The sequence below is a fragment of the Rutilus rutilus genome (genome assembly GCF_951802725.1).
Source record: "Rutilus rutilus genome assembly, chromosome: 12".
NCBI classification, from domain to species: Eukaryota; Metazoa; Chordata; class Actinopteri; order Cypriniformes; family Leuciscidae; genus Rutilus; species Rutilus rutilus.
This window is the reverse complement of record NC_140217.1, coordinates 19,738,736-19,995,576: the sequence shown is the minus strand read 5'-3', so window position 1 is coordinate 19,995,576 and position 256,841 is coordinate 19,738,736. Positions and strand designations below refer to the sequence as shown.

Sequence of the window (256,841 nt, the reverse complement as noted above, 5' to 3'; positions counted from 1 at the left end):
TGCAAATGATTATTTATGAATGAAACTAATCTGATATGGACAACTAGTGCTGAATCAACAAAGATCCAGTACACATCCAGATTTTGCTGAATGGCTAAATGTTCACCTCCTGGGGGTTAAATTTCACTGAACCTTCATTCCAAAGTTAGACAGGGAACTGTTCCAACTTCAGTGATTTTGCCAAAAATGTGTTCAGCAGAATGGAAAGGTACACTTTATTTATTCCAGAGGGGATTAATACATCAGAATTTCCCCTGTGATGTTAACTGTAATTCAGAAAGAGAGAGAAGGAGAGGTCAGGACTATATGACCCTGCCCTCTCTTACACACACTCCCACACACTTGGTTGAGACTCTATAAATAACCCACCCCCATCTCAAACAAAGACATGAACAATCGCTACCATCCAGATCACAGGACTCAAAACATCATTAAATAAGTCAATGACTCTAAAGTGTTCGTTGTTGGTTTCCAACCGTCTTAACGGTGTAGAGCTGCTCCCCATATGGTTCTATACAAAAAGATTCCAGAGGTGCAAACCAAAGATCTACATCCTAAATATGCGTGTGTTTAGTTATGTGACATTAATTGTATGCTCTGTGTTTCTCTGAGAAAAAGAAACAAACAGATGCAGTTTACTAAAAAATTTAAATTCTCATGTTTTTCCAAATCCATTTGCTGTTATTATTATTTATTTTTTGGGGGGAGATTAACAGTTAAACAATTAAACAAAAATTACTGGAGCACATTTTACATGAAAATACTATTTCAGTATTTCTACTTTAAATTTCATATTTATTATTATTACACAATTATTGGTGAACTTTTCTAGCAATTTCTGAGTAAATCATGCACATTTTTTTCAGTACATCAAGCTTCAGAAAGGATTCAACAAGCACTATACAAGCACCACAAAAGTACTCCATGCAACTCGTGTACCACATTAAAGTAGGGGTGTCACAATAGACAGGAATAAATGACAACCTTCATTAATAAAACATCACATTAAAGAGTCTGCAGGAAGTGCTGATCAACAGTAAGTTATTTTGTATATGCTTTTGTGCAGTTATGGTTACAAACTCTCTCTTCACCTCCCCACACTTGTATTTTGAGTGTGACTCATTGGCCAAAAAAAAAAACAAACAAAACATATTAGTTAAAGAAGTAATGGCTGTTAGCATTGTTATTATTATTTACTATACAGATTACATAGGACTAGTACATAGTGTAGGACTTGATTTTGATTTGTCGATATTGATGTCATGGTGGCTTTAAATTTGATGTCTATGGTGAACATTGTATAATGGTCTGTTCCAGTTTGAACAAATGATCAAACCAAATCATTGTGTTGAACAGAGCTGCATAAATAATTCTTCTTTTGTATTCCATGGAAAAATAATTGGTTTGAAAATGGTCTGCAACTAAGAATAAATAATTACAGAATTTGTCTGTTTGGAGTAAACTATTCTTTTAAACAGGAACTGAGAGTGCCTGCAGAGGCCTGAGAGGGGCTGAAAGGCCTCCCCTGGCTTCAGCTCAGATTCTGCAGAAGTAACAGTGTGTAACCCAACCCTGATTTGGCAACGGTTAACACAGAAACTCACATAAGTTATCTCTCTTTCACACACACACACACACACACACACACACACACACACACACACACACAGAGAGAGAAAGAGAGAAAGAACTGTAACATCAATCTGAGCGTTTATATGAAAGGCCCCGGAAACTGTCAGACCTGTGTGTATGTGTGTGTTTGAAGGACATTACTGTCTAAGGGTGTGTCTTTGTTGTCATTTTCACAGTACATCTGAAATTCCATAGACACGTGAAGTGTGAACAAGAGGAAGTGTTTGACACTGTCCAGTAAGTGTGTGTTGTATTTCCAAATGTTTGTATTTTTTTCCCATGAAGGCACTCAAAACTCTCATGACCGGTTCCTGCAGTAAGCTGTTCCAGAGAACTCCTTTGTGTTGGGAAAAAGTTGGGAGAACTCAAGCGTGAATTATGGATTTTGAAAAATTTCCCACTGCTGGTGGATTTTGGATGTGCCAGAAAGAGGGAGGGCGGGTGGAAAAAAGAGGGCAGTATGTAAAGTTTACACAAGCCCACAAAAGGAAGTAGAATTATGTTGTAAGTCTAGAAGGTGAATGTGTAGGACCGGGAAATGATAGACCAAGACCCTAGTTAACAACTGCATTAAAAGACACACAGAGAAAGGAATAGCAATACATTTCTGTAGCTTTTCCTTAAGACAATTTTAAGAGAGGATGAGAGAAGAGAAACATACTGACAACAATCCTGCAGTGTCCTGCAGTTTGTAAGCTTTCACCTAGATAGAGGAACGACCACAATCACATGGTAATTTTACACTTGCCCTAAATTTAGCAATAAACTCATGATTAAATAGTCATAAAATGTAGCCTTGTCTGTCTCTCTCAGGCTCAGTGTGCATGGGAATGAAGGCTTGCAGTGTAATAAGACTGTAAAACACAGTATAAAAAAATTAACCTGTAAATCTACAGTAAAATACTGGCAGCAGTGGTTCCAGTCATTTACTATAATTCTACAGTTTCAGTTTTGCATTTTACAGCTTTACTGTAATTTTACAATAAAGTACTTTCTTTTACATCCCTTTAATAAAGCAAAAAAATCTACACTTTTTTACTATTTTCTCTTTACTCTATTTTTTACTCTGATGTCCATTAACATCTAAAGTATATGCAATAATATAATGTATACAGGCATGTCAAAAAGATTTTTCACTAGATGGAAATAAATAAATAAAGTAGAAATAGATTATAGTATTGTAATGGTAATGTTCTGTTTGATTTTAGTTTTCATTGTGACCCAGTTTCCTAGTGTGTTCCCATTTCCCTGTTCCTGAGTGAGGTTTATATTAAAGACTGTTTCCTGATCCCTTTGACTTTGTGCGATACTTACATTTAACCACCTGTTACAGGTATATCATTTGCCATTTATTAAAACGCAGCCAAAAAATTGGCATTGACAAATTGGCTGAAATGGACTCAAACTGAATCTCAGCATAAATACAAACTAGTCAAGAAAAAACTAATTATTTAGTTTTTTCTTGACTAGTTTGTATTTATGCTGAGATTCAGTTTGAGTCCATTTCAGCCAATTTGTCAATGCCAATTTCTTTATATCTTTAAATGATTCAAAATTATAATGATCTCATTATTCACTTACCCTGATGCTCTCCCAGATGTGTACAACTGTCTTTCTTCAGAAATACACAAAGATTTTTACTGAAGAAATCAGAGATCTGTATATGCATACCAGGCAAATAAAAGGGCAAAATGCATAAAGGCTGTATCAAACTATCAAAAGCATGCTCCACATGATCAGTTAATATCATATGTAACAAAAACGTTTATGGTTACTCTCGTAACCCTGGTTCCCTGAGATATAGGAAACAACGCTGATGGGGAAAACTCAGTTTTCTCTGAATTCTGAAGCCTTATTGGTTCATGTCTGTGGCATTGGCTTTTCAGCCCGGGGCTGGCTGCCTATATTAGCTATGCAGATATTCCCATTTGTCAGAATCTTTCGACTGAGGAGCGGCTAGCATGACTTGCTGTACAGTGAATGCTCGTTCCTGTTATCTCAGGGAACCAGGGTTACGTGAGTAACCATAAACATTCCATTTCTATTTGGTTCACTTGCATTGTGTTAGTTCGCTGACACTGATTTAATAGCGCCGTGCTACAAGTGCAGAACGGAAGCCACTCTGAGAGCCAACAGCTTGCATTTAGCTAAACTGCACAAGCATTTAGACTGACAACATCGTGCTTGAAGAGGTCATGTCCAGGTTGTAAAATCTGAAGAAAGTCGACGGCAAGGACTAGCCGGCCGCCGCACAGATATCTGGAATAGAGATTCCACTGGACCACGCCAAAGAGGAGGCAATACCTCTAGTGGATTGGGCCCTGAACCATAGGGGGCACATCAAATCGACGGACTTGTAAGCCAGCTCTATCCATCCATCCATAATCCATCTGGAAATCCTTTGCTTCGAGACCGGCAGCCCTTTAGTCCTGCCTCCAAAGCTGACAAAGAGCTGCTCTGATTGCCGAAATCGGCTAGAGTGCTCAATATACACTCTAAGGGCACTGACGGGACAGAGTGGATGAGGTGCCTACTCGTTCTCCGCGAGCGGAACAGCTGACAGTGCTATCCCCTGCATTCTGAACCGTGTGGAAAGCACTTTCGGCACGTAGGCCTGAGGACCACTTTACAGTCGTTAGGACCGAACTCAAGGCAGGAAGGTTCCACAGACAGCTCCAACTCGCTTGATTGACACTGCAGCAAGAGGGCAGTCTTAATTGAGAGGGACCGAAGGTCAGTTGTCTCGAGCGGCGCAAAGGTAGGGCCTAAGGACTGTGGAGAGGTCCCATGACGGGACCGAACACAGGCAGGGAGGATTCAACCTCCTAGCTCACATGAAAAACTTAACGACCAGGTCGTGTTTCCTAATTGATTGACCGGCCACCGGGGTGTGATTTGCCGCGATGGCCGCCACATATACTTTGAGTGTGGAGGGGGCATGCCCAGCATCCAGCATCTTCTGCGGAAAATGACACAGTTTTGCATTTGGTGGGGTCTATTTTCCGAGCTAAGCACTAGGGCTGCCCCCTAATGGTCAACTAAGCGTTATTCGACTAGAAGAGGCTTAGTCGACCTAAAAATGTATTAGTCGGTTAGTCGAAGAAAAAAAAACCTTGTGTATTGAAAGCTTGAAATGTCTATTTTTAAATTAACCAATTCAAATGAAAAACAAATATTCTAAGATTATGTTATGAAACATGCATGTAGGTGCGTGCACTGTTCTGCCGGAGATGACGAGTCAGCATCGTCTACTTAATTTCTGCAGCCGAAAACACAGAAAACATTCTTCAAATGTTCTAACAGTCTCCTTGCTGTTTTATCACGACACATTCATAATTATTACTTTTGCTCGTGGGCTGTGGCAGGCTTTATGTGTGCGCTTGAGCGCTGATTAGGCTATGTATAGACAATAAGCTCATTAGTATGATTTATGGCTTATTCATATACACGTGTGATTAGTCAACTAATCGCTTAAATGAACGACTAATAGTCGACTAGAAAAATCTTTAGTTGAGGGCAGCCTACTAAGCAACAGCTTGAGAAAAGTACTCGTTACTAACGTAACCTCGGTTCCCTGAGAGATAAGGGAACGAGTATTGCGTAGCTATACGCTATGGGAAAACTCCTTTTTTTTTGAATATTGAAGCCTTTATTTTAAAACGCAGTGCAGATGCACAGCAAGCACATTGCAGGCTGTCTAAGTGCGCTGATTGGCTGTGCTGCGGCAACTGCACAAGCCTATGGCGAAACAGTGAGGACGTGAAAACCTAACAGGGCGCTTCCCGCCTCGCACGCACCTCGCACGCACCTCGCACGCCAAAATGAGCGTGGCTGCTGACTATATAAGCACCCCATTTCGCCATAGGAATCAGGTTAAATCGACTGAAGCGACAGACCTAGACATGCAGCATAATAACACGGCCGGCTACGCAATACTCATTCCCTTATCTCTCAGGGAACCAAGGTTATGTTAGTAAACGAGTATGTTCCCTTTCGAGAACGGTTCAATCGGATTGCGTAGCTATACACTATGGGAACACATTTTAAAAAGCTGTGTTATTAGCTGATGACTTCGCTCTAACTACTGCCTGGAGCTGAAAAGCCAGAGACTTATAGTAGAACTAAAGTCAGAATCCAACGGGGACCGGATGAGTCGGGGCCCTCGAAGGAATATGTAGAGGCTTGGGCCCAATTGGGGCCAAGGCCTCCTATACAGAAAGGACTCGTGCCTGCAGAGCCGGCACTTCCAAGTTGTAATATCTTAAAAATGCACACAATGTCAGCAATTGGTACACCACTGGACCATGCCCAAGAAGAGGTCATGCCCCTTGTGGAATGAGGCCTGACGCCTATGGGGCATTGAAGGCCCATAGAGTCATAGGCTAAAGATATAGCATCTACTATCCATCGTGATAATCTCTGCTTCGTGACCGGGGACCCTTTGGTGTGGCCACTGTTAGGGGTTAACAGTTTAGGACCCAAGGACCAGATGTTTGAAAGAAGACCTGGAGTCAGAATTATAAAAAATTGAAGAAAAGTTTTACTGAAGATAGTTTGCAGTTTCATCAGCAGAAGTCAGCTTCAAGACTCACACAGGAGTTCGTAGGCCGCCCCACTTACAGTTACAAAGATCACAGCAGATATACCATTTCCAAGGTCTAAGCTACGTCATTGCTTACAGGCTGAATGATTCTTATTGGCCAAGAAATTGATAAACATAGTAATTTTCCACACATATACAGATAGACAGAAGCATATCTCCATAGATTATGCCGCTGACACTCGGACCCTGAAGTTAGGCACGTCATGACCTTCCAGGTCGCAAAATTGGGTTGTTGGGTGCCAGCATGTCTCGAACAACAACTCAGTCAATCTCCAACAATGCCAGTGGTTCCTTAACCTGTAACCAAGAAGACTAACACACACACCCGGCACACATTTTTTCCAAGGTTGGATTTGGCCAGGCTCTAACTATAAACAGGAGTCTCGTCTCAAAACATCAAGATAACAAGTTCTTTCTCTCAGGATAGGACACTTTATCCTAAATGGAAACTATAGGCTTTAACTGACAAATGGTACCTTAAACTATAGACTTAAATGACCCCTATGTGTTTTAACATGTTGAAGACCTTTCTCAAACACAAAACCAGTCCCTATTTAATTTCTGGAAGCTGGGATAAATAGGCAAGCAATGTTACTGCATTCAAATATCAAATACTGACATTAATGAATACATGAAAAGAACATTTCAGTAATCACACTGGTAACTTATATAACAAAGTAAAATCTTCAGAGAAGTCATTCAACTCATTTGATATTTAGAAGGAAAAGTATTGATTAATACCTTGATTATAATCACTCATTACATATACATTGAAGCAGCAGTGGATTCCAATCCACTCCCTTCACCACCAAAGCATACAAAGAGCTGTTCTGACTGCCTGAATGGGGCAGAATGCTCTAAATAGACTCTGAGAGCCTAGACAGGGCAGAGTAGGTTCAAGTCTCTATCGTCTTCCGAGGAGGGAAGAACCGATAGTGAAATAACCTGTGCTCTGAATGGAGTCGAGAGCACCTTGGGTAAATAACCATGGTTCGGTTTGAGGACGTCTCTGGAGTCGTTAGGCCCAAACTCAAGGCAGGAAGCGTTCATTGAGTGTGCTTGTAAATCGCCTACTCGCTTGACTGATGCTAGGGCTAGCAGGAGTGCGGTCTTGGGCGAAAGTGGCTTTAAGTCAGCCAACTGAAGCGGCTCAAAAGGGGGTCCCTTAAGAGCCCTGAGGACCGTAGATAGGTCCCAAGCAGGGATAAAGGGAGGTCGAGGCGGGTTAAGCCTCCTGGCCCCTTTGAGGAAGCGTACAATCAGGTTGCTTTTCCCTAAAGATTGGCCTGCCACAAGAGCATGGAAGGCTGCTATGGCCGCCGTATACACTTTGAGTGTGGAGGGGGTCCGGCCCGCATCCAGCAGCCCTTGGAGAAAGGAAAGTACCAGTGGTACTTCACACGTATAAGGGTCTTGGTTTCGAGCTGAGCACCAGCCGGTGAACACTGACCACTTAAGGGCGTAGATATGTCTTGTGGGCGGAGCTCTAGCCTCAGCAATGGTGTTTAGGACTCTCTCTGGGAGGTCCCTGGATACCCGTTGAGGGGCCATACATGGAGGGCCCACAAGTCGGGATGGGGGTGCCAGATTGTCCTGTTCACCTGCGTGAGGAGGTCCTTCCTCAGCGGAATAGGTCAGGGAGCTGTCTCTAGCAGCTGCCATGTCTGGGTCCCCCAGAGAGGGGCTATTAAAGGGATAGTTCACCCAAAAATGAAAATTCTGTCATCATTTACTCTCCCTCAAATTGTTCCAAACCTGTATGACTTTCTTTCTTCTACTGAACACAAAAGAAAATATTTTGAACAAAGTCGGTAACCAAACGACTGATGGACCCCATTGTCCAGTAGAAAAAAAATACTATGGATGTCAATGGGGACCAGCAACTGTTTAATTACCAACCTTCTTTAAAATATCTTCTTTTGTGTTTAGCAGAAGAAAGGAAATCATACAGGTTTGGAACAACTTGAGGGAGAGTAAATGATGACAGAATTTTCATTTTTGGGTGAACTATCCCTTTAAGAGGACTGCACACTTGTTCTCCCTGATCCGTTCGATGACCTGAGGGAGCATCGAGACCAGAGGGTGGATCCCTGCTCTTTGAAAAGAATATTGGACAGTGAGAGTTGTCTTAAGGCGAAGAGGTCGACCTCTGCCCTCTCGAAGACACTCCAGATCAAAAGAACCGTCTGAGGGTGGAGAGATCATTCCTCTGGGGGAATGTTGTCTCGAGATAGCATATCTGCACCCTGGTTCAGTATGCCCGGTACATGCACCACTCTAAGCAAGTTCAGGTTGGCATGAGCCCATAAGAGGAGCTGTTTGGCCATGGTGTACAGGTTGTATGACCTGAGACCGCCCTGGTGATTTATGTATGACACCACTGCCATGTTGTCCGTCCGGACCAAGACATGGCGTCCTGCCAGGTGTGGGAGGAAGATTTTTAGAGCTAGAAAGACTGCTCTTATTTCAAAGCAATTGATATATAGGCGCTTCTCCGAGCTCGACCAGAGGCCAGGGACAGGCCTGCCCTTGTACAGAGCCCCCCAACCTAAGTTGGAGGCGTCTTTTGAAATCACCTTCCTCCTTGAAACCAGACCCATGCTTACACCAGACTGGTACCAGCTGGTGTCTGTCCAAGGGGCCAGGGCTTTGACACAGCCATGGTTTACCCTGATACGTAAGCGGCTGAGTCGCCATGCATGAGCCGGGACTAGGGATTTCAGCCAGCGCTGAAGGGGGCGCATACGCAATAACCCTGGCTGGAGTACTTACGACGCAGAGGCCATAAGGCCCAATGCCCTTTAAAACGTTCTGAGGGACGTGAGGGAGCCAACTTTGAACGAAGCAGCTAGCTGTTGAACAGAGAGAGTGCGGTCTGGCGTGAGCCAAGCTCTCATATGAACAGAGTCGATAACTGTTCCCAGGTACGTTATACGCTGGCTGGGGGACAGTACACTCTTGGAGAAGTTTATCCTGAGCCCAAGGCGTTCTAGATGGCCAAGGAGCCAGGCTCTGAGACTCTGCCTCTGACTGGGCCAGAACAAGCCAGTCATCGAGTTAGTTCAGAATGAGCATTCCCTGCTGTCTCAGGGGGGAGAGAGCCGCATCCATGCCCGTAAAGGTACGAGGTGCCAGTGACAGTCCGAATGGCAGGATCTCTCGAAGGCGAATCTCAAGAATGGCCTGTGATGGGGGGCTATTTGGATTTTAAAGTAAGCATCTTTCAGATCCACTGAGAAAAAACAATCCCTCGGGCGAATTTGCGCAAGGATTTGTTTGGTCGTCAGCATCCTGAACGGCTGTTCCATGAGGGCCTTGTTCAGGTGTCTGAGATCTAAAATAGGTCTAAGGCCGCCGTCCTTTTTTGGAACGAGGAAACAACTGCTGTAAAAACCTGACTCCCTCAGTGATGGGGAACTGTCTCGACAGCCCCTTTTGCTGCGGAGGACGTGAGACACGTTGCTAATTACCGATGTTTCAACCACAGCCTGGAAATGCGGGGGTCTGCGAGCGAATTGGAGTGAGTAACCTCATTTTATTGTGCTCAATACCCATTTTGGCACGTCGGGGATCGCCTAGGGAGTGACTAGGGGTTGAATGAAGTCTGGGGGCGGCCCGCCATGTATCGGGGACCCGACCGCCCAGGTGTTTGGAAGAGGAAATCTGCTCATTTTGTGCTTTATATGGGTCACTGTTAAAACAGCGGTTGTTTGCAGGGGTGCGTAAATTGAAACAGGCCTGTTGTTTGCAATCAGAACATCTCCATCCGCCTGAGCTGAAGAGGGGGCTGGAAGAAGCACACGAGCTATTTTCAGCGGTGGTCCGGCCGCATCAAGACCTGGCCCCTTTCTCTTCCGTTCTGCTGGATCAGGACGGAGACCCTGGTGCTTTGGATTGGGGAAATGCTTGGATGGCTTAAAGCGCTGGCTGGTTTCAGTTGCTGGGCGGGGCTGAGAGACCGGCGGCGCTGGTTTGACTGGATGTTGGGTCGGCGTGTTCTTGGGGCAACCTGAAGCCGAGCTGGAGCACTTGGGAAGGAAGTGTCGCATGGCCTGCGAAGACTTCTGTGCTTCAGTGAAGCGCTCAGCAAAACCCTTTACAGATGGATCGAAGAGTCCAGAGGCGGAAACCGGGGAGTCCAGGATTGACGCGATTAGCTTTGGAGCGAGTAGCGACTCTAGAGTCATATTGAGAGAAACAAAGTGTCTCGCCTGTGCTTTCGGACCACTGTGGGAAATCTGTAGCATGAAAAGTTAACCCTCTCCTTGATTTCATGTTGTTTGTAGAGAAGGAAAACCAGAACCAGAAATGAGTCGGGGGAAATGCAATGCTACCAAGCGAGGTGTATTTTTCGAGAGGTGCATGTCGGACGGGACGCATCATAAACAAAATATTGCATAATTATTGCTAGACTTTCAATATAATATCTGTCAACGTGATATCGCGATAACGATATTGAGTCGATATATCTTGCACTGATGACCTGCTGATGACCTGCCTCAGGGGGCAGTCCGCTGTGTGACAGCATGTCTACTCTTTCCTTCAAGGAGTCCGGCACGTGAACCGCCCTCAATGAGCGGAGGTTCATCTGTGCCCATAGGAGGAGACGTTTCACCAGTCTGTGCAGAGGGTGAGACCTGAGACTTCCTTGGTGGTTTATAAAGGCAACCACCATCCTGTTGTCCGAACGGACCAGGACATGATGACCCCTGAGTTCTGGCTGGAACTTCTTGAAGGCCAAATTCACCGCCATCATTTCTAGACGGTTGATGTGCCAACTGTCTATAGGGGTCACCCATGATCCGAAGGCTATTCTGCCATCGTTTGGTTTACAAGCGATAGGTTGACACAGTCGTCTGTGTGGATACTATTGTGTGCTAGAGCCAAAAGAGAACACTGTATCTCACTGGACCACTCAGCATGATTTAAAAAACAACACCTTCCAGCGTCTCTTATTTAAGACAAATTAACATCAAACTGGATATGTTTCATTTGCATTAGGTATATCCTTGCAACCAGGATTTTAAAAAAGTGGTGGGGACAATATGGACCCTGGCAAAAAATGGTGGGGACATGTCCCACCCGTCCCACCCGTCCCACCCTCAAATTACTCCTGTGATGAAAAGTAAATGCACACAGAAACTATACCAATACATTTGTTTGAAAAGCTTCTTGACATTTCTCTGTAGCAAGATTTAACATTGCTGTTCTTGAAGCAGTTAAACTTACAGCTTTTATTAGAGATGCTGATGCCTTAATCAGTCAGTTACCCTGCTCCCTGTAATAACTGCATATCAATGGCTCAAGCCTCCATTACTTGCTCTAAAATTACATTTTGGAAATAGCAATGGAGGCTAGGGATGAGATGGATACAAAATTAAAACACACAAGAGTATTTTAAGGACAAAAACTTGTCTTGAGGTGGTGACAGTAGAGATGACAGATGAGCTGGAGAGAAATAGCAGAACAAATAAAAAGACAAAAGGTGACAATGTGAAGCAGTAAGTGTGCCACATCTGATGGCGTTGCTGATGCCCCCAGGCAAGTTTGATTTCAGCGATATGAGTGAATGGCCCAAATGGATGCGACACTTTGAGCGTTATAGAATTGCGTCAGGCCTAGACAAGAAGTCACAAGAATATCGGGTTAATACGTTTATTTATACCATTGGTGATGTAGCTGAAGAAGAGGAGAAAAAGGAGGAGAAAAAGTCATATGAGACAGTGAAAATGGCATTCACATGGCATTGTGTAAGCAAACGTAATGTGATTTTTGAATGTGCACGTTTTAACAGACGTAATCAAGAGGCAGGAGAAAGTATAGGAGCTTTATACTGTACATGCACTGGCAGAAAATTGTGAGTTTGGATCCTTAAGAGACGAACTGATAAGGGACAGTATTGTCATTGGCATTCAGGCCGTGAAGAGACAACAGCCCATCCTGTGTGGAAGTTCATGTGAGGAGCAAATAGCAGAGGACGTTCATGCTTTAAGTTCAAAACCAAAACAGTCACACAAAAAAAGTGAAATGGCGAAAACAAAGGGGACCCAGCAAAGTGGATAAAGACTGTAAATCAACTGGTTTTGGAAAATGTGGAATAATAAAGAGACTCAATTGGAAAGAGTGCCCTGCGTGTGAAGCAGAATGCCATAAACGCCACAAAAATTGACATTTCGCAAAGCAGTGTTGGTCAATGGAACGGTTGGAGCGAGAAGAGCAGAGAAGAGCACAGAGGAGCAAGAAGAGCAGAGCATGAAAGACTTTGCTTTCCTAGGAAAGGTGAGTTCAATAGAGACAAGTGAGTGGATTGAAATAGTCAGATTGAATGGTCAAAATACAGAGTTCAAGCTGGAAACTGGCACAGCGGTTACTGCAATCCCAGAGAGCAGTTTTTCAGCAGCCACTCATGGCAAACTCCAGCCACCCTGCACCAAGTCTTGCATGGGTCCGGGAACCAGGCTCTTGATGTTCTGGGACTGTTCCAGGGAGAGTTGAGCATCTAAAATAAACAAACTAAACAGGACATTTATGTAGTGAAATCACTATCCAAAGCACTGTTGGGACTTCCAGTTATAGAGGCTTTGCAGTTGATTACACGCCTACACACTGTGCAGACTAAAGATTTTGTTGCTAACTATCCAACTGTCTTCAAAGGCTTGGGAAAGCTGAAAGAGCCATACAAGATTGTACTAGAGCAAGGAGCCATACCTTATGCACTCTCATCTCCACATAGAGTTCCACTCCCTCTGCGAGACAAAGTAAAAGTTGAACTGCAATGCATGGAAGCCATGGGAGTGATATCCAAGGTCACGGAGTTGACTCCATGGTGTGCTGGCTGGGAATGAGAGAGTTCCCCACGTCACAGGGCCTGGCCCCTCCAAGTTTTGCAGCCTGGACAAAATGTGTGGTTGCCATTGGAGAAAATGCAGGGATCTGTGGTGTCTCAGTCGTCAGCCCCGAGTCTTATGTGAGAGGATGGATGGAATGAATGATAGGATGGAATGATAGGAGAAATCGGGCTCATCTCCGCCCGATCCATCTGTCAGAACAAGTGCCAGCATCAGATACTGAGACTGAGAGTAACGGGCAGCCCATGCCTGTTGTCGAACAAACTGTTGCAGAACAAACTGAGGGACGTTCTTATGTGACTCGTTCAGGAGGAGTGTCACATCCACCTAAGAGGATGGACTTGTAGAAAAGGAAACAAAAAGAGGTTAAAGGAAAAGTTCTGAAATAAGTGGAAAGATAATGTGTTGAATTATTAGAGTATATTGCTTTTTGCATAGAGTTAAAAGGGAGGCATCTTAATTTAACAGGGGAGGTGTTCTGTAAAAAGGACGTACAGAACAGACAGGAAGTAAAGTTGGTTATGATATGCTACTCCCTGTGTCACGTCTCGTGCTTCCCATTAACATAACACACGCAACTCACGGCAAGTAGCACAGTCGAAGAGCCATAACAACCAGGGACAACCCCCCCCCGTAATTAATGACAAGCCTTGAAAAGGAGCGTGAGGGTTATTGAGCGGGATCCGCTGCAGAACTATGTTCGTTGTTGCTGGCCGAGCATGCAGATGGTGGTGTTGTGTGTGTACCTCGAATTTTGAGGTCACACATCATAACACATCATAATGCCAGCGCCCTGACAGAAACACAGAGGCTATGAGAGAACACATCAACATCATACATACTCATACTGAAAATATCTGTAGGTGTGAAAACGTTACATCTTTTAAGAAGCAGGGAAGAGAACTGTGCAACGCTCACAGGAACACTGAGGCAAACTGATCTTTATCTTCACAGCATGAGCATGCTGGATTTAAATAGACACTCTGGGGGTTTTTTTTGAGCAGTTACACACATTAGACCACAGGTAGGCCTAAGAGATCAGTGTAGAAAGGGCTAATTCTGCTTCAACATATACTATGTAGTTGAGCTGTAATACTCTTAAACAAGAACAATGTTGTTGAACCATGGATTGTTCTATAAGATCATCTTTGATGTAGTACACACACTGTGCAAATATTACTATGCAAATAGAATAAAACATGTATTGGTCATTCTGAGCTGCAGCATTTTGCAGTTTACGTGCCGATCACAGGAGTAGCAACATTCCATAGTTTGATCCAACAGAATGTTGACACATGACGTTCCGTTACGATCTTTTATCACAGGCAGAATGACTTGTCAAAGGGATATTATCTCTTTTCAAGTTTGAAGGAGCAGGTACATTTCAACAAATAAACATGCACACTCCTATGTGTATACTAAATGAGAAGATAAGCATGCAGTTTCTGCTACATCTCAATAGATGTTTTTTGTTTGACAGGTTGTAAGAAGCAAAAAAAAAAAAAAAAAAAAACAGTCTCCAGGTGTGAGTGACTCAGACTGGGATGATGAGTCACCCGTTGCCCTGGCTTCACTCCCACAGGCCTATTATAGTTCATCAGAAAGCATACCAGCCTCCTACAATTGTGTCACGATACTAACCAAAACAAATGTATGAAAATACTATTGAAACAATTTCTCCACAGTCTTGGCTTTAGCATAATTAACTTTTCACTTAGCATCCCAAAATTATGTCACACATCATCAGCCCAGACTGTGGTCAGTTTATCTTTTGTAACCTTTCTCTCTATGAGAATTGTGTGCCTGTTCTATGAAAACAGCATATCATTAAAGCATTTATGTATTGTACTGTGCATATACTTGCTTGAGTGAGTCAGTTCTGTCCTGTCATTGAAGCTGTGTAGCACTGGATTAACTAGACAACAGTTTCCTCCAAAAATATTTTTGTTTTTGTTACCCTTTCTAGTACATTTGGCCCCCACAAAGTAATATAAACCACACACACACACACACACACACACACACACACACACACACACACACACACACACTTCCCTCCCCCTCTAGTTTTCACCCCCCCTCATCCCCCTCCCCTCTCCCCTCTCCCCTCTCCCCTCTCTCCTCTCTAGGAGGTCATGGGTGCAGGTAATTAAAATGAAGAGGGAGAGGTTTTCCAGCTCTCTCTGCCAGCTGCTATGGGCCAATATTATACAGACTGCTGCTGACCCAGTGCCCTGACAGAAACACAGAGGCTATGAGAGAACACACACACACACACACACACACACACACACACACACAAAAAACATTTCTGCCCAGTAGAGGACAAACACAGATTCACTCACACACAAATGTGTGTGCTAAAGGTTTTTGTGCTTTATGGGGACATTCCATGCTTTTTACACAGTACAAACTGTATATTCTAGCTGTTTTCCAAAAAAAAATCCTCACAAGGATTTCAGATATTGCAATCATTGTGGGTACATTTTGTCCCTACAACATAGGGTTCACCAGGACAACACACACAGAGAGACAATGGAGCTGTGGTCCTTTCATATTATTACAGTGCTTACAAAACAGTACTGTGTATTGACATTTCCCCAAACATCTCTGGTCAGGGTTTTCGTTTCTTGTACGAAGTACAGTATAATATTATAAGATAAGCAAGTATTTAAGATAAGATAAGTATTTTCTCATTCAGTGTCTATAGTATTTTTTTTTTTTTTTTTTTTTTTTTGCTTTTACTGTCTGTTTGTGCACTGTTCTTGTGTCTTAAAGTTATTATAGACTGTATGTGTAGAAATTGTGGCTACTGGATTCATGTGTTCCACCTCATGGTTGCGGTTTTCTGTAAAAACTGTATGTCTGTTTTCTGTCCATCAGCCAATTATTACAGTAAAAGCAGAATTGTCCACTGAAGGATTCACACACAGATGTACATGATTGCAGTGTCAGACATATTTAGGCCATTAATATCTATTATACTTTAAATAGACACAATAATAGATATTAAAAGATAATAATCACAATAATCACACAGGGCCTTGTCAACATCACAGGCTATATTTTCATTTGCAAGGCAACGTGGGAAGAATCTTTTGGAGTGACGAATTCACCTCCCTCAGTATTAGTCCGTGGTTTATTACATGGTCCACAATTGTTTCCAAAAACGAAAATGAATTTCGTTACACGGATTGGGTTGTCTTCCCTCTTCCTCTCCCTCTCCCTCCACCTTGTTCTTTCCGGATTCCCCCTCTCATCCGCACTCTCCCTCTTCCTCTGACACCGTCCATTTTTGTTGAAGACAGGTGAACTTACCTGTTGCCTTTTTATAGTGCGTAAACCTGATTGGTGTGTCTACAATTAAGCACCAGTGTGTGTGCACTCCTGGTGGCTGTGCTTAACCATTTGGTTCATGGCTGTGTTTATTTGAAAGCCTTTGCTTTGAAATTGCAAGGAAATGTCATCATGATAAATTTCTGTGTCAAATGTATGCAAGTGTGTTTAGTGTTTTGCAAATCACTGTGTGTAATGTTTTGCAAAAAGTGTGAAGCTGACCATGTGCTTTCAATCGTGCAAATCTAGGCCGGTGTTTTGCTCCATGAGTGTAAGGTTTTGCTAATTGTGGGAAAGTTTTAATTTTAGTGTGTAAGCAATTGAAAAAAAAACTGTAATGCCTTTCTCTTGCTGGCTGGTCCCCATGTAGGTGATCTCAGGTTTTACTATGCTTGTGGGGACATTTGGTCCCCACAAAGTAATATAAACCTGCACACACACACACACACACACACGTATCTAAAAAAGAAACAGGATACACCAAAAACCTGCTCCTCAACATGCAGCTTGATTATTATCTTTAAAAACATTCTTTTTTAAGCTTGTCACATGCTTGTAGTTGAAGGATAGTGATTAAGAGAATGAATTACATCTCACGTAAAAAAAAAAAAATACCAGGGTCTAAATTCTTGAATGACTATGTTGACCAAACAAAACAAGACCAGTACTGCACATTGATGAAAATATTTATTTCTCTCCACAGTGTAAAACCATTCAATAAATCCAAATCTTTCCCACCACAGAAAACTTTCAGCATTTTTACATTTAAAAAAAAACATAATTTAGTTTATTAATGCCTTTCCCTCGTGAGGACCGCTGACTGGTCCCCACAATATAGGCGATCTCAGGTTTTACTACGCTTGTGGAGACATTTGGTCTCAACAAAGTAATACAAACCTGTACACACACACACACAAACAAAAGTAGTATTTTATAACTCAGTAAACCAATTTTTCAATAACGTAAAAAAAAAAAAGTATAGTAATCGCAACTTACAGTATGAAGAGGCTGAGGACAAGAAAGAGCAAGGTGTGGACATTGTTGTCAAGGCTGGACCCGGGTCACTAGAGGGTTTTTACCTTTGCCTGGCAAGAGACATCATTGCCTGTGATGTGGACAAAGTCCTCAGGCTGGACCCAACACAAAGACGTGATGCCGAGGCAGAATTAATATCTCGCTGACTTTAATTTTGTAGTTGCACAACTCTTTTGAGTGTACTAACATGCTTTTCATTTAGTTTTAGTTTTTTTTTAACCTGTTTGGCATTTGCAGTTGGACTTCTGCAATTGTACATTATGCAAGTGCTGAATATACAGACATTTAGTAATATTCAGTATAATACTTTACTTGCAGTGTACAATTTATTCACCTTACTCCTCGTCCATCTCCTCTTACTTGAACTCTTCTTTTTAGATTGTTTCCATCTATTGTTCGCATCAACATTCAGTGAACCTGTGTCACCATGTGCACTCGGAGCTGGCTTATTTTGTACAGTTGGTTTGATCACATCATTAGAAACAATTGTGAACAATTTTGAGTCTTTGTGTGTAAATGATGACAACAGTGTTTTAGTTGTTTAATTATTTAAACAACAGTCTGCCTGTGGAGGAAGAGGATGTTGAAAGCATTTTGCAACACAAGTGGTTCACAGTGCGATATGTGTTTTAGTGTTTATATGTGTTTTAGTCAGTGAGAATGTACTTAGAGTTTTGCAAAAAAGAGTGCATGAGATTTGCAAATAGTGCCTTAACTGCCTGAACATGTTTAAGGCTTTACAGAAAAAGTGATTTATTTGACAAATTGGTTTAGGCTCTTGGGAATTTGATTCAGAAAATGGGGTTTAGTGTTTTAGCAATTCAGAAAAACTAAAAACTAACTAAATAAAACACCTAAGGATTGTCTCTTCGCCTAGTTGGATCTGGCCATTCCACATCACAGGCAATGTCCTCTCGCAAGACAGCGAGGGAAGAATCTTTTTGAATGGTGAATCCATCCTTGGACAGACCCTGCGTCAATTAAGTCACAGGCTTCCTCCTTGGCTTGAATGAGGGATATCCTGACATAGGGCTGGAGATCATGAACCTTCCACCGCCATGCCAAAAACAAATCCTCAGTGGGGTTAAGGAAGGGGAAGAATGGTGGGAGGTAGAGTGAAAATTGTGGAAGCTCATGAAACCAGTTTTGGACCAGAGCAGATTGATGGAAAGATGCATTGTCCCAGGTGACAATATATACTGTATCTCTTTTGCTCTGCATCCATTTGGTCTTTTGCTGTGACGATGTTGTATAGTCTGTCTAAAAATGTGAGTATGTGGGACGTGATGTAAGGATAAGCTGGCATGCCGGACCCCATTCTGATTGCTGCGCACATTGTGATGTTACCTTTACGTTGGCCTGGGACATTCAAAATAGCTCTGTGGCCAATTATGTTTCTCCCTCTTCCTCTTTCTCTTCCTCTTCCTGTAATGTTGGCTTCCATTTTTGTTGAAAACAGGTTAACTCACCTTATATAGTGCTTACTATATAAGTGCCTTTTTATAGTGCTTTTTATAGTGCTTTTTATAGCCTTTTTATAGTGCTTACACCTGATTGTTGAGTTTATAATTAAGTATAATTAAGCCTAAGTGTCTGCACACTTGACGGCAGTGTTTGATCAATTGGTTCATGTGGTATTTTGGAAAGCAGTGCCTTGAAATGCCAAAAAAGTGACATATGTTAGATTTCTGTATGTTTAGCCAAACACTGTGTAGTGTTTTGCAAAAAGTGTAAGGCTGAGAATGTGCTTATAGTTGTGCAGATCTGGGCTGAGGTTTTGCCTCTTGAGTGTCAGGGGTCACTAACTGTGTGTTATATTTAATTTTAAATTTTATTGTGTAAATTGTAAACTGTTGGCCTCAGTGTGGAGATTTATTTAATATCAAAATAGAGATGACAAAGGTTGAATTACAGCAGTTTTTTCTTTCCGGCTTGAGAAGGGAGTGTGTTTTCCATCTCTGTAGAGAAGAGAGCTTGTCTTTCACATGCTAATGGCATTTTTATCTCGCTGTCCTAATTGAAGGCTGTGGCAACGCGTGTATACAGCTAATGACACACGTGCACACACACACTTACACAGGTTGATAGGGCAGCGGTCTCACCGTCTCACACTCCTGACAATGGGATCATTTAACTTACACTTGCACCCTCTTTAAACAATCACATTCATGTGCATAATATGCACATGCACATAAAAAAAAACAAAGGATGAATCATTTACTCTCACACCACTTTATGATCCTATATCGATTTTCATCATTTTCCTCATACACCACATGCTCACTCACGTGAAACTGAGTGTCTACATGTATACTGGCTCCATATATAGATAATGATACTGATTCAGTTGCTTCTGGTAAACTCATTGCGGTGACAAAGAATTATTGTCACCTGACATACGGAGCACGTCTATGTCTCTCTCTCTCTCTCTCTCTCTCTCTCTCTCTCTCTCTCTCTCTCTCTCTCTCTCTCTCTCTGTGGTTGTGGTATTTTATTTGATAGTTTGGTTAGAGCTGCCTTATTTCGATTTATGACCATATTACAGTCATTACCCAAACACGTGTCACAGCACAACTTTACAATGCTGTAAGTAACAAGGTCATAAATAGCTGATTATAACATGTAATATCTCCACCAAACACATGCTTTCATTTCAAACACACAAAGCACGTTGTGTATTCACACAATATTAAAAGATGCTCTCTGTCCAAATGAACCATAAAAATTTGAAAAAAGGCAACAGCAGAGCAGGATGAAATGGACAGAAAATTTTGAAAATTCTGTGAGAGAAAAAATATGTGGAATGCTAAGAGTAGACAAAAACAGAGACAAGGAGAAAGAATAGGAGAGAAAAATTACAAAGAAGAAACAACCATTTCATTTTTCTCTCCACAATTGCATCAGAGTCCGTGTATTCATGTTCCAGTGAAATGTCATTGCTCAGTTTTAATGGATCAGGAGAGGATGGCTTAGGTTCTGACCAAAACAAACCCTCCATTTTATCATTCCACAGAAAAACCACACGCAAAAACGTGAGACTCACTGAACAACCGAGTAAACAGAAAAAACGCAGTAAAGCACAAACAATAATCCCTTTCATTCTTATCAAGATATTCCAAGATTACCGTAACAGTTCATTCAAGGTCCTGTTGACTGCGGGGTAAGGAATTTGCTTCAGGGAGTGATCAAACATGCTTTGTTTCAGAACAAACAATGAACAAGCATGATTTTTTTAAAGAGTGACAAGACTATAGTTTTGGTCTTTACTCTTCACACAGTTTTTTATTGGTAGAACAGAGAATCTTTCTACAAATAAAGACTTTAAAGCGAATTATCCACAGAGTGGTTATGTTTGCTGTAATTAGATCACTTAACAGCCTGTGTTTGGAATGATAATTAAGCATTTGCTATGATCTAAAGATTAACATTCAAAATACAGTCATTTATGAACATGAAGCATTCAAGCAAAATTGTGGCATTTGTTAAAATGTCTTTGGTGTAATAAATTTAGCTATTAGTAAACAGCAAAGTTTGATTTGAGTTTGATTTGAAGTCAAATAATACCTGTGTAATGGTGGAAATCTGCCTCTCTGTTATAATTGTGTTACAGTATTTGCACTCAGCTAAACCCATGAAATAAATATGTTCAAACAACAGGAACCCCCCGTCCCGTCCCGTCCCCCCCCCCCTCCCCCCTCCCCCCTCCTCCCTCCTCCCCCCCTCCTCCTCATAAAGGTTAACACATTTATAAATGCGCATGTACATTTACTTATGAGAACAGACTGACACAGTGGTGCCCTGAACCATTTAGATCAGAAAACAAAGGCAAATGTGGCACTGAAGGTCTGATGAAGAAAACGGATAATCTCTTGCATTCAGGACCCAGGCACACGTGAGGATGCATATCTGGAAACATTTAATTCCTGCTGTCAATGTGACAGGGTTAACGAGAGCTAATGGGTGTCTGGGGACATTTGGCTGAGAGAGAGAGAGATGGAGAGAGAGAGAGAGAGAGAGAGAGAGAGAGAGAGAGAGAGAGAGAGAGAGAGAGAGAGAGAGAGAGAGAGAGAGAGAGAGAGAGAGAGAGAGCAGGGTTAAAAAACAGAGGTGTGGAGAGACACATATAGCAGGAGGTTGGGGAGACAGAGTGAGGGGACAGGAGAAGGGATGGATGGAGAGTAGCAGGGTGGAGGAGTAAAGAGTGAGATGATGGGAGGAGAGACAATTTTACTTTGAGACAATTTTGACTCTGCTATTGCTAGTAATTTCACACATAATTACAAAGAAATGGCAATTAAAACATTGAAATAAATGTGAAATTTTGAAGTAGACAGACTGAAATAGCATTTTCTTGTAAAACACTCTAATTATCTTTGTTTTACTTGTTTTACTTTGTAATGGCATGTTAAACAACAAACAGTACATACTTCAAAATGTATTCTTTTGTGTTTTATAAAAGAAAGGCACACGGGTTTAGAATGGCATGAGGGCAAGTAAGTGATGACAGAATTTTTGGGAAAAATTACAATAGTATATAACAACTGGGGTTGGTGTGGACTTGTGCAGCTAATACCCACCAAAATATTCATCCAAACATAGACCTCTATATGCACTGAATTAATAATAACTTATAAATGTTACATTCTGCAATAAAATATTTTTTGCAGACTATTTTAAGTTGTAAAATCAGCAAGATATATTAAAATGTAGCGCATGGATTCAGTAAGCATGTATTTATGCTACTAAGCGGGGCAGCTGGTCTTGGAGCCCTCCCTGGCTCTACAACGCCCCACAAATTTCCAATGTAAATCTGTGGTGAAAAATGGAACTGCAGTGCGCTCTCATAGAGAGGCATTGGGGGAGATTTCTGGCTGCCTTATTTACACGTGACGTTATGTAATCCTCGCTCCAGACCAAGACATATCAGTCCGCCTCAGCTATGTGTCTTCATCAGGTCAGTAACTAGATGGCATGGCTGTTCTTCCTATGTGGAGTAGCGTATCAAGATAATGAAAGTATAAACCCTTTGACATTACTTTGTTTTCCTCACTAGAATTCTTAACTTGCAACATTCTAAAACAACATTCGGACGCAATTAATACATTAGTACACCCGATAGAATAGTAGTACACCAAACGCATAGAATGCCATCTAGAATTGCCTTAAAGTAGGCTATGTCAATCATCATTAGAGCGCCACCCTCAGGCTGATTAACGCAATGACATTAGAATTCTGCCAAAAGTGTGTCTGAAGTGTTCAGCGATTAGCTTACAAAATGTTTATCATAAACTAGCTCTAAGACCTAGAATCTGCCCTACCTAAATTTGTGGCCAGGAGCCGCTACTGGATTTGTGTCAAAAAGACACACTCGGGAATTTCCCTCACTTCAACGGACTCAGGAATTTTTCTCACTGGAACGGACTCGTGAATTTCATACACTGGAACAGACTCAGGAACTTCTCTAACTGGAACGAACTTGGGAATTTCATTCACTGGAAGCATTGTGACCATTTACACTGACAATGATTGGAAGGGGAATTTTTCTCACTGGAACAGACTTGGGAAATTCACACTCAGGAACGGACTCAGGAATTTCACTCACTGGAAACATTGTGACCATTTGTATAGGTAACGATGCAGTCCTTGGATTTGGAGACACTGTGACCATTCGGCAAAACTACGAAACACATCTTCCTTTTTTAAGAATTACTTAAGTGCCGTTCTTTGCTCTTTTCTCAAAGAAAAACTTAACTCCAAGTCCTCCAGAGTCGCGGCCAAAGCCGATTCGAAAGACTGTTCTCCAGCAGCAGCCGCCATTCTTTGTTTTCAAGTAGCAGGGAACTGTCGCAACTCTGTCGTCATTATGTTAAGCCCGCCTACTCTATACACGATGTGATTGGCCTGACCTAATTTTGTTTTCAGCTCGAAAAGTCAACGGAGAGTTGCTAGACTACCCTGGCTGCAAAATACATTTTGCTGCCGCTAGGGTGCGTCTAGATTTCTAGGCTAGCCTATTCTGGCAAGGACAGAAATCTCCAAATGGAAAATTTCACTCTTTTCCGATTTTTATTAGAAATACAATTCCTGAAACTAAATATGCAACAGAAATGTGATATTTGATACTTTTTGCTATTATTTCCAAATGCTTATGGTGCATTCAGGTCCTCATAGGGTTCATATTCATGTTGTAATTACAATGTTAGATGCATTCAAATCACATTGGTCGAAGCAAGATGGTGATGTACCTTTTCTACATAAACTTCAACCAGATTTTTTTATCTCTACATCTAATTGTACAGTTTTGTACATGCAACTTAAGTTTACTCAATTAATAGTTATACTTAATAGTTAAGTAAATTAATTTGTTTTATTTATTAATTTTATGTTGTCAAGTCACCTTTATTTACTGTTTCAAAGCAGCTTTACAGTGATAACACAACATTTGTTTTGGCTGTACAGCAGCTCTAGAAGAATATAGTGTCATTGTCCAGCTTAAGTAAGTTCAGTGTTGATTCATTTCTGTTGTAAAAAAAATATTAATTTATTAATTTAAATCTATACAGCAGCTCTGGAGAAAACAGTGATGTCATCGTCCAGCTCAGTTCAGTTCTCATACAATGGTGTTAATGCAGGCAGATCAATAATATTATTGAATTTTAAGTGTGCCCAACTAAGCAAGCCAGAGGTGACAGTGTCAAGGAACCCAAACTCTATCAGGTGACAGAATGGAGAAAAAAACATTGGGAGAAACCAGGCTCAGTCAGGGGGCCGGTTCTCCTCTGGCCAACAAACGAATAGTGCATGATTATGATTTGGGCTGCATTACAGGTCAGAAGTCAGATTGGGATCAGTACATTCAAGATATTTATCCACTTCTATTTAGTTGAAGATTGGATTAATCATGTCGGTATGGAGACGGGTTTGTTGAGGATCTGTGCCACTAGCCGTTGTGTTGATGAGGCCTTTATAGGGAGGCCTTTTTGCCAAGGGAGTCTAGTTGACAGAATATCTGGTTGACAGTGTCTCTGTCTCTGTCTGCTTCCCGAACAATGCTAGGAAGACTGTTCCAAAAGTTTAGGTGCTAAATAGGAAAAGGATCTACTGCCTGCAGTTGATTTTGATATTCTAGGTATTATCAATTGTCCAGAATTTTGCGATTACAATCAACGTGAAGGACTATAATGCGTTAAAGGCCCCCTGAAATCAAAACGTACGTTTTAGCTTTTAGTATGAATATGTTAGCCTTCAGGCTATGAATAAGCGGGTGTGTTCCAAAACAATGACAAAATTCGCATTTAGGTGATATAAGCATTCAAACCGTACAGTCTCTCACTTCCGCTAAAATGGATCACAGATTTTTATGACATAACCACAGACTTCAGCTTCTCATCACATCTTCTGTCCAATCAAATGCTCTCTTGAATCTAACGTATCATCAGCGCTTGGATTCGCTTCCATGGGACTGTCAAGTACTACTTGCAGTCTGTGAGGTAAACTAAACGCTATTGGCTATTTGAAAAGGGGGAGGAGCCATTCAATATGTCCCGCCTTAGCTTCCTGTTTCAATGGATATTACGTCAACTCATCATACAAGCTGCACGTTCCAAGGCACTTCAGTGGGCCTTTAAGAGCTCGTTCAAGTACTGGGGAGCTAAACCATTTAGTGCTTTGTATAGCAATTAGCAAGATTTTAAAATGTATACAATGTTTAATAGGGAGCATAGCAGTGTTGACAGATTGCATATGGTTATACAGTTGTGGTCAGAATTAATGGAACCCCTGGTAAATATGATCAAAAATGGCTGTAAAAAAGAAATCAGCATTGTTTATCCTTTTGATCTTTCATTCAAAAAAATTGCAAATATCTAACCTTTTATTGAAGTAAAAGAACTGAAAGTGCGGGGGAAATCACATTATGAAATAAATGTTTTTCTCCAAAACACGTTGGCCACAAATATTGGCACCCTTTTATTAAATACTTTTTTCAATCTCCCTTTGCCAAGAAAACAGCTCTGAGTTTTCTTCTATAATGCCTTATGAGTTTGGAGAACAACTGACAAGAGATCAGAAACCATTCCTCCATACAGAATCTCTCCAGATCCTTCAGATTCACAAGTTCATGTTGGTGCTTCTTCTCTTCAGTTCACCCCACTCATTTTCTATAGGGTTCAGTTTAGAGGACTGGGACGGTCATGGCAGAAGCTTCATTTTGTGCTCAGTTACCCATTTTTGTGTTGATTTTTATGTTTGTTTTAGACCATTGTCCTGATGGAAGATCCAACCATGGCCCATTATTAGATTTCTAGCAGAGGCAGTCAGGTTTTGATTTTTTTATCTGTTGGTATTTGCTAGAATCCATAATACCATGTATCTGAATAAGATGTCTAGGACCTCCAGCAAAAAAAAAAAAGGCCCACAACATATAAGATCCAGCAGTATATTAAACTGTAGGCATGGGGTACTTTTTATCCCTGTTTGCACCAAACACATCTGGTGAGTTTGCTGCCAAAAAGCTCCTTTTTCTCCCATCTGACCATAGAATCCAGTCCCTTTTGAAGTTCCAGTCATGTCTAACAACTGAATATGCTGGAGTTTATTTTTGGAGGAGCGAGGAGGATTTTTCTTGAAACCCTCCCAAACAACATGTGGTGATGTAGGGGTTGTTTGATATATGTTTTAGGCTTTCTGACCCGCAAGACTCAAGTAATCTCTGCAATTCTCCATCTGTGATCCTTGGAGAGTCTTTGGCCACTCAAACTTTCCTCCTCACCGTGCATTAAGACAATGTAGACACACGTCCTCTTCCTGGCAGATTCGTAACATCTTTAGTTGATTGGAACTTCTTAATTATTGCCCTGATGGTCAAAATGGGGTTTTTCAATTCTTTAGTGTTGTGGAAAAATTCTGTATTTCTTATATTCATTTGTTTCCAAACTGTTAATTTCATTTAATCATGTGTTTCTGTGAGGCCTTTTGGGGACAAAGAACAGTTTGACCTGCCCAGGGGGGTAGAAACCAGTCCAAACCAGCTAAAGATATGGGATATCTTTAAGGAAAACAACAGAAACTGGGAAGGAGGGGTTAGGATGTCAGAAACCTGTATAAAAATGTCTATGTTTGTTGAGTCAGGCAGGAGTTCTGTTTCCAAGTTGGGTAGCTGCGACTTGTATGAAAAGAATCCTCAAAGAATAAACCTTTTCTCTTTATTACAATTTTGCCTCTTGAAAGTTTCTTACACCTTTGATGCTGTTTTTCTTAACCTCTGAAAATTGCCTTTACATTAGCTATTTTCTTACAGCCACTTTCTATTTTGTGATGCTCAACAATATTTTGATGCACATCAGGACTATATTCTTTGGATTTACTCATTATGATGGATGATTAAGGGAATTTTGCCTTTGTGTTTCTTCATATTTAAACTCCTGTGAAACAAGAAAGTCATAGCTAGACAATTTCATGTTCCCAGTCACCCTAGTGTGCTAAAAAAAAAAAAGGTAAATATTAATGAGAATATACTTCAGAGATATTTTACTCGTGGCCAATAATTGTGGCCAACGTGTTTTATTTAAATTAAAAACATTTATTTCATAATGTGATCCCCCCTCCTCCTCCTTTTACTTCAATGAAAGGTTAGATTTTTGCAAATCTTTTGAATGAAAGATCAAAAGGATAAACAATGCAGATTTATTTTTTACAGCCATTTTTGATCATATACCAGGGGTGCCATCAATTCTGACCACAACTGTACTTCCTGGTTCAAGTAAGAACTGTAGCGGCTGCGTTTTGGACCAGCTGGAGTTTGTTTATTAAGCATGCAGGGCAACCACTACTTGATTAATACAATAATCTAGCCTTGAGGTCATGAACGCATTAACTAACTGTTCCGCATTTGTAATTGAGAGCATATGTTGTAGTTTAGTTATATTTTTAAGATGGAAGAATGCGGTTTTACAGATGCTAGAAATGTGGATTTTAAATGAAAGATTGGTCTCAAAGAGCACATCCAGGTTCCTAACTGACGACAAAGAGCATGCAGCCATCAAGACGACTTGACAGAGCAGCCATCAAGTGTTAGACAGTATTCTGGGTTATTATGTGGTCCACCCTTGTGTGGTGTTCACAACCCAATTTCCCCTGTGGTGTTCCCGGTCAAAAATGACCGGACTATAAAAAATAGCTTATAAATCACTTGTTATGCAATATTATCACCCAATATTGGATTCAATCTTTTTGTCAACTTGTTCTCTTTCAGTTAGGACTGGTTTTATGTTTCTATTTGCATCTGATTAATTGTAGGCCTCATTTATTTGATAGTAGGCATCTCATTGTTTGAGTAAAAAAAACATTATTTTGGAATAATTTTGGAAATATTAAATGAAATCTGAAGAAAATTGGCACTGTTGATCACAATAGTCTACTTTAATATTTCACCAGGAATTTTGTTTTGAAAAACTTTTATTTTGTACAAAATGGCACATTGTCACTCTTGTGGTGTTCCCGGTCAAAAATGACCGGCCTACACAAAATAGCTTATAAATCACTCGTTATGCAATATTATCACCCAATATTGGATTCAATCTTTTTGTCCACTTGTTCTCTTTCAATTAGAACTGGTTTTATATTTATGTTTGCATCTGATTATTCGTAGGCCTCATTTATTTGATAGTAGGCATCTCATTTTTTGAGTAAAAAAAAATGATATTTTTGAATAATTTTGGAAATATTAAATAAAATCTGAAGAAAATTGGCACTGTTGATCACACTAGTCTACTTTAATGTTTCACAAGGAATTTTGTTTTGAAAAACTTTTATTTTGTACAATATGGCACAAAATGGCACATTGTCACCCTTGTGGTGTTCCCGGTCAAAAATGACCGGCCTACAAAAAATAGCTTATAAATCACTCATAATGCAATATTATCACCCAATATTGGATTCAATCTTTTTGTCAACTTGTTCTCTTTCAATTAGGACTGGTTTTATATTTCTATTTGCATCTGATTAATTGTAGGCCTCATTTATTTGATAGAAGGCATCTCATTTTTTGAGTAAATTTTTTTATATTTTTGAATAATTTTGGAAATATTGAATAAAATCTGAAGAAAATTGGCACTGTTGATCACACTAGTCTACTTTAATTTTTCACCAGGAATTTTGTTTTGAAAAACTTTTATTTTGTACAAAATGGCACATTGTCACTCTTGTGGTGTTCCCGGTCAAAAATGACCGGCCTACAAAAAATAGCTTATAAATCACTTGTTATGCTATATTATCACCCAATATTGGATTCAATCTTTTTGTCCACTTGTTCTCTTCCAATTAGGACTGGTTTTATATTTCTATTTGCATCTGATTAATTGTAGGCCTCATTTATTTGAGAGTAGGCATCTCATTTTTTTAGTAAAAAAAAACATTATTTTAAAATAATTTTGGAAAAATAAAATAAAATCTGAAGAAAATTGGCACTGTTGATCACACTAGTCTACTTTAATTTTTCACCAGGAATTTTGTTTTGAAAAACTTTTATTTTGTTCAAAATGGCACAGAGTTACACTTGTGGTGTTCCACTGGGCCATTGAGGGCCATTGTTTCAATTGGCCATTGAAAGTGAATGGGAGAGACGTGTTAGAAGTCCATGAGGAATATCTTTAGATCTGAGTGATGGATTATGGTGAGTTTGGGCTCTTTTTAATCTTAACAATCTCATGTAAATAACGATGTGCCATTTTCCACAATTTATGCATGCTTCATTGAGTTATGAGTTAAAACGAGACATAAGTGCTAGGCTACATCTACTGTATATTCAAGGCTCTGTGTGCGCCTGTTGGGGTTTGTGTGTTACAACTCCATTAGGAATATCTTTAGATCTGAGTGATGGATTATGCTGAGTTTGGGCTCTTTTTAATCGTGATAGTCTGCTGAAAATAATGATGTACAGTTTTCTACGATCTGTGCATGTTTGTGAAGTTATGAGCGAAAACCAAACGCGAGTGCTTCATGAGTATATACTTGGCTAGATGCGTCTGTGGTATTTTCTGTGTTAGAACGCCATGAGGAATATTTTTAGATCTGATTGATGGAATATATTGAGTTTGGGCTCTTTTTAATCGTGAGCTCCTGCTGTAAATAACAATGTGCCATTTTTCATGATCGATGTATGTTTCATGAAGATACGAGTAAAAAGGCCAAGTCTAAGCTACCTTAATTGGCTACGGGAGTCTGTGTGTCTGTGGTATTTTTTTGTGTTAGAACTCCATGAGGAATATCTTTAATTCTGAGTGATGGATTATGTTGAGTTAGGACTCATTTTAATTGTAAGCATCTGCTGTAAATAATGATGTGTCATTTTCCACAATCAGTGCATGTTTCATGAAGTTACGAGCGGAAATGTGTCTAAAATTCAGCATCCATACATGGTTTACACATGGGTCTCTTGAAGGGCTTCTTTTAGAAAAACCTAGCTCAAGTTTAGTAAAAAGCCTGAAACAATTATGCTTGTTGTATTCTACTCATTGAGACCTTTCAAATGACATATGACACAGGACTATCTGAGCTGTATGATGTATTTGACATATTGCTGAATGTAATACAAAAAAGTAGTTTATAAATTATGATTTTTTTTTTTTTATCAGCAAATAACTCAGCACTACTTAGGAGTTTATCAAATTGGCTACATTCATTGTAAATTTCAGACTCTAAGCTTTCAAATGACACCTATTTTAAGTTGATCAAGGTAATAGTTTTGAAAAATATTATGATTATTTATTTCGCAGCTAGGTGGCGCCTGCAGGGGGTACACTCAGTTTTAGAGTGATAACTCAGTAGTCGTTAGGAGCTGAGATTCTAAGCTTTAAAATGATACATATTTTGTATTGTTCCATTCATTGGATGCATTGGTCTCTCCCTGTCACGTTAACTAAAGAAAACTAAGAGAGGACTCAAGTGCAAAGGAAAATAATATTTATTGGAAAAAGAAACACTTAAACACAAAACAAAACCCACGAGGGGGAAAACATTACTAAATACCAAAACAACAACTTCAAAAGTGAACATACCAAACAGGTCACGGGGAACGGGAGACGTGTACAAGACAACGAACCAGCACAAGACTACAAACACAAGGAGGCTAAATAGGGGAACAAACAAAGGAGGGTAACGAACACAACAGGTGGGACAAATTAACCAATAACTGGATAACAAGATGGGAGGGGCTAAACGGCAGACACGAGCACATGGCTCAAAACAATAAAACACCCATGTGCATGACAAGACAGGCATGTGACATAACCCCCTCCTTAAGGAGCGGCTACCAGACGCTCCACTAGGACGGGAGGGACGGACCAGGGTGGAACGGCAGGGACGGACCAGGGTGGGACGGGAGGGACGGACCAGGGTGGGACGGGAGGGACGGACCAAAGTGGGACGGGAGGAACAGACTGTCCATCGGGCAGCCAGGGAGGAACAGACCGTCCATCGGGCGGCCGGGGCGGAACAGACCGTCCATCGGGCGGCCGGGGCGGAGCGAACAGTCCATCGGGCGGCCGGGGCGGAGCGAACAGTCCATCCGGCGGCCGGGGCGGAGCGAACAGTCCATCCGGCGGCCGGGGCGGAGACCTTCCCTCGGGCGGCCAGGGCGGTGAAGACCCCTCGGGCGGCCAGGGCGGTGAAGACCCCTCGGGCGGCCAGGGCGGTGAAGACCCCTCGGGCGGCCAGGGCGGTGAAGACCCCTCGGGCGGCCAGGGCGGTGAAGACCCCTCGGGCGGCCAGGGCGGTGAAGACCCCTCGGGCGGCCAGGGCGGTGAAGACCCCTCGGGCGGCCAGGGCGGTGAAGACCCCTCGGGCGGCCACGGCGGTGAAGACCCCATGGCTGTGGCCATAATGGCCAGTGTCGCGGTCACTGAGGGCTCAGGAACAGACGCCACCGGCTCAGGTTCAGGAACAGACACCACCGGCCCAGGAACAGACACCACCGGCTCAGACACCACCGGTTCAGGAACAGATATCAGCGGACCAGGAACAGACGCCACCGGCTCAGACACCACCGGTTCAGGAACAGATACCACCGGCTCAGGAACAGGAACCACCGGCTCAGGCACTGGAACTGGCACCACCGGCTCAGGAACAGACACCACCGGCCCAAGTGTGTGCGTAGCCCACACACACCACATGGCTGTGGCCATAATGGCCAGTGTCGCGGTCACTGAGGGCTCAGGAACAGACACTGGCTCCGGCTCAGGGACAGACACTGGCTCCGGCTCAGGGACAGACACTGGCTCCGGCTCAGGGACAGACACTGGCTCCGGCTCAGGGACAGACACTGGCTCCGGCTCAGGGACAGACACTGGCTCCGGCTCAGGGACAGACACTGGCTCCGGCTCAGGGACAGACACTGGCTCCGGCTCAGGGACAGACACTGGCTCCGGCTCAGGGACAGACACTGGCTCCGGCTCAGGGACAGACACTGGCTCCGGCTCAGGGACAGACACTGGCTCCGGCTCAGGGACAGACACTGGCTCCGGCTCAGGGACAGACACTGGCTCCGGCTCAGGGACAGACACTGGCTCCGGCTCAGGGACAGACACTGGCTCCGGGACAGACACTGGCTCCGGCTCAGGGACTGGAACAGACATCACCGGCTCAGGCACAGAGGGGTTTCTCCTTCTCCTCCTCCGTCTCGGATGGCGAGGAGCAGGCTCCAGATCGGCCAGGAACCACGATGAAGAAGGCTCTGGGTCAATCATCAGCGGCTCAGAGTCGATGAAAGACTGAGGCGAAGAGTGGTAACAGATGTCGTCTCTAGAACCTCTTCTTCTGTGGCCACCACGGGTACCAGAAAATCTGGCCAGACGGGTTCCCTCAAAAGATGGTTCCCTCTTGATGGACCGAGATTCGAGGGATTTGGCCATCTTGATCTCCTCCGTCTGCTGGGCCCATAGCGCGAAACACTGGAAGATGTTCATACGAGGCTCCAACTTTCCAGTTTGAGAAATCCCACTGCTAGACATAGTGTATTCCTTTTGCTGAGTCCTCAAAAAAATGGCTGGTTCGTTCTGTCACGTTAACTAAAGAAAACTAAGAGAGGACTCAAGTGCAAAGGAAAATAATATTTATTGGAAAAAGAAACACTTAAACACAAAACAAAACCCACGAGGGGGAAAACATTACTAAATACCAAAACAACAACTTCAAAAGTGAACATACCAAACAGGTCACGGGGAACGGGAGACGTGTACAAGACAACAAACCAGCACAAGACTACAAACACAAGGAGGCTAAATAGGGGAACAAACAAAGGAGGGTAACGAACACAACAGGTGGGACAAATTAACCAATAACTGGATAACAAGATGGGAGGGGCTAAACGGCAGACACGAGCACATGGCTCAAAACAATAAAACACCCATGTGCATGACAAGACAGGACAGGCATGTGACACTCCCATTCACTTTCAATGGCCCATTGAAACAATGGGCCATTGTCAAATAAATGAGGCCTACTCTCAAATAAATGAGGCCTACAATTAATCAGATGCAAATAGAAATATAAAAGCAGTCCTAATTGAAAGAGAACAAGTTGACAAAAAGATTGAATCCAATATTGGGTGATAACATAGCATAACAAGTGATTTATAAGCTATTTTTTGTAATCCGGTCGTTTTTTGACCGGGAACACCACAAGAGTGACAAGATGACAACAAAAAATTAAGAAAATTGTCACAAAACATTTCAGAAGTATTTATACCATTTGTGAAAAAAGTCACTAAGTTTCAGTCCAAAGCGATAACATTAACTAGTATTTTCGCGAAAAAGAAAATCTTCTCCGGGTCAAAATGACCCGAACACCACATGAGGGATAGGATTTTGTTCCAATAATTAGAAACTCTGTTTTTTCAGAATCAAATAGTAGGAAATAACTAGTCATTAAACATTTTCTCAGCTATGCATTCAATTGATTTTGTGAATTGGTCAGTTTCATCAGGGCACGAAGAAAAACAGAGCCAGAGTATCATCAGCATAACAGTGAAAACTAATGCCATGCTTCCTAATGAAGGGAATTCCTCCCAAGGGTAGCATGCACAGGGTGAAAAGCAATCCTAGTACTAGTACTGTACTAGTACTAGGTCCTAGTACTGAGCATTGCTGAACTTGTGATCGGTATGACATCTCTTCATTTACTGCAACAAATTGGTAACGGTCAGATAAGTATGATTTAAACCATGCTAATGCAGTTCCACTAATGCCAACATAATTTTCGAGTCTATTCAAAAGAGTTTTGTGGTCGATATTATCAAATGCAGCACTAAGATCAAGTAACACTAATAGAGAGATACAACCACGATCGGATGATAAGAGCAAATCATTTGTAACTCTAATGAGAGCAGTCTCAGTACTATGGTACGGTCTAAATCATGACTGGAAATCCTCGCAGAAACCATTTCGTTCTAAAAAAGGAACATAGTTGTGAGGATTCTGCCTTTTCTACTATTTTTGACAGAAAGGGTAGATTCGAGATCGGCCTGTAATTGACTAATTCTCTAGGATCAAGTTGCATTTTTTTTTAATAAGCGGTTTAATAATAGCCAGCTTAAAAGTATTAGGTACAATTAATTGCTAATTATTAAGAACAGGATCTATGACCCCTGGAAGCATCTCTTTCAGTAGCTTAGTGGTTGGTATAGGGTCTAACATATATGTTGTTGATTTAGATGATTTAACGAGTTTAGACCATTCTTCCTCTCAGCAATGAATGAATGGAATTTTTCTTCAGGGACACTACAATGGACTGTCTGATGCGATTCTGTAGTAGACGGTTGCATGGCTATAATTTTCTCTCTAATATTATCATATTATATCTAATATTATCAATCTCGCAAGTAATCTTATCTTATTTTCTCATTGAAAATAACACCTGTTATCTTTAATATGTTTGCCTGTCTTCAAGACATTAAAGGCTGGATGGACACAATTTTTTTTACAGTTAAATAGTGATGAAACTAAAATAATAATTGTTGGCCCATCAGCTTTGGCATTGCTAATCAGCTTGGTCCCTTTTCTTCTAACATGTGCTACTGTGTTAAAAACCTTGGTGTTATTTTTGATCCCACATTGTCGTTTGATAAGCTGATCAGTGCTGTGGTGAAAAGTAGTTTCTTCCAGTTAAGATCAATTGCCAGAACTAAGAAGATGCTTTCTAAGAAGGACCTTGAAACTGTAATTCTTGCTTTTATCACATCAAGGTTAGATTACTGTAATTCACTTTTTCTGGGTTTGTCTAAATCATATTTGGAATGTCAGCAATTGGTGCAAAATGCAGCAGCCAGATTATTGACTGGTACTAGAAAATGTGCACATATAATTACTCCTGTACTTGCCTCTCTACATTGGCTACCGGTCAAGTTCCGTCTTGATTTTAAAATGTTGATTTTTGTTTTTAAAGCTCTACATGGATGTGCTCCCCAGTATATTTGTAATTTCCTTAGTCCACATACTACCTCTAGATATCTTTTGTCATCAAATCAATTTCTCCTCTCAGTCCCTCGTTCACATCTTAAAACTAAAGGTGACCAAGCATTTTCTGTGGCTGCTCCTAAGCTCTGGAATTGTCTTCCCTATCACATAAGATCTTCCCCTTCTATTTCAATGTTTAAATCCTCCTTAAAGACTTATTTTTATTCTTTATGTTTTAATTCTGTTTGAGGGTGGATAATTTTTGTCAAGTTGGTTGTTCCGATGTTTTTAAGTTTGTTCTTTATTTGTTGCACAGCACTTTGGTTTCAACATCTATTGTTCTTAAATGTGCTTTATAAATTAATAAACTAAACTAAACTAAACTAAAGAAGTTCATGAAGTCATTACTGTGCTGTTTGAAAATGTCAGAAGTTGAAGCTTTATTTTTTGTTAATTTAGCCACTCTATCAAACCTAGGGTTGTGATTGTTTTCTTTTAAGAGAGTTTTAACAAATTTACCATTAATACAGACGCTGCATCTATTCCATCCAACTTCACACTTGTATTTTGTGGAGACGTTTATGTGTGTTAAACTGAAATATAATATTTCCAACATGGTGAGCACACCATTATATTTTGACAAATATGACTGTGTGGAGCAACTCTGGAAGAACCAGTGGCACCATTGCCTTGGTCCTGTTGAGAACACAGTTAAACAAACAAGGTCTAGAAATCAAGTTTAACCCGTTGTAAATAGTCCGTACATCAGTTTTGACCTTTCAGCTTGATAGCTAGATGTGATACGATAAGATATGGCTCACTGCAAAGATATGATCATACCTGTATAAGGTTGTGGGGTTAACGGATGTATTTATTTGTTATTGTAACTTGAATAGCTTGATTACAGTTGTGTGAATGCCACCACACATGTAAAGAAGCTCACTTAAACACACATTTACGCAACACACACACACACACACACACACACACACACACACACACATCCTTGCTTGCGTTTAATGTATTTAATAGAAACCTTTACATGGTCATAAAAACAGATATTTTGTTGGTGAAGAGAAAGAGAGAAAGAGACTGATTGATTGAAGAGGAGGAGGGTCTGAGAAGACAAAAGAGAAATGTAGAGGGGCCAGAAAGGAAGAGAGAACAGGAGATGGTACACAGAGAAGCAGAAGATGGAGGGAGAGGGGAGAGAGAGCTGATGGTGATGGATGAGTAAATTGTAGGCGTATGATGGGTGGGTGTGTTGGGGGGTGGGTAGGTGGAGAGAGAAAGGGAGTGTGAGCGATTCAGCGTTCCAGAGCATTTGTGACTACGAGAGTTAAGCCCCATTAGAGCCTCAGTCTGCTCTCTGCACACTAACATGGCTGCTGATTATTCCACATTTCCCTCGGCTCCATACCACTAAATGTGTTATTAACACACCTTCAGAGAGAAAGAGAGAGTGAGTGAGAGTGGGTGTGTTTGTTTAAATAAGATCTGTGAAGAGAATGGTGTTCTAAGCGAAATATGGGAGGAGCCAACACAGTTGTACAATCCGTAACTATTTTACATTTTGGTGACTTGGTGGCAAATTCGTTTTATTTGTAAATTTTTGTACAATCTGCTTACACCGCACTGATAGTTAGGCTTAGGGGTGGACCTAGGGTGAACCTGCTTACTTTTTTCTTAAAATAATACAATTTCATACGAATCAGATAAAATAAATAAAATACTTAGGCTATGTTTTCTTATGAGATTGGGTTGTTCATCTAATGTCATTCACAACAAAAAGTATTCAGTTCTTTAATGTATTAAATAAAAGTTCAGCATTTTGCTTGTGTATTTTTGTTTTTACATTACCTATAGGAATTTTCTGAGAAATTTTTAACTAATTTTGAACTTTCAATCGACAGAACTCGTGGCATTATGTTAGCACAAATTTGTTTTTATCTTGTCCATCATTTTCTAAAAAAAAAAAAAAGAATAAAAAAAGTGAGGCTTAATTGCGTTCAACAAACAACAAATGTTGCTATTATACACTGATGGTGTGCTGTAATACTACCAAAAAAATAATGATCCTAACCTTTATCTTCATAATGAAATCTCAGATGGCCAGAGAGTAATTCACCTTTTATAAATTGTTATAATAATACTTTGTCCGGAGACTGTAGTAAACACCATAACTTTTAAAAAGCTTAGCTTAAATGTGATATGAATAAACAGTGCTCATAAATGGCTGTTGAGATAGTATTCTCAGTGGAAACGAGTTAAGAGGCTTGGACCCGGAAATAGTATCCCTTACATCACAACTTAACAAGCGGATTAACTTTAGATATAAACAAAATGCATGTTGAGTGAAAAAAAACAGCTCAACTTATACAGAAGTTAACAGGGGAATTAAAGTGCTTTTATAACATTACATTTTGGTTTTAAATTGGCCCCATTTATTTCCATTGGTGGGATGAGTCAAACTTAACTTGAACCGGGGAATATCACAATATTGCTATTCTTTTGACACATTTAAGACCCCAGCCACAGAAAAACCCATTCGCACACCCCAACACAAACAATGGCCAGGAGCAACCATAAAGACATGAAAAGGTCATAAAAGTCTACACACGTATTGTGGATACCACAGCAGGGGTCAAAGACACACATACACACACCTCACTGTCTGTTAAGATCTCACAGCAGGGGTCAAAGACACACATACACACACCTCACTGTCTGTTAAGATCTCATTAGCAAGACGTGTTGATACCTATTGTCTCTTCTCAAAACCTCAGCAAATAGATTCATTAGGAGTGAATCAGTGTTGAGGTTTAATGACACAGATAATCAATACTGTCATTGTGACCTTTCTCACCACAGTACATTTATTCTGATTTATTCAGTCCTTTTTAGACAATCAAAGGAACTTAAAAAAAAACATGCAACTGATAAACAGATACATCAGTTAAAAATATTTCACACTCTAGCATTAGTATTACTTACTTAAATGGAAGAAAATGTTTTAAGGCATTTAAAATAAAATAAAAATACACTTGACATTATAAGTGAAATTAGTGAATGAAAGAAAATAATGAATTAATTCATTTATTTATTTATATATTTGAACGAATGAAAAAAGTCAGGTTTTAACATCACAATGTGACAACATACTCTGGTTCTGTCAAAAAAAAAAAAAAAAGGCATTGATGTAGTTGCTCATTTGTGACAAAATATCAGCCTATGTGGTTTAGGAATCAGCACACTGACACTGAGCTGAACTTAAAGCTAGAAAACTGTATTCTGTAAGCTGATTGTCTCCTTAACAGAGCAGGAAAAGTGCTCTGCCATTTCAGTCTCCTTCACACCCACATCATTAGGCATCACATGGATCCCAGCAGGCCAATAAACACATTGTAGACTCTTTGGAAGGCATTTATTGATATTATTTATTGAATTATTGATCATCGAAACATACATTTATGCTGAATCATATTAATGTATTTGTACCATTTCAACTGCATGAACTATTCTCAGTAAATGATATTTCCATATTTAAATTCATGGAGGCTTGATGAAACCTTCTATACCATTTGACGGACATAAAGATTTTAAACTTTGATATAGAAAATCTGACTGTGTTCATACACTACATGGTCATGACATGAATATTATGAATGGTATATTTATAGAATATTACATAACAGAATATTTATAGTAGAAAAAATGTGCCATAGATTGTTTAAGGGTATTGTGACAATACTGCTACAATGTTGATGGATTGTTAAATAAAACAGAATCTATGACAAGGTAGCGAGAGAGGCTGGTGGTTCTATCACCAACTATTTTTAGGCCTGGTTGATTGCAGATTTATACTCCCAGGGGAGTGTGTGTGCATTTGCGTGAGAGAGAGTGAGTGAGCAGGAGAGAGAGAGAAATAGGAAGAGAAGAAAACTGCTCTGGGAGACACAGCTGTCACTCAGCACAAGAATGAAATGGCTAATTTCCACTTGTAAGCTCCCTGGTGTGCAGTACTAATGTCTGCATGCATTGAACACACCTTTATGAGACAGAAAGAGAGAGACACAGAAAGGTGGAAAAGGACAATAAGCACAATGCTTATGTGTATATAAGCATCAGAGCGCTGGACACAGGTCAGAAGGAATAACCTGTGAGAGAAAGCCAGCTGTGAAAAGAGCAAGCATTCTGAATAGGAGACAAGAGAATCCAGCCTGACAGAACAAAGGCAGCTCTCACTAGTAGGACTGTTTTGTAGCTGTCAGCACCAATGCCAGAGTGTGTACGTGTGAGAGATATTTCAGGGATTTAAATGTCTCCTTTGCTCCTCCTCCAACTAAAAAGAGAATTTGCCAGCCTTGTAGCTCAGCAAAGAAGGGAAGGACAGACCTTCAGTGAGTGAAGAGAGAACACAAAGATAATTCATCATAATACAGCAAACGAGCGAGCAGAGAGCGAGAGGAGGGGGTGATGCTGGGGAAAGCCACCAGCCTGTTCCCCTCCCCCTGCCTCTCTCACACACAGCAGCTTCATAAGTCTGTGTCATCTGCCTGAAGTGTGTGTGTGTGTGTGTGTGTGTGTGTGTGTGTGTGTGTGTGTGTGTGTGTGTGTGTGTGTGTGTGTGTGTGTGTGTGTGTGTGTGTGTGTGTGTGTGTGTGTGTGTCTGTCTGTCTGTGTGTGTCTGGACAAACATGCCTGCATATACAGACACACAGGTGAGATTTTAATGGTTGCACATGTGCATGTGTGTGTGTATGTGCACCGAGCACATTTGTGTTTGGCAGTTATTTTGGGATGTCTCGCATGCTGGCATGCAGAAAATGGCATTCATCATGTCCAATCTGTCAATGGCAACAAAGACAGAGAGACAAACATGCTCAGATAGCGAAAGGGAATTACCACACTGTTCCCTATGGACACACTAGCCACAACTGAAGACACACCACCACCAATCACACACAAACACACAACATACACCACAAGTGCATGAGAAGACAACGTAGACATATGGATTAGTCATATTGGCCATATTACACAAACATTTACTGAAAGTGTGCATGTGTGTGTGTGTGTGTGTGTGTGTGTGTGTGTGTGTGTGTGTGTGTGTGTGTGTGTGTTTACTATTAATAATTACCTAGCTACTTTATATCTGCTTCAGAATATGTCCATGAGGTTTTTGAAATGTTTGTAGACAAATGGAGGGAATTTTTATAGAAATATCTTGTGTAAATAGCTGCTCATGAGAGAGAGACAATGAGTGAGAACATGTTTAGAGATAACTGTAATGTGCAACAAAACCTGCAGCCCTTTAAATGTAATTTCCTAAAACAAGTCTTGAAAAGATTGAAATGTTGAAATGTTGAAATGAGAGAGAGAGAGAGAGAGAGAGAGAGAGAGAGAGAGAGAGAGAGAGAGAGAGAGAGAGAGAGAGTGTGTGTGTTCAGGCATAGACGTGCTCCGTATGTCAGGTGACAATAAAAACTGGCCTTTTTTTCTTATTTTGTTTCCATTTTTATCTTTTGTGTAGATCTCGTTGAACTGGATAGACACAATACAGATAACACACACACACATATCACACAAAGAAACAAATAATCACATAAAACCAGAGAGGGTTTACTTAGAGAATAAAAAGGAATGTTGCTCGTTCACATCACCAAATGCTTTAAAAACAAACACATGCTTTAAAAAAGCAGAAACCACCATCATTAATTCTTTACATTCATTTGAGGCGTTCACCCAACTATTCTAAACTGATTTCCTGCTGACATTGTGAGTTGCTTTCACAGATCTGTTGGTCTGAAAAATCTGAAGTCTGTCTCTTTTCCCATGGATTAGAGATGATACAGAGGAAACTCTGTCTGCTTCATATGTATGTTACATTACATTATGTCCAACACCTACAATAGATTCTTATAGAAGTCTGATGCCCTATCAGGTGTATGTATGTATGTATTTATGTTTCTCTTACGAGAGGTTCTCTCGTATTGCGTAAGTTGCTTACGCTATGGGTAAAGTCATCTTTTCTCGAGATATGAAAAAATTATCCTTAATTTTTGTATTTATTGTCAACGCAGTGCAGCAGCTAGCAGACCTAGAGCGGCTGTCTAGCGCGCTCATTGGCTGCCGTGCGGCAACTGCAGCAGCCAACCATTGAGCCCCGGCGTGACGTCACGCCCAATGGGGCGTCAGAGCCCGCCAGAATGGCCGTGGCTTTAGCGTATATAAGGAAGGGCTCGGGGGCTGCTACCCTGATTTTTCATCTCTTCAGCGAAGCTCTACGCATCCTGAATCCTGAGAGAAGCCGCCGCCGTGGAAACAAGCGACCAGCAAGCAGAGGAAAGCGCCTGAAGAAGCCGGTCATCTTTGCCGCCTTCAGCCATCCGTGCCTGCCACGCTATCCGGCGACAAAGTATCCTTTTCACTGCTCTAAAGCTGTGTGTGTTCGCCGCCGTGACACACACTCTTTCTCTAAAAGTTTTTATAAAAATGCTTCGCAGTTCCTGTGGCTCGTGCCGAGCCCCGCTCAGCGCCGGAGACCGCCACATGATCTGCGCTCTCTGCCTGGGTCGAGATCATGCAGCCCTCGCTCTCTCGTCGGGAGGCTGCATCCACTGCGAAGAGCTTTCAATGTCGACCCTGCGGTCTCGATTTGAAATGTTCAACGCCAAAGCTGTCACTCCGCCCGTCACTGCTGGACCGCGCAGGAAGAAGCGCCGCTCCCAGAGACCACCGGAGTCTGTGGTGGCAGTCTAGAGCTCGCCGGAACCCTGTCCTCGAGCCTCTCTCTCTCCTTCTCCGCCCCCCCCTTCCGGACGCGCAGCTGCCGGCTTCGGCCCTCACTGCCGCCGCCTCAGGGGACGAAGCAGAAGGAGATGCCGCCGGTGACAGCTGCTCTATCCTGGCCTCAGACAGCGAGGAATGGTCCGGTTCGCACCATTCTGCCTCCTCTTCTGTCCAGGAATCCTTCCGGACGCGCTCCGGCGTGGATGCGGAGCTAATGTGCCTCCTTTCAAAGGCCGTTGACCAGCTTGGCCTTGAGTGGTCGCGCGCCTAACAGACTCGGCGGCTGCTTTCTTCATCGCTGCCGCCAAGCGCCCGCATCCAGATCTGCACCTTTCCTGCCGGAGCTCCACGCGGAGCTTTCTAAATCGTGGAACGCACCATTCTCCGCGAGACTCCACTCTCACGTCTCCTCGGCGCTCTCACAGGTTGACAGCGCCGCCGAGAAGGGGTACAACACTATCCCTCCAGTGGAGCAGGTGGTAGCAGCGCACCTTTGTCCGCCCTCTGCGGGATGGCGCTCAAAGGCTGCCCTCCCGTCCAAAGCGTGCAGGACAACATCAGCTCTCGTCGGCCGCGCTTTCTCTGCCGCCGGACAGGCTGCGTCCACCCTACATTCTATGGCAGTCCTGCAGATCCTCCAGGCCGATCTCCTCTGTGAGATAGATGAGAAGGGCCTGGACCCGGCCGCCATTACAGATTTGAGAAGCGCGACGGATATCTCCCTCCGCGCTACTAAATCTGCGGCCCAGGCGATTGGAAGGTGCATGTCGTCGCTCACCGTCACAGAGAGGCACCTCTGGTTGATGCTCGCCGACATGAGGGAATCTGAGCACTCTGCTTTTCTTAACGCACCGCTCTCCCCCACCGGCCTCTTCGGCCTCTTCGGCCCAGCGGTAAACGGGATCGTTGACCGCTTCTCGGAGGTGCAAAAGACCACGCAGGCCATGAACCTTTTCCTGCCTCGACGCTCTAGCTCTGCTGCAGGCCGCTCTCGAGATCAGCCTCCTGCGCGAAGCTCTAACCAGCGTCCAGCCCAGCCTCCGTCTTCGCAGCGACGACAGGGCGGCCGCCCTAGATCGTGCTCAGCCAGCCGTCACAGACCACCTCCCCCGCGGGGACCCCGGCCCAAGATCGCGCTGAAGCCCGAACACGCGAAGTCCTCCTAGCGGCCGCAAAGAGGAAGAGACAGTTAAGTCCCGCTGTGGCCGGACCACTGTCAAAATACCCCGCTTTGTCAGTCCCCTTAAGCAAGACTACTGCAGAAGTGTATTCGGCAGCCAACGAGCCGGTAAAACTACCCGTTCGCCTGCACACAACCGCCGTTTTTATGGCGACCCAGAGAAATCTCAAAAAGAGTGTAATGTCTGGTTATCCGGCTCAAGCCGCTGGCATTTTAAGTGTAGAAAATGTGCCCACGTCTCAGTGTTCACCCCTACACACAAGCACGATAACCCCCGTGTCTCTCACAGAGCCCACTCTCGTAAAGCTGGCAAATGCCACTCGAGTATTAAAAGTAGGAAATGTGCCCACGAACCCGTGCCCACACCTACTCACTGCCCGCTCTGTCACACGGCCAAAGTTACCTCTCACCGGTCATGTTATAAATGTAAGTCCTGTGCCCGCTCACAAGCGCTCACACTTACTGACAAACACTTTACCCCCGGCGCTGCTCGCGCGTCCCGGTTTTCCCACAAAATGTTCCCCGTCCAAAGCAACCAGGACATCGTGTGTAAAACGACCAGCCATCGCTGTCAGCGAGCCACCGTATCCAAGCACCGAGAGCGCGCGCTCCGCACTCGTATCTCTGAGTCAGGTTATCGAGCCCACAAAGTGCGGCAATCGAAACCCGGAGGTCATTCTGCCCTTAGCTGCACATGCAGAAGCATGGGAAGCTATTCCAGGTGTGTCAGAATGGGTGCTGAGCACAGTAAAACTTTCAAGCACGGACCGAGACGACAGTGAATACGGAAGTAGCACACCTACTTCGTGCAGAAATAACGAAACTACTGTGCAAAGGGGCCATAGAACCGGTACCTCCTTCTCTGAGCGAGTCATGCTTTTACAGCCGTTACTTCCTCGTACCCAAGAAGGACGGAGCTCTAAGACCTATCTTAGACCTGAGATATTTGAACAAAGCTCTCATGAGAAGACCGTTCAAAATGCTCACAACCAGACAGATACTCGCGCAAATTGTAGGGACTGGTTTATTTCTCTCGATCAGAAAGACGCGTACTTTCAGATTCGGATAGTACCCCGTCACAGGCCATTCTTGAGATTCGCCTTCGAGGGTCAAGTGTATCAATACACCGTCCTTCCGTTCGGCCTGTCTTTAGCACCCCGTACATTCACAAAGTGTATGGCTCTCGCTCCCCTGAGAAATCTGGGTATGCGAATTTTGAACTATCTGGATGATTGGCTGATTTTTGGCACAGTCAGAGATAGAACTTATATCTCACAGGGCAGTGCTTCTCAGCCATCTGGAAAGCCTGGGTCTTACGGTCAACTGGACCAAGAGCTCATTACTGCCCAGTCAGTCAGTTTCTTTTCTGGGAATAGATCTGGACTCTGTGGCTATGACGGCCCGTTTGTCGACACCTGGCCGCGTCTTTCCAGAAGGGTGGCACCGCTCCTCTGAAAACATTTCAGAGAATGCTGGGTTGTATGGCGTCAGCTGCAGCAGTGCTTCAGCTGGGCTTATTGCGTATGCGCCCGCTGCAGCGCTGGCTGAATGCTCGTGTGCCTCACCGAGCTTGGGCTTCTGGCGGCAGACGAATCAGAGTGACTCAGAGCTGCGTTTCAGCCCTGGAGCCCTGGTTAGCGGCCGACTGGTACCAGCGAGGAGTGACGATGGGAGCTGTCTCGTACCGAAAGGTCATCTCGACGGACGCCTCCAACTTAGGTTGGGGCGCTCTCTTCGAGGGCAGACAGCTTCAAGCGCTTTCTCCCATACATACGTGGCCACCAGGTTCTAGTCCGTTCGGACAACATGTCTGTGGTTTTCAGTGAAAGAAATGGACACAGCGACCCCATTGGATTCAATGGAGAAAAGTGAAGTCAATTAGAAGCACTCACTTCCTGATGGCCGAGCATACTGTGCAGACTCAAACTGAGCTTGACGACGTAGATGTGACGTGAGCAACCTGTCTGTCTTCTAGTAGCTGTGCCAAGAGAAATCTGAATCATTCCCTTCCGAAACTTGCAGAGACGGAGAGTGTGAGTAGGAGGTGTCCATGAGCTAGGAGCAGGAGCAACTTTTGCTAGGTATTCTGATTAATTATTTTGTCATTTTGCCTCCACGTCCCCCCGATTGCCCGCAAGCTTCTCCTCCTGTCCATACGGTAATTTCTCTACTGTGCGACAGAGAGTCGCATGGTTATGACGCAATTGTTAGCCTATTTTTACAAAAACTGCTTCTACGGGGCCATAACGTAAGATACAAGGTAATGGAGCCTTTTATACATTTTCGTGTTTCTTTAGAAATAAACAATGGACAAATGGAGTCTTTAAACGCCTCAGATGTAAAGTTATTCGCTGTCAAAGTGACGCCAAAATGAATGGGAGTCAATGGAATGCTAACAGCAGGCAATGGTCTGCTAATCAATGGCGGCCCCCGGGGAAGCTTCAGTTTCGGCTGAAAGATTACCCCCTTGGTTTTACCCCACAGACTAGGTTTTTAAAAAAATACACAACATAATTATATTTTGTACTCCCAAACTACAGGCCTTATATTCTCATATCATATATAACTGTGATGTTCTGCAAAAAAAAAAAAAAAAAAAAAAAAAACAAGCTTTAAAACCCTTTTTTTCTTACTGAAAATTAGATAACTTAACTTGAAATATGTCATCAGTGTAGGCTTCACAGCGAATACTTTTACATAACTCTTGTCAACAATCATATTAATTTGCTATACTTTTTTTTTTTATTATCTTTCGCTGATAAAAAATACTCCATACAATAACATAGACAATGTCTATAACACCAAATAGAACTGCCTAACAACAAACAAACACTGCAGCGATAGACTATTTAATATATGGAGTAGTTAACTAGCTACACTGTAAATTGACCTTGTGACCATGTCTTTCTCTGTTTCAAGTTTTCTCTCAGCTTTTTGTATAGCTACCGGTTTCTTGTTCTTCTAAACATTGCGTTTCTTGGTTTAACTGAGGAATCCTGAGTAGGTCTTTCAAAGGTTTATGCTTACCATTTGAACATTGTTATTGTCGTTACTATCTGTTGCTAATGCTAGCTATTTGCGCTTAAAGAAGATTAAAGAAAATAGTCCAATGGCAGAAAAAGCAGCCAGAAAAATGGAGCGCAACTGGAAGTTTTTTGCATTTCATGGAAAGAGAGCACGATTGCGTACAGAGAGGCCTTAAAAACTGCTAGATCTGCTTATTTTTCAACCCTATTAGAAAAAAAGAAAAGAAAAAAAACTATGTATTTCTTTGAAACAGTGGCTAAATTAATGAAAAATAAAGCTTCAACCCCAGAGATTTCCTAGCAATACAGCAGTAATGACTTTATGAACTTCTTTATTTACAAGATTGATAATATCAGCAATTATAGACAGTGCATTGTACTTTCCCTGAGGGAAAATTCGATTCATTCATTGCTATAGGAGAGGAAGAATTTTCTAAACTCGTAAAATCATCTAAATCGACAACATGTATAGTATAACCCTATACTGACTAAGCTATTGAAAGAGATGCTTCCAGAGGTCATAGATCCTCTTCTTAATATCATTAATTCATCTTTGTCATTAGGATACGTACCAAAAACGTTTTAGCTGGCTATGATTAAACCGCTTGTTAAAAAAACGCAAGTTGATCCTATAGAATTAGTCAATTACAGGCCAATCTCGAATCTACCTTTTCTATCAAAGATACTAGAAAAGGCAGAATCCTCACAACTATGTTCCTTTTTAGGAAGAAATGGTATCTGCGAGGATTTCCAGTCAGGATTTAGACCATACCATAGTACCATATAACTGAGACAGCTCTCATTAGAGTCCCAAATGATTTGCTCTTATCATCCGATCGTGGTCGTATCTCTCTATTAGTGTTACTCGATCTTAATGCTGCATTTGATACTATTGACCACAACATTCTTTTAAATGTTGTTAAAAGACTCGAAAATGATGTTGGCATTAGTGGAATTGCATTAGCATGGTTTAAATCATACTTATCTGACCGTTATCAGTTTGTAGCAGTAAATGAAGAGCTGTCTTATAGATCACAAGTTCAGTATCGAGTACCACAAGGCTCAGTACTAGGACCATTGCTGTTCACTCTGTACATGCTACTCTTGGGAGATATCATTAGGAAGCATGGCATTAGTTTTCACTGTTATGCTGATGATACTCAGCTCTATAATTTCTTCACGCCCTGGCGAAACTTACCAGTTCACAAAATTAACGGAATGCATAGCTGATATAAAAAAATTGGATGACTAGTACTACTACTTAACTCTGAAAAAAACAGAGATACTAATCATTGGACAAAAAACTTCCTCACGTAATAACCTAGAATACTGTCTTGATGGCTGCTCTGTCAAACCTTCATCGTCGGTTAGGAACCCGGGTGTGCTCTTTGATACCATTCTTTCATTTGAAAGTCACGTTTCTAGTATCTGTAAAACCGCATTCTTCCATCTTAAAAATATATCTAAATTACGTCATATGCTCTCAATGACAAATGCGGAATAATTCGTTTATGTATATAGTTCGTTTTCGTAATGACATCAAGGCTAGATTATTGTAATGGCAATATAATAACAGAATAATTTCTCTTTGGCATGGGTGGTTGCCCTGCACCCTTAATAAATAAACTACAGCTGGTCTAAAAAACGCAGCAGTTAGAGTTCTTACTAGAATCAAGTATGACCATATTAGCCCGGTTCTATCAACGCTGCATTGGCTCCCTATTAAACATTGTATACCTTTTAAAATATTGCTGATTACTTATAAAGCACTAAACTGGTTTAGCTCCCCAGTACTTGAGCGAGCTCTTAACGCATTATAGTCCTTCACGTCTATTGCGACCTCAAAATTCCGGCCAATTGATAATACCTAGAATACCTAGACTGCTGGCGGTAGATCCTTTTCCTATTTAGCACCAAAACTCTGGAACAGTCTTCCTAACATTGTTCAGGAAGCAGACACACTCTGTCAGTTCAAATCTAGATTAAAAACACATCTCTTTGACCTAGCATACACATAATAGATTATAAACTTCTATAATTAAATTTTAGGCTGCATAGATTAGGTCAGCCGGCACCAGGAACACTCCCCATAAATCCTAATGTACTCATTGCATCATAAGAAGAATGGCGTCTACGCTAATATTAGTCTCTCTGTTTATCCCGAGGTTTATCGCAGTCCGCCGGATCCAGGCCGTATTCAGAACTGATGAAGGAACTGCGCCTGGACACGACGACAACGCAGTGCTAAAGTGTCAACTAGTCTCTCCCCCTTCTCAGTCCTTTTACCTCTGTACAGATAAAACATTGTAAAAATAGTTCCAGTTCACATGGCTATTTGGAAGCAATAAATAATTCTGTATTATACATTTTTAAGGCCAGACAAGTACGGTGTCCTGTAAGCGGCCCCTAAGTTAATAACTAATTGCAACGGAAGTGAATCGATCAAAACTAACTTTAGCTGGACAATAACTTTATTCTATAGCTGCTGTAAAGCCAAAACAATCTCTGTTATTTCCTATTATCACGGTAAAGCTGCTTTGAAATATTGTCCATATTGTTAAAAGCACTATATAAATGAAGGTGACTTGTAGTTGTAGTAACTGTTTAGAGTCGCAAGATGGCCTCAATTTGATAAGTCGTGTTTACTTACAACATCAGGTGTGTTCAAGTCCCTTTCGTCGGGGGAAAATGGAGGTGGACCTTCATTAACTAACTACACAAAAATACAGCAAGGTTTTAAACTCTTCTTCTAGAAAATGAAAAACAACGTGCTTAAGTGTGTTTTCCTTTTTTTTATGTTTTTTTTTTATGTTTTTTAATGTTTTACATTATGAAGCCACCATAAACTTGATCGTTATATGTTCTATTACAAGTATTTTGTAAAAAAACAAACAAAAAAAGCCTGACAAAGATCACTGCTAAATAAGTATTCTGGTATTCTGTCACATTTTCACTGACACACCCCCAAATCGTAAACTTTGGGCTTAAAGTCTGAGCTTCCCACTCATATTTACTACTTTGTGGTGGCGTTTATGTACATTAAAATCGTAAATACGATCTTTCAAACATGACTTGAACGGCCTACCTACTTCCCATTAGACCCTCCCATTTCACAGACTTTGAGAAAAATGGGGCTAAAGGCACACCAGGGTGAAAGGCGCATTTGACTTTATTCTCTTTTAAACCACTAGATGGCACATAAATTCAACTCAGCACTTTTCTTAACAACCTCTTTTGATGATGCACATGGAAATTTGGCTGATCCTTGATATGATCTATCTATCTATCTATCTATCTATCTATCTATCTATCTATCTATCTATCTATCTATCTATCTATCTATCTATCTATTAACCTGTTTTAAACGCGTCTCTTGTGACCACTAGCTTTCGGATTTCGCTGAGATCCTCCCCTTTTCGTCACTCTTATTAACCTCTGATTCTTAAAATGTGTTAGCGTTTGACTGCCTGAGTGGGATATTTCAAATGTGTTTGCTTAATCCACTGTATTTGTCTTTCTGGAAGTTTTGGTCTGGCCATAGTTTTATTTCATGAACACATTATAACAAACCACCAACCCCCTCACCACCCCCACCACACTAGACTGTGTGCATTTTAATGCTTCCTCTGTTTTCATTAGCACCTCTTCTTCTCTTGGCCCACCGTTGCAGCAGTAATTGATAATTAAAGAGCAATAACTCAGCAGTCAGTGCAATCTCTCAGCAGGAGCTGCCCACCCTCAGCACACACTTATGCCAGCATGTGCCCAGACAGCACACATTAACATTACACACACACTGACAATTGAAATACATATACACAAAGAACTGTGTTTTGTGTGAAGGTTGGATGCATGGATTATGATTATTACATACACTGTATGACATTAAATATTAGCATATCCGAAATGCATGATAAATTTAGGTTAATTTAGGTCCCCACAGTGACACGAGTCCCCATGAGTCTGTGTGCATTCAGGTTTAAGTCCCCACCGGGATAGGAAAACACACACACACACCCACCCACACACACCCACACACACACTTCAATCATTAGTCTGCCAGGTATCCTCTCCAAGTACATAATGGTCAGGCAGGGGCTGGCAGTGTAATGGAGGTAATTTTAGGATATAGCACATCCAGGGTGAAAGGGGATTTAATGTTTCATTTTAGAAGCGATTTGCAGAAATTTCTCCCCCACAAGAGACTCTTAATGCTCCTCTCAGATGATCGCCTCCCTGTCTGGGTGCTTTCATAGTTGAGGTTCCTTGTTGGATATCTACAGAGGCAGGGGGTGTCTTTAAATATCGGTGGGGAATCATGGCTGACAAAGGGTAAATGTTCATTTTATTGTTCAGATCAGGGAAACAACACAAAGCTCTATCTATCTATCTATCTATCTATCTATCTATCTATCTATCTATCTATCTATCTATCTATCTAGTTACCATGCTTCACAGATGCTTTTAATGGTTACGTTTTTTCTCAGTCACTTTGGTTACATTTATATCAATGAACAGATCAGTGCTATCAGAATCACAAGTCCTAGCTTCATTGTTCACAAACAAGATAGTCAAAATGCCTAGTTGTGTTGTTAATAACAGTATACTCTGTCAGTATTTTCAGATGTAAACTATACCAACGATTTTGATGACAATGATTGAAAATTCATAAGACTGCACTTTATCTGTTTGGCATATATGAATTTCAACAGTACAAATTTACACATTGCTCCATATGGGATATTGATTGCAAGAGACTGGACAGGATTCACAGTTACACTTTACTGTTGGTCTGTCAACAAATTACAGTACAATATCACTGTGATATAAAGATGAAGAAAAAGACAAGACTATATATGTCATAGGGATGAAGATGATGAAGATGGACAACAGGATTAGAAAACATAAACAAGGTTTTATTAAAATAGAAGATAGCAAATGTAACAGCGTGTGTAACGCACACACAAACAATAACCGACAACTAAAGACTGAACACAGAGAAACTAAATGATGTGCAGCTGTGGTGGAAGATTAGTGTCCATGGGAACAGATGAGTGGCAGGAAACAAAGACAAAGAAACATGTGACTGATGACAACAAACTGAAAGTCCATGAAAGTGAAATTAAAGATGAATGAGTCCAGATAACCGTGACAATATACAACTAGGCTATACAGTGTATGTCTAAAATCTTGGCCTCTTCTACCTCTTCGTCTGTTTTGCCTCCCTACCCTTCCACCACACATCCTTAGTCCTCTTCTTCCTGGCTGTTGATCCTGTTTGTTTCCTTGTTCTTCCACTGTCAGAATTAGTAACATTGTGTTGTTCTCTGTCTATATGATTGCCAAATGAAGCTTCATGAGATGCACCTCTGAGCTCTTTTAGAGAAATGGTTGATCATTGGTTGATCTAGCCCTTTACTTTTCCCTTTATTAGTGAAATTCAAAATTCTCCTCCGCAATTCATCAATTCACATTTACAAAAAAAGTCTAATAGAAATGTATAGAAAAAAATACTTGATGCATTACTGTATGAAAACTAATTTAACCATTTTGTATTTAATGACTTGTGCAAGAAACTAATGCCTAGATGTTTTGAGGGGTAAGACTATTCAACAGAAAACCAGTATAAAGCACTTTGATAAACATGACATAAGCAATTGATAATTTGGGAAACAGCAGACAATTGCACATCATCAATTGCATGAATGTACCAAAACATTTGAAATGTGTTTAAAACAATAAGAAATTGCTTTTATGATGTTCACAGGTGACTAGATAATGTGGAGGTTGAACAAGTAGTTTTGAGAATTTCGGTTGTGATCTGAGAAATGCACCAAAGCGACTGATAAAAACTGTATTATGTGCCTCAAGGAAAAATGCAGTTCAAAGTACTATAAAGCAAGAGTTTTCATCCTGCTGGAAGATTTTATTGTTATTGCATTCAGGGATTCTGAAAGTCCCGATGAAAGGCTGTTCCATTAATTCTGTTAATTGGTGGTACCTGTAGTACCTAATGCTTCTTCTTGAAATAATTTACTGTTCAAGCTGTGTTATAGTTGAAAAATATAAAGCTCACGCCAGAGAAACTATGGTAAAAAAAAAAAACAAAAAAAAAAAACAATGTGTTAAGTGAATTTTACTGTGTTTTTATTACTGTAAAGTAAACTCAAGAGTATGTGCGGAATAGAACGATTTGCTTTTAGTACAATGTCGGTGCAAATATAATTACTAGATTCTACATCTGACAGTTATAAATATTCACATTTTAATGCTTTAAAATCCAGTGAACAAAATTTAATGCAGGCTATGTTCGAAAGACAAACCATGAGACTATAAAAGTCAGCTCATCTGATCTGCCTTTTTGCATTCATTCACTCTTTCCTTCCTTCCTTCCTTCCTTTTATATCTCACTTTCCATCATCAGAACTCCCTCCTTCTCTCCATCTTTCTCTGGGATAGGCCTATAAACCCCTCCCCCTCTCCCATTCCTGCTGGATTTATTGGTGCAGGAATTGAAGTGAGTTCAGCACCTTTGCTGGCTTTCTAATGCCAAACACAGCATTAAAGATCACCAGTCACAAGCATGGTTCTAACACCAAGATGAGCACTCCACATATGGATCTGGTTAACATAGCCGCAAGGCTTTGTTAACAACCAAACCAGTCACAGTGAGACTAATGCAAGAACACGAGACGAATGTGCTAGACTTATAAGGTAATAATGGAAAGAGCAACTTCAATCAATAAAACACTTTAGGTACACATTAGGTAATCAGAACGACATGGGCTTTTAGAGCAGTAGGGAGTGAGAAAAACTTGCATTTTAAAAAGGTCAATAGCTATTTGCATGCTCACCCTAGCAGTCAGCTTGAGGGGAGGCACAAATGAAGACATTGACTCTCATTTGTCATTCACTGATCAGTTTCACATCATGATGTGATCTAAACCGTGATTATAAAACTGAGAATAATTCCATGCATATAGAAAGTCCTTTCTCTTAAGCATTCATTCACAACTCAATAATTCAAATGCAGCGCTGGCATCAGTGAATGGCGTGTTTGTTTTATCCTCCGGGTCACATAGCCTGTTTTGAAAGCTTAGAGAGGTTTATATAATAATACAGTCCTGAATCAAATTTCTTAAAAGCCAATTAGGAGAGCCCTTTAGACACGTATATGCCCTTTTGTTCATTCATTATGTTTATAATTTATTAAGAAAAAGGCTGGTGAATAAAGAGTGTGAATCTAGGTGTGCAAGAGAGACATAACAGGTGTGAGAAAGAAAGAAAGAAAGAAAGAAAGAAAGAAAGAAAGAAAGAAAGAAAGAAAGAAAGAAAGAAAGAAAGAAAGAAAGAAAGAAAGAAAGAAAGAAAGAAAGAAAGAAAGAAAGAAAGAAAGAAAGTGGGAGAAGAGAGAGTAGACAGTATGAGGAAGAATCACATGAAGCTTTAATAGAATCCTGAGTCGGTTATGATCTGTCCTCTCCAACTGCAGCTTTAATAAGAAAAGCTCTTTGCGGGGGGCAGATTAAAAATATCATTTCCTGACTTCAGCTTCTTTTCTTGTTGCAGGCATGCAGACGGGAAGGAAGTTCATACAGAGACACAGCAGAAGGTATATAATAATAACAGAGAGACAAAGATAGCTTACACACGTATGTTCACATACACACTACCATACTAATGCATCAGTCTGCAGAAAGATTCATGCATACAGACACACAATGCTAACATGTATAAAAAAAACTTTAAAAAAACATATATACACACATACACATACACATATACATATACATACATATATATACACACATTTATAAAAACATATACACTAACTGACACTTACTGACACAGGCATTCTTAAGCTGGTTTAATCAAAATCTGACAACATTGCTTTGATTTGTTTTCATTCTATATTCTAGCAGACCGGCTGCCTATATGCCACACACGCACACACACACACACACACACACACACACACACACACACACACACACACACAAATAAATGAGTAGCTTTATAAAGACAAAGTGATAGTGGAGTGTTTACGGCTCTAAATCCTTATTTCATTCTCATTCACTGATTATCAGCATTAATATCATTATTATTTTTAATCTCTGAGCTGACTTGCATCATTGTTCAGCATTTTTTTTTGTCATAAAGGGGTCCATGAACAGGTTTATAGTCTGCATACAGGCCTGTATGTGGTTAGTTCAGTATCAGGACTGAAATTTGGGAGAGTGATGAATGTTCTAGCTCACAGATGAGCCAAGCATGGCCATGAGGCATCTGCTCTTCCCGCTGGTGTCATCTGGAGATAATAAGCCAGTCCAGCTGGATTCAAGACCACAGCCAACGCATCGCCCGGCAAGGGGTTTGGAAAGATATGACCACCTGCACAGTTAGAGAAGGTGTGAGTGGAATCTGGCTACACCAGTGGTTTGACTGAGGCCTTGAGGTATAAGAGTGGAAAAAAGGGAAATTGCAAATGTCATTGCATTAAGCCTCCTCTGAAATAGTTTAAAAAGAACATGTACAACCAGGGATAATAAAGAAAGCAACCACAGCAGACAGGGAAATTACAGCTGAACTTTGGCATTCAGTTCTGTAAAGGAAAGTGAGGGTGAGATCTGGCAACCTGTGGATGTAGGGAGTGTGTTTGAGACTAAGAGCCCCCTGCTAGTTTGATCTGCCACCTGAGGGCACTAGTGTGGTATAAGCCAGGTAACACACTTTGGCTGTCACACACGCTGAGCGCAAAGTAACACGTTTCTAGTTGCACATCTGCTCAGGCGTGACAAATATACACAGCCTCAGCATGCAAGAAGGCTGCCAAAAACCTTCACTGCTTAGAATCAAAGCAGAAACTGTAAATTATTTGCTTTTTTTTCAGTGATAGTACAAAATAAAACACAAATTTTATGTAAATCCTTGGGTATTCATACATGTGATGCACACCCCACAGAATAAAAAAAAGTCAACTCATTTTATTTTATTTTCATTTTCATTTAAAGTATTTTAAAGAAAGATCCTGTTTCAGATATTTATAAGCATTATTGTTTCTAAACATGGTCTAAAACAATGTTTTGTTCAATAGTTGTTTCCATTATGTTTATTTACTGACAATGAACTGCACAGATTACACATTTCATATGCATTTCACTTTGATATATATAGTTTAACACTGTGGTACTTTTTTTTTATTTAAAACAAACCTTGAAAGTAAAACACAGCCAAGATTCAGTCTGTGGATCAATGATAAAAAATGAGTGTTCATGACAAGGAAACTGAAAATCTTGTTTAAAACATGGTTCTTAGAAATGTGCTCTTTGTGTTCCTGTTGGTTTAATATACATTTTTTAATATATATACATTATAAAAAAATATTATGCCAAAGAGATAGTTTACCCCAAAAAATTATAATTTTGTTTTGGTAAAAAAAAAGAAAAACGTTCCCAAAAAATATCTATGTTCCACAGAGAAGAGAAAGTAACAACATTTGGGAATGATGACAGAATATATATATATATATATATATATATATATATATATATATATATATATATATATATATATATATATATATACAGTACTGTGCAAAAGTATTAGGCATGTTAATATCGGTGGATATTTCCAACATTATAATGTCCTGCAGTTGTATCAAGACTATTATGATGTAATGGAACCACTAACTAACCTGTAATCTACTAAAACCAATTAAAGGCATTCTATTACGAGCTGCATGCTACGTGGGTCTCACAAGCGACTTTGTGCTAGAGCGCTCTGAAGTAAACCGGACAGACAGTAAAATCAGATTGTGTGAGCTTAATTCCCCCTGACAATGCATCTGAACTACATGTCTCCTGGCAACCTGAGGAGGGGGGCTCTGCTGTGGTAACCTAAGGAGAAGCTTCCACAACTGCAGGCTGTCTAGATACTTGAAAGCTCCCAACACACACACTCACACATAGATAAACCTCTACAATACAGACCACACACTCTCTGCTACCTGAGCAGTGAGGGGTTCCAACCTTGTGTATAGTATCGCCAGGTATCTGTTCCGTTTTCCAGTAACTGTATGGCTACACAACAGTCTCTCAAATAACCCTGAAACAGCACCAGTGATGAAAGGGTCATGCTCTTTTTTCTCTCTCTGAATTTGTCTAGCTCCCTCCCCCACCCTTTTCTCCTCCAGTTTCTAAAGCTAAACACATTTCCAAATTCAATTTTCAGCATCGTGAGGATAATTTCTCTATGTGCTGGATGCATGTGATTCCTTGTCCGACTCTCCTGAAAAATCAGACCTACCGCTGTGTTCTCTGAACTCATGACCCAGCAGTGTGTCAAGGTTCCCATCCAGAAAATTTGGAACCTCTAGAGCTGATGTAAAAAAAAAACACACACACATTTATTTCTGTACTTTAAAAAGTCAATGAAAGCCAGCTGATTTTACAAGTTACAAAACAAGAAAGCCAACTGTTTATGTCCTAGTGAAAAAAACATTTCAAAATACATTTATTTCATACTAAGTATACTACAAATCCATTAAAGGTGCTGTATGTAACTTTTTTTATAAAATGAATCCTTTTTTTTATTGCCCGTCTGTGAAGGGGTTGTAATCACACATTACAATGATCCACTTTTCGCGTTTTGCTATTACCTCTGAAGGCCAGTATTCCTATTTTTATGTGAAGTCTCCGGGTCGGATTTTCTGCGAAATCCACCGGATGTGACGTGCATGCGCGCTCCCGAGCCTCTCCGTTTTATATATACGGTCTATTGCGACGGCACTGCAGCTAACCACATGGAGTCTGATAACACCAAAAAACGACCTGCCTCCAGCACAACACAGACTCCAACACAAACTCCAAAAAAAAAAAAAAAAAATGTATCTGCTGAAGCTCGTCAGGCCAAACGTCAATCGGATCGACTCAGGACGAAAACACGGATCAACATTGGCAGAGCGTTTGAATTATGGAGAGACCTCCGCTTTGTTTTAGGTATAAAAACAGACCCTGAGTTGGCTTTCATCCTTTTGGACAGGTAAGCTAACAATACTTCAAAGCATGTAAAATATATTGTGATTTTGTGCTTTAGTTGGCTCAAGTTAGACATCATTAGTTCGCCAGCTAACGCCGACCATTTGCTAACGTTATCTGATGTGAAAGACTACAGTTGTAACTTTATTGCTTTTCACGAGCACGAGCGCTGTTGTTGCAATCTGAAACATCACCGCTAGAGGCCGCTGGATCCTACATACAGCACCTTTAACATATTTACTGACATTTTGCTTGAGACTTACTGATACAGATAATATAATTAAACTTTATTTGGAGTAGCACCTTTATTGCACAATGCAGAATTCTTAATATTAAGCATAAAAATGTATTTAAGATAGTATGATCTCTGTATAATATCAGTCTTTAAATAAAAGATATTAAAGTAGCCTAAGTATACTTGCAATAGTTCCATTTTAGCACAATCAAATATACTTAAGTATATAGTTGGACCTCAGCACTATTTCTGGAAAACTATCATACATTAAGTACAAAATTAGTTGTTACAATTTAGCAGACCTTACGTATACCAATTTAGTTCACCAAAAGTACAATTGCAGGGTATTAAGTACATAGATATGTAAATAGTATATTTAGCATAAATTAAATGCATTTAAAATACATTTTAGTATATTTATTTTTCAGTAGGGTGGTCAACCAGAGTCCAAAGCTAATGTTACTGTTACTGTGTTTGCCAGAATAGAAGCACAAAAAAATAAAAAATACAAAAATAAATAGGCCTACATAGCCTACATACATAGAGCTTGAGAGGTGTTTGAAAAAACTGATTCAAAATCTCCTGAATCATTTTGAAATGAATCAATAAATATTGGGAGAAAAACACAAGCAGTTGGCTTGATGGGCTTGAGACAAGTTTTTGGTAAACAGAATATAAATATGTTTTGAAAAAATAATGTAAATGTTACTATTAATGATTTACTGCACAGCACTCATAAATGGCAGGACTCAAAGTGAGGTCGTAACACGGTTTGCGAACGTCATCTTCACTGTTATAAAACGGTATCCTTGCCAGAATGTAAAAGGTCAAACCGCAACGAGTCAAACCAGTCACGAAAACAGACGAGAACAAATCTGAGTGTTTAACTGCCATGCTGCATGCATGTGTGTTTGAGCATTAGTACGTGAATTCGACCACACAAATCATATCTTTCAGCTCTTCTCTCTAATCCCAAAAGCAGTGGTTTGGCTGCATGTACTGAGAGGGTTTGTCACCATCTCAAATTTACTCTAACACACAACAAATCACTCGGGCCGTTTCCTGGCAACCAGAGGGGTTCCAGAACCTCAGTGAAAAAAAAACAAAAAAACAGCCTGAGCGAGGAAATTGATTTGGTGAACTGCTGTACAATACTAAAGTCAATAGTAGAAAGGCATGTGCATTGATTTGGCTTAGTATTATTTATTTTTTACAGAAAGGGATAATCCAAAGCAACAGTACAAACCAACAGCTGAAAGACTACTCCAGCAAAATTATTTAGGAGTCATCTCTTGTGTATTAAAATGAGTCTCCATATCTATTTTCCTTTCTCCAGAACACCATATATTATTATTCTCCCATCAACCACTCCCTTTTATTTTTCCACTGCTCTTTGGCTCCCTCTCGTGGTAGAAAAGGACTGAAAGTATCTATCTATCTATCTATCTATCTATCTATCTATCTATCTATCTATCTATCTATCTATCTATCTATCTATCTATCTATCTATCTATCTATCTATCTATCTATCTATCGATCGATCGATCTATAGTGCCCTCCACTAATATCGGCACCGTTGGTAAATATGAGCAAAGGCAGCTGTGAAAATAAATCTGCATTGTTTATCCTTTTGATTCCAAAAAATCAAACCTTTCCTTGAAGTAAAAGAATTAAAAGTGGGAAGAAAATCTCATTATGAAATAAACCATTATTGCAATGTCCTTTTTCTAAGATAACAGCTCTGAGTCTTCTTCTATAATGCCTGATGAGTTTGGAGAACAACTGACAAGAGATCAGAGACTATTCCTTCATACAGAATCTCTCTGGATCCTTCAGATTCCCAGATCCATGTTGGTGCTTCTTCTCTTCAGTTCACCCCACTCATTTTGTATAGGGTTCAGGTCAGGAATCTGGGATGGCCATTGCAGATGCTTCATTTTGTGCTCGGTGACACATTTTTGTGATGATTTTGATGTTTGTTTTGGATCATTGTCCTGATGGAAGATCCAACCACAGCCCATTATAAGACTTCTAGCAGAGGGCGTCAGGTTTTGATTTTTTATCTGTTGGTATTTGCTAGAATCCATAATACCATGTATTGGAACAAGATGTCCAGGACCTCCAGCAAAAAAAATAGGCCCAATAACATTAAAGATCCAGCAGTATATTGAACCACCCTGGAAATCCAGAGTTCTCGCAAGAGCACAAGTTGAATTTGCTCAGCGAGTCTACTCTGGCGTCGAGTAATGATGCTCATTAAATATGCCCTTGTATCCGAGCTGCACCAATCACATCGGGTTATCTGACATAGGCGGGTCAGTCATTAGTAAACATTGCAAGATGGCTATGGATGAACACCAGTTGTTTGAAACGGCTTTGGCCGCTACAATGAACGAGTTAGACTTGGCTTTTTATCTAAAAGAGGAACAGAAGACGGCGCTCGAATCATTCCTTTGCAAGAAGGGCGTTTTTGCTGTTTTGCTGACCGGATACGGCAAGAGTCTAATCTACCAGTTAGCTCCACTGGTACTGTAGCTAAGCGTATGGGGCTTGTTGTGATTGGTCGTAGTGTTATTCAATTCCGTGCAGTGAGATTTTCAAATGCATGCTTGGTGCCGCCCCTCGAGCTGGCGGATTTTCATTAGTCGATGAATTAATCATTAATCTTTCATTAATCTTTCAGATTTAGGTCTGGATTTCCAGGCTAATATTGAACTGTGGTCATGGGATCCCTGTTTGCGCCAAACACATCTGGTGAGTTTACTGCCAAAAAGCTCTTTTTTTAGTTTCATCTGACCATAGAACCAGGACCCTTTTGAAGTTCCAGTCATGTCTGACAACTGAATATCATGGAGTTTGTTTTTGGACGAGCAAGGAGGATTTTTCTTGAAACTCTCCCAAGCAACATGTGGTGATGTTTGATATATTGTTTTAAGGCTTTCTGACCCCAAGACTCAACTAATCTCTGCAATTCTCCAGCTATTATCCCTGGAGAGTCTTTGGCCACTCGCACACCATGCATTAAAACGATATATACACATGTCCTCTTCCAGACAGATTTGTAACATCTTTAGTTGATTGGAACGTCTTAATTATTGCCCTGATGATGTAAATGGGAATTTTCAATGCTTTAGCTATTTTCTTACAGCCACTTTCTTTTTTGAGAAGCTTAATCTTTTGCTGCACATCAAAACTATTCTTTGGTTTTACTCATTGTGATGAATGATTAAGGGAATTTGGCCTTTTTGTTTCCTCATACTTGTGCTCCAGGAAGTCATGGCTGGATAATTTCATGCTCCTACTCACCCATGGTGTGCTAAAAAAACCATAAATATGAATGGGAATATACTCTATCTATCTATCTATCTATCTATCTATCTATCTATCTATCTATCTATCTATCTATCTATCTATCTATCTGTCTGTCTGTCTGTCTGTCTGTCTGTCTGTCTATCTATCTATCTATCTATCTATCTATCTATCTATAGAGAGAGAGAGAGAGAGAGAGAGAGAGAGAGAGAGAGAGAGAGAGAGAGAGAGAGAGAGAGAGAGAGAGAGAGAGAGAGAGAGAGATTTTTCACATAAGAATTTCTGGGGTGCAAAAAATTATTATAATTATTATAAAAAATTTGTAATGAAAGATCAAAAGGATACACAATGCAGATTTATTTTCATAGCCGCCTTTGCTCATATTTACCAAGGGTGCCAATATTAGTGGAGAGCACTGTATCTATCACTGTCTATAATTTAAGTTAAAGACTCACATTTGACCTTCACAAAGCACTTTTGTAGGCTTTATAAGTCCTCTAGTGATGATTATTGTAATTCTTGTAACATTGTTAAAATGCTTGCTGACATCTCTCACGTTATGGGAAAGTACACATTTGTGGTATGGTAACAATGAAGGGCATGTTGCTGCTGGACAGGTACATAATCAAGACATACTAGATAATATGACATAATAGAATACAAATATAGTATACAATAATAGTACACAAATGGTGAGACAAATGTCATTTGGTTTCTAAGGAAATAGACAATAAAAGAGAACATTTACATTGTAATGTGTATTGTCTATAATTCACTATACAATAGTTATTCAATTTCAGTTTTAAACTGGCTGTTTTAAAACTGTGAAAAGTAAAACATTTTGTTTTACAAAGTAAAAACATTCCCAGTGTATGAAAGACAGTTTGGTCTGGAGGAATGCATGCAGGGTAGTTGAGATACCAGGCTTGAGGGGAAGTCCTCATTCTTTGGATTTCTGTCTTATTTTTATTTTTTGTAAGTTGAACAAAGACCTCTATTTGTGAGCCTGAGTGAGGTAAACAGCACTTTTAAGTAATATCAACACTGAAGTTTGCATTGATGCTATTGAAAGAAACTTATATAACTGCCTCACTGTAAACAAAAGTCCACAAGTTTTTACACACAGATGGTTACTGTGAAATCCCACTAAATAGATACAGCAATCTATTGTGCCATTTTGAACATGTTATCTTATTTAAATTATTTAAATATCCCTCAGTGGATATGATTTACAGCTTCCTGTAAATGTTCCAGTACATGTTTAAATGCTTTATTTTTATTATTATTATTATTATTATTAATGCACAAAACATTCAAAACAGTAGAACAGTATTAAAGAGAAAGAGTGGACTAGTTATAGAAATTACAAAGTATAGCATGCACTTTACCATCATGTCCCAATAAAGCACCTTATATTCCCGTTTCTGAGAAATACTTATAGAAAATACTATATAGAAAAATATTTTACTTTAAGTTCTGGTACATATACTGAATGATAGTCATGGAACCCTCAGGGTTCAGCACAAGACAAATACCTAAAATGGACAAATGTTCTAAAATCTAATATTGTAGCATTACTTTTTACATAAACTGCACACTACCATTCAAAAGTATCTTATGCTCACCCTTTGTCTGATCAAAAAATACAGTAAAAACAGTACTATTGTGAAATAATATTATATTATAAAATAAGTGTTTTTTAAAATGTAATTTATTTTTGTGATGGTAAAGCTAAATTTTAAGCGGCCATTAGTCAAATGATCCTTCAGAAATCATTCTGATATGTTGATTTGATACTCAAGTAACATTTTACTATTAATGTTGAAAACAGCTGAAAAACAGTTAAAAAAAAAAAAAAAAACAGTTGAAAAGCTGAAAACAGAAACCATTAAATTGACGTGTCCTTACTGAATTTTTATTTTTATTTATTTTTTTTATCTTACTGACCTTAACACTTAGTGTTGTTTGATTATTGCACTAAACGCATGGTTTATAAAGTCTGAAACAATAAGGCAACATTTCACGTGTTACTTCCTTTAGCTCTGTAGCAGATCTCCATTTTTTGCTCTCAATGCACAGAAACCGCCAATTATACTTCCACATTGGACCTGCGGTGTAGCCTCTAAGCGGTGGTTATTACACTTTTGTTTACAATCGCGATCCATTTCTCAATACTTAGGTCACTTTTTTTTAAACTCTTCACACACTGAGCACAACAGCAGTCTATGTGGGCTAAAATGTGGATCATTTATCATTATCATCTTTCAAATTACATAAATTCTTTTTCTCACTCAAACACAACCACCACCAGACCACTATGTACCTACACACTAATTTGTACATTTTACATACTTTTTTTTTTCTCAAAACTGTTAAACTTAACATAGAACAAAATTGAACAAGGCAACAGTTTGCAACATTTGCACAGTAATACCATATTGTAATATATTTCAAATCTAAAAAATTAAATGCTATCAAAATAATTAGATGTAGCTGAACCCCTACACATGGACCATGCAACATATTATGCAATACATTCTAAGCAGTAGATATTTGTCATTCTTGTTTTGTGAATACATTTTTACAAAAGAAACCATTGTAAAATAGTTTTTTTTTTTATGAGTGACAAAGCATGTTTGTTGGGTGACACCTTTGCTAGTGTTATGGAAGAATGACTAGATTTGCGACGTGTGTGAAGCGTTTTGGTGGTTTTAGTGCATTTTGACTGTGAAATTTACTGCTGTGCCAAGCCGAGGGTAAGGAGGAAACTGTGTCAAGAGTTTTGAAAAAGTGACCTAGGTACTGAGAAATGTGTCAGTGATTGTAAAAAAAATAAAATAATAATTTTTGTTCAATTTTCTATTCATTATGTTATGACTTATATTGTTGTTATAGGGATAAACAAATATATTACTGATATTTTTGGATCACTATGTTAATTTATGGTTTATCATCATCTCTGTCTAACATGCTGTGTTTTAATCAGCCTCACTGCTTTCATTAAAATCATCAAGCAATCAGGCTCTATTATTCATTATCCATGGATGCACTTTTTTTCATCATCCTGGGGGAAGTTCTGTGGTTATAAAACTGACCAATCACAGCATTTCTGGAAAGTAACCAAACTACACCGTAACCACCTTTGCTACACAGGGTCTACAGCATAGGTTTGAAGCAGAATTATAAACTGACCTTAATACTAATAGTTAGCTGCCTGTAGTGAGGGAATTTTGAATGTATGCCCTCATTCCCGTTAGTCCCTCACCAGGGATCTGCCTCAACCCACACAATATTATTCTGCTCCTCCCTCACCACAGTTTTCACAGTGTCCACTAGGCTGGCACTGTCATTCCAGCTCTCTGGTGGAATGCTTCGATAAAGGCAGGGTAGTTTATCCAGAAGGGGCTCCTCATTGCAGGAACACTCCAGCACCTGAGACTCAGTCACAGAGTTCTGCCGTAGTTTGTGTCTAGGAAACAATAACAGAATAGATAAATACAGCAATTGTAATGCTCAGAACAGAATTTTTTGTCCAAAAAATCTGAACCTTCATAGCAAAGGCTAGAATGTGTAGATTGATTTAATAACGCTCTTACAGCCACAGAGAAAATCATAATACCTCAATTTGCGGAGACTTCTCTCGGTAGACATGATGTAGACAATGATGGGGAAGATTTCAGCACGGTGGAGACGACGCACACAGTCCAAACCCAGCGGTAACACACAGTGAGTGCCCTATACAATGGATATCAAACAGGATAGCATTATATGACCATACTTTTGTGGACACACATACGGTCTAATATATGGCTTATATGTTTTACCTAATATATACTGTAGTAACTATAACTATTTTTAAATACAGGTCACTTTCAAAGCCGCAAACTCTGTCATATAAAATGGTCTTACTGGAATCAGGGATGGATGCAAAATGTGGACTTTTGGTCATTAAAATGAGTTATCAATGGTAATTAAACAGCCATAGCAGGAAAAAATAATATGGAAGTCAATGGCTACCGTCAACTGTCTGGTTACCAACATTCTTTAAAATATCTTAGTAGAAGAAAGAAACTCATACAGGTTTGGAACAACTTGAGGGTGAATAAATGATGAATAAATAATGTTTTTTGAGGGTGAACTATCCCTTTAAGCTCACTGGAAACTCTTTGACATTTAAAACACCACAATATTGTTTTGTTGATTTTACATATGGAATTTTATTTTTCATTTTATAAAAATGTTCAAAGCAAATGTCTTATAACCCCCTATGATATCTTATAGCTGTTTAAAAGAAGACTTAACTTTTGTTACTTTACTTAAAGCAGACAAAGACCACTTGTAATTATTATGACCACAAGCGCTTTAGATGTTTAAAAGAAGATTTTGTTTTTGTCCCTTTACTTTAAGCAGTAAAAGACTACTTCATAAAATGTAGTATGATACTGTGCAGATCTTAAGTAAACAATGTCAAGAAATGAGATTTGGAAAGTAAAAGATATGAAACTATGGGAAATATAATCCATTATAACTTAAGTGGATAAAATTATGTCCATTCTGTGTTATAAATCATCATATTGTTAATAGTTACCACAAAAAAAGTATGTATTATTACTGTTGTTATGATTATTCATGAGATGATACAACACTTTATAAGGTTGTTTATAAGGGATTATGTGTGTATTATAATGCATTAATAATAATTTAACCACAAATAGGTAAGTATTATATACTGTATTGTACCTGTTGTTGTGATTATTTATAAGATGATACAACATATTGTAAGGTTGTTTATAAGGCATTATGCAAATACAGGCTTCATATAAAGTGTTACCAAACATTTTACAACAATAGAATTGAATATTAATTAATATCATGTCTGTCTGACGTCATATGACGTCTATCTGTCTGTCTGTCTATGTTTGTCTCTCTGACTGTCTAATTGTTCTCAAAATAAAGTTTCACCCCTGACCTTAATTTTTGCAAAACATTTTTGTAGGTTTTCTCTTTCTGATTAATTATTATAAATCCTATTATTGTATTGTATTATTGTAAAACCAGTCTTCCATATATTTTTTTTTTTACTTACTAAATAAAATTGCTCTGAATCCTGTTGAGCAGGCAGTTAGTAATATGAAAACAATGTTTTATGACACACCCGTTTCATGATCTTCTCCACTCCCTGCAGTGTATAGCAACGGTGTGTTTTCGAGTCACATTCTTCAAGAATTTCCCCCTTCTGCATTTTTACGGCATGCTCACTTGCCATCAGCAATTCTAAAATATAAGAGATGGATGTCAGATGTAAGGAAAGGAGGGAGCAGCCAGAGAACAAAGCAGATCAATAAAACTATACAGAGGGGAAATTAAAGTCAGACAGAAAGAAACAGAGATGGCCATATTGTCACATGTGTTTCCCTGTTCTGTTGTTCCCGCCACTGATTTGTCACTATGGACACTAATCACTTCTTCACAGCTGCTCATCATGTGTGTTAATCTTCACTGTGTATTTAAGTTCCTGTCTGCATTCAGTTCATGGTCCGGTATTGTCTGTTGTAACCTGGTGTGTGTGTACCCTCTTCGTCTGGAATTAAACGCTACTTATTTGTATCTTTGTCTTCGTGAGCTCCTTTTGAATCTGCCCTACGCAGCGCCGTTACACATATATCACGGGACAGAAAGAAACAAAGATGGGCATATAGGTCAATATACATCACCTCAGTCTTAATTTTCATTAATGCCAGGACTTATTATAATTATATAATTATAATAAGTAATTATATCATAATTTGTCTTTAAAGTTTTAAAGTAAAGTACTTTTTAAGTAAGTGTTTTTTTTCTCGTCACCAGGTGTAGCCGATGGAAGCTTGTTTCCGCCACGGAATAAAACAGTTTAAAAGATAATTGCCTTTAAGATAATTGCTTTGTATCTCACAATTCTGACACTTTTTCTTACATCTTGCAATTGTGACATTTTTTTCTCGCAATTGTGAGTTTATATCATACAATTCAGAGAAAAAAGCCAGAATTTTTAGATAAAAAGTCGCAATTACCTTTATGTTTTATTCAGTGGCGAAAACAAGCTTCCATAGTAGCATAGTAGCTCCACCCATCAGTCACGTTCGACGTTACGTCAGAATGAACTGATGTATTGTAATCCCTATGGAAAGTACAACGCATTCTCATCCTAGGGCGTCATATACTGACACTTTTGACATTTCGTCTACATCCAACGCACATGGCACCCTTTAGCGTCAATATGACACGCACAGAGCTTTGTTCGGTTATGGGTAGGTTTAGGTCTGGGGTAGGGTTAGGGTTAGACCGCTAGGAGGCGCCTTCTGGCCCATATCTATCTGCGTCTCATATTGACGCTAAAGGGTGCCATGTGCGCCTTGGGATGAGATCGGGCTGGGAAAGTACTGCTGCCCCTTCCAGCACCCCGAGTAAGCCACATAGTCCCCCCACACCTGTTGGGGTGGAAAAAAGAACAGGGCTTTGAATGGAGAATGCCATTGACCCTATACAGAGAGACTATTGGATAACACTGTGAAAGTGTGCCTATTCCAACTGGAAAAGAACGCTACAGAGACCCCATCCTGCCCGTAGGGAGGTAACATGTGGAGTTACACATATGGAATGACCATTAGGACAGTGCCACATATGGAAGATCTCTCTGGTATATCCCGCCTTGTGCAGGGGTGGAGTCAATACTGTTAGAGAGATGGCAGAGTGGACTCTGCCAAGGGAAAGACACAGGCTTGGCAACAGGGAGGCCCTACCGTGGAAGAATGCAAACATGGGATCACCTAGGAGGGGAATCACAACACATAGGCATCTAGTCTAGTACAGGGGCTGAACAACCGGGCATACACACAAGTACTAGACCTGGCGTCAGATGTCTCCACCACAACTGACTGCCGAGGATGCTGGAGGAACTCTACCAGGATTCTACCAGGTTCCAGAGGTCTGGATGTGCGTGCCATATGGTGCCCCATCCCTGAGAAAGCAGGTCCTTCCTCACGGATTCACCAGATAGGGGCTGTCACAAGGAGCATAAGTTCTGGGAACCAGGTCCAGGTGGGCCAGTAAGGCGAACCATAAAGATCTGCTCCTCGTCCTCCCTGACCATGCACAGTGTCTATGCGAGAAAGCTCACTGGGGGAAACACATACTTGCCTAGAAATCAGCACAGAAACCGGCACAGGGGCAACAGCACTGCTAGCAACTCGAGGCAATTGATATGCCACTGAAGTCGAGGTCTTATCCAGGAGCCCGAGGCTGCATGCCCATCGCATACAGCACTAGCTGGAGGTGCTGCACTGCCAGCACTGAAGCGGTCTCATATGAAGCAATCTGAGCGCCGTTACTGTAGCTGCGGATGCCATATGCCCTCTGAAACAGTTTCATTGGAGCTGTTGTCCTGCCCCTGAATGAATTCAAGCAGTTCAGCACTGACTGAGCGTCATGTCGACCGAGTCCAACTCCACACCGAGAAAAGAGATTCTCTGCACGAGGGAGTTTGCTCTTTTTCCAGTTGACCCGAAGTGGCAGAGTTGCCTGAGCACCAGGTGCCTTTGTTCGCATAACTGATCTTGCGACTTGCTAGTCGTCGAGATAGTTGAGGTTGCAAATGCCCACTTCCTTCAAAGGGGTAATGGCAGCCATCGCTATCTTCGTGAAGACGCGGGGCAACAGGGACAACCCAGTGGGGAGGACCTTGTACTGCTATGCCCATCCCTCAAACGCAAATTGCAGTAACGGTCTGTGTCGAGGTAGGATCGAGACATGATAGTACACGTCCTTCAGGTCAATTGCTGCAAACCAATCATGGTGTTGAACGCACCTTAGGAAGCGTTTCTATGTCAGCATCTTGAACGGAAGCTTGTGAAGGGCCCGATTCAAGATGCGCAGATCCAAGATCGGTCGTAACCCACTGCCTTTCTTGGGCACAATGAAGTATTGGCTGTAAAACCCTGTAAAACCCATATCAGCTGGAGGGACCGGCTCTATCGCGTCCTCACCAGAAGGACTGTGATCTCGTGTTTGTACTTTTGGATGTGTTTGTACTTTTGTACTACTGAGAACTAGTAGTAGAACTAGTGGGCAAATTCACTTTGTGACCTCCTCATGCACTTCCGGGAACAAAGGGACCAGAGCGGGATGCTGCTGTTCAGCATGCCCTGCCCAGAGAAACCAATCATCCAGCTGTGAGCATTAGGAATAAGGTGGAGGGTTCCACACAAGCCTGACCCTTGTAGCGGCCCGGGAAAGCATGGCAGTCAGCTCTGGTTCAGACTCAAACAACGCTACTCTCTCCAAAAGGGGCAGCACAGCTGAATCTTCGACATCCGGTCCTCCGCGGGAGCCCTGAATGAGATGCTGGGTCCCCCATGGGAAGGACCAAACAACGCAGCCAGAAGCTCCACAGGCTGTGATATGAAAGAGGAGTGGGAGGGCCGCGGGGATTCACCCGGCGGGAGAGCTTTCACTGTAATCCTCAGATCATCCTGTGTATTAACCGAAGTGGCTGCAGGGCTTGCAAAATCGCTAGCCCGACGTCGGCTGCCAAAATGCATAACCGGCCTGCCCAACGGGCTATCTGAAATAGTCAAATTCCTCCCTTTATTCACATTATTGACTAGTTATTTTAAGGAAAAATAGGACCGCACAAGTTTTTGATCATGCTGATTTATCCGCTGCGCAATTTCTCATGAATCTCCATGCCTGTTTTAAGAGAAACACATGATCAATAAAAATTAAAGCTCCACTTTCACATGAATGCTTTATTTTGCGTGTCAGAATGTTTGAATCCATGTGCTAACACAATATCACTGTAAAGCTGCTTTGAAAAGTGACACTGCGTAAGTTACAACTTAACCTAGTTTTGACGTAAATGGACACTAAGTTACGACTTCGCACTTCTAAATATGTTTGCGTTGAACCATTAAACTTAGTTGAAGTGTAACTCTACGTATAAACTAAATATTTACGGCAGCCTCCGATCAGGAGTCATGGTTAAAATATCAGACAGACTGAACTGCATCAATAAGCTCTTCTTTTACCTGACAGACTTCAGTTCTTTAGACATATATGATAATGCTGAAATTTACATTCGCTTACATTTTAAGAGAGAGAACATTATGTGAAAAGATTACTTTGTTAGCGGCTATCTTTAACACAAACCCGTCCTAAACAGCATGCCGCTGTGTGCATCGGTCCATGTTGTGCATGTCAAATATCAGTCATAATCAATAAACTTAATTTCTTTTTGTATCAATATTTATTTATTGATCCTTAATAATTTCATTTCAAATTCAGTTTCAGAATGTTATTTACATATACACTTGTTATTCATGATCAAGTATCGTATTCAATGGAAACCATTATTTTGACCATTAGTAACGTGAGGCAAAAGAAGTTAGAATGAAGGATAAACTGAAATTCACGGCATTTCAACACAACTTATGCTTACGTATTTGAAGGCTGCTATTGGATCATCGAGGCTAAACATCATATTATGCGATTACGCATTCCTTTACGGAGAGCTTACGACCTACTAGCTACGTTCTGCCTTACGAACAAATGGTGCAATGGAATAAAGTACAGAGTTAGTTACAATACAAACTAGCTAGTAGTTACTAACTCTAGTGTGGACTTTACGTTCCAATTGAAGCAAGAACTGGCTGGTGCAACCCTACCCAGATGCATGTATTGATGATTCTAATTTGATTATTTTATATCCGATTGTTGATATTTGTGTTTTTGTCAAAAAGTTTTTGATTGATGTTTTGACTATTAACCAATTTTCTACATTAAAAATTGTCTTTTTATTTGGGCTAGTAAAATTAATTTTGGGCTACCAAAATCTGAAGAGTGCCTGCCCAAAGGGCTACCAGCGATTTAGAAATTTTGCGAGCCCTCTGGCTCTCTGCTGTGCAGAAAGACCAGGTCGGGGAATAACAGAGGGGACTCCAACTTTTTCACTGTATCTCAGTCTTGATCTCAACATCGCAATGGTCATCTGCCGGCAGTGGGTGCATGACTCATCAACGAATGCTTCCTCAGAATGCTTACAGCTCAGACACATGAGAGATTGTGGCTTTCAGATGGGGCCAGGAAACAACTGCATCCAGAAACACCATGGGTGGAATGACATCTTGAAAAAAGACCCAAAGTCACACCCGTGTTTACTCTTTTAGGGAAATTGCTCTTTAAATGTTGAAGCGCCCAGAGGAATAGCCGCTGCACTTAACCGTGAAAACACTCAGCAACCGTAACCTCCGCTGAAACGTGGCATTACACAAACACAGGAACAGCTTTCCTCTTGTTCCGTAGACTCTCTGAACGATGACTGAAGAGCAGACTGAAACAATGCCTGCTCGGCTCTGAATCGAAAGCTTAATGTGTGAGTTTGCAGGCTGCCTTATATACCCGGAAGCGAAGAGTGGCTTGCAATGCAAATCTCACTCGCCAATGTGCATTGGCTTGTTCTGTTACCACTCGAAGGTGATTGGGCTCTCAGGCGAGATTCCCAATACCTTAGTTTAGTCCGACGTAACGTCGAACGTGACTGACTAATAGGGAAACCTGTTGATACTGTGACTCAAACCTGAAGGTTTCTCTATGGTATCTGTATTTATTTTTTTCCCCTTTTCTTTACCTCTTGCTTGAAAATAAAGTGATTTTTTTTTTTTTTACCTGGCTCACAGAGCTGATAACCTTCCTGTTCTGCCAACCGTTTGTGCAAGACATGGCCAAAGATTGTGGGAAGGAGGAGGACTGGGCGACAGATGGGAGGGAACTGAGGTGTGACCAGGGTGTAAGGCATCAGAGTCACACATCTGCTCTGCACACAACCATAACCTACGAAGAGAAAGATTTACTTGGCACTTAAGATTTTTTGCCTGACACTTATTAATTAATTGAATGATTCACAGTTAACACACACACACAGAGAGAGAGAGAGAGAGAGAGAGAGAGAGAGAGAGATTGTAACTAAAGTTTAAAGTTTAATCTGGATGTTATGAATAAGGTTTAATATGGTTTTATTCAGAACTGGTTCCATATTAAATATTTCTGCAACTGAATGACCTTAATCTTTGTGAGACTTAAATCAGTGTAGTTACTGAGTAGTTGTACATATGGCAATGTGTAGTTGTCATCAGTCAGTAGGATTTTTCTAAAATAAATGAAGTATGTTACCAAACTGTTTGTTTAGTGTTGCATTTATGCAGCCTCCAAAATGTCTGTGAAAGGTAATTAAGACGACAGTGTAAAAACCTTTTGCAAGAAGTGTTTAAATTAAAAAAAGAAAGAAATATTGAATCTCACTGTTCCAAATATTTCCTCCTCAAAAGTACTAAAATAATTGTTAATGGAACTATTAAGAATCAGAAATGTATTTTGTTTCCCATGCCTAGTTATGAGTAAAACAGCTGAATGAGTTTGTCTTGTACTAACTGTCCAGTGATGTGCTGTTGTCATCTTCCACACTGACCCACAGAGGGTTTCTGCTCTGTTGACAGGTGCTGACAATCCTCACCTCTCTCTGCTTCTCATTAGCTGCAGTTCTCTCCTGTGGACAGAAAACAAGTACTGAGGACTAATGTAACAGATATTCTACCAATCTGTGCTAATAATGATTTTTCATGGCAAATCTCGACAGAATCTAACAATGCAAGTCTACAATAATTTTGTACATGTCTGTCTCTTTAATCTTGATGGCAAGAATGCATGACTCATTTTTCTTTAATTAGTTTGAATGGTTTCTGTCTGTGGCTAGTTTCAGAGTTATAAGTTACACATTATTATTCACTCAACATAGATCTTCATACCACACCCAGAGTTCAATATTTTGGCAAGCATTTCCGTAATTCCACAGTATGGCGATACAAATCTAGACAATCTGAAACATGGACTATGAATAACCTATGACATGAATTATGACTAAACTTTTAATTTGTCATGTCAAAAGGGCAGCAAAGACAATCAATTTATAGTTCAGTTAAGCATTGTGCAGCATTCCATTAACTTCATGTGTAATTGTAATTGTTTAAACACTGAGCAAAATTGCATGTGAGCTTTATTAGTATAATCTTAATATACACAAATCACAATAACAAAGTTAAAGAAACAGAGAAAAATAATTTCTGCAATGACTCTATGGACTGTGTGAATTTACTGATGGATTCTAACCTTTCTGTGAGTTTTGCGAGGGTAGGTCATATCCTCTATAGCCCTGATTAACAGCCTCTGTGCTCTGAAAAATGTACAAAGATTATGTGTGAGTGTCCATGTGTAAAGTAGTAATATTGTGAAATATTATTACAATTTAAAATAACTGCAAAATATTTTAATATATTTTATTATATTTTGAAATGTAATTTATTCCTGTGATGACAAAGCTGAATTTTCAGCAGCCATTACTCAGTGTCACATGGTCCTTCAGAAATCATTTGAATATGCTTTGGTGCTCAAAAACATTTCTTGTTATTATCAGTTGCAAATAGTTGCTTAATATTATTGCAGAAACTGTAATACTTTTTTCAAGATTATTTGATGAAAAACACCATTTATTTGAAATAGAAATCATTGTAACATTATAAATGTCTTTACTGTCACTTTTGATAAATTTAGTGCGTACTTGCTGAATGAAAGTATTAATTTCTTGCAAAGCAAAAAAAAAAAATGTAACTGACCACAAACTTTTAAAAGGTAGTATAGATGATGAAACTACAGGTCTAATGGGTTCACATTTTTACACACAATGATAATTGAAATTTTTTTGCTTTTCTTCTGAATCCCAGGAGCTATACGCAGGAAAATTGTACATTGACTGGGTACATTTTACAATGTAAAAAAAAATTCCCAAGATGTAAGTTTTGCTAATAATACAAATTATTTTACTACCTGTAGTAGTTGGGCAGAGCCCCACTCTGAAGGTCTTCCAGGTGAGAAGGGTGCACATGACTGGCCCACCAGAAGCCGTCATTGGAATGGTGAGTGTTTGTAACATGGACAATGTCGTTACACTTGACCGGCAGGGTTCCTGCTACATCGCCCGACAACGTCATATTAACACGGACGTAGAAGGAATCACCCGACATCACTTCTCCATTTTTTAGCTGCTGTAGAAGGTTCTCGTAGGCTAGGAGAAAATCAGCAGATCTTTATTTTGGTTTAGTACATCTCTGACCTTAACAAGCAATCTTGACTATTTACAAGGTACATTAAATAAGCCATCCCAAATCAAGGTTAAACATTATAAATCATTTTGGTTCAATTAATGAACACACACAGTGGAAGTCTACACACACCTGTTAAAGAGGTCATGAATTGAGAAATACAATTTTCCTTGAGCATTTGACATATAAGAGGTCATCATACTATATGAATATCCTGTAAGTTTCAGAACTGAAAACGTACTTTTTAGTCTAAAAACAGCTTTTTATTGTAACCAAGACCACCAGAGAACGGCTCATTATAGAATGTGCTTATTTATGATGTCGCCTCTGCAGAAGAAAATCAACACCAACTTCATTGCAACTTCCAAAGGATCCTAATGCTAGGGATGCAGTTATTTATTTTCAACAAAGTAAAAGTCTCAGTTGAGCATTATTTATTTGTATTCGGTACATTTCACTGTGGATTCTTTGGTAAATCAGTTGCAATTTTGGCACAAGCTTTGCAGACTTTTACGATATGGACTCAACAGTAACGCCACAACACACAAGTAACTGTGTTAATTCTAATGCCTGATCTCTGACCACTGATTTCTGATATGTAATGATTAATGTAGCTACAGTCAGATGTTCTTTGTCAATGTGTCAGTAAATCAAACCAGTGACTAAACGGTTAACTTCACATTGTTTCTCTCAGTAGGATGAAAATAATCTGTTATTTAAACTGTGATTAAATTATACATAGAAAGCGATAAAAGAACGCTGCTTATACAATCTCTGGAGTTGTCAAACAAACAGCGCGATATCAATAACTGAGTTCTGGACTCTCACCAAAACTACCCTTATAATCAATGACAAATCTCTTATTTACATCGTGTTTGCACTGTTAGTTATGATTAAAGCATTCGTGAGAGAAGAGAAATCGAGTTACAATGACAAGATCACTACATTCATGCGCTCAACATGTCTGTGATACATGGGCTACAACGCTTATTATTGCAACCTTTCATGGCACAATCTAAATATAATGCTATAGATCTAAATATAGTGTTATAATCAACACTTTTCACTATTAGTTAACCTTGGCAGCTGTAATAGTAAAAATGTGGTAAAAGTTTACAAGAGGGTTCCACATGTAATGCTTAGCTATTTCATTTGCAAAGATGTTAGCCAGTCGTAGCAGAGGGCATTTACACTGAAATCACACAGAAGACACACCGCTTCAGGCAGAGCATTCAAATCATAGGGCTAAAATCAGGGTAGGAAAAATGCCTTTTATTTATTACCTATGACCATTTTTTTTAATGTAAAAATCACACTAACATTATAAGTGCACCCCAGAAACAAAAAGAAAGATAGAATTATAGAAAAATGCAGTTGATGACCCCTTTAAAACAGCAGTTTTTTTTCTGATGTACAAAATGAACAACAAAAAAAGTAAGAACTTTTGCACCTTCAATGTAAAAGTTGCTCTCAAGAGGCCTACAGCCACATTAAAAGAGTTGCAGCTCTTTCTGGCAAGTACTTGCTCCCTACATTTGATAACTATCTCTAGTATTCTCCATCCGTCTGGGCTATGGGCAGGGCCGGTGTTATGCAGAATTTCATCATTACCCAACACAAACAGCTGATCAGATTTGTGCCACAGAGCAGCTCTATGCATATATGCATTCATATTTTCTCCTGGTCCGAAGTTCAAAAGGGGGGAGGACAAAAGGCCTGCAGAACAATAGATCTTGCCACATTGGTGGGGACATTAGGTACATAACCTGGTGTAGGGTATAGAAAGGCTTTCACCGTGCCTTGTGCATATTACAAACACAAAGGGGAAACCGATTGGGCTTGTAAGTATCCTTTTGTAAGTGGCCATATCACCCTGTAGCTCAAGACTGGTTGCCCACTGAAGCTAAGCAGGGTTGAGCCTGGTTAGTACCTGGATGGGAGACCTCCTGAGAAAACCAGGTTGCTGCTGGAAGAGGTGTTAGTGAGGCCAGTAGGGGGTGCTCACCCTGTGGTCTGTGTGGGACTCTCTGTGGTCATTAAAAATCCCAGGATGTCCTTCGAAAAAGAGTAGGGGTGTAACCCCGGCATCCAGGCCAAATTTGCCCATTGGTCTCTATCCATCATGGCCTCCTAATCATCCCCATACACTGATTGGCTTCATCACCCTGTCTCCTCTCCACCAATAAGCTGGTGTGTGGTGGGCATTCTGGCGCAGTATGGCTGCCGTCGCATCATCCAGGTGGATGCTGCACATTGGTGGTGGTTGAGGAGATGGTTGAGGTGGTTGAGATTCCCCCTTCCATGTAAAGCACTTTGAGTACCCAAAAAAGCGCTATATAAATATAACGAATTATTATATATATATATATAAATGAACTAAATTAATAACTTTTTTACAACAAAAATGAACCATCACTGAACTTACTTACAGTTAGCTGGACTGTGACGCTATTTTCTTCTAGAAACAAACTTTGTTGCATTATTTTCCTGTTATCTCTGTAAAGTTGCTTTGAAACAATCAGAATTGTAAAAAGCGCTATATAAATAAAGGTGACTTGACTTGACTTGACATAGGAACTCAACCACCTCAGGGTGGAGTTTCCATTCCCCAGGCCTCAGCCCCTGCCTCAACAGGATGTCTGATCCCTAGTTTTGGCATCCAGCTGTAAGCTGTTCTGACTGAGCTAAGATCAACCAGTCGTCTATGTAGTTCAGCATACAAATGCCCTGGAGTCGCAAAAGAGCCAGTGCTGCATCCACGCATTCGTGAAAGTGCAGAGTGACAAGGCTAGGCTAAAAGGAAAAACTTGATATTGGTACTCTCCGCCCCCGAAAACAAACCTCAGAAGCTTCCTGTGCTGATGAACGATGGATAAATGGAAGTATGCGTCCTTGAGATCTATTATGACAAACCAGTCCTCTGACCTGATTTGTGACATGATTTGCTTCAAATTCAGCATTTTGAACCTGAGCTTTTTCACAGAAGGATTTGGTTGGCGTAGATCTAAAATTAGATGCAAACCCCCATTCTTTTTTGGAGCAATAAAATACCGGTTGTAAAACCCGAACTCTGTCGGGAGGAGGAACATGTTCTATGGCCTCCTTCCCCAACAGAGCTTTTACCTCCTGTTCCATAACCAGGGCTTGTTCGGGTCATACCACTGTGGACAGGACCCCTTTGAACCTGGGAGGGCGAGACCCGAACTGAATTTTGTAACCTTTTTCTAGGGTGTGCAGGGCCCTGTTGAGATCTACTAAGGAAACCAGTCTCTCAAGACTAGTCTCTGGTGTAACTTGAGCAGCAAATTCGGCGCCCTGAAGATACGAATTGGCAGGGAATGACCAAACTGACTGCTGTGGGAACCTCTTTAGAGGAAGCAATCATCCCAGTGCCGCAAAACATCCTCGGGCAGACACTGAGATATGGGCTTGCTGGAGACCTCTGCGCCCCCAAAGCTACTGAGGTGGCGGAGTTGGCAGAACGGCCTCCTGAGAGCACAGAAAGGAGATGGGCACAGTAAAATGAGGTGTAATTATTTCTTCCCTCAGAGGCCTGACACCACTAGCATCAGAACATTTTCACCAAAGTCTTCTTAGAGATAATGGCCCTCATTTATCATTCTTGCGTAGAAATGGGCGTATATATTGGCGTAAGATTATGCTTACACTCCTCTCATCGCCTGATTTATGAAGCTGTGCATACCTTTGAAATCCAGGTGTACGCAATAGCTGCCCTTGATAAATGCCGCGGTGGAAAACGAGCGTCATTAGAATAACACGCCCTTATATATTCAAGTCTCCGCTTCCCCCACGCCCTCATTTTACGCCATGGACACACGGAAGACTGCAAAGAAGAGAAACTTCTCCGACGTTGGATGAGCAAATGACCTATCACAATGCATTATTTTACAGCACGTGTTTTGAAACAATTAGTATTTAATTTCGTATCACGTCACATGTATTGGGGTGAACAATAATGATGATGATGTGATGTGGAGTACCATTCATTCACATTAATAATTGCATGACAATTTGTAATATTCTTCTTATTATTTATGATTTTTATTATTAATGACGCTTATTGTTATTTAGAAGAAGAATGTCGTTATTATTATTATTTGTATTATTATTATTATTTAAAAGAAGAAGAATGTCATTTTTATTATTTTGTCAGTCTGAATTATTATTATTTTTTTGTCATTGAAAGCCTTTTTATTACTGAACAAAAAAAAAGAGGTATACTTTGCCTGGAGTGTTATAAAGTTGTGGATGGTTGTCTTTTAAAAAAAGTCTTTTGTCTTTTATTTTTCGTGTTCGCATTTATGAGGAAAAAGCATTGTTACGTGACAGTTATCCATTGCGGACGTGAGCGCTGTGAAAGCGGCATGCTTTAAAACTTTCACAGAGACCTCAAACAGAAAGCACAAAGCCTTTCTTTAAAGCGAATTTCGTTTTGTATTAATTGTATCTTAATTTTAATCAGTGTTTCATTATCCAATTTTCTGGATTTAATGCCTAAATAGCAGAGATAATCACGGAGGCGCCAGCGCCTGAACTGGATAACGTTAAGCTATCATCCATGAACCGAAACTCAACGTATAAGGTAGACTGATCGCCTCACACACCTAAAAAAAATAGAAATATATCTATTATCTACAGAAATCTCTACTTTTAAACAGAACCATTCAAAACAAAATAAAATGATGTAGGCCTAATCTGTATGAAATGTGTATTTCTCTCCGGCGCATTCACTACTGCGAAGATCGCGAGTCAGACTTCATCTTTGCAGCCGACACAGAAAACCAAATGTTTTTATTGGTTTATTAAGTAGGCCTACAAACAGGCGAGTTATGAAAAATTGAGTGTGAGGGATTTGTTCACTTCACACAAAAAGATCTTGGAATGAGATGGCTAAATGTAGCCTATCGTTTAGTCCACTGTCTAATTTAGAGATTTTTTTTTTAACCGACTACCGACAACTTTAATCGGTTCATACGGTCAACCATCGGTCAAACGGTCATCGGTTAACATCCCTATGTTGTTGTTTTTTTACAGTGGGTCATAACCTATCATATCTTTTAGTTTGTCAGTGCGTTTTGTGGTGTTAGGAATTGTTTTTCTGCGCATTCCCGCACTCAAAACGTGCGTACACCACCTCCTGAGCTGGCGTAGGATTTGAGCGTGCCGTACGCCAACGTCCATATTGATAAATCTCAAAGTCACCGTGGTTTTGGGTGTACGCCAGGTGTACGCTGGAAATTTGGTGTACGCACTTTTGATAAATGAGGGCCAATATATCTTAGATATATTGTCTTTTTAGAGACAAAGTATACATTTTATCTGTCTTACCCCTAGAAGATCTCAGGCAAGAGCCAGATATCTCTGGAATGCCGCAGCTTTTTTTTTTCTCCTGAAACCTCTTGACTACTGAGGTGACATTGTCGCCCAAGAGGCCAGGAGGAGCAATTGGAGCGTCCATGAAAAAACTCTTATCTTTCTCTTTTATACCAGACAAGTTTAGCCATAGATGTTTCTACGTAGCCACCTGGGCTGCCATAGACCGGCCGACTGACTTGGCCGTCTCTGTAACGTTTAGATTTCAATGAAGATGAAGATGATCCAGAATCAAAATCAAAGTTAGTTAAATATATTCAACTAAATCCAAACAGTTACAAACAAAAGCGAGAGTCTACGAAACAGAGTGCTGTGCACAAACAACACCAGACAACTGAATTAACCAAAATAAGGGACTTTGATACACAGTGATAATGAACAGAATACAAACAGGTGTGATCGTTAAATCAATAACCATGGTGATAAACTAGTGGCGGGAAAATGAGGACAAAGGAAACAGGAAACCATAAGCAAACTAAGAGTCCTTGAAAATGAAAACCAAACACAATGAAAGTGTGACAGTCTCCTTGGTGGCTTGGAGAGATAGATCTGTGGCCCGGCACAGCTCTATTATTGTGTCTGGGCTCACACCCTCACCCTCAACAAGGTCTCTTATCAGGTCAGCCTGGTATGCCTGCAGAATGGACATAGGCCTAATATGCAGACACGCTGTGGCCTAACCTGCGCTTTGCCTGCACAGTGCAATGCATTTATTCAGTTCGAAATAACGAGGAACAATACGTTTTTATGAAATGTAGGAGTAAAAAGTATGCTATTATGCTTTGGAATGAAGAGAAGTAGAAGTTTACCAAGATAAAAATATAAATACAAAGTACATTCATGTATATATACAGGTTTGAATTTTGCAGACATTTTATCCAAAGCGACTTACATTGCATCCAAAGTAAACATTTCATCAGTTCATGCATTCCCTGTGAATCAAACCTATGAATTTACCATTGCCAGCGCCATACACTACTCTAATTTTCTCTATAGCACACAAGTGATTGCTTTAAAATAAATAATTTAATATATAGCATGTATCTGTCACCATGATTTTGCCAAGTAAGACGTGTTCCTGTATCAACATATTTTGTTGATCCTGGAGCAACATTCCAGTCTGAAAATTTGGTCCTACCCCTATCTCTACCCATGAACCTAACCCTATCCATTACTTTTCCCTAAAATCAGAGGGAAATGATAGAAGAATAACACTGATGTAGAAGAACCTAACCCTGGTTGTAAGCCTAAACTTGACATAAACAAAGATGTTGATCCAGGAACATGTATTTGGTGAAATCACATTCACCAGCATGTATGATTGTGTGATTGTGATTATATGCCCTTACCATCTTGGCTGGGTCTCAGTGTGATGTGGCATGGTCCCTGGACCTGCCCCAGAGCCCACAGGGCCTCCTCCATAGTCGTGTCTTCCAGAACCATTTGTACAGTTCTCTGCTCCTGCTCACACTTCAGCTATAAATACACAATTTTGGCTTTGATTAGTTCCCACTCAATTTAACTGCAGCTAAAAAAACGGAATATCGCTCCAGGGATATATGTGTATAGTTACACATAACACATTATACACATAACATACACATAACACATTATAGACTTCTATAATTCAATGTTAGGCTGCATAGATCCTGATGTACTCGTTACATCATAAGAAGAATGGCGTCAACGCTAATATTAGTCTCTCTGTTTATCCCGAGGTTTACCGCAGTCCACCGGATCCAGGCCATATACAGATCTGATGAAGGACCTGCACCTGGAAACGACGACAACGCAGTCCTGAAATATCAACTAGTCTCTCTCGTTTTCGCGGGTTTGGGTTTTTGAGGTTTGCGCAGAGATAACCTTATTTTCAAGATTTTTCAAGGCTTGCACCTTGGAATCTATTTCAGGGTTTGCTTTCTCGGGCCACCAGGCACTGTTGAGCATGTTGAGTATTTTCTGTTAGAACGGTGTCGTGTTAGTGGCCTCTAAGTTAATAACTAATGATCTTTGCAATGGAAGTGAATCAATCAATCAAAACTAACTTTAGCTGGACAATAACTTTATTCTAGAGCTGCAGTAAAGCCAAAACAATCTCTGTTACTGTAATTTCCTATTATCACTGTAAAGCTGCTTTGAAACAATCTATATTGTTAAAAGCATTATAATGAAGGTGACTTGATAGAGATATATATATATATATCTTTCCTTATTCAAAGAGAAAGAGAAATTACAGCTTTCTGTTATTTGTCAGGGCATCTTATCTTTGAAAGAATCAGGAGAGACCTGCCACTGCTTTTATAACTGAATTCGCGTCTCCTTCCACTTTGTTTTTCAGAGTAAATTACTTCATTATCAAGTTAGACTGGTTCCCACTCCCCACCTACCCTTAGATTAAGCCTTGTCTGTTAAGGATTTGGCCTTAGCACAATTAGGACATTTAAGTAGCTTTTATAAACGTGCCTAAACACTTTATAAACATTACTGGTGTGCATCTTGAGACAAAACAAAGGCAGTGACATATTTTAAGAGATTCTAGTGCAAGTCGCCTTTAGTTCAGACAGCTCAAACATGCATTTTATCCTGGAACTAGGCTTAAGCCTTGTCCGTGAAACCGGCCATAAGTGTTATTATAAATACCCAAATCGTCCTCAAACAAAAATTGTAGAGTTCAGAATCCAGATCTTCTCACCTGAAGTATCTGAGTTCCAAAGCTGATGCCACTGGTATGAGCAGATGATCCTTCGGTCACATGATGCACGAACACACCAGTCTTATTACCCCCAATAACCTGTAGTTGGTTCAATAGCATTTCTCCTTGGAAAACCACGGTGAGTACACGACCAGTGATACGCAGGGCCTGAGGTCTGGAGCGCATTAGGAAGGGAGGAGCTGATGCTCTTGAGACGCTAGATTTATACAAAATAACATTCTTTTTTTTTAGCAGTGTGACAATAAATAAATCAATGTGATAATTATAATAATAATGTGATAATTTGTTTTTAGTTTTTATTTTACCTGTCAGTAGGGATTCTCTTGTGAAGTGATGTGGGTGATTTTGACTCGTTCAAATTATTTCCTATCAAAATGGAGATCAACAAGGGGTGTACTGTAATTCATTCTAATTGCAGAGTGTCCCTAAAAAGTATCTGGACACTGTTTGACATTTAAGCTACAAACATATGAATGTAATTGCATTACCTAGCAAAATATCAAAGCAAATAGAATCTGCAAACAAATGATGCTAAGCTGTTCTTAGAAATAACTACACTTCGCTGAGCCATTTTTGCAACTTACTGGTCCCAATATCATCTTTAGTGGATGTATGAAGTGGTGTATGATGTAAAAAGGTTTAAAATAAAGCTTTTAATCCTGTATTTTGAAGATGATGTACACGGTAATGCTCAGAATATTTCCTCTCTTTTCTCTGAAAATGTACACACTGTAAACTTGAAAATGTAAACTTGATTTTCTTAATCAGTAATTAAATGGAATACCTGTACTGAGGTTCATGACATACTTCCACTACGTACCAATATGCCAAATAAAATGACTCAATTCTGATTGTGTTGTGCCATTGCCACTTATAATTCAGAAAAATATATTTCAAAGTATGTAATGGAAGTATGTCATGAAGCTGAGTACAAGTATTCCATTTAATTACTGATTAAGAAAATCAAGTTTAAAAACTGAAGAGTAGAAATGGCCAAATTCTTTGAGACAGTAAATGAATGGAAAGAAATATGTTGTTATACTGCAGCATAAAGAAACCATTTTTAGTATATTTTGATTTAATAGTACATTTCTTGTTTGTCGATGAAGAGGAATTGTTCATCACATGAATTGTGAACTGCAACCAGAAATTGTACAATACTTTTGTCTTAATTTTGAATATTATTATCTTATTCCTAACACGTTTTGCCTGAAAAGTGTGCTTGTTCTTCAAAAATAAATGGCACTTGGTTTGATATTTAGTGATGTCATGCAAAGATGTTTTTAAGTGTATTTTGGGGCACTGTATGTTACTACGTGAAAGCATAAACATTTGCGACTTTGGGTAACCACAATGTAATGTAGGGGGAAGTAACAAACCTTTAGGAATGACAACATAATCAAAAGAGTCATCGGTCAGCTCCTGACTGCTGAAAATGAAACAAAGAGGTTTTTTTTTATTTCTATTTTGTATACCAGTTCTCTGGAGAATCTTCATGCAAACTTCCTCTCTCTGAGGTCAGAAGTTATTTTTAGATACAAACAACAATTTTATCTCCACCACAAGGTGAATGTACATACGGAAACATTGTTGACTTATGAGTTAGTTTTATTATAGTGTGTCTGAGTCATGGGCACATACAATGTAACATTAAGATCATAGAGACAAGGAAACAGGAAACACTAATTGATGGTTTAATAATACTGTGGAATACATACAAACAATAAAAAGAAAGAAAAGTGCCCTTAGTCTTATTTTCCACTGGATGCAAAAACAGGATGTAAGCATTACCTATTCATTTTGGTGACCATATTAACAGGTTATAACACTCATACTGTCTACGTAAATCACCCTACAACAGCCACTGTTTGAAAGTGTCTACTGGGCTTGATGCAAATTCCACATGCAGTGACATGCAAACAGCACTTTCTATTCAGTAAATATGACTGAATCCAGATGATTTAAACACTTTAACACTTGTTTTGGGTTTAGATTCTGGTCTGTGTAGACTAATTTATGTAATTTTATGATTGTACAGCACTTTGGTCAACATTATGTTGTTTTAAAAGTGCTTTATAAATAAACTGAAATAACGAAAGTATGGAAATGGGTTAAAAAGTTGTCCTTCTCCTCATCAAGTTATATTATTACAATAATATAATAATTCTCAATGGGCAACCATTTTAAAATGTCAACTTAAATCTTAATGTAGCCAAGCTGAAAAAGTCAATACCAAACTGTTATTTTCACAGTTTTACAGTTCACTGCTATGGACCAGATGAGCAGCTCACCTGTAAATGTCTTCCATGTCACTTCTGGAGTGTGTCACATCTGGAAAGTGTAACTCTCGTCTACGGAGAGATTCAGAACAGGGGGGCTCCACTTGATTGGAATTGATACTGTTGATTACTTCATCATTGAACTGTAAACACACACACATACACACAAAACATATATACAAAATCTATACAAAAACAAAAGCTCTATATTTCCTACCTAATGCCATCAGGCAGAGCAATGCTTTTTCCTCCTTTAAAGCCCATTCTCACATTAACAAATGCAAACAAAGTTATTGTTACTAACACTGCATGTACAGTTGACACAAATTAAATATAAGTGTAAAGGCCAATTCACACCAAGATCGATAAATATAATAACCATATTAGCATCCACACCAATTGACAATGAAGTTCTGTTAATAAAGCTTTTTTAAAGTCGGATGGATTTTGACTGGCTAATCATAGGCTGGAAAAAAATTGCTTGATCAAGTGTGGACTCCACAATTAAATAAAAATTAGGACAATTTTTAAAGCTTTATGGTTTTCATAATAGTTATTGTTCTTTAAAGCATGTGCTTTAAAGCACTCTTGTTTGCACTAACACTGTCAGACTGCATTCCAGTAATGCTTATATGTATCACACAAAAAATGCTGTAACTGCATGTCAAGAATAACTTTTTAATGGGACAAATATGCCTGAAGAAAAAACATGAGCAGTATCTGTAATTAAAAAAGCTTTCATTTGTCAGTGGTGTTGTTTTGTTCATTTGTGCTGTTAAGGGGTGGGGTTATCTGAGATGCAGTGCATGTATATATACCACATTAGGGTGGAGAATTAAAACTCAAGCAAATAATCACTATGTCACTAACCTTGCAAATTTTGACATATCCAACGATTATTTCATTCTCAAAAAAAAAAAGAAAAAAAGAAGAAGAGTAGGAAAAGTTGGGATCATGTAACGTCATAATATTGTGCACTGTCGCATAGTTACATGCATTCTGTCACCGAAAACTGGCCTGTCAATCATCCTGTCACTGTTAAAATCCTTATATACACACTCCCCATTTCATTGAATTAAAGTTAGATGTTGATTTTTAGTAACTCAAACCCCTTTCTTAACCGTCAATTTCACCAACATCCTCCATGTTTTTAGTTCTTTTTATTTTTGTAGTTCTGAACCAAATCCTGCAATGAGCTGTGGGCAATATCAGCCTTTAGTGTGCATGGATCCATACCTCGAAAATCTACTAGTAGTCAGTAGTATTCACATTATTCTCTGGGGACTATCTGAGGCTAAGCCTAATGTTGCACTTATACACTATGTACTCATCTGTGTAGTGTATACATTTTATACAATTATTTTGTCATTCAACATCGGAGTCTTATAGCCCCTCAGCTACGTAATTAAAGCTGCCAACAGTTGAGTGCATGAAGTGTTCAAAATTTCACATTTCGTTTCTTCAGTTAATTAAGTGCATCATCAGAGTATTTAAAGTGAACTTTTCTATTTGGAATTTTCAATATGAACACACTACTCACACTATTTATACTACAAAACTGCATAGAATGGTGCATAAGTATGCAAATTGGGGTGCAGCTTAAGTCACACTAGGCTTAGATAAGTAGAACATTAACAGTATAAATGTACCTCATTTGAGCTGAAAGACTCAGGAAGGATTGCTTTCAAGCGACACAGCCGTCTTCTGGGTGCCGGGCTGGAAGGAGGGTCCTCGCTGCTCTCGCAACTAATCGTCCTGTCCTACTCATTCAAGAGACATAACATTAAAAATAAAGGCCTGTGTGGTTGTATTAAGTTACAGATGTAATTGACTGCACAATATTGAAAATTCGCTGAATTTGCAAAGGCATTGTGGTAAGCTACTGTATGTTGGGTATTGAATTTATAATAGAAAATGTACAATTTTACCCTGGATTTTTCTCTTCTTTCTCTTTCCCTGCTACAGGCTTTCATGGTGAAAACCTTCTCCTGTAGCTCCATTAGTTGGCCTCTGAGCATGTCCTTCTCTGCAAGACTCCGTGCGATCTGAACCTGGGCCTCATCACGGGACAAATATGCCTAAAAAAAAAAATCATGAGCAGTATCTGTCATAAGAAAGTTTTCATTTTCCAGTACACTCTACAAAAAATGGTTCTTCAGCGGTTCTTTGCGGTGGTTATGGTGCTATATACCCATAAAGAACCTGTTAAGCCCAGTTTGGTTCTTCAGCGGTTCTTCAGCAGTTCTTTGAGGTGGTTAAGGTGCTATATGGCACCACTGCCATTCAAAGAACCTGTTAAGCCCCTACAGTTCTTTAAAGGTTCTCTCTCTCTCTTAGTCTCTTAGTTTAGTTGGTGATACAGTAGGATTAGAAAAACAACATTAAAATTATTAATTATCCATCTTTTAAGTAAAAGTGTCATTTAGAAGCATATTGACTCATCAATTGTAGTATCTGGCATGATAATGGGCCCTACTACCTCAAAAATGAAGAAAACCCCCCCCAAAACAAACAAACAAATGGTTCTATATAGCACCATTTGACAAGTGTGCTATAAAGCTTCTTAAGTGCCATATAGTACCAAAAGAGGTTCCCCTATTATTACGAGCCAAAGAACCACTGTTGAGCACCATTTTTGTTGAAGCAATTGTAAACAATCAAGGTGCTATATGGCACCTCTTATTCTACGGTTCTACGTAGCACCATTTGACAAAGGAGCTGTATAGCACCTTTAAAGATAGGTGCTATATGGCACTTAAAGTGGTTCCCCATGATTACAAGCCAATGAACCAATTTAAGTGCTATTTAGCACCATTTTTGTTTAGAGTGTAGTCTGTGCAAGCTAATGATTTATGTTTTCCAGCATGATTTCAGAAGGACTCTAAAAGCATCTTGTGTGCCTCAATAAAAGCAAAAACATCAGACCTTTTGAAGAAAGGAGTTCACAAGGTCATTGTCACAAATTCTCTTATTTGATTTATGAACATGATATAGAGCAGAATCAGAAATATTTCTTTTCTTTGCTGTTTTAAATTTTTAAAAATACAAAAAAGTTTGTTTATTTCAATATTTAAATTGTGAATCCCATATTTTCAAATTGGTCCCAGACTTTTGGACTCAATATTCATTTACTGCATATAATGCATGTAGGTTTCTAGATCTAAAAATGTTATTTCACTTACATACTGTAACGATGTTGGTCCAGTACACTGTGTTCATTTGTTTGAAACACTAACACTAAACTGACAATTTACTGTACTGTTAGATACCTTCCATGTAAACTGATCTCCATTGTTGAATCTAAACACTTATTTAAGACTTAATGATTTTGTATGATACTTGTTTATTATGAGCACAGATGATACTGACCTTATCTCTTTCTGCCTGCACCTCTTCTAGCTGACTCTGGAATAGTGTGCTCCTGTGCTTGTACATCTCACAGTCCACAGTCAACTTCTCCACCTCCAGGGCTAAATAGTCCTTCTCTTCTATGAGCTAAAAAAGGTGAGAGGGGAGCATGGTGAAAGTGACAAAAAATATGGACATTTAAAAGAAAAAATGTAAACCGAAGTAAAGAGGTAAAAAGAGAGAGAGAGAGAGAGAGAGAGAGAGAGAGAGAGAGAGAGACTAGATACAAACGATAAAAATATGAATTCCTCCTCTTAAATAAGAAAAAAGTAGGCTACAACACAAATTTTATACAAAGTACAACATTTTGAAAGACAAAACAAACAAACAACATTAAGGTTAAGGAGAGACCAGTTTTACCTCCTCTTTCTCTTGCTGGAGACGTTCATTCTCCTCACTTAGTCTAGTGACATCCTCAGCTAGTTCTGAACGTCTGGTCTCTGTCTCCTTTAAATCATTCTCAAGGATATCCTGCTGAACCTGATTGAAAGAGAAAGAGACGGATTTACTGTGAAGGTCAGTCAAATAAGATCGAGTTCCAAAATGTGTTGATTTGTTATATTACTATAATAAATGAGTCTCTTATTCACCGGGGAGAATATCTCAATCTCCAGTAACTTTGTGCGTACAGCATTGAGTTCATCTTTGAGCTTTTGTGTGTCACTGGGATTCTTTAAGGAACGCTGCCTCTGGAAATCTGTTTCTTTCTGTGCCTTCCTTAACTCGCACTGCAGCTGGTAAATCTGGAGAAGAGGTGAGGAGAAGAGATTTCATTATGCCCTGATGTTATTGTAAAAACAATCCAGCATTACTGTTGTGTGTGTGTGTGTGTGTGTGTGTGTGTGTGTGTGTGTGTGTGTGTGTATTATACTGTAGTTTTTCTTTCTTTACTCTTAATGGCTCTCTGCCAAGTAGGGTAAAGGTGTTTCGTTAAAGTGCCCCTATTATGGTTTTTCGAATATTCCCTTTCATGCAGTGTGTAATGTAGTTGTTTGTGAAAGTTCAGCAAAGTTGTAAAGTGAAAGTGCACGATAAATAAAGTTATTGTCTCCCAAAAGGAAGAATCGACTCTGAACCTCCTAAACGAGTCTGTATCCCAATGCGTTACTGTCACATGTCACTAGATAATACATTTGCATAATGCCCGCCTATGTTCTACATTGTCCGCCTGCGAACAACTTGACCCGCCCTCGAACACGTCATTTTACTGACGACAGCTTCTCAAATCTCTGAGTTTAACGCGAGCACAAAGCACTTGCTCTGGAAAGATGGGTCAGTACTCAGTTTATTTGGACCAGCTTGCTCCTCAGAATCACAACCTAGAAAGTATGATTAATTAATGATGTATATACTTTACTTCCGGGTGTTCAAAATACGTAGTTTTGTGTTTTATATTGTGTAAGTTTCCAGCTAACTGGCTTACTCACATGAAATACTTCTGCTAATAAATTAGAAATATACACATCTCACAATGTACATCAAACTGAGTAGCGTATCACTGAGAAACATTTTCATATAGAAAATAAAATATCTAGCAAGCCTTAACATTTGCCTCTCTTTAACCTCTTTAAGAAATGTTGCTCTCTATCAGGCACATGAATGAGACAATCTGTTTTTTGTAACTGTTTTTCTGAAATGAAAATAAAGTCCAAGTAAAAGCATACAAAGACATCAAATCTGGTTCTTTACCTCCAGTTGCAGGTCTCTGTTGCGTATGATGGTTGCAGACTTCTCCTCAAGAACTGAAGTATATCTGACATAGAGATCACATTTCTCATCCTTCAGTTTCAGCAGTTTCCTGTTTAAACCTACACAGAAGACAAGCAGACATTAAATAATCTTGACACAGGCAAAGAAACTGTCTAATTGTGCGAAAACATTCTGAATTTCTGAATTTCCCAAAGCACGTAATTCAAATTTAAAACACTTAAAATTAACTTTCATTAATTTCATGAACAATAATTACATCTTACATTTAACTGTAGTTAATGCTATACAACTTATTTTAATGTACATAAATGACAATATAAGTCTGTTAATGATTGTTAATTAAACATTAACCACATTGATGTAAAGCTGTGTTAAGTCCACACCATCAAGGTGACTGCGCAGTTGTCCATGCTCTTGTTGCATCTGGCTGAACTCTTCATTATTTTGTTGGACCTGTTTAAGTTTCCCCTCCAGCTCACAGCATCGAGTTCGCAGCCGCACAGCCTCTTGCCGTGCCACTTGTAGCTCTGTCTGCATACTGCTTACCGCATTAACTAGGTACTCTGTCAGCTCAGTGTAATTTATCAGGCCTGGCAAGCAGAAAAGCAAGGTTTTACTTATTTGCCTTAAATAAGGTGATAAAAACATCCCTCAAACACACACATGAAAATATATTCAGTTGTGCACATTTGTCATTGGTATTACATTGTTTAATAGACAGTTTAGAAGTCTAGATCGAGCCCTGGGGTTCAAATCCACAAATGTTACAGCTACCAGCTTTAACTACAACACACATTGTGTGTGCTAGTAATGCATCATCAGAAACTGAGATTAAAAGTGCATTGACTGACCACTGAAGCCTGAAGGCTCAATGCTGGGCTCGCGGCCAGTGATCTGTGTGTAGAGAGTTGGGTAATGAATCATCAGACTTTCGAGCAGAGCCATTGCTCCATTACGACCCTGTACACGTAACATGTCAAGCATATGACCTGTAGAAAAAAACAAACATTTCAGACATCATATCACAAATACTGCAAGATACATTAAAAGGTTTTATTTTCAATACTGTCAATCAACTTTCAAGTATTCCTTAAAGGAAGAGTTCACCCAAAAATGGAAATTATTTACTCACACTAATGTCATTCCAAGACCATACGCTGCTATTTATATCTGGGTTCCAAAATGTACGTTGGTACTTTCATATTTCACTGAAAAAAATAATAGCATACAGCAGGTTTTGGAACAACATAAGAGTGAATAAATAAGGAAAATAATGAAATTTAATTCATGGTGACCTACACTGTAAAAATAAATATGATTAGTAAGTCATAGCAACTTATGTTTTCACATTACATTACTTGAACTCAAGTCTTAAAAATTAAAGGCATCTACTGAACTAAGTTTTTCCACTGTTTTTTTTTTTCAAAAACGAAAGTTTTTTTTAAATGTTTTTGTTTATCAGTGTAACCTCTGATACAGCTGAATCCCCCAAATCCCCCAACCTTGAACCTTCCAATAACTCTTAATTTTCACATTCATTGCTCTAATCAAAAACAAAACATCAACTTCAATCCTGGAAAAAAATATCTTAATTTCCACCTTTCCATTAAATCTTTTAGGTTAATATTGGAAAGCATGTTTGTTTTAGTTTTTTTTATTGTTAAGAAGAAAACCCCTTGAGATATCTGTACTTCATTAACTTTTGTCATGCTCTGGTATACGATAAGTCAGAGTGTCTTACTGGTCCTCATGCAGCGGTTGGTGAAATGGGGACTGGTAAAAATCTCATCCTCATCCAGGTTTGTGAGGACACGTGCCTGGCGCAGGTAAGGGATGAGAACACAGGGACGGATGCCGAGAGAGATGGCATGGCGGTTATCGTCAATAAGATCCCACAGTTCTTCTTCTTCTAGATCCTTCAAGTCAGGAGTGTTCAGGACACTCTCAGCCATGCTGAAATCCTGAAATCAGACACTTTGCCAAACACATAAAAACTGGGTTTTTTAAATTAAAGCTTAAAAAAAATGTACAAAAAATTAACTCCAATAAAAACAACTCCAATGCTGGCATAAACACAACAGAAGTTAAATGAGAAATGAGAAATGAGAAGGAGTGAGATTGTAAGGGAGGTTAAGTTAAATCTCCTCCCCCTCACACCCACAGGTGCGTGAGGAAACCTGAATAACAAGGAGAGGTTTTCCCGACAGACACAGACTGACACATATGCAAAGCATGTCATGTGGATTTCCCCTTGAATAAAAAGAAGCACACAGCATTTTAAACATTACTTAAAGATGTCTGACATTACATATTGTTTATTTTCATTAGGGGATTGGGGAATTACAGTATGATAGTTATACAGCGACTAAAGCAATACAGAGATTTTATTTACTTAGCAAACCGCAATTGACAAACAAAAACATATACTCATCCGCTGTTCTTGTGTGATTTGTCTGTGTCAAGCAAGTTCTTCCTATCTAAAGCAAATTAAACAAGGCTGTGAACAGGTACAAAGTCCAACAGGAAAAAAGGAAATGAAAGAGGTATTCTAAAGTTTATGGGAAATTACATGTCACATGCAAACACAGCATGTATGTACATACTTTGCTGATGATAATCTGCCTTTGCGGAGGTATGATGGTGTGGTGGTGCAAAATCTGCCTATGTCACTTTAATGACAACTGTCTGCAAGGGACATACTTTAGTGTTTCACTGTGCCAGAGGAAAAGTTTTCATGTCAAAGTGTCTGTCAAAAAAAAAAAAAAAGGAACTAAAAAAAGTTCTAAATAAAAACCCCAGAGTGGTTTAGGCACTATGACGGTTTACATAAGTCATGGTGACATTCCAGCATCAAGAAAACAAACCAATGTCCAGTTCTAAAACACGCTCATGTATCCGCATTCAAAGAGTTGTTGTTCTTTAAAGGATCCTCTAAACAAAAATATATAATTATCTACACCAAACAACTGTCAAAGCTGTTACTTCGAGATGTTGGAATTTCGAATCCTATTGCACGTTCTTCCTAACCCTTTCAGTGACATGGGATCAAAAATCACAATGTCACCGGTGACGTGAGTATCAATCACCACATAATTGGTGTCCCTGGGTGGGCAAAAGTAAAATCATTACAGTCTATGCTACATACGCGTAGTTGCGCATGTCTGGGAAACTCATGAATATTAGTGCATACTTTGCCCATGGAAACCGAAAATCTCGTAACACCTGTCTGTAAATTTATTTTAATTTTTTTCAAATTAAGCTGGTTGAAGAACATGGGATGATGCAAATTATTTCAGTCCACCCACACTTTTAAAGGCCCACCCATCATCCACTTTTTGCATATATATATATATATATATATATACAGTGAGGAAAATAAGTATTTGAGCACCCTGCTATTTTGCAAGTTCTCCCACTTGGAAATCATGGAGGGGTCTGAAATTGTTATCGTAGGTGCATTTCCACTGTGAGAAACATAATCCAAAAAAAAAAATCCAGAAATCACAATATATGATTTTTTAACTATTTATTTGTATGATACAGCTGCAAATAAGTATTTGAACACCTGTCTATCAGCTAGAATTCTGACCCTCAAAGACCTGTTAGTCTGCCTTTAAAATATCCACCTCCACTCCATTTATTATCCTAAATTAGATGCACCTGTCTGAGGTCGTTAGCTGCATAAAGACACCTGTCCACCCCATACAATCAGTAAGAATCCAACTACTAACATGGCCAAGACCAAAGAGCTGTCCAAAGACACTAGAGACAAAATTGTACACCTCCACAAGGCTGGAAAGGGCTACGGGGAAATTGCCAAGCAGCTTGGTGAAAAAAGGTCCACTGTTGGAGCAATCATTAGAAAATGGAAGAAGCTAAACATGACTGTCAATCTCCCTCGGACTGGGGCTCCATGCCAGATCTCACCTCGTGGGGTCTCAATGATCCTAAGAAAGGTGAGAAATCAGCCCAGAACTACACAGGAGGAGCTGGTCAATGACCTGAAAAGAGCTGGGACCACCGTTTCCAAGGTTACTGTTGGTAATACACTAAGACGTCATGGTTTGAAATCATGCATGGCACGGAAGGTTCCCCTGCTTAAACCAGCACATGTCAAGGCCCGTCTTAAGTTTGCCAGTGACCATTTGGATGATCCAGAGGAGTCATGGGGTCAGATGAGACCAAAATAGAACTTTTTGGTCATAATTCCACTAAACGTGTTTGGAGGAAGAAGAATGATGAGTACCATCCCAAGAACACCATCCCTACTGTGAAGCATGGGGGTGGTAGCATCATGCTTTGGGGGTGTTTTTCTGCACATGGGACAGGGCGACTGCACTGTATTAAGGAGAGGATGACCGGGGCAATGTATTGCGAGATTTTGGGGAACAACCTCCTTCCCTCAGTTAGAGCACTGAAGATGAGCACTTGACAATGACCCGAAGCACACAGCCAGGATAACCAAGGAGTGGCTCTGTAAGAAGCATATCAAGGTTCTGGCGTGGCCTAGCCAGTCTCCAGACCTAAACCCAATAGAGAATCTGTGGAGGGAGCTCAAACTCCGTGTTTCTCAGCGACAGCCCAGAAACCTGACTGATCTAGAGAAGATCTGTGTGGAGGAGTGGGCCAAAATCCCTCCTGCAGTGTGTGCAAACCTGGTGAAAAACTACAGGAAACGTTTGACCTCTGTAATTGCAAACAAAGGCTACTGTACCAAATATTAACATTGATTTTCTCAGGTGTTCAAATACTTACAGCTGTATCATACAAATAAATAGTTAAAAAATCATACATTGTGATTTCTGGATTTTTTTTTTTTTAGATTATGTCTCTCACAGTGGACATGCACCTACGATGACAATTTCAGACCCCTCCATGATTTCCAAGTGGGAGAACTTGCAAAATAGCAGGGTGTTCAAATACTTATTTTCCTTACTGTGTATATATGTATATATATATATATATATATATATATATATATACACACACATTGTATATATATGCTGGACCAACAGCATATTAGGCAGGTGGTCATAATGTTACGGCTCATTGCTAACTGCATTTGGGGACATCTAAGAATATCCTTATTTGTACTGGAACAGTAAAAACGAAGAAGCAATGAATGTTAATATAAGTTCTGTCAGGTCCATTAAGTCAAGAACACACAGACAATAAAAATAAAGAATTTTCATTGAATAGATTGCAAACAAGTTGATGTTCCTGAATTGAAATTTGGCGGTATGGCTCTGTTCAGGGAGTCCTCTGACCTTCATGAGCACCATGAAATAGCAGAGAGTCAGAGGACAGCAGCAGCAGCATTAGGGAACGCTCACACAGTTTAGGACTGTGAGAGCTAAAATATCCCCCCCTGTGAACAGAGCAAGCAACATGACATAAAGCAATGCCACGTTATGCATAAGGAGGAGCTGGGGAGGTGGCGGGCAGCAGAAGCGAGCAGCAAGCATGTATGAGCAAACTGAATGTGCTTTAAATAGGGCGCCTTGTTTGAGCTTTGGCCATTGAGCAGTGAGGGGAGTTAACGAGCTAATGCAGCTCAGCTGGAGCAGATCAGCTGACGGGACAGTGTTCTTAGCAAACAGCATTAGCAGCGTCTTGACTACCTGGCCTGCCAGAACTGACGCTGACGCTCAATTAATTTGTATAAAAACCATCTATGGAATGTCCTCGTTCAGATAGCTAAGTGAATGTGTGTGTGTGTGTGTGTTATTGGGACAAAATGTCCCCACAAAGATACCAATATCTGAAATCCCTGTCCTTGTGGGGAAATTTTTTGGTCCCCATGAGAAAAACAGCTTTTAAATCATACTAAATGCTGTTTTTGATAGCATTACCTACAGTTAACTATTAAATGTAAGATGCAATTATAATTAATGAAAGTTAATTTTAAGTGTTTTAAATTTTAATTATGTCCTTTGAGAAATTCAGAATTTCTTTTAAGTTTTTTTTATTTTCTGTGATTTTCTGTTTAGAGGCATGTTTAGGGTTAGGGGATATAATATATACAGTTTGTACTGTATACAAATCCTTGTGTCTATGTATGGAATGTCCCCATAAAACATGAAAACCCAACATGTGTGTGTGTGTGTGTAATGACACTTTTTCAGTTGAGTCTTCAGGAATATAATAGGAGCACAGGTTTTGTTTACTGTTCTAATACAGCAGGAGTCTTGTTTCAGTCATACACCCAACCCTTCATTCAGGCCTAGGCAATGGCTGCCTAATATATTCATACAGGTTTTTTTTATGTGTTTTGATTTAGAGATGGCAGATTGGCATCTCTACATTTAAAACATCGATCCATTGTGTTATTAGTCCAATTTAATACAAATTATAATAAATACATATGCAAAAATCCTTGTTTAATTAAAACAATAGTCAACTACTGAACAGATTCTCATCCATTCTTACATTTCCTGTTGTTGTTTTAGGAGAATCGACTCCAGTAAATGATTTATCTATCCGTGTTTAACACGATTGAGATCCCAAAAATAGCCGGTATTTTGTTTAAAAGTTTAAATCGTTACACCAGTAATAGAATAGACCAGTGAGTGTTTTTGAGTAATATGTGTTAGTCATTTAGTCATTCACTAATTTGTTCAAAAAACAGTTGTTCACAGCCATAACAACGAAAGTATGGGAACTAACTGACCATAAAAACCATGACTTGTATCTTTGAAAAAAGAGGAAATGGAGGTGAAGACAAAGTTTACTCATTTATGCTTCACTGAGGCCAATGAGACTTTTCCAAGATATTGTGTGCTTAAAAATAGACATTAATTACATAGGTAATTTCTGTACAACTGGTCACTGATTATATTACTGTAATCATAATATTTTAAATGACTTAATATTGCACTGTTTATTATAAGAGCTCACTTGGAACTCTTCGACTTCATAGTTTAGCCCTTTAAGGTGTGGTAATGAGTACATCAGATTACCAACAATCTGGTTACTTGTTAATGTCTCTTTCCTCACCGACTGGAGGCTCAGAATGTGGTCGAATCTGTTGCTGCCTCACAGGCTGTAGACTCAGATCATGGAATCTGTTGTTGTCTCTCTGTACGAACCATAGTCTCTGAACAGTCTATCTATTATGTCTCGCCTGATGGGAGACTCAGAACTTGTATCTGTTGCTGCCTTCCCCGTACCGGGCCGCGGGCTCAGAACGGTGCCGTGTATCTGTTACAGTCTCAGCCTTGCAGGCCAGGACTCAGAACAAGGAGTGTCTGCTGAAAGGGTACCTTTATTACTTTCTGAAGAGGAGGAGATTGCAGTTTGGCATTCCTACATTCCAGTGCTGTGATTGGCTGATGGCATCAGAGGGGGCACCCATAGAGCGGCACCCTTCTTTTCACTGTGGAACTCATTTGAATAAAGCACATAGTTAGAAGTCTTTAAAGTGTATTTAAGGTTTTTCAGATGGATGTCTCACTTTCCAAACCACCACCAGAATACCTTTGGCAATATTCTAAACAAAGACAGTCCAAACAAGATGGAAAAATATTTGCTTCACCCAGAGGTCCTGAGGAATTAAAAACGCTCCTTGTATCTCAGCACATTTAATGGATTATTTCATAAGATATAAGGTAAGGTAACAATAGTTTCTATAGTTTTAGCACTTCCTGCCAGGAAGTTTCTAGTATGCCTAGTAAGACATTGATTAGCTAGACCAGGTGTGTTTAATTGGGGTTGGAGCTGAACATTGGTCTACATTGTTCAGTGAGTTGTTCAAACTCTTGATTGTTTTAATGAATACATCATTGCCTCTAACAACTGAAATAAACCTGTATAAATATATCTTTGTTCATTCTCGTTAATTTTGATATACTGTTTTATATATTTAATAAGTGTGTAAAAAACCATTGAAAAGTTTGGGATTAGATTGTTTATGTTTTATGTTCTTGTGGATTGGGTTTTGAATTGAAGATGTTGATAATACCATCGTAATCCTAGTCAAGTCAAGTCAAGTCAAGTCACCTTTATTTATATAGCGCTTTTTACTATTCAGATTGTATCAAAGCAGCTTCACAGTGATAACATGAAAATAATACAACAAAGTTTGTTTCTAGAAGAAAATTGCGTCATTGTCCACCTTAAGTAAGGCAGATCAATAATATTGTTGAATATTAAATGTCCCCAACTAAGCAAGCCAAAAGCCAAGGCAACAGTGGCAAGGAACCAAAACTCCATCAGGTGACAGAATGGAGAAAAAAAACCTTAGGAGAAACCAGGCTTAGTCAGGGGCCAGTTCTCCTCTGACCAACGAACAAACAGTATATGATTATGATTCAGGCAGCATTACAGGTCAGAAGTCAGATTGGATCAGAACATTCAGAATATTCATTCAGTTCCATCTGGTTGGAGGTCGGAGTCATCACGCCAGTATGGAGAAAAGTTTGTCGAGGATCAGTGCCGATGGCTGTCGTGTCGATGAGGCCTTCACAGGGCTGATGAGGCTGGCACTTCAGGGATGCGTTGTGGATGGGTCCAAGCGCAGGTCCACCATCTGATCTGGATATGGCCTGGATCCGGCTGACTTCAGTAAACCTCGGAATAAACAGAAAGACTAACATTAGCGTAGATGCCATTCTTCTTATGATGTAACGTGTTATAGGAAGTGTCCCCGGTTCCGGCTGACCTAATTTATGCAGCCTAATAATCATTTAACTGATTTGAATAATAGAAATGTATAATGTTCTATTTGAATGCCAGGTAAAAGAGATGCATTTTTAGTCTAGATTTAAACTTAGTTATATAAAGTTATATATGAGTTATATGAAAAAATGTCCTGGCTCTCCCAAGCTTTATAATGGCAGTGAATGGGTGTCTGTCTTTGGAAGTCCATCAAAGCACATCTATTCATGATTTAAGTGCTCGACACAGCTCTCTGGGGGTTAATAAAGGCCTTCTAAAGGGAAGCGATGTGTTCGTGTAAGAAAAATATCCATATTTAAAACTTTATCGACTAAAATAACTAGCTTCCGGCAGACGGCATTTATATAGCGCTAGCTTAACTAGTGTTGACCTGATTGCCGCTCGTGCGGATTGATATTAAGGTCTGTTTCTGTCTGTACTCTTTCTTATGGTAGAAAAGAAGTTCCTGAACCGAATGATATAAGAATCAGCAAAAGTATAACGTAGTGTCAATAAAATCATTAATTTCAGTATTTACCATGTTATAAATGAAAATTTGAGTATTACATCTCAAAACCCTTGGTATAATCTATCATTTACAGCAATAAACACACATGACCTACTTGTGTCATTTTTATGACTACTTTGACGCTCTTAAACTCATAATTAGATTCTGCGACTTTAGCCGGTGTTTCAGAGGCAGGGTCACAATTACTCAACCTCATGTCGTTCCAAACCCGTAAAACCCGTTCATCTTTAGAACACAAATTAAAATATTTTTGATGAAATCTAAGAACGGTCTGACCCCACATAGACTGCAATGTCACAACCACTTTCAAGGCCCAGAAAGATAGTAAAGACATCATGTGAGCACACCCACGCATGAGTTCTGAGCCGGCATTCTGACGTAGAACCCGGAAGCACACTGTGTTTACTACGTGAACAGCATTGGAGATGTGAAGGGAAGAGAAGAAATTGTTGAAAGAGTTATTTTAGTTTTTTTGCACAGTAATATTGTCTTGTTGCTTCATAACATTAAGGTTAAACCATGGACTATTGAACCAGTAACATGGACTATTTTAACGATGTCTTTACTACCTTTCTGGGCCTTGAAACTGCTAATTACACTGAAGACTATGTGGGGTCAGAAAGCTCTCGGATTTCATCAAAAATATCTTTGTTTGTGTTCCACGAACGGGTTTGAAACGAAATGAGGGTGAGTAATTAATGACAGAATTTTCATTTTTGGGTGAACTAACCCTTTAACACACACACTGCATATAAAAATTCAGTGTTGTCATATTTTGAATACCTCAACTGTATTGAGGTCATTTATTTTTTTTGTTCTTATTTTATTACTGACTGTTTACTTGTCTTATTTGCAAATTCAATTCAGTTTGAAATCAAGCTTCCTTGTGCTGTGTGAGAGCAATTGCAACAGAGTTACCCTATTGAAAAGACAAATACACAGAGTGAGCAAATGTTTAAGTTAGATTATTGTAATGGTTATTGATCAATGTTTAAATATGTAAACAAAAGCCTAAATTAAAATCCGTTCATCGTATAAAGTGGACGTGTCTCTTCAGAAGACTTGAATTAAACTTTTCCATTCAAATAGATTACTGTTACAATGAGTTTTGTGCTTTTTGCAGCTCGAAAATAATGATTGCCTTGACAAAATGGATGGACAAAAATTTAGATATTAAAATATTTAGTATGTGGTGGTTTTCCCGATGGTATTGAAAATGAGACTGAATATTGAAATTTTTCAAGGTGTCATATTGAAGTTAGAAATTCCAGTATCATGACCACTAATTAATGTCCTTCGTCAATAAGGTAAAAATGTGTTAAAAGTAGCTATTTTCTACATAGATCTATGATTTGATTGAATATTTATTGGTAATACATTAACTATCGCCGGCTAAAAAGTAACTAGTACTCTAAGTAGTTTTTGAGAGGAGTAATTTGTACTTTTACTTAAGTACTTTTTTGACACCAGTACTTTTACTTGTAATTGAGTATTATTTCAGCAATGTAACAGTACTTGTACTTAAGTACACATTTTCAGTACTCTTTCCACCACTGCTGTTCCGCATTTTTCATTGAAAGCATATGTCGTAATTTAGATATATTTTTAAAATGGAAGAATGCGGTTTTACAGATGCTAGAAAGATTGGTATCAAAGAGCACACCCAGGTTCCTAACCGACGACGAAGACTTGACAAGAGCAGCCATCAATTGTTAGACAGTATTCTGGGTTAATACGTGCAGAGGTGTTTTGCCCAATAATTAGAAACTAAGTAGTGGGAAATTACTAGTCATCCAAATTTTTATATCACCTATGCATTCCGTTAATTTTGTGAATTGGTACGTTTCGTCGGGACGCGAAGAAATATAGAGCTGAGTATCATCAGCATAACAGTGAAAACTAATTCCATGCTTCCTAATGATATCTCCCAAGGGTAGCATGTTCAGAGTGAAAAGCAACGGTCCTAGTACTGAGCCTTGTGGTACTTTTCCTTTTAAACAAGCCTCGTGTTTATAGCAGTAATCTTGCGGGGTGGACTCATTTAAAGTAATGTCATTTTCTGGTTTTACCCAAGTTTCTGTCAAACACAGCACATATAGGTTATGGTCTGTAATCATATCATTAACAATAAGTGCTTTTGAAGAAAGGGATCGAATATTCAGCAACCTGAGCTTTATCATTTGTTCACCTGCACTATATTTGTTTTTTATTTGTTGAACATCAATCAAATTTTTACCCTTAAATGGGTTTGGGAGTTTTTTTTATTTTTTTATTTCCTAGTTCAGGGAACAGACACGTCTCTATGTGATGATATCTAGGTGAAAGAGTCTCTATGTGATGGGATTTATCTGACCTCAGTGACGTGAGACAGCTAGTAGGCGGTAAGGTTCAGCCAGTCTGTCTGCTTCCTGACCTGAGCCCCAGATTGTCATGTTTGAGCTCTAAGACTATGTGCCATATTACTAGAGAGAAGAGCAGCACCATCCCAGGAGGGATGAATACCATCTCTTTTCAAACAGGTCAGGTCTGCCCCAAAAACTTTTCCAATTGTCTATGAACCCTATATTATTTTGCAGACACCACTTAGACAGCCAGCCAGTGAGTGAGGACAATCTACTAAGTATCTCATCACTCCATCGAACAGGAAGGGGGCCAGAGCAAATTACAGTGCCTGACATCGTACTTGCAAGTTCACACACCTCTTTAACGTTAATTTTTGTGATTTCTGACTGGCGAAATCGAACATCATTAATGCCAACGTGAATAATAATCTTAGAGAATTTACGATTAAATTTGCTTTTATGTCAGGCGCTCTGGCTCCCGGCAAACATGTGACTATGGTGGCTGGTGGCTTTATTTTCACGTTCCGTGTAATAGAATCACCAATAACTAGGGCACTTTCAACAGGATTCTCAGTGGGTGTTTCACAGAGTGGGGAGAATCTATTATGGTAATCGGAACGGAAGAGCGGTGTTTTGTCCCGCGACTACAGCGTCTCACGGTCACCCAGTTGCCCTGCTGCACGGGCTGTACAGCCGGAACCAAACAATGAACAGAGTTCATTAAGCTAGTCGCATCCAAAGCAGTTTCTAAAGCCCTTGCATTCTTACCATCCTCGATTCAAATTGGGATGCGTGTCTCTAGTTCTGAAATCTTGTCCATCAGCCTATCTCCCTGCATTTATCACATGTAAAGCCCTCTGCGCTGACAGAGAAGGCTATACTACACATGTGACATGAAGTGCAAGTGACAATAAGTGGCGTGGCGCAATGGATAAGACACATGCCTTTGGTGTGAGAGACCCGGGTTCGAATCCACTGTGAGACACCAATGTGTCCCTGAGCAAGACACTTAACCCCTAGTTGCTCCAGAGGCGTGTGACCTCTGACATATATAGCAATTGTAAGTCGCTTTGGATAAAAGCGTCAGCTAAATGAATAAATGTAAATGTAAATAATAGGAGAAGAAATTACTCACCGTGTTTGTTGATTAATCCTACTCACCACAGTTGTTTGATGGACTCGAAAAGGCGCGAGCACGTGAGAGGAAAAAAAGACGGCAAACACGGATGGCAGATTAACAGGCTAGCGGAAGGCTAGCGCGTTTTGCGAGCGATAGTGATTTAGATTAAAGCTAGCGAAATCAGATCAATGTGACAGACAAAATTAGATACTATCAGATATCTGGTTGATGAGTACGATATATTTAGCGATATAAACAACAAGGAATGATAGTAAATAGAGATTCAAAACGGAAAGCTATACGGAGCTTACAGATGCAAACCACATGGCAGCAAGACAGCGAGGCAGACCGGAGCAATCGATCCACGAGCAGACTCCTGCAAATCCTAATTATCTGTTAGTTTACTTTCAAAAGACAAACGTGCCAAGTTGTCCTGTCAAATTTGTCTAGACTTTTTTTTCTTTTTTTACATGTGTCATAGATAGCTGTTTAGACATTTTTGTAATAATATAAAGAGGGCGCTGCTAGTTGGAATACAGTATTAGTGCAAAGAACATAACATTACTACTGGCATGACGTAACTGAAAAGATTAAGCATATTCTTATTAATGTTAATATAGAGTTCTAATGCATGTCAAAACAAATCACATTTAAAATAATTATTGAGGAATTGTACAACAAGAAAATTGTATAATAAAAAAGAAAAAGAAAAAAAATGCATTTCCATGGATCTGACAATATTGTACATCTGTCATTTGTGGTTAATTTCGCTCCGCCCAGGATCATTAGTCTTGTTTTGTTGGTTTGTGAAATCACAAGCTTCTGCTTTTCTCCACTTTGCCTCATTGGTTTCACTTCGGCTACTGATAATATCACAAATCTTTTGCCGTGGCGTGAGCTTCTAATTTATTGTAATTTAGCGTTCAATTTTGTTTCAGGGTTATTTCAGAAGCCATTGCACTAATGTAGATGCTCTTTGACCCTTATCATTTGTATATATCCTATGGATTTTTTATTTATTTAAATAAATCAAGGTTAAGTGATAAGAAATTTAGGGAAAACTGTTCAAAAGAGATTTTATTCAAGATACTCCATCACAAATATGGTTGCAACTGTGTTTACACTGATTCATTAAAGTTAGTTTAACATGGACTGTTTTGCTATATCTGAAGACATCCTTCACCCACCTCTTGATAAAAACGTTCTTACCATAACAGACATTCAGTCTCTATCGCTGTCATTATAATAAACCAGACCTCGTACTAACCAGGACAAGAGCTGCCAAACGTGTATGTATGTACATACATGTCTTTTATTTAATGTAATACGTATTTCAGGGTTATTGGTGGCCCTAAAGTCCATTGTATAGGTGTTCTGCCAATGTGAGGTTGATCCTGTGGAGAGCGCTGTGGTGCTGAGGGTACTCTTCAGCCAAATTCTGAATAATGGAGCTGACCTGAGATAAGAGTGCAGGAATTAATTAGCATCATTTGTTTTGTTTTTGTTGTTTTTTTACAGTTTTTTTTCAATCACAAGCTTCTGCTTTTCTCCACTTTGCCCCATTGGTTTTACTTCAGCTAATAGATAATATAATGTGGATAATATCACAAAACTTTTGCCTTGCTTGCCGTAAGCTTCTAAATCTAAATGTTGAATGTCAGAGGAACTCTGAAAGTTCTAAACTCTAAAGCAAAGGCTAACCAGCTATTTAAATGTTGATCAACAAGCGTATTGGCTGCAGAAGCGACAGGAATCAGCTTGTACCATATAGTTAATTTACTTTATCAGAGAATCTTCAGTGGATCTTATACTGACCATTTTCAATCTTTCTTCATGTTTCTGTGTAGCCAGCTCCAATGCCATGTCTCCACTTGCCATCGGAGTGTACTTTCCCTCTTTAACAGCCTGCAGGTGTTTCGCCCGACCCTGTAGCACAGGCAGACGAGACATATTCTACAGGAGAGAGAAGAAAAGGGGGGTATTTGTTTAAGGCATCTGTACAAGAAGTAGGTGGACCCCTGTCTTATGAGCAAACCCAGCCCAACCCAACCTTTTGGTACGTTCAGCCCCTGCCCACAACTGTTAATGTCTTTTTTATGGAAGTAAAATAATGACAAATGTTTTTGAAACAAAAAAGCTTGTTGAATTGCACTACTTGAAAAAATATGTATTGCATTAACCCTGCTTGCATTTTAAAGCATTGTATTTTCAGGGCTTGCATTTTTATGAGCTGAAATTCAACATGGTTGTAAATTTAAGCTGTGAATATTTCAATTCAAAACATTCACACACGTTTTCATTATTAAAAATTCAATAATCCATATTCACCTTTCAGATTTCACTTCCAAAATGTTCATTCTGTTTAAAAATACAACCTATAATATTCGACCGGCAATTTTCGGTCCATTTTATTTCGCTTTACAAATTCGTTTCCACAAATTCAGTGGTTCAGATTCGACAGAAAATTCAACATCTGACATCCGGGAACGGCAGGAATATCAGTAGATTGCCGATTGATGATCTCCATAGCTGTTAGTCGGCCTCACCAGCAGGGGGTGCAAGCGGCTGTTGACGAAGAAAACTATAGAGCAACGGGTGAGAGACTCATTCATTCGTTGAATTACAGAAATGGAGCAAGCAGTAGGCTATTTGTGATTATTATCAGGGCGATGAATTGTGATGATTATCATATGGAAAACCTGATAAAGACACAAAAGCTGTTTACATTGAAGTCTTCACTGTTACTTTTGTACATCTGTCGTGACCTAGATTATGTTATTCCCCGATACTGATGTACAGATCAAACGTTAAATCTGAGGTAGTAGACATTTCTCTCGGTTGTTTAGTTTTCTTAACTTTATATTGCGGCGCTGTGCTGCAGAACTGGGGATTGTGCTGCAGAACTGGGGAACAAGGTACAACCATGTTGAATTTCAGCCCATAAAAATGCAAGCCCTGAAAATACAATGCTTTAAAATGCAAGCAGGGTTAATGCAATGCATATTTTTTCAAGTAGTGCAATTCAACAAGCTTTTTTGTTTCAAAAACATTTGTCATTATTTTACTTCCATACTTTATTGAATTTTATTGTATTTGTGTGATACGATGTTTTCTGCGATTGTGATTATCTGTGTAAATATAAAGTCTATGTAAACACACTCGCTCTGACGCCACGTTTATGAAGAATAAAATTGCTCTACATAGGTTGATTTAACCATAATATAACTGGCTTATAAAGCTGTGAGCCTCCAAAAGGTGTCCACATGGTGTCCAGTTCGCAAGTGTGTGACGTATGCTGTTGGTGGATGCACTGACTCTTTCTTTGGCTTCTTGTAGCGCACTAAGGTCTTGGGTGAGAACCACTCTGGTATTCTGCAGGTCACTGAGATGCACATGTTTGTCTCGGAGGCTGTAGGTCAAAGAGCCCTGCCTCTCCGCCAGCTGAGCTATAACACCATCACACTCTTCAGCTTGCTGAACACACACACAATACACAACAGTGAGAGATATTTTGTAAAAAATAAAATAAAAAATAAAAGGTCATACACTGTTATTATTAACTAAAATGAAACTGAACAAAAAATTACTTGAAAAAAACATTTAATTGAAACTAAATATATAAATACTAAATACATAAACCAAAATATTTGGAAAACTGAAACTAGACAAAAAGACATTTTCATGGCTAAATTTTATTAATTAACTTAAATAACTTAAAATTATTTTTCTTTTACATTTTGAATATATATGAAATTATCACACTTATTACATTGCTATTTACTAATAAATAAATAAATGGACAATAAATATTGATTTGTGCTCAAAACTCTACAAAGCTACAAAGAAAATCAGTTGGTTGGGACAATGGTCAATTGTATAGTTTACCAGTCATTAAGCAAAAATATTTTGTAATATTTTGAATGCCACCACTGACCAAATACAGTCAAGTATACCAGAAATATTTAATCATTTTCAGAAACTATTTTAACTTGAGCAACTCTACTAAAAAAAAAGCAGTAAAAGTAAACTGAAACTAGAAAAAAATTAAATAATTAAGTAAAAACTAACAAATATTAAACAAAATTAATAAATAAATAAATGAAATTATTCAAAGTAAAATAAAAGGTCTAAACTATAATAACCTTGATTCAAACACACACCTTCTTAGTTTGGAGAATCTTTCGGCGGAGGCTCTGGAGAGTGTTGTGGTAGTCGCTGTGTGTGGGCTGCTTATGGTCGGATCGTGCCTGAGCCTCACTCCGAACAGCTATAGTCTCACGTCTGGCCACTACTGACTCCATGTCTCTCAACAATTTCTCCTGCTGCTTCATCAACTGAGCATGACGAACCTAGGCACATACATAAGATCCATTCAGACTGAAACCACACTTTTTTATTAATGTACATTACTTTAACTGTACTTGTAATTCTGTACAGTATTACTGTATATTACAGTTTTTTTCAATTGCAAACAAGCATCGGTCAAAACTGAAAAGCCACATTTTCAAAACTCTCCACACATTCAGTGAAACAAAAGCCAAACTGTGAATCAGTCTTATGGTTCCATGAATGTATTTATAAAAATGCAACCTGCATTGCTATAGTGTTATTATATTATAGTTACAATGACTTTTTAATAATTCAGATTTATTTCTGTCAAATAAGTGAATATATTGTTATTAATAGCTGTGTTGTTTTCTTATAAATACTTATTGTGAGTGACGCATCAATAATGGATTTAAGTAAAGTGAAAACATCTCGGTTACGTATGTAACCCTCATTCCCTGAAGGAGGGAACAGAGACATTACATCAGAACGACGAATTGGGAATCGCCTGAGAGCCCAATCACCTTCGAGTGTAAACTAAACGAGCCAATGGATATTGGCATGCGAGATTTGCATCACACGCTCCACCCGCAGTGCGGGTGTAAATACGGAAGTGGGTGTGCTTGCATTTCAGGTTTTCGATTTGGAGCCGAGCCGGTGACCGGCCGCTCAGCGGTGGTACAGCAACTGTAGCGACAGGACGTAATGTCAAGGAACGAGGGTTACATACGTAACTGAAACGTTCCCTTTCAGTCAGTCACGTTCAACAAATTGGGATCCCCACCAAAGTGCCACTATTGCTACACCCTTCCAGCACTCCGCGTAAGCCACCTGATCCCCCTGCACCTACTAGGGCGGAAGATGGGACAGGGCTTTACGCCGAGAAAAGTCGATCACCGCATAACCCATTCAGTGAGACTACTGGATAACACTGGGAAAGCGTGCAGCGCCCCTTTACACTTAGAAAGGGCACGCTTTCTGACCGAAGGGAGGTATCAAATGGAAGGTACACATATGGACTGGCCATTAGGGCAGTGCAACATATGGAATGTCTCTGAGCCGGCTCCGGCCTAGTTATGAGGGAGTCAACACCAGCAGGGATGGCAGAGCGGACTCTGCCAAGGGCAAGACAAGGGCTCGCCGACAGGGGAGCCGTACCGTGGAAGAATACACATATGAGATCAACCGTAGGGATCATAACCTTTGGTCGCCACGTCCGACTGCCGAGGGTGGTGGAGGAACTCAGCAGGGTTCGCCAGCTGGGGAACTCAACTGAGGAGCAAGATAAGCGCATATATATGATTTAATTCATAATTATGAGTGTGGTCAGGTTTATTCATGAATGCATGTTACCACATGTTATTCTTCGTTGCTGGTGTTGCATCCTCACTTTGTGTGGTTTGCTACTTAACCCTCTGAGGTCGACAAACGCGCCCGCGCGTTTTGCTGGATTTTTTTCAGTTCAGTTCAAAAGAAATTAATTTTGCTCTGTTGACTTTGATATTACAAGCAAGTTTCATACATCAATCGATTCTGTTAACCCTCTGGGGTCTGAGGTGTTTTTGGGGTCCTTGAGATGTTCTGACATGCCCTGACATTTGTGCTTTTTTCAGTTGCTTATAAACATATTAATGGCAAAAAAAAAATTACACACTATTTAGCACAAACAGGGCTACCATAATATGTGAGCAACAATAATGTACATGTCTGCATTTTTGAGAGAATAATGTTTATGCGTGGTTATTGAAAAAACTAAAAACTAAAGTTTCTGAAATAAGGCCATAAAACACATACTAAATATGTGCCAATAAGACTTTTGTCTAATAGATGTCATTGCCTAGTGTTTTTTCTTCAAAATGATGTGAAAATCACCCTGCCTAATCATTCACATAACACAATACATTGATTTGAATTTTGCAAAGCACTTTCTGTTTGGAAAGGCCATATGCGGAGTGGGCGTCACAGATCATGCATATGTAGTGGTTCACACCTCAGGAGACAATGGGGACCGCATACTTAATTAGCCATTCATTCAGGTGAGTCACTGAGCCACAAGAATGCAAGAGCAACAGTTGGAAGCATCTCAATTCTTTTTTATTTTTCCACATATTGTGCTTGCAATTTGGCCTATAATATCCAAGGAAAACATGTCTAGTAATTGTGCAGTTAATTCTCATACTGTATTTTCAGTTTTGGAATATTTATCCTCTCCCCAAATTTGTCACTAATAAAACACAATAAAAATTATTTAAAGAAAAGGCTTATATTTACCTTTTAAAAGTTTGTTTACATCTACCTTGTAAATATATATTTTTATTAAAAAGGTTACAATTACAACAACAATTCAAGTGTAATCTTTCTTTGTAAAAACTAAAGTATACATTTTATCATACATATGTCAAAGTTAAAAAGGTTACAACAACAATAATTACAATTTCAACAATATTTCAAGTGTACTCTTTTTTTGTAAAAAAAAAAAGATTATAGGCCTACATTTTATCTATGTATTCATTACTTTGAATATAGCCAACATTGGAACAGCTAACATCTTAGTTGATGACTTTATTTTTGACAAAAATAGTAGGCTATTTTATATATAGAAATTGCTAAACAAAAGCTTATTTGATGTGGCAGTATATTCTACAGTAAAAACTGTACCCAAATCTAACCCATTCAGACCTTATGTTGTGATTGCTAGCCTATATTTACTTTAAATCCAGGAAATTTGTTAATGAAAAAATTATTAAAATTAAGATACAATTGATACAAAACGAAATTCGTTTTAAAGAAAGGATTTGTACTTTCTGTTTTGAGGTCTCTGTGAATGTTTGAAAGTATTTTAGTGCTTAGAGCGCTCGCGTCCATAATGGAGAACTGTCAGGTAATATTGTTTTTTTTCCTCATAAATGCGAACAGGAAAAATAAAAGACAAAAGACTTTTAAGTAAAACTTACTCCGAAATTGTGTCCTCGGCGGAATTCGCTCTTCAATATGCTGCCGTTCGTCGTCTGTTACAATCTTCCTCTGAGGAAACAACCCGGCGCTGTCCAGAATCATCTGAAGGGCGTCTTTATTACCGGAGAAGCGTGCCATACTCAAAACGCGATGAACTATCAGTAAGTCTGATAGAAACTGTGTTTTTATGGCATTGATCGGGGGGCGTATGCGATGCATACTAGATCACCTAAACTATTTACATGTGAATCGCGCCGGGGGCGGGGCGGCCGCAGCTCATTTAGAGATAATGAAGGGAGAAGGAAAAACGGTAACTCTCCTTGCTTTCAAGCGGATTACATGAGTTGAAAACATTTGTGTTTTATATAAATTACTTCATTTAAAAGAAGAGATTTCAAGCTTCATAAAGACATAACTCACATGCCTGTGTGAGAAGTATTCGCTGAGTTATGATTCATTTTCGGACGCGTTTCAGAATGGACTACACGGACAGAGAGAAGGCAGAACCTAGCTTCGTGTTTATTTTTCTTTATTTGGCAAAAAGCACCACACTTTGTTTTTATTGTGAGTATACACAAAAATAATACACATTTAACAGAATCGATTGATGTATGAAACTCCTATGGAAAATCAAAGTCAACAGAGTATTTCTGAGTTTCTTTTACACTGATAAAAAAAAGCGAGCTGGTATCGCCGGCGATACCGCCGACCTCAGGGGGTTAAATGTGTATTATTTTTGTGTATACTCACAATAAAAACAAACTGTTGTGCTTTTTGCCAAATAAAGAAAAATAAACGTGATGCGAGTTCTGCCTTCTCTCTGTCAGTGAAGACCATTCTGAAACGCGTCCGAAAATGAACAATAACTCAGCGAATACTGAGTCAAACAGGCATACAGTCACACAGGCATGAAGCTTGAATTCTCTTCTTTAAAATGAGGTAATTTATATAAAAAACAAATATTCTCATCTTGTGAAATCTGTATTAAAAGAGAGCGATTCCAGTCGAGCTAATTAGAGCTCATTCAAAGGTAATGTGACTCCGCCCACGGAGAGCGCGCGCTATTCAAACGCAAATTACTGAGGCAAACCTGTGAACGCCCCCATATCAGCTCGAGGAAGCACAAGTTTAATCATATCATTGTAACCTACGTGTTTACACCATCTGGCAGCGCTGTGAGGAATAGGGCTGGGTACCGAGTTCGATACTTTTTAGGTACCGACCGAATTGCCTCGATACTATCGAGTATCGAAAAATGACTTGTTTTTCGGTACCAGATTTCGATACCTAAGGGGTTAACTCGTCAACGTCAGTGCTCAAACAAATACATATGAAATGCACAACGACACGCCTAAAGTCGCTCACGCACATACACGCAAACTCTACACACACGAGACGCGCGGAACTCTGCGCACATACTCATATGAGACGCGCGCGCGCACACAAACTGTCCACGCACATTCTCATATGAGACGCGAGCACACACACACAAACTCGCGCACATACTCAATGAGACGCGAGCACACACACTCACAATACCCTAAAGATGTGGAAAAGTCGATCAAAAGTGTGGCTACATTTCTCCAGGCTCGATGCCAACAGCGCGCGATGCAGTATTTGCGGTAAAATAATTGCTGCAAAGACCGGTACCGCGACAGATATGATGAAGCCCTTGACAGTGCACGGAGTAAACATAAGAGCAGAAAGTTGCTCCGTCTTTGACTGGTAAATGAAGAGATACCTTGTTGATCACTCTGACAGTGCTTATATTGCAATTTACTGAATGTACACTGCCGTTCAAAAATGTGTTGGTCAGAATTTTTTTTTCAGTAAGGATGCATTAAAGTGATCAAAAATTACCTTAAAACATGTGTAATGTTACAAAAGATTTCTGTTTCAAATAAATGCTGTTCTTTTAAATTTTTTATTCATCAAAGAATCATGAAAAAATGTATCATAGTTTCCAAAAACTGTTTTCATATTTCTGAAGGATCATGTGACACTGAAGTAATGATTTTGAAAATTCAGCTTTGACAACACAGGAAAAAATTACATTTTGAAATGTATTCAAATAAGATTTTAAATTGTAATACTATTCCACAATATTACAAGTTTTACTGTATTTTTTTAACAAATTCAGCTTTGGTGAGCATGAGCTCTTTATAAAAAAATATTTTGTTCCTTATGTATATGTATGTATAAGGAATATTTTGTTCCTTTGTGCTTTTTTTTTGTTCCTTTGTGCACTGACTAAGGAGCATGAGTCAAACTGAAAAAATAAAACCAAAGTTTTTCTGAGTTAATGTGTTATGTAATCTTGTTAAAATGGATTTCATAAAATTGGTATCGAAAAAAGTATCGTTCAGGAACCGGTATCGAAATCAAGGTATCGGTATCGGTATTGGTATCGAAATTTTTTGAACGATACCCAGCCCTAGTGAGGAATAATAATAATGGAAACTCTACCTCAGAGACAGTGCGGGTATTGCAGGAGAGAGGATCCGAATATGTAGTAAGTTTTTTTTCCTTCTCAAGTTAATCGCGTTTCTGTGAATGAATGAATGGCAGCCGCAGAGATGCGCACTGTTTATCACAGCTCGCAAAAAGACAGTTTAAATTTAAATTGCGTCTCTGTGTGAATGAATGATGATGTTTTAGAAAACTGTATTGCTATACTGAGCTGAGTAAAAATCGACAGAAATATGTTGAAATAAAATGTAGGCTATTTGTATAAGCAACGTAATAAACTGAAAATTAACATTTATATGCCCTAATATTTCATAAAAACAACGTTACAGTCAGGCGTTTCTGTTTGTGAATGAATGTTTCGGTTTTAGCAAACTGTATTGCTATACTGAGTAAAAATCGACTGAAATATGTTGAAATAAAATGTATTTGTATAAGCAACGTATTAAACTGCAAATTAACATTTATATTTCTTATAATAAAAATGAAAGACCTATGTTACAGACATATGAAAGACAACATTTCGTTGATTAGTTTTGGATAGATTATACATTTTTACTGTAAAATATCTGCCAACTCAAATAAGCTTTTGTTTGCCAATATTTGCTCATGTTAAATATAGTATGTTTTGTCAAAAATAAAGTAATCAAATAATCAATCAAATCCTTAACTTTGAAATATGTATGATAAAATGTATACTTTAGTTTTTACAAAGAAAGATTACACTTGAATTGTTGTTGTAATTGTAACCTTTTTAATAAAAAAAATATATTTACAAGGTAGATGTAAACAAACTATTAAAAGGTAAATATAAGCCTTTTCTTTAAATAATTTTTATTGTGTTTTATTAGTGACAAATTTGGGGAGAGGATAAATATTCCAAAACTGAAAATACAGTATGAGAATTAACTGCACAATTACTAGACATGTTTTCCTTGGATATTATAGGCCAAATTGCAAGCACAATATGTGGAAAAATAAAAAAGAATTGAGATGCTTCCAACTGTTGCTCTTGCATTCTTGTGGCTCAGTGACTCACCTGAATGAATGGCTAATTAAGTATGCAGGCCCCATTGTCTCCTAAGGTGTGAACCACTAAATATGCATGATCTGTGACGCCCACTCCGCCCATATTGCCTTTCCAAACAGAAAGTGCTTTGCAAAATTCAAATCAATGTATTATGTTATGTGAATGATTAGGCAGGGTGATTTTCACATCATTTTGAAGAAAAAACACTAGGCAATGACATCTATTAGACAAAAGTCTTATTGGCACATATTTAGTATGTGTTTTATGGCCTTATTTCAGAAACTTTAGTTTTTAGTTTTTTCAATAACCACGCATAAACATTATTCTCTCAAAAATGCAGACATGTACATTCTTGTTGCTCACATATAATGGTAGCCCTGTTTGTGCTAAATAGTGTGTAATTTTTTTTTGCCATTAATATGTTTATAAGCAACTGAAAAAAGCACAAATGTCAGGGCATGTCAGAACATCTCAAGGACCCCAAAAACACCTTAGACCCCAGAGGGTTAATGACGTGCTATGCACTGCCTTTCCAGGTGACCGTCCTCTGACTTTCAGGGCCTCATTGTAGTGTATTGGGCAATCAGGGAGCTGTCCATATCTCCCAGAGGTGGATCTCAAACACGAGATGAAAGAGAACAATAGGTTACTGTTCATAACCCATGTTCTCTGAAACATCAAGTGGAGCACGCAGTTAGTGAATATGCTAACTGAGGAAAGATAGCACGTGCAGGTGCGGGTCCCTTACCTGGCATTGGACACGTGCTTCTGTCTGTCATGCAAGACTTGGTGCAATTGGACGCTTCTGCAGAGGTCAGGTGCGGTGCGAATGCCCTTCCCATAGGCGGATCTCTCCACTCGATGTTTCAGAGAACCGGGGTTACGAACAGTAACCTATTGATCTATTTTATAGTTGATAATTTATAAATCAGTGCATAAAGGATTAGTGATCGACCGATATTTGCGGGTTTTACGTGTATCGGCATCGGCCGATACGCGGCTGCTGCGTTCGACCGATAGTTTTTTCCCGGCATTATTTACAGACAGGCGTCCGCAGGCAGCTCTGTGTTGCTGGAGACGCTGCAGTTCACGTGCAGCCCATGCACTGCCCCTCCCACACAAGCAGAGTGCTGGAAGCCTCTTCAAGACAACGGCAAGTTTTAAACTTTCAAAGCATCTTTTAACTGTTTGACTTAGCTGAAATATTGCCATGGAGGAGCTGCAAATAGCTAAGTTTGAGGCTATCAATATGCATATGGCAGCTGTTACGAACACTGGTCATAGGATTAAATAATGCCGACGTTGTTCCGTGATTCCGTGATATTTGTGGGAGTTTTATTCAGCGACCACCTGGCTGAGGTTTGGACGTGTGCTCATAAAAGAAGCGACGCGGTTGCGACACGCATGCAATGCAGCGCGCTCGTTTGTCCAGACGCTCCTATGCCATGGTGAGATGAAAACATCTAAACTTCAGAATGCCGCAAGCGCACGCAGGTCATGTGACAAAAAACAACTGACCTTTCCATGACAACATCTCCATAAATATATGTAGTCGTAAAGGGCTAAAAATAAATTAATCCTTACTTCCTCGTCATCATGGAGAGCGCAGTTCATGGTTGCATAGCAACGACAGACGCCACGTCCGCAAGCGCTTGTAGAAAGGAGAAAGCGGCGCGGCCGTGCTTTCCACACGTTTTTAGACGCGATATGTTAACAGTCCCTAATTCATAATAAACTGAGAATATATTTGGTTTAAAATCGGTTTTGTTTTGTTTAAAATGGAGGACAAGCCATTTTCTTAGGAAAGCCATTTGCTCTACAATAGATTAAGTTAGGTGCACTAAAATTTAGGCCTAAGCATTAAATGACTAGGTTGTAAATAGTTGGTTACTTTTAAAATTAAGTATAGTATAGTTTGCACTTTATTATGCTGCTTGCTTGTTGCTACTGTGTGCAATAGTGTAATTATTTTATTTATGCTTAAATATTTATTTTCAGTATTTTCAGCACTGAACTGAAGTTCTACCTCACATGTTTTTAATATTTGTCAAATATTGTAGAAGACAAATGAGGAAAGAAGAGAGGCAGAGAGAGGGAGGACTAGAACCCTCACAGTACTGTACATCCATCCATCTATTCCATCCATTTTCCAAACTACTTGTCCTGTAGGGTCGTGGGGAGGCTGGAGCCTTTCCCAGCATCTCGGTCGTATGCTGGAAAACACCCTTGACATCCATCACAGGATGACACACTCACACACATTTATATTCACACTCACATCTACGGGCAAACTTACAACGTCAACATGGAGAGAATATACAAACTCCACATAGAAAGGCCTCCTCCTGCACAGCTGCGACTCCAATACTGCACATACGGCATTATCCTAGATGTTTTTTGATGTTTTGTTTGTTTGTTGTTGTTGTTGTTTTCTAATTATTATTATTGCTTCAGGATTTTGTTGTTGTTGTTTAAACTTTTTTTTTTTTTTTTGTAAATTACATTGACCAAGATTCATGTTGGGAGAGTTGAAAGAGTTTTGAAAACGTGGCTATTGAATTTTTTTTAATCTTTCTAAGTTATACACACACCTCCATACGGTGAATCTCTGCTCTCATGGTTCGTATGTCTCCCTGTCCGATGTCTGAATCTATAGCAGAACGAGTCTCTCGCATAAGCTGGGTTCTCTTCTCCCACAGCATGATCTGATGCCTTAACACATACACAAAACAGTGGAAACAGCTATATAGTCCCATTCATTAACTCTACACAACATTGATTGTTCAGCTCTGCAGTATTGATTCTATACATTATGGAAATGCTCTGAGAATTCACATGAATGTGCATTTGTGTGTATGGCTGTATCTCAAACCTAGTGAGCTGCCTACCGAAACAGCATTTTTGTTCTCTGTTGTTCTATATAGGGCTGGGCGATATATCGCATGACATTGTTATGCGCATCTCGTCAATAAAGCCGGTTCCTTGATTAGTAGTAAATCGCCATCACCTGCTTTCAGATGGAGCGGCATTTACTACACAGAGTGCAACATATGGTTCACTGACAAGCTGAGCCATATTGCATTAATTATCGCAGGCGATGCGTCTGTGATAATTAATGCGATATGGCTCAGCTTGTCAGTGAACTACGGCTCTGTGTAGTAAATGCCGCTCCATCTGAAAGCAGGTGATGGCGATTTACTACTAATCAAGGAACCGGCATTACTGACAAGATGCGCATAACAATGTCATGCGATATATCGCCCAGCCCTAGTTCTCTAAGTAGGCATTTAATTAGAATTCGGGTAACACTTTACAATAAGGTCCCATCAGTTAATATTAGTTGATGCCATATCTACCATTAACAAGCAATGCATTTGCTACAGAATTTATTCATCTTTGTTAATGTTAGTTAATAAAATAAAAATAAAAACTGTTCATTTTAGCTTGAGCCTATTAAATAATATTAACAGATACAACTTTTGATATTGATAATGTACCAGTAAGTGTTGACATTTACATTAACTAAGATTAATATATTTAGAAGTATTGTCATTGTTACTAATGTAGTTAACTAATGTTAACTAGTTAAATGGAACCTTATTGTAAAGTGTTACCAGATTTTGAAACTCAGTCAGGGTGTGTGTGTGTGTGTGTGTGTGTGTGTGTGTGTGTGTGTGTGGCCCCGGTAAACCAGGTTATGTGGACAAAATGTCCCCAACAAAGGTGGCAGGTGAGAGGAAAACAGCTTATAAATCATACTAAGTGATGTTTAATGAAAATGTTTACATGCAGAAAGTATTCTGATGGGTAGGTTTAGGGTTAGGGGATAGAATATACAGTTTGTACAGTATAAAAATCATTACGTCTATGGAATGTCCCCATAAAACATGGAAACCCAACATGTTTTAAATACCGTTAATCCCCATGAAGATAACAAAACAAGTGTGTATGTGTGTGTGTTCCTGCATGTGTGACTCACTCTGCCTCCACTAGGCTGTTGATAAGTCTCTCTTTCTCTTCGTTTAACCTCTCCAGCTTCAACTGAGTCTCAACTGAATCCCTCTCGGCCTCCTACACACAACATAGATACAAATAAACTGTTCAAAATGTATATTTAACAATAAATCATGTGAGTGATAATTACATATCTATTTACATCAGGGATTCTCAACTCTAACTTCTGAGGTTCACTGTGCTGCAGAATTTAGCCCCACACCTATTTAAACATAACTTAATCAAGGTCTTCAGGATTACTTGGAATAAGGTGATAACCTAATTAAACTCTGCTTTAACAGAATGGGAAACTAAATAATTTATTGTTTAAACTTCAAAATTTCCATTGATAAATATTCTACCAAGTTGCACTTGTGTTATAGAATAGAACATATGTTGTATTGTGTTTACATTACTACTGATTAGTATTTACATAACTGCTGATCTTTTGTGTATTTACTATCTAGTATACATAAAAAAAAAATTAAAAAAAAAAAAAAAGCCCTTTATTGTTATACAGTAAATGGACAAAATCCCAAAGGAATATCAGTTCTTTCTTATTGTAGGGTGTGTGCACGGGAAAATGACAATACAGATGATGAAATGAAAAGAATAAGAACAGACAAATACAGAAAAAAATAGTGTATAAGGAAAAGGCCTGAATTTCCACATTAAGCTACACAGTGTGTAGAGTTGTACCTTGAGTCTCTGTCTGAACTCTGTTTCCATCAGACTATTGCTCTGTTGCAGGGCTTGATTCAGATCGCTGTTTTTACTGAGCAGAGAGTTCAGTTTTACCATGTCTGCCATGAGAGCTTTGATCTGTTTATCCAGATCTGTCTGCTCGCGCTGCTCCTGCTCCATCTCACCTTATATAAATAAATATTACCAACACACATATACGCAGAGGATGATATCAATAATGTATTTATTTATCAGACTCATTTTATTACTTTGAGCTTTGTTTGTTCTCTTTGGACAAATGGTAAAAAGGTCTGCACTTGATAACCTTAAAGTTATCCACCTTTTTCCTACGCCGCATGAAACTTTGCGCAAATTATGGGAGCAACTTCCATTAAACTGTAAACAATCAGTGAAAGGCTTGCTCTATGAATGCAAAAAAAAAAAAAACTGCATTCAATGAAGTGACATTATTCTACTCACCCTTCAACCATCTAACATTAAAAGGAAACTTAAAAGTGTAAAAGCATTAACAAAGTACTTTCAACAGACCATGAATTACTCAGCATTTCAGCAAACACTGCTAATTAGAATTAGAAGTGAAAAGGCCAGTAGCGGTATTAACATTAAGTGGCATATGGCATTTTATGCACAGAAATCATTGGCTTAATCACTGTGCTTAAGGCCCGTTCACACCAAGGACGATAACTATAAAGATAACGATAAAGATATAATTCTAAAAATCGTTCTCCATATTAAAGAATAACAGAGTTCACACCACAACTATAACGATAAAGATATGAGGAACGATATCGTTGGGATCACTTTCAGAACGATTTTTTTCCAGCTGTCAAACGATAAAACACTGACAGTCAATCAGAATCCATTCTAATTTAAAGGTCTCGCGCATTTAAAATGGGGCGGGCGCGCGCGTGCTTAGAATAAAAAGACCGTTATCGTTCGTTGCTTTGGACGCCTATATAGTTATCTTTATCGTTATCTTTATAGTTATCGTGCTTGGTGTGAACGGGCCTTTAGTGGTACATCCAGTGGCACATCCAATTTTCATTGGCATGTGCCAGTAGATAGTGGAATGTGCCACTAAAACTTGTGACTTGCCAGTGGATAGTGGCATGTGACAATAAAACTTGTGACGTGCCGATGGATTGCCACTTATGTGCCACTGCCAATGTTGCAGAACATATGTTGTGGCACCTCCAGTAGTGACTGACAGATGAGTTGACCAGCTATACTGAAGTAATTGAGACACAAAATCCTAAATAAATAGCCTAATTTTGTGATTTTTAAATATCAATTAACATTTACAAAACGGTAATATTTTTCAAATATGTAGTCAGTATTTGAGTGGCATCTGTCACTGAATGTTATGTAATACCAGTGATACTGTATGTTGTTGATAACGCAAACTACCCATTCTAGGAAACACACGTAATAAATCTATTATGGGTCATTACGAATACCGCATTAACAGTCGCATCCGTTACTGTAAACCTTTATTTTTGCATGATGCTGCATGCACGTTGGTAGGTGTCAGTATAAGTAAGTGATACATTGGTCAGCGCAAGATAAACCAAAACTTACAACAGTTGAGGAAGACCTACATGTGTTGTATTTGTAATTTGTTTGTGAGTTAGACGGTGGCAAAAACTAAATGTATATATAATTTAAATAATATAATATGCGTTTAATGTTTCTCATCTATGCGCCATTATTTACCTCCCCAAAAAAGCATGTCTTAAATCATACGCTAACAGGTAGATTGCGTTTGTCATTATGGAAATGATCCGGCTGCGTCTGTGTTCTTTAATTTGCATGTCGTCAGTAGATCACGCTCTGAACTTTCCACTCCCATCTGCGCTTTTTTGGAATTGCACTCTCATGCTAATTTTCTCTGTTCAGTAAATCTTTAATATTTCACAAATATTTTTATGGGGTGTCTCAGTGTTTTTTTTGTCCATACAATGAAAGTCAGTGGGGTCGAATGTTGGTTTGGAGCCCACTGACTTTAACTGTATAGAATTTTTTTTTAATTTGAAATATATTATGCAAAAGAAAGTAATAAAGGTTTGGAATAAAGGTGAGTTTTTTTATTTATTAACACTATCCCTTTAAATTTAATTTATGCTGCTTTTTTTAATACCACACAGAATGTAACTACTACCTGTAAGGAAATGTATAGTCATCTGTTATTATTATTATTATACTAATACTAATACAACTAGTGGTGCAGAAATAGTTTACAGAGTCTTTGAGAACAGTGTGTATGTGTGAAAAGTGGTACCTACTCTCTTTCCTGATCTTGCTCTGTTGCAGTATTGTGAGTTGTGATCGTAGGATCTGTACAGAAGAGCAGTGGGCCTGTTTTTCCTGAGTGAATCTCACTAACTCCCCCTGCTGCCAAAGCCACAACTGCTGCTGCTCTTTAATGTCAGCACCAACTTCCTCCAGCTCCTTAGACAAGGTGGCTGCATGGATCTCCAGAGGACCTAGGTCTTCATGCTGCTCTCACACACACATTTGACAGTGTAAATATGCAGTATCTACAGTAACTACAATATGAAATGCAATAGTCTAGATGGATGCTATGGCTTATAATCATCAGAGAAAAGGGAGGTCCATGTCTTTTTCAAAGCATCCATACATTAAAACATGAACTGAGTGTGAAATGTGTGGACTAACCCCTGTACTGGACACAATTTCCTTGATCTTTTTGTTGTAGATGCTGATCGTGGCCTGCTTTCGCTCAATCTCTGTGACTTGTTTAGCAATCTCTGTCTCGCGAGAAGACAGCAGCAAGTGTCGCTGGCTCATTTCTTGCTCAAGTTCAGCTTGAAATGCAACAAGAGAATCCAGATGTGTCACCACCTCTTGCCCCTCCAGCGTTACTGTGTTGATGTCATTCTCCAATTTAGTTAACTGAGCCTCCTAAGAAATCACATACAATGCACAAGTTTGAATTTTATGAAACCTGTCAAGAACACATTCAGGTCATATTACACCTCAAAATCATGGTCATATATATATAATATAATATAATATAATATAATATAATATGATAAAATATAATATATAATATATAATATATATATATATATATATATATATATATATACACCCTGTTTAGTTCAGTTCTTAGTCCTTTGTCACTGTCAAGGTTGGTTTGCTTTTCTGCAAAGGAGCACTTTCTGTTTCCTGTGCTCCTGTTGCATTCTAGTGTTCCACAGTTTTTTGTTTTGGATAATAAAAACTGCTGCTTTTAGATCCTCACCTAAAACCTCTCCTTTGCCTACGACAACCTGTGACACTTAGACTGCATTCAAAGAAACCATTTTATCAGTTCTTGCGGCATTGCTAGCGCCATTCTCAAATTGGGCACCAGGAAGGCAGCAATGTTGAAAAAGATAACATCTTTAATATACTTGGTTGTAATTACTACAATGTTTAAATAATAATGATGGATTAAATTGTAAAGTATTTATACATCATGGTAGTATTTGTTGTACTGCCATTCATTTATGCTGAAAAAAAAAAATCTCAATATTTGTTCTCTTACGAGAGGTTCTCTCGTACTGCGTAAGAACTTACGCTTGGGGGAAAGTCTCTTTCCGCGAGATACTGAAGCCAAAAATTATCCTTCATTTTTATATAATGCAAAACGCGTTGCAGCAGCATACAGACATAGGCGAGGCAGCTTGCGCGCCTATTGGCTGCCCTGCGGCAACTGCAGCAGCCTATCGAGAAGGCGCTCTTGACGCCTTGACCAATGGGGGTGCTTCGCGCCCATTTGCATAGCGTCCCGCCGAAATAGGCGTGGCCTAGGGCTATAAATATAGCGTCGAGAGGCTGGTTCACTGATTTTCATCTCTTCAGCGGAGCTCACGCATCGCTGGACCCTGAGAGAAGCCGCGCCGTCTGAAGAAGCCTTTCAGCGGGACGAGTCTGCATCGAAGCCGCTGGCCGCGCCGCCTTCTGCTGACATTCCTGCTGCGCTATCCGGTGCATTATATCCTTTTCATTGCTAGTGTGTGTTCGCCCCGCGACTCACACTTTTCTCTCTAAAAGAGCCGAGCGTCTTTTTTAAGATGCCTCGCACCTTCTGTGGCTCGTGCAGAGCCCCTCTCAGCGACGGGGACCGCCATGTTATTTGCGTTTCCTGCCTGGGAGAAGATCACGCAGCTCTCGCGCTCGCTGACGGCGGATGCCCTCATTGCGAGCTGATGTCTATGGCGACTCTGAGGACTCGCATAGCACAGTTTCACGAGTCTGCACCCCAGCCCGCCGCGCCGTAAGAAGCGCCGCGCTCAGCGAGGCCCTGAACCTCCTCCCGAGGCAAGCTCGCCGGTTCGCCCGCCAGCTTCACCGCCCGCTTCACTCGAGTCGATCACCCCCGGACAACGGCCGCTGTCTGCCGCCATTTCGGTCGCGGATGAATCTGATGATGTGGAAATTGCGGAGGAGGACAGCTGCTCTATCCTAGCATCAGGCAGTGAGGATTATCCGAGCTCTGTGGATCTCGCACCCCCTGCCCGTGAGCCGTCTGGTAAACGGGCCAGCATTGAGTCAGAGCTGACGCGTCTGCTCTCTCAGGCCGTTGAGAGCCTCGGCCTCGAGTGGTCGACGCCCGTAGAGCCAGCACACAACCGGCTGGATGGCTGTTTTCTTAAAGGGGACCGTGTTGCAACACCGTCTAGACCCGCGCCGTTTCTTCCTGAGCTTCACGAAGAACTCGCGAAATCCTGGTCTGCACCCTTTTCAGCCCGAGTTAAAACTTCTGTTTCTGCAGCATTCTCCGTTGTTGATGATGCTAAAAACAGAGGATACCAGTCTCTCCCTGCAGTAGAGGAAGCTGTAGCTGATCATCTTTGCCCGCCCTCCGCTGGACGGCGCGCTAAGACTGCGCTTCCCTCTAAAGCCTGCCGCACCACCTAAGCTCTGCACGGCCGCGCTTACACCGCCGCTGGACAGGCTGCAGCTGCGTTGCACACGATGGCCACGCTACAAGTTTTCCAAGCCAACCTTCTCTGCAAACTTGATGAGGAAGGACTGGAAGCTGTAAGCGTCGCGGATTTGAGAAGCGCTACAGACCTCGCTCTTCGCGCTACTAAGTCTGCTGCACAGGCCGTAGGGCGGATTATGGCCTCTCTCACCGTTGCTGAGAGACACCTGTGGCTAACACTGTCTGAGATGCCGGACTCGGAGCGCGCTGCGTTCCTCGACGCTCCCATCTCCTCTGCTGGGCTCTTCGGATCGTCCGTCAAGGATTTTGCGGACAGATTCGCTGAGGTACAGAAGACATCGCAGGCCATGAAACATTTCCTGCCTAAGCGCGCTAGCTCCGCAACAGGTCGCTCTAAACAGCCGTCTGCTCGAAGCTCACAGCCGCAGCCGCCGCCGCCTCACAGCGGAAACAGGCCCGAAGCTCGAGACCGCGCTCTCGCTCTGCTGGCCGCCGCCCTCAACGTGGTCCTCGGCCAAAGATTGAAATCAAGCCCGAGGCCTCAAAGTCGTCCTAGCCCTTCTAGGAAAACGACGGTGTTCAAGTCCCGCTGCGGCCAGACTTCCACCAAAACTACCAGCTCGCTCAGTTCCAGAAAATGTGACTGTTCCAGCTTATTTAGCAGTAAACAAGTCGGTAACACAGCCCGCTTGCCTGCTTACAAATGCCGTTTTTACGGCGACCCAAATATCCCTCAAAGAGTGTAATTTCTGGCATTCCGGCCACGGTCGATGGTGTTATGAGTGTAGAAAAAGTGCCCACTATCACGTGCTCATTCCTACACACAAGCACAGCTCTTCACACAGAGCTCGCGCTCATAAAATCAACTCAGGTCGATTGCGCATTAAAAGTAGTGAATGTGCCCACAACTCAGTGCCCACATACACTGCACACTGCATGTCTTCCGGTTTCTGTAAAAACGAAACCAAAACACATACGGTCACTGGCCAAAGATGTGTTCAGTGCTTCTCATGTGCCCGCTGTGTCGCGCCCATATGCACTCACAGACATGTTAAACCCCGAAGGGTCTTGCCCGCTCACCTCCTCTCAGCTACTCGCTGTATCAGAGTTGAGTGCGGGCAGGCTGCCCGCTGTTATCAGCGCACCCCCCGCCTCTTCTGCCGCAAGCACGGCACCTATGTCTCAGCACATAAGAGCTCTTCAGCCGCCACACTGTCACGGCCAGAGCGCAGACTTCATTCAACCCCTAGCTATTCATGCGAACGCATGGGCACAGCTTCCCGGGGTATCAGAATGGTTGCTGAACATTATAAGAAGAGGCTATTCGCTACAGTTCGCTCGACGGCCTCGCCGCTGCGAGGCGCGAGTCAAAACTACGGTAAAGAAGGAAGTAGCTCATCTACTTCGAACCGAAATAGCGAAACTATTGAGCAAAGGGGCCATAGAACCCCTATCTCAAGCTCAGAGCGAAGGGGGCCTGTACAGCAGATATTTCCTGGTACCGAAAAAAGACGGGGGTCTCAGACCCATTTTAGATCTAAGACGGCTGAACAGAGCGCTTTCAGAATGATCACGACCAGACAAATCCTCTCGCAAATTCGCCAGGGGGACTGGTTTGCGTCGATAGATCTGAAAGACGCGTATTTCCAGATACAAATAGCGTCACGTCACAGGCGATTTTTGAGATTCGCCTTCGAGGGCCAGGCATATCAGTATACAGTCCTACCGTTCGGCCTGTCTTTAGCACCCCGTACATTCACGAAGTGCATAGACGCGGCCCTCGCTCCCCTGAAAATTCGGGGGATGCGAGTTTTGAACTACTTGGACGATTGGCTAGTTCTGGCTCAGTCTCGTACAGAGCTCACAGAACACATGACCGTTTTGCTCGAGCACCTCGAGAAATTAGGTCTCACAGTCAATTGGGCGAAGAGCTTGCTGTCTCCCAGTCAGGAAATATCCTTTCTGGGCACAGACCTGAACTCGCTGTCTATGACAGCTCAGTTATTGCCACAACGCAGACTGGCCCTTCAGCGCATGACGGAAAGCTTCCGCTGCGGCGCTATGGTCCCGCTCAAACAGTTTCAAAGGATGCTGGGCCTCATGGCCGCAGCATCGCCAGTGCTTCAGCTGGGCCTCCTTCGGATGCGCCCACTACAGTTCTGGCTACAAGCGCGTGTGCCGCGCCGAGCGTGGACTTCCGGTCGTGTTCGCCTCAAGGTCGATCAGAAATGCGTTTCAGCTCTGAAACCTTGGACGGCGACCGACTGGTACCGGTCAGGAGTAAGCCTGGGGACTTCCTCGAGTGTGAAGGTGGTGTCCACGGACGCCTCCACCTCGGGATGGGGAGCGCTGCTCGAGGGCAGACCGTTCTTTGGCCTATGGTCAGAACGGGAAAAGCTTCTACACATAAATTGCCTGGAAATGATGGCAGTCGACAAAGCGCTCAGGCGCTTCTATCCCCAGATAGCAGGACACCACGTTTTAGTCCGTTCGGACAACATGGCGGTGGTGGCCTTTATAAATCACCAGGGAGGTGTCAGATCCCGAACCCTTCACAGGCTGACGGAACACCTCCTGGTCTGGGCCCAGCACAATTTGCGCTCTCTGAGAGCAGCCCATGTGCCCGGCCACTTGAATCTGGAACCAGACAGACTGTCCAGGAACAATGTTCCGGCAGGAGAATGGTCCCTGCATCCACAGACAGTCCAATTGCTGTGGAAGAAGTTCGGCAAAGCGGAAGTAGACCTGTTTGCATCTCAAGAAAACGCTCACTGCCCGATATACTTCTCCAAGAGCAGGGACGCGCTGGCTCACGTATGGCCCCGCTGCCCGCTCTATGCCTTTCCCCCCATTTCGCTCATACCTCAGGTAATAGAGCGGATCAGGGAAAGTGAATGCTCGGTGCTACTAGTAGCTCCGTTCTGGAAAAACCAGGTTTGGTTCCCAGTTCTGATGCAGCTAGCGAGCTCTGCCCCATGGCCGATACCGCTGAGGAGAGACCTCCTCACCCAGGCCAAGGGCTCGATTTGGCATCCTCGCCCGGAGCTTTGGGCCCTACACGTGTGGGCCATCAATGGGTACCCGCTCACCTCCCTACGGGAGTGCTAAACACGATCACGCAGGCTAGAGCGCCCTCTACGAGACGGCTCTATTCCTCAAAATGGTCTGTGTTCTAGCTGGTGCACAGCCCGTGGCGCGTCGCCCCAGGACTGTGGGGTGACGGACGTTCTTTCCTTCCTACAAGAGCTTCTGGAAAAGGGCAGAACCCCTTCCACGCTTAAGGTTTATGTGGCAGCTATAGCGGCGTTTGCTCAACCAACGCTAGGCCAGTCACTTGGGAAGAACGATCTGGTCATTCGCTTCCTAAAAGGAGCGAAGAGGTTAAACCCTCCCAGACCTCCTTCAGTTCCCATATGGGACCTTTCCACGGTCTTGGAGGCCATGAAAGGTGCCCCATTTGAGCCAATCCAATCTGTGGATATCAAACACTTGTCCTTCAAGACAGCGTTTCTTTTGACTCTCGCTTCAGTAAAGCGTGTGGGGGACTTGAAAGCGCTTTCAGTAAGCGCGACATGTATGGAGTTTGGGCCAAATGACTCTGTTGTCAGGCTCAAACCGAGACACGGGTATGTTCCTAAATCCCTCAACACACCCTTCAGGTCCCAGGTCATTTCCCTGTCGGCCTTATCGGTCCCTGATGAGGAGAAGGACGCCGCTTTGCTCTGCCCGGTCAGGGCATTAAGAGCTTATGTGTCTCGCTCGTCTGCTTTCAGACAGACAGAGCAGCTATTTGTTTCGTTCTACGGGCGCTCTAAAGGGCTAGCTGTGACGAAACAGACCCTATCCAGGTGGATAGTGGATGACATAGCGCTGGCATACATCTCTAAGGGCCTACAATGCCCATTAGGTGTCAGAGCGCACTCCACAAGAGGCATGGCCTCTTCGTGGGCTTGGTCTAGTGGGATTTCTTTACATGATATCTGTATGGCGGCAGGCTGGGCCTCCCCGTCTACATTTATCAGGTTTTATAACCTGGAAGTTCCCGCTTTGCAGGCTAAGCTGCTGTCGGTCTAATAAGCCAGTACTATCTGCCCCGATGTCGGCTCAGAATACTGGGAGTTGATGAGCAATGCTCACGGATCGATTATGCAGCCCTGAGGGCAATTGTAAGACCCATAATTTTCATCAGATCAGGCCAAATTTCGCCCTGACTGTATGGAACACTATTGTCTTATAGGCCGGGAGCCAGGTCCACTCCTCAGGATGTTTTTGCTACCTTTTTTTCACTATTATTTCCTATTATCTTATACCTTGGGCCATCACAAGTTGATAATGACCACCCCCAACTCGGCCCCGTTTGGTCTCAGGGGCCAAAAAACACCCTTTTTGGGAAAAGCTTTTGGCGGAATGATGTAATTGTGAATATAAAGGTACTGCAGCTACATAAATGGCCATATAACCCAAAAATTTTGCATAGTGTATCCTGACACATAGGGGAAACTAGCAGAAAAAGATTCTGGGCATTGCTGCCTTTTTTCTGTCAAATATCACCCTCAACATACCCCAAAAGACAAAAAAATGGCTGTCCGCCTGACAAATTGTCGTCAAAAGTGATCATTTTCAAGCATTTTATTATATATATCACTGCCTCAAATGTACATGAAAAACTTCCCAAGTTTATAAGCTTCAATTTAAGTCCAAGATGACCTTTCTATCTAGAGGATTATAGCTGGTATAACCAAAGTTCTCCACTGTACCTCAAATCGGAGAAAACAGTACTTTCAAGCATTACCATTCCTTATGGGTTCCATAAGTCCACAAAGTCCTCGCAACACAAGGAATAAAGATGACTCTAGTGTGTAGTCTGTTATAAAAAAAACAACCTTCAATAGAGTAAACGTTAGTAACCTTCTGTACAGGTAAACATTCTTTACAGCCAAATGGTGACACTAAAATACAGCTCAAACATAAAATCGAAAACATTTATTTGGTTCTTAGATCTTTTTGCTGCTTATCCATGCTGTACTTCGACGACTGGTCATGTTAGTGTGTTGTATTAGTGTAGAATATAAACTCTCAATCATCATTTTCCTCATCTTCATCTATATTTGTATGGATTTTATCAGTTTTTGGAGCCAAGCACTTCGATGTGTTCTACGTACATTCAAGGAGATTGTGAAACTGAGCGAGCTTCTTCTTCTTCGGACCTCTCCACACTGGTGCGGGTGACAGCACAGCAGCGCGAGCAGTCTTTTTTCTCTCTCTTTCTTTTCTTTTTGCTTGTGTTTTGACTTGAGCAAAGCAGACTGAGACCATCAAGCACATCCTGCCGCGGCGGTCAGCTGCTGCCTCCACCCCATTGCCCGCAGCCCCTCAGTCTGCTCGTCGCCGGGGCGGCCTTCTGTGTCTGCCCTCGCTCCCGCGCCGCAGCAGCAGCCTCCACCTAAGCGGAGCCAAGGAGCCAGTCGCAGGCAGGCCCCCCCCACCCGTCCAGGCCCCTGCCAAGCAGGGCGGTAAAGCCAAGAGCAAGCAGCCATAGGACGGGCGACCCGGAGATGGATCGGGCCATCCACTCCACTACAGTGAGAGCAGCCGATGCCCATGTCTTGCGAGCAGAGATCGCAGTCCTACTAGGACGCGATGAGCCAGTCCCTCCAGCCGATATGAGGTCAGGGCACTACAGTCCCTACTTTATTGTACCCAAGAAATGTGGTGGGTTCAAAATGCTCATGCAGAAACGCATTTTCGAATGCATCCGTCCCCAAGATTGGTTTGCAGCGATCGACCTGAAGGACGCGTACTTTCATGTCTTGATTCTTCCTCGACACAGGCCATTTCTGCGCTTTGCGTTCGAGGGTCGAGCATATCAGTACAAGGTCCTGCCCTTCGGGCTGTCCCTGTCTCCCCGTGTCTTCACAAAAGTCGTTGGTAGGGATCGTCCGTTGGTAGGGATTCCTATCAGTCGGTCAAGACATACGTCGAGAGTGACCGACCGATAAGGGAACGTCTTGGTTACATATGGTAACCCTCGTTCCCTGAGAGAGGGAACGGAGACGTACATCCCATCATCACATCTGCTGCTGCCCATGGGGACGGCCAGCTTACCAGGCTTGGCTCCTCAGCAAAAAGGAGCTCACCTCGCACCTGCTGCTCATTATATACCTGCGCTGCGAGGCTTAACAGTTGATGCAAATGACTGCATACCAATGTGTATTGGCTCGTTTTAGTTTTACTCGAAGTAGATTGGCCTCTCTAGCGAGATTCCTATCAGTCGGTCACGACGTACGTCTCCGTTCCCTCCCTCAGGGAACGAGGGTTACCATATGTAACCGAGATGTTTCGCCATTTGGCTGTAAACAATGTTTACCTGTACAGAAGGTTACTAACGTTTACTCTATTGAAAGTTGGCTTTTTGATAACAGACAGCACACTAGGGTCATCTTTATTCCTTGTGTTGTGAGGACTTTGTGGACTTTAATAAATCTCACATTTGGCTAATTGATTTTGTGTGAATGTACCCTATGTTGCACCCTGACCCCAGTCCACCTAGGGCAGGGCTATTCAATTGGCCAATCATCTCTATCTGTCCCAAAGGCACTCCAACCTCCCTCCGCCTCTTTTCCTGGCGGTGTGGCTACATTTGGTTAGATGTGCGAGTGGCCGTAGTGGCGCGTGTGCTGTGCATACCATGAACGCTCCCTAACCTGAGAAATGTTTTCAGTCCGAATATTTCAGCAGTTATTATGTGTGTCCCGTATTTCTGTCGACTGAACCAGCGATACCAATCATTTGTGAATGGTGCGAATCTTTTGTTCGATCTTTGGTTCAATTATTTCCTTTCCATGAATTGGCTAAATGCGCTTGCATTATGGTCTGAAACGATTCAGATTCGTTCAGACCGCTCTGTTTCTCGGTCAGTAACAACAAATATAGAACAAGTAGCGCTGTTTTCAGTTACCAATCATTTGTGAATGGTGCGAATCTTTTGTTCGATCTTTGGTTCAATTATTTCCTTTCCATGAATTGGCTAAATGCGCTTGCATTATGGTCTGAAACGATTCAGATTCGTTCAGACCGCTCTGTTTCTCGGTCAGTAACAACAAATATAGAACAAGTAGCGCTGTTTTCAGTTTAGTTTCAGTTCAACTCGCAGTTTAGTTTACTTTGAACTACGCAGCACCGCCCAGTGGATAACGAAACGCAAGCTTAAAGGAGTTGCGTTTACTCCCGGTTCTGGGGCCTCATTTATAAACGTTGCGTACACACAAAAGAAGGCGTACGCGGCTCTCTACGCAATAATTGGTATTTATAAAAAGCAAACTTGACGGGAAAATGTGCGGCCCTTCACGCAAACTCTGACCCAGGCGTACGCACAAAAACGGGTGAAATGAGAAATGGCGACACCGTCAGCAGATGGAAGAAAAGCACGTCCTATGTTTCATCCATACGCCACTTCTGACGCAAATCCTACGCAAAGTTTTATAAATGAGGCCCCTGGACACTATTATTAAACAGCATTGCGACATCCAGTGAGAAGTGGTTCAATTCGACACACCTCTGTTACAAACCACAAATCACTCGATGATTTAACTAGTTTTAAATCAGATGAAACCGCCTCAACATTCCCAACACACCTGGGGCCTCATTTATAAAACTTTGCGTAGGATTTGCGTCAGATGTGGCATACGGATGAAACATAGGACGTGCGTACGCACAGAAATATTCGGATTTATAAAACCGTGCGCACGCACATCCTACGCAGTTTTCCCTTAATAAATCACAATCAATTCTAAATGTAGCGCAGCTTTTGCGGCTTCATGTCACGCCCATAGTTGCCCATAAATAGTCTGTGAAACGCCCACAAGTTAATATTCATCGATTGCGAAATCATGGCAAACACAGAGAGGAAAACCAAGAAAATAACTTCACTCAATATGAAGTAGAAATTATCGTTAGCGAGGTGGAAAAGAGGAGTAAAATGTTGTTTGGAGGGCACAGTGTGGGCATTACTAATGCCAAAAAGGCACTTGAGTGGCAAAAGGTTGCAGACGCCTTTAATGCTGCAGCCTCACAACCTCGGACCGTGGCCGAAATAAAAAAAGAAATGGTCGAACATCAAAGTCTTCTTGCTGTCTGAAGATGCGTTCACTTCGAATCCTTCCATTTGCCACATCTTCTAAGAGCGCAAGATCAGCCATTGTGCGTCATTACGCATTGTGATGGCATCATGGCATTTTATTATCATCCATTTGATTGCATCTGACAAGCTACATATTTCACTTTTCTTTTTGCAAATATGTGTTAATTTGCATTTCTGTTGTACTCTTCGTTTGATTTGGTTTGTTTTACACTGCAGATCGATCAAACGGGTGTTCGTGTAGGCTGTTAATTGTAAGACTTGCTTTGTGAAGTCTTCATGTTATTTATGAGAGGCAGTATTGCCATTTCTTTTACACAACGGTCTACATTTTCACACAATTTCATACACTTTCACGTGTTTCTTCCATCTGCCGACGCCATTTCTCATTTCACCCGTTTTTGTGCGTCTGGGTCAGAGTTTGCGTGAAGGACCGCACATTTTCCTGTCAAGTTTGCTTTTTATAAATACAAATTATTGCGTAGAGAGCGGCGTACGCCTTCTTTTGTGCGTACGCAACGTTTATAAATGAGGCCCCTGATGAGGTAAACAGCAGAAACATTGTGCCATGAACGAAGTTAGAAGACTTTAAATCCCCTAATCACCACCTTTACATTTACCATGAATTGTACTGTAGTAATTTACTATGATTTGGGCAGAAATGTGGAATATTTATACTGAATACTAACTTATAGTCATTTAGGCCTATATTGCAGTAGATTAATTAGGTTGGTAGAGGAATATACAATTCATTTTGTGTATAGTTTTTACCTGTGTTTAGGCATTTTGTTATACAGTGGTAGTGAGTGAGTAACCATGTATGGTTTTACCTGTGGTTATCAAGTCTCACTGTTAGAATAGTTTCATTTAAGCCTATAATAATTATAAATAAAATAATTCTTACCAATAGCTATGATCTTGTATAATTCATATTTTTGTACATAGCTGTAAATTAGTTATTTATTAAATACTCATAAATCTGCATACTGTTGGGTACCACATTTCCAAGTAGATACAATACTTTTTTAGGTTTACCTCAGCTTATTTATTGATACTGTTATGTTTCAATAAGTAATAAATAAGGTTTCAATAAATAAGCTAAACCCACCGGCCCTCCTCAACATTTCGATTTAATAATCCGGCCCTCGAATGAAGCTAATTGAATAGCCCTGACCTAGGGGCATAACATTGCTCACTTTTCATGCAATTAATTTCATATAGTATAGCTCATAAGTCAAGTCTCAACTCTTGTTTAAGACATTGTTCATATGTAAAAAAATATGCTTAATCCAATATGGAATGGTAATGCTTGAAAGTACTGTTTTCTCCGATTTGTGGTACAGTGGAGAACTTTGGTTATACCAGCTATAATCCTCTAGATAGAAAGGTCATCTTGGACTTAAATTGAAGCTTATAAACTTGGGAAGTTTTTCATGTACATTTGAGGCAGTGATATATATAATAAAATGCTTGAAAATGATCACTTTTGACGACAATTTGTCAGGCGGACAGCCATTTTTTAGTCTTTTGGGGTATGTTGAGGGTGATATTTGACAGAAAAAAGGCAGCAATGCCCAGAATCTTTTTCTGCTAGTTTCCCCTATGTGTCAGGATACACCATGCAAAATTTTAGGGTTATATGGCCATTTATGTAGCTGCAGTACCTTTATATTCACAATTACATCATTCCGCCAAAAGCTTTTCCCAAAAAGGGTGTTTTTTGGCCCCTGAGACCAAACGGGGCCGAGTTGGGGGTGGTCATTATCAACTTGTGATGGCCCAAGGTATAAGATAATAGGAAATAATAGTGAAAAAAAGGTAGCAAAAAACATCCTGAGGAGTGGACCTGGCTCCCGGCCTATTAAAGCACCCTGATGGGATGCTACTTATTCAGGAATGATGCTTTAGCCTCTCTTCCTGGGCTCTCTGTGAGTCCCTGATGATCATGTACCATATGGGCCCCGGGCACATGCCCTTGGGACTTTGGTATTGGATCTCAGCACGCACGGCGTTTTACATTGTGTTCCCCAAGCGTAAGTTCTTACGCAGTACGAGAGAACCTCTCGTAAGAGAACGTACTCGGTTACTAACGTAACCTCGGTTCTCTCTAGAGAGGGAACGAGTACTGCGTATCCTTGCCGTGCCTGCAGTTCGCTCTGGTTCGCTCCGGCGATGAAAACCAGTGAACCAGCCTCTCGACGCTATATTTATAGCCCTAGGCCACGCCTATTTTGGCGGGACGCTATGCAAATGGACGCGAAGCACCCCCATTGGTCAAGGCGTCAAGAACGCCTTCTCGATAGGCTGCTGCAGTTGCCGCAGGGCAGCCAATAGGCGCGCAAGCTGCCTCGCCTATGTCTGTATGCTGCTGCAACGCGTTTTGCATTATATAAAAATTAAGGATAATTTTTGGCTTCAGTATCTCGCGGAAAGAGACTTTCCCCCAAGCGTAAGTTCTTACGCAGTACTCGTTCCCTCTCTAGAGAGAACCGAGGTTACGTTAGTAACCGAGTACGTTTTACTGTAATACAGTAATACGGGGGAGGTGTGGACTGAGAAGTAACGTACAGATACCTAACACAAATGAGATTGGGGTGGGGTGGGGGGCTAGGAACATAAAGGCACAAATATTATTTCATATTCTTTTTCTTTTAATTTTAATTTTGGTGTGAAATGTGACATGTTTATTTGTGAGATTCAACGACAATAATGTCTCTTATGTTTTCATTTCATGAAAGTTAACTTTTTTGCACTGAGGTTTGGTTATATGAGAGGCACATTATATAAAGTAGTTACATATTATTATGTAAATTAAAAAATTTAAGGCCAGACAAGTAGTTTGTTGAGGGTTGACTTGTAAAGAAGGACTACACGCCTATGTACATACAGTATATTCAAACGCATATACCTATGGACTGAACACGTAATGCGCATGTGCACATGTACGTCTGTGTTTGCGCAGAGGTTTGCGCAGAGGTTGCATAGGTTTGCGCATAGATAACTGATAATCGTTTGCACCTTGGAACCTATTTCCAGTGCGTTCTCGAGCCACCAGGCACTGTTTTGTGCGGATGGGCGGCCGGAGTGCGTTGAGTGTTTTAAGTTAATAACTAATGATCTTCGCAACGGAAGTGAATCAATCAATCAAAACTAACTTTAGCTGGACAATAACTTTATTTTAGAGCTGCTGTAAAGCCAAAACAATATCTGTTACTGTAATTTCCTATCATCACTGTAAAGCTGCTTTGAAACAATTCATATTGTTAAAAAGCGCTATATAAATGAAGGTGACTTGACTTGACTATTAAATGTGCAATTATGACAATAATTTAATGATTGGTGAGATTAGCTAACAGCATCCTACCTTCTCTCTCCTGTGTCCTACAGTTTTATCAGTCAGTCGGCGTGAGTACTTTGCTGCATTATTGTGAGTAAGCTGCTCTTGCATTTTGTTCATGATCTGGTCCTCCAGGTCCAAACGCACTGCAGACTCTTTCTCCATCTTCTTCCTGAGAGCCTTGAACTCAGACTGACGCACCTCGTGGTCCTGAAAGAGAAAGAAATACATAGGTCCCATATATAACCTTCAGACTGGTGCTCATTAACCATCAAGCAGTTGAAATATTTGTACTGTAGAATGATGTGAATGACATACCCCACGCAATGTGCTGAGGGTCTTCTCTGTCTCCTGCAGCATTCGCGTATATGTGCTGTACTGGGCCTGTAGGACTTCCTGGTGGTTCTGGGAGTATGTGATGAGTTTACGTGAGGTGGTGGAGTCAGTCTGGGCTCGGTTCAGACGCAGAGTGAGATGCTCATTCTGCTCTTCCACCTTTGTGATGGACTTTTTATAGCCCTCAATCTCTGTGTCCAGAGAGCGCACGTGATCATTGGCCAGCCTGGAGGAGGGACGTCAAAACACATCAATACTGTTGTCTGGGTCATACACATTCAAACATCATGAGCATTATGTTCACCTCAGTTCCTCATGCATTGCAGTGTAAGCCTCATCCCTCCTCCTCATCCTTAACAGGCTGCTGTTCCATTGCTGGAGTAACTGCCTACGTTCGACAGTCACTGAGTCCAGTTCCAACTGCGCCTATAAAGCCAACAGCAATTAACAGAAACAGAGGAACTTAAGTACATGTGCAAAGAAGGATAATTAATGACACACACCTGAACTAAATGACAACTAATCTGCTCGTCTTTAAACTCAGCTATGGAAATGGTGCAAACTGAACACAAAGGGTGTTTTTCAAAAGGCTGCATCCTTCCTAGTTTAGTCCTTCTGAGGCTTGTAGGCTAGTGTTCTTCTCATCAATTAAATGCTAGAATGAGAAGTTCTAGTAAGAGCGCATGGTTACGTCACACATGTTCCCGCCCCCACAGTCACAGCTACGAACATACTGTTAAAACTTAATTTTGAAAAAATACTGCATCTCAAATCTTTATATTAACTGGCTTTTTATTAATGCAATACAGTTAATGACAGTCGTCTCCCAGTGGCTTACGTTATTGTCAGTTTAGTGTTAGTGATTAATTTACAGCAAAACAAAAGATAACATCTATGCTTTCATGTCCGAAAACATTATTTTTGTCTTTCATTTCATATTAAACTCTGACCAGCTCTGTACCGACTCGTTCTCCGTCAGTTTATTTTCGTGAATTGGAATGTGTGCAAAGGATTGTGGGTGATTTAAGGCCATGGAGGATACATTTGATGCATCCTTCAAAGCAGGCCGAATCAAGGACGCGAAACGAAGGCTGCTTTCCAGGGATCCTTCAAATTGAGATGGCCTTCAGTGACGTTTGTTGACGTGGCAGCCGAGATATGCAGCCTTAAGGCCCTTTCACACCGGATGCGTAACGAAAAAGCAAAACGAAAAAGCGAATAGTTCGTGTGCGAATAGTTCGTGTCAAAACCATTCACATCAGCCGCGACGCGAATTTGCAACGTCTGTGACGTTCAGAAAGCTTCAACATTCCAAAACTTTCGCGCCGACAGCTGAGAAAACATGGACACTTCATCATCATCATCCAGTGAAGACGAGCTTTTCATTTTCTTTAAAAGACAGAAAAGAAGGTTTTGGGTGCAACCAATCTTAAAGAACAGAGTCTGAAGGGGAGTATGCTTATGTGCAGTTTTTTGCGTCTTCACACAGTGCGTTTTGTAATGTCACTACACATTACATGTAACACACGAAGTGAGCGTGTGTGTGCGCGCGCGAGTGAGTGTATGTGTGTGTGTAACAAGTTTAAATCATTCGACTAGAAACTGTACATATCACACAAAGAATGTATAGTATACTAAAAGCAGCATAGTCTCACTACATTTTGTTACATGTTCAAAGTAAACACGGTCTCTGTCTCTATCTTTGACGTAATAGTGTTAGCTTTCTATCCCAAATGTAGTTTAGCCTGCTAGCCTACACAGCACAGGACTATACAACGACTAAAACTATCACACAACACACTCACAGTCGTGATAACCGTGTTGGTTGGCAATGCTACGCCACACGTTGTCTTTCAAATCGTTGTCCTTGTAGTATGTGATTGGCTGAAGCCTATTCTGTCGCCGCAAAAGTAAAAAAAAATCGACATCGAAGCGGAAAAAATAAAAGTAGTTTTTTCGCCGCAGCACATTCGCGTTCGGTGTGGAAGCACAAAAACAGCTGATCAAAAAATAAAACCATCGCGCAAATTATTCGTGCGTCAAAATCGCGTCCAGTGTGAAAGGGCCTTTAAAGGGTTAGTTCACCCAAAAATGAAAATTCTGTCAGTAATTACTCACCCTCATGTTGTTCCAACTCCGTAAGACGGAGTTCATCTTCGGAACACAAATTAAGATATTTTTGATGAAATCTGAGAGCTGGCTCACTCCTTCATAGGCTTATAGGCAATTTCATTCTGCATCTGCGTCATCTTATTGCCATTGCTTATTGTCACGAGCGACAGAGAGCATTGCGCGACAGAATGTAGGCGTGTCAAGCGACGCGAGACACACGACAGAAGTTCAGAAATTTTAACTTTATGCAAATTAGAAGTGAATAGGAACCAATAGGAATGAAGACTGTGGAGCTCACGTCACCGTGTCGAGTGCAAGGAAGACAGGACAGAGTTCTGGGCCCGTATGTATAAAACCTCTAAGAATTGCTCTTAAGAATAGTCTTAAGCTTTGACTTAAGTGTCGAAAAATTCTTAGTAAAAAGAGTAGAGTAGGAGACTTGTATAAAGAAGCAAAAAGCAACTTTCAGTAAAGTATAAGACTGATTCTTAAGTGCTGACTGAAGTGGGACTTAAGTGTTGTTAACTAAGGACTACAATGATGTCAACCCAAAATGGCCACCCTCAACCACTGAATAAGCCAATAGTGAGCCTGCAAGGGTGAGGTCACTGCAGCATGACACCAATCATTTAATGTAATTATAATAAAATAATTTAATTAAGACACTGAAACTTTAATATTTAAATTTATTTTTAAATGATGCTTTGCATTGTGCAAAATTATCACAAATTAGTATTGATGCCCTGTGGAAAAGTGAGGCAAAGGAAAATTGTCAGATTCACCCTTTATTCAAATAGTATTAAAAATGTGTTAAAGATTTTGTAAGCGTATTGTGTAGTTGTGCCTGGAGTCAATTCTTTATTTGTGCTAACACAATGAAACATTCCAAATTGTACAGACATATTTTTTAGCCAGGCTGTCATACAAAGAAATTATGAACACATGAAAAAACAAAAGAGGACAATGAAATATTAATAAATTACTATATTGCAGACAATGTATGCTTTTTTTTCCTCCTGTGAGCTTTTTAGTTTTTCTAAAACCTGTAGCTGTAGTTTGCCCCTTTTTTGTCACTTAATATTCAACAATATTGTTGATTTGCCTGCACTGACACCATTACATGAGAATTGAACTGAGCTGGACGATGACATCATTTATCTATACAGCCGCTCTGGAGAAATCAGTGAACTAAATAGACAACTAATGATTTTTACAATGGAAATGAAAGCTTTAGCGTAAGTTCTGCCAGGAAGACTAAATTGTTACGTCACTTATTACCTTCTCATCTATTCAATTGTGTTCTAATACTTGTAGTATAAAAGATCGTCTCGGTTACATATGGTAACCCTCGTTCCCTGAGGGAGGGAACGGAGACGTACGTCGTGGTGAACGACAAATAGGAATCTCGCTAGAGAGGCCAATCTACTTCGAGTGAAACTAAAACAAGCCAATACACATTGGCGTGCAATCATTTGCATCAGCTGCGCAGCCTCGCAGCGTGGGTATTTAACGAGCAGCTGGTGCGATTGCACTTCAGTTTTTTGCTGAGGAGCCAAGCCTGAAAAGCTGGTCGCCCCAGTGGGTAGCAGCAGATGTGGCGACGGGACGTACGTCTCCGTTCCCTCCCTCAGGGAACGAGGGTTACCATATGTAACCGAGACGTTCCCTATCGTCCGATCACTACGACGTACGTCGTGGTGAACGACGAATAGGAATCCCTACCAAAGTGCCACAGCTGCTGCACCCCATCCAGAGCCCTGTGTAAGCCTCCACACCTTCTTGCCTGGAAGGACGATAGGAGAGGGCTTACACCGAGAGTATCCGTCACTGTTGTTCCGTGATAACCCATACAGTGAGATTATTGGATAACACTGGGAAAGCGTGCCCGATCTGAGAGAGGGGAACGCTGCAGGAGCCACATTCTTAAGGAGAGTTATGTGGGAATAGACATATGGACTAACCCGAGGGTTGTACTGCATATGAATAATGGATGACTTAGCCCAAGGGAAAGACACGGGCTTCCGTTTAGGAGCAGCCGTGGAGAATATACACATATGGAATCCCCGTAGAGTCACACATATGGGACCCAGCCTAGACCCGGTTCTCAAGGATTCAGCGGATAAAGGCCTGGCACCGGACGCTCCGCCATGTCCGGGCTGAGGGTGTTTGGAGGACTCAACAGGTTTTGACTCTGGAGCAATAAGGGTGCAGCAAGCCGACAGAACCGGTACTCACAGTGCTTCTACCCGTTTAGGGCGAGAACACGGGAGGACACAGGGGGCCTGTCCCAATACCTCCCCTTACCCTAGATTTCTGCCCTAACCCTTGTTTTTGACCCTGTTCCCACGTTGACCCTGTTCCCATGGCGGCGCGCGTTCGGAAACGGACTGCAACTAGACAAGCAACCTATACTATGGGTTTCATGTGCGCGAATATAAACGATCAAATACAGACAAAAATATGGCTAAATTACCGGTTTGGAGATTCACTTTAACACAGTTTATGTCTTAAATGGGAGTTAGTTGTGGAATAGTTGGGAGAAAATGTGTATTATTAGATCTGCATTCGGTCTTAAAGTGGCAGCGTCTAATACATTTTCTGAATGAAAATAGTAGTAGATGCTGCGCGTGACGTACTGAGGTTTGCTGGGCGTGACGTACTGAGGTTTGCCGCGCTAATTTGCATATAGTGGTGTTCCATTTCATAGGGAAAGATCTTCAACTCCACTTCCCTCGTTGAGGGGACTTTACTTTCGAGGGCACTCAAAACCAAGTGGAAGTTTTAAGGGGGGAGAAATGGGACAGGGCCAGGCTCTACACGTAAGCTATAGAATCTAGCGAACGTGTTAGGTGTCGCCCAGCCCGCAGCTCTACAGATATATGTTAGCGAGGAGCCACGTGCCAGCGCCCAGGAGGATGCAACGCCTCTCGTGGAGTGTGCATGCCACCTGAGCGGGCAGGGCAAGCCTTGAGCTTGGTAAGCCGAGGCGATGGCATCCACTATCCAGTGGGCCATCCTCTGCTTGGAGACAGCCTTTCCCTTCTGCTGGCCTCCGTAACAGACAAAGAGCTGGTATGAGGTCCTGACGCTTTGAGTTCTGTCCACGTACATACGCAGAGCGCGAACGGGACAGAGCAAAGCCAGGGCTGGGTCTGCCTCCTCCAGGGGCAGCGCTTGCAGGTTCACTACCTGATCTCTAAAGGGAGTGGTAGGAACCTTGGGCACATAGCCAGGCTGGGGTCTCAGTACAACATGGTTGTCACCCGGCCCGAACTCTAGGCACGATTCGTCGACCGAAAATGCTTGCAGGTCCCCTACCCTCTTGATCGAGGCCAGTGCAATCAGCAGCAAAGTCTTCAAGGAGAGAAGACTGACTTCACTGACTGCAAAGGCTCAAAGGGAGCATCCTGAAGTGCTCGGAGCACCAGGGAAAGGTCCCAAGAGGGTATGGAGGATTTAATCGTCTCGCTCCCCTAAGGAACCTGACGACCAGGTCGTGCTTTCCAACTGTTTTGCCATCTATGTGGTCATGATATGCTGAAATAGCAGCAGCATGTACTTTAAGGGTGGAGGGAGACAGCCTTCGCTCCAACCCTTGCTGCAAGAAGGAAAGCACTGACCCTATCGAACATCTTCGGGGGTCCTCTCTGCGGGAGGAACACCACTCGACGAACAGGTTCCACTTAAAGGCGTACGCACGTCTCGTAGACGGCGCTCGCGCAGAAGTGATGGTGTTAAGTACCTCTGGGGGTAAGTCACCTAGAACCTCCGCGTTCCGTCCAGGGACCAGACATGGAGTTTCCAGAGGTCTGGACGCGGGTGCCATAGGGTGCCCCGTCTCTGAGTCAGAAGATCCTTCCTCAGAGGAATGGGCCAGGGAGGGACTGTCACGAGGAGCATGAGTTCTGGGAACCAAGTCCGGGTGGGCCAATAGGGAGCCACCAGAAGGACCTGCTCCTCCACCTGCACACCAGGGACATACATGGCTCGAAGCGACCTCAGATGCTTCTGACTCCAAAGGAGGAGATGGCGGGCGAGTTGCGACAGGAGTGTAGACCACCTTGACGGTTGATGTACGCAACGGTCGCAGTGTTGTCTGTACGGACCAGCACGTCTCTGCCCTGTAGCGGCCTTTTTAGGCGGCTCAGAGCGAGACGTACTGCTAGCAACTCGAGGCAGTTGATGTGCCAGTGCAGTTGGGGGCCCGTCCACACCCCTGACACTGCATGCCCGTTGTACGTGGCACCCCAGCCGGTGGCAGAGGCATCTGTGAATACCACAGCATGCCTGGACACCTGTTCTAAGGGGACTCCTGCCCGAAGGAACGAGGGGTCTGACCACGGGCTGAAGGTCTGGCGGCACGCCGGTGTGATTGTCACCCGGTGAGTGCCGTGATGCCATGCCCATCTCGGGACTCGGCCGTGAAGCCAGTGCTGAAGCGGTCTCATATGGAGCAGCCCGAGCGGAGTTACTGCTGCTGCCGCTGCCATATGCCCCAGGACAGAGTCCTGCACGGGTCCGATTTTGTAAATCCGCACCCACCCGTACCCGCAGTGCTTAAAACCGTATCTGACCCGTTTTCCGACAGCAGCACTAATTAAAATCCGCACCCGACCCGACCCGCTTAAAATAGAACCGAGACCCGACCTGCACCCGAAATAAAATCAGTTTAACCAATCACATTATAGACACAATTACAAAAATGTTTATTGCCAGGTCACAGAAGTTATTACACGACAATTAACACAAGGACAACTTCAGCCGAAGCTGTCAAAAGGCCGGTACATGAAGAACATGGCTAACGTAAAACTGAGTAACCTTGTAACATCTTACCAATCGAACAGACGCGGCTACAACACTATATGCCACGCAATTTCGTCTAGCCTACATTTGACAATTTGGGGTTCAAACACGCCCTGCACACCACACATACTTAACAGTGTTAAATTTGAAAAATACTGTTCGATAAAACTGCTTGGTTTGTTACCACAGTTATCTGCGTGCTTCCTCGGCAATGAAGTTCCACATTTACGGCTATAATCCAACACGAAAATGCATGCAGCAAATAAGCCTTTCACAATATTTTCTTCAGATAACTCCAAATTTCTCCCACACACTGGACTTGATTTTTGATGACGTATTGTCGACAACTTTACAATCTCCACTAGCTATTCTTTTCTTCAACTCCTCAGCATCCATCTCGACGACTGCAAGCAGATCGCGCGCGGTTATGATGAATTTTTAAAAGTGAAAGTAGCCTAGGTAACGTTATAGATCCTGGGAGGGCGTGGCGCGTGGGCACAAATAAACTGATGTGGATTTTAAATTATTTTATCAACTTGAAATACAGGCATATTTTTGTAGATGTGTTCCTAAAAATATGCATAGCCTATATTTTTACGTTTGCATGTGATTGTTTTAAACCCGTTTAGACCCGTGTTTAGCTCGTGTCCGACCCGACCTGCACCCGTATCCGACACAGTTGGATATTTTTCACCCGTTTGAGCAAAATTTGCGGGTCACCCGTTGGATACGAGCTACGGTAGATACAGTCGGATACGGTAGATACAGCTACCCGTACCCGTGCAGGACTCTACCCCAGGAGCCTCTGAAAGAATTTCAGTGGGACCACCGTCCTGCCTTTGAACGTGTTCAAGCAGTCCAGCACTGACTGAGCGCGTTGCTCTGTGAGGCGCGCTGTCTGTGCGACCGAATCCAACTCCATACCGAGAAAAGAGATCCTCTGCACGGGGGCGAGTTTGCTCTTCTCCCAGTTGACCTGAAGGCCCAGCTGGCTGAGGTGCCTGAGCACGAGGTCCCTGTGTTCGCATAACTGATCTCGAGAGTGTGCTAGTATGAGCCAGTCGTCGAGATAGTTGAGAATGCGAACGCCCTGTTCTCTCCTGGGAACAAGGGCCCCCTCCGTGACTTTCGTGAAGACACGGGGAGACAGGGCCAGCCCGAAGGGCAGGACCTTGTACTGATATGCTCGACCTTCGAACGCAAAGCGCAGAAACGGCCTGTGTCGAGGAAGAATTGAGACATGAAAGTACGCGTCCTTCAGGTCGATCGCTGCAAACCAATCTTGGGGACGGATGCACTCGAAAATGTGTTTCTGCGTGAGCACTTTGAACGGTAGCTTGTGAAAGCTCTGATTCAAAACTCGCAGGTCCAAGATCAGTCGTAACCCACCACCTTTCTTAGGTACAATGAAGTAGGGATTGTAGTGCCCTGACCTCATATCGGCTGGAGGGACCGGCTCTATCGCGTCCTTCGCCAGTAGGACTGCGATCTCCGCGTGCAAGACATGGGCATCAGCTGCTCTCACTGTAGTGGAGTGGATGGCCCGAAACTTGGGGGGACGCCGGGCGAACTGAATCGCATAGCCGAGCCTGATGGTCCGAATGAGCCAGCAAGACAGACTGGGGAGCGCTAGCCAGGCTCGCAGAGACCGTACAAGCAGGACCAAAGGGACCGTAGGCGTACCCGGAGTGGGGCAGTGAGGTGGAACACAGGGGCTCGGCTCGGGAGGCTCTCTCTGGGAGGCGGCCCGTAGCGGAGTCTGAGTGTGCTGTGCAACACTTACCTGGTTCCACGAGGCCGGAGGTGCAGGAGGCGGCTTGGTTGCGTTCTCGAACTGCACACTGCTGCCTGCTGGCGAAAGAAGAGGCGGATGAGAGTGGTGAGGATTCTTTCCCCCCACTGCTCTCCGGGCCCTCTTCGGACCCAGAGACGGAAGAAACTGCTCTTTTATTGAAAATTTGGGTACCGCTGGTACCATCAGAGATGGCGTTCCTGGACCACCAAGGTGGACATCGCACAACCCACCGACAGTCACCTTCGTCGCACAAAGCGCGAGGTCTGTCGCGATGCGAAGTTCCTGAAGAACTTGGGGATCGTGACCACCCTCGTGCAGGTCCTTCAGTGCCTTGGCCTGATGGACCTGCAGCAACGCCATGGCGTGCATGGCAGAGGCAGCTTCCCCACAGGCCTTGTAAGCCTTGCCGGTTAAATCCGACGAGTACTTACAGGCCCGGGAAGGAAGACACGGTTCTCCACGCCAAGTGGAGTTAGGGCACAGTTGCATAGCAACGGCATATCCCTTAGCCGCCCCGGCATCAAGGGTGGTGAGGGAGGAGGAGCCACCGGGACGGTTTCTGTCAGTGAAAGGTGCCGTCCATGTCCCCGTAAGCTCCTCATGCACTTCCGGGAAGAAAGGCACTGGGGTGGGTTGCTGAGAACCAGCGCGCGCCACCCCGAGATACCAATCGTCCAACCTCGAGGGTTCGGGACACGGTGGAGGATTCCACACGAGCCCGACCCCGTTGGCGGCCCGGGAAAGCATGGCCATCATCTCCGGGTCCGTCTCAGGCACCGCTGGCACACCCGAAGGAGGCAGCGGTGCCGATTCGTCATCCGCGAAGAAGTCTGACCCACCCTCCGATGCAGCGATCGACATCTGATCTTCACACGGAGCCCCAAAGGAGACAACCGGTACACACCGCGAGGATGGTCCAGCTTTCTCCAATGGGGGCTCAACTGGCTGCGGAGCGTGAGAGGGGTGAGGGCTCCTAGGGGGTTGGTTCCCCGAAGGAGACGCACTCACCGTGATCCTCAGGTCATCCATGTCACTGCCCGAAGCAACCCTCTGAGGAGGATTGGATTGAGGCAGAGGCACGGGGACTCCGCCCCTTTGCAGGAACGTGAGTCTCGACCGCAGCTCCGCGATGGTCATCTTCCCACAATGGGTACATGACTCATCCACAAACGCTGCCTCAGCGTGTTTAATGCCCAGACACACGAGGCAGCGTTCGTGACCATCCCGTGAGCCCAGGTAACGACCGCATCCAGAAACACACAGATAGAAAGTCATCTTTAAAAAGACGCTCTCTATCTGTTTAAGCTCTTTTAGGGACTGCTCTCACTGGTGCTGAAACACGCAGGGGAACAGTCACTGCGACCACAGACAGGAATGTGCACCTGTCTGTGCGCTGTCTCTCTCTCTTGCTGGCAGGTCTTACCAGCTGTAAGAACAGCTTTTGAGCGCTCTGATGGCGCACCTTACCAGCTGTTATAACAGCTTTTTTGTTTGCTCAGTATGTAAAAAAAAAAAAAAAGACAGAGAAAAAGAAGAGAGAAAGAAAAGACTGCTTGCGCTGCCGTGCTGTAATGCCCGCACCGGGAAGGAGAGGTCCAAAAAAGGCTCGTCTTTGAAGTCACACTCTCTGTAGAACGCATCGAAGTGCTTGGCTCCGAAGCAAAAAGCTGAAGTGCAATCGCACCAGCTGCTCGTTAAATACCCGCGCTGCGAGGCTGCGCAGCTGATGCAAATGATTGCACGCCAATGTGTATTGGCTTGTTTTAGTTTCACTCGAAGTAGATTGGCCTCTCTAGCGAGATTCCTATTCGTCGTTCACCACGACGTACGTCGTAGTGACCGGACGATAGGGAACGGTACTTACACATGTCTGTTCGCAGATGCTGACGCCTACATTCACCTCCATCCTCCCCACCACCACCAGGATGGTCCCTGTCCATACCTCCCAAAGGGTCGGCTGCGCCCCTGCCTTCGTCTTCAGGCAGGAAATGCAGAATCCGTACCCTCTGATTGCGAGCTACGGACGGGGTCTACGCCAAAGAACTTTATAACACAATACTTGCTTGCTGGGCTGTTAATAAATGTATACTTGTTTCGGCATTTTGCCTCCCGAGTCTTTCTGGTAGAAATTAATCAACACTGACCTTACTTAAAGGTATAGCGGAGGATTTTCTTTTTCCGGGTGGATCATCAAGACTATTGGTCCTCCTAAGTGTCAATCATTCTGGTGATATGTTTATGTAAGGCCGTCGTACGTGCTCATGCACACGATTCACACGATGGCGTGCGCTCAAAACACAGGTTGGGCTTCCCACTGATGCCTCAGTCGCAAAGTTTCTACTTGACAGGTAAAGTTTGGCATGCTATTTGGAGAAATCCATTTAAAATCACTGCTAGTAAAAGTTAATGTAAGCTATGATTAGCTCGTGCATGCTCTCTCGTGCACACGTTTAAAAGGCGTTCCCTCTCGGGAGCAGGTAGAGTGTTGCGCATGTGCATTTTTTCAAAAAGTGGAGAGGGCGGTTCTTTTCTAAAATTCTGGAAAATCCTCCGCTATACCTTTAAGCCAGACAATGACATTATTTTCTTCTAGAGCTGCTGTACAGCCAAGACTAACTTTATTGCATTATTTTCCTGTTTACTCTGTAAAGCTGCTTTGAAACAATCTGTATTGTAAAAAGCACTGTAGAAATAAAGGTGACTTGAAATAATTTTGTCATATAAATACCTTCACTAAATGTAGTGTTTTGTTCTTCCCTCATATTTTAAAATATAAAAAAAATATAAATATAAAAATATTTTCCTCATAATTTGATGGTTTACGCAAACTTGTAGGGTCATTAAAAATAAATAAAAAAAACCTCTGCACATCACTTTTGGTCACTACTGTATATTTGGTGTGGTAAGTGCCACAATAGTGCTATTCAAGAGCCTGCTAACTGTGGACTGAAGGGCCCGAGTCATCACAGGTGCACTGCTGCATTTTTCCAGTTGCCAAAAATATAATTATTACTTTCATTTCATTTCATTGCTGTAAAATTTCTTAAAGGTAAGTTACAAAAAGAATACCTTGATGATTAAACTTTTTTATCGTTTGATCAACATCATCATTTAACTCCAATACATCATATTTTCGTTGAAAAGTGCGTGGCCGCATCCTCTCTGCTGCCATCTTGTTACTCCTAACTAGGTTAGGATACCACTCCAGCTCTATTAAATAATTTAGGAGCTGAGACCTAATCTTAACACTTAGGAACCTTTATGAATCACACATATTCTAGTCTATGAATAAGAGTAAAATTATGTCATTCTTAGAATTTTGACAGACTCAAGACTAAAATTTTACTCTGAGTGGCTTTATACATACGGCCCCAGGTGTGATTTCAGTTATGATTTGACTGTAACCACAAACATGGATATATTAAAATGATTTAAAAAGAACTTGTTGGCAGTCTTAGTGAGTTTGATTCATACATTGACAGTTTGTGTGTTGTTATATGATGAACAGTGAACAGTTTAGCACTGCTGCAGTTCATATTGCCATTTCCCCTGCATTATGTTGATTATTAGGGACAAGAAAATTGATTATTTGTCAAATTCCAATGACGTTTTAGTAATTTTTGACAGTATGAGTAAGTTTCATTTGTTGATAGATGTTTACCCTTACGAAAAAGAAGTTTATTCACGTGTTCTATTAGTATACTTATTTTAAACTAAAAATAAGAAAGACTTATACTGAGAGAAAAGTCCAAGTATATTTGGCCTGTACTTGTACTCAATCTTTTGATCGAGAAATACTGTAAAGTATAATTAACCCTCTGATGGTCTTCGTTTAGGAGTCACGTTCTTGGCCTTCCCGGTCAGAAGTGACCGGACACCTAAAAATGAAACTTCCTCCATCCCAGTAAAAACCAATGCAATTTATTTTTGTTCTATAATATTTATTCTTTTTAAATTTAGTATTTTGAGACTCGTCTCTTTCAACTTCTCTTCTCACATGGCGTGTTCCCCAAACAATGGAAAAACGCCAGAGTGATACCAATACATAAAAGAGACTCAAAATCAGACCCAACAAATTATCGTCCCATATCCCTCCTCTCAGTCCTTAGCAAAGTGATGGAATCCTCAGTTCATAAACAGCTTCATACCTCTTCCGCCATAAACTAATTTCTAATAAACAGTATGGATTTAAACCGAACCACGGCACAGCAGACCTCCTTACAGTTTTGTCGCAGACGTGGAACAACATCTTAGACAAAGGAGGTGAGGTGTACATTGTTGCACTAGACATTAAAGGAGCGTTTGACCAGGTTTGGCACAACGGCCTTCTGGATAAGCTTTCTGCTAAAGGCATAACTGGGCCATTACATTCTTGGCTACAGAACTACCTGGAAGGAAGGTCCATCCAGGTCGTGCTCTCTGGTCAGTCCTCATCACCTCAATCAATCAACGCCTCGGTGCCCCAGGGATCCATTCTCGGGCCCGCTTTTATAATCCATCTTCATAGACGATGTTGTAGAACAGTGCGATAATAGCATTTTTCTATATGCGGATGATTCCACCATTTACGCCCCGGTAACGACACTTAATGGTCCCAATGTGGCAGCATCCCTAAATAAAGACCTGGAGAATATTCGCAGGTGGGCTGATACCTGGAAGGTCACGTTCGAGCCTAGCAAATGCAAGGCTACAGTTCTGTCGAGAAAGAGGCCTCCATCCTGCCCGGACCTTTTTTTTGGAGCAACCAGAATTGACCTTTTTGAGCAGTTGAATATTCTGGGACTATGTATCGATAAGAAGTTGTTATGGACTAATCACCTGTCAAACATCTGCAAGCGTGCTGGACAGCGTCTTGGAGCTCTGCGTAGGTTGGCCAACAAGCTTGATGTCAAAGGTAGGGCCAATGTCTACAAGGCACAAGTCAGGAGTACCATGGAGTACTCATGTCTTGCCTGGATGAACGCATCACAGACCACCCTTGGGCAGCTTGACAACATCCAGAAAAAGGCACTGAAAATCATTGGGGAGGATGAGGACACTGCCCTAAGGAAATATGCAATCAGCCAGCTCAGCCATCGTAGAACTGTTGCAGCAACAACTGTGCTTTTCAAAATGCACACTGAAAACTGTCCAGAGGATCTCAAAGCTCTGCTACCCCCACCTGATCTCCTTTGCCGAACCACTCGGAGAGCACGACCAAGTCACGCCCTAAAACTCCCCAAGTCCAACACCAAATGCTTGGGGAGGAGTTTTCTTCAGTAAAATAGAGACTAGGCTTTCAGAAAAAAAAAAAGATAAAAAAATCAATTTATTAAACATAAAATTAAATAAATCATGTTATTGCATGGGTTTACCACTAGATGCATGTATAGCTCTAAATGGAGATGCTTGTGAATTCTAGTTGTTTTTGGACCAAATTACTTACTTTAAAGATGTGGATTGAATGTATTTTTTTAGAAATTCTCAAATAATACTTTTTGCCAAGGTTTATAACATTTTATTAATTATTATTTTAATAATTTTAATAATTATTATATTATATTATATATATATATATATATATATATATATATATTAATTAGAATTATTAATTATGTTATGTTTTTCACTCTTGATGTTTTAGAGTTTCACCCCTTCATTGCTGAGCACTTTTTTTCTGCATCGTGGCCGATTTGTAGAGAATTTTTGTGTTTTTGTCAATTTCCCATTCATTTCCTATGGGGGTCATTTTTGACCGAAGACCAAAATCGTGACAAATTTTTTTACGACCACTTAGCATGCTCGGATCATGAACTCAATTTTTTTTTGTGTTCACATACCTAATGCCAGAAAAGTCACCAAGTTTCGTAACATTCCGATGAAGCTGTGATTTAAAAAAATTCAAAACAGATTTTTGTAATCTGAATTTATTGGTGTGTATGTGTATAAAAGTGTGTATGTGTGTGTGTGTGGGTGGGTGTGAATTTTTTGCACTCTTGATGTTGTAGAGTGTCACCCCTTTACTGCGGTGTACTTTTTTTTAGAATCGTGGCTGATTTGTAGATTGTACAGACAAAAATTCAGAGAATTCCTGTGTTTTTGTAAATTTCCCATTCATTTCCTATGGGTCGGTCATTTTTGACCGAAGACCACGAGTGTGACTATTTTTTTTACGACCACTTAGGATGCTCGGATCATGACCTCAATTTTTTTTTGTATTCACATACCTAATGCATAAAAGTCACCAAGTATCATAACCTTCCGATGAAGCTGTGATTTTTAGAAATTCAAAACAGAAAATTATTCGGTCAGAAATGACCGAGGACCATCAGAGGGTTAAGTATTCAAAGTATACTTGGCTTGTAGTTGTGTTAACTCTTTTGATCAAGTAGCCTATTAAATATACTTTTTTTACATAGTTTTTCATACAGTCTTATGAAACTTACATTGTTTGAAAATGTTGATTAGAATATTGATATAAAACAGATATGTTTCTAATTCTGCGTTTCTGAATTTTTGTGTAGGCTAATCCACTGAAAGTGTACATAGGAATTTACTTTAATTCTACTTTACTCTTTCCCCACCATTGACTGAATTTTCCAGCTATCCAGCTTTTCCACTGTTATAAGGTAGGGGGCGCTATATGACACATCTTCTAGTACACAAGAGAAGAAGAAGCTGAAACAAGTACGGAAGAGGATTAGGGCCAAGCAATAATAAAAAAATAAAACCATCTCGAGATTAAAGTCATTATAATTCGAGATTAAACTCAATAAATTTCGAGAAAAAAACTCGAAATACAATCTTGAGAATAAACTCATTAAATATCGAGAATAAAGTCGTTGTGTTTCAAGAAAAAAATATTTCAATTTCGAGAAAAAAACTCGAAATACAATCTTGAGAATAAACTAATTAAATATCGAGAATAAAGTCATTGTTTCGAGAAAAAACTCGTAAAATTTCGAGAAAAAAACTCGAAATACAATCTTGAGAATAAACTCATTAAATTTCGAGAATAAAGTCGTTGTGTTTCGAGAAAAAAAGTCGTTAAATTTCGAGAAAAAAAGTCGAAATAATTGTGAGAATAAACTCATTCAATTTCGAGAAATAAAGTCGTTGTGTTTTGAGAAAAAAAGTCGAAATTAAATGTAGAGAATAACGCATTCGATCAATGTTCATTGCATAGCCTACTGATATCAACCTCATCGAGGTTTCGTAGTTTCCCAGGATACCATAAGACGCATTATTAATCGTTGTTGGTTGTGTACGCCTCCATCCACAGAATGTAACGACTGTAACCATCTATACAGCCATTAATGGCAATGCCATACGGTTTTAATTTATCATAGCTGTCCATATGCCAGAGTGCATTTGGGCCAGCGCAAGTGTAGCCTACTCTCCTTCGTCGAAATTCCACACCTTGAGGATCAACAAGTTTAATAATGCGTCTTATGGTATCCTGGGAAACCACGAAAACTCGTTGAATTTCATGTTGGACAAAAGCGAGTACATCGCGCAAATTGGACTGATTTTTTCTTCTAAAAAGACCTAGCCGACCTAAGAATGTTCTATTCTTTGTTACTGAAAGAAAGTCTAAAATATAGCTTGACTAAGTGATCCAACTCTGCCATGTCCTCTGTCAGTAGGCTATAATGAACACTGATACAATGCATTATTCTCTACATTTCATTTCGACTTTTTTTCTCGAAACACAACGACTTTATTCTCGAAATTTAATGAGTTTATTCTCAAGATTGTATTTCCAGTTTTTTCTCGAAATTTAACGAGTTTTTTTCTCGAAACACAACGACTTTATTCTCGAAATGTAATGAGTTTATTCTCAAGATTGTTTTTCGACTTTTTTCTCGAAATTTAACAAGTTTTTTTCTCGAAACACAATGACTTTATTCTCGAAATGTAATGAGTTTATTCTCAATATTGTATTTCGACTTTTTTAATCTCGCATTATAATGACTTTAATCTCGAGATGGTTTTATTTTTTTATTATTGCCTGGCCCTAATCCTCTTCCGCAAACAAGTGATAGAAGATTGCCCACTCAAAAAATATAAAATTACGTAATCATCAAAAATTAAACAGCGTGTAAATCAAAACTGCTTAATGTTACCAAATGAAATGAAGCATAACCCATGAAGAGAAAACGACTGTGAAGCTTTGGGGGCCTTGGACTCGATCTCTATGCTCGATCTACGCTATCTGTGTTTTGATCATCGTTTTGATCATAATTTGACAAAAAAAATATTTTCTCAACGTTTTTGTTTAAAATGTTGCCATTCTTTATTAAACTTACCAACATTCAAGTGTTGATAAAAAAGTATGCATGAAGCTAATAAAATGTTTTTAAAATGAGTTAAAGTACAGTTAACGGTATTTTTCAAGTATAAAAAATAATATCTACATTTGAACATAGTAGTATACTGCAAGTGCAAAAATAATATATAAATGGTAAACTATGAGTATAATGTTATGTTCACTTAAAGAAAACTTACAAATATACTTGAAGTATAAACTACTAAACTAGTAGTTTACTGAGAGTACACTTCAGTGTGTACTTTTTATAAACTAAAAAATTTACTACTTGTATTAAAATAGTAAACTACTAGTATACTTATAAGTTTACTTGTAGTACAGATGCATTACAAATGAGAAACCTAGTTGTGTACTTAAAGTTTACTACTGTTACACTTATAGTTCACTTAAAAGTATACTTTTATATACTAAAAGTGGGCCAATTTAGTTTACACTTACAAGTTTACTACAAGTACACAATGATATTAGTATACTTACTACATAAAGTATACTTAAAAAATATACTTGAACATTACTTAAGTATACTTCATAAAATTAACTTGAAGTATACTTCTTATTCGTAAGGGTAATACAGTGAGCACTGCTGTAATTTATATCACAAAACACTCTCCAACTGCAGATGTTACTTTTAATTATTTTAAGTCTAATTCCTAGTGAAATTAGAATGATATCTTAGTTTTACATATCACTTGAGATTGCATTTTCTAAAGATATGGCCAAACGTACAGTCTACCAGTAGCATCGGAGCGACAACACTGGGAACGTCCACAAGCGACTCACAGTACAGAGACTAGCGACATGCAGCGACAAAGTCGGATGCAGCCTTCCATTTGAGAAACAGCAAACTAAGTGACAGTGTGACAATAGGCCTTATAGACAAACAAACAGATATATTTAATTGAAATGGTACCTATAGAAAATTGTACACTACCATTCAAAAGTTTGGAACAGTAAGATTTTTTTTATTTGAAAGAAATGTATATTTTTATTAAGCAAGTATTTATTTAATTGATTCAAATTGACAGTAAAGAAATGCAAAGAGTTACAATAGATTTCTATTTCGGATAAATGCTGTTCTTTTGAGCTTTTTATTAATTTCTATTCAAAGAATCCAAAAATAATTATAGAAAGGTTTCCACTAAAATATTAAGCAGCACAACTTTTTTCAACATTGACAATAATAAGAAATGTTTCTTGAGCACCGAATCACCATATTAGAATGTGACACAGAATGATATCACAGGATCACAGGAATAAATTGCATTTTAAAATGTTCAAATGAAAAACAGTTATTTTAATATTTCACAATATTGCTGTTTTTACTGTATCAAATAAACACATAAGAGGAATAAGAGACTTTCTGAATGGTAGTGTACACTTCTTTATTGAATTATACTTTATCTATTTAAAAGAAGTTATGGACTAGGGTGGAGGAACACTGAATATCATTATTGATGAATGTTATTGTATCAATGATGAACTCTTATCTGACTCCCTTTAAAGGCAGAATTAATGCTACTAATGGAACTAAATGTACTAATGGAACAGTATGGAAATTTACTTTAAAAGTCGGTGTTGCTGATCCCAATAATATTTAAAAATTTAACGTAACCAAACACGTTACATGAATCCAGTGAAATGCATTCATAGCGCTTAAAATTCATAACTAAATTCATCAAATTTGAGTGTGTATGCTTCACATGATCTGTTGCAGAGGTTTCTAACCTCAGAAAGAGCTTCCTTTGCAGCCTTTGTCTGATCAGTCTGAGCGATGATCTGAACCTCATACAGAGAGATCTGCTCGGAGAGCTTTTCCACATGCTTTGTCAATCGCTCAACATAAAGATCCTGACAGACAGAAAGAGAGAGAGGTGTATAAACAAACATCTACTTGAATGAAATGGGGAGAATGTATGTTATCATTTGTTTTTACTTTTATAAAATTAACGCAGAAGAACTATACTTTTCTGGTTACATTAGTTATACAAGAGATTCATATGTGCTAAAACACATGAAATGGTCATATTTGACCAAAATCATGTGCTCTAGAACTCCACCTGCTGATATTTTTGCTCCTCTGCCTGAGTTCTCTCTTTCTGGACTTTGTGTGAAGCATTCATTATTGCTTTGATGTCCGAACGCAGGTCACTATTGGCCCCCTGCATGTAGAGCAACTTTAGGGCCAGGTTGTCCACTTTAGATTGTAATTCCGAGACTATGAAGAGAGCATATGATCAAGGCAAGACTTACAGAGATTTTCTGTCTGCACCACTGGCGTCACCAAACAGAATTGTAAAATGATTATTTTCAAATCATTTTCAATCTGCCAATCACAGATTCATTTATTTGAGAGATCAAAACTAATGAACAACAGGAGATTCAATATCGCAATTTAAATCATTTTCTTGAAATGTGATTTTTTTTGCGGAAAATGTTCTCTACTGTAAAAAATTTCTCACTATTTTTGTTAATAGCAGGGTTTTATCATTAACTAAAACTAAACATTTCTGTTAATTGAAATTAAGCTGAAATAAAATATAAACATTAGATTAAAAAACATTGACTAAAATAAAATTAGAAATGTTGCCTTGCAACTAACTGAAATCAGCGCAAGTTTAAGCACTTAAATTACAAAATGAAAATAAAAATAAAACTGATATAAAAATAAATTGATAAAAACTTAATAACTTAACTAAAAAATAACACAGACTGATGATCTTCTCACCTTGCATTTGTTGTTTTTTGGCCTGACTGGCAATATCTTGGTACTGATTTTTTACCCCATCCAGCTGGTCTTGGGCCTGTCTACGATGAGCAACAGTCTGGGCACTGGCCTCATGACTTGCCTCCAGAGAGGCCTGGAGTCTGGCCAACATCTTGTGGACCATGTATACCTCTTCAGCAAGTTCATGGCGCCTCTGGGCCTCTGCCTTCTCCACTACTATCTGTAGCAGAGCAATAATGATCAGTTTCCTTGGCCTCTGTCTGTATGCAAGTGTGTGCATATATTTACCGAAGAACAGAATCAGTCATTTCTGGCCAGTATGCATGTGTAGTTATATGAAGAAATACTCATATCAATCACTTGTAGATGAAACTACCAATCATTTTTTTGACAGATTTCTTACCTTCTCGCGGAGCTCAAGGTGCAACCTCTCCACCTGATTACTGAGGGTTTTTTTCAATGCAGACTGGAATCTTTTCATTAAAGGCTAAAGAGTACAAAAAAGAACACAGAGCATCAGAAAATGTATTACAAATATGAAAATGTACTGCTTTGGAAGAAAAAAACACGTTAGGTTTACACACATGCTCAGGATCCAGCACCACAATTTCTTCCTCTTCCTCATCTTCCTCTCCGACTCTACTTTCTGCCTCAATGCCACTGATCTCCAGCTGGAGAGTGTGCTGTGGTATGCTGTGGTTTATATCTGCACATAAACAAAACAAAAAGTGTAATAGGAGTATCACTTGTAGAATAAGATAGAATTAAAGCTGCAAGCAGCATTTATCAGGGTTCAAGCATTTAAGGTGTAAGACTGAAAATACTGGTTGAGCAGGCCTGGTCTAGAGACAAAAGGGCCCTGCTGGCTAATTAACATTCGACCTCCCCCACACAACCTCACTTCCTCTCACAAACTACCAAGAACATGGTTTAATGTGAATGTTTATCATTGACTGTTATGTTTTCGGTGTCATTTGAAATGTCTCAAAGTGAGTGGTATAGATATCTCACATCCAGACAGATCAAATAAAAGATAATAAGGTTTATAGAAAACTGGTTAAGCCATTTGAGGGTGGTCTCCCCCATCCCCCATGTCACCTGGTCAAGGAGGATAAATGAAGGTGTGCTCCCTCTCTCTGGTCTCTTCTTTGCTGGACAGGAATGGAATAGGTGGTCTCTCTCTCTCTCTCTCTCTCTCTCTCTCTCTCTCTCTCTCTGGTACAAGCTGGGTAAGATTACTTGGTGTAACCAATGTATAACCATGTTCTAGATATTTGAATTGATTGTGGAATTGATCTCTGATATCTGAAATATTAAATTGTTACATGTGATTATTCTAACTGATTTTGACATTGTTCATTTAATGGTTAAAAGGAATAGTCAAACATTCGCTCACTTTTAGTGGGGCACAGATATTATTAAAACCTTTCATTTATGGAGTCAGATGAAATAACGAGTAAATACATTTGATTAATGTATTGAATTTAACCAACCAATACTTTGCATGAGTGAGGACAGAATACGTGATAACCTTCCCTGTGTATTGGCAAACCGGCTTTGGACCAATATATCGGGCCTTACAACATGGTGACCTCGAGCGTGATCTCAAAACAGATCAAAACAGTTTCACGAGAAACGTCCTTTCCAGCAAGTATTTGGGATTCTAAAATCAGCAAGAGGTTTGAACATATTCTCTTTCTTCCGGCGCTATGGTAAGTAAACTTTTTCTGCCCTTTATAGAAGTGTTGAAGAAATGTTTGCATTGTTTACGGGTCGGAATTAAAGCCCTTTGTTTAGAAACGTGATGCAGCAGCCAGATGAACGCTTAACCCTTTTGTGTCACTGGCTGACTGGTAGACCCAAAAGCCACATTGAAAACATCAATATCCTATACTAAACCTAAACTAATCTTGACAAACTCTATATTGCATTTAAAAGCTTAAACTTTAACACCGATGGAATTAAATTAAGTAATTCAAATTAATTTGCAAATTGGTCATCGAAATTGGGACACTTTTGAATGGATTAATGCTGATCTTCTAACCTCAGAGTGAGTAAGTCTGTTTTCATTACTTCATGACATAGTAGGGAAAGTCTCCATTTGCATGAATTGTATGAAACAGAGATTAGAAGTATCAGAATAATCTAAGTAGTCCCATGAAATCATGTGTACTGATCATGTCCTGTTTACATTATGGGCTGAAAAGGTTGAGCCTACACTGTACAAACTCAGTAGAAAAGGTCTTAACATGGATGCTATTGACAATGAAATTTTCACTTGGTGGAAAACAGTGGGTAGTAAGCATAAGAAATCAAAACATGGTGAAATAATTGAGGCTTTAAACTTCATAAGTTATAAACGTCTAAATGAGTTAACAAAATTTCTATCTTCGCTTATGGACGCTAAATGTGAAGAAGTGCATTCTAAAAATGCAGAGGCACAAAAGTCTAAGGAAAAGATTCAAGATCTTCAAACACAGCTAGATAAATTACTAGCGGAGCTGTTAGCCCTGACTAAAAAGTGTAAAAATCACAAAAACACCATTGCAGATCTTAAGGCTAAGCTAAATGCTAAAAGCAAGTCTCCCAAAAAGCTTAACAGCGATTGGGCCAAAAATGTACACTTCTTAGATGAGGCAGCCTGCTCTAATAATCTCGAATCTTTTCAGACAGATGAGGCATGTGATAAAGTTATGAAAAGAGAGTGCCTGTTTCAGCCCTTAAGGTGATACGGCACCCAAACGGCACAGAGTCAACCATTCGGCGTCCTTTAAAGGTCCCGTTTTTCCTGTGTTTTTGAAGCTTTGATTGTGTTTACAGTGTGCAATATAACATGTGTTCATGTTTCGCGTGTAAAAAAACACAGTATTTTTCACACAATTTACTTATCTGTATACCGCTGTTTTCACTGTCCTAAAAACGGGCTGATGACTTCTATGAAGTCCCTCCTTCAGAAATACGTAACGAGTTCTGATTGTGCCCTATTTTTGGTATAATCAAACATAAACATAATATGTATTTGCTATATTCCTTTGCTCACTTGGTTCCTCCCTGTCCGCACCTGTGCTCTCGTCATCAGTTGTGTCTGAGGCTGTATGCTGGCTCGTTGGCTTGTAATTCCTGAATTCCTAATTGGCGCGTTTCACCATCAGTGTGCAATGCGCGTGACGTGTACGTTCGTTAATAAATAAACTGCAAGTGTCTTGCGGAAGAACATTGTAGCCGGAGCTACTTCTCTCCATTAATGTCTATGGCGAGTCACGTAGGCACTGGGCAACTCCGTAGCCGAGCCGCTAAAATAGTCAGAATATAAACACTTATTATAGGCGTACCATGCATGACCATGCACTCGCACAAATGCGACCACATAAAATTAACTCGCACATTCTCAAAAAATGGTCGCAGTCTGGAACCCTGACCCTATTTAAAAAAACGCAGACAATCACAATCTAATGACACGAACCAGCACTCTGCAAGTAACCAAAGCTCAAATGCATCTAAAACTCTTACTAACAACTTTGGTCACTCAAGGCCTTCAGCTATTAGCGTCATTTGCTAGTCAGGTAGCAGCCCAATAGCAAATAGCTTAATAGTTTAACATCTAAATTCATTGAACCTGTCTGCATTTTCAAAATTGAAATTGTGGTTAACACATTGTGCACATAGAACACAATTTGGTCGTTTGTGCTACAACATGCACATAGGCTAATTTAAAGTTTATTCTTTAAACACAGGATTACTTTACTGTAAGTATATTTGAAACACTTAAGCAAAGGTGATATAGATGTTGTATTCTATTGTTTTGCTGTGAGTGTATTTGGAACACTTAGGTAAAGGTTGTAGATGTTGTATCTTGGCCTAGAGGCCATGTATCCTGTGTAAACTGAATTAAACACGTGTGTCTATGCTAAATTTGGTGGCTATAATGTGATTCACAATGAATTTGAAAATCAGAAACAGCGAACGCATCTCATCAATCCTGAAACAAAAACCTTTTCATATTCAACGTTCCAGAGATGCGTCAGAAAACGTAGCAACTCAGAACTTTGAACAAAAATCATAAATGCTTACGTTTTATTTTATTCTGAATGACTCTGAGATTTGTTTTTCCCAAATAAGATGAACGGATTCGTATATTACCACAAGTTTGTGTCAGAGATTAGTGACGGCTAATAACTGATATCAGGAAGTGTGCAGGCTACTTGGATGAGAGGATGTGTTTGTCCGTCTAGGATCAGCAAGATGCTGGTTGGTCAACCTAGCTTGGATATACCACGCTTCCGATGACTTCTGTTCTAATTTAATGTTACTTTAGATAGTGTACATGAAAAATCACAGGCTTGGCTAATCCAAAGCTATTAAAGGAGAACTCCGGTCAATTTTAACATTGAGCTCATTTTTTTGTACATTTGGAGTGCTGTCAATACAGAGAACAACGACAAAAATCGGTGTTGCCTACACCGAGTTATTCTATTTTTAAAATTTGCACCCTATTGACTTCAATGGGGCAAGTATTGTAAGCCTGCTTTTTAGCCTCTTAACATCCTTTAAGTGTCATTACAAGTGCACAGAAAATGTGAGTGATTCCTTCCGAGTGAACACGAGTGGATCTGACTGCAGTAGATGTTAGAGATATTAATAAAAATGAAGTTAATTCAGCCAGCGCTCATACCTTTGTTTACATCCTGTTTTCGGTGGAAGGCCATAGTAATCGATTGTCGAGTTCACGCGCATAGGTTTAGTACCTATGATCACGCGCGTGAACTCGACAATCTGAATTAACTTCATTTTTATTAATATCTCTAACATCTACTGCAGTCAGATCCACTCGTGTTCACTCGGAAGGAATCACTCACATTTTCTGTGCACTTGTAATGACACTTAAAGGATGTTAAGAGGCTAAAAAGCAGGCTTACTACTTGCCCCATTGAAGTCAATAGGGTGCAAATTTTAAAAATAGAATAACTCGGTGTAGGCAACACCGATTTTTGTCGTTGTTCTCTGTATTGACAGCACTCCAAATGTACAAAAAAATGAGCTCAATGTTAAAATTGACCGGAGTTCTCCTTTAAAGAGAAGTAAAGTTGATCTACTGGCGTCTTTAATGGTGGCCAAAACCTACTAAAGTAAAACGATTGAATTAAGTTCCTGAAGGGCATCCAAGGGGGCTATTGAATATATCTTTGATTGTTGCGCGTGGGAATTACGGCAAAATCCTAGATATTTAGCCAATTGCCTCAGCTTCTGATCTTCGGGGCTGACCACTTGTGCCGGAGACCTGAGTAAGGAACTCGAAGCGATATAGTTTCCTGATCTAAGCGGGTGAAATATAATTAAAGAGTAAATAGAATAATCAAACGTTAAAATGGCCATTTAAAAAGACTAAATGAGAAGAAAAGGTATTCGAAACCTAGCAAAGAAAAAAAGAGAAACAGCGAATGTACATCTTATCAGCCCTGAGCCAGAAAGACTTTTCATATTCAAATGTATTGACATGAGAACAAGTAGAGATTTGACCATGCGTTAAGTTGTTCCAGAGACTCTTCAGAGACCGAAAACAATATAATTTGACTTGTATTGTTAAAGAATATAATTATATTATAACTTGAATTATAATAAACATTATATTACACTCGCCGAGCAGGACAATAATTGGAGAAATGTGACTTTCGTCATTAAAATTGAATTTCTGAAACAGAATTTCATTTGTGTGCTACCCAGTGCCAAAAAGGGGAGGGGTATGCCTTTATTTTTCACCGTTAGAAAACACGGCTAGAATTGTGGCACAGGTAATAGCAAACCAAACTGTGCAACAACTAAAATGTAATCTAATCAGAGAAGTGCATTTATGAGGAGGGTGTGAAATGCTAACCAGACAACCCACAGATCTGGCTGTAATGAGAGAAAGCAATGAGCATTGCACATGCAGCGGACTGAAGGCTGAACTGAAAAAGCAGCTTCAGGTGTCACAACACACTGAAACAACACACTGAAACAACAGCAACAATTCAGACGTGGTCAATGAAACTCGGTTTCATGTGACATCTGGAATTAAAATTGCAACTGACATGATAATGGAACAAGTAAAAGAATTCCACACGTCTGAATTTAATGTTTTTGAAATATTGGAATTATCTGTGGTTCGCTCTACTCTGTTTTCTGTCTCAGGCTTACTTCTGCAAATTCCTCGGAAGACGGATGCCAGGAGGGGCAGGAGCCCACCTGGAGCTAATCCAGGACAGCGGAAGTGTTAGAACATAACCTGAGACTCGGGAGATGGGTGAAAAGACATTACAAAAGGCCTTTTCACACGTCACACTATTACATTACTGCATAAATATGGCCTCCCAGTTTAGAACTGGATCGAAATTTGCAACACAATTATTACAGATTACATTCCACCCATCTCCTAGACATGAACACTGAACACACACCTCCATCACTATACCCTCACAGCTGAACACTACACATCATACGAAGATGTGTCATCTTCACACAAACAGATCCAGATAGCTTCACACACACAGGATGGAGCTGATCTCATGATTGTGGTCTAACAGAGACACAGAGAATAGCATACACTATTCATAACAAACCGACAATTAATGTAACACACATGGACAACTGAATGGCTACAGTCACAAATCAAGGCAAATTCTAAGGCAGACCTGCCATTAAATTTCAAACTCTATGATTGTTGGTGGGAGTTGGAAAATCAGAGGGCCCCTGATTTCTCAACATACCTACTAATAACAGAAACATAATTAAAATGGATAAATCTGAAGTGTGAGCGCTTCAATCAATTACAAAACTTACAATTCAACTCTGTCGTCGCCTGTGACTTAGCCAAATCAACACACACACACACACACACACACACAAACAAACACAATCACACACACAAACACTCTCTGTCAGACACAGATAAACACACACACACACAAACACACTATCACAGACAAAAACACACTCTGACATTCTAAAAATCACTCTCACACAAACACACAAAACCATTGATCCTACCGTTTATTTGATTATTTGGTTTACACCGACCTCTTGCTGCATTTCTGAAACTTATTTTGATTTTAATTTCTGAAACTTATTTTGATTTCTGCATTTCCTTTGAATCATTCAGACAAACATTCCTGAAGCTTATTTTGATTTCAGACAAACATTTCTGAACCTTATTTTGATTTTAATTTCTGAAACTTATTTTGATTTCTGCATATTTGTATATTGTCCATTTTACTTGCAACAATGTTTTTGGACATCAATTCAATTGAATCTCTATGTTTGGTTACACCAAAATGTTGCTGACACTCTTCATGAAATGTTGTTTTAACCCAGCACTGGTTGTTTTGTTAGAATGCCATTTATTTAAATGTTTCTAGAAACAGGGTAAGAGCTTGTAAGATCTTCCTTTGTCCTTCCTTGACCCTCTATAGGAGTACTATTGGCGTGGTAATTAAAAATCAGGTAATTAATGAGACCAAATGTACCACTCACATTTGCTGACATGAACATGGTATTTTACATTGAACATTAGAGCTGGGCGATTTTTTTCCCCTAAAAAACTCGATTTACGATTCGATTCGCTCACTCACTCGCGAACACACACTCTCACTCACTCTCCCTCACCCACTCACTCGCGTGCCATCGTCGTGGAGGACGTGCTACGGAAACCCTGAAGGAAGATTTGGCGAATGCAAAATGTATGTATTGTACGCTATACTGAAGAGGGGGAGACATTTTTTTTTTTTAAATCGATTTTTTGAAAATATGCATCGATTTGACCTACCAACTCGATTTTTAAATCAAATCGATTTTTTTCCCAGCCCTATTCAAGACATGATTTTGCTTTATTGCATTATGCGTTCCTATGCATTTCCTTACGACTGTAGGCCATTGCACACTGAGTCCGAAATTTTCGTATGCGTTTTTTCGTGTTCGTCAGCCTTAAAATTCGTCACGCACAGAAACCTTGCACACTGAGTCCGATGCGTATTTATTAGGGGTGTGACGAGACGCTTACTCCACGAGACGAGACGAGACACGAGATTGGGTTCACGAGAACGAGACAAGACGAGATTTTTACACAATTTTTAAGAAATCCTCAATGATGAAATATATGAATGGAAAATAGTGTTTTATTCAACTGAAAATCACAAAATGCAAAACAATTTAGGTGCATTTTGAAATCAACTTGTAATGAATGTTATTTTACTTCTATTTTAATGAATTCTATGCAGTAAAGGACATGCAAACACTGCTAAATGTTTTGCTATAAACTCTACCGTCTGGCATCCCCTGTACGATTTCATATGAGAAATCTAACTCCTTTCCACAAATCGAACATAAAAAAAAATAAAACAGTATGAATAAAATAAATATAAATAACTGAAATAACACTTTAAATGCAAACAGTAAGTGTGTATCCATAATCAAAGTAGGCTACTGCTCTCTCAAAACTACAAGTTCAAACAGAAACACATTTTTTCTTCAAGCATGAAAAAGAGATAAATTAACTACACAGAACAGTAGACATATAAACATGTCTACGATTTCTGGCAGCAGTTGAGACCTTTTTGAGGGCTGCACGATATGAGGAAAAGCTGCGATGTGCGATAACATTGTTTAATATTGCGATGTCGATATGACTTGTGATATATGAATGTTAGCTATACTGTTCCCATGTCTTGGTGCTTTAATAGGTTCTTTGCGTGATAGGTCAAATGTTTATTACCTGCCTGGTTCAGATTACACTATTTTAGCGCGATTTTGGCACGATCCGTTTCGTGGAGATTCGTAAAGGACAACGGGCGTCGGGACGCAAGATTCGATCGTTTCGTTTCGTAGGCTATAGTGTGTGATAGTGGGCGACAACCTACGCGTCTGCGATGCTTCAGGACATCACGACAGAAAGACTAGCATGTTTAATTTTAACGGTCCTCCACGACGGGTTGAGTGTGTGCGAGAGTGAGTGAGAGTGCGAGCAACAGTGAGTGTGCGTGTGTGCGCGCGGGAGTGAGCGTGCGTGTGTGTGTGTGCGCGCGAGTGAGTGAGTGAGCGAGGGACAGTGATTGTGTGTGTGTGCGCGGAGTGTGTGTGTGATTGGCCCGGCACACAAATGATTTAAAAGTGGCAGGGGCATATTCAATACTAATTTCACCCTCACGCTCCATCACGCTGACATCACAACAACTCACGAGACAAAGTTTCACCTCGACGAGAAATCTCGTCGAGTTTTAATCTCGCGAGATCTCGTAACACGAGATCTCGTCACACCCCTAGTATTTATTAAACCTTTGCGGGAAAAAACGCAAAAAATACAAAATGGATTCGTCAAGCAGTGAGGATGATTTTGTTGCCCTCTTTCTTCTTAAAAAGAGAAAAAGAAAGAGGAAATATCGGGTCCATCCAATCCTGAGATTGTGCCGAGAGGAAGGAGAGTTTCACCTCCTTATCAAGGAGTTGCGAAATTATCCAGAGCGATTAAAAATTTACCTCAATGTCAGTGGAACAGTTTGATGCTTTGCTAGCGATACTGGAGCCACATATTAAAAAGAAGACCACCAATTTCCGTGAACCAATCGATCCTGAAGTAGCCTATGTCTAAAGTATGGACACACACACACACACACACACACGGCCGGCGGAAGCGCTGGGCAGACAGAACAGCTGTATCAGGTTATATTTTATTCAGTGTCTTTGTAATCCGCATTTTGTTTTTCATATAGTAGCTACCTTGTGCTGCGAGACTTGTACGGTGGCTCTGAATTTTAAAAAAAACTCTCAAAATACTGGCTGTGGATGCGAAAAACGCAGAAAATCGAACCCGATCCGATTTTTTTTATTACGGACGAAAGTTTCGTAGACAGTGTGCAAGCGTGATTGACATAACGTGAGGTTGAATTTTTTTTTTAACGTGCGAAAATTTCGGATGCGAATTTCGGACTCAGTGTGCAATGGCCTTAAGTTCATATGTGCTCAATCGTGGAGCGGACATTTAAGGCCATTGCACACTGACCGAAATTCGCATCCAAAATTTCCGCACGTAAAAAAAAAAATTCGACCTCACGTTATGTCAATCATGCTTGCACACTGTCTACGAAACTTTCGTCCGTAAAAAAAAAATTCGGATTGGGTTCGATTTTCTGCGTTTTTCGCATCCACAGCCAGTGTTTTGTGAGGTTTTTTGAAAATTCAGAGCCACCGTACAAGCGAACGACAAAATCCAGAATGACGTCTGACAAGTTGATACACTTCATCTCGCAGCACAAGTACTGTATGAAAAACAAAATGCGGATTACAAAGACACTGAATAAAATATAACCTGTATACAGCTGTTCTGTCTGCCCAGCGCTTCTGCCGGCCGCGTGTGTGTGTGTGTGTGTGTCCGTCCATACTGCCAGTTTCTGTTCAGGATCGATTGGTTCACGGAAATTGGTGGTCTTCTTTTTAATATGTGGCTCCAGTATCGCTAGCAAAGCATCAAACTGTTCCGCTGACATTCTGAGGTAAATTTTGAATCGTTTGGGATAATTTCGCAACTCCTTGATAAGGAGGTGAAACTCTCCTTCCTCTCGGCGCAATCTCAGGATTGGATGGACCCAATATTTCCTCTTTCTTTTTCTCTTTTTAAGAAGAAAGAGGGCAACAAATTCATCCTCACTGCTTGACGAATCCATTTAGTATTTTTTGCGTTTTTTTCCGCAAAGGTTTAATAAATACGCATCGGACTCAGTGTGCGAGGTTTCTGTGCGTGACGAATTTTACTGCTGACGAACACGAAAAAACGCATACGAAAATTTCGGACTCAGTGTGCAATGGCCTTTAAGATGCTTTTCAGGTGTCTCACACAAAGCAGTGTGGATCAAAGGAGAACCTTCATCCACTGAGGTCTACCCAGACCACGTTACCACTGGAGGTGACAGCGTTGGTCAAGAAGGGTCAGATCATCATCGTGGAGAAGGTGCCAGGGAAGCGGAAGTTTCCCTATGAAGGAATGACATATCAACTGAACAAGTCACAAAAGGTCCAGATTGACTCTATGAACTTTGCTCACGTCATAGGATTACAGGAAGAGAACCTGAACGCATTCATCCACCTGCTGGACTCAAGCTATACACCTGGTGAGAACAGGTGTTCTGCAGGAGAACACAGCCCACTGAGCTTCTACAGATGCCAACATTGCAAAGACAATTGTTGTGCTACATCTTCAAGGATTATAACAAACGTCTTACTGTGACCCCGTAAGTGTTCATCAGAATGTGACCCACGGGATCAAGGAGGGAAATCTGTAAGACTGAAAATACTGGTTGAGGCCTGGTCTAGAGACAAAAGGGCCCTGCTGGCTAATTAACATTCGACCTCCCCCATACAACCTCACTTCCTCTCACAAACTACCAAGAACTCACACAAGAACATGGTTTAATGTGAATGTTTATCATTGACTGTTATGTTTTTGGTGTCATTTGAAATGTCTCAAAGTGAGTGGTACAGATATCTCATATCCAGATAGATAAAATAAAAGGTAATAAGGTTTAGAGAAGTTTAGAGAAAACTGGTTAAAGGAGAACTCCGGTCAATTTTAACATTGAGCTCATTTTTTTGTACATTTGGAGTGCTGTCAGTACAGAGAACAACGACAAAAATCGGTGTTGCCTACACCGTGTTATCCTCGTTTTAAAATTTGCACCCTGTTGACTTCAATGGGGCAAGTTTTAAACCTGCTTTTAGCCTCTTAACATCCTTGATGTGTCATTACAAGTGCACAGGTCATGTGAGTGATTCCTTCTGAGTGAACGCGGGTGAATCTGACTGCAGTAGATGTGAAAGAAATATATAAAAAATGATGTTTATTCAGCCAGCGCACATACCTGTATTTACATCCTGTTTTCGGTCGAAGTCCACAGTAATCGATTGTCGAGTTCACGCGCATAGGTTTAGTACCTATGATCACGCACGTGAACTCGACAATCGATTACTGTGGACTTCGACCGAACTCGCCAATGTAAACAATAAGCATCAGAAATACATACCAGTTGAATAAAGACATATTTGTGGACTTCCTGTACAAACACTGTACACAGAGGCAGAGCATTAATTAAAGTGTACAGGCGAACATTTGCAATTTAAATCCTGTCTTTCTGTGTGCAACACTGATATCAGCCGTATGGAAAAAACTATTTTGGTTCCTATGACAAGCTTTCAGACAACAGCGATTAACTTACCTCTATAATGATCTGTTGAAACGTGCATTCCTCTGAACAATATTGAGTATGTATATGGTAAACAATCCTAATTTGTGTAGAGCACTTGAAGCATGCATTTATTTATAATTTTAACTGTTAGGAACAGAGTAGGCCTACACATGAATTATGTTTAATCCTCTGGCCTCCTCTAAAGGACAACATTAGTATTACAGCCAATGTGGGTCTGTGGTATTTATAAACATTGACGAAATATGATTTGAAATGTTATTATAATGATTTTATAAAGTTTAAACAAGTAAAATTTAAAATAATATTTTAGTGAGCATAATGAACCAATGAGTGGTCATAGCTGTACAGGGCGCCTTATTATTTTCCATCTCCATAAATATATCTAGTAGTAAAGCTAATGCAAGGGCTAGAAATCTATTAATCTTTTGCTGATACTTCCTTAGCTGTGTCTGAAACCGCTCACTCGTTCACTAATCCCTACATAATGAATGGCAGTTGAGTGCACTACATCAGCAAAGAATTCGGACGCTGACATAATTATCACGCGCCAGAGAGCTCAGACAATTTGTCATAAACATTACCTACCCATCTTTAATATTTCCTTTTTTTTGGCTGTATGAATTGTAACAATTGTATGTATGTATTTTTCACGTTTATTGCGTTATTTGATTAAAAAAAAGATAATAAAAACACTTGCTTGTCATATTTATTTACTTTTTACATTTATATGTGAAAATAAAAGAGAACAAAACACTACACAACACATTTGTTTATTCAAATATAGATATAACGGTATAGATAATAAATAAATAACCAGGCGTCTGGTCTTATAAATGATTGTTTTCTAACTCGCGTGCACCGTTGCCATGGTGACATTTTTGTTTATTTTTCATTCGCGCTCTATCGCCTTATTGAGTCGGATTGTGGGAAATAGTGTCTCAGCAAGTGTACATCGTATGTACACTCGAATTCAGAGAGGATTGTGGGTAAAAGTAGTGAAGAATGTAGGGAATGATGTCGTTCACTCAGAATTCGGACACCACTACAAAATGGCCGACACCCTAAATAGTGCACTATATCAGAGAATGTCTAATAGGAAGAGAATTGGCACTCTCTGCTTACTTCCGGTTTCTGGACTGGCTGCAGTAACACGTCTCTGTCCATGCGGGGGCGCTCGCAGGCGAGTGCAGAATGAATGGAGGTCTATGGCGAAAAACCCTCAAAATCCACTTTTCTCAGGATATAATTTTTTGTCTAGTAATTTGAATGTTGTATTCGAAAGGAGATGCAAAGAAATTACACATTGCTGGGTGTTAGATTTTTTAGAGCCACTTATTTGGTTTAAAAAGTCTTTTAAAATGTCAATGACGTCAGAATGCTGACGTCATTAGCAGAATGCTAGCATGTTATGGGCAACAACAACTCAACCTGTAAGAAATCGAAAAGAAATAAGTACTCGTTCATTCAACTTTCGACCTATAACCCATGTTGAACTTGCAAAACCTACAATAAAATCTGAGATTTCTCAACGGCAATCGGGTGAAAGAGACACATTTAGCCGTCTAGCCCCATAGACTCTCATTCAGTCTGCACTCGCCCGCGATCACCTCCAGTGGAATTCTAATGGAACTGCAACCAAGATCGATACAATGGGGCTAATAGGAAGTGCCAAGGCTCTCTGTAGACGGGCTCTGACTATATAGTGGATAGGGAGCGATTTCAGACACAGCTCTTGTCATCATGGAGAGCGCAGTTCACGGTTGCATAGCAACGACAGACGCCACAGGAGAACAAGCGCTTGTGGAAAGGAGACAGCGGCGCGCTCGCGCTTTCCACTTGTTTTATGGTTTTTACACATCTAATGTTCCATTCAACAGGGTCCATACGCAATGTTCACTGCTCCCCTACCCCCTGAGCACGGTATATCAGTTTGAAGTGGACTTCACTGACAATAACCGCTCATTTGAAACGCCCTGCAAATGTCATCAAAGAAAGTCAACGACGGAGTCGCGCAGATTATCATATAACATAAATATATATAGGACTACATTCATATTTTATTTTTTATATATTTACAATTATATTGCACTATTTTACAACTACCTAAAATAAAATCACTTTACCTCACAAACTAGCTAAGCTGGCTGCATTCACTGAGGTAAATTATAATCATCAAAAATAGTATATGTAATATTCACAACAATAACCGTTAAAAATACTGTCATTTGTATAACAATGGCGAAATGAATACTTACACACATACGTAAACTCCTCCATCGTTAGTTATGACCGTTCTGACTGGTGATGACGTAATGCGCGAAATGACAGTTGGGTAATCATCGCTCTCCACTTCCTGTGAAGTGATGTATCGATGTTCCCTTATTCCCTATGCCGTGTGCAGTGTCCTTCGAACTAAACATGTTCGCTCCCTTCGGATTAGAATCTAACTTAAGATGGCGGAAAACCCTGTGAAGTCCACTTCGCAGTCCACTTATGGTCAAATGGAACGCACCTGTTGATTGTTTGAGCATGTGACTGCGCGTTTCTCCTTGTTTTCTTTTGTTATGCGCAGCATATTTCCCGTCCGCACAAACACAGCCACAGACAATTAATTGTTTGTTCGGTTAGCGAAGAAGAGCATGATGTATCTTGTATAGTTTTTTTTTTTGTTGTTATTAACTGCTTTGAGAACTGGAAATGCACAATTCATGCATACAATTCTGTATATATTAATATACAATTGATGATTAAATTAGACCAATGCAAAAAACTAAATTCATGCCTGCATTTATTAAGACAAACCTAGTAAAAACGAATGCAGTATATACACTGACCTGGCAGCTCTGTGAAATGTAATACAACAGTGCCACCTACTGTCTAAATGCATTAACATTAAAAGTGTGAGGTGAAACTCTTGCATAGACATAGGTAAATGGGTTTGTCTATTAGCCTGAAATAAAAAAAAAAAAATTTTAAATCAGATCTTGTGCTTCCTCACATTGGAGTCCCGAGTTCATGTATAAAGTTTGGTTTCGATACGTGACAGAGTTCCTGAGATATGGACGACTTCCTGTTTGGCGACTACGCCGCTGATTTCGTTTGGCTGTGACGGGCAAACGCTTCCGAAAATCAAAAATCCTTCTAGTAACTTTTGTGAGGCTTGGTCCAAGGATCATGTACGTCCATTTTCGTGAAGTTCGGACCAAATTTGTGACCTGTGAAACTTTAGTTTAGCTTTCTGTTCAATCCAATATTGCGGACAAACGACATGGACTCGTGATGTCATCTTCGCGAGCAACTTACACCGGTACTGACCGGACGTTTTAAAGTTGGAACGGTGTCTCTGTCTCAAAGGGCCTAGGCGCAGGAGCTGACCAAATAGCTGGGGGGGGGGGGGGGGGGGGGGGGGGGGGGGGGTTGCCAAATGATGTAAAATTTTGAATTTTTTTTTTTTTTTTTTTATCTTGTACATCCTCACATTGGAGTCTTGAGTTAATGTACAAAGTTTGGTTTCGATACGTGACAGAGTTCCTGAAATATGACCTACTTTCTGTTTTGGCGACTACGCCGCCGATTTCGTTTGGCTGTGACGGGCAAACGCTTCCGAAAATCAAAAATCCTTCTAGTAACTTTTGTGAGGCTTGGTCCAAGGATCATGCACGTCCAGTTTCGTGAAGTTCGGACTAAATTTGTGACCTGTGAAAATTTAGTTTCGCTTTCTGTTCAATCCAGTGTGGCGGACAAACGACATGGACTCGTGATGTCATCTTCGCGAGCAACTTAAACCGGTACTGACCGGACGTTTTAAAGTTGGAACGGTGTCTCTGTCTCAAAGGGCCTAGGCGCAGGAGCTGGCCAAAATTTTTCTCCCGGGAATAATAATAATAATAAGAAGAAGAAGAAGAAAACTTAAGAAGAACTATAAGTGTGCTGCTTTCAGCAAGCACACTTAATAATAATAAGAAAACTTAAGAAGAACTATAAGTGTGCTGCTTTCAGCAAGCACACTTAATAATAATAATAAGAAAACTTAAGAAGAACAGTAAGTGTGCTGCTTTCAGCAAGCACACTTAATAATAATAATAATAAGAAAACTTAAGAAGAACTATAAGTGTGCTGCTTTCAGCAAGCACACTTAATAAGTTGAATGTCCAGGAGAGGGCAGTAGAAGACCACTTATTGGCTCACTTTAATTTTAAACTCCTTGGTTTCCACCAAGCATGCCGCACAAGCCCTGAAAAGGGAAGCCAAAACGTCTCGATCGCCCCCCGGTGACTGGTCCTAGTATAGGTCATAAGCCCCGCCTCCCCATGTTATTCAAAGGGACGTGAGACCAACTAAACAATTAAATTACACTTCAAATATCTTTTTTCCAAAGGTGGTTTCTTTCATTTGCTGTCGTTTTTATCACCCTGATGTAAGTTCAAGTGTCTGTTTCAAAAATAAGTTGGTTTTTAGTTAGTTACGTGATGCGGTGGTGTAACGTCATGATTGACAGCTGTGATTGACAGGTTCTCGAGCGAAGTAGTCACTGAAGCACCAACGGACATTTTTTTTCGGGATCTTCGGAGGACTGAGGAGATTGTATTTACTTTATTTTAACAAGCCTCTTGTCGTACTGCAATCAATTTTTTAAAAAGTGTGCAGAATCCACTCTCCCTGAGTGCATTCTGCGAGAGTGAGGGCGGAGCGTTGATTTCGCGGCTTTACTTCCTGCTCACTACTGCGCAGGTCTGGTCCCGAGATCGCTACTGCGCAGACTCAAGTTCCAATATGTCAGCGCCATATCGGGACTCTGGCGGCTTCAGTTCTCATCAATGGAAGAGAGCGAAGGGGCGTCGTCCATCTTTTTTTACAGTCTATGGTTTCCACCAAGCGTGCCGCACAAGCCCTCAAAAGTGAAGCCAAAACGTCTCGATCGCCCCCCGGTGACTGCCTGGTCCTAGTATAGGTTATAAGTCCCGCCTCCCCGTGTTATTCAACGGGACGTGAGACCAACTAAACAATTAAATTACACTTCAAATATCTTTTTTCCAAAGGTGGTTTATTTCATTTGCTGTCATTTTCATCACGCTGATGTAAGTTCAAGTGTCCGTTTCAAAAATAAGTTGGCTTTTAGTTAGTTACGTGATGCGGTGGTGTAACGTCATGATTGACAGCTGTGATTGACAGGTTCTCTGAGCGAAGTAGTCACTGAAGCACTGAAGCACCAACGGACATTTTTTCGGGATCTTCGGAAGACTGAGGAGATTGTATTTACTATATTTTAACAAGCCTCTTGTCGTACTGCAATCAATTTGTAAAAAAGTGTGCAGAATCCACTCTCCCTGAGTGCATTCTGCGAGAGTGAGGGCGGAGCGTTGATTTCGCGGCTTTACTTCCTGCTCACGACTGCGCAGGTCTGGTCCCGAGATCGCTACTGCGCAGACTCAAGTTCCAATATGTCAGCGCCATATCGGGACTCTGGCGGCTTCAGTTCTCATCAATGGAAGAGAGCGAAGGGGCGTCGTCCATCTTTTTTTACAGTCTATGGTTTCCACCAATAAAGCAAAGCAGTTTTTCCATGTTAACTCCAAGAAGCATGCTTACACACAAACACACAAACACAAATACAAATATGTTTTCAATGTTTTTGGGATATGTTATTGAGAAAATATATGTAATTGTCTATAGGTATTTCTTTGTGATCTAATCATATAAAACTATATTACCAGTACATAATAAAAAAGATTGCTTTTTAAAGCATTTGTTTGTTTCCCAATACTGAAAGTGAATAAAAAGATCATGTGTAATCCAGAGGCCCGCAACGATACATTTCGATCAAGAGAGGTCCTTACCATCAAAATTTGAGCACGCAGACACATTCCGTTTTCGAGTTATGAGTGAATTTGTACTGGGGAGCGTGGCGTAAATGGCGGCCACCATTTTACTTTCTGTTTCTAGGACATTTCTCAATGTGACACAATTGTCAATAGTAATACTCCAATAGATGAATTTTGACAAAATGTGATTGTAAATGTTAAAACAATGATTTTATACAGTGGCGTCATCATGCCCATTCAAAGTGATAATTTTTTTTTTTTGTCACAACTTTATTCCTATTATGCTCCATAATATACCAGAGCCTATAACGACTCAAATGTATTCTTCTGGATGTGTAATAAATCGGTCAGCATCAGCCCTTTTTCCTAATATGGTGTCCTACGCGCATAGCGCTCTAGAATCTTTGCTGTGTATTTGTTCAAGCAACTCGTCTCGCACGTTGAGCTGGCAATGTTTTACAGATGGTCTTGAACTGGTAAGTGGGCAAAGCAACAAATCAGCATTGAATTAGTTATCGGATGATGATATTAAAAGGTAGTGGGATTATTTGTGGTTGACCTGGAAATTTTAACTTGATCAAAAAGTTATGGATTTGAAATTACCTGCGAATTCAGAGCATTAACTTAAGTTGTGTCAGTGTAACGTTATCGATAGCTAGCCTAGTCTAACCGTAAACTAGTTGGCTAACGTTACTGCCATACAAAGCCATAGTAACGTTATCTGATCGGTTTTGAAACATCTGTTCTGTTTTGTCTTGTGTCAAAGTCTCCAGCTGGTTCAATAGGGGTTATGCGGAACGCCCAACGTTCGAACCGGAAAACGGGTATAAACATTTCCGGTTTGCATTACTGTACGCATCTGCAGCGGTAGGTTATCTCTGAGGTAACTTATTTTGCGCTTTTTTAGAATACAATTCTTATTTCTGTTTTAATAAAAATGTCACGAATGCTTAAGTATCAGAAAATAAAATTTTATAAAAAAAAAAAAAAAATGCAGTCTTCATTTGATTGTTTTAATCGTCTGCAAGCAAATATAAAAACTTAAAGGGGTGGTTCAGGATTTTCAACATCGGACCTTATTTTCAAGTGAGCCTGTTTGTCATTCATCAGTGGAGACCGTTTTCAAAAAAATTCATCCAGTCCTTACTTTTGGATAGTTCGCTGGTGCTAGGCTAGCGCGAGTCAACGGTAGATGCGTTAGCCTGCCATTAAAAACAGTTTTACCCACTCCACAGTACATCAAAAGCAAATCAATTATAACGCCAGACTACCGATATAAATGTCTGTTGAGAGAATAATGTTAGAAATCAAACTACCCTTTCATCGCATTGCAATAGTTATACTTTGTTCCCTGTGTTTATTAGCACAGTCTACAGCAGCGGCGGAGTGATATTAAGTTACCTAGGCAACCGAGACTACTAGTAGCTAGCTAGACGTCCCGACTGTAGTGCGCTTCTTTTCTGTGTTTACTTTTCGGCGCAGTACTAACCGGAGCAAAGTAAAATTCCGCCACTGCTGAGAAACTAGTTCCTGTAAATGTAATGCGATCATTGAGATGCAAGTGTAGTTTGATTTCTAACATTATTCTCTCAACAGACATTTATATCGGTAGTCTGGCGTTATAATTGATTTGCTTTTGATGTACTGTGGAGTGGGTAAAACTGTTTTTAATGGCAGGCTAACGCATCTACCGTTGACTCGCGCTAGCCTAGCACCGGCGAACTATTCAAAAGTAAGGACTGGATGAATTTTTTTGAAAACTGTCTCCACTGATGAATGACAAACAGGCTCACTTGAAAATGAGGTCCGATGTTGAAAATCCTGAACCACCCCTTTAAATCCTTTATCTACCGAAGTACTCGCGGCTCTGGACGTCCGTTTGGCAATACGATGTACATCTGAAATGGATAGAATGGGTAGCTCCTGTAAACACCGGCTATAAAAGGTCGCCATTCCTACGCTGTGTTTACCTCAGTAGCTGACGACCGGAAGTAGTTATACCCGTTTTGTAGAACCCGGAAGTATGTTCCGCATAACCCCTATTGTTTTCAGTTTCATAGAAACGATTTGTTGTAGGCTAAATGCAAAATCCAACCTAACGTTATCAAGGCATCGACTTGATGTTTCTCCCATAGACTGTTATTCATGGTTCTTCATGGATCAGGCAGCTAATTCAAATGCAGTGAAAAAAGATAGGCTACCCGTTCGAAAGCTACAGCATAGTTGTTATACAGATCGCTATGACCGTGATGTAGGCACGGCTGGACTGGCCATTGGGCATACCGGGCAAATGCCCGGTGGGCCGACGTGCTTTTTGGGCCGATACATCTCATAAATACTTTTTTTTATTATTATTATTTTTATTTTTTTAACGGCCCATAAAATGTGTACATCGGCGGGCCATTCGTTTTGTTTTGTTTTGCTTGCGTTTTGGGTTTGTGCCGGTGTAATGCATTGGTCAAAAAAAGTCAGTGTTAGTTTTTTTCTGACAGACCAGCCCATGAAACACGTAGATCAGCGGCCCATTGGTTCTTTCCTTGATTGACACTGGGCTGGCCCAATCACAACTTTAAACGAGTGAGCGAGCGTGCAGCAGTGTCAGTGTGTAATATCTCTGCCAGAATAGTCATATAATCATATAATATATGTTTTCTGACCTTCGTCAGCTCCTGTGGCAGATGATGATAGTGAGGACGGAGGATCAGGAGAGAGATGAGAGAGTGTAGAGCCTGCGGTAAGCAGAACTACTTTCAAAACACTTAGGCTATGTCATGATGGAGTGTAGGAACCCATAACCCAGTTACAGATTATTTCCACATCTGCATAGTTGACGATTACCGCAATTCACTAGAAATTTAATGACAGGCGTTTGTAAACCATGTTTTCCGCCAAAATAAAAGCTTGATGCAGTTTGCGTCAAAATAAAAGATCATGTGCTTATCTCTTTCAAGTATAGAAATTGTTACAAAACTAATTATGAAAGTGTCCTTTATTTTTTAGTGCATTTGTTTTACAAAATATGGCTATTACTGTCATTGGATTAATATTATAACTATTATATAGTAGGTGTAATGTAAATAGACACTGTAACTAAAAGAGGTTTGAATTTTTCTTTGTTTAATTTGCACACTGAATATGGGTTGGAGCTTTTAATTTTGAACTCTCAAAGTGCACCAGATTGATGAATTTAACATTAAAATGCACAAAATTTTCTCACGGGGGGGCATGCCCCCGAACCCCCCTAGAAGAACCAAGGTCCACCCACCACAGTTTTAACAAAAAATCCTGTAAGAAACACTTGTATTGCTATGCCAGAGCCGCTTATAGCTTGTTTTAGGATTCACCACTGTGGAGTATAGTTCGACTGTATTAATAAATGTCAAATTTGTACTTATTTCATCTGTAAACTTACACTCGTTCCTATACTCACTCATTACATGGCATTAGTGGTTTTAATGAATAGGAGTTGGTATGCATATAATTAAGGGCGTGCAAAGATGGGTGGTGTTTATGATCATATAGTGGGCCGGTCTGGGCCAAAATGCCCGGGCCGATTTTTTGTCCCAGTCCAGCCCTGGATGTAGGCTTAGAGTGCACGAAAGTGTAGCAGTCAGCCTCTCTCTCATGTGCTCATAACTTCCGTTATTATTATCAGGTCACTTTACTTGCTCATGATTCGCAAGTAGCAACTTACAAATGAGGTACTACTTGTCATAATACAACAGTAATGCAGTAATACAAAATATATTATTATCATTAGTAAAAGAGTATGGCAGTAAGATGATAGATTCAATGCCTCAATATTATTCAAATATTATGCCAGTAAGATATATATATATAGCCTATATGACAACCTATATTAATATTAAAATAACTTAATTTCAGAGCACCACAAAGTCAGACCTCAGCACCTTTATGTACCTTTAATGTAAGATCGTTCTTAGGTCACATACCAATTTAAAATCATAACATAAAAACTGCAATGGTACTGTTTTTAAAATCATGTGTTGTAGGCCTAAGTGTACAGTAAGTGTGTGTGTAAACATGCTTTAATGAAGTAGACTTCAAAAGCTTTTGAATTTGAGCTTACAGTTATTTCATCAACCTGTCTTTTACATAAACTTACAAAATAGATACTTTCACTTAGTCCTCAGATAGAGGAGGGTTGCTGCTAGCTCCGTTAAGGTATTTCTGTCCCTCCCAAACTGCATTGAAATGGTATGTTTAGCAGCCAGAATTTAAAAATTTTCAGGGGGAGAAACCCCCTGACCCCTCCTTACATGATCCATATCACCCGTCAGAAAACAATTGCAACGTCTCAGATTGTGCCCCCCCAGAATTTTGGCTTGCATGACGCCCCTGATTTTATAAAGTCTAAATATGAATTATATAACAATATTAGTGAGTAGTATGATGAAATGACAGCAGGGGGCAGTAAAATACCACTTATTGGCTTAATATGCCATGTTATTCATTTTCATCTTTTTTAACTGTTATAGAGGCAAATTTTGTCCGTTCTGTCTGAAATTTTTCATGCTTGTTAAGAGGCACATGTTCTGACTTGTTTTTACTCGTACCCGTAGCGAGACACCTGTCAAGTTTGAAATCCATCGGACTAACAGTTCGAGAGATATGTGGTTAACAGACACACAGACAGACAGACAGACAAACGTTCCTGTAATTTATAGATAGATAGATAGAGAGTCCAGAGAATTGTCCTAGACTGGTTTGGTTCCGATCGGACAAAAACCAGGGACTAGTTCGCAAAAGTAGGTTTTGGACAAAATTCGACATAGCAGAAAATTGTTCCTGCCTAAATCGAAATTGGAGATACCCATTTTCTCCGCCTTGAGCCAGGGATCACAGTGGTGTAAGACACTTGAGTCTAGGTCAGGGGTGTCAAACTCAGTTCCTGGAGGGCCACAGCCCTGCAGAGTTTTGTTCCAAACAGCTCCAACACACATACCTTTAGTTTTTAAATAAGCCCGAAGGACTTGATTAGCTGGATCAGGTGTGTTTAATTAGGGTTGAAGCTAAACTCTGCAGGGCTGTGACCCTCCAGGAACTGAGGCCCTGTTTACACGAGAACGCTCGCGGGTGAAAACGTAAAAATATTTGATCAGATGTGCCTTTCGTTTAGACGGCGACAGCTTTTTTTGTAATATGTTTTAATAAAAACGAAGGCCTTTATTAAATTTTAATTTTATTTTATTTTAAAAATTTAATGAAGGCCTCGGCCTTCATCCTCCCGTCGCGCCGACAACTGGTGCCATCGTCGGCAGTGCGAGCCCACCAATGAGTGTAAGTTGCCTTGTGTGCTTATGTTATAATTATAGTAGGTAACGTTAGACGGTCGTTTAACGTTCGTCTAAACGGTAAAAACGCAAAAGCCTGCTAGACAGTGAAGGCACCGATCAGTGCTTCACATTGCCACCTAGCCGCCTGGAGTGCATACTACATTGATTTTCACACACTTTTGCGTCACCGTATGCATGCAGATTTCCCCCCATAACGCTCGTCTAAATGCAGAATAAAAAGTGATCACTTTTGCGTTTTCTCTTCAGATCGTTTCCGTGTAAACGTAGCCTGAGTTTGACACCCCTGGTCTAGGTCAAACGGTCTAAGAGTTATGAGCGATTTTGTACTTTTGGTTGCTGTAGCGCCACCTATGGGCCAATCGGGGTCATACTCTGATAGGTTGTCCCCGATTGGCCCATAGGTGGCGCTACAGCAACCAAAAGTACAAAATCGCTCATAACTCTTAGAACGTTTGACCTAGACCAGGGGTGTCAAACTCAGGCTAAGCATTTCATGCTTGAACCCCTAATAAGAAGATATAGGCTAAATAATGTTGTTCCAACCCTGTAAGACCTTCGTTCATCTTCGGATCACAAATTAAGATATTTTTGATGAAATCTGAGAGCTGGATCACTTCTCCATAGGCTTTTAAGGGTTTGAAACTTGCTGGCCCAGAAAAATGTATTACAAACATCGTTAATATAGTCCAAGTGACTACAGTGGCTCAATTTTAAGTTTATCAAGCGACGAGAATACTTTTTGTGCGCAAAAAAAAACTAAAATAATGACTTTATTCCACTATTAATTTCCTTCTCTCTGGGCCTCGAGTGAATTCACATATAGCGCAGCGCTTCTCTGTTGCACGTCACCACGTAGGCTCACTATTGGCCGACGTTGGTCATGTGTGTGATGCGTGTGACGCACAACACAGACACGCTGCGCTAAAACACTACGTGAACTAACTCGAGGCCCAGAGAGAAGGAAATGAATAGTGGAATAAAGTCGTTATTTTTGTTTGTTTTTGCGCACAAAAAGTATTCTCGTCACTTGATAAACTTAAGATTGAGCCACTGTAGTCACTTGGACTATATTAACGATCTCTTTAATACATTTTCTGGCCCAGCAAGTTTCAATCTCTTCACTCCTATGGAGGAGTGATCCAGCTCTCAGATTTCATCAAAAATATCTTAATTTGTGTTCCGAAGATGAACGAAGGTCTTATGGGGTTGGAACTACATGAGGGTGAGTAATTACTGACAGAATTTTCATTTTTGGGTAAACTAACCCTTTAAGGTTGTTACATGAAACATACCAGAATTGTCCAATTGAAAGTATCCACTGGTCCCAGCATGATCGATGTCTCTGTCATAATTGTCTGAAAGCTGCATCGATTCCCCCTATAAATAAAATCATTAACAAACACCACTCTACATTAAAATATGCATATTAAAAATAATTAAAAAAAATTGAGTTCACATTATTTGCCCTGATTTTGGGGAAAATTGAAGAACTAAAGAAAAAAACGCTGTTATCAACTCTGATACCATCTGTATGATGAATATCTTTAGTATGAAGTGTTAAACTAATAAAAATGATAGGTTCGTGTAAGACTTTATACCTCTTTAGGCTCAGTGAATTCACCCGGAGCCTCTTCCTGCCTGTTCGTCTGATCATCTGGCAGACCTCCATCACACCCACCGCTTTCCATCGCTTCAGACATAAATAAAGTAATACAACATAGACATACACATATACAAGTATATATAATAAATTAGCAGGATATGACCGAGTAATTTTATTTTAATTTGTCACCTGTTTCCGTTGTATTTTGATCCTGAGTAGCAGAGAGCTGGAATGAAGCAGTATTTCCCCAAATGTATTAATAGTAATCGTTCAATTAGCAATACTACATCCAAAATTCTTCAGCTGAAGTAATTATTCATTTTATTCTGGTTAAATAATTGTTTTATGTTATTTCTGTGTTGTGACTATTTAACAGCGCGAGACCTGCAGTGTTTACTTTGCATCTCCGTTGCTAGGAGACGCCACACTTCCGGATTCGCTCCTCCTCCCAAGGAAGACAAATCGAGCTGTAAAAACATATGTATCTGTGTAAAAAATAAATAAAATAAAAATACTCTAACAACAAGAAATAAAACTTAGTAGAGTTCTTAAAAGTATTTGTTTAGCTTCATTATTATTTTGTTCGTTTACTTTCTTTAAAGATAAAAAAAGCTTTAAGGCTATAAATCTCCCACACAGTAGGTGGCGGTGTCTTGCTTTCAGCTGGCTTGAGAGAGCGCGAAGAAAGCTGAGCTCTAGCTGCATTGCGCGCGCATCATAGAAGGAGATGATGTTGATGTGAACAAATCGACGTAGAAAGATTGATCAATGTTTATACATTTTTGGGTCAGTATTATTAAAACATTTAATCATTTTTTCTCTGTTTCTCTGCACGGAAACGCCACATGTTTTGATTCGTATTACGTTCGTGTTATCAGGCTAGTGTTTTCACTCATAGCTGAGCTGACATGGGTGGATATGTCAGCAAAAAGAAAAACTACTAAAAAGAATAATATCATACAGCACAATGTTTTGACATAGTATTGTGATGAGAAGCATTTTCATGACATATTCCGTGGTATTTTTGAATTATTTACCATGTAAATATCTGGGTACATAACCATGTTATTCATCCAGTACCATGGTATATTTCCAAGGACGTGAAATTATTATTCTCGAGTGCAGTCTCCACTAAATGTTTTTACAAATCATTTTCTAGAACTCACAAAGGACTGGAAAAGTCCAGGGGCCAGTTGTATAAACCGCTAAGACTAGTCTTACAAGTTGAAAGGCATAAGTATTTTTTCTTTAAGGCTATTCATAGCTTTTTTTAAATCAGTTACATAAAAACGTAGATTAGCCTAATTTGGTACCGAAAAGAAAGACTGACTGCCCCTGACTAACTGCTAGTGGGTTATCATACTAGAACTTAAGACACATTCGTAACACAATGGCTATGTTTAGGCAACCGGCCCCAGGAAAGTCATTGGTAAAAAGGTGTGGGAATCCTGATGTGGTGTGGCTTAAATCAGTGTCATGGTATCACCATCTTATTCCATCATTGTACCATAATACTGCCACAGTGCCTTTTGCATGGGAGTGATTCTTGTTTTTGAAATAATTGCAAAAAAACAAAACTCTGTTCTGTGTTTTTGTGAATTCCAGAAGTGATGAAGGTTAAAATAAAGCAGTGGAATGGTGTGGCGTCCTGGTTGTGGGTGGCCAATGATGAGAACTGTGGCATCTGTCGAGCGCCTTTCAATGGATGCTGCCCAGACTGTGGGTAACCTGATTTCACTGTATCATGGACAAAGACTACACTACCACCTGTGCCTTTGCAGTTTTCTCATGAAATCTTCTGTTTTAATCCTAATGAAATCCTACTGTTTTAGTTCCAACACATACTTATTTGTGCAACTTGTTTTGTGTAATTGAACCATAAATATTCAGTGTAAGAAAATGATTTTTTTTTTAATCAGGTAAGGTCCCAGGAGATGACTGCCCGTTGGTTTGGGGTCAGTGCTCTCACTGTTTCCACATGCATTGCATCCTGAAGTGGCTAAATTCTCAACAAGTACAGCAGCAGTGCCCAATGTGCCGTCAGGAATGGAAGTTTAAAGAGTGAGGCAGGCAACAGCACGACACTTGGATTTTCAGTGTGAATTCTGTAAACATTCTTAAAAGTGATCTTTGGATGACTTCTATCACAGTAATACATGTTCTTTTTTTTATTCAGGGGAGACACTTCCTGAGGAGATCAAATAAATGCAACACAGATTGTTTCTTTTGTTTATTTATTATGTTTTTTTTTTTTTTGTGTGATTAAATATCCCTCAAAATGACTTTCATATTTAAAAATGGTTGGTATGTTTTTGTACAAAACAGCTGACTGCGATTGGCTGTCAAAGAGTCATTTTAAATTATGAACACAGTACAGAATGTCACAGGACACTGACAATGGTATGCATGCATTTGCGCATATCTTAAATAACTGACTTGAAACTCCCACCATTTAAAATTTATACCATTCTCTTACCTTCATTAGTTATTTTGAGAAAGTAAGAAGTTGTCACTCATTCTTATCTAACATTTTTGTAATTTGTAAAATATAGCTTGCAGATATGTCCAGATGTATTGAGATTTTGTCTGCCTTGATTGTAAGTCATGTGGTAATTCTTGATTATAATCATTCTTATAAAATAATTCATTACTGAATGTATACTAAATTATTATTTTTTTAAAGTGTATTTTTACATATCACAGGCATATTCGTAGGCTGACCAAATAATTGACTCGATTAACAAAATAATATGCAAGCTGCCAACATATATTGAAGGATGTGAGGAAATGTAATAAAAAAGCATTATATAACATTAAGCCATAGAAATATGACTTTCAAAAGAGTGGCACTGGCACATCTCTGTTGTTGAGCCATCCTGGCTAATTTGAACAAATCACAAATAATGGTGAACTAATCACCAAGTGAAAACAATGTAATTATTCAGAGTAAACATGCATTTGTCTAGTCCAAATCTTTGTGCTGTATTCTTCTTGCAGACATCTGTAAACCAGGAAGGTATTCATAGTGTTTTAATATTTGTGAAACTTTGTTTACATTAGTAAAACTGAAAGTAATCATGCAAATTTGTGGAAAGTGAAAATGAAAGTGAATATGAATAGGAACCAAACAAAAAGGATTTAAAAAATGGAATTCAAATAGAGAAAAATTACTATATTTCAGTGTGTTTTCAGAAACAATATATACATTCTTGGGAGAAAAAGTGCTACATGAAAATAATATCTATGCCAGAGGAGAAAAAAATAAGGTTGGAAGCAATTTGAACCACTGACTCAAATTGCCCTACAACCACCATTTCTTATAAAAACTATTCATTTAGTAATTTAGGTATTTTCTGGCCTGGATTCACAGACAGGGCTTAGATTAACCTTAGTTCACTTAGGACTATAAAGTAGCTTTTATAAACATGCCTTAAAAAAAAAAACATTACTGGTGTGCATCTTGACAAAGCAGTGGCACTGACCGATTTTAAGGGATGCCAGTGCAATTTGCTTTCGGTTAAAACAGCTCAAACATGCATTTTAGTCTGGCTTAGTTGTCTGTGAAACCATGGGTCTATGTTTTCATTTCACAAACATGGCTAATGCAAATTGTAAGCCTGGATAAATGAAAACATTTCAATTGTGTTTTAAAACCATTCATTAAAATATAAAGCACACTGGGCACTTCCTGAATTTAGTAAAAAAAATTGATTAGATTTAGATAATGGATTCAGTTTTCCTATGAGCATGATCCAATCTTCTCGTTTCTTTGCAACATCTGAAGAAGAAGAATTGTAATGAAAAATGGCAATAGCATTTTTTTTTTTTTTTTTTTTTAAGTTTTGTTGGTTTGTATGGGTGATAATTATAGATCAAAAATACATGGTTTTTTGTCCTATATGCCTCTTTACGTGAGCAATAATAGAGTGCTGCAGGGATTATTCATTTTTGTAGGCCAAACATTTTAGCACTTCCTGAATTTAGCATCGTCCTTAAGTCAATAGGTTTTTTGAATGGGTTTTTGGATAAATGCCTGAAGTAAGGTAACACAAGGTCAAGATATTTCCATGTTTTATTTCACCACATAAAATACATCAGTTATACTCCTTTGTGTTTTTAAAAATCTAATACTTGTCTTGAAAAAGGCAGTTGCTAACGTGGTTAAATGGGATTAGAGTTTGCTGGGGCCATTAAACGTCATCACACAGGTAAGGTAATCTACTCTATCTTTTACATCCTAAATGGGTTTATAATCTCACTCTTGAAAACTATTACAACTCAAGCTTTCAAGGAAATAAAAAAATATATATAAAAATTGTTGGAAACTTAATGGTGGTGACAGTGAAGTCATGAGATTGTAGTGTAGTTCGTTTATAGCCAACATCTACCTTTTTCCTTCTGCCAATGGTACTATTAAGGCTTCCAAATTCATAAAGGTTGGGTTAATTTGTGAAGATCATCACGTTGAACAAAACATAATGTAAGAATCATAACCTTTTGTTGGTCACAGCTTATTTCCTGCAACAATCCAAAAGCCAATGGAAAAAAATCCTAATGGGTTTTTGTCTAGGGAACTAGGGTGATGCTAACTTCTGGTTTGGCCTACAAAAATATAGATTCTTGGAAGAAAAAAAGTGCTACATGAAAATAATATCTGCAGCACTATAAAAAGCAATTAGGATTATAGAAACATTATTTAAGGGAGAATCATTTGTTCTTTTACATTGGACGAAGTAGGCATCAATGAACAAGGCTTATCACTTGAATGGATATGGATCAGGGATCAGCAGATAAATGGTCTGAATAAAATCAGTGCATCAGGCAAGAAGTTTATGCTGTATCAGTCTGTACGCTGGATAGATTTAAAAATTCATAAAGACTTCTTGGAGTCTTGTGTGTTTCTCCTTTTCACATCATTCAAGTCGACTGGTGTAAAAGCTGAAGAGTAGAAACAAACAGTTAGAGAGCATGCATGAATAATATTTCAGTTGAGTCTTTGAATCAAGAAAATGCACACATTTGGTAAGAGACACATCCCCCCTAGCAAGGGAAACCAGGTAACAATTGGTAGCTCTGCTAATATTTCAACCATTAATTATTTATCCCCCTCAAATGTTCCTTTATCAATAAAATACAATTCCCAGGACAAAAATCACCCAGTTGAACATACAGCTCAGTGCAGGGTTTGGCATCCTCTCCACATACTTCTGAGGTCCCTGGTTATTGTTTTCACTTCCCTGGCAAGTCTGCATTTCTCTCATTACACGCTGCCAAGCTGTTGGAAGAAGCGTTGATGTTATATAAAACTCTAATTTACAAACAGAATATTTTTGATGGGCCACTGATTTTTTTTTTTTTAATCTCTGCCTTTTGAAAAGATTTCTAAAGCAACTTACTGTAATGAATGAATCGCACATTTTCCTCGTGTGCTGGTGTGAGTAGTTCCTCTGTGTTGGTTGGGGAACAGTCTCCGGACATCTGCTTGTAATTTTGAACCATGCTTGAGGATGGAGAGCTGCCCACAACACTGTCAAAATCCCCATGAATCAGTTTAACACGTATTAAATCAAACCTATGACAATAAAGTGACACTGTGACCCACTGTGAAAGGCGTCATTGTTAAATGGACAACACAGAGTCAATTACCTGATTATTTGTGTTTTTTTAGGGAACTGCTCTCCAGGAAGTGTCAAAGCACAAAAGCAGGCAGTTTAAACCTGGGAATGTAGCAATAGCTTTTAGAGCTGTGGTCTGTTCTTAAAATTTTTTATTTTAACGTGCTGTCATTTTGAAGTCAGTCTCACAAACAAACACTAGTTTGCCGCCGCATATAATTGAAATAGCAAATATGTTTATTGTCCGATAAAGGGACGTATCATGTTCTTGAATATCTTACTAGCTTAGCAGCTAACATCAATAACAACAAAAAAAAAAAAAAAACGTTTAAACAAGAGATCGATTCGACGTAACTAAAATATTACAATTAATGCGATTAAAACGTACGAGCATTTGGAACTTACAAAGTAGCGTTTAAATCCTTTGTTCCAGCCAAAACGATCCTTACGGCTGCGTTGAGGGGCGTCCAGCACAACAATCAGTGATGTCACGTTAGATTGGAGAACGAATCGGACCTTTCAATGAATCAAAGAAATCGGTCTGAGATTAGCGTACTACGGTAGCACTTCTTTGAATTCAGTCACATTTAACCAGGAACCGTCTCTATCAGCCATGTCTGACATGCGTAATTAGCCGAGAACCAATATTGAACTGAAAATAATCGAAATTTTACCGATGGGTCAAAAAGTAAATTTAGTACTTCAATTGTTTACTTTGTTTTTCTAAGCTTAATTCTGCAAATTCAAATTGGACACAGACCTGTAAACGTTATAATAATAAATACATACACAAATTAAAACATAACAAACAGAACATTTGTTTTATTGGGAACGACGTATATACTACCACGCTGGGATGTCTGGAAGCAAGCGATGGTGTCGCCTCATGAACCCGTAAAAGAATCACTAAATGTAATGGTCCGATTCTCAAGTGTTTCAAATAATCAGTTCGCGGAAATGACTTGCCATCAGTACAGCACATTCGCGATTCGTTCAGCAGAGCATATCCGTGTTCAGCCAGCTTCCCCTCTATGCTCTGGACGTCATTGGTTGAGCTTGACTTAGTCCAGCTCCACCTCTATAGATCTAATGGGTTGAGGGATAGAGTTATGGAGAATGTCTAATATGGCGAGAAGTTTCACTCTCACTACACTTCCGGCTTCTGAACTGGTTGCAGTTCCACTCTGATTCCATATGAGGGCGCTCACAGGACGAGTGCAGAATGAATGGAGGTCAATGGCGGTATACCCCTCAAAATACACTTTTCTCAGGATATAATTTTTTGTCTAGTAATTTGAATGTTGTATTCGAAAGGAGATGCAAAGAAATTACACATTGCTGGGTGTTAGATTTTTTAGAGTCACTTATTTGCTTTAAAAAAGTCTTTCAAAGTGTCAATGACGTCAGAAAGCTGACGTCATTAGCAGAATGCTAGCGAGTTATGGGCAACAACAACTCAACCTGTAAGAAATCAAAACGACATAAGTACTCGTTCATTCAACTTTCGACCTAAAACCCATGTTGAACTTGCAAAATCTACAATCAGATCTGAGATTTCTCAACGGCAATCGGGTGAAAGAGACAAATTTAGCCGTCTAGCCCCATTGACTCCCATTCATTTTGCACTCATGGCGAGCGCCCCCAGTGGAACTCTGGTGGTACTACAACCAAAATTCGGTACAATAGGGCTTAATAGGGAGTGGACAGGCTCTCCGTAGACGGGCTCTGGTTATGGTAAGGTTAGGGTGTGGTCGGACCTTCTAGCTCCACCCCTTACGCCCAAATTACATCTAGAGAAGGGGAGCTGGAGTTCAGAAACATTAGACGTTATATAGGTGTAGAAAATGTCATTCAAGAACAGTGGCATAAATACAAGTGTCTGATATCACATTGAAAAAATGGTAAAAACAGCTTTTTGGGGGGCGGGGGGAGATTGCGTAATACATTTTCCAGTCAAAAGCCCATGAATTATTATTTTATTTTGTGTGAGGAGCTGAACTTTCCCTGTTGTGATGTTTATCTGAGTGAAACGGTTTCTTCTAGAGAAAAAAAAGTAGGGCAGGACTTGATTTTGTCCATCAAGAATTTATTGGATCTATGGATCATTGTCCTTTGCTATTGCTGCGATCTCACGTAAGTGACAGGTTGTCTTGCCCTCGCGCCAGTAAACTTGCCATCAGAGAAGAGAAGATCTTTTGATTAAATATTACGAGGGCACATGAATTGAAATAATAATAATGATGTGCACATATAGCCTAAATCATTTATAATAGGCTACAGAGGTGTAAAGTCCAGAGGCCTGTTGCACAAAAGTAGAATTAACCCTCAGACGGTCTTCGTTTCGGAGTCACATCCTGGGCCTTCCCGGTCAGAAGTGACCAGAGGCCTAAAAATGAAACTTCCTCCATCCCAGTAAAACCAATGCAATTTATTTTTGTTCTATAATATTTATTCTTTTTAATTTAGTATTTTGAGATCATTTTATTGAATTTATTAATATTTATGCAATATTTATGGTCTATTTTTGCCATTGAAAATAATTTACAAATTTATATAAATATATGTATTTAAAAAAAATATATATATACAGTATTTTAGTTTAATATAGAGTCTAGGCCTTAAAAAAAAAAATGTTTGAAGCAGATTAGCACCATCTGGTGAGAGTATGGAGAGAAAGCGTAGGAGCATGGTGTAACCACTAGATGGCATCTACAGTTCTCTATGGAGAGGCAGGTGAATTCCCCAGCTGTTTATGGACACATTTACTTTGCATTTTTTGTTACAAATTCTGTAAAAAAAAAAATTCATTCAATTATAACACTTTTTGTAAAATAATATTAAGGTTTTTTTTTTTTTTTTTTTTTTTTTTTTAATATCCCATTCATTTTCTATGGGGGTCATTTTTGACCGAAGACCACAAGTGTGACTATTTTTTTTATGACCACTTAGCATGCTCGAATCATGACCTCAATTTTTTTGTGCATGCACATACCTAATGCCATACAAGTCACCAAGTTTCGGAACATTCCAATGAAGCTGTGATTTTTAAAAATTCAAAACAGATTTTTTGTCATCAAAATTTATTGGTGTTTATGTGTATAAAAGTGTGTGTGTGTGTGGGTGGGTGTGTCTTTTTTGTACTCTTGATGTTGTAGAGTGTCACCCCTTTACAGCGGTGTACTTTTTTTTAGGATTGAGGCCGATTTGTAGATTGTACACACAAAAATTCGGAGAATTTTTTTTTTTTTTTTTTTTGTCAATTTCCCATTCATTTCCTATGGGTCGGTCATTTTTGACCGAAGACCAAAATCGTCACTATTTTTTTTACGACCACTTAGCATGCTCGGATCATGACCTCAATTTTTTTTTGTATTCACATACCTAATGCCATAAAAGTCACCAAGTTTCATAACATTCCGATGAAGCTGTGATTTTTAGAAATTCAAAACAGAAAATGTATCGGTCAGAAATGACCGAGGACAGTCTGAGGGTTAAGACATCCGGGATAAATGACTCAGCTGAGCTCAATGAAGCCAAAACATGTGCGTCCAGGCTTAATTGGTTGCACAAAGACCAAGCCAGGATGAGCAGACACGGATTCATTAAGCCAGGTGAAACCAATCCTGGATAGGTGCGCGCTCACGGCTCACTCAAATAGACCCCGCCACAGATCACAGATTAACTGATTTACCATGACAACTAGAGCCGCGTACTTTGGTACTTTTCCCCGTCGGAAGCACAAATCCTCATGGAGGCATACGAGGAGGTAAAATATATAATTAAGAAGAAAGGCAACACCGCCACAGTGATAAAGCAAAGAGAAAAAGCGTGGCAAAGTATTGCAGACCGCCTGAATGCGTAAGTAGTGCACAATTACACACTCACCGCTCCGCTGAAACATCACAATTACAATTCAAATATTTAATTCACATCTCCAAAAACGCAGTTGTACTGTAATTATGAAACGGTTAAATTTTTAATTGAAATGCACTGCAGATATGAGTGAAATTGTGTAAAGTAACTCCATCACACTGTATAAAGCTATGATAAATTATTATTAAAGCCTTACATTATTATTTAACGTTACTACGCTCAGTACGGTTTAATCTTAGCCGTTGTACTCTGCTTCTTATGTTGTCCACCGTTTTTTGTGTGTGTTTCTCCTGCTTTTATTAATGTAAAGCTGCTTTGACAGAATGAAACAATTGTGAAAAGTGCTATATAAATAAAATTTAATTGAATAAATAGATGAGCTATAATAATAATCACTTTAATTTATATAGCGCCTTTCAAAGGACCCAAGGTCGGTTGCTCACTGCACTGCAAAAATGTCTTTCTTACTTAGTATTTTTGTCTTGTTTTCAGTAAAAAAAAAATATCTAAAAAAAATCTTAAATATTTTCTTGAGCAAAATTACCTAGGAAAATAAGCAAAAAAATCTGCCAGTGAAACAAGAGAACTTTTCTAAAATTAAGTGTTTATGGAAAAAGTAAACTTATTTCAAGAGAATTTTTCTTATTATATTGACAGATTTTTTTATTTTTTTGCTTGTTTTAAGCACACATTTACTTAAAGTTTATATTTTTTGTCTAAACTATACTTATTTTGCTAGGTCATTTAGCAAATCAAGAAAATACATCTTTATTTAAGATTATTTTTTTTTAATATTTTTACTGAAAACAAGACAAAAATACCAAGTCATTTTTTGGTGTGTGTGTGCGCGCGCGCGTGCGTGTGCGTGTGCGTGTGTGCGATGTAGATTAAACATGAACGGGCCAAAACGGACATGGCAGCAGGTCAAAATCAAATACAAGAACATTCTGCAGAATGGTATGGTCCCTGACTAATATTTAACAAAGCACAAGCATATATTGTACCCAGAAGGTGCCTGCTCACACATTGTCTGTACTGTTTTTGCAGTGAAAAAGAATACCCACAGACAAGGCACGGGTGGTGGGTCACCAAAGGCTGACCTTACCCCAGCAGAGGACATGGCCTTGGAGCTAAATAAAGGCAGGCCCGTCTTAGAGGGGATCCCTGGGGGGAAAGAGACGAGCATAGGTTCCTCCCAAGATGCCACCCGCTTCATTCAAGGTATGTCCTTCCATCTCTACATGGGACACAACCACATTCATATTGAATCAATTTGGACTGTCTGACTTTGGTTTACCTATTGCCTTGCAGTGTCTGGCAGCACTGTGTTCCTGTTAGAGCCACCAGCAAAGCACCAGACGATGCTGATCCAGTGAGTACTCCATCAAAGGCATACTGTAGGCCTGGCATGTCTTGTCTACTAGCTTCAATATGAATCCGATTAAATGTGATAGGGTGAAAGCCCCAGTGCAGCAGCAACAGCACATGATGGAGACGATGATGAGGAGGAGACCATCTCTCTGGATTCCAGAAGGCATGAGGTATCATGTTAAGACTGTGAAAGTACTATTTACTCTACAATGGTGAGGAGTCCTCATCAAAATCAAAAAATCTCATTTCTTTTACAGGACCCAGATGCTATACAGTGGGAAAACCAGCCTGGCAACATAGTGCGTATTAATAAAAGGACACCACATCCTGCCAAATTCCAGCTGCGCTAATTGTATTGTGTTCACAGAGCTCACAAGCTATCAGAAAGTTGTATGGCAACCACCTCCGGCGCCAAATAGAACTGGCAGACATAGACATTCAGTACAAGAAGAAAAAGATGGAAAATCTTGCACTGGAGTCCGAAATAAAAAAGAGGACAATTAGGAAACTGGACCTTGAAATAAAAAAACTTGAGAGGGAGGTGAGATATGCCTTCAATGTACACTGTATGCTAACTGTAACACAAATGTATTAATCATTATTTTTCTTTCCTCCCCCAGCTCCAAGAAGATGACACAGCTCAAAATAAAAATTAGGTATATTCTCGTAAAGTCAAGTGAGCCATGACATATGAGCTCTTATTGTGAGCACACAGGACGGTGGCATCTTTCTAAGGTTTTTTTTATTTTCCCAGCAATCAGTACAACCAAGTCATCGTTATAAGGCACCGGCCTCTTTTGCCCACCCCCCCAGCACCAGGTGTGGCCACTAGCCTATATAAAGGCCCAAAATTGTGTGTTCCTTTCTGCTCTGACAATGGCATGCCCATTCTTGCGAGATGTGGTGGATGAAGAAGCACTTGTGCTGAGGAGAGCCTTCAGGCGAGAAAGGGTCTTCAGGGACCGGTTGGACCCACTGGCCTTCCCTGATGACCATCTATATGAAAGATACAGGTTTTCTGCAGATGGCATCAGGTATCTATGCAGACTACTGGGTCCCAGGATTAAGCACCGCACTGCACGGAGCCATGCACTGAGTGTGGAGCAAATGGTTTGTGTGGCCTTGCGCTTTTTTGCTAGTGGAGCCTTCCTGTACTCAGTGGGGGATGCAGAACAGCTGAACAAGGCCACAATTTGCCGCACAATAAGGAGTGTGTGTCTGGCTATCAAAGCATTAGCAGATGTCTTCATCTCCTTCCCTGGCCACAGAAGACTCTGTGACATCAAAGAGGAGTTCTATAGGATTGCAGGTAAGAGGATCTACAAATTACAGGACAACTGTTAACACATAGTAGGATACTCATTACTTTGTGTGACAGGTTTCCCCAATGTCATTGGTGCAGTGGACTGCACACACATAAGGATAAAAGCCCCCTCAGGTGCCCATGAGGCCGATTTTGTGAATGGGAAATCCTTTCACAGCATTAATGTTCAGGTGAACATAACTTTTTGATATTGTCCATTGACGAACACTCTGCATTGCCAGTGATGTGCATTGATTGGTGTAATATTCCTCATCTTATGATTTCAGATGGTCTGCAATGCTGACTGTGTGATCAGCAATGTTGTGGCAAAATGGCCTGGCTCAGTCCATGACTCCAGAATCTTTCGGGCCTCTGAAATCTATCAGTGCCTATCACAAGGTAAGCCACACAACCCCTATTTATAACCATCATGGCTGTGTCAAGAATATCACTGTGTTTATGAGGTAGTAATGATGAGATTTTGTGTTGACAGGTGAATTCTCTGGTGTGTTGCTGGGAGACAGGGGGTATGGCTGCCAGCCTTTTCTCCTGACACCTTTCACAGACCCCCAGGAAGCACAGCAGGCCTACAACCATGCCCATGCCAGGACCAGGGCCAGAGTTGAAATGACCTTTGGCCTCCTGAAGGCACGCTTTCACTGCCTTCACAAATTAAGGGTCAGCCCTGTTAGGGCATGTGATATTACTGTGGCTTGTGCTGTCCTCCACAATGTGGCCTGCCTGAGGAAGGAGAGGGCCCCCAGAGTGCCACCAGCCATGGACTGGGACAATCCGGCAATCTTCCCTGATGACGACAGTGGTCGGCTGCTGAGGGACCAATATGTGTTGAATTATTTTAGTTAGTATGTGTGCTTTCAATTTTGGTTAAATATGTCCTGCGGTGGCAGAGGAATTTGGGGTTTTTTTGGGTTCGTTTTTTTACGAATTTGGCCTCTTATGATGTTTGTGCGGTATACTGTGTGTAATACAAGGCTGCAGGGAGGCTACTGCATCCATTCATTTGTCTGTTCAGTTGATGTGTATGGATTTGTCCTGCATTTATTTTAGTGTGCAGACATGCAGGGTGTGTTATATACAGACCTTTGAATGTGTATGTATCATTTTGTATAATATGCTTTGATTCTGTGCTTTCCATCTTGTAGAGTCACTGTGACTTCAGTTTCGAAAGGACCTGATGGTTTACCTGCTTTGTTTTGTCCTTATTCAATAAAGGAACATAATGTTACACATTGTGTTTTTATATTCATATGGAATGTGTATTTGTTTATATGACAGAGTACTAGGGCCACACTGAGGAAAAAGGATAAAGTCATAAATTTATGAGGCTGGTTCTTTCTGCAGAAAAGCTACATATTCTTTTTACAGTTTTGATACTTATGACAATGTGATACTTAATATTCTGTTACATCAGCATGTCTTTGTTTATGAAACCATACTGAAGTACAATTTCACGAAATGCCCCACATCTGTCATTTTAACAACTGTCCTCCTTTAAAACAACTGGTTACAATATTATGACTTGTCTTTTTTTTCCCTCTGTGGCCCTAATATTCTATCATTTTATATATAGCCTTATAGTCTATGGGAAACTGTAAATTATCTAATGATAGCAACATCATCTAAAAATCATTATTTATCCAAAATGATTGAAATTAATGATCACAAACGTTTAAATAATGACAGTGGGTCTAGTTATATGTGATAACAATGTATAGTGAGCAGTGAAATAACTATTGGTTTCCATTTGTGGTGACTGCTGACTGACATTAGGGATGAGATTAAATAGATCCTGGAATTTAGCCTGGTCTGAAGCTGGCTAGCTCCACAGAATAAATCTCCATGGTAATTTATACCATAACATATCCTCCTGCCCCCTATCCAGCTTTAGTGCAACCGGATTACGGATCAATTGAGCCAGGATCACCAAGATATCCTGGCTTAATCCCTTATCCTAGTTTTGTGCAACAGGCCCCTGGGCCCAGTTTTTCAAAAGTAATCCAGTGGGATTTTGGATCACGGATTGGATCAAATCTTGGAAATGGGTTTTTCAAAAGCAAAAGAGGGATTCTGAACTAAGATCAGATCATGTAATCCGATCTTAAATTTGATCTGGATCAAACCTGCCCTTTGGGTTTTTCAGAACTTTGAACTCGGATTAGGATCTATTTGATCCAAAAAAACAGGATTATCCTGATCCCATCAGAAGGGTGGATTCAGTTGTGATTTTTCGAACCAAATAAAACCAGAGAGGTTTTTTTTTTAAGTGAATGATCACAAAATCAATGTTTACTGATGATATATACATTTCTTCATATTTGAAGCATATATGAAGCATGTCACATCTAATGAGATATGGTAAAACAACAAAATCTACAATTTAACATTATAACAAAATAAGGAAAGTAAAATGTTTCTGTTTATTACAGTGTTTCTGTTTCTTAAAATTAAAATAAACAACGGTTATTTGTGGCCACCGGTATTTTGCCAACTGCTGTTCTTTGCTAAGCCAGTAGGCTACACTGTTGGTTCCATTTAAGGCTCTAGTAAACAGGGGTGATCCTGAAAAGTTCCTATCCGGATCAGATTGATCCAATCCGATGTTGCTTTGAAAAACTGGCTCAAAAGTAAGATGGATTACGTGATCACGGATCGCAAAAAAAAGGATTACTAAATCCGGATCAATTTTATCCAGATTAAACCTTTTGAAAAACCGGGCCCAGGGGTCAGAAAGTAAAAGTCCTGCAATATGTTTATTCCACCATCAACTCAGCCAGCTGATTTCACTAATTAGTTCTATCTCCTGGCTGAAAAACTGTGCTAATAAGCAAATCCAGGTGATTGGAACAAAATACTGAGGAGGACTTTTGTTTTCTGAACCTGGACTTTACACCTCTGATAGGCTAATAATGTTCTATAAAAAAAAAGTATGAATTGTCACTTTTGATTTCATGGTGACTTTAAATAACAGACGCATATATATATATATATATATATGTATAAAACTTTTAATCCAGGTATGTATAAAATTAAGACTTTCTGTACAGTGGCAGGTATTACATGTAAATGGTTAAAAAAACAAAAACAATAACAAGGTGATTTATCACAACAGTGCATTGATCTGCTACTTTAAAATCATGTTTCACAATAGAAGGCATTAACTATAACAAACTTAGTTTAGAGCAAGAACACTGCATCGTCTCACTGAAAGAGTTCCTTCCTGCGGAGGCAAGTGCAACTCACATCCTAATCTCTGTCATTAGTCCAAATGTACAGGACCAGACAATTATAACGAGACACACTGTCAGGGTGTCTCAACTACAGCACCACTGTATACACAGTGGCTGTTCCACTCCCTTGCTGGCTTCATACTCTTAATGTGGCAACTGCCACAAAAGAGGAGAGCAATCATAAGACCTTCAGTTTCAGGTAGGCGATGCAAGTTCAGTCACCACCGACACCAAAGAGTTCAAGCAGCTCTTTGCAGTCTGGGTCAATAAGATCAGCAGGCTTCTCCCCAATGTCATTTTCAGCCTCAGTGTCTGCACCCAAGGAAAGCAAGAACCTGAAAACAAAAACAAAAACAATTTCTTTAAATCTTCCCCCAGTTTCACTTTCTTGACTGATCTGGTTTTACTAATCTCACACATTTTAGAGGTCAAAGAATATAGCAGGTAAAATGTTCTGTTTGGCTTTTTTGCAGCCTTTCAAGTTCTTAACTTGAACTAAATGGTCTTTATTTTCTATACACTATAAAAAGTAATTATCTATGAAATGTCCAGGTCTAATATGTTTACAGAAGTCCAAAAATAAATACATAGAAAATTGAGCAGTTCACTTACTTAGCTATCTCTGGAAAGCCATCACTGCAGGCCATGTGGAGGGGAGTCCATCCATCCTCGTCTCTCTGGGTGATGTCAGCCCCAAATTTTACCAGAAGCTTCACACAATCCAGGTTTCCAGATAGGACTGCCTCATGAATGGCTGCCATGCCTGGACAATCAGCAAGAAGTTAATTTTAAAGGACAGGCTCAGACAGCACACTTATCAGTGGATTAAAGCTTGAGACACTGACGATTATGTTATCAAGCATATATGAGCTGCCTAGACAAAAATGGCATTGCTAATGCAATAGGATAAGCCTTTATTGGAGATCAGGGAATGCTTTTGTGATCAGTATTGCATTTTAATTACTTTCATGCAGAGTATCTAGTTGATTCTGAACAAAGATTTACTTTCCCTTGCAGACTTAACTCCGTATACAAGTAGTTGGTTTTCCTACCTGAATGGTAAATGGTGTCCAGGCGTACTCTTCTGGTTCTGATGAAGCGTCCAATTCTCTCCAGCTCTCCTTGACGGACATAATCCTGAAACACTATGTCATTGGGAAAGTGAACATTGCGAACAGGTTTGATGGAAGTCTGAGAATGAGAGCATGACACTGGACCAGTGGCATTTGGATTGCAGCCCTCAAAGCGCATGGTGTGGGTGACTGGACACTGGTAGAACTTCATTCTTTAATGTTCTTGTTTCCAAGATAGGATAAGAAATTCTGTACCAATTCTCAATGTGGCTAAAAGGTTCAGCAGAATAGCAAATTTCTTTAGAAGTTTTTTTTCCAAGGTGCTGGTCTAGATGATAGCAGCTGGTCAGTCTCTCGGTTCATCACTTAATGTAGTGATCCTTCCTAGACAGTCGTTCAGAAGTTGGTCTGAAGTCAGGGCTCTGTGTACCCTATATATACCCTGCTCTAGACTATATTAAGAGGCTGTTGTCTCATAGCTCAGATGACTGAATTGGAAGACGAGTGGGTGTGATCTGAAGTCACACCCCAACGATACTCAGCCAACTTAGCAATGAGATCCGTAACCTTAGCTTGTTTTCATGCACCACATTTGAACCAAGTCTTGCCCCCTCTATTTTCAGATGACTGTTTAATCATATTTAATGTGTCATGATTTCTGACAGCGGTTTATATACTTTGTCTACTACATGACTTTCTTTTTTGGAACATGAGTTACTACTCGGCACCTAATAAGTTCCAGAAGTTTCTGCATGTTTTGCATGAAATGCAGAAAGCAACACAAAATGGTTAAAAACCCTGGATCTCTCAATCAAGATAGAAAATGCAATCATTTACTCAACCTCATGTCATTCCAAACCCATATTTGTTTTAAGTTTTGAAGATTGTTAATGCAGCTTTTTTTTTTTCCTCAAGGACAGTTCACTATGCCCATGATTGTCAAGCTTAAAAAAAAAACATGAACAAAGTAGTCCAAAGGATTTGTCAGACTTGAAACTCCTTTATTGGAGGACCAGGCAGTAATTTCAATCATTTTGTGAATTTATATTTCATTCTGCCAAAGCTCTTATATTTAAGAATATAATAAGAACATTATTAAAATTATTGCAACTGAACAAAAAAAAATTAAAGCTGCAGTAAAGGGAAAGGAATTCAGTTAATAAAATCATTCCTCACACAAACCATATTGTATACGGATACAACTTGTTGCCATTATTAAACTTGACAGCCATGGCCACTATGAACTGTGTTATACATGTGTACTGTAAAATATAAAAATGTATAAAGACTTTAAGAGAATTATTTTCACGTCCCATGGAAAAAGCACCATACAGGTTTAGAACAGCAGGGACTGAATAAATAGCTTTTATTTGTAGGTAAACTTCTATCTTCACAGCCTTTAATCTTCATTTTAGATTATGCCAACTGACTGAATCAGTCATGTTAAAACAAAATGCAAGAAATAAACACAACCCAATAGGTTTCACCATTTTGTTGTTTATTTGGCCACCAGTTTACTTTAGTCAATTTAAATGCAATGGAATGCTTGTTCTCAAACAGGTTTCAAAACCCAAATTCCTCCCAATATAATTCCCAAACCATCCCTTTCTTCAAATGTCACCCCTCCTAGAAAAATAAAGACAGAACATGAGGGTTAACCAAATCACACACTCATAACCCTGAACCCTGACATAGGTGAAAAGACTGATTAAGCTGGTTACAAGCACTTTCTCCTCCCCATCACACTGACCACTCAGATGTTGCCAACCGGCAATGATTGGAAGGAATCTTCCACTAAGGATGGAAAGCAGGAAGGGTATGGGAGATGAGTTGTCCTTACAAGATGACAAATCTTTGCCATTTCAGTAACTGATATGGAATCTCTGATGGCACTCAATGAAGTGCAAAAAAAGGTTTCAAATTATCCTCCCAGATGACCAGAAAGCTGAGAGGGCCAACTCTGCCCCAGGTATAAAAACAACAAAAGTGCTGTTTCTGGGCCCTTCAGTATGCAAGGTTATAAAAAAGAAAATCATCGAAATATAAAATTAAATAAAACTAGTTCTCCACTTTTACATCTTTAAAAATAATTCAGTAGCAGTTGTTAAAGATTTAGAAAAAAAATAGAAAATGACAATGTGGTTTGACAGTAAAGGAACAGGGAAGGTATCTTAGTTTGTTCTCAGCTAAGTTCTGCATGCACTGTAGTAGCAGCCCATTATAACAATTTTATTTCCACCCTATGAACATCAACATACAGCCCCTCTGCCCTGAAATGTCTTTTCATTCAGATAACAATTGAGGCAGAATAACTAGCCTCCCCCTCCTTCATGGGTAGAGTATTACCAGTATTAAGCTGCAAAATCTTAAAATCATAGTCCCAGGATCATAAATTGAGTTAGGGGACAGATAAAGTTTAACAGATTACCATTACAATTGAACCTAAAAACGAAATAGTTTAATGCCAGAAATCCCTGTAAAAAAAAAAAAAAAAAAAAAAAAAACACAACACTTCAAAGAGATAGTTGTTGTGGGCAGAGAGGCACTTCTCTGGGCTGCAGACGGTTGGCCGGGGTGGTAATGACAGTACAGGCTGACAAAAGACCCTGTAACGCCCAGTGGCTGTACGATTAGTTAGGAAAAGCTTTAGTGTTCACAGACAGGGAGGTTTAAAGTGGAGGTGGTGGTGAAGGGTTTTGTCTCGCCTTTTCCTCCTGACTCTTATAACTCATCGTGTCCCTCTTCCACATCAGAATCATCCTCCTCTGCATCATCCAGATCAAGATCCTGTGGAAAGCACAATATATTCTTTTTAGAATCCATGTAAAAACAAGACTGTTTTAGTGCAATCGAAACTACTATTATTATTGCCCACCAAAACAAATGTTTTTACAGCAAATTATGACCATCTCTACCAGAAGGCCATTTGTACTAGCATGAATTCAATTTATCAAAACTAATATGCCCTGCCACAAACATGCCAGTAATCCCTGCAGAAAAAAAACAAAAACAAGTGCACGATACGTTCACGGGGCTGAGATCTGTTGTCACCAGTGTTTGGTTGCAAAGCCCTTTCCTCATAGCTGGAACGTGTGGATTAGCTATCGTTGACTGACTTAGTCCTGTCAGTTGTGGTAATAAGTGGTTGGGGGAGGGGGAATCATGGGTGGGACTAGAAGGTAAACAGCTATAACAGTTGTGTTGGGAATTAGTGGCAATGATAATGTTCAACAATTAGACTTCCCCAAAGAGGAAGCAGGGAGTCTGGAATGGATTTCTATGATCCTAGATGGTGCCTAAACTCTGATAACATTCATCTCAAAGACTCTGGGACTGAGGACTGATCTGGACATCACTGAAGTCAGCGCGAAAGGAAATAAGGTGGAAGTTTATAATTGAATGACGCCCAAACCATCAAAAGGTTGATGAAGGGCCACTTTAAATGAACTCTGCATAACCCAGGGCCTGTTTACACCTGGTATCAAGATGAGTTTTGGTCGATCGGATCACAAGTAGACCAGGGAGAAACACCCGTTTATACCTGGTATTTTAATCTGTTTCTTATCCACTTCAGACCATCTCTGTCCTGATTTCTTCAAGGGGAGGAGTCTATATGTGGGTAAATGCATGGGCTTTCAGATCTTTCAATCTAATGGACGAAACGAGCGCACACACGGTTATGCGCTTATGTCTATAGGCCTATAACTTGAGGAAACCAGAGAGCTGCTATCTATATGCGGGGTATTGAAATTGCTTTTCAATGTGCACTCACTTGAATCAGTCAAATTTGCGACCACGGGTACTCCATGTATAGGGAGCAGCGGTACTGACCGCACATTTTACAAGATGACATTTGTCAATGACACTGATGCTGCATGGAGCGGAGCAGAGCAGAACCTTTCAGTTAATAATTTTAGCATCCGTTGTCCAACTGAACTAAATGGTTTTTATTTCCACAAAAAAAAAAAAAAGAAAAAGAGGGGGCTGTGCCATGGTGGGCAAGTAAAGTAATAGTGTACAAGCGAACAGACTACCGCAGCAAGCCTATTTCTAATGCATTCGACCACATGAGAGCCTACACACAAATGCATCCGGTCAAAATAGTTTTTTTTTTTTACTACCTCTGGAAGTGGTAGAATGTGGACGAGCTCAAAAGATTTTAGACCAGGTCTACAGCTGTATTTAGCGTACGTACACTTGTGATCGGATTGACGAAAATGCTTCTTAATACCAGTTGTAAACGGGACCTCAGGCTCTTGACAATTGCCTGTCTAATAGATTTGCAGCAGGGTCTTTTACCCCCTGCAGAGGAGGATCAGAGCCAGGAATGCCCATGAGACAGACAGCAAACAACTGCAGCTCCACAAGCAAACTCTTCAAGCTTACAACCAATATTATGCCAACTATTGGTGAAACATTGACTATTTATATTGACAATGCTAATGACAAATTTAGCAAATTAACAAATTCAACAAAGTTAAACCAAATGACTGAAAAACAAATTTAATTGCAATAAAGTTACATACATCTGATTCTTCATCCTCATCTCCAGCTGGTGCTCCACCTTCTTTTCCTCCACTCTCCAAAAACTTTGTGAATCCATCTAGTGTTCTCTCACCATTGTAGTCAATTACCTACAGAAAGAAAGAAAAAGACATAAGTGACAAACATTTCAAAATCAAAAAAAGCATTCAATAATAGATTATTATTTGTATTATTTGTATTATTATTTGTATTATTATCAGAAACATTAACAGCCTATTATTTTTATCATCACCCACCCTTTAAAAGTAAAACAAAGGGTGGATTTTGCAAGGAAGTCAGAAAACTGTCCCAAGACATCTCAGTAACTTGTTTATGGTGTTGGTCATAGTTGGGTAAACTTGCAAAACTGGGCTCTAGCAAAGATTCATTTTAGCAGTAACTTAAGTAACCCTCGGGCTGAGACTCGAGCCCGATGTTTTGCTTTGCGCAAAAGGGTTGCACTGTGCACAGCTATAGCATATGACAGTGCTCCTACATAACAGCTTATTTTTAGCAGTTTTTTTTGTCTTTGGGTCATTATATTTCCCAGATTTCTGCTCGTTCTAAATCAGATATAGATAAAGTAGCACAGGAAAGATTACATTTATATGAATGCATTAGTGTAAGAGCGCTTGCATGTGAATTTGCACCTGGCAGCATCTCTCTACTAATAGTGAAGCTCTGGGTTTTAGTTACTAATAAATATGCTAGAACTTTTCAGTTTCTAAGCTATTTTATTGATAAAAATCACAGAATAGTTTATAATACATTTCTGCGCTACTGAATGATTCTGTGTGCGCGGGATCATGTGATATGCGAACGACTGTCTAGTTTAGAACGCGATTAACTTTCCTGTACAATAAGCTGTGTAAAACGTGCATTCACACGATCAATTTTGAGCATACAGATGGTATAAGCAAACATATCTTATGGAGCGCTCTAAGCATTTATCTGTCATTTTAACAGAAACAGAGCATAAAGTGGACAAAGGTTTCTTATCCTGTTGCACCCTCTATAGGCCATGAATGATCAGCAACTAATCAATGTCAAGCTTAAAGTGTCATGGCAGACCATTAAAGGGGTGGTATAATGCCCTTTTCACAAGATGTAAAATAAGTCTTTGATGTCCCCAGAGTGTGCATGTGAAGTTTTAGCGCAAAATACCCCACAGTTATTTTTATATAGCATGTTAAAATTGTCACTTTTTGAGGGTGAGCAAAAATGCACAGATTTGTGTCTGTTCCTTTAAATGCAAATGAGCTGCTGCTCGTGGCACAGAGGGCAGAGCTTCAAGAGCTTGCACTCACACAGATATGCACTGAAAATTTCAGAAACTTTTAGCCTTTTATGTTCAAACCGGATTCAGACAATGGAGAGACTCAAGAAGAAGTGACATGTAGAATGCAACAGGACATTTCTGAATGGTTAGTTGCTTTCAGCAAACTGTTTGCAGGCTTTCTTGTGAGCCAGCTTCAGAAGAGGCTTCCTTCTGGGACGACGGCCATGCAAACCGACTTGTTGCAGTGTGCGGCGTATGGTCTGAGCACTGACAAGCTGACCTTCCGCTTCTGCAACCTCTAAAGCAATGCTGGCAGCACTCATGCATCTGTTTTTTGAAGCCAGCTTCTGAACCTGAAGCACAGCACGAGGACTCAACTTCTTTGAATGACCCTTGCAAGGCCTGTTCCAAGTGGAACCCATCTTGGAAAACCTCTGTATGATCCTGGCCTGTACTGTAACTCAGGGTGTTACCAATCTTCTTATAGCCTAGGTCAACTTTGTGGAGAGCAACAATTCTAATTCTCAAATCATTAGAGTTCTTTGCCATGAGGTGCCATGTTGAACATCCAGTGGTCAGTATGAAAGAATTGTACTCAAAGCACAAATTTCAACTGCTCTAATACAAGATATGCAAATTTGTATGGTCCTGTCAAGCAGACAAAAACATTAAGATGATGAATAGGACATGGCTTTGCATGGTTAAATGTACAGCTATTATCACTCAGGGTGTACTCACTTTTGTTGCCATCTATTTTGACAATAATGGCTGTATGTTGAGTTATTTTCAGAGCACAGTAAATATATACTGCTATACAAGCAGCACATTGACTACTCTAATAGTTTAATTTCTATAGTATTGTCCCTTGAGAAGATATTCTAAAATGTTCGCTGAAATGTGAGGGGTGTACTCACTTTCGTGAGATACTGTACATACACATACCAAAAAAATTGTGTATATACACTGCTGTTTAAAGGTTTGGGATCGGTAAGATTTTTAATGTTTTTAAAATAAGTCTTCTATAAAATAAGTCTGCTTTATATATATATATATATATATATATATATATATATATATATATATATATATATATATATATATATATATATATATATATATATATATATCTCTAAGACAATCTCTTGCATGGCCTTACCGTACGGTCATCGCCAGCAGGGAAGAACTTTAGCGTGGGGAAGCTATGCACTTTGACAGATTCAATCTCATTGGCTGTGGAGTCCATCTTGGCCACAACGATGTTTGCGTTGTCTTTGAATTTCTCACCTAATTGATCCCAGATGGGGGCCAGCTGCTTACAGTGACCACACCATGGGGCATCTAGATAGAAAAAAAAAAAAAAAAGCAAAGGGAATAAAGAAAAGTAATTTAAACAGGTTTGATAAGGCATAAAGGTGAGTAAATGACAGAGACAGACCTTAATTTTGGGTAAACTATCATTTTAATTGGACTACAAATGCAGAGCAAGTACAACAAATCCGAGAGCAAGACAGAAGCGATTTGTTACACGGATATAATTCTCCAAAAATGTGATTACACACTGTGTCGTGCATTCTTGGACATACATGGCTCGACTATACAAAACCCCACTGGCAACAATGACTAACTACGCAGATAAAAGTACTTGATATTTGTGATAATGATATGACCCATCATGAAATTTGGCAGACTTGCAGAGAGTACAGGGTATAGAAAAAGGAATGTACAGGACCTACAACCGTTTCAGGGTGCAGAGGAATACAAAACAGAATAGGAGTAAAGTTGTGGAAGAAAAGCAGTTGTGCATCAGGCACTGGTTACTGACAGCTGGACGCATGCTGAAATCCTACCCACTGTTTAAACATTGGGCATAGATGGAAATCCAAACTTTTCACATGCTCAATTGACCAGCACTCCTAATGCCCGCCCTCAAATGACACAAAGAACACCCTCTGTGCATTACCCAGAGACAAATTTGTTAGAAAGTCAGTCACAGAAAAAAAAGGGCCAAGTTTGGGAAGCAAGTTGCTTTAAATAACTCTGGAGCCAAAATGATCTCAGCATTTCCCGTTATTGCATGTTTAAGAGATTATGTAAGCATCCTGTGAGTACCGATGCCAGGATTAGCAGTATGCTGGACAGGAATCTTTAATTTATGATGCCAGGCTTTGAGAGCGGCAATCAAGAGATGCCGCCTTAAAATAAAACAGGCAATTTGCCATGAAAAGTGATCACTCAAAACAACTGGTCAGACATGAAACTCAAGGACCAGCAACATTCAAGGCTAGAGAACTTGCATCCAAGCAAATGTTTATATTGAAAAAAAAAAAATAATAAAAAAAAAATAATAATAATAATAATAATAATAATAATAATAATAATAATAATAATAATAATAATACTTACAAAACTCTATAAAGACATTCTTGGCAGGGTTGAAGGCAACCTCTTCAAAGTTTTTGCCAACCAAGACCTTGACAGGGTTCTTATCCCAGTCTTCAGGAATGTCCTGACTCATCAGATGAGGCTACACAGGGTTGAAGGCAACCTCTTCAAAGTTTTTGCCAACCAAGACCTTGACAGGGTTCTTATCCCAGTCTTCAGGAATGTCCTGACTCATCAGATGAGGCTACAGAAAAAGAAAAAGAAACAACATTAAAATCATTCCAGAGAGACAGAACACATTTTCTAAACATTATTAAACGTCAAAATTTGATACAGAAGCCCATTTATTAAAAGTTACTACTAAATGTAGCCATTAAAACCTTAAACCCAAGCAATGTTCTCCACCACCTTTAGTTTCCCCTCTGTGAAGGCTGTGCAGAAGGTGATTATGTTCTCTGCTGTGATTTCTGAGGATTCTGGTCTGTATTTGGTCATCTCTTCCTCAAGGGTGATGAGGCGGATTGCTGGGCACTCTTCCTTCTTAAGACCAAAGAACTCCAGAATTCGCTGGTTATCATCCACATCACTGTCAATAAAGATGAAGAGAATCTGCAGGGAAAGCAAATTAGGTTAAATCCAAATGTAGTTAAAAAAAATATATATATAAAAAAACCTTAAAATAAAGGGGCTCCCACTTTGCCTTTGAAGCCCTCTGCTGCTTTCTTAAATTGGTCCATCTTGTCCTGGAAGTCTTTGGCTGTTTTAGGTACAAACATTAGGATGTGGGATTTGATTTCACCTCCAAAGATTTTTGGGGCAGTCTGCAATGAAAGAATAAGAATCTTAGAATTAATTTCCCCCACCCACAACCTCCAATCTTTAAACACATCCCTAACCCTAACACATCCGAGCGCAGAAATCATCTTACGACAGGGTTCACATGTGATTTATGAAACATTCGTATGCTGCAAATCCCATCATACGAATAATCGTACGTTGATAAATCATTGAAAACAAGTGTCATTTGAATATCACGCCCCTAAAAATTCACCATTTAGAAGCCTCGCCCCTAGAGTTTGACGACATGGTGAAATGTAACCCGGTCAAAAAGAGGAAGCATCTCATGAAAGAGAAATTGATCTTACTCAAAAAAAACACCCGTTAACCTCGTAATTGCAAACAATTATATTAATTTATATGTATATTAAATACCGGTAAATAAAACGAAACATTTACAAACATTATAAACCCTAAACTAGGCTATTTTCCCTTCACTCCACAACAAATCCTTAATTTAACAGTATTCAACACAGAAGAATGAAAAATAAGTAGCTATAAATTATATATTAAACTATAAAACAACACACATTAGGCTATAGTGGCAGTCACCTAATTTTAACATTCTACATTACACAAACAGTTTAGGCTAATGGGCTCACCTCTCATTCAGCAAGAACCCAAATATGTTTCCAAATTTGCCATCTAACTTTTGGTTGCTAAACTTATGTAAATAAGGCTTTTTACTTCACACGTGTTCCAGTATCCATATAGAACAACATCCTTCATATGTGCAAAAATATGATTGGCTGGGCATGCTGATTTTACAGCAGACCATTTAAATTGAGCAGTGTAACTTATGTTTGGTTGACTGCATTTTAGTTTGATGATGAATGGCTGAAATGTCAAGTTAGCGACAGTAGAATATATTTGATATTTTGTGTGCGCGGAACTGTGCGCTCGAGGCGCCTGCATGATCAGTTGGTTTTAATAAAGTAAAGATAAAGAAAACAAATACAATGCATTAGAGTGTCACAAATGAGCCTGCTTATACTAGTCGCAGTTTTTTTCTTTTGTTAATCTGTTAATAAATTAAGTGAAATATATTTTATGTAGTCCTATTTATTTTATCCCTTTTATATAGTTCAATTTATTATGTTTTTATTCTGCAGGTACGTAATGTGACCATGTGTGAATCCTCATGTTCTGTTGTTTACGCTTCTATTTGTGCATGTAAGGCTAAAACCCTGAGGGGAAATAACATTTGTGGCATTTTTTAAATGGGTCACACACAGACACCATCTATAATTTTAATTTGACAAACTAGTCATTTAACGGTTAAGGACCAATTGATGAGCTTCAGGAAAATAATCTAAAATGAAGAACACACTCATTACAGTTCCACCAGATTTATTATGCTGCACGCAAATTCACGCCAATTCAAAAACTTGCGTACACGAGACGTGTTATTTGATCGTAGCCACCACTCATGTCCATATTGATAAATGTCAAGTTTTGCGTAGAAATGGCCGCATGCCCAGTTTTCTGTTGTACGTTCGTTTCATAAATGAGGCCCATTCAATTTCACATCTCAGTGAAAATACAAATATGGCAACCTGGGTCCTGTATACAACAGTTCAAACTCTAAATGTCAATATGGAGCAACAGACAGAAATGTGGATAAAAATGTCAAAAGTGTACCTGCTCCGTGAACTCAATGACCAGGGGAAGCTGGTTGGCCTTGATGAAGGGCAGCAGATTTTCTTTGCTGATCTCTCCATCAAAAGTATTCCGACCCTCATCAAACTTGGGAGGGAAAGAAAGATTGTTAAATCAAGTCTTATTTACACTGCAATTCTCTGTGTACACAGCAACACAAACCTGGTGAGCATTATTCACTGTAACTGAGTGTTGAGTAGGGAACTATGAATCAATCAGCATAGAAACGTGACCGTAACAGTTGTTGGTTGCAGGGCAGAGGATATTCTAGTTGAGACACATGCAGTGGGCATTAATAGCATGCATAAAGCGAGCAGCTGCATTTTGGAATGAGGCAGTAAGGACAATGAATTTCAGAGTGTGTTTGGGTGCTAAGAGACAGAATCTCAAAGCCGCTTTAGGGACAGGGGTCAAGGAGAAGTTTAGCCCATTCCTGATTATAGATTTAGAGCCCATCCATCCATCCATCCATCCATCCATCCTACTGAGAATGAATCATTATAGCTAGTTTCTGTAAAGTACAGTGATTTAGTCTTTGTGAAAATTCGGTTTTATTTGTATTCAGGATTGCCACACATTTTAAAACAATGGATTTCCAAGACCAGATAAGGACTTTTAAAATCTTTCAAATTCACTAATGGATCATGCAGACCAATTCTTTTCACTGCTTTTAACAATTAATTGAAGACTCAATTTGCTAACCACCCACAGATCATTAAGGCTTGCCTTGACAAAACTATTTAGAGCAGGGGTTCAAAACTCAGTTCCTGGAGGGCCACAGCCCTGCAGAGTTTAGCTTCAACCCTAATTAAATGCACGCAGGTATGCGTGTTGGAGCAGGGTTGCAACTAACCCATGCAAGACTGTGGCCCTCTAGGTATAGAGTTCTGGTTTAGAGCCAAGCATAACTACAGGGAAAATTACAGAAATTTCCACGTCACAATTCGAAAACTTTATGACCATGGAAACCCTATGGATTTCTGTGGACGATAAGAGTAGAGAGTGAGGTAGGGTGACGTAAGGCCAATCCTTAATCAGGGGATATTTAATCAGCAGTACTCTGAGGTTCAACAACACGCATCAAGTAGTATTGGTTTTGGTCGTGATCTGATCGGAGAGAAATATGCTTGAATTGCCACAAGATTTCATCTGTGTGGAGCTGATCTACCTCAGAAGCAGGGTGTCCCATTCAGAGTTAAAGCACATCATTTTCTGAATGAAAAAACACTGAAAATTATTTTTATTTTTTTAAATCAGACAAACTACTGTAGCGTAGCAATGGATGGACAAAACCAGAGAGTTTTTGTTTGACCCAAGCAGAAATAACAGGTGGCAAAATGGGCACATTTGAAAGTGAATTCACTCATTTGGTGCTCAAGTATTGTAAGCAATGGGTGAAGTGTATATTAATTATATTATTATATTATATCACCCCCTTGTGAGTTTTTTTTCTAAAGGTTTGAAAGCATGTGATTGTTCTGATCCCTTGTATTAAACTATTTACTGTACCATTTAAAACACTACGACCCAGGGCCACAATAAACAATCCTTGGGTCAGTTAAAGAACCTTCATCACGGGCCCCTGAGTTGAAATCATGATCATTTTCCAGGCCTCCTTTCATGATCCAGGGCCTCCAATAACTGGACGTTTAGGCCTGCTACTACCCATTCAAGAGTCTGCAAAGTTACAAAGCACAGTCCACTCCAAAGAGTTATTCTCTGTATCAGTAAGCAGTATCTGAACTTCTTTTAAAGGCCTTACATGTCCTTTCCCAGAAAAAAACTCATCACAATATTACTCGTTTAAATAATTCCCAACGAAGGCTTCCACAAACAAGGGGACAAGGCCTGGTTGAGTTGTGTTATGGTAAGGTGAGTGACACTTTCGGTTCACCAATTACAACACTGATCTAGTGGATCAGTCAGAGAACATTGAGATTTTCAGAAGGAGGGGCTTCATACAGACCAGTGGCCTGTTGCACGAAGCTAGCTTAAACTGAGTTTCAGAGTAGGTTTAGAGTTGACAAATCCAGATAAATCCAACCTGGTTTTAATCAGGTTCAGACGTCTCACAAAGCTCGGTATAAACGTTCTGTCAACTCAGGTTTGATCCAGAGTTTGCGATTAACTCTGAAGCATGTGCACCTGAAAGTGCAGAGAACATCAGTATGATTCACTTCTCGCGAGAGAGACGGCACAATTAATTTCACTTCTAAAGATTAAGATAATTAAAAGCATTTACAAGGCAGGAATAAAAACTGCTGCTGCAGCAAAGTTTGAGAAGGTAGCTGAAAGAAAACATCTGACTATATCAATGCATGATGTGAATCAAAGAAATGGGCCTAATAATTATAGGTTCACAAAGAGCTCAAATGAATACACTGTTTAAAAGCATTATATATATAAAATGCATGTATTATATTCATATGAATTTAAAAGCAAAGTTTAATATTACTTGTCAATATATATAAAAAAACTTAATGCATATTAGTTATAATTCACATAATACAAATTTAAATTAGCAGCAAAAGATGAGCAATTTTGTCTAAAGTTTTTCCATTATGCTCAAATTTAGAGCGAGATACAGGGGCGTGGCTTTATTGCATCTGATACATGCCACTTTGCTCACAGCTGATTGGTCCAGTTTTGGTTTGCGATCTCTTACCCAGAATAAAACTTGCTTCGGAGCAGGTTAGCTGTGTAGCGCAAGTTACCATGGCAATGAACACCACAAAAAACCAATCCACCTTCTTGAGCCCGAAAAACCAGAGCTTGCTCAAACTAATCTCGAACTTACCTGGGTAGTAACTGAAACCAGCTTTGTGCAACAGGCCAAAGAACAGGGCTGCGTTTCCCAAAAGCATTGTTAGCCTATGTTGATCGTAGAGCAATTACTCTACGATCAACTTAGGCTTACGATGCTTTTGGGAAATGCAGCCCAGTGAGTTACTGACAAACTGGGAAAAGATGTGCAGCAACAAGATAAAATGTGTGAAAAACGTATTTGAACATTCAAGCATGAATCCTCTAGTAGACCCAAAAACAAAATCAAGATGTTATAAAAGGGTATAATATGGCCTCTTTAAAAGCAAGCAATAAGCAAATATCAAGGAGTCAAGAGTTTAGTCAGAAGAGCATTATAAAGTGGACAGTGTACCTTCTTAAAGAGCACAACACCATCCTTGGCAACTTCAAACTTTGAAAAGACTGCATCATCAGAGGTGATGCCAAAGGGTATGTCATCCACAGACTCTGCGGTTTTAACGAAGGCCTTGGCATCTTCTGATTCCACATCCTGCAGAGAAAAACAATTAACAGTAATAAATTTAATAAGTTAAAAAAAACTCCAAATTAGCTAAATTAGCTAAAGAAAAGAATACATTTTACCTTAAAGAACCCAATTACTGCAACCTCATTATCAGCAATAAGAGACTCTGTCTGCATCACATCACTCAACGTAGTGGCTGCAGGGCCAGTTCGTTTTTTCAGCCAGTTGACAATGTCATCAGCCTGTCGACCAGCTGCAGACAGAGCATGACATAGTGAGACAAAAGATCCTGGTGGCACCAAGCAAACACTTAAAGCAGAAATACATTTATATTAAAACGCCTTTGCACATGGCCATAGCCATCTATTAGGTCACCGAGGTCCAGACCTCTGCATTTTTCTGAGGCGCATATAATAAAGGTTGTGAAATATTTGCCTAATATAGTATTAACTCCACTTTATTTCCACAAGGATATTGCACAGCACCAAGATCTTATCTGAGCTGCATCGGTGGTCTGATTTGATTGGTCATCTCAAATATTTTGACACTGACAAGTGGTGACAAAGTAGGCAGGTTTAATGTTCACAGAAGCTGCTGAGTGTGATTTCCAGCACAGCACAACGCTTCAGTTAGTTGCCAAAGTGCGAGATAAGATGCAAGTAGCTAAACTAAACATTTCATATTTAACAGCTGTTTTAGGATCGAAATGTTAAATGACCAACAAAAATCTGGCAAATAAACTAGTCTAATTTCACCATTTTGAATTGAAAACAGACCTGTAATTTACATGGCTCAAGTTGTAATAATTAGTAACAGTCAATGTGAGGGGACAAGAAATGTTAACGTAGCAGTTTCATCATATAAGGCATAAGATTACTAACAAATGTTAACATATTGTGAATGAATTTAATAAACAGTTGCTTAGCTTTCCTGTCTACTTCAGTAACTTTTCTTCATAAAACATCAGTTAACCCCGTTTACTTTCTTCACTGCCACAGACGAAAATGAAGTCTCTGTCAAAGTCAGCTTTAGGAGGGGAAGAGACAGGGCAAGATAAAGCCTTGTTTATACTTTCACCTGGCTCCGCAGCGCAAGTCTCCGCAGACTGCGCATGCACCTCCCCAAACGGACGAGGCATTTATACTCGATGCGCTCGCCGTTGCACTATTCTGTGAAACAACAGGGGGTGACTCAAGTAATTGTCCTCTTAACCATCAGGAATCAACAGTGAGAAGAAAGGTTTATTTTAGTACATCACCAATACCACACTACAAAAAGAATCGTGTAAAATCCAGTAAACCCTGAGATTATTACTTGTGACATTAGAACAAAATATGTGGATATAAAAACATGTAGGCAGGCTATACAACTAAATTAACGATCTCTTACATATTTTCTAATTTCATTAAACATTTCATTAAGTTTCATGGACAGTTTTAAAGAGAAAAATACTCTGCAATGGTGTTGACTTATGAATTTGCACATGGTTTGTCTTTAAGCATATTAAAAATACCACATAGACAAACATTAAAAACTTAATTTTCAACACAGGGGGACTTTAAGTCATACATTTGATCAGTTCCTGGCAATCTCTGGGAAACAAAGATTAAATCTAACTCAAGTACTCCTTCCACATATCCTCATCCATTTATTGCCACAGGGCAGGACTAACATGTCAATCCAAATGACACATCACACACACAGTTTCAAAGGTAGTCTTAATATTGCTCTTGTTATACCAATAATGAGTGCCACAGGTTACAGCAACACGTCAGCAATTACACTGTGGTTCAGAATTTGATTATGTCTGAGATCTTGAGATCATGCGTTACAGAAACCCAGACGGAGTCCTTCCATCAAGGCTACAGATATAGCGACAGACAAAACTTCAGAAATTATTTTGTTCCAGACAGTTTCAGATAATTCTGCAATCCCAAAAGGCAGAATTTCCCCAAAGTGTACGCAAACACCTAGGGGTTTGTGAGGGAACTGCAGGGGACTTGAGTTGATAAAAAGATAATGAACTAAATCAAAAGTAACACTAAAATAAGTGAATAGGAATGCACAATTATTCAAAGTAAAGTTAAAATAGTGGTATATTCTAAATTGTGATGAATCAAACTGCAATTTAAAGCATATATTCTGTTGTGCTGCTTGTTTCCAAGTGAAGAGCTTATGTTTTTTTTCTTTATTAACGTGCAGCTTGTAATACCATGTTTTCAGAGCAGCTTGGTTCTAGGGCTGTGACTAGGGCTGAACGATTAATTGCATTTGCGATAATATCGCGATATGATGAAATGCGATTTTTTAACCGCAAAGCTGCGATTACAGTCTGGTCACGTGACAAGCGAGAGTAAACCAGTCTGTATTGCAGATGAAGCATCAACTTGGCACGCTACGCATGATATAGGCCTGGCATAGGCTACAGGAAACAACAGTTTATGTTTAATTTATGTGATATTGTGTTATAGATTCTCTCCAACGATTCTGTATCGATTAAGATCATTTCAGATTTATGTCTGAGCTTAGTTTTAAACACAGAAACATGACGCGTGTGCTTTATAAACAACCGTATTTCTGCTTGCCTCTAATTCCTCTCACACACACACACACACACACACACACACACACACACACACACACACACACACACACACACACACACACACACACACACACACACACACACACACACACACACACACACACACACACACACACACACACACACACACACACACACACACACACACACACACACACACACACACACACACACACACACACACACACACACACACACACACACACACACACACACACACACACACACACACACACACACACACACACACACACACACACACACACACTAATCTTTAATAAAGTTCGGAAAAGTTTAAGCGAATTACAAGGACATTCGCGGGCTTCATTGCAAGGACATTCGCGGGCTTCATTGCACAAGATATGAGATACGCGCGATCTGCGTGATGTTACTTCTGTAGTGCGCGGTCTCGTCTGCCGGTATTTTACTTAAATGTTCTACGAAGGCATTATGCACTCACCTAAAGGATTATTAGGAACACCATACTAATACTGTGTTTGACCCCCTTTCGCCTTCAGAACTGCCTTAATTCTACATGGCATTGATTCAACAAGGTGCTGAAAGCATTTTTTAGAAATGTTGGCCCATATTGATAGGATAGCATAGCATCTTGCAGTTGATGGAGATTTGTGGGATGCACATCCAGGGCACGAAGCTCCCGTTCCACCACATCCCAAAGATGCTCTATTGGGTTGAGATCTGGTGACTGTGAGGGCCATTTTAGTACAGTAAACTCATTGTCATGTTCAAGAAACCAATTTGAAATGATTCGAGCTTTGTGACATGGTGCATTATCTTGCTGGAAGTAGCCATCAGAGGATGGGTACATGGTGGTCATAAAGGGATGGACATGGTCAGAAACAATGCTCAGGTAGGCCGTGGCACTTAAACGATGCCCAATTGGTACTAAGGGGCCTAAAGTGTGCCAAGAAAACATCCCCCACACCATTACACCACCACCACCAGCCTGCACAGTGGTAACAAGGCATGATGGATCCATGTTCTCATTCCGTTTACGCCAAATTCTGACTCTACCATCTGAATGTCTCAACAGAAATCGAGACTCATCAGACCAGGCAACATTTTTCCAGTCTTCAACTGTCCAATTTTGGTGAGCTCGTGCAAATTGTAGCCTCTTTTTCCTATTTGTAGTGGAGATGAGTGGTACCCGGTGGGGTCTTCTGCTGTTGTAGCCCATCCGCCTCAAGGTTGTGCGTGTTGTGGCTTCACAAATGCTTTGCTGCATACCTCAGTAGTAACGAGTGGTTATTTCAGTCAAAGTTGCTCTTCTATCAGCTTGAATCAGTCGGCCCATTCTCCTCTGACCTCTAGCATCAACAAGGCATTTTCGCCCACAGGACTGCCACATACGGGATGTTTTTCCCTTTTCACACCATTCTTTGTAAACCCTAGAAATGGTTGTGCGTGAAAATCCCAGTAACTGAGCAGATTGTGAAATACTCAGACCGGCCCGTCTGGCACCAACAACCATGCCACGCTCAAAATTGCTTAAATCACCTTTCTTTCCCATTCTGACATTCAGTTTGGAGTTCAGGAGATTGTCTTGACCAGGACCACACCCCTAAGTGCATTGAAGCAACTGCCATGTGATTGGTTGATTAGATAATTGCATTAATGAGAAATTTAACAGGTGTTCCTAATAATCCTTTAGGTGAGTGTATGTCTTGGAATGCAGTTGGCTTATATATTAAAAATATGAAAAATCACAGACAGAAGCTGCTTTCAATTTCAAATACCCACGCGCGCTTTACGAAGCGTTTGAGCATGCGGCTGTGAGCGACTCCGTCTACGTGGTTAAATGTACTTGCATCTCAAAATGCTTTTATGACGCAAAATTAATGTGACAGTCAGTTACATCTTAAGTTATTAAACAGACAGGACAAACCACATCTTGTAATTTCAAAAGAGATTAAAACGTTCAGACAGCCTACTCTTAAATACTGAAAGCACTCTTTGTTTATTGCTTGTAATATTTTTTCCCCCTCTTTGTTATGTTTTGAAGCTATAATTTTTTAAATTATTAACATGTAATTGTATTAATTTAGTTTTTTAATGTGTAATTATTATAAGTAGGCCTACTTATTATGTAATTAAATATTTTAAGTTTTATTAATAAGATCATTTAAAGAAAAAAATTGATCGGCTCATGAGGTGCCTAAAAATTCCCTTCCCTATTTTACAATGATTTATTGCTTGTTCTTGTAAAAGATAAAGAGCTAAAAAAAAAAAAAAAAAAAGCAAATTAAATCGCAATATTGGTAAAAACTAAATCGCAATTAGATTATTTTCCAAAGTCGTTCAGCCCTAGCTGTGACGGTATGGAATTTTTTCTTACTGCGGTGAAGCAACAAATCTCGCGGTTTGGCGGTTAAGACAACCTGTTACATTTTTGGAGAGGTGCACGTCAGGGTACGCCGAAGGGTACGCGCGCTACACAGCCTACGACGTAGCTACGGCGTAAGTTCGACGCAGAAGTATAAATTGGGCTTTAGGCTCTCTACAGAGTCAACGCGAGCGACGTGCTCCCTTTCATAGTCTACACGTCAGACGCAAGCAACTTGCAGTATCGCCCCCACCAACAACGCATAGTATTGCATGCAACGGTGCGTCGCGTATCAAAAACTGGGACGACACATTTTGCTACGCATAATGGCGGCTGAAGCTTAACGACGCGTGGCCTTGCAGGCGCGTATGCGTATCGATTCGTTGACTCTGTAAGAGCCCTTAACGTTACCCAAGGCCGGCGTTGGTTCAAACTAAACGCTGCTTCTTATAAACTCAATCTCTGCAAGCATGCCAGTCTAACATGCATTTGTAAATTTAATGTGTGCCAAGTTCAGTTTACATATATACACATGGTTTCCAACATTTAATGGCCAAAGTTTACAGAATTGAATGATTAAGGATTTTACATTTCAAAAGAGGTTTTTAATGGTTGAAAAAATTTAAGACAAATATTAGCATTTTAACTTAATTCTTGTAAAAAGCTAATTGTAAAAGTGAATAAAAAATATATATATATTTGACCCGTTTACAAGCATATAATGTGACCATTAACCAACTGTGATCATGCAAATGTGTCATTAAATTGAAATATTAACTTAAAATCTCAGGGGGTACTTAAATCTAAGGGGTTCAGGCTCAGCTGACAGAAAAAAAGAAAAAAAAAAGTTAGCCCTAAGAAATCTGAAAAGTATGCAAACTTTTAGACTGACAATTGAAAGTCCTAGAACTTTTTCTGAGGCTGGTCTGCAGGAGTAAGACTGTAATAAACACAGACTTTGAGAACAGCCCACATCAACCAGACCACAGGCAACGTGAGGAACTGCACGTTGACGGAAAGGGGGAGGCGCCTTATACACAGGCTAGAACGCAGGGCTTCCACGTACAGAATGACATGCATGTCCTCAGCAGTTAGCACTCACATTCATGGTACACAAGCATCTGACCTGTCTAAGTTGACTTATGGTTTACAATGTATGATAGCATAGTCAAATTACTCTTTAGCAATTCTAACCAAAACAAAGAAATATACACTCACTGACATCATTTTATCTGGTTTTAGAGAAATATTGTTAAGGATTTTGAAAGCCTATTTTATTTACAGATCTGAAATCCAAATAAAAGTAGTGTACATTTTTTACAAAGGTTAAAAAAAAAAAAAAAAAAAAAAAACTGAAACCATTCTGGTAGGTCATTTACCAAAAGGACCATAGATATTGTACAGAAAATGTGTGGCTCATTACACTAACCAGAATACTCCTTGGGGTTCTCCTTCTCTCCTCCCTTAAAGAACTTGATGGTGGGATATCCACGAACACCAAACTCTTGAGCGAGCTCAGCTTCCTCCGTGGCATCTACCTTAGCTAGTCTGATGTCAGAGCCTTCAGCTTTCAGCATACCAGCCGCTTTGGCATATTCAGGAACCAGGGCCTTGCAGTGCCCACACCATGGAGCATCTGCAATAGGCAAAAAGTGGTTAATTCAATACATCTTACATTTACTGAATGTTATGAATTTTACATCAAGCATTCATTTACTCACAAACTACATTAGCAGTAATTTGTCTGAATGAACAGGTTAGTCGGGTTCATGACTAAACAGCACGAAGTTTCAGTTGGGTGTCCAAATGCAGTGAAATTAGATAAAATGATAACTGAATAAATCAAACTTAACCCTCACTCCCTCAACACGTCATGGCTTTAACAACATGCCATGTAGTGAGAGAAGACCAAAGTTCATAATGCTTATGATGAAAATCAGTACGTGTCAAAAACTCCTTCACAATATTATCAAATAAAGAACTAATGTTAGACTGCACTGGTACGCTTTCCACTGTTCACAAGAGATTTTTATTTATTTTATTTTATTTTATTTTTTATTTAGCAAGAAAAGTTATTTTTCTGATGTACACGTCAACCTAGCTCTGTGGCGCTGGGAAGTCCCGCCCATATTACACGCTACCACGCCTCAAATTATGACGAAACACTCGTGGACACCAGTGATTGGTTAATTTGAGAGTCGATCACGACCATGCATCAGGATATACTTTAAGAACGGCCAATGAATTTAGCCCGGTAAAGACACATATAAACTAACAGCCCGGATACACACAAGTTTGAGAAGTCTTTTATGATTAGAAACTAATTGATGCTTGCCCATAACAAGTCAAACCTCGTCTCATTTGCATGAAGTGGTGGAACATAAATAAGGGCCAGGAAATCGAAAGTCAAAAACAAGTGAAAGTGCAAATCAGGGTTTAACCATTTCAACAAAAACGAAATTCAGAGATTCCGATCCAAGGCTGTTATCGCCCTGAATATGTATTTGAAACTACACGTCTGCTAACTTGGATTGAATGCATTATTCGCAAAAAGCTTTAACTTGCTCTTTTGTTTGTCAAAACAGAGTTTGAGTGACTGGCAATGACGTCTAAATAACAGTTACATTGCGTCCGCTTTTGTGAAAGCGTTCAAAATTGCACTCTTACGTTAAATTTAAGTAGCACACGTCTATGTTACTACAAGGAGATCGACTCATGAACAGAGATCAATTATTGTGGTTGCACGTTAAAATTAAGAATAAAACATAACTAATTTCACTGATAGCGTGTTTCGTTTAGCATTTTACTCATGCACAAACGATCGTCGTAAAACAAATAAATAACAAGTCAAACAAAGCTGGCGACTACTTACAAAACTCAACAAGGATATTTGGGTAAGTTTTGAGCGCCTCCTCGAAGTTACTTTTCTTCAGTACAAGCACGTCCTCCTCCTCGGTGATATCAGCCGTTATCACAGCGGCCAGTGCGCACACAACCAACAACTTCAGCATCTCGGATCACCTCCAAACGTGCCAGCTAATAATGAAACCGTGATGGAGACGGTTAACGCGTCTGCTATTCTTTCACCTTTAACAGTCTGAAGTGTCGCTTGATTTTTGTGTCTACCGCTAATAACGTGGCAATGTGCGCAGGAAACAGAGAGGAAGGCGCTGCTGCGCATGCGCATTTATGAGGCCGAACGCTGTTCGTGTTGAATTGTGAGTGGACCGCGCGTCTCCTAGCACCTGGAAGTGAATCTGCCCGTCTTGAATACTAATTTCCAAATCCTACTACGGCGAATGCTTAGCACATGAATATTATTATAGCGGTTGGTCACGTTGCGTAAACAGACGTGATGACCAGTCAACTGGCGAATTAACTCGGATCACAATTATTAATTTGACTTCTTTCCTCCAGGAAGGAACGCGAGCATCCTAATTAATATATTCATAAGCCAAGCATTAATTTATATGGATGTTTTCTTTGCATGTTTGTGGCTGTATTACATAAACATCCTAACTCCGAATCCTATCTGGTTAGTAACCAACCACGGCCATTTCACTTAGGAAATTGAACTTTTTCAAATCTTAAAATAATTAAAATGTTTTTGTAATACAGTCCCTGATTAGTAAAAGTTTTCGGTTCATGGGTTTATTGTAGGACAAAATAAAGTCAATGCACCTATAAGCAAAATAATATGAAAAATGTACAACAGAAAAGAATAATATCATATAAGGTCAATAAGACCAACACAGCCTAAAGATGTGCATGCTGTGGATTGCCAAACACGATAAAACAATGAGCTGACACAGGAAATGGTGCACTATCACTTTCACCACAATCTTTCTGTGGTTATACACTAAGAATCATTTGTCAACTATATTTTTTAGGATGTTCAGTTAGTGTACAACATAATTATGTGTCCCCTAAACTAAAAATAAGATGTTTTAAATAGTTTGCATAAGTAGTAGGCTAATAAAAGTCCAGAAGCATTTACCTCATTATTACGTTATAAAATCTTGATAAAATTAGTCTTTTCCCCAGTCCAATTTGAGATAAGAAAGCATGAATACACTTTTCATAAATTTAGTATTATAATTTAGTATTTCATAAATTTAGTGTAAATGATGTCAGCACTTAAGGTTTTAGCTAGAAAACTATTTCATGCTATAAACCTTATAATCAGGGCTTGACACACCTGCCAACCCGCCAAATGGCAGTTTTCCCCATGGTATCGATGTCAAAATTGAGGCCCGTGAAACTGCTAAGTGGCTAGTAACTTTGGAAAAAAGTTAATGTCAAGCCCTGCTTATAATCTTGTAGATGATCATCAATACATAATCGCACATGACTGCTAACAGTATTGCGAGTTTGACTTTTAGGTTGAGCCGTACACCACAAAGTGCTGAAATAAACACAAAAAGAAGCATTTTAACAGAAATGCAATGTCAGACTCTTTGTAACTTGCATTCAATTTCCTCAAAACCCACAAAGAAGCTGAAAGAAGAACACGAGTGGCCTGATGTATAAGCACAAAAAGGCATTGAAATGTGCACACACAATTTTCCATGCACATATCGGGAGTTATTAAAAAATAAACTTATGTAAATATGTGTGCATGGTCCGCACACTCTAGACCAGGGGTGTCCAACCTTTTTGTGAGTGAGGGCTCCCTCAAGGGATACAATAATCTAGAGGGCTACTTGTTGATATACTCCAAAAATATAGGCTACAATTTATTATACAGTTGTAATTGAAATTATTCAACATCCATTGCAAATATTTTTTGATTTATTGGAACAATTTACAGACTTTCAGCTGTTTGCAATGAACAAATCAAACAAAAGTAATTGAAATAGTTCAACACAACAAATGTTTCAAGTAGTTTCCCCAAATTCAACTGAAAATGCAACTTTTAATGACTTCTGCAGTGCAACTAATCAGGGGCTTCTTTAGTTGCACCAGGTGTGCTTGAGCTAGAACCTATTTTTACAGTCTATGGCTAGAACACATGAAATATCTGGACTGGCTAGGTTTGTTGAGTGTCATGTTTGAATGCATGTTAGAATTATGGCTAAGTCAAAAGAATGGTCCAAAAAGATATCATCACCCTTCACAAACAAAGAACAGGATACAAAAAGATAGTGAAGGCACTAGACACTGTTGGAAGCATAGTTTGCCTGTTCAAAGTTAAAGGAACTGTGGGTACACTACCTGGACGGGGCAGAAAAAGGGAGCTATCAACCAGATTTTTGAGAAGGAAGGTTAAAAAAAAACACCACTACTGACCCAAAAGTACAAGAAAAGTGCTCAAAATCATATAAATAAGCCACAGAAGTTTGGGGATTCTGTTCTGTGGAGTGATGAAACAAAACTGAAACGTTTGGCCCTATGGATCAGCAGTATGTCCAGAGGAAGAAGAGTGAAATGATCACTTTGCTTACAGTTAAAGGTGCTGTATGTAACTTTTTTACTCTACTAAAGCATAAAAATACCATAATACGTTTGCAGATATTTATAGGAAACAAGTTCACATACTCATTTCTCTGAAAAACACTTCTACAGCCAGTTATTTTACTTATTATTTTACACGTTCCGTGTTGTCTGCCGGTTTTTGTTTTGGTCTGTGTGATCTCCACTGCCTGTTCACCCAATAGTATTTCGACACCCCGGGGTGCCAGTTGGCAGGAAACACAGCATATTGCAGCCTTGGAAACGAGCAAACAAATTGGATGCAGATCCACACAGCCTAAAAAGCCTCGATATCCATCTAAAAATCTCTTTGAACGAGAGCATATTAAAACGTGGATAAATCAACTCATCAACTTAAATTGTGTAAGTCTCCTGGGCTTTCATTTTCAATTGCGCTCGTTCTGTCGCGTGTCCTCAAACTGGCAACCCGTGTGAGCGTCGAGTCTGAGGAGGAGGGGGTGGGGGAAACAATGATCTCTGATATTTTGAATTTGGATTGCAGTACCTATTACTAGCTGTCATTCTTACAGACAGCACTTTATGGTGGTAGCTCAGTGATGCTCTGGGGCTGCTTTGCATCCTCTGGCACTGGAAACCTGCAGCGTGTGGAAGGCAAGATGGATTCACTGAAGTATCAGGAAATCCTTGGAGAAAATATGCTATCAGTGAGAAAGCTAAAGCTTGGGTGTCATTGGACCTTCCAACAGGACAGTCATCCCAAGCATACCTCAAATTCCACCAAGGCTTGGTTGCAGAAGAAGTGCTGGAAGATTCTACAGTGGCCATCACAGTCATCTGACTTGAACCCAAAAACATTTCTGGTGGGATTTGAAGGCGGCGGTTGCAGGACACAAACCCAAGAATATAACTGAACTGGAGGCCATTGCTCATGAGGAATAGGCTAAGATTCCTCAGAAATGCTGCCAGAAGCTGGTGTCTGGTTATACATCTCATTTGCAACAGGTCATAACAGCAAAACGGTGTTCTACTAAGCACTAAAATGTCATGAAGGGTAATTTTGAGACTGCAGAAGTCATTCAAAGTTGCATTTTCAATTGAATTTGGGAAAACCACTTGAAACATTTGTTGTGTTGAGCTATTTCAATTACTTTTGTTTGATTTGTTCATTGCGAACTGCTGAAAGTCTGTACATTTTGCCAATAAACCTGATTTGCAGTGGAGGTTGAATATTTTCATTTACAACTGTAAATAGCCTATAACATGATTGTGTGTGTTTTTTTTTTTGTTTTTTTTTACTTTAAATCACCATCATTTGTCAAAGAAATAATAAAATATCTCAATATCCTGACTCAATAAAAATTAACGCTTTTTTAAAAGCAATTTTTCAATAAAAATGATTAACTTTATGATTAATTACATTTAAAATTAATTTAATAATAAAAAATAAACACAATTGCGAGTTTGAGGTGCCGCTGTGCAATGTGCCGCAGCAGCGGCAGCTGCCTTAGAAGGCATCTATAAAATATATGGCTATGTGAGAAAGTCCCTGGCAGCAAGAAATGCCACTGGAAGTAGCCTACTGCTGCGATGTGCCGCATTTTGCGCCAGCCCTTACTGCGTTACTTAAAAGTTACTAAGCCGTTTTGAACTAATTGTTTAACTGAATTATTAATTGTCGTTCAGACAATGATTTGCCGCCACCTACTGGAGAAATGAGAAATTAGTTTCTCTTGCCTACAGCTGATAGAATCATGTATGTATCGCTGCAGCCCGGAGACCTGCAGGTGGGAGGAGCTTACGCCGCAAGTGGGAGGAGCTTATGCCGCAAGTAGGAGGGATTTCACAAATGTGCAAGTAGGAGGAGTTTATGCCGCAAGTGGGAGGAGCTTATGCGGAAATCCCCAAGCTGTCATTGCCGAGGACAGCGGTGAATGAGTATGGCAGGAAGTAGCGACAGTAATGAAAATAAACGATCAAATATTACGTTCCTCGTCATGGTCTGATTTCTTACAGCTTTGTTGTTATTGTGTGTGTCCAATACCACTCACTGTCAATGATGAAGTCACGTCTTTACACCTTTTACCATACTTAAAGTGATGGTGTTTAGTCCTTATTCAAGCATATTTCTGAATATTAGCTACATATTCTACAATTCTACAGTATCAAGTAAATGAACATATTAAAATGTGATGCAATTGGACTCAGTGAAGTGAATGTGTAAATACATGAAAAACATTTGGCTAATGTAAAAAAAAAAAAAAAAGTTACCATCCATCTTTACTGCATCATTTTTTTAAATAGCAGACTAATGTTCTTCTGAACGTGTTACACATATATTACATTTAAATCTCAGGGTGGATAAATTATTTTTTTCAATGAATGAGATGAGAATCTTGCAGATGAGAATCTTGCGCTGGCCAGTGTTACACTCACTTATTCTGACACCTACTGGCGTGCGTCTGTGCAGCATCACGCAAAAATAAAGGTTTACAGTAACGGACGCGACTGTTAATACGTTATTCGTAGTGACCCATGATAGATTTATTTCGTGTTTTTCCTAGAATGGGCAGTTTGTGACTTTGCGAGATAAACAACATAAAGTAGCACTGGTATTACAAAACATTCAGTGACACATACCAATCAAATACAGACGTGACACAAATAACACGTTTATTAAAATATTAATGCACTTTAATTCGTTTAATTGATATTTTAAATAACGAGGCTGAATCCAGCTTCTTATTCGCAGCTTCTTATTGACGCTATCCGTTCCACCTTAAATGACGCGAACTTCCGCGTTTGCTGGTTTCTTATTGACGCTCAACTTAGGGACCGTGCGGTTTTTCTCTTTTTCGCGTTTTTTAACGGAATTGTGTTACTTTTGTGTCTATTTTCAGAAGAAAAGAATAATATATTTTTTAAAATGCAAATAACACTGATATATCAGCGAAAATGGACTGTAAAAATATAAAGGCACATAATTAGGCTACAGTATTCTTTAATAATTGTACATGTCATCAGCTCAATTTAGGGACCATGTGGTTTTTCTCTTATTTACACTTTTTAGGGACCCTGTTAATATTGTAGGCCTATCTATTTTCAGAAAATAATAATACATTATTTTGAAAGGTAAATAACAAATAATAATAACATAAAATGACTGTAAAAAATATAATGAGGCCTATACATCAATCTTTAATTATTGCAAATAACATAATTTAAATGTATTTAAAAATAAATATATTGAATACTTTTATTTATTTATTTTTATTATTATTACTAATTAAAATTTCACAAGGTAACCAGAGATTATGCTCCAGCTTGGATCCAGCCCCTTATGAAGACTGATTATATGATAAATATATATAAATTATCATTTTATCATTGCTTTAAACTGCACATTAATTTTGCTTAAAATGCATGCGTTTGTAAATACTAATTTGTTCTATCTTATAACTGTACATTCTGATATCTCATAAAATCCTACTGTGGTTTTGTAACAGAAATCTGCATTTTCTGTAAAGCTGCTTTGAAATATGTATTGTGAAAAGTGTTATACAAATGAATGTATGTATGAATTAAATTGAATTGACTTGAAAGAGCCATTGCATTGTTACTGTACATTTTAAAGTTATGGACCCAATCTGACAATACAGAAGAGTTATCACATTGTTTGCCCAATTGGGGGTGTTTCACTGATGCTTTATCCTGCATCTGTGCTTGAATATAATCATGCACAATTTCAGATATTTATACTGTAGAATTTTGAAATTATGGACCCATGAAAAAGGCCAAAATTACCCATTGCCCATTGGGGGGATCTATATCTCAGCTGCCTTTGAGGGTGCGTTAAAAGTTTTCTGCACAATTCGCGGCGCTGTTTCTAGGCAAACCTCAGAGGGTGCGTTAAATTGGACATTATCCCATTATAGTAGAGCTACTACTCTAACGAAATCCAAATTTTAAGCAGTTTTTACTGTAGAATTATTTTTGTATGATTTTTTAAACTTGGCACTTTACACAATGTATAATAATCCGCCTATTGCATTTTCTGCACAATTCGTGGCGCTATTTCTCGGCAACCTCATAGGGTGCGTTAAATTGGACATTATCCCATTATAGTAGAGCTACTACTCTAACGATATCCAAATTTTAAGCAGTTTTTACTGTGGATTTATTTTTTTATGAAGCTTTAAACCTTGCACTTTACACAGTGCACAATGAGCCGCCTAATGTATTTTCTGCCCATTTCGCGGCGCTGTTTCTCAGCCGCCTCAGAGTGTGCATTAAATTGGACAAGATCCCATTATAGTAGAGCTATTACTCTAACGAAATCCAAATTTTAAGCAGTTTTTACTGTGGAATTATTTTTTTATGAAGCGTTAAACTTGGAACTTTACACAGTGCACAATGAGCCGCCTAATGTATTTTCTGCCCATTTCGCGGCGCTGTTTCTCAGCCGCCTCAGAGGGTGCGTTAAATTGGACACTGTCCCATTATAGTAGAGCTACTACTCTAACGATATGCACATTTTAAGCAGTTTTTACTGTGGAATTATTTTTGTATGAATTTTTAAACTTGGCACTTTACACAATGTATAATAATCCGCCTATTGCATTTTCTGCACAATTCGCGGCGCTGTTTCTCGGCAACCTCATAGGGTGCGTTAAATTGGACATCATCCCATTATAGTAGAGCTACTACTCTAACGAAATCCAAAAATTAAGCAGTTTTTACTGTGGAATTGTTTTTTTATGAAGCTTTAAACTTGGGACTTTACACAGTGCACAATGAGCCGCCTAATTTATTTTCTGCCCATTTCGCGGCGCTGGTTCTCAGCCGCCTCAGAGGGTGCGTTAAATTGGACATGATCCCATTATAGTAGAGCTATCACTCTAACGGAATCCAAATTTTAAGCAGTTTTTACTGTGGAATTATTTTTTTATGAAGCGTTAAACTTGGAACTTTACACAGTGCACAATGAGCCGCCTAATGTATTTTCTGCCCATTTCGCGGCGCTGGTACTCAGCCGCCTCAGATGGTGCGTTAAATTGGACATGATCCCATTATAGTAGAGCTATTACTCTAACGAAATCCAAATTTTAAGCAGTTTTTACTGTGGAATTTTTTTTTTATGAAGTGTTAAACTTGGAACTTTACACAGTGCACAATGAGCCGCCTAATGTATTTTCTGCCCATTTCGCGGCGCTGTTTCTCAGCCGCCTCAGAGGGTGCGTTAAATTGGACACTGTCCTATTATAGTAGAGCTACTACTCTAACGATATGCAAATTTTAAGCAGTTTTTACTGTAGAATTATTTTTGTATGAATTTTTAAACTTGGCACTTTACACAATGTATAATAATCCGCCTATTGCATTTTCTGCACAATTCGCGGCGCTGTTTCTCGGCAACCTCATAGGGTGCGTTAAATTGGACATTATCCCATTATAGTAGAGCTATACTCTAACGAAATCCAAATTTTAAGCAGTTTTTACTGTGGAATTATTTTTTTATGAAGCGTTAAACTTGGAACTTTACACAGTGCACAATGAGCCGCCTAATGTATTTTCTGCCCATTTCGCGGCGCTGTTTCTCAGCCGCCTCAGAGGGTGCGTTAAATTGGACACTGTCCCATTATAGTAGAGCTACTACTCTAACGATATGCAAATTTTAAGCAGTTTTTACTGTAGAATTATTTTTGTATGAATTTCTAAACTTGGCACTTTACACAATGTATAATAATCCGCCTATTGCATTTTCTGCACAATTCGCGGCGCTGTTTCTCGGCAACCTCATAGGGTGCGTTAAATTGGACATTATCCCATTATAGTAGAGCTATACTCTAACGAAATCCAAATTTTAAGCAGTTTTTACTGTGGAATTATTTTTTTATGAAGCTTTAAACTTGCCACTTTACACAGTGCACAATGCACAATGAGCTTCCTAATGTATTTTCTGCCCATTTCGCGGCGCTGTTTCTCAGCCGCCTCAGAGTGTGCGTTAAATTGGACAAGATCCCATTATAGTAGAGCTATTACTCTACATTTACATTTACATTTACATTTAGTCATTTAGCAGACGCTTTTATCCAAAGCGACTTACAAATCAGGACTAAATTAAGCGAGTCATCATGAAGAGGCAAAAGACAACAACAACGCAAGAAGTGTTCAGAATACGAAGTTCAGGCATTATTCAGAGTAGCATAAGCATGATAAGTGGGATTTTAAGGGAAAGGTTTTTTTTTTTTTTTTTTTTATGAGTTTAGGTGCTCATGGAAGAGATGGGTTTTCAGCTGTTTTTTGAATGTTGTCAGGGATTCAGCATTCCGGATGAGGGTGGGGAGAGTGTTCCACCAGCATGGAACTGTGAATGAGAATGATCTGGAAAGTGATCTTGTGGCTTTCTGTGATGGAACCACGAGACGTCGCTTGTTGATTGATCGTAGGCGTCTGGTGGGGATGTAGGCTCGTAGGAGTGAGTGAAGGTAGGAGGGAGCTGAGCCTGTGATAGATCTGTAAGCAAGCGTCAATGCCTTGAACTTGATGCGAGCAGCGAGAGGTAGCCAGTGCAGAGAGATTAACAGAGGGGTGACGTGGGCCCTCTTGGGCTCGTTGAAGACAAGACGAGCTGCAGCATTCTGGATCATCTGAAGAGGTTTGGTAGCACATGCTGGAAGTCCGGCCAGAAGAGCATTGCAGTAGTCAAGCCTAGAAATGACCAGGGCCTGGACGAGGAGTTGTGTTGCGTGCTCAGTTAGGAAAGGTCTGATCTTCCTGATGTTGTGCAGCGCAAACCTGCATGATCGAGCTGTCTTTGAAATGTGATCTGTGAAGGTCAGCTGGTCATCAAACGTTACTCCCAGATTTCTGACCGACCTTGATGGTGTGATTGATGATGAATCAAGCTGGATGGTGAAGTCCTGCTGTAGAGACGGATTGGCAGGGAGGACGAGCAGCTCAGTCTTTGCCAGGTTGAGCTGCAGGTGATGTTCCTTCATCCATGTGGAGATGTCTGCCAGACAGCTCGAGACCCGTGCAGCTACTGTGGGATCATCTGGTCGAAATGAGAGGAAGAGTTGTGTGTCATCAGCATAGCAGTGGTAGGATAAACCATGTGCCTGTATGATGTGTCCCAGTGATGTAGTGTAGATGGAGAAGAGGAGGGGACCGAGAACTGAACCCTGGGGAACCCCTGTGGTCAGTTGATGTGCTCTGGATACCTCGCCTCTCCATGCGACTTTGAAGGACCTACCTGTGAGATAGGATTCAAACCAGTCGAGTGAAGTTCCTGTGATGCCCAGTGATGAGAGGCTGGACATAAGGATCTGATGGTTCACGGTGTCGAAGGCAGCAGACAGATCAAGGAGAATGAGGAGTGAAGATTTGGAAGCAGCTTTTGCAATCCGTAGGGCTTCTGTGACCGACAGTAATGCAGTCTCAGTTGAATGCCCTTTCTTGAAGCCAGATTGGTTGACATCCAGCTGGTTGTTTAGAGACAAGAAGGATGTTACTTGGTTGAAGACAGCTCTTTCAAGTGTTTTTGCAATGAATGGTAGGAGAGAGATGGGTCTGTAATTCTCTACAGTTATGTCTCTAACGAAATCCAAATTTTAAGCAGTTTTTACTGTGGAGTTATGTTTTTATGAAGCTTTAAACTTGGCACTTTACACAGTGCACAATGAGCCGCCTAATGTATTTTCTGCCCATTTCGCGGCGCGGGTTCTCAGCCGCCTCAGAGGGTGCGTTAAATTGGACATGATCCCATTATAGTAGAGCTATCACTCTAACGGAATCCAAATTTTAAGCAGTTTTTACTGTGGAATTATTTTTTTATGAAGTGTTAAACTTGGAACTTTACAGTGCACAATGAGCCGCCTAATGTATTTTCTGCCCATTTCGCGGCGCTGGTTCTCAGCCGCCTCAGAGGGTGCGTTAAATTGGACATGATCCCATTATAGTAGAGCTATTACTCTAACGAAATCCAATTTTTAAGCAGTTTTTACTGTGGAATTATTTTTTTATGAAGCGTTAAACTTGGAACATTACACAGTGCACAATGAGCCGCCTAATGTATTTTCTGCCCATTTAATGCCCATTTCGCGGCGCTGTTTCTCAGCCGCCTCAGAGGGTGCGTTAAATTGGACACTGTCCCATTATAGTAGAGCTACTACTCTAACGATATGCAAATTTTAAGCAGTTTTTACTGTAGAATTATTTCTGTATGAATTCTTGAACTTGATACATTACACAATGTACAATAATCCGCATATTGCATTTTCTGCACAATTCGCGGCGCTGTTTCTCGGCAACCTCATAGGGTGCGTTAAATTGGACATTATCCCATTATAGTAGAGCTACTACTCTAACGAAATACAAATTCTCAGCAATTTTTACTGTATAATTTTTTTTTTAATGAATTTTCTAACTTGGCATTACACAGTGCATAATAAGCCGCCTAATGCATTTTCTGCCCATTTCGCGGCCCTGTTTCACAGCCGCCTCAGAGGGTGCGTTAAATTGGACATTATTCCATTATAGTAGTGCTGTTCCTCTAATGAAATCCAAATTTTGAGCAGTTTTTACTGTAGAATTATTTTTTGTTACATTTTCTAACTTGGCATTACACAGTGCACAATAAGCCGCCTAATACATTTTCTGCCCATTTTGCGGCGCTGTTTCTCGGCCGCCTCAGAGGGTGCGTTAAATTGGACATTGTCCAATTATAGTAGAGCTACTCCTCTAACTAATCCACATTTTGAGCAGTTTTTACTGTAGAACTTTTTTTTAATGAATTTTAGAATTTTGCATTTTACAGTGCACAATAAGCCGCCTAATGCATTTTCTGCCCATTTCGCGTCGCTGTTTCACGGCCGCCTCAGAGGGTGCGTTAAATTGGACATGATCCCATTATGGTAGAGCTACTCCTCTAACGAAATCCACATTTTGAGCAGTTTTTACTGTAGAACTTATTTTTTATTAATTTTTGAATTTTGCATTTTACAGTGCACAATAAGCCGCCTAATGCATTTTCTGCCCATTTCGCGTCGCTGTTTCACGGCCGCCTCAGAGGGTGCGTTAAATTGGACATTATCCCATTATAGAACTGCTTTTCCTCTAATGAAATCCACATTTTGAGCAGTTTTTACTGTAGAATTATTTTTTTATGAATTTTCTAACTTGACATTACACAGTGCACATTCACAATAAGCCTCCTAATACATTTTCTGCCCATTTCGCGATGCTGTTTCTCGGCCAACTCAGAGGGTGCGTTAAATTGGACATTATCCCATTATAGTAGAGCTACTACTCTAACGAAATCCAAATTTTAAGCAGTTTTTACTGTAGAATAATTTTTTTTATGAATTTATGAACTTGACATTACACAATGCACAAAGAGCCGCCTATTGCATTTTCTGCACAATTCGCGGCGCTGTTTCTCGGCAACTTCAGAGGGTGCGTTAAATTGGACATTATCCCGTTATAGGACAGCTGTTCCTCTAATGAAATCCAAATTTTGAGCAGGTTTTACTGTGGAATTATTATTTTATGAAGCTTTGAATTTGACATTTCATAATGCACAAAGAGCCGTATTGCTCCTTAGGCCCATTTGGCGACGCTGTTTCTCGGCCGCCTCAGAGGGTGCGTTAAATTGGACATTATCCCGTTATAGGACAGCTGTTCCTCTAATGAAATCAAAATTTTGAGCAGTTTTTACTGTGGAATTATTATTTTATGAAGCTTTGAATTTGACATTTCGCAATGCACAAAGAGCCGTATTGCGCCTTAGGCCCAATTGGCGGCGCTGTTTCTCGGCCGCCTCAGAGGGTGCGTTAAAGTGGACATTATCCCGTTATAGGACAGCTGTTCTTCTAATGAAATCCAAATCTTGACCAGTTTTTACTGTACAATTAATGTTTTATGAAGCTTTGAACTTGACATAACAATGCACAAAGAGGCGTATGTGTGCATTGTGTAATGTGTCATGTTAATTGATTGATGGGTTAATGAGTATGCTCCCAATTATTGTGGATTCCTCTCAGGTGTGTTTGTCATGTGTCCATGCCATGTGATATTTAAGCTGCACCTGTACCAATAAATGATTGATTGTGTGTTCTCACTGCAACCTGTAAAGCATGTTTATTCTCTGTCTTTAGCTCTGTTTAACATGTCAAGTTAAAAAAATCATATGTAGCAGGGATATGTTGTTACACCAGATTATAAACCATTTTATTTATATTTTTATTTATTTTTATTATTTGTTTTGGGGCATTTTATTTTGAAAGAAGTTTGTGTGCTCTTACTAAGGGTAAACATCGCAGTATGCACGTCGGCTGACGTCATGCGTAGGAGCGAGCTTCAAACAGCAGTGCAATCGGAGGTTTGTCCTCTTTCCTGCAATGTCTCTTGAGGAGAGGTACGATTTCATGAGCTCCGTGCACTTGATGTTAAATTGAGTTAAAAGTGTTCATGTCAGGTTTAAATAATCATTTGTGAAAGAGTATTCATTGAGATGTTATATTTGACTATTAGTTCGAGTCATTAACTTGTTAAAGTAAGTTTATTTTTGTGCTGTTAATGAGTGAATAGTGCGTTGCGTGAAATGGCGGCGGGGTGTGTGCGTCACAAGTGAGAGATGTGTTAGTGGCTAAGCGTCTTGATTAAATTTTATATATGTGTGTGTATAGAGATGTGTATATTTGGTACGCATACTAAATATATATTCTATTTTATTAATAGATATTGTACATCGCATTTACTGGTTTCTGTAGTTAACTTACTGGTGTATTTAAACATGTATTTTGTGCTTAACAGGTACAGTTAAAAGAGCTGCGGTTTAACAGTGCCTGTCTGTTTATGTGTTTTATCACACAGGTATGTTAATTGAGATCTAAGAAACACTGTAATGCTGTTTTGAATTATTTGCATACAATGACATTTTTGTGAATATATTAATATTATTATTATTATCATTATTAATTATACTATTGCTATTATTACATATATTGTGTATGTGTGTGGTGAAGTGTGTGTCGCTCTTTCCTGCAATGTCTCTTGAGGAGAGGTACAGTTAAAAGAGCTGCGGTTTAACAGTGCCTGTCTGTTTATGTGTTTTATCACACAGGTATTGTAATTAAATTCATCTTTTGCATGACCAGCTTTGAGTGGAAAATCCTTTTATTTAAAATATTCAAAATAACACAACGCAGAGGAACAACCGCTACAAAACTGGTGCCGTGACCCTTCGATTGGTTGATCGTTGTCGACCGCTGGGATTGCTGACGTCGAGTCTGACTGGAGCTGTGGGGTGCTGGTGGAGAGACGGGACTTCAGTTAACTGTTGCTGTTTCTTCGGTGGCGTCAGGATGTCAGACGGGTTTTGCTGTGTCTAGGTGGAGACTGCTGATGAAGTGTGTCACGGGAATTCGACGCTGAGATCGCATGTTCAGACTGTTGGTCTGGTGAGTTGTGACTAAGCTGGATCAAGCAAGCAGCGTGCTGGATCATTGAAGAGTGTCACCAACTTACCTGTTTTTCACTGAACTGTGTGGATGAAGGTACTTTGCATCATCAATTGACTGGATCTTTGATTGGAGGACTGAGAAACAAGTGAATTTTTTTTCTCTCTTCTTTATTTGTTTCTTCTTTCTCTCTTTTTCTAAGGACAATTGAATATTTTTTTTTTTTTTTTTTCTGAGTTAAGACTGGTTCATTACCATTGATTTGTTTGGTTAATATTTGTGTGTTTTGAGAGTGTATTCTGACACCTGAGGGGAATGGCTGTTAGACACAGTGATTTGGGGTGGGACAATACATTTACAGCTGGTAGAGGGCGGGGCAGTCTTTTAGATACGCCTGACAAAACTAAGCTGTTTGAGGATCCGGAGTACTGTAGCACAGGCCGGGGTAGAACAATTGGTGGTTCTGCCTATGAAACAATCGATATGCGGGGTAGTCCAATCGCTGCAGCCAGTAACTATGAGTTCGCTCCACAGGAGTCAGAAATGTCTGGTCAGATGAGTAACCTCATAAAACAAATTGGCAGTGAGATTGGGCAATCAATTAGAGAAAGTATGATGAGGCCTGAATTTCCTAATTATCCATCTGCTAAGAGGTTCCAAGAAGGTTTCAGTGGCCATGTGACTGACCAGTCGAATAGTACTGTAATTGATGCTTCAAAAATGAATTTGATCCTGAAAGCTGAGGTGGCAGCACCACCACATTTTAGAGGAGAAAGTTCGGACAAATACTCAATCATGGAATGGGAAGATATGATGAGGGTATATTTGAACAAACTTGAGGTGAAGGATTCTGAAATGGTCGATGAGATAATGAACAGAGTTATGGGGCGGGCCAGAGATGTAATGAGAGTATGGCTGCGCAATGTTTCAACGGCCCCTACTGTTGATTCTGTATTTTCTGTTTTGAAGCAGCACTTCGGGGACCAGAGCAGTTCGGGTATTCCGTTGGCTGACTTCTATTCTGTGAGGCCATATCCCAGAGAGGGTGCTTGGGATTTTTGGATACGATTAAACAAGGCTGCGGATGTAGCTGAGCAAAGTTTAAAATGGGAAGGTAGGACTCTGGATAACAGGAGCAAAGAGGTAGCAGTTATGTTCATTCGTAATTGCCCTGACAAAGAGTTAGCTTTTGTTTTCAAGAGTAAACCTGTACAGTCATGGACTGCATCAGAAGTCCAAGAGCAACTTGATGAGTTATTGAGAGAACGCAAGTTGACTAATCAAACTGTCAAACAATTTACCACAGTTGTCTCTGAACCAGAAGTGAACGTGACTCCACCACCATCTAAGTCTGAACAGGGTGCAGGCGTGAATGACGAGAATGCACTGGACAAAGTCTTAACCTTGCTAGAAAAAGCGTTAGTGTGCAACGCTCAGTCTACACGGGGCCCCTGGCCTAAACAAACAGGGAATAGAAGTCGAGAATGCAGAGTGTGTCGGAGCAGTGAGCACAGCACGACTGCTCATTGTAAAATGTATAACTTGTGTTTCAAGTGTTTTGCAGCTGGACACGTGAGCTACAACTGTGACCGAACAACGTCCAGGGTGGGCTCCGGTCGGCAAACTGAAGTCACACCACAGGGAAACTAGACAGCTCCCTTCGGGCAGAGGACGAGGTGGGGCTGTGTAGTAATTCCTCTGGTGAGACTGATATTGAGTCCGTTTATTCTTTCTTCCGTGAAAGCATTGGCAAAACAAAAACAGTAGTATTTCAGAACAACATGCAAGTTGACCAAAGTAGCAGTTTGTTTTATGCAAGTGTGTTATTGCAGGACAAAGTTGAGCTTCAGGGGATGCTGGACAGTGGCTCCATGGCGACTACTCTGAGCGCTGACGTAGTTCCTCGACTCAGAGACGCTGGGGTGCTGGACCAGGATATCCTGAGTTCTTCTGATATTGTCCTGGTGGGTTGCGGTGGAAAACAAACTAGCCCGGATGGTGTATGCAATCTGAAGCTTGAAGTTTATGGGGTCAGTTTCAGTGTACCGGTTCTGATTGTGAGGGGTCAAAAAGACCCAATTATACTCGGCACAAATGTCTTGAAGCCTCTAATAAGTCAGATGAAGCATACAGAGCAGTTTTGGAGGGTGGTAAATAGACCAGACACGGCTATACAATCAGAAAATAGCCAATTTTTGCGCATGCTTTCTTGTATTGAGAGATGGAGGGGTGATTTGATTCCCGACAAGGTGGGTACTCTGAGACTGAGGTCAGCTGTGACACTCCAGCCAAAAAGTGAACACCTTGTTTGGGGTCGTTTGCCCCCAGGGTCGGTGCTGTCCGTAGGGAGCACAGTAGTCATCGAACCAAGTACTTCACGTTGCGTTCATCGGAATGTGCTGGTTGGGAGGGTTGTTTCACCCTTGTGGGGTGATGGTTGGCTGCCAGTAAAAATGATCAACCCGACCAATGCAGAAATTTTGTTGAGGAAAAATGCGAAGGTGGCTGATGTGTATCCTTGTGTTGCGTTAGAGGACCTCGAACAAACGACTGACTGGGTGGTTAGCCAAAATGCGGGTGCGGTATGTTCTGACAGGTCGTGTGGTAGTCTAACGGTGAGAGACTCTACATCTGGAGAAGGTTCAGTAGGTGACAGCAGGTTGGATGACCTGGGACTGAACAATCTTAATGTCAAAGATTGCGAGGTGTCATCCTTTTGGCAAAACAAGCTGGTTGACCTAGTCGAGAAATATGAGTGTGTGTTTTCCAGGCACAGTTTGGACTGTGGTGAAGCAAAGGGGTTTTGTCATCGTATCAGAGTTACAGATGACAAGCCCTTTCGCCTTCCATACCGCCGTCTTTCTCCCGCCCATTACTTGAAGTTGAAAGAGACCTTAGACGAAATGGAGGAGAAGGAAATTATAAGGAAATCGAGCAGTGAGTTTGCGTCTCCATTGGTCTTAGTGTGGAAGAAAAATGGTGACTTAAGGATATGCACTGATTTCCGATGGTTAAACGCTCGCACGGTGAAGGATGCTCATCCTCTTCCTCACCAAGCAGATGTCCTTGCAGCGTTGGGTGGGAACGCGTACTTTAGTACCATGGATCTGACCTCTGGGTATTATAACGTCCCGTTGCATGAAGATGACAAGAGGTTCACGGCGTTCTGTTCACCATTGGGGCTCCATGAATATAATCGATTACCCCAGGGATTGTGCAACAGCCCAGCCACATTTATGAGAATGATGCTGACTGTGTTTGGTGACTGTTGTGGAAAATTCAGTATTTCTTATAATCATTCGGTTCCAAACTGTTTAATCATATGTTTCTGTGAGGTTTTCTAGCAGCTGAGGAGGGACAGGGAAGCGAGAGGCAATTTAGGTCGTAGATGAAGGCCTTTGGGTGTCTCAGGGACAAAGAACAGTGTGGCCTGGGCCAGGGGGGGTAGAAACCAGTCCGAACCAGCAGGAGATAGGGGGTATCTTTCTGGAAGTTTACAAGAAAGCTGGAAGGAGGAGTTTTTGCCAAGAAACTGTATAAGATCTGTATGTTTTATTATGTCTAGTAGGTATTCTATTTCAAAGCTGGGTGGCTGCGGCTTTTGTGAAAGGAATCCTCATTGAAATAAACCTTTTCTCTTTATTACAGTTTTGCCTCTTGAATGTTTCTTACACCTCTGATGCTGTTTGATACTAACTTCTCAAAATTGCCATTACAACTTGGTGTCAGAAGTGGGGTCCTGTGCGGATCTTCTTCTCCTGGTCCTGAAGAACGGTTTTGACGGAAGTGTAGGCCTACAATCCCGGCGGCATCAGGCAGCCGTCTCATACCCCGACGGTTTGAGATAGTGACTCAACAGGTTAAGGGAAAGAGAGAGACAATTCCGGCGTTTCAGGACCAAGGGAGGAACTCCCACCAGGATCAGAAAGAATCCGCGGCAATTACAGAAAAGAGAAAGCATCTCTGGGTAAGAAACGGCAAAATTGTTTTATTGATGTTAAGTGTGATTTGATAATTGTGTGTGAACGTGAACCATGTTTGGCTGAATTTGCTTTGGGTACGAGCGAGAGGTGATTCAGGGAAATCACAACTTTTTTGGGGTAAGGGCTGAGGAATTCGGATCAGTTTCTACCTCACTTAGCTCGTTGGTGGACGGAAGGGCCACAGGTGATACAGGGGAATCACAGATTCAGGAGAATCACAGGTGCTGGTTAATTAGTTTTGCTCAAAGTCTCTGTAACCCAAAGAAATCTTGCAAAAGTGGACGGAAGAGCCACGCCAGATTAATTAGGTGAATCAGAATCAATCGAGCGCTGGAAGGTGCTCATGAGAAGATTTTGAGTAAAACATAATTACAAAAGCACGGCATATTTGCCGAAACCCGACCGGTTTTGGGTGAGATAAAATCGGGTCTGTTGAAGACGTTTGACAGATACTAAGACACGTGTCGAAAGAGTAAAATCCTGAAGGGAAATTCAGCCAAAATGGGGTCATCTAACAGTAAATTAGATCATTTTTATACACCAATTTTCTGTCAAATGAGAAATAATTATGGTGGTAAGTGTATGGCTGACATACAGAAACTGATCAAATATCACGATTTTCCCGAAGCGGGGACCTTGAGTAAAATAAGACTAAATATAGTAAAAGAGTCAGTAGAAAAGAACGAGGGAAAACAGAGTAGCTGCTGTGTGTGTGTTAAACATGAGTGCAAAGAATGTGGACAGACAATAATGTGTTGGGTGGAAGAAGCTGACAGGCGAGAACGAGAGCAAATACAAAAAGAATTGGCATGTAATGTTGAGAATGTTGTGTGTGTAAAAACAGTTCCACTGGAACAGAATGCTACTAATGAACCGAATGTATGTGCTTTTCCACATGTGACTGAGATGGCAACGGCTCCGCCGTCTGCCTACAATACAGCTCACTACCCAGTAGCAGAGATACCGGCCCTCAGGCTCGATCTGGACCGCTTTCCACCAGCCCCGAGAACAGCCCAAGAAGCACGACTTGCAGAAGCACGAGCACAAATTGAACTGGCAGAGGCAGCCCAAAGAGCAGCGCAGGCAGAGACAGATGCAAGAGAAGCGCGAGAGGGGGCAGAGGCCGCAGAGCGAGTGGCACACAGACTAACAGCGCAGTTTCATGCACAGTTACACGGGCGTTTGAGTGCAACGCTGTGGCACGCTACTCACGCTGAAGAGGACAGAAAGGAGAAGAAAAAACCCCTCACAATGGTGGTTATGCAACAACGACGACCTAAACAACCCAACAAACCTGCATCTTCCTGCTCAAACCCTGCTGGTCGAAAAGGACAGAAAGGAAGAGCTGCTGGAGGAAAATGGAGCTGTTATGTTTGTGCCACAAATGCCCACTCGCTCCGAGACTGTACAAAATGTAGAGTGTGCAAGAAGGACGGACACTGGAGCAGAGCGTGTCCCACCATGAAGTCGGATTGAACCGAGGGGGGCTGGAGAGCGGGACGGAAAGAGTCCGGTTCTGGCCAATCTCTGGCTACAGCAAAGGGAAGTGAAAATATTTTTACTAACACACACACACACGACGCACACACAAACACATACACTGATTTTCTTTCTGCTACCTGCAATGAAAAAACTGCTTGCAAATCTTTTTGTGTGTCTGATGAAACTTTGAGAAAAGCTATGACTGATACTTTGAGCAGTGTTGTGAATGACGAATGTATGAGATTGTACAAAAGTACAGGGTTTCCTGAAATGCCAATTTACCCGTTATTAGTCAAAGGGGTAATTATTGAATTTTTGGTCGATTCTGGTATCAGTCTGTCCACGTTACGACCATGTGATTTACCATGTTTTCTACGGGAAAGTGTAAATTAAATTTGTCCCTCTGTGCTGATTCTTATGGAATTAGCATTGAGGAGGCACCACAAATTACTTGTTCTAAATTTGAGCCGAAGTGGGCTTGTGTCTGGCAGGTAACAGATATTGATTGGGCAGAAAAGATTTTGAAATTGGCAAAAGATCGTACAGACCCAGTCAATACAGAGTTTATGACAAATGACAAAATGCATTGTACATCACATGTCGTAACAGAGCGAGATTCAGATTTTGAAAAGATGTGGTTTAATTCTGTGAAGAATGAAAGTGTGAAATTTGACCAGATTTTCTGGGCAGAAAGTGTGTGTGCGCATTGGCTGCAGTGTGACAGTCAGAAAGTTTGTTATCTAAATGACAGAGAACACTGCCTGCCACTTATCTGTCTCCAAGGCCATAAGCCAGCAGTGGAGAGATGCAGGCCTTTTTGTGAGAGAGTGTCTATCGGCCACAGACTGGGTGAGAGTTGACACACACACAGCAGAGAGTCAGAGTATGGGGGCATTTAAATCAAAATGTGACTTTGAGGTTGGGGGTTCAGAGAAATGTGACTGCTATTGGGAAAATGTGACAGGACAAGGAGAGGGGGATATTTCTGCCTCAGAAATTGATATTTCTTTGGCACAAATATCACCAAACTTGTGTGAAAAAAAACAAATATGATGTGGGGCTGATAAAGGATGTGAGCCAGTTGTAATCACACCAAAATCTGATTTCAGACCATGTAAGGCACAATATCCACTGAAACGTGAAGCAATAGAGGGTATAAAACCAGTGTTTGACGCTCTGTTGAAAGAGGGTGTAATTAGGCCTTGTGATGGTTCACAAGTTAGAACCGAAATTAACCGTACTCCTTTCTTATGTTGATGACCTTTTGATCTGTTCAGAAGGTGAGTCTATTTGCAGGGCTGACACTGTGACTCTCCTGAAGCATCTTGAAAGGGAGGGGCACAAGGTCAGCCTTTCAAAGCTGCAGTTTGTGAAACAGGAAGTGACATTCCTGGGGCATGTTATCAAACCAAACAGCAAAGCACTGTCACAGAAAAGGGTGCAGGGCATAAAAGAAGCCCCAAAGCCTGTAACAAAAAACAGTTGCTGTCATTTTTGGGGATGTGTGCTTACTGTCGTACATTCATTCCCAATTATGCCATTTTAGAACAGCCTTTACGAGCCCTGACAACAGGGAAAGGGTTGAAGTCATGTGACAGACTTGTTTGGACAAGTGAAGCTGAGACAGCATTTGATAACATGAAAGCACAATGAGATATCTCGATTGTTAGGCCTTCTGGTTGTAGACCATCCATTGTTTAGATGGTTGATGAAAAGCATGACCTTATGACTTCTGTTCTCCTGTAGACGCATGGTGACCGATGAGACACGTAGCCTATTTTCAACAAAACTCGACCCCGTGGCAGCGGGATTGCCACACTGTCTCCGGGCGGTGGTGGTAGCTGAACTGGCCATAATGGCCTCAAGAGAGTTTGTAGGCTATGCTGATCTGACTTTAGGGGTCTCACATTTGGTGTCTTTGATTTTGCAGGAGCAGAGAATGTCACATTTGTCTACAGCTCGATTGAGGTATCATAAAATTTAGTTTGACATGCGAAATGTCACTGTTAAAAGGTGTGCACACCGCGTCCAGATTTGTTGGACGTTCCGCTTGATAATTGTGACAATGTCCTTTTTGTGGATGGATCTGCGTCGAAGAATCCACAAACAGGACAGAATAACGTAGGTTATGCGGTGACGACTGAATTTGAAACTGTAAAATCTGGCAAATTACCATGTCATTACTCTGCACAGGCAGCTGAACTAGTCGCTTTGACTGAAGCATGTAAACTGATGACTGACAAGTGTGTAACGATTTACACAGACTCGCGTTATGCTTTTGGGGTCACGCATGACTTTGGTGCTCTGTGGAAGCACAGAAAATTTTTAAAGTCAGACGGACGACCAATACTGAACGCTACGTTAGTATCTGACCTTTTGGAGGCCATTATGCTGCCAGACAAGATTGCAGTTTGTAAATGCGCAGCGCATACTAATGATAAAAGTTTCGTATCAACAGGCAACGCCAGAGCTGATATGGCTGCGAAGGCAATGGCAACAAACCAGTCTGGAACGGATACCATTGGCGCCACCTGCGTACAACTTGACAATAACCTTAACAACGACATTTCTCCTTGTTTACAGAGCATGCAGTCTTTTTCCACAGGAGCTGAGAAAAACAAATGGAAGACGGCAGGCTGCAGCCTTGTTGATGGTGTATGGACATCTGTCGATGGAAAGCCGTGTCTGCCCAGCCATTTTTTTCCACATTACGCTAAATTAATGCATGGGATGGACCATGCATCCAAGGGGGGGATGATTATGCAAATGAAAGAGTTGTGGTTTACCAAAGGTTTCACAATATATGCTGAGAATTTTTGCAAAAGATGTGTGATTTGCACCGCATATAACGTTGCACGGGGTATTAAAACACCACTGGCAAGCCAGCCAGCCCCAGAGGGGCCATTTGAATATTTAATGATTGATTTCATTGAACTAACCCCGTGCGGAAATAAGAAATATTGTTTGGTTATGGTGGATATGTTTTCAAAATGGATTGAGACGTTTCCCACCTCGAAACAAGATGCGGCAGCAGTTGCAAAGGCACTGCTGACCGAAATTGTACCCCGTTGGGGCGTCCCAAGGAAGATCAGCAGTGATAACGGGCGACATTTTGTCAATGAGGCAATCAAACAGGTGGGCAAGTTCTTAGGGATTGATATGAGAACACATTGTGCCTATCACGCTGCCAGCGGGGGCGCTGTTGAGCGTGAAAACCAGACGGTAAAGAACAAATTGGCAAAATGCTGTGAAGAAACAGGGCTCTCGTGGGTGAACGCACTCCCCACTGTGTTAATGTACATGAGAATGAAAAAGAGAGTCAAAACAAATTTGAGCCCATTTGAAATCCTCTTTGGTAGACCACCATTCATGGGTATAAAGGGGGGAAGAAGGAGGCTTCCATCAACAGATGTGTGTGAGAATGAAATGTTGAATTACTGCAAAGAGATGTTGTGTTTGTGATCTAACAGTTCTGTGCAGGTGAAAGAAATACCAGGGGCAAAGTAGCAGAGACGTTCCTGCACAAAATCAGACCGGGTGATTACGTGGTGATCCGCGACCTCAGGAGGAAGAACTGGAGGGCGAAACGGTGGCTAGGACCATTCCTAGTCTTGCTGATCACGCATACGGCGGTGAAGTTCGGAGAACGAGCCACGTGCGTGAATGCCAATCACTGCAGGAGAGTTCCACCCATATCAGGAGAGCAGCAGGAGGAGGAACCCCGACGACAAACAACGACGACAAACAACAACAACAACGGCGAAACCTATCGTGCTGCCAGGGCCACCCGAGATCGAACGGGCCTCTGGAGAGGAGCTGGCCTGGATGAGAGACGAGGGGACAAGCAAAGGTCAGACTGAGACAATTGAAAACTGGGTGGTCAGACTGCAGAAGTAAAACCAACCACGAAGAAATCAACTTTAAGTGTCCATTCGATAAACCGTATCAAAGTTCACCGGCGGCAGTTTGGGTTTGTGGTAATATCATATCACCGTTTGCAAAAAGGACTGGTCAGGGTGCTGTTATCAAGCTTTAATGAATGTGGGAACTTCTGTGTATCTGCCAAACAAGGTGGTTGAAGTTAAAAAACGAAAATGTTTAGAAAACCCCTTAGAATATGTTGAATGATTTTCTGTGCAACTTATGGAAATTAATGTGCTGCCAATAATAATGATGAAGATTATGATTTGGCTATTGTGATTGAATCCGCCACTGGTGGACAGTAAAAGAATACAGAGAACTGCTTATCAGTGGCTGTGTTTACATTCCTGATTGGGACACACTGCTTCAAGGGTGTGCAGTAAGTTGGAGCTGTTTGCAAGCTCAATGATCAAACTATAGGCAAAGAGAGTGTTTTAACCTGTTAACTGTCACTGGCCCACCGGTGGGCCCATTTGTCATTGCATGTTTAAAACAATTATATCCTATACTTAACCTGATCTAATATTGACAAACAATATATCGTTGGAAAGCTCTAAGTGTGTACTTTTCATATTTGACCACTGTTTTGCAGGAAATATTATGTAGTGACAAACATTTATCAATTTGTGACAAGAGAAATTAGCGAAAAAATCAAAACTATACCAGGAGTTGTGACCTTTGTTATGAAAAACCAATAAACACACTTACAGTGACTTAAAGTTCAGTTTTTATGCTAATAATCCAAACTAAATATATTTTCTAGTATTTGTCCAAAAATATTGAGAATACAATCGAAAATTTATATATTTTTAATGGTTGATGTACAGTAGCAAGTCTTCAATGAAAACTGTAATGCATGTCCAGTTGATGCATGATCATACATGAAATTCACTTTTTCTGGGAGGTTTCTGTATCAGCACTCTAGTCAATGTGTATGATAAAGGCTTCTGATCAGAAACATCTACCTTTATCCAAAAACGATCAGGCAAGTCATTCAAGTAAGTCTCAATAACCAAAACAGAGCAGCTAGAGCTGTATCTAACCCTCGTGAGTCCCCAGCAACGCAGCAGGCCAATGGCCTCTTTGAAACCTGACTTTGACAAACTATTATCCAATCAAAAGCTAATTGCCTCCTGTTGCTAATCACATGTCCACCTGCAGTTTGAAAACTGCTGCTGAATGTTTGTCAACGTAGTGTACAAATGTAAACCTGCAAGGGCTAGGAGCAACCATTTTATTTGCACTTCGACACTCCACACTTCATGGTCATGACATGGATCCGAAGAGACAGAAAACGACATTTTATACACTTTTAGAAGTTGTAGATGAGCTTTGCAAATCAAGTGATGAAGAGCGGGAGGAGTCCAGTGATGACGAACCAGACATGCTTTTTCCAGAAGCAGAATTTTCAGATACCTCACTAAATCGGTAAGTTCATACATTTATACCATCTTTACTAATATGCAGTATGTTAGAGAGCAGTGTGTAAATTTGACATGATGTGTAATTATGTATTATATTTAGTTTATTTTTTGCTAAATTTATACATTTCATTATAGTCATTACTAATGTATGTAATGGAACATACAAATGTGCATATAAATTTGATGTGTATTATATTTATTCTCTTGAAATGCACTGCTATAGTTTTTCATTTTTATATGCCAATATGTATTGTTTATATATGCATATTATTGCATATTATAATACAGGTGTCAAGACGATACTTCTGATGAGGACTGGACTGCTGAACAAAGATGCCAACCATCATCATCGGAATCACTTACTTCAGCTGCTCCTAGTAATTTCGGAGACAGAGGGAGAGGGAGAGCCAGAACCAGACGGAGAAGCAGTGAAACAGGGAAAGGACGAGACAGAAGCAGTGAGAGAGGAGGAGAAAGAGAGAGAAGCATTGAAAGAAGAAGAGAAAGAGAGATAAGTAGTGAAAGAAGAGTAAGAGAGAGAAGCAGTGAGAGCAGAAGAAACGGAGAGAGAAGCAGTGAAATAAGAAGTGGAAGAGGAAGAAAAAGTGAGAGAGGAAGAGGAAGAAGTGAGAGAGGAAGAGGAAGAAGTGAGAGAGGAGGAGAAAGAGAGAGAAGCATTGAAAGAAGAAGAGAAAGAGAGATAAGTAGTGAAAGAAGAGTAAGAGAGAGAAGCAGTGAGAGCAGAAGAAACGGAGAGAGAAGCAGTGAAATAAGAAGTGGAAGAGGAAGAAAAAGTGAGAGAGGAAGAGGAAGAAGTGAGAGAGGAAGAGGAAGAAGTGAGAGAGGAAGAGGAAGAAGTGAGAGAGGAAGAGGAAGAAGTGAGAGAGGAAGAGGAAGAAGCACCAAGAGAGGGACAGACAGAGGGCGTGGAAGACAGATCCAATCTTTTTCATCTGGCACTGAAGATAGATGGCATACATCAGATGAGCCAGATATTTCACCACGTGAACCATTGTTTAGACCTGCTCGAAATCCTGGGCCTCAGATTATTTCAACAGAATCCTACAGTCCTCTGGAGCTATTTCAACTGTTCTTTTCATCATCTGTTTGCCAGACCATAATACAAAATTCAAATGCCTACACTGAGCACCTGAATACCACTAGGAGACCAAGGCAAGACATATGTCAGAAGGACTTGTTCTCCTTCATTGCAGTTGTCATCTACATGGGTCTGGTAAAGCTACCGGCAGTGACAGACTATTGGAATGGCTCCAGGCTTTATAGTATCAGCTTCCCAGCATCAGTCATGTCATGCAGAAAATTCTGTGCTATCTCTTCAGCACTTCACCTGAGTAATCCAAAAGTGGATGCTGAAAACCTGAAGAAAAAAGGTACACCTGCCTATGATCGGCTCTGCAAACTAAAGCCATTATATGATCAGCTTCGTGATGGATGCAAGAGCTACTTTCATCCACACCAGAATATCAGCATCGACGAGAGAATGGTGGCATCTAAGGCAAGGATTGGTCTAAAGCAGTACCATAAAGATAAGCCAACAAAGTGGGGGTACAAGCTCTTCGTACTTGCAGACTCAAGCCATGCCTATACCTGGGATTTTTTCATTTACGAAGGCAAATCCCCCGTAGCTCAAAGCCAACAGAACAAAGGGCTGAGCTACGACTCAGTGATGGCTCTAGTAGATGAAAAAGTCTTGGGGTCAGGCTATAAACTATACGTAGATAATTTCTACACTAGCCCAATGCTTTTTAGGGATCTCCTTGCAAAAAACTTCTGGGCCTGTGGAACCATTAGGTGCAACAGGGTGGGCTTCCCTAAAACCACCCTCAACAAGCTGCCAAAAACTGCACCCCGTGGGAGCATGAGGTGGATCAGGGATGATCAACTTCTCTTTGTGGAATGGAAGGACACAAGAGAAGTCCTGATGTGTTCTTCCTTTCATTCAGCCAATGGAGACCAGACCGTGCAAAGGAGGGTCAAAACTCCAGATGGGAAATGGACAGAAAAGACTGTTCCCGTTCCTGCTGCAGTGTTGGACTACAATAAGTGAGTCAAACATTTTTTCTGGAATTGCTGATTTGCTGGAAATGCAAAAATGTTAATAGCTATTTTATGTATTGATTATTGTTATGCTTGCTTTACACACAGGAACATGGGAGGAGTTGATGTATCCGATGCCCTCATTGGGTATTACACAGTGCTGCGGAAAACTAGAAAGTGGTACCACACTTTGTTCTACCACTTTTTGGACATTGCGGTGGTGAATTCATTCATAATCCACCAGCAGCTGGCTGCACTGCAGAACAAGAGGGCAAAAAACCAAAGAGAGTTTCGAGAAGCTCTAGTTTGTGAGCTGGCTGACTGGATGCCACCACCTGCTCCACCTGCTGCTCCTACTCCACCTGCTGCTCCTGCTTCCCATCACTCTGCACACCACAGACCAAAGCACATTGCACAGTCCAAGCGTGCTTCTAGAAGGAAATGCAAAGCGTGCCACAAGAAGACCCCAGTCATCTGCTCAGCATGTAATGTGGCTCTCTGCTTCTTGCCACATCGAGATTGTTTCAACAATTGGCATGATAAAAATAAGTAATAAGACTTTTCAGTCTTCCCATCACTCTGCACACCACAGATCAAAGCTTATTACTGAAAAGTTGTAAATAATTATATATAGTGATGTACAGTTGTATGAAGTCATTTATAGTAGTAATAGTTGTTGTTTCAACATATTTGTACATCTTTCATTATTATTTCATTATCTTTCTTTCATATATATTCATTGAAAAAAAAATCAATTAATGAACTGTTTATACTCTAAAAAAATATTTTACATCTTGAAAACAATGTTTTGAATAAAAAAAAAAGGATATCAATCTGTGTTGTGGTGTGATGTCAAGTGGTAACAAGTGTCCTTTAGGAATCATCAACTGGGCATGAATGTCACCTAGTGGCCTTTGTTGGTATAACAGCTCATAAAAATCTCATTTTTTAAGATATTAGTCTCAAATTTGGAACACAACTTCTTTAGAACTATGGCTTTTATTTCATATAAATTTTAGGGTGAACCAAATTTTTATTTATATATTATTTTAATAAAATATAAAAATTTTATTGCAGTACTTTTTTATTACAATAAACTTAAACAGCTATAACTTTTTTGTTATTTATTTTTTTAAATTACAGACACCTGTGCAATAAACCTCAAAGTCTCTTCTTTAAAACAAGACCAGAATGAGGATTATATTCAAAAGCGTTCCAGAATTACATTCATTTGAATTTCGACAACAACTTTGCAGGCCTACACTCAAAAATGGGCGTGACAGTTAACAGGTTAATTATGGTCAGCAGGGCCATTTAGCCTGTAATTGTAAATGGACACTCAGAAAAGTAAGTAAATAAGGGAGAAAAGAAAGTTAAAGGAAAGTGAATTGATGAATACAGGTTGATGTAAAATTACAGATGACTCCAACAAATGAGTTGCAAAATATTTTAAAAGTACCCAATAACTGATGGAGAGCAATGTGATGATTATGACAGCGATGACGTGTGTACAGACATGAGTTAAATGTGTTTTCTTTCTTTTTGTTGCCTTCCTGGGACCAGGAAAGGGATTTACTAAACTTTGATTGTTTAGGTGTTGATGTCAATGATTGACTGTTCTATTCACTGTTTTTATTATTAGGGCCCAAGCCCTGAAAGGGCGAAGGCCCTATTGTTTTCGTTAGGATTATTAGGGCCCAAGCCCTGAAAGGGCGCAGAGCCCTATTGTTTTTCTAAGGATTATTAGGGCCCAAGCCCTGAAAGGGCGAAGGCCCTATTGTTTTCGGTAGGATTATTTGTTATTATTATTAGGGCCCAAGCCCTGAAAGGGCGAAGGCCCTATTGTTTTCGGTAGGATTATTAGGGCCCAAGCCCTGAAAGGGCGAAGGCCCTATTGTTTCCGGTAGGATTATTAGGGCCCAAGCCCTGAAAGGGCGAAGGCCCTATTGTTTTCGTTAGGATTATTAGGGCCCAAGCCCTGAAAGGGCGAAGGCCCTATTGTTTTCGGTAGGATTATTAGGGCCCAAGCCCTGAAAGGGCGAAGGCCCTATTGTTTTCGGTAGGATTATTAGGGCCCAAGCCCTGAAAGGGCGAAGGCCCTATTGTTTCCGGAAGGATTTTTTTTTTTTTTTTTTTGCCTTTTTTTTGCCTTTTTGCCACTTTTGGGGCCCTTAACATGCTCAAAAACTCTTGAAATTTTGCACACACGTCAGAACCCGCAGCCATCAGGGCCGGACTGAAGCTGGTACCCGGGCGTGGCAGGGGGGCTCGACAGCGCCCCCTGGAATGGTGTCCGAAAACTTGGTCCATAAATCAAACACGCTTGCATTTAATAATATGAAACTCAGTACACATATAGATCTCATCGGGCCGAACAACTTTCGTGCTCTAAGTTTTACAAAAGCCCAACAGGAAGTCGGTTATTATACGTTGTTTGGAAAACGCATACAATGGAATGTGAAATACTCCTCCTAGGAAATTCATCCGATCGCCACCAAACTCGGTGTGAATGAAGTCGAGACATTGAGGATGAATTCTTGCGAACAGATTTTTGATATCTCGAACGGTTTGGCTGTGACGAGGAAACGAATTTATGGCGAATAATGGGACACAGGAAGTGTGTTATAACTTCTGCATACATTAACTGATCTTGATCAAACTTCCGCAGTGTGTTCGTTGTAAGAGGCCGATCACATGGATGTGACTATTGTGAGTCAAAGTTATAGCGCCACCAACTGGCAGCAGGAAGTGTGTCCCTTTCAAAATGCTTTGAAATCACCCTCTTATTTTTACCCGATTTGCTTCAAACTTTATGTGTATAATGTAAACACACGGCAGATGTAGACCTGTGAAAGGATTTTTGATATCTTTAATACTGTTGCCATGGCAACGCTTCAAACTTTAATATTCTTTTTTGATGCTTTTGAGACTCTTAACATACTTGAAATTGGATGAAACTCGACAGACACATCACATTTATTAGCCCGTAGACATGTGCAAAGTTTCAGAAACAGGCGTGGTGAGGGGCTCAGTAGCGCCACCTTTAGTCATAAGTGGGGGCTTAGTTTTACGTAGAGTCACAAAAATCGTTATGTATATTGTTCTCATCGAGCCGGACAACTTTCTAATTTAGAGTCATTAGCTCCGACCAACAGGAAGTCAGATATTTTGGTTTGAATGTGACTTTTTGGAGAATTCTCTCTCTCTCTCTCTGTATCTGTGTCTCTGTGTGTGTGTGTGGGGTGTGGGGGATTTGTCTGTTAGGAGAAATTTGCTTTTATAATTGTTTTCAAGGTTTCAGGGGCTTTTGGGGCCCTTAACGTGCTCGAAAACTCTTGAAACTTTGCACACAGGTCAGAACGTGCGGCCATTAGGGCCGGGCTGAAGCTGGTACCCGGGCGTGGCAGGGGGGCTCAACAGTGCCCCCTTGAATGGGGTCCGAAAACTTGGTCCATAGATCAAACTAGCTTGCATGAATAAATATGAAACTCAGCACACATATAGATCTCATCGGGCCAAACAACTTTCGCACTCTTAAGTTATACGCCAGCCCAACAGGAAGTCAGCTATTATGGGTTGTTTGGAGAACGCTTGCTGTGGAATTTGAAACACTCCTCCTAGAGAATTCATTAAATCACCACCAAACTCGGTGTGCATGAAGTCAAGACATTGAGGATGCTAAATTGCGGACGGATTTTTGATATCTCGAACGCTTTGGCCGTGGCGAGGACACGAATTTATGGCGAGAAAAGAGAAACACAAAGTGTTATAACTTCTGCACACATTAACTGATCTTGATGAAACTTCAGCAGTGTGTTCGTGGTAAGAGGCCGATCAGATGGTTGTAACTATTGTGAGTCAAAGTTATAGCGCCACCAACTGGTAGCAGGAAGTGTGTCAGTTTCAAAATGTTTTTGACAAAAGTGGGGGGGTTAGTTTTACCCACAATTACAAAAATCAGTACATATATTGGTCTTATCGAGCCGGACAACTTTCTAATATACAGTTATTAGCTCTGACCAACAGGAAGTCAGATATTTTGGTTTGAATGTGGATTTATTTGCAAATTCAGCCTCTGCTTTTTACCCACTCCTGCTAAGTGTTTTTTTTATTCACACCAAACTTTTCAACATGATGAAAATACATTAAAGATGCTAAATTGAGAACGGTTTTGACATGGCGAGGGATTCAAATAATGTCAAAAAAGGAATCAGAAAACATCTCATATCTTCTTAAAATTTAATTATACACCATTTATTTTTATATAAAATTATACAGATATCAGAACTAAACCGAAACAGAACTAGTTTTGGGTTTATTCAGTTTTTTCAATTCAAGAATTTTGTACAAGTTTAAAATCAGCCAGAATGCGCTATTTAGTAAAAAATAAATAAATCATACATAGGGCTATACTGCCCTCTTGTGTTCAAAATCAGGTAGGCCCATTGTATATTGTATTTATATATAAATATAATAGCGATGTGACTGAGAATTTTTTCCCACTGGTTAATCGATGTGTGACACCGCGGCGGGGGCTTTTAAATCGCTAACTTAAAGGGATACTCCACTTTAAATTGAAAATTCTGTCATCATATACTCACCCTCATGTTGTTTCAATCCTTTATTAATTTCTTTCTTCTGCTGAACAGAAAGGAAGATATTTAGAAGAATGTCAGTAACCAGACAGTTTCTGGTCTCATTGACTTCCATAGTATACATTTTTTTCCTACTATGGAAGTCAATGGGATCAGAAACTGTCTGGTTACTGACATTCTCCTAAATATCTTCCTTTCTGTTCAGCAGAAGAAAGAAATTCATAAAGGATAAAAACAACATGAGGGTGAGTATATGATGACAGAATTTTCAATTTAAAGTGGAGTATCCCTTTAAAAGCAAAAGTGAAATACGGACGTCCAGTAGGAATGAACTAAAAAACATTCACTCTGTTCTGCTCGTTCCTCGCTGTAGACGCGTTATTGCCCATGCAGCCGTGAGCATTTTAGTTTCATTTAAAAAACAGCGCCATTTCGGGGGTGGGATTGCTTGAATGTTTTTTTACAAAAGCACAATGTTGTGTTTTATTGCGAGTGTACATAAATATAAGTAAACACAGTGCAGTTTAAATGATGTCCTGTATGAACAAACCGACGGAGTAGCCTATGTTTTTATGTTTCCACTGTTCGATCGTGCCCACGCCTCACACACACACACACACACACACACACACACACACACACACACACACACACACACACACACACTGTGCATTCCAGCATTGCAATCTTGACATCGCAGCCGGTTCATTACAGCCGTAATAAAATATAATAATAAATATAAATAGTCAACCTATTTGCAGCAAATGATAGTAGATTTTAGATCAATATATTTGTTTTCCTTACAATTTTAATTAACACTAACTTTATTCTCATCTGAATTATAAATAATTTATTTCTGTATAAAATAATACTACCATTAAAAAATACATTTGATTGTCTTTTTTAATCAATGGAGAATGTGTGACTTAAAAATAAACAGATTAGTGCTCGGTTTGAGGACAAGAAATGAAAACCAATGCAATATGATGAATGTCCAAAAACGTTCGCTCTTCTCTGCCCGTTCCTCGCCTCGCCATATATATATATATATATATATATTTTTTTTTTTGTTACATGTATATAATGTATATATATATATATATATATATATATATAGCTGCGAGCAGCGATGGAGGGCCCAAGCCGGTGACACCGCCACCCCGGTGGCTTTAGTGTAACTAAAGGCACCAGGGTGGCGGTGCCACCGGCTTGGGCCCGCAATCGCTGCTCGCAGCTATATTTATTATTATTATTATTTTTCTTACGACTATTCAGGCATTTTTGGGGCTCTTAACATGCTCAAAAACTCTTGAAACTTTGCACACGAGTCAGAACCCGCGGCCATCAGGGCCGGGCTGAAGCTGGTACCCGGGCGTGGCAGGGAGGCTCAACAGCGCCCCCTGGAACGGGGTCCGAAAACTTGGTCCATAAATCAAACACGCTTGCATGTAATAATATGAAACTCGGAACACATATAGATCTCATCGGGCCGCACAACTTTCATGCTCTAAGTTTTACGCCAGCCCAACAGGAAGTCGACTATTTAGGGTTGTTTGGAAACGCATGCTTAGGAATTTGAAACACTTCTCTTAGGGAATTCACCCGGTCAGCACCAAACTCGGTGTGCATGAAGTCAAGACATTGAGGATGAAAAATTGCCAGGGGATTTTTGATATCTCGAACGGTTTGGCTGTGGCGAGGAAACGAATTTATGGCGAATAATGGGACACAGGAAGTGTATTATAACTTCTGCATACATTGACTGATCTTGATAAAACTTCAGCAGAGTGTTCTTGCTCAGAGGCTGATCACATTGATGTGACTATTGTGAGTCAAAGTTATAGCGCCACCAACTGGCAGCAGGAAGTGTGTCACTTTCAAAATGCTTTGAAATCACCCTCTTATTTTAACCCGATTTGCTTCAAACTTTATGTGAATAATGTGGACACACGGCAGATGTAGACCTGTGAAAGGTTTATTGATATCTTAGATACTGTTGCCGTGGCAACGCATCAAACTTTAATATTCTTTTTTGATGCTTTTGAGACTCTTAACATGCTTGAAATTGCATGAAACTCGACAGACACATCACATTTATTAGCCAGTAGACATGTGCAAAGTTTCAGAAACGGGCGTGGTGAGGGGCTCAGTAGCGCCACCTTTAGTCAAAAATGGGGGCTTAGTTTTACATAGAGTCACTAAACTCGCTATGTATATTGTTCTCATTAAACCGGACAACTTTCTAATTCACACTTATTAGCTGAGAGCAACAGGAAGTCAGATATTTTGGTTTGAATGTGATTTTTTGGAGAATTTTCTCTCTCTCTCTCTCTCTGTCTCTGTGTGTGTGAGGGGTGGGAGGGAATTTCCAATTGATTTCAGTGTGTTTCAAGGTTTCAGGGGCTTTTGGGGCCCTTAACGTGCTCGAAAACTCTTGAAACTTTGCACACAGGTCAGAACCTGCGGCCATCAGGGCCGGGCTGAAGCTGGTACCCGGGCGTGGCAGGGGGGCTCAACAGCGCCCCCTGGAACGGGATCCAAACACTTGTCCATAAATCAAACACACTTGCATGTAATGATATGAAACTCGGTACACATATAGATCACATCGGGCTGAACAACTTTCGTGCTCTAAGTTTTACACCAGCCCAACAGGAAGTCGGCAATTATGGGTTGTTTGGAGAACGCTTGCTGTGGAATTTGAAACACTTCTCCTAGAGAATTAATTAAATCGCCACCAAACTCGGTGTGCATGAAGTCAAGACATTGAGGATGCTAAATTGCGGACGGATTTTTGATATCTCGAACGCTTTGGTCGTGGTGAGGAAATGCATTTATTGCGAGAAAAGAGAAACACGAAGTGGTATAACTTTAGCATACATTAACTGATCTTGATGAAACTTCAGCAGTGTGTTCGTGGTAAGAGGCCGATCAGATGGATGTAACTATTGTGAGTCAAAGTTATAGCGCCACCAACTGGCAGCAGGAAGTGTGTCACTTTCAAAATGTTTTTGACAAAAGTGGGGGGGTTAGGTTTACCCACAATTACAAAAATCAGTAAGTATATTGGTCTCATCGAGCTGGACAACTTTCTAATTTGCAGTCATTAGCTTGGACCAACAGGAAGTCAGATATTTTGGTTTGAATGTGGATTTATTTGCAAATTCAGCCTCTGCTTTTTACCCACTCCTGCTAAGTGTTTTTTTTTTTATTCACACCAAACTTTTTCAACATGATGAAAATACATTAAATATGCTAAATTGAGAACGGATATTGAATATCTCAAACGGTTTTGACATGGCGAGGGATTAAAGTAATGTCAAAAAAGGAATCAGAAAACATCTCATATATTCTTAAAATTTAATTATACACCATTTATTTTTATATAAAATTATACAAATATTAGAACTAAACCTATTTTATTCTGTTTTTGCAATTCAAGAAGTATGAAAAAGTTAAAAACAGGCTATTTAGTGCTATTTGTTTCAACGAAAAAGCAAACATAGGGCTATACTCCCCTCTTGTGTCCAAAAGGATATCAAAATAGTATATAAAACGTTTTACTAGGTAGGCCTATTGTATTTAAATATAAATTTATTAGGTATATGACTGTGAGGATATTTTCCCATCGGTTAAGCGACGTGTGACACGAGCGGGTGCTTTTAAATCGCTAATATAAAAGTGAAAGTAAAAAAACGGACGTCCGCACGGACATTGATAATGGTGCACGTTGGAAAGAATGATACTTTTAAACATAACACTAAACCGCCATTAGGTGTCGCCAGGCGACCATCTTAATGAGCGAGTCATTGATTCATTCGTTGAAACGATTCATTCCAATGACTGAGTCATTCATGATTGAGACAGATGTTTATGGATTGACCATTGAATCTTTGAGTCAAGCGATTCGTTTCAAAATGCTGAATCATTCAGTAATGAGAAAACAAGTTGCTGTGATCTTTGTTTAACTATTTTTGCTGCTGAAACAGAACAAAAACAGTCAATATTGCATCTAAAATGTAAGTGACTTAATTGTAACTGTTTATTAACCTGTTGTATGAAATCAATGTCACAGTTTCAATTGTGATTGTATTCAGGAAATAGTTGCCTACTCGTCAAGTGAGGTTGCTTAACTCTATCATATGTTATAAAATATATAAAAACTCCATATTTGTAATTTTTATAGTCAGTATGTTGTTAACTGGGTTGCTTTTTTGTGTGCTGCGCTCATTTATTTACAATTCTCCTGGAGAAGCAGCATGAGCCTCAGCAGTGCAACCTTGTTACCATTGATCAGTAATACATTTATTATTAACTGCTGATTGCAACTTAAAATGAATGTAATGAAATTAGAATAATCTCTCGTTTTAGTGATTAAGTTATTAATAACTTATTAATAAATTGATAAGTTATTTTTTTGTTATTGACGTTCTAATCAGGCTATACTTTGGTCGGGCAAGTAAAATTCTCTTTCAGGTAGGCCTATTGTATTTATATATAAATATATTAGGGATGTGACTGTGATAAAAATTTTCCCACCGGTTAATCGACATGTGACACCGCTGAGGGCTTTTAAATCGCTAACTATAGTATACTATATACTAGTAAAATACAGACGTCCGCACAGACATTGATAATGGTGCGGAGTAGAGCGAGCATTTTCAATGTATTCCTATGGATGTAGGAATTAACTAAAACATTTTATTTATGTTTTTGTGTCCACTGTTCAACCGCAACCGCGTCACACACACATTCCAGAATTGCAATCTTGACATTCATTATAGCCCTAATACAATATAATAATAAAAATAGTCAACCTAACATAAACGAATTACACTGCTCTGTTTAAATAGTCAGTAGTACAATCTGTACCATTCACAGTAAGCAGAGCTCCACTGTGATGTTTCCAAGCACATTTTTGCGCGCGTGAAGAGGATGATTTTTTCCATCGATATTGGAACACGAGTGAAGTACAAAGCCTATAATAAAGAATAGTTTAGCATCCAAATACATCGCAAAAAAAATATATAAATATACATCGCAAAATAAAATATATATATGTGTGTGTGTGTGTGTATATATATATATATATATATATATATATATATATATATATATATATATATATATAAATATAGCTGCGAGCAGCGATGGAGGGCCAAAGCCGGTGGCACCGCCATCCCCGGTGCCTTTAGGTAACTAAAGGCACCGGGGTGGCGGTGCCACCGGCTTGGGCCCGCAATCGCTGCTCGCAGCTATATTTTTTTTTTCAACCTTTCGGGCACTTTTGGGGCCCTTAACGTGCTCGAAAACTCTTGAAACTTTGCACACGGGTCAGAACCCGCGGCCATTAGGGCCGGGCTGAAGTTGGGACACGGGCGTGGCAGGGAGGCTCGACAGCGCCCCCTGGAACGGGGTCCTAAAACTTGGTCCATAAATCAAACACGCTTGCATGTAATAATATGAAACTCGGTACACATATAGATCTCATTGGGCCAAACAACTTTCGTACTTTTACTTTTTACGCCAGCCCAACAGGAAGTCGGCTATTATGGGTTGTTTGGAAACGCATGCTGTGGAATTTAATGTACTCCTCCTAGGGAATTCATCCATTCGCCTCCAAACTCAGTCAGCATGAAGTCAAGACATTGAGGATGCTAAATTGCGGACGGATTTTTGATATCTCGAACGGTTTGGCTGTGGCGAGGACACAAATTTATGGTGAATAATGGAAACAGGAAGTGTGTAATAACTTCTGCATACATTAACTGATCTTGATTAAACTTCAGCAGTGTGTTCGTTGTAAGAGGCCGATCACATGGATGTGACTATTGTGAGTCAAAGTTATAGCGCCACCAACTGGCAGCAGGAAGTGTGTCCCTTTCAAAATGCTTTGAAATCACCCTCTTATTTTTACCCGATTTGCTTCAAACTTTATGTGTATAATGTAAACACACGGCAGATGTAGACCTGTGAAAGGATTTTTGATATCTTTAATACTGTTGCCATGGCAACGCTTCAAACTTTAATATTCTTTTTTGATGCTTTTGAGACTCTTAACATACTTGAAATTGGATGAAACTCGACAGACACATCACATTTATTAGCCCGTAGACATGTGCAAAGTTTCAGAAACGGGCGTGGTGAGGGGCTCAGTAGCGCCACCTTTAGTCATAAGTGGGGGGGTTAGTTTTATCAACAGCAACAAAACTTGGTATGTGTATTGTTCTCATCAAGACGGACAACTTTCTAATTGACATTAACTACCTCCGACCAACAGGAAGAGAGATATTTTGGTTTGAATGTGGATTTTCTGAAGAATTTTCTCTCCCTCTCTCTGTGTCTCTGTGTGTGTGAGGGGAGGGGGGGATTTGACTATTGCATTTATATTGTTAATCAAGGTTTCAGGGGCTTTTGGGGTCCTTAACGTGCTCAAAAACTCTTGAAACTTTGCACACAAGTCAGAACCCCCTGCCATCAGGGACGGGCTGAAGCTGGTACCCGGGCGTGGCAGGGGGGCTCAACAGCGCCCCCTTGAACGGGGTCCCAAAACTTGGTCCATAGATCAAACACGCTTGCATTAATTAATATGAAACTCGGTACACATATAGATCTCATCGGGCCGAACAACTTTCCCCCGGTCAAGTTTTACGCCAGCCCAACAGGAAGTCGGCTATTATGGGTTGTTTGGAAAACGCTTGCTGTGGAATGCGAAGTACTCCTCCTAGAGAATTCATCCAATCCCCAACAAACTCGGTGTGCATGAAGTCAAGACATTGAGGATTCTAAATTGCGGACGGATTTTTGATATCTCGAACGGTTTGGCCGTGGCGAGGAAACGAATTTATGGCGAGAAAAGAGAAACACGAAGTGGAATAACTTCTGCATACATTAACTGATCTTGATGAAACTTCACCAGTGTGTTCGTGGTAAGAGGCCGATCAGATGGATGTAACTATTGTGAGTCAAAGTTATAGCGCCACCAACTGGCAGCAGGAAGTGTGTCATTTTCAAAATGCTTTTGACAAAAGTGGGGGGGTTAGTTTTACCCACAGTTACAAAAATCAGTACGTACATTGGTCTCATCGAGCCGGACAACTTTCTAATATACAGTTATTAGCTTCGACCAATAGGAAGTCAGATATTTTGGTTTGAATGTGGATTTATTTGCAAATTCAGCCTCTGCTTTTTACCCACTCCTGCTAAGTGTTTTTTTTTTATCCACACCAAACTTTTTTAACACAATGAAAATACATTAAAGATGCTAAATTGTGAACGGATATTAAATACTTCAAACGGTTTTGACATGGCGAGGGATTAAAATAATGTCAAAAAAGGAATCAGAAAACATCTCATATCTTCTTAAAATTTAATTATACACCATTTATTTTTATGGAAAATTATACAAATATCAGAACTAAACCGAAACAGAACTAGTTTTGGGTTTATTCAGTTTTTTTCAATTCAAGAATTATGTACAAGTTTAAAATCAGCCAGAATGCGCTATTTAGTAAAAAAAAAAAAGTCATACATAGGGCTATACTGCCCTCTTGTGTTCAAAATCAGGTAGGCCCATTGTATATTGTGTTTATATATAAATATAATAGCGATGTGACTGAGAATTTTTTCCCACTGGTTAATCGATGTGTGACACCGCGGCGGGGGCTTTTAAATCGCTAACTTAAAGGGATACTCCACTTTAAATTGAAAATTCTGTCATCATATACTCACCCTCATGTTGTTTCAATCCTTTATTAATTTCTTTCTTCTGCTGAACAGAAAGGAAGATATTTAGAAGAATGTCAGTAACCAGACAGTTTCTGGTCTCATTGACTTCCATAGTATACATTTTTTTCCTACTATGGAAGTCAATGGGATCAGAAACTGTCTGGTTACTGACATTCTCCTAAATATCTTCCTTTCTGTTCAGCAGAAGAAAGAAATTCATAAAGGATTAAAACAACATGAGGGTGAGTATATGATGACAGAATTTTCATTTTAAAGTGGAGCATCCCTTTAAAAGCGAAAGTGAAATACGGTCGTCCAGTAGCAATGAACTAAAAAACATTCACTCTGTTCTGCTCGTTCCTCGCTGTAGACGCGTTATTGCCCATGCAGCCGTGAGCATTTTAGTTTCATTTAAAAAATAGCGCCATTTCGGGGGTGGGATTGCTTGAATGTTTTTTTACAAAAGCACAATGTTGTGTTTTATTGCGAGTGTACATAAATATAAGTAAACACAGTGCAGTTTAAACGATGTCCTGTATGAACAAACCGACGGAGTAGCCTATGTTTTTTTGTTTCCACTGTTCGATCGTGCCCACGCCTCACACACACACACAC

The 256,841-nt window shown here is 40.1% G+C and overlaps 8 protein-coding genes across 8 annotated transcripts; 3 read left to right on the top strand and 5 right to left on the bottom strand.

The window, feature by feature from the left end:
• Nucleotides 1-63,099: 63,099 nt before the first annotated feature.
• card14 (caspase recruitment domain family, member 14) lies at nucleotides 63,100-91,646 on the bottom strand. Its single transcript, XM_084427009.1, has 21 exons — nucleotides 90,909-91,646; nucleotides 90,019-90,156; nucleotides 89,551-89,757; nucleotides 89,147-89,265; nucleotides 88,048-88,200; nucleotides 87,818-87,937; nucleotides 87,419-87,544; nucleotides 85,978-86,127; nucleotides 85,699-85,809; nucleotides 84,062-84,192; nucleotides 83,150-83,199; nucleotides 82,076-82,136; nucleotides 81,750-81,966; nucleotides 80,407-80,533; nucleotides 73,389-73,626; nucleotides 72,675-72,738; nucleotides 71,940-72,054; nucleotides 71,178-71,342; nucleotides 65,635-65,753; nucleotides 64,099-64,214; nucleotides 63,100-63,948 (listed from the first exon to the last, which is right to left on the bottom strand). Exons 1-21 carry the CDS (start codon nucleotides 91,117-91,119, stop codon nucleotides 63,741-63,743), a joined length of 2,946 nt encoding a protein of 981 aa, XP_084283135.1. The 5' UTR covers nucleotides 91,120-91,646; the 3' UTR covers nucleotides 63,100-63,740.
• An 11,226-nt stretch (nucleotides 91,647-102,872) lies between these two features.
• Nucleotides 102,873-179,027, bottom strand: ccdc40 (coiled-coil domain 40 molecular ruler complex subunit). The gene is made up of 20 exons (XM_084425230.1): nucleotides 178,952-179,027; nucleotides 178,758-178,849; nucleotides 178,452-178,536; nucleotides 154,380-154,501; nucleotides 154,199-154,282; nucleotides 153,796-154,015; nucleotides 153,128-153,285; nucleotides 152,796-152,918; nucleotides 134,357-134,478; nucleotides 134,035-134,278; nucleotides 133,744-133,926; nucleotides 119,965-120,210; nucleotides 119,571-119,784; nucleotides 117,283-117,452; nucleotides 116,570-116,661; nucleotides 115,182-115,302; nucleotides 105,974-106,162; nucleotides 105,129-105,287; nucleotides 103,629-103,766; nucleotides 102,873-103,269 (listed from the first exon to the last, which is right to left on the bottom strand). Exons 2-20 carry the CDS (start codon nucleotides 178,845-178,847, stop codon nucleotides 103,165-103,167), a joined length of 2,865 nt encoding a protein of 954 aa, XP_084281356.1. The 5' UTR covers nucleotides 178,848-178,849; nucleotides 178,952-179,027; the 3' UTR covers nucleotides 102,873-103,164.
• A 389-nt stretch (nucleotides 179,028-179,416) lies between these two features.
• Nucleotides 179,417-181,044, top strand: anapc11 (APC11 anaphase promoting complex subunit 11 homolog (yeast)). Its single transcript, XM_084425229.1, has 4 exons — nucleotides 179,417-179,548; nucleotides 180,368-180,481; nucleotides 180,682-180,828; nucleotides 180,939-181,044. Exons 2-3 carry the CDS (start codon nucleotides 180,373-180,375, stop codon nucleotides 180,825-180,827), a joined length of 255 nt encoding a protein of 84 aa, XP_084281355.1. The 5' UTR covers nucleotides 179,417-179,548; nucleotides 180,368-180,372; the 3' UTR covers nucleotide 180,828; nucleotides 180,939-181,044.
• A 1,772-nt stretch (nucleotides 181,045-182,816) lies between these two features.
• Nucleotides 182,817-185,410, bottom strand: LOC311300731 (mapk-regulated corepressor-interacting protein 1-like). The gene is made up of 4 exons (XM_084425228.1): nucleotides 185,225-185,410; nucleotides 184,159-184,289; nucleotides 183,933-184,037; nucleotides 182,817-183,700 (listed from the first exon to the last, which is right to left on the bottom strand). Exons 1-4 carry the CDS (start codon nucleotides 185,263-185,265, stop codon nucleotides 183,633-183,635), a joined length of 345 nt encoding a protein of 114 aa, XP_084281354.1. The 5' UTR covers nucleotides 185,266-185,410; the 3' UTR covers nucleotides 182,817-183,632.
• A 4,162-nt stretch (nucleotides 185,411-189,572) lies between these two features.
• On the top strand, nucleotides 189,573-192,169 carry LOC311301077 (putative nuclease HARBI1). The gene is made up of 8 exons (XM_084425929.1): nucleotides 189,573-189,622; nucleotides 189,705-189,791; nucleotides 189,879-190,162; nucleotides 190,242-190,277; nucleotides 190,376-190,930; nucleotides 191,000-191,115; nucleotides 191,212-191,323; nucleotides 191,418-192,169. The coding sequence occupies exons 5-8, from the start codon at nucleotides 190,498-190,500 to the stop codon at nucleotides 191,786-191,788; spliced, it is 1,032 nt and encodes a 343-aa protein (XP_084282055.1). The 5' UTR covers nucleotides 189,573-189,622; nucleotides 189,705-189,791; nucleotides 189,879-190,162; nucleotides 190,242-190,277; nucleotides 190,376-190,497; the 3' UTR covers nucleotides 191,789-192,169.
• A 1,763-nt stretch (nucleotides 192,170-193,932) lies between these two features.
• On the bottom strand, nucleotides 193,933-195,655 carry ppp1r27b (protein phosphatase 1, regulatory subunit 27b). The gene is made up of 3 exons (XM_084426842.1): nucleotides 195,225-195,655; nucleotides 194,785-194,935; nucleotides 193,933-194,507 (listed from the first exon to the last, which is right to left on the bottom strand). Exons 1-3 carry the CDS (start codon nucleotides 195,454-195,456, stop codon nucleotides 194,387-194,389), a joined length of 504 nt encoding a protein of 167 aa, XP_084282968.1. The 5' UTR covers nucleotides 195,457-195,655; the 3' UTR covers nucleotides 193,933-194,386.
• A 1,067-nt stretch (nucleotides 195,656-196,722) lies between these two features.
• On the bottom strand, nucleotides 196,723-217,383 carry p4hb (prolyl 4-hydroxylase, beta polypeptide). Its single transcript, XM_084425928.1, has 11 exons — nucleotides 217,016-217,383; nucleotides 215,573-215,779; nucleotides 209,314-209,447; nucleotides 209,084-209,221; nucleotides 205,909-206,013; nucleotides 204,126-204,251; nucleotides 203,839-204,039; nucleotides 203,452-203,572; nucleotides 202,205-202,386; nucleotides 199,772-199,879; nucleotides 196,723-198,032 (listed from the first exon to the last, which is right to left on the bottom strand). Exons 1-11 carry the CDS (start codon nucleotides 217,152-217,154, stop codon nucleotides 197,967-197,969), a joined length of 1,527 nt encoding a protein of 508 aa, XP_084282054.1. The 5' UTR covers nucleotides 217,155-217,383; the 3' UTR covers nucleotides 196,723-197,966.
• A 12,085-nt stretch (nucleotides 217,384-229,468) lies between these two features.
• LOC311300591 (uncharacterized protein) lies at nucleotides 229,469-232,871 on the top strand. The gene is made up of 2 exons (XM_084424952.1): nucleotides 229,469-229,990; nucleotides 230,389-232,871. The coding sequence occupies exon 2, from the start codon at nucleotides 231,351-231,353 to the stop codon at nucleotides 232,683-232,685; it is 1,335 nt and encodes a 444-aa protein (XP_084281078.1). The 5' UTR covers nucleotides 229,469-229,990; nucleotides 230,389-231,350; the 3' UTR covers nucleotides 232,686-232,871.
• The last annotated feature ends 23,970 nt before the right edge of the window (nucleotides 232,872-256,841 follow it).

What these genes read in the sequence shown, in the direction of transcription:
- card14 (XM_084427009.1), bottom strand. Translation starts at nt 91,119, where the DNA reads ATGGCTGAGAGTGTCCTGAACACTCCTGACTTGAAGGATCTAGAAGAA. An exon ending in CAACCGCTGCATGAGGACCA is followed by an intron (nt 90,157 to 90,908) that starts GTAAGACACTCT and finishes TTTTTTCTACAG; the next exon opens with GTCATATGCTTGACATGTTA. An exon ending in TTATGTTGTCATTCCTAAAG is followed by an intron (nt 82,137 to 83,149) that starts GTTTGTTACTTC and finishes CCATTTTGATAG; the next exon opens with GAAATAATTTGAACGAGTCA.
- ccdc40 (XM_084425230.1), bottom strand. Translation starts at nt 178,847, where the DNA reads ATGGAAAGCGGTGGGTGTGATGGAGGTCTGCCAGATGATCAGACGAAC. An exon ending in AATTCACTGAGCCTAAAGAG is followed by an intron (nt 178,537 to 178,757) that starts GTATAAAGTCTT and finishes TTTTATTTATAG; the next exon opens with GGGGAATCGATGCAGCTTTC. An exon ending in AACAGCCTAGTGGAGGCAGA is followed by an intron (nt 115,303 to 116,569) that starts GTGAGTCACACA and finishes GTATGTGTTAAG; the next exon opens with GCATCAGATCATGCTGTGGG.
- anapc11 (XM_084425229.1), top strand. Translation starts at nt 180,373, where the DNA reads ATGAAGGTTAAAATAAAGCAGTGGAATGGTGTGGCGTCCTGGTTGTGG. An exon ending in CAATGGATGCTGCCCAGACT is followed by an intron (nt 180,482 to 180,681) that starts GTGGGTAACCTG and finishes TTTTTTAATCAG; the next exon opens with GTAAGGTCCCAGGAGATGAC.
- LOC311300731 (XM_084425228.1), bottom strand. Translation starts at nt 185,265, where the DNA reads ATGAGGCGACACCATCGCTTGCTTCCAGACATCCCAGCGTG. An exon ending in CTTCCAGACATCCCAGCGTG is followed by an intron (nt 184,290 to 185,224) that starts GTAGTATATACG and finishes GGATTTTGACAG; the next exon opens with TGTTGTGGGCAGCTCTCCAT. An exon ending in TGTGCGATTCATTCATTACA is followed by an intron (nt 184,038 to 184,158) that starts GTAAGTTGCTTT and finishes TTCTTCCAACAG; the next exon opens with CTTGGCAGCGTGTAATGAGA.
- LOC311301077 (XM_084425929.1), top strand. Translation starts at nt 190,498, where the DNA reads ATGGCATGCCCATTCTTGCGAGATGTGGTGGATGAAGAAGCACTTGTG. An exon ending in GGAGTTCTATAGGATTGCAG is followed by an intron (nt 190,931 to 190,999) that starts GTAAGAGGATCT and finishes TTTGTGTGACAG; the next exon opens with GTTTCCCCAATGTCATTGGT. An exon ending in CTATCAGTGCCTATCACAAG is followed by an intron (nt 191,324 to 191,417) that starts GTAAGCCACACA and finishes TTGTGTTGACAG; the next exon opens with GTGAATTCTCTGGTGTGTTG.
- ppp1r27b (XM_084426842.1), bottom strand. Translation starts at nt 195,456, where the DNA reads ATGAAGTTCTACCAGTGTCCAGTCACCCACACCATGCGCTTTGAGGGC. An exon ending in GGACACCATTTACCATTCAG is followed by an intron (nt 194,936 to 195,224) that starts GTAGGAAAACCA and finishes CTGATTGTCCAG; the next exon opens with GCATGGCAGCCATTCATGAG. An exon ending in GGCTTTCCAGAGATAGCTAA is followed by an intron (nt 194,508 to 194,784) that starts GTAAGTGAACTG and finishes TTTTGTTTTCAG; the next exon opens with GTTCTTGCTTTCCTTGGGTG.
- p4hb (XM_084425928.1), bottom strand. Translation starts at nt 217,154, where the DNA reads ATGCTGAAGTTGTTGGTTGTGTGCGCACTGGCCGCTGTGATAACGGCT. An exon ending in CAGTAATTGGGTTCTTTAAG is followed by an intron (nt 209,222 to 209,313) that starts GTAAAATGTATT and finishes TTTTCTCTGCAG; the next exon opens with GATGTGGAATCAGAAGATGC. An exon ending in CAGAGGGCTTCAAAGGCAAA is followed by an intron (nt 204,040 to 204,125) that starts GTGGGAGCCCCT and finishes CTTTCCCTGCAG; the next exon opens with ATTCTCTTCATCTTTATTGA.
- LOC311300591 (XM_084424952.1), top strand. Translation starts at nt 231,351, where the DNA reads ATGGCTGTTAGACACAGTGATTTGGGGTGGGACAATACATTTACAGCT.